Source organism: Myzus persicae, unplaced genomic scaffold (genome assembly GCF_001856785.1).
Source record: "Myzus persicae strain clone G006 unplaced genomic scaffold, MPER_G0061.0, whole genome shotgun sequence".
NCBI classification, from domain to species: Eukaryota; Metazoa; Arthropoda; class Insecta; order Hemiptera; family Aphididae; genus Myzus; species Myzus persicae.
In genome coordinates, this window is record NW_019103886.1 from 1 (window position 1) to 239,236 (window position 239,236).

At 28.9% G+C, this 239,236-nt stretch overlaps 4 protein-coding genes across 7 annotated transcripts; 2 read left to right on the plus strand and 2 right to left on the minus strand.

Moving 5' to 3' along the window:
* Positions 1 to 2,487: 2,487 nt before the first annotated feature.
* Positions 2,488 to 9,802, minus strand: LOC111035899 (ribonuclease P protein subunit p30-like). Its single transcript, XM_022317723.1, has 8 exons — positions 9,617 to 9,802; positions 6,803 to 6,951; positions 5,238 to 5,312; positions 5,085 to 5,153; positions 3,689 to 3,883; positions 3,565 to 3,632; positions 3,090 to 3,169; positions 2,488 to 3,023 (listed from the first exon to the last, which is right to left on the minus strand). The coding sequence occupies exons 1-8, from the start codon at positions 9,690 to 9,692 to the stop codon at positions 2,965 to 2,967; spliced, it is 771 nt and encodes a 256-aa protein (XP_022173415.1). The 5' UTR covers positions 9,693 to 9,802; the 3' UTR covers positions 2,488 to 2,964.
* A 130-nt stretch (positions 9,803 to 9,932) lies between these two features.
* On the plus strand, positions 9,933 to 14,107 carry LOC111035898 (ubiquitin fusion degradation protein 1 homolog). 2 transcript variants are annotated; one of them, XM_022317721.1, is made up of 7 exons: positions 9,933 to 10,041; positions 10,393 to 10,476; positions 10,647 to 10,748; positions 10,822 to 10,936; positions 10,998 to 11,152; positions 12,892 to 13,449; positions 13,989 to 14,083. In XM_022317721.1, the coding sequence occupies exons 3-7, from the start codon at positions 10,746 to 10,748 to the stop codon at positions 14,061 to 14,063; spliced, it is 906 nt and encodes a 301-aa protein (XP_022173413.1). In that variant the 5' UTR covers positions 9,933 to 10,041; positions 10,393 to 10,476; positions 10,647 to 10,745; the 3' UTR covers positions 14,064 to 14,083. The 2 variants fall into 2 exon arrangements, with proteins under 2 accessions (XP_022173413.1, XP_022173414.1); XM_022317722.1 differs by lacking the exon at positions 9,933 to 10,041 and adding an exon at positions 10,120 to 10,330 and having other exon boundaries at positions 13,989 to 14,107.
* A 7,089-nt stretch (positions 14,108 to 21,196) lies between these two features.
* LOC111035897 (serine/threonine-protein kinase BRSK2) lies at positions 21,197 to 127,549 on the minus strand. 3 transcript variants are annotated; one of them, XM_022317719.1, is made up of 16 exons: positions 126,856 to 127,549; positions 96,598 to 96,692; positions 82,993 to 83,078; positions 78,253 to 78,393; positions 69,840 to 69,990; positions 67,641 to 67,856; positions 64,915 to 65,114; positions 64,083 to 64,298; positions 61,093 to 61,218; positions 60,816 to 61,018; positions 60,584 to 60,703; positions 59,848 to 60,017; positions 25,012 to 25,192; positions 24,707 to 24,879; positions 24,223 to 24,285; positions 21,965 to 22,073 (listed from the first exon to the last, which is right to left on the minus strand). In XM_022317719.1, the coding sequence occupies exons 1-15, from the start codon at positions 126,950 to 126,952 to the stop codon at positions 24,244 to 24,246; spliced, it is 2,217 nt and encodes a 738-aa protein (XP_022173411.1). In that variant the 5' UTR covers positions 126,953 to 127,549; the 3' UTR covers positions 21,965 to 22,073; positions 24,223 to 24,243. The 3 variants fall into 3 exon arrangements, with proteins under 3 accessions (XP_022173410.1, XP_022173411.1, XP_022173412.1); XM_022317718.1 differs by lacking the exon at positions 24,223 to 24,285 and having other exon boundaries at positions 21,197 to 22,073; positions 126,856 to 127,548; XM_022317720.1 differs by lacking the exon at positions 24,223 to 24,285 and having other exon boundaries at positions 21,991 to 22,059; positions 126,856 to 127,548.
* A 45,143-nt stretch (positions 127,550 to 172,692) lies between these two features.
* LOC111035900 (cytosolic carboxypeptidase 6-like) lies at positions 172,693 to 222,896 on the plus strand. Its single transcript, XM_022317724.1, has 12 exons — positions 172,693 to 172,767; positions 175,178 to 175,294; positions 182,875 to 182,999; positions 183,498 to 183,592; positions 189,751 to 189,967; positions 193,390 to 193,519; positions 193,582 to 193,696; positions 194,038 to 194,149; positions 195,460 to 195,551; positions 201,594 to 201,704; positions 215,778 to 215,887; positions 221,296 to 222,896. Exons 1-12 carry the CDS (start codon positions 172,749 to 172,751, stop codon positions 221,727 to 221,729), a joined length of 1,677 nt encoding a protein of 558 aa, XP_022173416.1. The 5' UTR covers positions 172,693 to 172,748; the 3' UTR covers positions 221,730 to 222,896.
* Positions 222,897 to 239,236: the final 16,340 nt, after the last annotated feature.

The following is a 239,236-nucleotide window of genomic DNA, read 5'->3' on the forward strand; positions in this document are numbered from 1 at the left end:
TATCCATTTTTCTTGGGATTTTAATTTTTAATGGATAAGTATAAATAAAAATCTACTTATACATTTTTAATGTTTTAAAATTATTACATGAACATCTTAAGCGTTCTGCATTTTTGAGGAATCTTGTATCAATCAGTTTTTAATCCTATAGTAATTATCGCTAATCGTATCGCAATAGGTAGGTAGGTAGGTAGGTACCTACTGAAACTGTCTTCAACGTTTCTCCAAAAACTGTAATACCCAAGCTGTTTTGTTTACATTTTTATCACTTTTTTTTTTTAAAGTAATGGATATTTTCTTTTTTTGACCACCCAAAGTTAAAAGTACCCACTAGATCCAAATTTTAGAAGACCAAAATATTGGAAATTGGTAATTACACTCAACACGCTTGTCAAAACAAAATTATTAAATCAAAGAATATTTATTTGCTTGTATTTAAAATCATTGTATGCATTGACATCAAGAGGACGTTATACTTGCATGTGTTCTAACCGTCTTACAAGTGCATAACATACCAAATTTTAAGCTCAGCAGATCACGTTTAGCTCAGTTAGCTTAAAAATTAGAAAGAATTGACCTCTTATTAAAATTTAAGTTGAGATTATTACGGAGAGCTTCTCATGGACTTTTAATATATTTTAATTTTAAAGAGGTTATGAGTATTTAAACTCATGACAAGATTTATATCATTCAAAATTTACAAATAATATTAAAGTCAAAATTTTTTAAATTTTTAATTTTCATGGTTAAGGGTTGAAAATTTAAAACAAGGTTTCACCCATGTAGGTTATTTTGTAACCATAAAAACCTAAAAATAGAGTAGCACTTTTTTTTTGTCGTTCTATGTTCAAATGTAGACGAAATTACAATTTAAATAACCAAAAATAATGATTTAAGTTATTTTGTTGTAATTAAACAATATTATTTGTTTGTACATCAAACATTTAGAGCAATTTATTATATTCCATACAGATAATGACTTGTATGAATGCATTTTTTTGGCAAAAATGAATAAAATCTACTAAAGTAGATAATAGTACTATAATGCATAGTAGTAAAACAAATTACTTTAATCAAAATAATATCATCAAATATACTTAATGACTAAAGACTATGACAGAACTGTTTTTCGTGTACAATGATTTTATATCAATTAATTCAAATTTAACACCATCCATTACAGTGACAAACTTGTAGTCTACTCTACAGCAGAGCGACAACCTCTACAGCAAAGCGACTCACTTGCTTTTTTCAAGTTAAGTATCAGAAAATAAGTTCAGAGATAGTGTTCGATTACAAAAATACATTGATGGTGTTTTTATAGTATTATCAACCCAATGGAGTTTGTTTTCTTTTTGGAAAATTCCTTTCTGTTACATCTCTTGTTCTAAATGTTCATCAGTGATAGAGCAATAAGTAAAAGAGAAACTGCCCACTTTTGAATTAGAATATAATAATAATGAGAATACTTTAATAAATAACTTACGTTCGATAAATTCAAGATACTACCTATATAGTTTACATTATAGTGTGTACTAAATTTATTAAATTAAGGAAATTGGTCTTTCTTAAAAAAAAAAAAAAATCAATTATATAATTCCTTATTTCAATTTCATGCAAAAACAATATTTTTATTAATTACTGAGTGAATATTTAGTTTTATATTTGATTATTATTTTTTTTGGAAATGATTTGTTTAGGAAATATACAGATTGTATTATATGAGGCAAGGGGTGGAGGGAATTATAAAAAATATTCTGGTCTTTGAATCTTAGACAATAATATGCAATTTCCAAAAATGTCTGGACTGAAAAAGAGTTAATCTTAATTCTTAATACCTTAGAATGATTTTTATGGGTGTGTAATTTTAAAGTTAAAATTTGAATAAATTAAAATAATTTAATTAGTTCAATTTTCAGCACTAAGTCCATAGTGTGCAAATATAATCAAAAATACAGTCACAAGTATATTCATATAAGATGAATATAATTCATTTACTTTCTTTCAATTAAGTATGAAATCGTACTCTTGAAATATGATTTAAAATTTTTAGTAACATAATATAAACTATGAAAGATCATTTAACTGTCCAAATTAAAATAATGATTAGCTAGTGATTACTAATATAGTTACATTAATATAAGCACGTGCTTAAAAAGACAATTTTTTAATACCTCGGTAAATTTTTTAGGAGCAACAAATATCTAATACTTAGATTACTAATATAATTAGTTAGGTATATAACATAATATTGTAATAATTGCAGTAATCAATGAATATTTAAAAATAAATTATTAGTAAAAACCTAAGTCATAATATTCCATAATGAATTGTTTTTTGATTAATAAGAATTAATAAAACAAAGTTTTAAAAGAATGTTTGTAAAAAGATGGCAGTTCATTCAATGCTTACAGCGGCACAGTAGTTAGATCCAGCACTGCAGATGGCATAGTTTACTTATCATACTACAATTATAATTAGTAGAAATACGATAAACCTTTACATTTATTTTACAAATACATTTACAAAAAGGAAAATAAATTGACAGGGGCAACGGCGGACGGAACAACTTTATAACATAACAACTATATTAGTGTTTGGTTCAAATAAGACTGATTTCTATGTTGAATTACTAATTAACTTCAACAATATAATTGCCAACTATAATTATTTATGTTTTTAAAAATCAATGAGTTGCATAGTGTGTGTGTTGTATTCAATAATCCTATCAGAATATTACAGTTAAACTTACATCATTTATAGCCAGATACTAGTTCTAAAAACTATTTAATCAAATTGTGTACCAATGAAATAGTTTGTGTTATTCTTAATAATTTGGCTATTTTTTAGTTATAAGATATAAATAGCATAATTTTTTAATTAAACCATCAACATTATAAATTATAAATAATAATACATTACTAATGATTATTATTAAAATATAATCAAAATTTTTTTTTAATATTAAAAATTGTTGTTCACAGGTTTCAAATGTATTGCAGACTTTCCTAATTTTCGACCATCTGAAATACATAAGTTTATGTTATTTATAATATAATGTTAAAAAAACAGTAAATGATGAAACATACAGCTCTTCAAAATAATAGAATAACATCCTTGAGTGATTGATTTTGTCGATAGTTTTCTTGAAAGACCTAGTAAAATACCTCTGAATTCCAAGTCAAGTTATATTTAATAAAATTAATGAATTACAAAAAACACACATTTTGCACTGGTAATTTTTTAATTTAGTTTACAAAAGATAAATTGACATACCAAAAAATTTGAGTGTCATGTGTATTTATAAAAATAAAATATTGATTTAGTGAAAGATAAGTTAATGTTTTATTTTAATTCCAGAGCTTGAAATGGACAAATATGCTTCATATAAATATAACTAATTCATATTAATTTAAAATTTTAATGTTTTTAATTTAATTTTAAGACCTGCTATTCTGGTTCATATTGAGTACTGTTTTATTCTAGAAAATTTGTTTCTAATACTACAAAAAGTTTTTAAAATGTTTAATCTATCATTCAATTTAAACTTTTATCAAAGGATACAAATTCATCACATCATGAGGATTGCGTATATCTAGTTTATTAGCTGCCCCACTTGTAATTATAAGGTTCTGAAACAGGCGAAAAGTTTAATTACATGACTTTAAATTTAAATATTTAAATTTACTTTTGATTTTCCTTTAATATGAAGTAGGTGAGCTAAAGTAAAAGTATCTTGACGTGTATTAGAATTAAATAACATTGGACAATAGGATATTTCAAAATAAATGTTTTTTTCAACTGCGATTGTGTAGTCCTTTGGAGTTATAGATGTTTTCATATTACATGTTATTATATCAACTGACGGTGAAGTGACTATGTCCTAAAAAATTAAAATAAGTAATTATTAAAAATATATTATAACAAAATTTTAAATAATAAACAAATGTGATAAGTATAAATGCAAAAACTGAAATAAATGTTCCTTCAATCATTTTATCTAGAATAATTAAGAAAAAAAATACAAGGTTATTGAACAATTCAGTTGACGTTACACAGACATTTGTTGTCTGTGTCTTATAAGTGTGTAACATAGGAAGTTTACCCTCACCAAAAAATGTTTAGCTTCGTTAGCTTACAAAATTCAATTGAATCAACTTATTATGAAACTTGATGGTAAGTACATAATCTGTATTTGTAAGTGGTGTTTTTACAATACTTCAAGTCTTAAGTGAGACATGAGCATTTTTAATTTGGACTATATTATACACTGAAAACTTGCTAAAAAATTGAACTATCATAAAAAACCCATGTATAAATACAGATTATGTTCTTCACATCAAGTTTCATAATAGGTTGATTCACTCTAATTTTTTGACTAATAAAGCTAAATGTGATCTGAGCTTAAATTTGTTATGTAACACACATTTATAAGACAATAAATGCCTATGTGGCGTCCTCTTGAGTGAAAAAAAAACTATCATAACAACTTGGTTGTAACTTTAGCTTAGGAGCTTAAGCACCCTATTATATTATACGTTATACATTATTTATTTAATTATTTATACAATAAATAGTACATACCCTTCAGTGGCGGTCAAAAGTGGGGTTATGAGAGGGATAGATTCCTCATAACCTTAATTTCAAAGTTTAAAAGCTGATAATTATGAATTATATTTACTATAATCAAATAGTGCATGTTGAAAAATTAGAAATAATAATTTCTCCCTGACAAAAACATTTGACCGCCACTAATATGCCTCAAAATTAAGAAATTAAAAGATTTTTTTATAAAATTGTTAATACTGTTAACAAATATTGTCTATTATGTTATCCATTATGATCTACTGTAATTTATTATATTTATGAAAGTATTAAAATTATAACTATATATTTTTTGTGATAAATATAGCCCCCTTCTCATTTCAAATTTATAGATATGTGCCTAAATATTATATAATATGATTGAATTGATGTATTATATTTATCTAAAAACTAAGTGCTAATTAATAAATATTAACTTCAAAAGGCAATATATTAATTACTAACATAGTTCTTTATTAATTATGACTTAATATTCATACCTGAAAAACTTTATCATTCAATGGTTCTACTGCTAGAATGTTAAACAATTTGAAATTTTGAGAACTCAACTACAATCCAAAAATGATACAATTAGTTAATTTTAGTAGTTAATATGTGTTTAAGCATATTCATTATTTTATTTTGTTACTCACAATTTTTTGCAGTTGTCCAATATTTGATATTTGAATGGTTAACCGATTCAGAATAGTTAATTTGGAGTCATTACTCTAAATAAAAATGTAATGCATTCATTTAACTTTTAAAACAAACTATAAATTATAAACTGTAAGCTTTTGTATTATTATATAAGCAACCAAATAAGGTAAGTTGAGGTTTTTGTAACATAAATCATTAAATGAAGATTTTACTTTAATTTGAATGTGTCAAATGTAATTAATTAAATATTTTTAAGTCATGTCAATAATTCATTAAATTAAGAGAAAAAGTTGTTTGTTAAAATACAGAAGTTCAGTAGAGTGAACTGAAGTGATTGATATGATATTTAATTTGAAATTTTAACCTAACGATATACAATAATACCATTAAAGAGCCATAACTAGTATCTATATTGAATTTACAATGCTATTATAATACTTTACTATTATTGCAACTGCTTATTTGTATTATTGTGATTTTTTGATTTATTTAGGAACTACTCAGTATAAATGTAATTAGAGTAATGTTATAAGCCTGTAAACAAATATAGTTTAGTAAATAATGCCAATTAAGATAAAAATTATCAGCTCCGATTATTTATGCATGATTAATTGTATATAACACAATAAATCATTCATACGATTTTGTTAATCAATGTATACATGTTTTAACAGATGGAGGATAATCCATTAATTTCACCTGTCTAACTACAAATCCTGGCATTATCATTCAGTCTTTTAAGTACAGAAATGTTAATTAGGTTATTAATATTAGAATAATAATTGTATTTATTAAGTGTAGACAACAGATGGAAATATATGATATAATTAAGGAGAACAGTGCCAATCTTTAAAATTGTCCTCCGGAACATATAAATTATTATCATTATTATTGTTTATTTTACCCGAATCAGCAATTTTACATATTACAATGGGAAGTTATTAAAACAAATTATAAAAGAGAAAAAACATAATACTAAATACAGATACTATAAGTAAATAATGTGAAACTGGCTAAGTGGCCCTAGAATCAATTATTGTTATCAACATTTAAATTTTTTTATGATACTTTTCTACTAACCAACCACCAAATACATACCAATTATGGAGGGGGTTATATTATATAGGGCATTATATACTAACAAAAATGACTTCACAAAAACTCTCAGATTTAATAGAACTGTAAGATTTTGACCAATATTTTTTATCTAAGAGAAGACTTTTTAAAGCTAACTTTTATTTTATTTCAAATAATTGTACGAAAGTAAAAAAGCATAAAATTGTCTTATTTTTAAAGACACATTAATATATTACAAAGTTTAAGAATAAAATACTGAAAAATGGTGTTTAATGGTTTAGAATATTTCCCTCGAATATTTAAAAAAAATATATATATTAAATTTTGTTGATTCCACAGCATAAGATCATTACTCCAATAGACTGACGAGTGCATTTTAGAATTTTAGATGACAAAATTACATTAACACTGGGCACCTTAAAAGAAAGTTTATATAATTTATACCATCTTTAATATTCTACGTATAATAAATCACCAAACTCACGCTTATTAACTTGGGTGTAGGCACCCAGTCTTTTTCTTCAACAATTTCATCATTACATTCAGCAAATTTTCTTTTTTTTTTGTTTGAATTTCCATTGCCTAGTAATGAACAATCCACTGTTGTATTTACAGCGATCAAAGCATACCCATCTGTGAATAAATATTCCTAACATTTAAAATCAATCATATACTGCAACTAATAATAACATATTTCTTATTAGGAGACTATTAATGAAATATTCAATTATGATTCACCAATAGTTAATTAATATGTTTATATCCAAAAAATGTACAGGTAAAGATGGGTATTACAAGCTATGATAGTATTATGTTATAATACTGTGTGGTTAGAAGATATTGTTATTTATTGGAGGTAAATTTTTTATTATGTAGTATGTAAGCACACAAATAATATAGGTATTTTATTAGTCAAATATTATTTATATTAATATTTGTTTTATGTTATATGTTTATAACTGTTAACTGTTTATCATATCTTGACTCATAACATGCGTACATTACAGAATATAACAGTGAATTATTATTTTTTGTTTGTTAGTTATTAAACTAAATGTTAGGTATTGAAATATTTTTATGTTTTCAATTTTTCTAATGTTTTTGGATTTTCAATCAATTTTCAAGTGTAAATAAATAAAAACTGGTCTCACTTTAGACCATGGCAAAATATTTTTTTTAAATAGTTGGACGTGCCCACCAAAATTATGACATCTCGGTTTTAGAAAAAACTTATCAAAACCTTTGAAAATATTGGCTGAAAAATATTTAAAAATATTTTTTTTTAATTGTATTTGTTTAAAAGGGTGAAATTAGGTTTTTTTATTTTATTTTACTTGTTTTAAAAGTTGAAATAATGTTTTTATTTAAAAAAATTTTAAATGTTGTCTAGAGTCATCAAATATGCATTTGAACTCATTTTTAAACCATAATTAGTGGGTCTGAAATCATCCGGTTTATGGGATGACTTTGGATAACTTTCAACTTTTCAAAAAAGTTTTTTAATTTGGATTAATGTTGATTGAAACTATATTAGAGTTATAGACATGTTTAGAAAATATATTATTTTTTGGTGAATTTTAAGTTTAAAATATCAATCTGCTTTTTATAAAAAAAAGGTAAAAAAAGTCCGATTAAATGGTAAGTATTTTTTCTCACGTATAACAAATTGCAAGCAGAAATAAAATAATATGCAGTTATGATTTTATTTTTGATATAAATGGGTAAGCCAACTTTTAGCGAACTTATAGTTTCAATCTATTGTCTAAACCTTCCTTGAATTGTCAAGATCGGTCAAATTATATGTTTGATTTTTTAAACCTCAGGCATACACTTTGCCTTTATACACAATAGCTGTTACTCATGGCTCTCATTTTTATACTATTATGAACTGACCGGGATCCCAAAAAATAATATTATTGGTACATATAGAACAAAAACTGTGGATTATGCATATTCATATAGTTTAGATACTACCCGACTAATAACATCTATATTATCTGACCATCTATTAAAGGATATATTATAATACATCCATCTATCATTTCAATTTTGTTCTGTTGAAATATTCCAAATTGTTTTTTTGGCAAAATTAATTGAGTATTTTTTTGTATTTAAATAAATAATCCATACACTTAGCCTCATTTATAATTGCTGTTACTCAATTTTACATTTATATAGAACAGCTTTTTTATTAGGCTTAATTGTAAAGTATAATACAATACATAAAATTATATCCAATAATAATAATTATTTTATTAATATCTATAAAAAGATTAGTTACCTATGGCAACCATTGAATTAAACAAAAAAGAATATTTGATTTTACATATTCGATTATTGTTATATTTCATGTTATAAACTATGATATCTGTTTGAAAATAAATTAGATGACATATTAATAGTTTCATTCATGATTTAATTATTTAAAATAAACCTTACGTTAGTAACGTACTGTAGTAACATTTTAGTAACAGGTCAACTTAATTTTAAGGTACTTAAGGTACTTACACCTAACTACTGTGTTTAGAGGGAGAGGGCCTCCGGGTAAAAATTGACCTAAGGGCCAAATAATCAAGAAGCACCATTTTCTTTTAATTTAAATACTTAATATAAATTGGTTGTGGTGTTATAACATGCTGAGTGCCGCGATCGACCTTTTTTTTAGTATAGTCATATTTATGACTTAACAATTCACTCGGACATCAGAGCAATGATTCTGTTTTCATTTAAGATGATTCAGTGATGTGTCTACTTTAGAACATTGCATTTGGTTTGGATTTTAGTCTATTTTTGGTAAAACTAAATGTTATTTTTCCCTGGAAACTAAAAATTCTCGATGAAAATCAAACGGTAACAATATTTTAGCTATTAATACATGGTTATTGACTAATGACTTGTCAAACTTATATTATTTTCTTAATTTTGTCGAAAGAAAAATTAATTAATACTATTCACCATTATGAAAAGGTTCATGTACTATGGCCACCTTAGCCATTAGGTAATTCGAAAGTGTAGCAACTATAAAAGTTACTAGCACGTTTTTGTGAAAAGAATGTATATTTAATATGCTGAAATAAAATTTAAACAACAAAAGGGCCACTTGCATGATTCTGTGAACGGACCTGGTTCCGCTGACATTATATTATTGATGTATTGAAGACAAAAAATACGTTTCAAAAAAATAGGTCTAGTCAACAACACCGACATATATTATATTTATTAACACTATTATATTATATATATATATATATATCATGGCATCTGCTTGGGATGAATAAAAAAAAATTATCATACTCACGTTCAATGTATGCATGGATAATGTCATCGTTCACCTTTTCTACGCGCAGGTCACAGTATCCATTAGGCGTTTTCATTTTTTTTTCATGACATTAAAACGATGGTTGATCAATAACAAAAATAATAAATTACAAAGCGAGACTTTCTTTAATGCCAGTTTAGTTTGAAAAAGACGAAGTTAGCGATTATCACGTTATTACGTTATCAGTTTATCACTTATCTGTTATTGTCGTTCACAATTATTGATATCAAAAACCACATAGTACATTTGTACCACGATGACCATAGCATTATTGAGTATAATAGACGCAATATGATAGTGTTTCCAAACGTTCCAGCGTCTAGTCCGGCAGTCCACACAAATGATTAATCAATGAGAGTCCGTACGATTACATATTTTATATAAAAATAATTTATACTATATAGGTATTATTTTACTCATTCAATAGTTTAAATTTGATGTGTTTGTACCATTAATATTAAACTAATGGATGCGGCTTTGTATAAAAATCTGTTGGCCAACACGACTAGTATCATCGTTAGACGCAACGTCATTGCATCTCTATTCACTCTTGTTGACTTTTTTGATAGTTTCTTTATCACTCGGAAGCTTCTTTATAAGTGAAAACTGAGTCATCGTTTCTCTCCTTTATATTCACCAAAAAGCATATGTAATGAAAATAGGAATGTCGTATCCATATGTTTAATATTGATGGTTTGTAGTTGGTTCAATTAATACCAAAATACTATAATTATTGTTAATATGTTATGTTATAGGTAGTTATATAATATTTGTTTTGTATGCATATTGGTTTCCACCATCGCTACACTGCTGGGCGCACAACACGAAAACTTCATCAGGTAAGGTTTACAGATAATCTATTATCTATAAAAGTCAAAAAATGCAGAATCTACTATTATCTATAATAGTTCTTCAGATAACCGTGGTGACTATCATTTCATGATTTCACATCACAATTTGTATTTATTATAATATAATGCATCACATTAACATTTCACATTTTTACTAGGTAATAAGTATTCATGTTGATGAATGACCGCACTTAAAACATTCTATAATATAATAATATATCATCGACAATAATCCACAACAATCAACTGAATATACAATGGTAATTAAACTGTTAATTTTTGATCATGGTGCATGCTCTGAACTGTGGTTGATCTAATTTAAATATATTTCAGTTCTCCTTGAGTTTATTCAATGATATACTCCGGCCATTCAACACGACATACAGATGCTGGTCAGTGTCAATGCTTCCTGGAACCGAACGAGAAGATGTTGAACGTGGTGGAAAAAGTAAGTCACTATTCTATTTTTGTATATTATATTAAAATTTTTCTTAACACAATAATTTCAGTTATAATGCCCCCATCTGCTCTGGATATATTGACCCGGCTAAATATCAACTACCCGATGCTGTTCAAGCTAACTAATAAAAAAACCAACAGACAAACACATTGTGGTGTATTAGAGTTCATTGCAGACGAAGACAAAATATATATTCCTTATTGGGTAATAATTAAATATCTTTATATATTCTCAGTCTTGTAAAATACTTGAGTAAAAGTATTTGTGTTAAAAACTGAACTGTTAGTATAGAACGAGCAAGAACAGACAAATTTGTACCACTATTGGACAGCCCCATTGATTCCGTTTTCATTATTCTATTTTAAACAAAAAAATACATAGATTCATTATTACTAAGAATATTTTCGATATTATTCCAATGAATCTATAAAATTGGTATAAAACATGAAGGCAGGCTTAGTTAATTTACAAGGTGAAAAAATATTTAAAAACAATTTGAAACTACGTGCAAATACTTTTTTTTTATTGATTATTGAAATATGTAATTTAATTACTTTACAAAATAAGTATTTACATCTGTATTTAAATACTTTAAAAAAGTATATTTTACAAGACTATATGCAGGCGCGGACTGGCTGGGATGCTGGGATGCTACAGCATCCCTTGCCCTAAAATATATTTGCCCCTATCAGTATAAATGTGCCCACCTAAAAATTAATCTGAATTTTGAAGGAGAAGGTTAAAATTCTCTGATAAAATCGTAGGTAGATGTAGATCTATTATTTATGTAATAACTAATAAGTAATAACTATAACAATCATAAAGAAAAAAGAATACATTTAAAGTAGGTAGCCAATAAGAAAATAGGTAAATTAGTTTGAGCAGCTTTTTATATACATTAAATATACTTTCTTAATTTATTATTAACACAATCTTTATAAGAGGAACTTAGCTCTAATTGTTATGGGAGGGGGGGGGGCAAAAATTAATCACAATTTACTGACCCTTAAGTTTGCAGTTTCTTAACCTTGCCTTCCTGTTGTAATTTGGCACCTATTTACATTTTTAACGTATTTACAATATTTTATTAAAACAAAAGAAAATGTTTAAATATTTTATAAATAACCTATTACTTAAAATTTGTTTTATTTGCCCTTTAAATTATGTAGCATCCCGCGCCCTTTTTTACCAGTCCGCGTCTGACTATATATATATACATCTTGCTTAATATTATACTTAAATCTAGTTGAGATTCCACACTGCTCATATTAAATCTACACACAATGATGATACTCAAAACAAATAAAAAATTGTACGGGACTAGTGATAAATTAAGGTCCCAGTAGTACAGTAATTATTGTAAATTTTTGTGAATTTTTAGTCCCTGCGCATGCGCATCATGACAAAAATTTGTCTGTGACTGATAAGTTTGTTATCATAAATACCGTTTTTCCGGAACTATCTACTAATATATAAGTTTTAAATTTAAGAGGATTGTCAGTATTCTGTTTGTTTTCTCTCTCTATAAGCAACATACATTCACCCAAAATAATATTTTTATTTTTGAGTTACCTTAGATTAAAATCACCCGTTAAAAAAATAATAAAGAATAATACTATTTAATGCATGACATATCGATTTGTCTAAATATTGTCTCAAAATAATTTAATATCCATTTAAATTTACAAAAAAATTTTATTTTTAAGTCAAATAATATTAAATGTATTAGCGATTCATCAAACCCTCAAAAATATTATTCTCATTTGTGTAATAGCTAATTTTTCCAATTTTTCAAAAATCATAAAAAATGATTTTCGGTAAATGCATTTTATTTATGTTGGACTAGAATCTGAAAGAAAACAAATATACCGCTAACATCCTCTTAAAAAAAAGGTAATAAAGTAATCATTAATCAGNGTATATTGTCAATTTTTTTTATTTAGATGATGAAAAACATATTGCTTGATGAAGGAGATATGGTGCAAGTTGAAAGTGTTTCATTAGAAGTAGCCACCTTTTCAAAGTTTCAACCTCAAAATTCTGAATTCTTAGATATCACAAACCCAAAGGCTGTTTTGGAAAATTGCTTACGCAATTTTGCTTGTCTGACTACTGGTGATGTAATAGCAATAAAGTACAATCAAAAAATTTATGAAATGTGTGTGTTAGAAACCAAACCGGGTAACGCTGTTAGTATCATTGAATGTGATATGAATGTTGAATTTGCCGCACCAGTTGGTTATCAGGAACCTACGCATATGAAAAAACCAGCAGAAGAAGAGATGATGGTTGATCCTGCTGATTTAATGCCAGAACCAACAGGGTTCATAGCGTTCAAAGGTTCGGGAAATCGACTAGATGGAAAAAAAAAGAAAGACAATTCTGATGATCAATCGAATCAAGTTAGAGCAGTGTACCAAAGAGGAATTCCAGATTATGATTATAATATAGGAACTATACAGTTTATAAGGAACATCCGGTCTGTGAATAAAGACAAAGAGGTAATAATTAATAAATTTAAATATACAAATAACTATAATTCTATTAAATTAAATCCTATGATTTGTTTCACACTGATACTGTCTTCACTGTGCATATATAAGATAAATACATAAGTGATGTGATGTTACAACTGATCCAAAAGTGGGTATGGTGTCTGAGCATACTGATCAAAAATCAGTCACTTTAATAACCACTCATTTGTGGAATTAAAGCCATTGTCACAAGATGATAGTAAAATGCCATAGTTACATTTGCAACCGCTTATTGTCATCGTACAAACTTCTCAATTGGTATTATCTCACTATCTACTTTTTCACTCTTGCACTATCATGCATACTTGATAGTTCTTTCACGACAGCAACTATCACAGTTTTTATCATATTGTGAATGCGGCTTTAGTGTATTAATAAAAATATTTTTTGAGTTATATTAATGGCTATTTCTTATCATTAAAAGAAATAAACATACCATTTTATTTTATTGTAGTAAAATTGAATACTACAAGTTTAAATAAATGACTTAATATTTTTAATTTCAGGATGAAAATCAAGAAGGATTTAAGCCTTTTGCGGGTTCCGGATCAGTACTAAAAACAAAAAAAAAAAAAAAATAGTACCATAATCGTATTTCAAAGCATGTACAAATTTTAATTTTTAATATAAGAGTAATTCAATTTTAAATGGTTTTAACGAGGTGATAATTTTTTAATAATTAAAAATAATTATTTAATACATTTATTGTAAATATAATTGTCAAAGTAAAAGTAGGAAAATTTAGAAACCATAATATTGTACAATAATATTATTTTCTATATTTCATACGGCTTATTGTTTTTTTTTCACATAAGTTATCAGTGATTAATGCATTATATAGGTTATGACAGAGCAAATTAACTAGTTTGAGACAAATATTACGTTAAACATTACATTTAGTATCAAATCAATAAATAATAAACCACTTATTTCTATAATTAATATTTAATGTTATATTTTATATAATCTATAAAACATGAGAATAAAAAAATACGACTCAAGCAAATTGCATTTAACTAAACAAATATTAAAACATAAAACATTTTAAAATAGCATAATGTTATTCATATAGAACTATAGCCGTAACCTGATTTGAAGATGATACAATTTATGGATTCTAAATTACATGTAATGGAATAATAATAATATATCTAAAATGCTAAAGATTATAATATTAATATAGAAGATTTTCCATCATTTTGCTGATTGAGTTCAAAAATAATATCTTATGATAGTTAATCCTCATTATATGTTACAATCTATGTTATAAATAATTTGTATCATTAATATTATATAATATAAAAAATATGTAATTTAATCGAATATATTATGTTAAAATGCTTTTATTTATATATATATATATATTATATATATTATTTCATCATGTGACATTTATATTTGAGAACATTTAGAAAACTCAGTTATTGTCCATCCATATAGAATATTTTTTTTTTATTTACTAGCTTAGTGGTAATTTTTTTATAACATGTTCATTGTTCATGTCTAATTATTGAAATTATAAAATAAAATAGTAATTACATTTTAAGCATCAGGACTGTGCCATTAGTTATTAATTAATTATTAGAAATGGAAGTGTGGAACATTTGAAATGAAAATGGGAACCAAAAAACTTCTGATGGAGAATGGTTTGATACTCTTTTATAACCACAAATCTTGAAATGAGAGCTGGAGTAGGTCACTTTAAATTAATAGTCACTTATGGCACTTATTAGTGGACAGCTAGGATTGGAAATATTTTAATCCTTAGCTACTGAATACTTATAATTGGCCTACTTATGATATAACAGATTAACTAGGTACCTACTTGAATAGTTAGTAGTAGTAATAATTAATAGGTATAACTATATTGAGTGTTATGTTACAAAAATTATCCGATATATTAATCTCACTGTAAAAGTATCGTCCAGAGGTATAAAAAATGTTAAATTCCCTTTCTTCTCAGCTATGCTTGATGTCTTTTTACTAAAATATAAATTGAATTGGTTGACTCACAAGGATATACTCTATCAAATACTCTATGATATTTTCCCTGTAATTATAATAATAAATAAACATACTTATTTTATTAGAATTCCCATAAATAAATTATACTTATCATTAATCATTAGTAATTATAGAAAATATAATAAATGTTAAATAAATCAAACAGGATTTTAATTTACCAATGGTAAGTTGGGCATGCAACTTTTCTTTGATTTTGTCAAATAGAATAATTCAATTAGTACTAACACTTTTATTAAAATCATTTTTTGATGGAGTTAATTTATTTCTTATTAGTGTGTTTTATGTAAGTTGTCATCAGTTGTTAGATATGTCAGAATGTCAGATCATCCTGTTATATATCCATACTTGTCGCGATCTGTTACTAATTATAAAATACATTCATACATTTAGTAGTGCTGATATGCTTGAGCTCAGAGCTGTAACCTCTAAGAATTTCAGAAACATAATTACGTTATTCTATTTAATCTGAAAAAGAGAACTAAGTGAGACCAGAAATTATAGGCTCATTATAACTAATTAATGCGTTACAATAGTTTCAAACAGAATCTTGTTGTACTTTTTTTTAAATACAATTCTTGTATAGATAATTTCTTGGTTAATACAAAAATATGATGGCCTTAAATAAACTAACCTTAAAAGTTTATACTACAAACAATATTATTTTAAATACTTTTTTCTTCTCTGTGCGTACATAAATTAAAATTTTTATACCATGAATGAATATTTCAATTAGTAATATATTTTTGTGACTAATGATTTCAAACTTTGAAGCTTCTGCAGACACATAAAATTAACCCTATCTTTGTCATCAATATTTTAATTCTGTGGTCTGAAACGCTATTTCCATTATTTTTAATGAAAAATAATCTATTTTTTTTTTTTTGAGGGAAGTTAATGTGTTTTCAAATTTTTTTTGTTATTATTTTATTGTAGGCATGTTAATGATAAATAAATAAATATTTATTATTATATTTTTTTAACCATCTGAAGTTATACAAAAATATTTAAATGTCATAGATCTCTTTTGTTTTAGTTAGTAAATGAAAATTATTCAATTGTACCTAAAATCTTCTTATGAGTACATAAAAATAATCCCTGATTTTATGTAGGTACACAGCCACAAAAAAAAAAAACAGACACACATGATAAAATCAACACAGATGATCTCTCCACTCAAAATCAAAAAATAACATTTTCCATATCTAGAAATGTCTTTATTTTATGTTCACGTAAGAATATTTAGGTAAAATCGAGGAGATAATTGTCATTTTTACTCTAAAAACAAAAGAAATCAAAAGCATTTAAATATGTCTGAATAACTTTTGATGGTTAAGAAAAACTAATTATAATATATTTATTGTTATATTCGTAATATTATTAATGTGACTACAACAAAATAATAATAAAAAAATTCCTGATTAAATAATAAATACATAGTTAATAAATTACCAACAAAATGTATGTTTTGTTTCAAATATTGTGATAAATCTTACAGAAATAGTTTTTGTACCAAACAATTCTATGTGAACGCCAACAAAAAAATAACATTTTAAAGTCCTGGAAAATATTTTTATTTTATGTACACATAACTGATAGAACGACGTAATAAAATTAAACATTTTGAGTACCTAATATGAATTCTTTAAGTTTATGCTCAATGATCATGGAATGCTTAAAATAGTATAGCGATAGCAGTAAGTAGGTAGTTACTGCCAACGAGCAAGATTATAATTTAAATTGTACAATACAATAAATTAGGTATAGCAAATAGCAATATGTGGATTATTATTGTTATTCAACTAGTTACCTATATTTGACATACCTAATATACGTTTAAAAATTACTTAAATCAATGGAATCTCGTCAAAAGTACCTGGTGAATGAACGTGTTGTGCCGTAACTTGTAGGTATAATATGTTGATTGTTGACAAAACATACGAAACCCGTCATATGCATACTATTATACATATCATACAATAATTAGGTAGTATATTGAACTGGATTTACATATTAGATTAAATATGCTAATTATTATGCATATTACTGTATTAGTATAGATCGTCTCCTGTTAATCGAATTAACTTTGGCCGAAGGCTAATTTTGAATACCAACTCACTGCGTTCAACTGTTCTATTGCAAGTGTACAGTTTTATACTCGTATGAATTTAACGAGTATTCAACATAAATTGTACACAAGGTACCTATGCTATATAGCCGCGTACAAGTACATAGGCTGCCTACTTGTGTGATGTCATCGAAGTGCATCTTACATTTTAGTGTCGATGGGTGGCGAATCCTACATAATATATATTATATGTCATATTCGTACCCATTTTTAAATATGCATGAGAAAAGTATTGGACATCTTATATTGTATAGCTTATTTCAACCACACATTGTTTGCCACTATATCGAATAGTAATTGTATTCAGAAGTTAGGGTGCTTAGATGTTATAAAGCCTGTCTGTAAAGTTTCATATAACAATTTTATTAAAAGTGACAGACTAATAGAAGCCATTTTTGAAGAATACCTTGTGTCTTTATATTTTCAAAATCTTCAAATTATGGATTTTTGATCTAACTGACCAAGACGTACCAATCATNCTTCGTTGAATCAAATCTCAACATTTATTCAATGATCAACATTACAAATTAAATATTTATTAAAGGTCCATTATAAGTTTGTATGTTATGTGGGGACTAATATAGAAGCCATTTTTGAAGAATACCTTGTGTCTTTATATTTTCAAAATCTTCAAATTATGGATTTTTGATCTAACTGACCAAGACGTACCAATCATAGAACACTCTCGTCTGTCGCATAAATGTCGTGTAATAAAGTTTTCTTGCCAGTTATTGGATTTCAACACCATTTTAAATATTTTATAATAAGTAAGTTCTGTAAATGTACATTCAATTATTATTTTTTTTTTTGATACATGTATCGAAAAAGTTGTGCTGTAGCCCTGTAGGGTTTTCAGCAAAACTATACCTACCTAGGGTAACTACTAACTTCTGACTAGTTTAAGTATAACTTCTTTATAAAGAACTGGTCATATTTATTGAATTTTTTTTTTGTTCTCATCACTACATTTTTAAAATAATTGACAATAAATCGTGTCTTTTAATAATTATGTTTTTTAAATTATATTTAATTTTCCTACATGATAATGATAAGCGTTTATAAAGAATAAATAAAAAAATATAAAATTAAATATTACTATTTGTGAGTTACAACTGCATGAAAGTTATGGTAAGTAAAACTGCTCGCAGCCGAGTTTGGTATTCAAAAAGGTGCTGCCGATAAAACAACCGTTCGGAATCGTGTTCTACCTCAATAAAATAATTTTAAAAAATATGAGGGAGCACACCTGCGCGTCCCACCACCAATTCGAGCACTGCGACGTAATATGTATGCTATGTGTAATATTATTGTACCTATATCGTAAAAAAAATCGAACACGTGCATTTTTTTATTTTTTTTTTTTATTAACAAGTATAATATGTATTTGACATTTGTAGTTTTGTTACAACCATATTGCCATACTGGCATAATAAACATCAATATTATTATATTTTATAGTACCTTATTCTGTAATACATAAAACATGAATAGTTTAAAACTAAAATGGACGTCGGCCAAATGTTACACATTACAATTATAGGTAACAGACAAAATTAACATAAAAACAGGGATTCCAGTCTGTGCTAGAAAGTTGACTTCTATGCACTATATTACATTATAATATGTTTTAGCTTTAAAAAGATGTTATATTTATTCGAACTATAGCATTTATATTACTGTTAGTTAACACTCTTAAGGCACTCTGAAACATTAAAAAAAATTTTTATCTCAAATTCGGTCGTATGGACTTGGCTTGCTAAAAACTTGTAATATTTATGTAATGTTGGCATAAGCGTACAACAAAAATCGAAAAATATCATTGTCGTTAATATACATTTTTTTTTGTAAACAAACATACAAAATATTTTGATGGAAAATCACATAGTGAAAAAAAATAGTGTAATTTCATACATTTTTGAAATGCATATTTTTATGGTATATAATAGTCAAGTATAATAAAACACCTATATCTGTATTACGTACCTCACTAAAAATAAAACAAATTGATTAATAAATGTCACGAAGAGATATTTAATAAGATCATAAAAAATAAATAAATAAATTTCAGAAATCGATGCGATATTTTTAAAAGTCGGGTATGAAGCGTTCATAATAATATATAGGTATATATGAGTATATTATCATTTCTCAATCTCAACATATTTTCAATTTGACTAATTTTAAAATATGATGTACATCGATATGGATGCATGGTGAAATCAGTCACAGGCTGCAGCTAAAGCTAAAATGTTAATAATATTTAATAATAATAATAATGATGAATGATGATAAAATAAGTATGTATAACGAAGGACTTAAGAAAGCAGAAAAAATCTATAATTATGAAGGAGGTCATGCCTTTATGTATTATATATTTTATTGTTAAAATATATTATAATAAAATATTATATATTAATACATGATATATATACGATAATATACTATATTCTAGCGAATATGTCAAATACGTAAATTTGATTTACACAGACCGTTTTACAATATTTCTCTAAAAACAAATATGCTATATAATTGCAGCAAGTACAGCAATAAAACAATAAATAATTTTTAGTTTCTGTTCATATAAAATATATATTATATAATTGAAAATATTATGCTCATTGCTCATCGATTAGAACTACGCGCCTACACCAAGTATGATGACGTTTTAAAAATTTGGTTACTCTTTTTTGAAACATTGCAGATTGATACAAGAAAGAAAAAGCGCATATCGGCATTCAGGCCAAGCAGAGTTTTGGATGTACCGTTAGGATAAGTAAACTATTAAATGTAATAATTTATAAAACGATATCGTTATCGTATTCAAACAAAAAAAACATAGAAAGAATGAAAAAAAAACAATACTGAGCGGAGTCGTTTTGGCGGTTTTTTTATGTTCGAAAAATTAAATAGCAAAATCTTTTTTTTTAATCATAATATAGATACTTTTATACATATTTATTTGGTATTAAATAATATAAATACAGCTGATAAACCCGAATAATTGTCATACATTGGAGTATGATCTAGATAACGGACATACACGCGGCGCACACTGTTGACATGACACATTTTCCAAAACGGCAAAACTCTCATCACAATTAAACTGCCCCGCCCCCAACCCCACAAAAATAATGAAGCACTTTTATGCAAAACAAATACAAAAATAAAAACACAACATATATCACAATAATAAGTACAATAACCATACATAGTAATAATAATAATAATAATAATAATAATAATAATATACAGTAATAATAAGCATTTTCCCGCTCAGAATCTAAAACGACTACCTACGAAAACAATAAAAATATTATATATAATAATAATTATAAGTTGCTGTTGCTCGTGCACTAAGCATAAATAATAAACGATCAATACAAAAACATATTATACCTAACACATGCTAATATTATAATATGGTCAAATGGCATTTGGATTTATACACATGTTTAAGTAACAATAATAATTATGGTATTATTATCACATCAACAGATTCCATGTGGCCATCGATCATTTTTTATTTCATTAATTTTATCGACTATACAATAATAATAATAATAATAATATTTTACAGTAACCCGGCGGAATTTCGCTCTACGCATTATAATAATACATACGACATGTTCACTGATCCAAGCCCGGACTAAGAATTTTGAGGTACCTGGGCCAATTTGTTTAGAGGCCCCAATTTGAAATAATAAAAACATCGTCCATAATATTGTATTTTCGTGTCCACAAGACATAAAAACATGTATAACTCATATTAATATTCAATTCCAAAAATTATTTCTAGCTGCTGTTGGGCCTTTTTTTTTTTTATGTCATACCGTCTAAGTTTAGAAGTATTGAGTGTTTTATTTTCAAAACCCATGTTTTGTCTTAAAACAAATATTTTTATTCACATCAAACATTGAAGGTGTTGAGTATTTCCTTTTACGCATATTATATATAATATTTAATACGCGCATAGGTACGTAATGATTACAGTATTATGAAAGTATGGCGAACAATATTAGAGGCCTCTAAAAAAATGTCAAGTCTCGTGCCCCTCCCCCCCCCCCCACACTCTGCCACGGGGTCCCTTAATCCGGGCGTGCGACGATCCGAAAAACATTGGAATATAATAGGTAGTTTTTTTATAGTAATATTTATTATTTTATGGCTGTCGGCCTCAAGACATCGATCCCGATACCGATATGTAGGCGCCGTCGGCCGGCTTCGTCTCGCTGTTGGATCTCGTCGGCGGCGGCGCTTCTTTGCGGCCGTTGGCTGCCGCCGGCGCGTTGGCCATGGAATTGTTGTTGCTGCCGTTGAAGTTGTTGTTGTTGGCCAGACTCGAACTCCGCCGCCTTTGCCGGCTGTTTGGGATGCAGTAACCGCCTTTGCCGTCCTGATGGCTGATCAGTCTCTTATTCTTGTCGTCTCTGTCCAATTCGACCTGAAACATCGTTACGTATACCGAACACAATCGATCGAAGGAGGCGCGCGATATCGGCCGCAGCCAATTCCGTTTCGATTTATTTTTCACGAGGCAATACCTATACCGGTGTACCCAAACTCTGAGTTTTTGGTTGGTTGGGGGGGGGGGAGGAGCAGTAAAGTGATCGATTTCAATATTATAGCAGTGAAACTGTTGGGTCAGAAATATTATAATTTATTTATTACGACTTTATTTCGACATACCATTTTTTCATCGATTACCAAACCATTTGGAATTCCACCGCTAAAGGTAGAAATATTAATCGTTTCGATAGTTTTCACTTAAGCCAAATAGGGCTCGGTACTCACCCCCTATAAATCTCCCCCCCCCCGCGCCACACTATAAGTTGGAGAATATTATAATGACGCTCTTCTCTTGGCTATACAATATAGACGATTTTCAAGGGAGATAAAAAGATTAATTTAAAAAATATTCACTAGAAAAGGGACGTCAAGTATGCTCGCTATTGCTGCATCAGTTACAGGTACAAATGCACAATATCATATTTTATATCTCTACAAGGGAGGATAATAATGAGAAGACATCTGAAAAAGGATGTAGTGACGAAAAAGTCGAGTGTGAGACATTTATTTGAGGGTGGGTTGCTCGTTTATTCAGTCGTGCTATATAGGGTTGCTGACTGGTGGCGCTGCAGAAAGGTTGAAAGGTTGCCCAAAATTTTAATGGTAAGCAAAAATATTTTTATTTTGTTGTTAAATCTTGCATTTAAAAAATATAAAAATAACAAATTCTCATCATTCATAAATAATAAAGTTTCATATTATTTTGAAACTTTGGAACTCATTTTCAGACATACTTTAGAGATACCAACTTTGAAAAATGTGGTTCAATCATAACATATAGATACACTTGATATTCACGTCAAAATACAGTTCAGCGGGTTTTCCACTTTTCTACAGTGAATGTATATAATATAAATAATATATATGTATGATAAATAATGGAATAATACACATTGATGAATTAAGCTCAAATGAAACTTGTATTTCATTAAATCTAATACAATACAAACTGATATTCAAAATTGATACTGAATTTTTTGAAACTTTATTCATACAATATATTATTTGTTACTCGTGATCCGAAAAATGATCAAGATGTCAAATTTAAAGGTGCCTACCTACAATATTTAAGTCGGTTTTGGGTGATTAAAACGTCAACTTGAGACTTTTGACTTGTGGTACAATCTACTATTTATATAAATTAAGTTTTCTGTTTGAATAATTGATTTTGAATTAAAAGTTTTTTAATGTTACAAAGTGTAATAAGTCTGTTAATACTTATTATGCTTCTTGTTTATTACCTATAGGTATTATCATATTGTATTGTAATTGATATTATTAATGTAAAATATTAAAATATAATATAGATTATAGATATCATCAGTTCATCACTTTTCGTTCGAAAAGATCAACCTTTAAAAAATTATAAAGAATAGTATTAGAGGGACATTTTTACTTAAGTACCAACTTAACTAACTTTCAGAAATTGAAGTGAAAAATTGAAGCATTTTATCTACTTTAAAAAGTGACTTCAAACACACATATCATTAATATATTAAAAATTAAATTAATTAGTGCAATTAATACATTCATAATTGTTCACAGAATCTAAAAATGTGTTCTGCATACTGCATAGTGCAAATATTTAATACCTACAAGTTATTATTATTATTAAGGATGATTTGATTAGGTATCATTTACATGATTTTCTATGATTTCATATTTTTATTCAACAACTATCAACTCTTTTGATTTGCTAATTGAAACCTATAGTTGCCACTGAAAGATTAATTAGTAAAAAAAAGAATATATATTTTTTTTAATGCATTTTGACGTTAATATTTTTATTTTTTATTTACCCTTAAACAAAATTTAATCAAAGATTTCGTAAAATTAATAAATAAATAATCATAATATTATTAAACTGCGTTATAATAGGTACCTTACTACTATTTTAATAATACTGATATTGATAAAATTGTTGTACTTTTCGATACAATGGTTATCACTTTATCAGTATAGCGAAATCGAATTTAATATTCAAAAGTTATAATTAATAGAAAAAAAATATCTTAGTCGTTTACTTTCTGGCGTGACGTTGTCTTTCATGTCTTCGTGGCTGGAATTTTAGCGGGATATAAAACCTCCTAAAAACAAAACACCGTCGATAAACGATTTACCTAATAACTTTTTCACCCAACCTATCCTAATCGTATAACGCCGCCGCCGCCGTATAATCCAAACAAATTTTTTATCGGTGCGACATAATAACCACAAAATAGAATCCCTGGGTGTATAATATTATTTTTATATTACATTATAGTATGGTTGGACTTTATGTCGAGCGATCGATATGTACAGGCGCTCTTAAAATATCAGTTATAAGCGTTATCTCCCAAGAAATCGCGAACGCCCCGAATTATATTTCAACTCTATGTATGCTCAGCTACTGGGTAGTATAACAGGTATAATATATTATTATAGGACGCGCCGCGTGTGATTAACGGCCGTCGTACACGAACTACGGCAGCAGCAATAGGTTACCGGCTGGTTTTAATTTCGACTTACGTTTCTTATATTTACGTATGGCGATAATCTCTCGGACGTGTCTGATCCGCAACTCGAGCTTTCCGATAAGTCCGTGTTAAACTTTCTAGTGGCCCGAGGCGAAGACGGCGCTTTCCTCGCGCACATTTGCGTCTGAATGTGTTCGCAGACCCTCCGGAAACGTCTTATATTACCTGTGTCGCACAGCGAAATAACAACGTCTCAAAATGTATATTTACGTATTATGACCGAATTAAATTGTACAATATATCATAGGCAGGTCGCAGGTAACAATAATAGTGCCGCGGACCGCGACCGATACCTACCGGAGTGCAACGTGAATATAATGGCGAACAAATAATCCCTGGGAGAATGCGTGTTCGTGACGTCCGATAAATCAATTTGGAATCGCACTTGCCTCTGAAACATCGCCGTGCCGCCGGATCCACGTCTGTATTCAACCCGGAACGACAGCGCATTAATTACGGTGTGGCTCAACTCGGAAATCTGTAAAAGTAAAAAACATAAAAAACACATGATTTCGAACCGTCGACGTCAATCGCTTGGCCAGCGGTTTATGAAGCTCGCGCGAATTGGTTAGGTACACTTTATATAATATACATGTATAGGTGGTTTAGCATTCATTCAAATATCGAGCAACAATAGACCCAACACCCAAGTAAGTACACACAGACCATTGACCAATGAACGATGATGACATAATAGCGTGGAACAATAAGCACTATGTACGGTACCTACCTAGCCAGGTTTCTACAATTCTTAAATTTCTACTTTCTAATGTCAGAATAAGTAACAAGTAATAGAAATATATTTTTAAATTTAAAATAATGATCAAAATAGGGCATTGGTACTCATTGGTGACATTTAATAGCGAACAAATCCATCAGAATTTTCACCAACAATTTTTGAATTAAATGAAGATAATTATAATAATTGATTTTAATTTTTATAAATCTATAAACGCCTTTCTTCTGTAGAGGCAAACAAACAAACATTTTTTCCATTGTCCCTATACCTATGAATATTAATTAAACAATGGCAAACCATTTAATAGATTTCGAGTGGGCATTGGCCCCAAAGCTCCTACGCACTGGCTACGGCATTGCGTTATACTATATAGTCACAGTTGCGTGATAGAGTTTTCGATATATAAATTCCAACTAGTGTATGGTGTTTGGAAATTCATGTTTTTCAAATGAGAAATACTCATTTTTATACTTTAAATATGTAGTCAACAATTTTCCCGAAAATGTTGACTTATCAAAATCGAAATTCAAACTACTAGTTTTTGCGTTACTCGACTTTGTGAACTATGGATGAAGATATATGATGTTTAAAAGTTGTAATGGCTATGGCAATTTGAAAAATGTAATAATTTAAATTAGATTAATCAAAATTTTTAATTTTTAAAAATGATTCAAGTTTAAGTTAGGGTACATAATAAATTAATAAATACTAAAGGTAATATTGTATCTAATTTATATTTTTTTATACGATTTTTAAGAATAAATCTTTATTATAATGTACATTTACTGAGAAACTAATCGTTCAAAATTTGAATTATATACACATAAATACATATTAATAATTTACCGTAGAAATAGGGGTTCTCATCTGAAAAATAGAATTTTGTATCGCCAAAGGACACTCTTTTATTAGTAAGATAAATCTCAATAATTTTAAAACATGGTACCAGGTACCTATTTAAGTACATTTAAAGAACTCAGAAAATCGGAATTTGAATAAATTCATCATTAAAGAAAAAAATAAGGGTGACCAAGCTTGGTGAATAATCCTGTGTATTACATTTCAGTGGTATTTTAATATTTATTTTATTTTTTTATGTTTTAAAATCAACTCAAAATAATTTTAATTTTTTTTTTGCGCATTATTGCGAGTATAAAAATAATTATTATTGTTATACTCGCAATAATGCGCATATTGTTTACACAGTTATAATTTTTTTCTTAGCTAATATTTAAATGAGAAAAAAATAATAACGAATGACATCAATATATACTTTACGATAAAATGTGGAGATCATAATGTGGTTTGATAAATGCAATAGCACTTGAAGATAATTGGATCTTTGAGATAGAAAACCTTAACTTAACAAATTATGACTTTGTATGCTCACTACCTATTTATCATACACGAAATCTAAAGAAGAGGCCATCGAGTGAAACTTAAAATTATAAAACCTAAGCAAAATATTATGTTCAGTGGAAGTAAAAATCGAATTTTTTGTATAAAAATTTTGATGGAAAAATGTAGGTTCAGCTTATGTGTGATTACGTATACTCGAGAACAGCGTCAAGGAAAATATTAATTATTTAAATGCGTGCAATAAACGAAACATTAAATGTATTAATACTGTTTGAAAGGTGATAATATAATAACGTTGTTTCGATCTAAAAGCGTACCTAACAATTAAATTATCAAATTAAATTTTATACAGTCGTTAATTATTAGTTTATTGTTATAGGTACACAATGTAGTTACCTATGTATCATATGCACTTAAATATTTGAATATATAAACTACACAAATTTAAAATTAATGTTTTAATTATTAAATACATTTACAATATAGACTGGAGTATTCAATCACATATTTATATAAAAATAAAAACAGTCAAGTACCTACATATTATGTAAATATATCTACACATATTGTCTAATAGGTAACTCAAGCTTTAACTATGAACAGTTATAACCAACCAAACAAGTGTCAGATATTGGTATCAAAAAGATTTACAATGTAAATTAAAAGTGTAAGTCTATGTAGTCTGATAATCTGAATGTTGATAATATGCACTATATATGCAATGTTTTGACGAATAGAAAAATAAAAGGAATCAGACATTATAATCCTATAATTATGTGCCTATATCAATTTCATAATAATTGTTTAGATTTTATAAATTAATACTATACTATAACATAGTCAATTACCATGTAACTATTATGATTCGGGTGATACACACAGGTTCTCCAGCCGTACAAAAACGAATCAAATCGTGTTATACCTATTGTTATTGTAATATATGTTGTCGAATGTTTTCTAGACACGATCGATCGATGTCGCAATAGGCGGGAAAGAATAAGGCTCGTATATGGGTGTTTATTACAGATGTAAGATGTTCTTAGGATTTATCGCTTGAAAGGCTTATGTAGTCCTCAATATTCCCCTCCCATAATCAACATAATGTTAACACAGTTCTTCTCGAAATTCCTACAGATATAAAAAAGACATCGACTGCGCAACAGCGTCTTGTAAAAGAAGGGTGTCAGCATTTATTGATTTCACAAAGGTTAAGCTGCACTCTAATTGCTAATTGCCAAATTAACACTAAGACTATCTAGTGTATTCATAAGATAATGATAAAAAAAAGCGAGAATAAGCTACAATGACGTTTGGGGCGATTGAGAGGGTGGCAACGATGCATCTGACGTTGTTCCCTTTACCCCCAAGCCTCCCTTAGTACACGATCGAAGGTGCATCATGTCGATAACAACAATAACTGCAATATAAATATAGTAAAATAAATTATATTATGGAAATGCAGAGCGCTACATGCAGCACTATTCATTTTTTTTTTTATTTGAACTAAAAACTTAAGTTTCATATTATCCGATTGTATTTGGTCGTTAAATTTGCAGGCAGTGCTCACAAAAGCGTAATTTTCATTATTTTTGTGAAAGCACGAAGCGACAGTGACTTAATTTCAGTATTTTGTTAAGATCACGTTTTTTTAAGTTTACAACGGCTTCTATTTATTTTATTTATTTTAGAATGAGATAAAAATACTTTATTATAGTCATACAGTTCATTGTAAATGCTTGTAAATAGGTGGGTGGTAACAAAAATGGAAAATTGTAGTATCGCTTTTGCTAAACGCTATATTATTATACCGACGATAAAAAAAAATCCGTACCCTACCTACGTAGCTCCGAAAAAGCATTGCGTTACTGCAGTATGGCGTCTCTATATACTTTATACCATCGGCGAACGAAGTCGTTTTGCCAAACAGTTTGAAAAAAACAGAAGTTGATAAAAGGAGGGTCTCATTCGAAAAAACATGAATACATCGACAAAGGGACACGCTCTTGTAACTCCATGAAAAATTTCCATATTCGTATCTTGAGTATACTTAAAAATTCCAAAAATCAGACGCATGATTAATTTAAGGATGGAAAAGGGGTTGCTGGGTGAATCACACTGTATGTGTGTATGCGCCTGTGTGTGTATATTATTATGTGACACAAACGGGCAATTAAATCCAATATGGAGAACTGCAGTGTTCGTGTGCACACGCGTGCGGTTGCCAGGGAAACGTCGAGATCGCAGCGGATATCGCGACGGGTAGAGGATACACCGCCGTCGCGGTCTGGTCGTCGACTGCGATTTTCACTTGCAGTCGGAGGACGGTCGCCGAGTGCAGATCGGCCTACGAACTACACCCTACAATTTGATTACCGTGTATTATATTGTGCACACGTTTTCACTATACGCCACCACGAATCGATATCGTCAGAGAATCTGTTAGATTTTTCCGCTAGGTACTGGACGCATTTTCACATCGTAGATAATAATATTAAGGCTGTCGAAAAAAAAGAAAAACAAACGTTGGAATGCAATTATATTACAGTCGGCGTATCTAGGCGCAGTGAGCGTTTAACATTTTGGGGAGAGTTCGGTCCGATATACCTATCATATAAATATTACTAAAATACTATACACACTATGGACTAATACCTAAAACGATTTTCCTCGCTTTGTTCGGATCAGGATCGCTTAAATTTATTAAGTAAACGGATGGACCGGATACGACCGCACTTTTCGTGTTTGATGTATATTATGATTTATTGCTGACAAGGTCCAAACTTTTTAAATTTGATTATACATTTGATCAATATAGAAACTTAACACCCCGTAACAAATATACGAGTATGTGTGTAAAACTTGAAATTTCACAAGTCAAGTAAAAGTGAAATAAAAAACACAATACTAGAGTACCTACTTACAATTACTATACTTACAGGGACAACTTATTGTGCACAACTTTGGTAAGAAAAATCACTATAGGTAACTTCTAAAACTATATATGCAGGCACTGAGTGCTTATGACTCTCAATTATTAAAATACATAGGATATAATGAAATGAGATTTAAATAATAATATTGTTTTAAGAGAGGTTAGAGGCTTAAACACCAAAGCTTATTCTTTTCGTACCGTAAGGTGCACTTCAATCGAATCCTACCATAGTAAATAATGCAGTAAATATAGGAAATAATAATAAACGGCTGTTGCACGAAAACGATTTTACAAGAAATACGATAAAAACGTAAAAACCATAGTAATTTATAATATTATAAAATGTGTGAACATTATCGATAAACTATAATATGACGTTAATATTAATAATTGGTGAAAGATTCAAATCTCTATAAATATAGTGTTGATACTATATACAAATTATTACAAAAACCGAAATCGATTTAAAAAAAAAAAATGTAAAAACGGATGTAGATATTGTGAATTTGAGCCTTTTTTCAGCGCTTTTCCCTTACACTCTGGTCTATAGTATATTATAATATGGTAAACGTTGTATAAAAACGTGTGAAAAATCAAAATATAACCTCTCAAGTTCAAGTACACAATCGACGCATGATTTTCCATCGAAAATCATAAAACCAGGTAAGCATTCTGCTTACAGATCTAGGTACCAGCAAAAAAATAATCAGACATGAAAAAATTGAAATTCTCCCAGAATTTAAAGTGTTAGTACACGTCATATTTTATTTATTCTTCAAACACATTACAAGGAAAGCACAAATGTATAGGTAGGTAGGTACTATATCGATTGTCATGGTTAAGTTTTTCTACTCAGTATAATATTTTTGTATTCAATGTGCACGACTCACAAAGCACAATCGTCGTTTTAAATCAAAATACCTACTATCGATATCTCATTTTAATTCCACATAAATATTGAAACATAAACCTGGTTTCAAGTCACTAGCAGTCACTAGCAGAGTAGCAGACTGATAAATTGAGAACGAGAAGTTGTCAACTGTTTGAAATATTTTGAATCGCGTGCAATCGATAATCGATATTAGTCATTATAATATTATTGTGGTGGCTTGGCGAGGAGTGGTCACACGTTCAATGTGCGGCAACGCTCTGAGTATACGTACCGACCGTTATTTCTAGCACTCGGATGGGTGACCACCCGCGTTTTCAGCAACATACCTATCCTTGCCACACATTCAAACGTGTTCCAACCAACCGTCCCCCACACACAATACCAGGCTAATGACCTTAGTAGTTGGAGTCTTATCCAAATTAAAACAAATATATATATATATTATTATTTTGCTGTTCGTTCAAAATGATATTCTTATTTCGTGTCTTAGCTATCAACATGACATAAAATTACACACCTTTTCCACAAAAATGGTAGTCACGTATTTTGTTGATATGAACAAGGACAGAAAACCTTAATATTATTCATAGTATTTACTCAATTTAGTACATTTTTGGATATGCATAAGACTGCTATAATTTTCAATATAACATTTTTATCTACATCTTAATGTGATCAATGGTTTATAAAATCAACAGTTTACTATAGGAATTTTAAAACAAAGACCTAAAACCAAATTTTATATTATGTCATGGTACTATATAATAATTGGTCTTTTAATGAAATAATGCAGTGAAGATAATTCAATCACAATTGTATGGCTAAATGGCTTCAAGCAGTCAAAATCAAAAGTGATCAAATTATTATAATAAATCGTAACGTAACATAATTATTATATAATTTTACTAATTTTAGGCTAAAATAGTAATCAAATTACACGGCGCTTAAGTGCACTAACTATACAAATATAGCTTAATTTCATATATAAATATATTTTTTTTAATAATCATAAAATCGGATTTATTAAATTTGTAAGTATAATAATAAAAGGAACAGTTAAAAAGTATAAATGAGTTTTGACTGGTATTAATGGAGATGATACTGACTTGGTATCCGTTTAATTTAAAAAAATTATTCACAATATAAAATATATATTATTGAGTTATAATCATTACACAAAAAAAAATATATACAAAATGAATCAATATACTAGTAAAATTGTGTATGGAAAAACAACGCAAATGTGATAGATACAGTATCAGTAATTCAAGTATTACTAATTATTTGAAGAAAATCTGCTTCAAGTTCACACCAAAAATTTAATTTATTTAAATTTAGTTTAAGTGTTACATAATATCTGACTGGTTGGTTCCACTCAAACTTGGATACGATTAATACCAAACATTTGTAACCATGCCCAACTTACTTCTAGGTTGATAGCAGTCTTGGTCAAAATATGCATATTGACTACTATCTCATGTGGGAATCAACTTCAGCTTTGGAATTAGTATTATTATAACCAACGCTTGATCAATTTTATTTTATAACCCTTAATAGTTGTATGTTTGCTTCCGTTTATCAGCTATCTTAACCAGTTACCACAGTAAGAACACAAGTGAACAAAACAGCTTATGAGGAATCAGCTATATCAATTAACTTTTAAATTATAATAATATATCGTACAAAAACATAAAGTATTTGTTAAATGTTAATAGGTAGTACTATTTGTTTTTAGATTTAGATTTCATGAGCATATTTTCTTAAGTTTGCAAAATAAAATTAGGATGGTAGTTGCTACACAATAATGTATTATATGTATTTGATTTAAAAAAAAAGTATTATTACTAAAAAATTGTTAATTTATTTTAAAAAACTATAATGATGTGGAAGTTGTCCAAAGCGGGGAGGCGGGAGGGCTTTGACTTCCATTTCACTGTATTATATCATTATTTATAGAATTTTAGTACGATTTTTAAAAAAAAATTCGGTACGTCTGAGCCTGGTAATACGTGGTATACTGACCGGTATACATAAACGGCCCAATTATGGAATGTGGTACACTGGTTATACAGGAAAATACATTGGCTTTGCAAATTTAGCTCGATGATCACAGATACGGTTTATTGTGAACTTAAAACAAGAAATCTGGGTTTATATTATTAGTTTATCAACTTCGAACAAAATACTTGATTAAATACACATATTATCGTTATTGCAGTGCAAGCCATGTCACTTGCACATCACTAGCTCATTTGACGATTATAAGTTATAAGTGAAGAATCAACTACACATTTTTAATAATGTTTGGCAAGAAATGAAAAAGTGGAGTGTAATAAATATGGAAGTGAGATAAAAATGTTTATGACCTTACAGGCGACCTGGAAAAAGAAAGGAGAGTTTAACGCTGCAAACGAACAAGAATGTAAAATTGTGAAAACAACTCGAAGCCTAAAGTTTTGACCTTACTTTTCGGAAAAAAATATGTTGTATTTCAGTAAAGAGTGCCAGAGTGCGGCAATGAAACAGGCGAATTTATAAATATATTGATATAGTAATCTACTATTTCACTGCCCCACCATCTATGTATCTATTAATTTATTATTTGATTATTGTTTCTCCGTGTATTTAATGTAAGACCATACAATTTAAAAAACCTAACATTTAAATTAAGATTACATTTTTCCTGGACTTTTTCTTTTGAAGAAGGACCTTGGATTATTTTCGACATCCTTTACATTTTTCAATACTTGTCGCATCTAAAATTTCAACGGAAATCAATTCAGCTCACCTTTTAAAACACATAATTCCAAATAGGAACTATATACCTAAGTTACTCACATTAATAGCATAAAAACTTTAACTAATACCTATGATATCTATTAAAAATTATATAAAGCAGGGTTCACTGCATTATATCATTACGAGACACACTAAGATAGCAAGTCGGTATCCCACCCGACAAATTCGAAATGTGTAACTGAGTGAAAATAATTGTTTTTCCAATTCAAAAATATCGGAATAATATTATTTATTTATTCTCGAAACACGTATATGAAAAAATTACAAGAAAACGAAATTTGTATGTTTAAATTATACATTTCACATACATGTTTTATTTTATTTTTACATTTTCAAGTGTAATTTCAGTTTCCACGAATCTCAGGTGTTTAGAATTCCAGACCGAGATAGTTTATATACCTGTACAACCGATCGCATTTCCAATTCCGATGGTAATGCTATAAATCCGTTGTAGTTTTTATCAAGTAGGTGTATCGCACACAAATACCCCGAAATCGTTAATAGAACTCGTATACAATTACGGAATGAATGCGCATTTGCTTTTGTTGGTATGTACATAAAATTACAAATACATGTGGAAATAAACAGGAAGCATACCATTCTCATTCCATTTGTATCATTTTTTTTCAATAATGCATATAAATTCAAGCTATGGTTTTTAGAATTTTTAAGTATTTTATCTTTTCCCTATTATACTCATTAACTATGTTTTCAGAATTTTAGATATTTTGATTTGTGTGAAGTAGTTTTACAATTAATGTCTTAATATTCCATATGAGAACTGCCCTTCATTACTTTACAATGTTAAGAAAACACCAATTTAAAAATGTCTATAAATCTAAATCCTTAACTTTGTGTTCTGCTAAGGATAATACTATCTTTAATAATACTATTACATAAAATATACAACATAGGCAGGTACCAGGTACCTAGGTGATATTCGGTCTGGTAAGCAAAATACCTACTTAACTTTACAAGCATAAAATGCTAATATCTATATTTTTAAAATTAATTACTATAATTTTCAAATTGTCATAGCAGCAACCTGTTTGTATATTATCACTGTGGACTATATATATATATAGTATATTTTAGTACAATACATATATTCTAAATACCTAATTCAGAAACTACTAGTTAGAATTTTTATCAACGTTTAAAGAGAAAACCGAGGAACTTTCTTTGCTGTAATATGTGTCGAGTGTACCAGGTTATTGAGTAGTCACTGTAATGGATGTGTTAAATTAGAACTCAACATTAATCATTGTAAACGATGAAAAACGATTCTGAACGGAGACGGCCTGTCGGTCTATATTTCTAAGAGTATTTTGTTATTAATTTATAATGCAGCTATAACACCTATGGGTAATTTTGTTCTATCAGTAAAACAATCGATTGAATGCATTTTTAACAAAAACAAATCGCCTTTTAATAAATATTAATTAGGGTACTATAATATTATTTAATTTAGTATAACTATCTGTATTAACTTATCAATTAAAATTTAATTGTTAATTTAAATGCATTTGAAGTCATATCTGAATGTTCAAAGTTTCAACGATGTTTTTCAACTACAACAAAGTAACAAAACTAGTTGTATTACTAACCAACGTCGTCAAAATTTGAACTTCAATCTCTGAAATAAAATGTACGTGACTTTTCGCTTTTGTAAATGTCAGTAGCAAAAGCATAACAAAGTGTTAAAATTTAAAGTTTTATGAATTTTTAACTATAAAACTATCATGTTTTCGTAGTTTGGTCGATTTTCGTAAATATTTGTATACTTAAATCACTTATAAAAAATTGTAAATACCTATTTACTATATTTTCTAATATTGATGTAAGAATAACTTATGAGGAGCCTCGTATTAAATTTTTAACCACTTTTACTAAAATTGTACTATACAATATACATAAAATTGTATAATACCTAGCGAAAAAAAGGTCGACATTTTAAAATATCTATAATTTGCACAAAATGAGTATAAGTGTTTTGAAAGTTATCTCGTGTATTGTAAATGCTAATATGCAAATTTTAAGCGTACAATTTTTAATTTTTTAATTATACTGCAATAAAACAATATACATTTTTTTAAATATGGTCATGTGGAAATATACCACGTTTTTATTCTTCCTGATTAAATTTTATAAAAAGACTCGACTTTTTTGACAATTGATCCCCCAAAGTTCCAATTTGTTTTTATAAAAACCACTCACAAAGTTTAAGATAGCATTTTTACTGTTCCAAAAGGTCATGAGTCATAACAGACAAAAAACACACATCATTGTAAAATCAATACACTTAACGTTCCGGTCAGAATCTACAAAATGATAGACTTAACAATTTACAATGATAAAAGAAAGTTTGACGAAAATAATTTTGAATCGATTTAGAAAATACTAAATGGCATCTAGTCTAATCAAAATATTAAGAAAATATATGTTTCAGTATACGTCATATTTTTATCGTACAAAAGAATTCTAAAATTTAAATTTAAATAAATCGCTAGTTTAAAAAAAAATGGGAATAAGCAAGCTTGGTAAGCCCTGTGTGTATATTATATATTCACTTTTATTACTAAGTCATTGAAGTCCATACCGATCAACGTTTTAATTAAGTTTATTTTTGTTAAAAATCAAAATTGGTACAAATTTTGTTTTCTAAATTATGATGTGTTGTAATGTTTTAGAGTTGTGTAAGTAAAAATGCTTACAGAAGCGCATAAAACTATTGATAAAATTACTAATTCGTGATAAAATAATCATTTTGTATATTTTATGTTTGTAATTAGATAAGTTTCAAACGAACCCGGAACCAACGAATGAAATTTTCTCAGAACGTGTAGCACCAATTTAATAATAAATAATAATAATAATATTAATTCTACTTTTTCTAAGGTTATTTTTATGTTGGCCGGAAACGAGAAAACCAGGGCGAAAACCCCGTTCATAGGTGATCGCTATACATTCGCTATTTCTACGCTTAGGTAGTTATACTTGCAAGTTTTTCATTTTCATTTTTTAGAGTGCGTGACTACATATTTCCATTTTAAAATCGACGTGTCGTCGGGATTCGTGACACTATAAAGAGTAAAGAATAACGTCTTTTCTGAAAATTCAAGAATATTATGATAATATATGATATTTTATTGGTGACGAAAGTGTGTGTGGCGAAAAATAATAACATTATAATCGTTTTGTGCATATATATATATATATATATATCGGGCGTATATTTTATATTGTATTGAATAATGTGTACGTACTGACGCGGCATCGCAAACGCCAACATTTGTGACACTTTGACGAACACTGCAGTAATAATACGATAATATAATACGTGATGCATAATTTATTGTTGAAAATACTTATATATGGTATCGATGTGTAACGTAATTTATTTTCTCGAGTATCCGCCATTGTGCGCATGGGAGAGTTTATTTATCGATAGAATTACACAGTCTTCATACCTATTATTATAATAATATGTTTCACAACATTATACTTTCGGGTGATGCATTATCATAATAGTACTATGCACTATGCAGGCATATTGGATCGACGAAAAAAATAACCGATAAAAAATAAAAATGTTAGTAATGTTGAAAGTAAGTAAGTAGATATAGGTGTACTGATAACTAAAGCACTTATCTACTACGTTTTTGAAAAATAACATTTTACACATATTATTGTTATCAGGTATACATATTTACAATAGTATTATATAGTAAAAATAAGGCTTAAATGCTGTAAGCAAGTATATAGGTACACCGATTAAATATGCATGCAGTACTTACTTAGAAAAGCAGAAAAACTCAATGTAAAAAAAACTAAAAGTAAGCACTTATAATATGTTTTTTCTATTTTTGGATTTGCATGTTTTACATTGAAAATTAAAGAAAGTTTATTTTAAGTTTTAAGTTGCTTAAGCTATTATTACGTCTCTCTATTCTAATGCAATCAAGTTATAGTATAGACTATAGATATATATATAAGGTCTTAGTAAGACAAATATACAGTGTGATTCACCAAGCACGCTCATCACATTTTTGTTCTTCAACAATGTAATATTATTCAAAATATGATTTTTGGAATTATTTTATATAGTAACTTAAAGACTATATTATTTTGTTATTCTTGCGATTGTTTGTACTATTTAGGGAGTGTACTGTGGAGATATAAGCTTCTGTTTTTAAAATGGCTTTTTTATTGTGTATTTTTTAGTGGATCATTTTTCTGACAATATTGTCGAACTAAAATCAAAATTCAACTAATAGTTTTTCGAGTTAGGTATTCAATTTAGGGTACTAATTATAGTAGGTCAATTATTATGGGTTCAGAAGGTATAGGTGGCTAATACAGTTTCAAAATTTTAGTACAGTTGATAACTCAAATCTCAAAGGGAATAAAAATAAATTCCACTATATTTCGTATATTTTATTCACTGTATTTTTCGAGTTATAGTGTTATAATACACTTCAAACAAAACTTAAAAACGCTTCAATGACCAAGAAAAAAATTTGAATTATCAAGATTTTCGAGTTATTGACACTTGACTGTATAAATTATAAAAGCAGTTCAAGTCGACATCATAAATACTAGATTCAATACTATATCAATTTTATATTTTTGTAGAACAATGTTTATAGATAACTTTCCTACTAATATAATCATTTTAACAACGGACAAATAACACGTTCAAATTATATGTTATGTAGATACATCAACATTTTCAGAAAAATTAGCTACTTAATAGTTTACATTAGAAAGAGCTAGGAAGAGCGCTCTCGTTTAAAAAATAGAAATTTTTAACATCAGAGGACACTCCTTAAGTAGATATTTATACAAAACAAATAATTTCAATAATTTACAAATATGATATCTAAGTATATTTTTAAATTCTGAAAATCAGATTTTGAATAGCTGCATTACTGAAGAAGAAAAAAAAGAGTGAGTATACTTGGTGAATCTTTCTGCTTATATCGTTTGTCAAGAAAAAATCTCAAATTAATATCTTTAATTTTTTTTCTATACTTATTATAACTGTAATAAAATATTGTATTGGTCGTCAAATATATGCACCAATAGAATATTCAAATATGAACTAAAAATCGTTGGATCAGGAAATGAGCCCTTAACGTAAAAAAATCACTAAATATGCAAAAATGTGCTCTTAAAACTTTTTGACGTTGCGATCGTAAAGTAATAAAATTAATTTATAGGTCCCCTAGCAATAATAAGCTGAAAAAAAACACGGAAATCTAACAAAGTTCGATCCCTCGTATAATATATTTTATAAGCACTTGTGCAGGTAGGTACATCACACCCGCCACACACACACACACACACACACACACACACACACACACACACACACAGCATATTATTATGTTATATAACATGGGCATTAACCTAAGCCCAATATTATTACGTAGATACACAGAGCAACCGACGAAGTAGTGTGCTCTATCGGCGAAATTTTTTTTTATAAGGTCGATAATTTGATTTTGGTGTTTTTCAATCATTATACCTATACGGAATCGTTTATAAGCTCCTATATAATATATTATGTTTACGCCATTTTCAGATTTTTTTATATTTTGTAGACGTACTAGGTGAGAATATGACGGTAGAGCGAGAAATTTATTGGTTTTAAGGGGATCGGTGGCGGTGACGACTGTCTTTGTCTAACACACGCGCAACATAAGAATTCAGAGGTGTTTTTTGGCAAACTTACCGATTGATAAAGTGAAGCGATAAGAATTCTGAAAACAGATTTGAATTTGTCGTCAAGTCTTCTTGAGATCGGTCAGTCTACATTTTTGATTTTAGATTCTGAGTGAAACGATAAAAAAAAATAAAAAATAAAAAATAAAAAAACATTCATCGTTTCACTCAGAATCTAAAATCAAAAATGTAGACTGACCGATCTCAAGTAGACTTGACAACAAATTCAAATCAGTTTTCAGAATTCTTATCGCTTCACTTTATCAATCGGTACGTTTGCCAAAAAACAACTCTGAATTCTTAAGTAACGCATGTGTTAGACAAAGACAGTCGTCACCGCCACCGATCCCCTTAATGTTTTCCAATGAAGTATACGTTTTTTTTTTTTAGTTTTGTCGGTGTTGAATTTTTTTCTATGTTGAACGAGTGACCCGAAAGTTTCGGGTGACCTATCTTCCAATTGGAAACTTTTATCTCGTTCGTCAAACTTTAAAGAGGTAGTTTTTGTAATTATTTCCCTTCATAGAATTTCTCCAAGTGCCAGAAAAAACTATTGAAAAATTGTAAAATTCAAGACTCACTCGTTTTTAAAAACATCGGGTTTTGTCATTTTTGTTTCATAATAATAAATTTTAAATGTTTATAATTTACAAATTCTTATTTATTTCAATAATTTCTTTATAGATTCGAAGTATGCTTTTTTGGCTAACTGTAATTTTTAAAATGTCTTCTGTTTCTCATCAGTTGTATAATGTATTGATATAAAAATGTAAAATATGCAATTTGTAAGTCTATATGACTATAATCTATACTATATTTTAAAAATGTAATATTCAGTAAATTATATAGATAACCACATATTATTGTATTATTCTAACTTAAGTTATAAACCTTTGAAAACGCAAGTTACGACGTTATTTTGTTGGTATGATAATATATTAATTTAATATATATTACTTTATTGATGTTACAAACTGTTTGATCGTAGGATAAATATTATAGTCATTGTGTTTGGTTCTACAATTAAACCAATGGAATAGAAATTTATAAGTACTGAATTTGATGAAGAACAATAAAAATAAGGTGGAGTATCCAAGTATTGATCATGATAAATATAATGTTTTTTTTTATAATTGTCATGATTTTCAGTATCAGTTTGAATATTTCAGTTGAGTTCGAGTTTGGCAAATTTAAAAATAATTCTGTTCGTACTGAATAATTATAATACTACAAATAATTTTAAATTTTATATTCCGAAAGAGTGATCATTTTGATGCAGATGAAAAAATACAAAATACGGCTAGACTTTGAGCGGATAATTTTACATAGATTTAAATTCAAAATATAAATTTATTTAGTTATAAATTAATTGTTAGTAAGCTGTGTCTGAATCACAGTAAACTGGAATGGAGTTATAGCAGCACAAGCTTATGATTACGGATTAAATAATCTAGTCCATAATCTAGGTCATGGTTGGGACAAATATTTATCATACAATGTTGATCACCCCCATCGTCGATGTTAAACTTGTGGATTAAGCATATTACACACGATATTTTCACTCTTTTTTAAACTTAAGTTTCTTTATTGTTCAGATCCATCGTTTCTCTCTCCGTAATGTTGGACTTAAGGTATAATATGTTTAATGATGATAGAAATGCCGTATAAATGTTCATCATCAAAATATATGATCAGCTCCCCCTATCAAATGCACTGTGATCTGAAGGGTATAGTCTGGAGCTGCCTTTGGCTATTTTAATTTTGAACGTAACTTCAGTCTTTTTCAGCAAATGTTTTGCAAAATCACATCCACTAAAAACTTGCATATAATTTGTTCTTGTTAACTACTCGACGGCGCTAGCGGTGGTTAACATACTCGCTAGTTGATTCACGCCTATACTAAACTATCCACATATTATTATGTAATATGTTTAACATCAATGATAAGCTTCCTCTCAAATGTATTATGATCATAAGGACATATGGCCTGCATATAGATATGACTATTTTAACTTTGGATATAACTTCAACATCTTTTGGGCAATGTTTACAAAACCGCATCTACTTATTATAGACTTTTACGTACAATTAGTTTTTGTTGACGTCATCTATTCGGGATCGCACCGACAGTGGCTAACAATTTTTTACATAACTTATATTTAATATTACTCGCTAGCCTAATCACGTCTACAAAAAACGATCAGCTTACAATTCAACTCGACGGCGGCCATACGGTGTAAAGATTAACTGTTCCGGGAAGTATTATTGTTCTCGGTTCATTATAATATGCATTCGCAATTTCATCATACATAGGTACTATACACTGACTGGTACACTCGAGCGTTTGACCTAATTCGACTCGAGTTTTTAATAATAGTATTCAAACCGAGATTAGCAAAAATCGATGTATTCATATTATAATGTTTTCTTATTTATCGAATATGTTTCTCTCGGTTTTTAATACAATACAATGTGTATAGGTACGTAATCATTACATCTTAATTCTTATCAATCTATAGATTCTTTCATTCAATATTCAATAGATTAAACGATTATATCATCTTAGTCTATATAATATGTATATCTGTTGTACTCAGTGCTTGAATTGGAGGGGACGCTTGAAAAAAAATATTTTATCAAATTTTTTTTATACTTTTGCATCCTCTTTCTAAGTTATTTCCAATTCAAGCACTAGCTGGTTGCACTAGGAGTCTTGGAAACTAGATAGGTCTCTAAATCTTTAATACTACTTATACCTTAATGAGAATGGCTTTTCGCGTTTTGTGCAAAATCGTTCAGGTAAATAGTTGTAGAAACCCAATTACTACCCACGGGAAACTGAACGAATAAAAACACCCATGGCGCCATTTGTCTGGTTTACGAAGTGCATTTTTAAAAGCAATTTTTACAGATCCACTAACTTGGCCATGTTAAAAAACTTGTGTTGTTTACATTTTACTGTACATTTTTTCTCGGGTTTTAAACAGATTCGATAGCGAAGCTATTATTGCTTATTACACTTAAACCGAAATGTTAGGAATGCTGCATCCAATCAATCTTGTACTTACGACAACGATATGCGATTAACTGAGATGTACACTCAAGCTAAAATACACAAATATACCTATAGTGCCATTTTGTATTGGTTCATTATTTTTTTACAGATGTTTCAATGATATCTCTTTTATATATTTGCAACCCAATTATGGCATTATGAACTTAATGTTTAGTGAATAAGTTATAATTACATAATATTGTTTGTACAAGTCGTATTGAATCGATAAATTAATAATACGATAAAAATTAACATTACCAATAATACTAATCTCATAGGCGTTTATAGGGGCTGAAGTCACAGTTTCGAACAGCGGAGATACAACAATGATTTTTTTTTTTTTGGTTACCTAACTATAATTATTGTAATCGATTCTATATTTTTATTATTACTATTATAACCATTGATAAGAAGTATAGGTATGTATGATTATAAAACAAAACACATCTCTTTCAGAATTGAGAAACCTCAAAAATTAAATAATGATACCTACATAATATATTAATATTATATCTTGTATAGCGCTGCAGTTTCGACTTTCGACTAACGTCTGTTGAAAATTATCGGCACTTTACTATTTTACGGCGGTGTAAAAATGATTTATACGATTTATTTTTTTTAAACCGTTACTACCGCATTTTCACACCTAACCCCCGCGGCTCCACACATAGCACTTACATGATAATAATGTATACGTAATAATATTTATATTGAATAAATATATTATGTGGCTGACCACTGGGCCGATAATTTATTTTTATTATTTTCACACGATCGTACGGTAGATATTACATTTCATTTTCGCTCGAAGCACATGATGGAAAACATAATATTTTCGTACCTTCGTTATATTTTTGTCGTCGACGACTCGGTCCGGTGCTTCGCATACACGGGCACAGAAGGACATTCACAGGATTTGTACGCAGGACGATAAATTCATCAAGCACGCTCACTTCCATTTCGCCTTTCACTCAGGCCTATACTTTAATCCTGATGTTTTCAATTTTCATGCAAGTGCATTAGCTCAGAGACCGAATTTTCAAATACGTTCATTTTTTTTTATGGAATTTAATAAAAGTATGGTGTTCTGTATGGACACACTAATATTCCTATAGAACTTATATACGACCGAATGTTAATTAAATAATCACTGAATCAATTATAATGTCGTGTCAATAAATCAGATGATTTCCACAAAATTTTAAAATACTTTATATTTATATTCCCATCAATAGCCAAGACCGAAAGACTGTTCTGTGATACTAAGTACTTACACTAAATATTACGTCAGAGCTGTTTTAAATTTCCAATTTTATAAACTACAACTCATGCTTCATTTTTGTATTCGTTATCTGAACTGACATGAATAAAAATATACTTATGATTAATTAATGTAGCACTATTCTTTAGGAACGTTGATACAATGTTAATAAATCATAGCTATTAATGGGTTAGGTTAGCTTCTGTTTTTATACATTTATTTTATTTTAATGTTAACGGATTTGTTGGACTTGTTTGTTGTAGCGTCTAAGTGGAATTTTATTTGAGTATATTTTCGTTTCTTTTTGATATACGTTTTAAAAGACACATCAAATATTATTAATTTCTTAATATTAACTATTAAAAAAAGGGGAATAATGCTCTGCTGTACAGTAGATTACAAGTGGGTCATTGTAATGGATGATGTTAAATTAAATGTTATAAAATCATTGTAAGCGAAATACAATTCTGAGAGGAGACGGTCTGTCAGTCAGCCTATTATATAACAATATTTTTAAATTATAACAAAATAACTAAGATCTTTATTCTTTGTACATAGGTAGATAGTATATCTAATTTCGTCAATATTAGAATTTAGAATAACAATTTAAAAAAAAATTTAGTTATTTTGTTTGTTTATAGGTGACAGTATGAACTACGTATGAGATGCCTTGTTTAACATTTTCAATATTTAGGTATGAAAACTGAAAATGTTGTAAATTTGTGTCCACATACAAAGTAATTTGTAAATGTTTAAAGATTTTAACGAATCTTGTCAAATTTTACACTTTAAATAAATGCTTATAAAAAAAATCGTGCATATAATATATCTTCAATATTTTATTATAACTAGTTATGAAAAATTCTATATTAACTTAATTGTAGTTTTTGATCAAATTAAAAAATGTTATATACATAGTATTATATAGAAAAAAATTGAAGTATTGAAAATGTAAATTAAAATGATGAAAAATTAGTTGACATTCCGGGGGTAAACAGATAACTTAAATGAAATTTTGTTGTCCATATGCATAGTGCACTAAGAACACTTGTGTCTAGATTTAAAAAAAAAATTAAAATAGAGGTTTTAGACTTTTAATATTTCTCAGAATGGTTAACTTGTAAATTTAACCAGGATTTAACCAATGAACTATTACAAAAACGATGTCGAGACAAAAAAATTACAAGACACATTTGGCTGCTTGACCATTGACATACAAACCCATAATTGTATAGAAATTAATGATTTACTAATATTTAATAATATCGCATCTTATTAGGATGTCGTGTTAAATAACTAGCGGAAACCATTAAGCTCGTTCGAATTTCGATTCTTATAAGGTACAAAAAATCGTCGGCTTAACGATTTGCACATAAGAAGAGAGTGGTTTTCATATTTTGAAAGACAATTTTACATAATCACAGCATACTGGTTCTCGTAATAACAATAATGAATATGACTTATAAGTATTTAGTTACTTAAGAATCCAAAAAATCAGAATTTGTTAGAATGGCGGAGAGCATACATGGTGAATTGGACTGTTTACAACACGTAGTGACGTGATCATCACCTTATAATGTGTACAGTACAATACATCGTTATAGATATATTATATTTATTTTGTTACAGTCAATATGACATTGTGTTTACATTGCCAGCAGTTGTGTTGACAACAGTGTGCCAATCAAACCATCGATAATATCTCGTCAATTATCGCCACGTCAAGATAATCTAACCCACAACATTAACATGGTTAACCTAGGTACTTATCGGCATACCAAAATAATTGCAGTAATCTCACATTTAATGGTCGGACGATCGGGGTAAATCGGCGGTACTTAATAATATTAATTGTGATATTGAAGCAATTGTACAAATACATAATTAAGTATATAACAATCACACTTAACGTCGTGCGCGCTATTAGTAGAACAATTGATTGTGCAGTGCAGTCGTGTGTAATAAAGAGTTCTATAAAAGATTGCAGTACTCAAGTTTGCAGCAGGTATATCATATAGACCTGTGTGGGCGATGGACCTGGTCAATGGACTGATAGAGCAGTCCATACATTTAACATGGCTGTGGTTTAAATCAATTTGAAACGGAATAACAATATTTTGAAAAGTTTAATAATTGTATTGAAATAAAAAACAAGTGACTGACGCATGTTCGACCAAGTATTATAAATAAGTATACCTATTAAATAATGAAAAAAAAAAAACAATTATAATTGTGGCTTACATTCTTTGTAGGTTTGACTGCGAAATTCTATATAATATACCGTCTGGGCGATAATTTTGTCTACTTTGCCCATCGAAATCGGACAGCTGTACTTATATAATAGGTATAACACCAGGGCAATATACACGATGGTCCACTCTGGCCTTAACACATAACAATAATAATAAATACCTACCATCGTGTCGATCGTACACCGACCCGTTTCGTTTTCGTGCGTTATGGTCGTTTTTATGTTTCGCGGAACCCGGACCTCACATTTTATACTATATATATATACATTATAATGCGTCATTCCTATGTATATAAACATTATAATATATATGTATATATTATATAGGTGCCTACATGAGTATTATAATAAAATGTTTTTGCGGAAACTACGCGAGAAAAACTGAAAAACCGCTCGCATGCTACGTGCATTATTATGGTGTGGCACATTGCACATAATAATATAGAAAATCGTTTGCAGCGTATACACAATTCTGGAGCTGTGCCACCCCTTGTCTGGGGGGGGGGGGCGGGGCTCGGGCCCGGGATCGGCATTCGACCCGCCGTTTTGTATACGTACCTATATATTTATACAGGGTGATTCACCAAACATGGTCACTCCCATTTTTTTTGCTTAAATTATTTATTTATTGAAATTTTGATATATATTTTCAAATTATCGTGATTTTTGTACTGCTTAAGGAGTGATCTGTGGATGTATAAACTTCTGTTTTTCAAATAAGAACCCTCTTTTTTTACTGTAAATTGTTTAACATATAATGTTTTTGAAAATGTTGATGTACCTCATTCAAAATTCTGACAAATAGTTTTTCAGTAAGGAATTAGGTACAATATGGTTAATATAAAATATTTAAAAAAGCTTAATATTTCATAAAAACAATTTATAAATGTAAAATTTATAAATATACAAATACACATATCAGATGTAATATTGAATCCAGTATTTATTTAAAACTTGACCATTTTTAAAAATTGTAAATATTAAATCTTTCAAAACACTATAGTCCCTGTACGGTTATAAGCCCATTATTGAGGACCTAATATTCTTAGTACACAAAGTCGAATATCTAAAAACCTACTCTTTCGAATTTTGATTCAGATACCTCAACCTTTTCAGAAAAAAATCCACTAAATAATGTACAGCAAAATAGGGCTCTCATTTGAAAAACCTCAGACGTTTGTATCACCACAGGGCACACCTTGAAGGGTAAAAAAAAATCCCAAGTACCTATTTGTAAATATGATCTTTAAGTTTGTCTGAAAATTCTAAACTCAGATTTTGAATAACTTTGTTGTTGAGAAAAAAATGGGGTGAAGGTAACATCCTGTATACACCCGGCACCAGGCGATACGTAGTGCAGATAGGTCGAAAAAAACACGGTCCGCATGTCGACCGGGGCCCGTAAGAATTTTTCCATTACGGCTGTGACATCACGCCGCCGCCTCGGAAGTCGGAGGCCGACATTAACGGCTTGTACTTTTATCCCATCCACCCCACCGCACCATCCCTTCCCGGCCGTTTTATTATATTATTATTATTGTTATGGTGCGGCTATGGTGTTTCTCCCATTTTAAAGGATTCCGTCGCTTCAAGCTTTTAAACCCTTTTTACCTGGAAAACCCTTTAACACTATATACAATTGCAGCGTACTAACCAAAAAAAAAAAAAACAAATTTACAATTGTTCTTCCAGAATATAGTGATGGAGAAAAACGAAGGTAATGGAAGATAATAATAATACAGGTGCATCGTATAAATGTTCGAAAACCTTTTTCTGGCACGAGGACGATGGTTTTTGGTAAAGAGTTTCGGAATCATCTTTCATCATGCTAATATGCGCTTATTAAAATAGAAATATTACTTAATCGTTGGAGTAAAATAAAATGTATAGGTACGATCAGAGTGAGTAAATTAAACGGTCGAGTAATGGCTACATCTAAGTTTGTAGCCAATTAAAAAATATTATATCATGTATTAGGTATAACGTGTTTTTTTATACAAAACTGACAAATCTCACAGATTACATAAAAGAACCACTAGTACAAAATATTCGACTTTTGAAGATTTTTGTTGATGTTTATTATTTTTCAATGAATCCGTGCATTTATATAACACGATGTAGTACCACAAGTTTTAATATAAAAATCGATTTACAGTTTATACAACGATAAAAAATATTATTACTTAAATATTGGTCGTATTTTTACTATATTTTTTAACATAATTTATTGGTAATTAAATAATTGATTTGTTTATTGAATTATGTATGTATTGTGATTTGAAAATGTTAATGTTTGACAAAGTAATATGAATGGCGGAGAAACTCTTGCCAAAATCCTTGGAGGTTACATTATTATACAGTTCAAACAAAATGTACTTTTGATGCTTAAACTCGGCCCTCAGGGGTTTTCCTATTTGCGCCACTGCCGTATATAATATTATAATATATTATTCAACGTCCGAAATCGATGAAAATTACTTGTTAATACCCTATAGGAATGATTTGGTCCGGTACCTTATTAAGTAAACATTTTATATTCGCTGTACTCGTGTAGGAAAGTACCTCCACAGATACCAATAAAACGATTTCCGACAGGCCGTCATCGTCTGTCCGATTTTGAGCAATACGCCACATCTATAGTTTTAAATTGTTTGACTAGTTCGATGATCATATAGCTACGAATTTTGTCACCCAACTTCGTCGTTTGTCCGGAATATGTTGGGCGCGCATTTCGCATTACTTTGCAACGACGATTGAAATTTCAATCGTATTTTGTGTGTGTACTGCGCAGTAAAATCGATGTTAATGTGGAGTGACAACTAACTGACAAGGAGAATGTAAGTGAATCGAATCGTGGAATTTGGGACAGCGAAAAAAGACGAAGAAACTTTGCTCGAGTAGACGTGTTGGAATGATCGATATAACACGTACCTATGCGAATACAAAATATTCTAGTGAAAATCATTGAGTTGCAAATTGTATATAATATTATTATAATAAGGGGGCGGATTTACGACGGAGCAAATAAAAACGAAAAACGTAGACAAGTTTTTTTTCTCGATAAAAAAAGTTGCAGTGCTCGTTTTGTGTGCTACCTATCACAACTACACCGATAGTGCTGTACCAATTATGTTACCTAATAGAAAACTGTCATCTACTTTACATTATGATTGTAACAAGGCGATCATTTATATTAATTGTTTTTTACTATGTATTTAATAATTATTAATTATTAAGATCTCGTACGGTTTGAGAGTTTAGAGTTTAGGTATCTGACTGTATCAATATTGCAGTTAATAATATTAAATTTATAAGACTGATAATCAAACAAGATCAACGGGTACAGTCTAGAATCAGACGATCGAATGTTTATAGAATTCATGTTTTAAAAAATTACGTAAAATTATTGAAATAAGAGACCAAACATGCAATCTATTACCAACTGCAAAACTAAATATGTGATGTTAATTTAATGCAACAAAATAAAATATGTCAAATAATTTTTCTAAGAAGGTATGAAAGCAATGTATAGATAGTCGAAAAAATAGAAGTTATTACAATTTTAAAATGATATAAATACCTATAATATTTATCAGTAATAAAAAAGTAAGTCATAGCACGGGGATTGAAATCCACTGAACGCGTGCCCGAGATGACACTTGACAATTAAAATATTCTTTATACTTATATTATATTTTGTAATTAACAATAAATAATAAGACCGTAGTGTCAGGTATTATCGTTGAAGCCAAAAAATCAAATTGTAGGCCGTTAATATCCAACCCGAAATATGTGTCTTTTAGCTCGATCCAATCCAAGCCAGGTACTAATATGAATAATACTTAAGGGTTAAGGTGCTAATATGCGTCCTGTGCAGATCTCTAATATAAGTTACTCATCCAGGCATTATGTCATAGCAAAATTACAAAATTATACAAGACTTCGGTGTTGATGGATTTTAATTCGAAAACGTGTTCTGATTCTCTAACACGTTAGGCCGAAATTTCAATGATAAAGTACACACTTTTTTTTCAATTACAATTTTTTTTTTAGTAAAGGGACTGCGACGTCAAAAATCACTTCAATTGAATACATTATACTATTATAGTGAGCTGTTGTAAGTAAATTAAAATGCGTTTTCAAAATTAAAATCTATCAAAGCGAAGTCCTACACAGTTTTTACATCATGCATGACTCGTCACCACGGAATCCGATTAGGTCTAAACTCTAAATACCACTTTTTTTTGTTTAACTATGACTGCTGCAGTTACACTCAAACCTTTTTTTTCTAACACATAATATTGTTGGACTATATATTATAACATCGTGTCAATATATCGTTTGCGATCAGAAAAAAATTCAGACATTTTACAATGTAGCCATTGTAAGTGCACCTAGGCCTACCGTGTCCAACAAACGTGTTTGATTTCCTTTCTCACCAGCTAATATAATTGATCCACTCAACTAAGCCCAATGTCGAAATGGTTTGTGTTAATCCAATCACGCCATTGTGCAGTCGAGTGGCACAGTCGTCGTTCAGATGTATTATTATTTACAATATTATTATGTGATATCGACGGGCACAAAAATCTGACGTTTAATTGTCTGAGAGTTAATAATAATATGCTTTGCACTTGAAACAATAATCACAATAATAACGGTTCAGATGCCAAAACCACAGCACTATGTCATTATTATATGTGTAATATACAACAACGATCAATACACTCACACCGCGGCACACCTAAGCCCGACGGCATATTATTATTATATCGTTACACTGTAGTCGCGTGTGTACAATTCACTAAATGGTAAATATTTCGTTCGTTCGTATAGAAATAATCGAAAATATATTTTCAACTATAAACGAACGTGTCACGCGGTATATTACTATTATAAAAATAAATAATTGTACATGAATATATGTTATGATCTGAGTATATAATCCGTTTTGAAACGTCGAAAACCCCATGTATGTCGCGAAGATCCTCTTAGGAATTGGGCCTTGCAGGTTTTATATTATGTATCTGTTATTCCGTGACAATAATAGATAATGACATGATTGTTATCGAATAAGTTTTGAATAAAATACAAATGAATACCTATTACTGAAAATTCGATTAGTTGGTTAAAGTAGGGCGTCCGTGTCAAGAATTATTTAAGAAGAAATGAATAGTTAATTTCTCTTGAACAAGCTCCAGACACACCGCCACTGATGTACTGCAGTCTTATCGTTCCTTAGAAGACAATTGTTTTCGACGAAAATGTGTGACAGTTAATAATATTTTATGCGATGACCCGACGGTCACCCGTGTGCGGTGACAATTTCAATCCATCCTAAGTGCTTACAGTTTAGATACATACAATAGACGGATTATTATAAAATTATTCACAGCTAATATTAGGTAGGTACATCGTTGGAATAAACATTTGTTGTGGTCGTATAATATTGCATGTAATACCTATGTATTACCTAATTTATTATATTTTATGTATGTATTATACATTTTTTAATGTATATACTATACGCACGTTGGGTATAATAACTAGAAACATGTTCGGAGAGAAGAAGAAAATGTATCGAATAATCGATATGCACAGAACTACAATTTAATTTATAATTTCTATTAAATCTGTAAAAGTATGATTATTTGATAAAAAGAGAAACCTTTATTGCATATATACGTGAGAGAATTACGGCGACATTTATAATTAATGTAGGTACGCATCACACGACAAACTAAATACAAGTTAATGTATAACTATACGATAACTACTTGCTGGATGATTATTAATAAAATAGAGTATCCATTGTCACGAACGGTAGCAAGTTTTTATATTATTATTACAATTATTTTATTCGTGGTCGTAAATTAACTATAAAAAATAATATGATATAAAATAGAAGGTATTTTATATTATATCATTGTGGTTTTATTGCACCCGTGATGGGTGGTATATTAGAATAGGTCGTCAGTTTTATCCCATGACATAAATAACATCCAATTAGCGTAATATATATTATTATTATTTCTACTACCTAGTCATAAAATGTAAAAAGTCACTTTTAGTTTGAACGAAATCCTACATTTTAACCCGTAGACATCATACACCGTAAATTTTGATGGACTGGTCATTTGTGCGCTCGGAGAGGTCAGTGATAGTGTGCGCTTCTCGTGCGTGACTCGTCACTGCGCTTATTAATATTGTTATTATTTATTGCAGTGAATTATAAATTTTGTTATCACTAGAATTGAATATTTTAAAATTACTATGTTGAATATATGGTCCAGGTGCTAAAGATATTTAAAAGAAACCTAATTTGCACACAATATTATATTCGTGTTTCAAATATTCGAAATCTTCAATAATCCAAGTATCTATTACATAATCCTAAAAATTAATATTATTTTTCTTCTTTAAATAAAATGCATAAGACGCGCCTTTATTCGTAATTGTTTTGTAAAATTAATTTTTTGTGTGGTATATTATAGTCGTAAAGAAAATGACGTCAATGCATACTGTGTAAGAATAGTATTTACAAATTATGGTGTTTAATGTTATAACACTTATAATACAAAAACTCTGAAGCTCTGTCGTAGTCAGATAATAAGCGTCATATATTTTGTTGATTAAGATTAAATGTTTAACGTTTGGAGTTTTTGATCATTATACCAATGTATATTTCTAAATTTAAAATCTGGAATAAAGCACACAAATATCTGGGAATTTGGCACCTTAGTACGATACGATTTATTTTTTTTTTTTACCTCGTTTTGACCCTCATGTCTTCCACCGATATTATTTATCTGATGTCAGCGCACTGTTTGTTTTTTCTCTTCAAGCGCCACATAGACAACATTTTCACGAAATATAATTTTTTTTTTATGTTTTTGAGTAATCTTAGAGTATTTATTTTACAAATTATAGGGAATAATATTTTAGAGAGTATAACATATAGAATTGTCTGAATGTGCTTGTCAAACACAGAACCATGTTAATATGTAGTGTATTAATGCAGCAGATGCATTTTTTTGTAAATTGTTTTTCTGTAAATTTGATTTTTTTCAATACACACGTTGGTAGTGCTCAACAGCAGTCGAATAATAAGGAGAAAAAAAAGTCGCAATAGTAAATATTTTGCTCAGAACTAGTTCTTCGATCATTGCTGTCATATAAGTATAATAACAAATCTCTGTGACTATGACATGGCCGGTGGAGTACGATTGCGCGTGTTTTACCTTTTTGGGCATACGATTGTGCGAGGTGCCGGAATAACAAATAATCATGCTTTTACCTAGTCAAAAGCGTACGATTGCGCGTGAAATTGGATGTGACGTTGCCAAATTATTTATTTAAATATAAAATAATTATTATTATAAAAAAAAACAAATTTTTGACTAGCCCAGTGATATCTTCTAAATTCAATTTTTTAGGTCAAAAAATTCAAAAAAAAAAAAACAATAACTGGTACACGATTGAAAATCATCAATTTCGATACAAAATCACATTATATACAAATAATAATTTGGTTAAATTATATCTCGTTAAATCCATAACAAAAAAATCGTTATAATAAAATAATATTAATCTGAAAATTGATTTTGATTAATTATTTCGAAAAATATTCATATTGATTCAACTTACTTAGCGCCACCAAGCTTGTCCCAAGTGAAAACAGAAAGTTTAAATATTGACATACGGAAAAACATCTTTTGTTGCTTCAATAGCACCAATTTCAAAATCAATGTGTAATATTTCAATTTTAAAATATAGTGATTGCTTTTCAGATATTTACCGTGCACCTATAATCTGTGTATTTGGCAACATTGCTTAGAAATAAAAATAATTTAGCACGCGCAATCGTACGCCTAAAAAGGTACCGCTGATAAGGACCGCGCGCAATCGTATTGCAGCCGACATGGCGCCAAAGACACAAGGTTGGGATGTTACATAGTTTCCGTTTTGTTTGCTTATTTTATACAAACACATGTCTCCGGTCTCGACGAAACCTAAAATTTTTCTAACTATAAGGGGACATCCATATTTGTTATCTGCATGTCTCCGTTATATTATAAACATTTGAATTTTGTAGTTTGTTCATTAGTTTCGTTAGTTTTAAAAATATAGTGAATTTGCCTATAGGTAAGTATTATCGAACTGAACAATTTATGGGATCCGAAATAAACCGTTTATAAGGTTAGTTCAATACATAGGTAATAATAAGATTAGTGGTACCTATAATAATATAAATAATATAATATGTGTAGACTATAAGAGGGTTCCTGATACTTATTCGCATATATCAACAATTACACACGTCCAAAATTAAAAATTAAAAATTCTATTATACCTTTATTATTATTAATTTTATATTATTCTGTGAATTTTTGTAAATAATTGTATACATTATCAATTGTTGAGCTGGTAAAAAAAATACTGTAAATATCAAAAAGTTGGATGATTTCGTCAGGAAAACTTAGAATAAAAAAATAAAAAAATATACGTCTAGCATATTATTTTTCTGGTAAATATTGATCCATTTTTAACGCTAATATGGATCAGTACCTATTTCAAACCGATGTTACAGTTTTGATATTGTAATGTTTTGTATTGTTTTGAATCTGTTAATATTATTTCTTTATGTTCATTTATCTAAAGAAGCGTAGTTTATTTAATCCTAGCTGTATAAATTACTTCGCTGAGGAAAAAAATGAAAAAATGTAAAATACTTCGATGAATAGGTGTATTTCGGTTTTGTGTATACCGCGGTCCATGCGTAAATGGGTGCCTATGTGCCTTGTTTAACTAATCAGTTATCAGTTTTATTTCTAACTCGATCGAGATAGGCAACCCACCTGTGGTAGATCGGACATAGTACTCGATAGAATACTAAATATTATTATATTTTATTTAAAAAAAGTTATAACTAATGTCCAATGGCAAACCTCTATATAAATCAAAAAATATTCGATTTTCATGAACTAAAACGTGGTGGATTTGTGGATCACTCTATAAAAGCATATATGGGTTAAACAAGCTAGAAATATGAGTTCGAAAGTTTAATGCTAATTGGTTCAGTAGATTCCATTTCTATAAGCCTCACCCAAACGTGGATTTAATGTCATTGAGTACCTATACAGCAATATGCCAATATATTTTTAAATCATTTAACAATTTGTATAAGTGTATGACCAAATTTGATTAAAAAACTGTTGGTAAATTCATCGTTTCTTCGATATTTTAATTTTAAATTGAGTTATAGGTAGGTCGTGTCTAAAATATTACAATAATACTCAGGTTAAAGGTAACGAATTTCGTCCATGATTTGATGAATCATAATGAATGAAAATATTGAAGAAATACCTCCAACAAGACATTGACAGTAATATTGTTATTATTTTTTATTGTTCCTAGAATCAACTACAATCGATATTACTCAACATAAATATTTATATTATATTGATTTATTCATTTCGATTTTTTTTTAAGATAGACAATGTGTTTATGGTACATGATAATGGACAAATTGCTTCTTATAGATTTTCTGAGATATTTGAATTATATCTGGTTTTGATAAAATTTGGAGAATAGACAAAGATGTGCTTGGTAGAATTTCATGTTGTGCATAAGGTAAAGGGTTCGAATAATATTGTTACCTTTAAGTTTGATAAAATGTCAACTCACTGTAACATATTAAAAGTTACAACTAACGAAACTATAATAAACACAAACCACTGAATGTAAATTTGTTATGTTACACACGTATTGTTAGAGTGTGAGATGGAGACGAGCAGACAACAGGTGTAGAATGTGTAGATGTCCTTCTGGCTTCTTATTATTATAAAAACTGTAGAATTCATCGAGATATGCGTTTGTATGAACAAAACGGAAACTATGTTATTATATCTTATAACCTAACTGTATGTACTTACATCAGTTGTGCATCGTTAGCAACTTGTATTTGTCTATATTTATATAGTCTGTATTGTTTTACGTTTTATGAACAAATTAAAAGATATTATATTAATTAAATTCTGTAAATTATTATTATTTGCCGATGACTTAAAACCCTTCTCCCGAGGATCTAACCCCAGATGACTTTTATTAGTTGAGAACGGTATTACTATTTTGTAACAGTAGAGTATATTGTATACCTACTTTAAATGGATTAAAATTAATTATTTTCATATGCATTTTCTTGTAAAAAAACGACTTTTAACCTTCAAATACACTACTATTAATAATGATCAGCCATTATAAGTCATATTCAAGAAATAAAAGATGTAGGTAGGCATTATGATATTTAAGGGAATTTCTTTTAAATCTCAAATATAAACTATATTTATGGTATGGCACTTAGAGTATTAGGATTTATAAGACATTAGTACGTTGGGAGTTCTCAGATATTAGATGTTTAAAAGTCTTATACTTTGCATCAGTCTAGTCTGTTCGTTTTTAGATTTTAAGTAGATCAATAATTTGGAATACGGACGTTATATGTGATTTAGGATTGATAATAAAAAATAATATTTACTTTACTTACTATTGTATATTTGCATTATATCTTTGATCTATATCATTCATATTCGTAACTGTGTGATTTAATTAGTTTGTATAATATTTGAAATCGCAAGCTCTGTACATTCATCCTGTGCGGTGTTGGTAACGAATAAAATAGTAAAAAATAAACTCGAAGTGATGAACAATGTTTAAGCACTCGCAAGACGGAGGCAAGAAGTGGCACATTTCTTATAATATAAAAATGTCCTCGATCGCTCGGAACCAAATAACAAGTGCACACTGCAAACACATAATAGGACGTATTTGTTTTGCACGATGTCACTTTTGTTTACCACAAATCTATCGTTTGTCTTCATCGCAACGATGATGGCTTGTGCACGCACCGACGACGTCAACGGGTCACGCGAGAACGTGACATTCTCGTCGCGTATAGATAATACGACGAGCAGACATATTATTTTCGTCCCGCCCTAAACCACCCCCCCGAGAGACGTTCGAAATATCTATGGAAAAAGCTTCTTTTTCATTATTATTATTTATTTTCGCATGAACATTGTATACGTTTTTAATATAAGAGACGTGCTTGGCGTGAGATTTAAATCGCATCTAAAATATATCATATTATTCGTTTCGCGCCGACATATTATTATTAATATTGTTACAACGATTTTTGTTGTTCGTTTATTTGAATTATACTCGATTTGTTTTACGACGCTCGAAATTTAAATGTCACGAGAACAAACATTGTACACTGTTATTATAATATTCTTTATCGATACTAGCTATTTGTGTACCTAACTAATAAAATAATTTATAAGTTCTTAAAAACTGCATAAACAATAATATTTATCAAACAAAAATTATGTTTCAAGTAGCAAATTTATGCTACTGTAAGCTCCAAATTCAAAAATGTATTTATTACATATTTTCTTTCTATTAGTTAATTTTTTTTTTATTGTACGTCATGTTGTATTAATAATATTTTATAGAAAGTAAATAGAAATACATTCAAAATATATATTTGTAATATTTGTACAACAACTATTGAGTGTTGATGTATTCAAGCAAAAAACAGACTTTATGCAAACATTACTAAAATAGTTAGGTACATACAATTATTCGGGTAGGTGCGTGTATATAATATTATATATAATATGTACATATGTTATATTTATACAACTACATACGAATTACACAAAAGTATACGAAACGGAGCTTTGAACGGATTCTGGGAGTTGGTATCCGATTTCAAACACAGAAAATAAATATAAAATCAAAGAAACTTCTAAACAAAGTCTGGTTCTGCGTAGGTTACAAGCTATACTATATTAGATTGGATAAACATTTATTGTGTATATATATATTATAATATAAACTGATGAGTATACCCACTGTATCTTCTGACATTTTGAATTTTATTTGAAGTAGGAAATTCTAGCTAACACATCGTAAGTATATATATATATATATCTGTATATGGCTTTCGGTAGTTTATTAGTTTATTTCGTTAACTGTGTTATTTAAGATGAAAGGATCCCAGTATGACGAGTAAAACTGCAACAAATAAAATCAAAAGCTGTGCAGTTCAACACGCACCATGTCTTACAGATATCTGCTGTATACTAATAGCAGTTGACATGAGAATCCGTTCGCGTTTTTTTTTCATATTTTTTTTACCCCGAGGACTATATGTACCTAAATAGTAAACGAATACGATTATGAAATTTGTTCATACTAATTGTTATGTATGTTATATATATATATATATATATATATAGGTGCACCTTACTGTGACAAAATTACCCAACTATATACAACAGATGACAGTTTAAAAACTACATAAAAAAAATAAGGTTAAAGCGACGAGTGTTATTAATATTTATTTTTTTTATAATTATGTTGCTGTAAACACGAAAAAAAAACAAATTTCTTCAAACAATAACTATACTGCGATCATAAATCATAGGCACAATCTAGGGGGGGGGGGGTAGTTTCTCTTTGATTTATTAATATAGTGAACTATATGATAAGGACAAACATAATATGGTAAGGTCTCCTAGTTTAAACACTAATTCTTTGAATATGATACTTTTGTGTTTTTAGAGAATTATTCTCGAGCTTGAATATTATTTTTCTGTTTGCCTTTTACATAAGTAGGTACTGGATCACTGTATGACAAATATAACTGCAAAATATAAAATCAAAAGCTTTGTGGCTCAACACGCAATAAGCCGTAGAGACATCTGCTGCTTAGTAATAGCAGTTGACATAAGAATCCATTCAAGTGTTTTTACGTTTTTTTTTGTACTCCGAGAAGTGCCCATGGGTACGTACTAAACGAATACGCTTATGAAAATCGTTCATACTCATTGTTTACGTAGCTTGTAATATAATATGTATAGGTGCACCCTACTGTGACGAAGTGACCTATAACTATAGGTATACAACAATTTAAAAATGACATTATAAAAATACAGCAAAAGCGACGAGTGTCATTAATATTTTTTTTTATTAATTACGACTGCAGCTAACTCGAAAACGACACATTTCCGAAAAACAATAACAATACTGCGATCATAAACGTAATCTGGGGGGGGGGGGGAGGGGCAGTTGCTTGCTGACATATTAGTATAGTACTTACCATTTTCTCTGTGTGCATCGTTTTACATCATTTATTACTAAATGTGTTATCAAAATATTTATATAACTATATTGCAATTGTTAATGTTTTTATATTCATTATATAACCTATACGCCGTGTTCAATAATTATTATGGGGTGCCACTAAACCTCCAGACACCCGTACAATCTAAGCCTTTCAGTCAATATGCCTTCACCTAGTTTCATCTGCACCCTGGTACTTAATCAATAACAATCTTCATAAAGATTTTAAAGTCCAAAATCTTAACCAAATCTCCAAATTATATTACAATAAAATTTAACATCATACAAATCCACTAATCTCTAAATTATCATCGAACACACTCCCTAATAATCCGCGCCGCAGACTAAAAAGGCAATGGTGTAGAGATCTTCTTCTATAGTAGGTGAGCAGATTAAGTGCTGGACGTCGCTACCAGGTAACACCTTTCGATTATTAAAATTCTTCATTGTTATTGCTGTCGCTTAATAGGGTGTAACTACTGGGTATCCTCCCTAATCTCACGATTCATGTTAACTACTTTTATTTTATCACTTATCAAAAAATGTATAGATTGTAGATTTATTTCAATAAATAAAAAAAAAATTCATTATAGTTGAATACTGTGACTACTGGATAGTTTCTATACTAACTGTTCATATTTATATCAATATATAATTTTCCCACTTATTTTACAATCCTACAAATATTTGAAGGGCAGAAATGTGTCACTTTTCCCGTAACTATATCTTTAGATACCATAAGTAAAACATTTCTTACATTTTAGCAACCCCTCCCCCCCCCCCAACCACCCAAAATAAAAAAATAACTCAACGATAGACCACTGACTGCGATCAATTAATATTCAATCATATATTATTATAGATAATTTTCAAATTCCATTGCAGTTGTCACGGCGACATTGGCAATAAAAACTTTTTCATATTACTTACCGAGAGCAAAGCGTGGATTAAGTCAGCCTTTACAGTGGATAACGGTTTTCCTGTTATCAAAATAGTAAACGTCTCGTCTTTCTCAGAAGCCATCAAACTTCCAAACCACGATTTTTTTGTAAGTTCCGGAGAAGATTCCGGTGTTGGTTTGTATGGAGTATCCATGTCGACTGTTTGCACAAAAAAAAAAGAAAAGCACAATTTATATAAACGTATTATGACCTTAGGGGTAATTGTATAATGTCCAAAATGATGAAATGTAGAGTGTAATAAAAAACAAAATCGAGTCATCATCTTTTGCATTCAATTTGGCCAAAGCTCATTCCAGTGGTTAGGCAATCACATGCTTGTGTTCTTATTAAATTTATAAAAATATTTTTTGGTTATTTTTTTTTGTGTTTAAAAACATTTCAAGTCACAGAATTTTAATTTCACGGTTATTAATTATTATATGCTGATATCTATAAATATGAATTTAACTTGTCGTATTATTTTTTAAATCAACTGGTAAACTCTATAATTACGTTATCACAATGGTAATTGAAGCTAATGATTAAGTTAATAAGAAGATCGATTATTTTAGTAGCTATAATTACTATAGTAACTATTTTGATCAAAACGTTTAAAAAAAATATTTAACTGGTAAATTCGACCCCATCTTGGTGTCCTATGATCCATATAAATAAATTATAATATTATAACAATCTTGTGTACATCACGAAAAACGTATAATTACTTTGAGGTTTACGTCTGTGGAATTTCGGTGACCCCAGTACGCTATTGCGGATTGACGTGAGTCTCGATTTCCAATGGTTGGACAGGTGTTGAGGCGACCCCGGAGGCGTGCAGATGACCACTGAAACAATAATCACATGTTATTGTACGTTTTAATCCGCTCGTTGTGGTTTTGTTGATATTAATATTATTTATTATTATTATATTAATATTTTATCAGTGTTTGGATTTACTGTGGTTTGGAGACGAAGGTACTTCGACTTTTGCCTGCTTCGCGTGGTGCACGGGCGATGGGGGTACGGCTGCCGAGCACGAGCTGTTCGTGTCCAACGTCTGGTTGTGCGCAGATATGTAATTCCCGTGAGGGGAAATTGATGAGTTTTTCGACTGCTGGCTCTTGTGGTGATTGTGGTAACGATAGTTTGAATTGTTTGACCTAACAGTCGTAAAACGCCGACGGGCCCATTAAAACCGAAAATGATATCATTTTTTCTTTTTCCCATATGTTACCTTTGAGGAAGAGGTGATAATATACCAGCTAAGGTCGAGGAACTGGCTAAGCTCGAACCGCCACACATGTTGCCACCCGCAGAACTTACGTTGTTGTAACTTCCTCTCCTGTAGTATATGCGATTTCTGCGGTAGGAAAAAAAATTAACGTTACAAATCTTAAGTTAGGTATAAAGTTTTACACGATTTGCCCGACGCCATTAGTTTTAACCTGCACTCCAGAATAGACTATAACCATGGTAAGCACAGGATTATATTTTCATTTATTAAAGTAGTTACAGTCATCATAAATAGCGTATGATATCATTGTCGAATCGATAGTAATTGTTATTTTCAATTATGTATTCAACTAAATAATATCAAAACATGAAATAAAATAAACTTAATATATCATAGATTCGCAGTGGAGCGAACAATAATATAGGTATTGATTAAACATTAATGATTGATGAATATTTATTTTTTTTGTGCCTGGAGACACTTTTTTTACCTAGCAAAAAGTGCATACATATTCAACTTCAGTGAATTACCAGTATTTCTGTAAAGGGAAAGCAAAAAACAAATTTGGGATTCTGTTGTAATGTAAAATCATAATCTTACATACTTGTAATTTTTTTTTTACATTCACCAAATATTTATATTAGAGCTTCCTATGGTGCAATTTTCAAAAAAAAAATTAATAAAAATTAGCAGTCTCCGAGTCATCAATTAACTATAAGCATTTGACATTCTTGATTTCAGTTTTTTAGTTTTTCTTCTAATTATGTCGATGAAAAAATTGTCACTCAGTTAAAAAGCTTGAAAATGTAATACAAGATTCCTCATAAGTTGTTACTATATAGCTATTGAAAATAAATGATACTTAGATGCACGATTTTGCTTATAAGCATCTGAAGTTAAAATGTTGACATATATACTGTGTGGTACCTTTCTAATTTGTTTGTTCATTATTTCATGTATAAGATGAGCGTGGTATCTTAGTATTTTAGTACAGTGTTTATTTTTTAATTTTTTAAATAGTAAATACTATCAAAGTAATTTCTATAATTTTCTAGGATGAAAAAGTGTCATACCGAGAAAGAATATTTCCATGAAATATGTCTATATTCACAACATAAATTATTGTAAGCAAATGCTTCAAAAGCAAGTATTGCATCTTAATTGATAGCTCATAATTAAAAATACGTGAAAAAATAGGGTACCCCATGGGTAATAATATTTTTTTAGTTGTTGTAGTAGGTTCTCGGAATAATAAATATAAACGAAAACGTCATCGTCGTAAAAATGATATTTTATTCTTGGCTCAAAACGTTTAAAAAATAAAAACAATTTATACCACTGCAATCATTTCATCATTTATAAGTGCAAGCTGTCTCTTTGTTGTCGCTACAACGATCTCTTTTGGTAATAAAAATATATAATGCCTAACGTCTATTTTATATCAACTACAACATCAACAACAAACAAACAAACAAAATAATAGTAATGATAAATAAATATTTACATGCACATTGCACAGTAATGACTAATGGATTGATATTTCCGAAGGGGCTTTAGTCATTTCTGTGCGGACTCTATACATAACCACCCTCGGCGCCACTCAGCCCCACTCACTAGACGCTTTTGACTACCGTGGCAATGGTCGAGTACTCAATACGAAAAACAATCAAAACATTACATCGAACGATAAGTTTTTGTTGCGACACTATGGTTCAATAACAAACTGTAGACAATATCCAAACAATAACTATTAATGGTATATAGATAAGAGGTACCTATATTTTTCTGCTCTGTTTCATGCGCATGCCACGCAGAACTATGTACATAATTAGTTTTAGTTACCATAAGAGAGTTACAAGAGAGTCTATATACTCGTTCACTCTTACACCCAATTCCTAGTTCACCACGATAGGTATATTGAAAATCATTCGTGATTTTGCAGGTTAATTTATAAGTGTTGAAACAGTCCTACAGATTATCCTACGATTATCAATACCTATTTCTAATTATATGCTGTGCTTGAATTGATCGTGGCTTAAAAGTATACTATGTCCTCTGACGTACCCAACTAATTTATAAAGTGTTTTTTTTTTTAAATTTAATACATATAGTGTAGACTATGTGTGTCTATGTTGGCCAATGAGTTGATGACTCACGCCTTATTAGATTCTTGAAACAATGACTGTTTATTAGGTCGTGGAATTTTTGGAAAGAAGTCGTTCAATATGGATATTGTAGTATAATTTCAAACATGTTTATAATAATTGATTTGACTAAATAATATTGTTTGAAAAGTTATCAACCATATATCGTAGTCAAATTAACTAGTAATCATTTTAGTTTAGCCTACTAATATTATTTTTTCCGTGCATTTTTTAAGTGTTAAAATAAAATGTTTATTGGCAGCATAACATTTTTTTTTTTTGATTCTGTAGAATTATTATTTTTATTATGGAATTTTTGCTGGTTTCCGATAACATATTTGCCCTTTGTTGGGAGGAAAGCCGCATCTCGATATTATGAAACTACCACAACTATTTGTTTCCTAGTCAAACACTGATTTTTTAAGAACATTATATGAAGGGATTAATTTGATATTTGATGCTAGGACCAAGGCCAGAACTGAAAACAACGACATTTTTTCAATGTTTTTAAAAATATTTTTACAAAAATATAAGATTATTCGTAAAGTATAGTAGGAGTCTGAGCAAGAGGTTGGCCTAACTAGGCTTCCATAACAGTTGTATAACTCCCCCAAATTCCAAATACTATTGGCATCAATGTTCTTAACAAAAAATAGTCAATATTTATTTGTAAAAAGTTTTTAAAGTTTTTAAAAAAATTTCGGGACGGTCCCTGACACCAGTTCCTTGGAGACAAATATGGTTAAAGCCTTGTTAGTGATACCAATTAAATTTTTATAACGTCTTACGTCAAACGAATCGTCATGTATCTATTGACAATTAATGTAATTTATTTATTTTACTTACTGCAACATTTGTTTTCTAGGCGTAGCAGGAGATCCAGCACTGATCTGGGAAAAATTACTATCGATGTCATCGATCATTTTACACGTATCAACTCGCTTTTTTGGAGGGTCGAAGCTGTTTTTTGTATTTTTTACTGCGACCGTATCGTCCTCATTAGCTGGTCGTCGTTTTTTGCGCTCCAGCAATAGGAAATAAATTACTTTTTCAGTGTTATGACTATATGAAAAATAACAAAATGAACATTAAAACCTTCAGTATTAATCTAAAACAAATATTTCAATCAACGTATCAACAAAAGAAATTACAGAGAAGGTTTAATAATTCGCATTAAAATGTAATTTAAGTGCTTGTACAGTATTCGTTTGTTTGCGATTGTCATTACAATATATTTTTAATGTACACTTCAAGTCAGTCGTAGTTATTGGAATTCCATTTGAAAATATAAGTAGATATTATTATTCATATTTTGATATTATTTATTAATTTTGAATTATCACTGTTTAATCGATTTCATGACTGATTTATAATATTATGACAAAACAAACTGTTAATTTACTAAAATTCGCTCATACTTGATAATGTTTCCATTCAAATGATATAATATGACACCTCGGCGGCGTATTAACATACATTTTATGTTAGTCACTTTTATGCACTGAGTTCGTTCAATGTATATAATAATATTTGAACATGACATCGTTTATAATAATTTAATATAAATATGTACTGTGGAAGTTCTCGTAGTTTGAATCATTAGTTAGTAAAGACGATGATTTTGTTTCTCTTTTGGTTCAGGGTTTCTGAGCACGTTTAATTCAATAGCACTACTTACTCGACACTCAACAAAGCGGCGATGAGTTTCTCCCGGTCTTTGAAACAGCCTAAACTTGATATGGCTTGAAGAACGTCGGTGTCTAAGTCATTTGAGGACGGAATTATGTGGGTTTGTATGACGTCTATCATTGACATACCTAAGTGTACTTCTCCTTTACCTCCAGCGATAACCCATGAGTGTTTGTTTATGTCCTTCAACTGAAACGTAAATACATATTTATTGGTCAGTAAAAAACATTATATCATACAAATGTGAGGGAAAAAATGTTTTTATAACAAATTAGATTGGTGAACATAATAATTACACAAATGCTAAAATGTTTATAAAACTGATAATCATTTACAGCACATTATTGAAATGTGCAAACCATCGTATGTCAATCTTCAAAATATTATAACAATAAAATAATTAAATTTCTAGGTATTATGAGGAACGAGCAATAGTGCGGTACTGAGAACCCTTATTTTTTTTAAACAATTAATCACCCCCAAAATGTTGTATGTTTGGTATAATGACGTATACGAAAAAACCTTAACCACGAGTTTCTTATAAAAAAGATATAAAACGAACATTTTCGTTGAAATAAATAAATAACAATATTTTAATATTTGCCAAACATATCTAATAAGAGTTAATGTATCTTAACTTAATGCTCAACAATTACGATTGTCAAATTTTCAGTAGAATAATATTAAACAGAAATAACTGGAAAATAGTTGTAGCGGTTTGCCGGATGAGCAAGACGTAAGGCACAAGTGCCCCCAATCTCAACTCTATAATACGTAAGAAGGAAGGAAGGAAACAATAATAGTTTTAAAAAAAAAGAGTTTGGAATCAGCGTATTTATTTCATTATTTAGGTCAGCTTGACAGAATAACGTCCACTTAAAGAAATTAGATTTCAATTCTGTAAAACGATTTGAGTTATTTAATTGACATATTTTCTGGATTATTCCGGAAGTTGATATTTGATGCCTTTTTAAAAATTAATCTTAAATCCCATTTTAATTTATCTTGTCTTTTTAAATTTCAAATTTACCCTAATGTTTTTTTTAAGAAAGTTTAACAGTTGTTTATATATTTTATACTTTTCATTTCAATATAATACTTCAGATATTAATTATACCATTAAATCAAATAATATTAGAGGGATATATATTATATCAAACATAATTTGGAAGGATCTTCGCCAACAACTATATGGAACCCAAATGTATGCCCATAAGGACAATGTATAACCAATGGCCATGGAGGTACTAATTTCGAGCCTATGTGGGTAATCAAAAAAATATAAGCAATCAATTGGTGTATTATAGATAGCACAGAAAAAAAAGAAAGTGTACCTATAATAACAAGGTTAAATCCGTAATAACTTCATTAAGTCAAAGATGGGACGACTATCTTGGTATTTATTTGCATAATTCAATAAATCTAAGAGAAAAAAAACAATTCAAAACCCAAAATAATAAAAATAAAATTGTAAAAATTGTATGATATTCTTGAATTTAAAAATAAGTGGTCATTGCTCAAGATGAATTAACACATTATATTCCATGTACCTATATTTATATTTGTAACAATATTGGATTTGTTTATTTTTGTTTTTGCTTCTGTTTGTATTATTTTTATCATAATATAGAATTTGAATTTAAGTGTTAACATTTTACTTCAAACACAATGTTATAGCTATAAAGATAAGAAAGATATAGATAGAAAATAAAAAAACCATAACTATATTATATTATGTGCAGTGAATAATTTTCTATACAAAATATTTTTTAAAAAAAATCATTAATTACTATTTGTCATTTTTCGAAAAAAAATTTCGGTTATTTTAAATTATAAAATAACTCAGACAATTATTAATAAAATAACATAACAATTAATTATTACCGACCACCACGTGCCGTAGGAGCTAACTATTTTTGTGTCCATTACTAGAGAAACGAAAAATATATTGCCTGGCCTTTGTTGACCACTGACCGGTACAAAATAAATAAGATAATTAGGGGGAGATGAAAAATATATGGCAAAATGAGGAGGAAAAAATATTTTCTCAGGAGTTAACGTCGATATGTCAATCAGTTGGAAGTGTTAGAATCGAATACTGAAAATCAAATGAAAATCTGTGTAATGGATGTCAAAATTTAAAAAATACTTCACATCAATCTTTCATAATAAGCTTAGCATTCTAAATATTATGATATTATTTTTGTACTTTATAGACATGATCAAACAGAAATACAAGTTCTAGCCGTACATAGTCAGTTGTTTGTAGTTAAGTAATACTAATTATTTTAAAGCGTTATGCTACTGAAAATTATTTTCTGTGTGCGTTTTATGTAATTACTGATGTTTTTTTAAATATTTATACTATAAAAAGTGCACTTAAAGTTTTGCTCATTAGTCAATACAACATGACATTTAAATTATAGTAACTTGATATTATATTATTTTCACTAATTTTAAAGTTGTACAAAACTTCAAGGACTGCTAAATATTGTATAGACTTATTGTCGGTGAACTATTTAAGGAAAGAATGATGTCAATTTCTCCTCATTATATCTGTACTATAATTGTATAATCTCATTTGTACAATAAGTAAAAACATGTCCCCCTCTCAAAAAAAAATTCGAATTTACATTTTACACCACACCGCCCAATGACATCGAATACGATTCCTCGTCGGTCAAGCTGAATATTGTATACTTTCAGAATACTTACGGTTAACCGTTTTTCCGGGTTGACTTCAATCATGCCACGGAGCAAGTTTTGACAATCCGGCGGAACGAAATGCGGTATGTGGAAAACGCCCTTTTTCACCTTCTCCAACAGTTGGCGCAAGTTGTCGTCGTCGAATGGCAGCGCGCCGACAAGCAGAGCGTACAGTATTACACCACAGGACCAAACGTCTGCTTTCCGCCCGTCATATTTCTCGCCCTGAAAATCATATTAAAACAAACCACGTGAGTTCTGAGTAGTTATAGAGAAATATTTTCTTGATAATATTATATTCAGAAGAATCGTCGATTATTATTTGTTAATTAGTAATATTATAATTATTGAATATTATTTAAACATTGAAATACTTAAAAAAAATTACGCCAATTTAAATAATAGGTGTATTGTATTTTAATACGATTGTTTTTATTGATAGTCATTATTTTTACACTTCATATATTTACATTATTTGTTCAAAATGGTCATCGGTCATCCGGACAAAAAATATAGCTATATGATAGGCTCAATGGTCAATCGCATTTTTTCATATTTACATTATAAAAAGCGAAAAAATTCGATGGTTGTATGTATTATAGTTTGATTGAAATTTTAACTCAAGGTTCACAAAATAATAATTGTAAAAATAAAATAAATAATGAACCACCAAATTGATAAGCATTTAAAATTAAAAATTCAATATTATCAATTTATGAACTCTAACAAGTGTTTAAAATAAAATTTAAATAATTGATAGCAAAAGTATTTGAAAAAATGATTTGATATTATAAATTGAGCGTACAATGTATTTGTGTAAATATTAAATTTCTTTTTTTCCCGTATAAGATAAATGTGCTTGAGCGAGGCGTTTATAATGTATTTGTGCGAGCATGGTACGATAAAGTGTGAGGGAATATTTATTTATTTACCAATATTAATGTAATAAGATTGAACAATTTATCAGTAAATTCAGTATTAACAATAGTAAAAGTTGTGTTTGGGTCAATGGTTAAGTTAGGATACAATAAAAGTTGATATTAATCTACTCACTAAGAATACGGACAGTTAATAATTTGGTTTCGTTATATTATTTAAATAAAATATTTTTTATTTAATAATGTATACATGTCAAAATCCTCTCTTTTTTGTTATAGTATTCTTAGAATAGTCAAGTTGCGGGCCCAACCGTGATGGATTAATCATACAGTTAACATAAAAATAAATTTAAGGTAACGTCAAATTTGTTTCATTCTGCTGCTAGGCACGGCATGAACGGGAAATCGGAAAACTGTAGAGGGCTGTCGTTGTCCTACAAAACATGTCTTGCAGTTCATATTTTTGATTTATTAAATTCTTATTTAAAATGTTACAGCATATTGTTATTAATAAATCGCTCAAAACATTTTGCACACTTACTAAAATTCAAACAGCTTCAATTTAAAATATTCATACATTTTTACTCTAATACTTAAGAACAATGCGTAGGTTTCTAATACGATGCGTATGGAAGCATTGAAACTGACGTTTCATTTGCAATTGAATGGCATCGATTTCGATTTTTTTTTTTTATAAAAAAACAAAAATCACGAGGTTGTAAGTACATTATATTATACTTAAAGTATAAGCACTTTAAGGAAACAATCAGTTGAATAGTTTCAAGTATTGTGGTTTAAATATATGTGTCGTGGCTTATAAGAAAATTTGCCACAACAAATTCTTTATTACGATATTCTAATAATTTCGTTATTATAATTATTATAATCATCAAAGAGAAAACACTCCAGTATCTGAGACGTAATAAAAGGGTGGTGATCACAATACTTTTTATGGAACTTTTTTTTCATACTCATTCCACTGTTATATTGTTATATATAAAGATGCAATTAAAATACATTGAAAAATAAAAAAACAAGACCCGATTCAAAGAAAAGAGACATCTCAATGGGTCCCTGAGACGATCCACCCATCGCACACCTCCAATATGCTAGCGAGACAATCATCAATACAAAGAGAAAATCGTAATATTAATTATTTATTGAAGGTTCATTAAAAAGTCTCAAGATTTTATCTCTTGTTTATCTGGAACGCATGCCGCAGGCCCGAAAATCATTTGAACTAACCACTGTTGCAGTGTTGCGTAAAATAATCATCGAGGTTTATATAGGTAGTTGTATATAATATATGCTAGAGAAAAAAATATCTTACTCGGATGACTTCGGGGCACGCGTAGTGAGGAGAACCACAACTTGTTTCGAGCATGCTTCCGTTGGGCTGCAGAGACGCCATACCGAAGTCAGCGATTTTAATGTTGGTCTTTTCGTCCAGCAATAAGTTTTCCGGTTTCAAATCTCTGTGGCTGTGGAAATACAAAACAAACAATAACTGATTAGTTAAATATAACTCACTATGTACACAGTTGATTACATTTAAGTTAATATTGTGATAACAATACCTGTTTATACATATGTCAATTAAATATGTATATTTATCAGTATTAATTATACAGTGATGGCGATTGCCATTTTTATTCTCAGGAAACGACGATCAACCCATAATTTGTATGGACTAGAAGTAGTGCATACTATAATAGCCGTGTGACAGGGTATCTCTTTTTGACGTGGGAAGTGACTTAACAATTTTCTTACACTTATCCAATAAAATGTGACAACCGATGACTTAAGTATATATATATATATATATATTCTCTCGGCGCACATTTTTGACACGACTTATTTACTTTTATGTCCCGTCATTGCGTCAAGTTTTATTATTCTCCCGGTATGTCGTAGTTTCGTACATATTATCGTGATGATAATATTGTAAAAGTGTGTATACCTAATGGGTGACAAAAAAAAAAAACCACTATCACACGGCGTTTTGGATAGGCAAATCGGGTACACCACTGTCGTGCTCGTCCGTCATAATAATAATATTCTTATCTTCTAGCTAATATTATTTCAAAATACTTTATACATTAGGAAGTCGAAAATAAAATGGTGTGAAAAATCACTTTCACCCCAACCCAACTTAACTCAACCCAAAAATCTGCTATTTGGAACTGAAACTCAGAGTCTTCAGCCTCCGATCCATGATACTGTTTTAGGATTTTTACTGACATACAGAATGGAAAGAACCCCAAAACGGACCCGTTTAGATCGATTAGGTATAAAATAATGAATTATAATGATGGTTAACTGCCCGAGGACATGTCCAGACGACTATATAGTTAGGTTACCTCGGTGTATGTTAGCGATGTACCTATTCATAAAAATTTCTATACATAGCCAATAATAATACAATATGTGTTATTGTACGAGTACATATTTTATGAACCAACCCTCAGGGCACTTTTATGACATCAAGGATATTTTATAGAGCGTCATTTTAAAAATACTAAATAAATCTATTCTAATAAATCTATCTCAACAAATAATAAAACACTGATTTTCAAGTTCGAGTAAAAAACAAAGAAACATTTTTTTTCGATATTTTTCAAAATTATTTATGAATGCTTATTTATTGTGTATATAGTTTTAAGAATATTAATTTTATCTGATACACTATATTATTGTTTATATTAAGTGATCAAACTACGATTTATCATGCATAGTATAACTACTATGCCAACTGCAGTATATGCTTACCGTGTGGTTTGCTAATTGCTGGTTAACTTAATAAATATTTTATTTTGAAGTATAAAATAATACATGATTTGCGATGTTGGTTTTTAGTGTAAATGTTACAATCAAATAGACAAACAGTAAAATATACTAAACATATTTATACAAAAATACGTACTGTATTATTATGTAAGTACCATGTTATATATTGCTTAATGTTTCTAAATAAATAAATTATGTTAAATCGTTTTGAAAGTTTTGGTGTTTCTTGTTAGTTATTGTTCAAAAAAATATTGTTTAACCATGAAAAGTTACCTACTCCAAATTATATAAGTATTTACATGAATTAATCATACATCGACGTGCAATAGATTATCAACACCATTTATTATTTTTATTAATATTATTATTTTTACCTATATTTTAATTTATAAGTTATAATCAACAATTAATTTTAAAAAAAACTTAACAAAATTATTATTATTATGTAACACGTTTATATACCAGCAGATTATTAGCTAGATTTTCTTTCCTGTTCGTATTTTACAAGGCTATGACTAAAAACAAATGTTGAGGGGGGCCAGAGGGGCCAAATGGGTTATAAATCATCAATATATATTTTTCCTCCCTCCTACTTTATATGTAGCTGGTAATAAAAAAATTATAATTTTTTGTCAAAAAAACATGTGTTTAAAGAATATAACAATTCTAATCCAAGCTGAGCGATGCAATTATTTTTAAAAGTCTATTGCTACGTCATATCCAAATAATTGGAGCTCCCTCTTCTAATTTTAAACGATATTTGTACGTCACATTATATGAGTCCATCACAAATTCAATATCTAAATACCTATGTAGATAACCGAAACGAACATTGTAACCACCATAGGTAAACAAAATGACTTATGCAGCAATATACCAAGCGGGTAAAATATGTACACGGTTTAAACGTCATAGTCGTCAACATCGTCTTCATTAATATTCAAAGAAAACTTTTGAAAATCACTGAAGCTGACAGCGATGGTCATTTATTATTATTCCGTGTCGGCTCGTCATGGTGTTTCGGTTAATCAGATTTATAACGAAAATTGCGTGAACAGCACCTAACCTAACCAGAGTAGATGCCTACTTACGGCTAACGATATGGGTTGCAAACAATAATGGAAATAGCTTATTTCGGAATTTTTTTAAATAATTTTAAAATTCAAATTGTATTTATGATCACACTCAATACTAAAATACGATAAAATCGATTATTGAATACTGTGGTATTCAAATATATTGGAAGCGAGAGATGTTATCATTAGCATACATAGAAAACTATTGTTCAATACTCTAACACCAAACCAAGAAAAGTAAATTGCAACTATTAATATTCAGGTGCAGACTTAACATGCTGTCTGCGCATACTTTGTTTTCTCTCTCTGACCTTCGTGATAATTATAACAACTTTAAAATAATAATCCTTCATTTTTGAGTCAATATTCGATTAAATTATAAGTTTCACCCCCCCCCCCCCAAAGAAAGAAGCATTTTCCTTAATTTTTTAATAAACGATTTTACTCCAAGTCTTAGAACATTCAAATTCGATGAAAAATAATTTCTGGTGATTGCGGGTTATGTAGTCTATACTGTGTGAGTGAATCAGGGAAAAAAACAAAAATATTAATATTGAGCTGACATCCTGTTAAACAACAATTTCAAACAAAAAGTTTAAAACTTAGATCATAATAATATTCATACACATAATATAGGCATATTGTGCTGCATACAATTGTTCTGTTTGTTTTTGGTTATCGTTGTCTACGTTCACTATATAGGGTTACCAAACATGCTCATCCCTTTTTTATCTTTGATAATACAGTTATTCAAAATCTGATTTTTTAAATTTTTAATATACTTAAAGACCATATTCTAAAATTGTTGAGATATTTTGTAGTACTTAACGAGTGTTCTGTGGAAATACAATTTTTTTTCAAATTAACCCCCCCCCCTTCCCTACTGTAAATTATTCAGTAGATAAATTTTCTGACAAATTTAACGTATTAGAATCAAAATTCGTACAAGTAGTTTTAAGTTATTTAACTTTGAGTATTAAGGATAAAAGATATACGGTAATGGGTTCATAAGATATGGGGGCTATGGTGATTTGAATATTTAAGTCATCAAATAATCAAAATTCATAATTTATAAAAACGGCTCAAGTATAGTAAATACTAGTTCCATTATTACATCTATTTTATAGTTTTGTAAAACCATTTTTAAGGTCTATTATCATTAGAACAAACAATTTAAAAGGTAACTAAGAAACTACTCATTAAAACTTAAAGTTAGGAACATAAAGTTAAAAATGAAGTTAAATAAAGTTAACATAAAGTTAGGAACATCCAAATTTTTTAAAAAATAGCCCACTAACTAATTTATAGCAAAAAAGCCGGATTCTCAGTTGAAAAACAGAAATTTGTATCACTATTCGCCATAGGACACTCCTTAAATAGTATAAAAAAATCACTGGAATTGTGTATTAAAAATTTTTTAAAAATCAGAATTTGAATAAATTCATTATTAAAGGGAAAACGAGGGAGATCACTCTGTACATAGTGTACAATAAACACCGGAGATTTCGTTTGATTTTTCAAAACGCGAATAATGCTGTTATTGTCTTCGGCTGACGATAAATGGCTGGCCGCGTTGCTCTAACAATAATAATATTTTATACAACCGTACAATTATTTCTACCCATTTTCGAATAGGAATTCGTGCGCGATTCGTATGCTATATGAATGTTATGCGCCACAAAGGCTTGGGATTAAAAGTCGACCGAGAAATAGCAAAAATGGTTTCTCTTTTTTTAAACTTTATTTGAATTACTTTGGAAAAAAAACTAACAATTTAAACGTATTATTATTCTAAATAGGTATTTACGAAAAATACTATAATGTTCTATATTGTATAATTTAACCTGAACAATAATAAAAAGTACAATCGGATAATTTATGCATTTTTAAATATTTTTTCGCTACGAAGTCGTAATACAACTTAAATACCTTATCAAGTATAGATTATAGGTAGGTACGTGATATTTTAATACATTTTAAGGTTGTTTTAAAATGGTATACAATTACGCTCAAAGCTCGACTTATAAAATGGTGATAACCGATAATTGTGAGGGAAATGCATATTTGTGTAAGTACTTTTAATAATTTGAAAAAAATTCCTTAAAAAACACAAATATACAAAATTACCAAGGGTTAAAAAGCAACGTCCTTAAACATGTTTGTTTTGTTATATTCACAAATCACCTCATAATATTATATTATTATTATATTGCTACGAAAAATCTATTTTTATACTGGATATTTTTACATATTTCAACAATAGAATCACGGAGAATATATATCTTGTGATGTTATATTTAAATTCAGTAAAAAATTCTATGGATTTACTTAATTAGATGTTAATAATGTTAGGTACATATATAATAAGTACATAATGTATTTCACTAATCATAAAAAACCATACACTAAAGATAAACAGTTAAACATCCTTGTAAAGAAATGACTGGTTACGAACCAATTTTTTCATATAGGTAAAGTTATAATATTTCTCAGTTATAGGGACAGTAAAATATACAAGATATAGATTATACGGGATCGCTGATATTTTCCGTTGTAAAGTCATTTCCGTCTTATCGGAGATCCGTTATGAAGAGGTTTTACTACATTTGTATATGTTTTACTACATTTTTTTATACTTATAAGAAAGTCTTAACTAAATATAATTATTCAATGTATATTATATGGAAATGAAATGCGAGCCAATTACGACATATAAATTATGGTGACATCAGATGTGTAGGAGATACCTATTCCAGTAAAATAGATCGAATTAGATATTCTTAAAATTAGAGAGAAGAATGTACATAATTTATCTTCTTGGCTAGACTACATAAATAGGGCCTAAGGCGGGGACCATATTCAGACGTGATCAAACAGTGTTTGTGCAAGCGACTTCATCATGGCATCTGGAGTTTCAACTGTAAAACTCATAGAATATTTTCAAAAGTAATTTTATAATAACGTATTTGATTAGTATTTTGTATGACTATTGTAGTATTATTTCAACTTCAAAGTTAAGTCACGTCCATTCAAACTGATTTTGATATTAGCACTCAAACAGTGTATTATATAATATATAATATAATTTTAGGTTTCGATAAACTAATCCATTCACTATACATTCACGCTCAGGCCCAAAAATTGTCTAACTATCACATAGGATATTTGTCTATTGTCTACTGTGCAAATCGTACATTTTTTAGGCCTAAATCTATACCGTAGATCAACATGAGCAACCCACATATACACAACAAACGCCTTGCTTTGAATAACCGCGGATATTTTGACAATTACGACATCTATTATTCTATAGTTACATTTAAACATATTAACTTGAAAAATAAAACTTATCTTCATAAACTTTACTTAAAGCCAATATAGACTTACAGAACACAACTCTGGGGCTCAGCCAAACTGCCGAACCCTCGAACATTAATAAAATCCAAATGTCTCCGTCAAATTACTAAAGCACCCTTTTATGTCTCAAACCACACTCTACACAAAGACCTCTGAATTTAAACCGTACAAAATGTAGCTATAAAAACATCTAAAAACGACTTCTCTCCTACCCCCTCAACCATCGCATTTCACTCCCATCTCTGCTCTTACCATCTTACCATCCTAGGTAACCCCTAGTGACCACGGAAGACGTCTAAATCGAAAATGGATGAGTAGCGATCTCTTAATTGACTGATACACACACATATGCCATGAAGTTCCATTTTTGAATCGATTTTTTACGAAAGTCTAAATAACATTACTTTCGCTTATCGTAACAATTTTAAATTAAAGATTATGAAATACATATTTATTTTATAATAGACAAAAAAAATGTTCGATAAACGACATAACTCCTTCTTTGAGATATAAATTCATTTTTCAGGATTTTTATCCTATATACGTACTTAAATTTAAAACACTGTTAGTTACGATAGTTATGTTAAGTCACTATTCATTTTTGACTGTTTGCCCATAACTATCTAACTTCGACGGTATAACTAGGTATTAAAAAGAACCCACTCTTATTAATGATGCACCAGTTTAATGCTTTTCAGTAATGATACTGTCTGCAGTAATATTTTGTTACAAATCGATTATTGCGAGATGTTATATAACACCTAGTCGTCTCATTTATCATGAAATCTCACTTAATATACTCTACTCTTCGTTATTATAAATAATACCCATCTGGCGCCCACCAACTGACCTAGTTCGTACATTATACGAGTTGTGCAAAAATGTTATCTACGAATTTTACTATGGTTTTGAAAACGATTTGCCGAATTCATATATTATTTGTAAACTGTAGACAATAATTAATATTCAAATAATTATTACGTTTCATATTAAAGTAAAATGCAATTCTGCAGTCAAATTCGTCCATTTAATTAATATAATTAAAACATTACCTTTAAATTCGTTTTTTACTATATAATATCATTCAGTATATATTGTACAATATATACTCAACGTTAATATATTTAATTAGCTTTTTTCAACAGCAATACGGCTTGACATTTATAAAATTATTAAAATTTACCTATAATAGTGATAGAACTAACGAGATCAAATATTAGCAAAATATTGGAATGATTGTAAGTGTGGATTGCAGACCTCTGCAAATGATTTGTCATGAATTGTGTATGACCGGAAAGAGCAATGTTTTAGTTAACATAATTAATACAACCTAAGGGTGATTTTAATTTTTTGAATTATTTTAAAATGTACGTATGCATGACCGGACATTTTTATAATTCTCAGGATGTGCACCGAAACATTTTACCGGTAATTCTTACATATGACTTACAAACGAAAAACATTTTTTAAAATTAATTCTCATATAGATATAGATTATTTACGCTACATAAACATAAATAGTATAAAATACATAAACTGTCTGATACACACTACACACATTAAAAGTGACAAGTATTTATCTTTTGAGTGGCTACCTAATGATCTTAAAAACGATTTCTTTGTGGCTTTAACGGATATACAATCGATTACAATGTATTAACGGTCTAAAAGTTAACAAAAAACTAAAAGTTGAAAAATGTAGTATACATCGTTTATTATTTGAAATAATAAACTAAAATAATAATAAAGTTATATTATTTATTCACAACAGGTATATATGTTTTTATTTTTCAAATTTTATATATTATATAAAAATTATAAAAAAATGTTTATATTATTTTTAAACTTGAGTAATATATATATATAATTGTATTGATTGTTTTAAATAAAGTTATTTCTTTTTGCCACTTTTTTTTAGAGAAATCGATTTCCTATAACCCAACTGTAATTATTGTACGTAATGAAGGTTCAGTTCAGAAGATTAGATAAGTAAGTTTTCTGAAAAGCAATGACATTTTTACTATAGTCTTTTGACATATGGTTTTGATACTAAAAATATATATAATACATTCCATTTGATTATATTTAATACATAAGCCTTGTCGTAAAATAGATAATATATCATTTGTAAAATATAGAAACTCTTCTGCCTATAGTAGTAAAGTCTACACAATTAAATAAATGGGTATACCCAATACGTTCAAAAATCCGGAATTTTGGTTTTAATTAAATACAGTTTTTCAAAAATAAGAAATTATAGTAAATATAAATAGGTTACCTATATAAAATATTTAAGTATATTCAGTATATGTCCCGCATTAGACGGTGGTTCAGTAAATGCTAAGACCAATTGTGCATACATAAAAAAATATGAGATAGTCAAATTTTAATTTAAAAAAACTGTTTAGCATTTATTTATTTCATAAATTAAACGTGTAACTATAGAACAGTTTATTTATTACATGGCCTACTAAAGGATGAATGTATTATCACGTTCTAATATTATAAGAAACGCATGCTTACCATATTAAATGACTGTGACAAAAGTCTAAGGCAGAGATGATTTGTCGAAAAAATCTTCTGGCTTCTTTTGGCGTCAGCCTCCCCTTTTTAACCAAGTAGTCAAAAAGTTCTCCACCGGACACGTGTTCCAGTATCAAGTATCTGAAATTGCAATTAATATAATTAATATACAACTACTGTTATCAGGCTTTCGCTATACAGTAGAAAACTTAAACACATTCAAGGGGAGATGGTATATTTGTGCCAATTTTACTACTTGTAATTTTCGCCATATCTATATCTTAATTTTGGTTATCTGCGCCATTACAGAAAACGAAATAGCACAGAATTTAAACTGCACCACACTTTCAATTTAAATTATTGGAATAATTTACACCATACTTAGCTCACATCAGAATAGCATGTATACAACTTGAATAAATAACACGGGCTATTAAGAACACGAACGATTGGACAATGAATTATAATATTCCTGATTTTTACATATTTTATAATTATCTGAAATGTTACTAATTTTAGTCACCCACAGTATTCTTATACGAAATAACTATAATTATAATAATTAGCTTACATTTTTATAATTTTTCTTGAAATATACTTATAAGTATGAAAATGAACTTGATTTATTAATAAAATACAAAAAAATAAAGTACATTTTAGTAAATTACAAAATAATAGTTATTAATTATTATAAAGAGTCGACAATTTAAATGTTGTTACCTACGATACAACATTTTTGCAAATTACAATTTTTATACCTCGTTATAAGATTACGCAGTTTACATGTATTTTTATTGAATTGTATATGGTGCAAATTACCAAAATAAATTTTTAAATGAAGAGCAAGTTTTTATTTTATTTTTGGTTGTTTTTGGACACAAATTACACTCGCTCCTACCAAGGAAAAATAACCCAAACGACATTTGTATAAATCACATCTTCGAAATGTAATATGGTACGGTGTGATGTTTGTATTTAAACTGCAAGGTTCATTGGCCAGACGATGACCATTATAGTGTGGTTCCACGTAACATAAGTATCATAGAACTCGAAAAAATGTATCATCAGATAAAATATATATTATAAAAAAATATTTTTAACGGTGGTCAACTTACTGGCCGTTCAGAATGCTGTATAACAGTTTTATTGTGCATTTATTATAGCCAATGGGTGTTTAACTAAATTAAAATACAATTTAGTATTATTTAAGATTAAAAAGTTACTTCGTGAAATAATTCACCGCTGAAAATTCAAGAAAACTGATTTAATCTATATAGTAAGAAATCAATAGTATTGAATTTGTAAAACGTGTGCCATGTGATTAACCTCGTGGTGTTAGACTTCACGCCGATCTTTAGTAATATTTAATAATATTATATTTGATTTTTTAATTTAGATTAGAATAGCCTAAGGTATTTTTTGTATTACATTTTCAGCTCATGCAATTAGAAAGAAACAAGCACAACTATACGAAAATAAAGATAAAACGTTAAATTTTTAAATCTTCATTATTGTTAGAACAAAAACTAACTATCGTGTATACTATGCAATATCCACTTAAATTAAGATTTATTAAACATTTTAAGTTTTGATTGTTATTATTCTTGAATTACAATCGAGGTACCATCAATCGATTTCGTATTAAAGACGGCCATCTGTTTTGTTCAATCCAATGTAAACTTTAGACTTGAAATCTTTCTGTAGTTTTCCTTTACGCTTGACGAGATTATTGAGAGAATCGATAGGTACATCACCTCTTGAATGTACCAATATTATTATTCTTTGATTTTTTAAATTTAAACACACGGTATGTACTACGTATATATTAATTAATTTTTTTTGTACAATGAGCATAATAGTTGGTCGTTGTTCATTTTTTTATGACAGGTATAAATCTAACCTATATAAGCGAGTTTTTGTGGTTTAGGAGTAAGCAGTGGTAGCGAAATTAATAATAATATATTATAGAATATTGATGGCTATGTTTTCTGCCGTTTTTATATTATAAACATCTGAATGCATAGTATTCGGCTCGTGACATAATAAGGGGCGTTAGATTAGATAGAGGGCATTTCGGCTGAAATGTTTGGATTTTTGGGCTGAATAAAATTTTTGGATTCCATACAACCATAATATGGGCTTGCGAAGTAGTTTTTTAGTATTTGTTGGTTGGTATGCGAAGTGAGTTGGGGTGATTTGAACAATAATTTAAATCATGGAGATTTCGGTTGTATACTAGGTGATATCAATTCAATATATGACAAAAATTATAAAAATTATATAGATGATACATAATTTTAAAAAAAATTTATGTTAGATAATTCCCAAATAGAATAGGTACTTTGAAAAAAGTTATTACGTTTCAAATTAATGGAATTTATAAAATTTATAAAAAATTAACTAATTGACTTAAATAAAAGTTTTTACCGCTAAAATTTTTCCTAAAAATAAGACTTACAAATTTGTTTTTTTGAATTTTAGCAAAAAATTTAATAAAATTTAAAATGTTCGGTATTAAAAAAGAAATGTTATGCTTTACTTGTAGCGCAAGCGCCTATAAATTATTTTAAAAATGTTTAAATATTGATTAGAACGAAAGATATTTTATTTGTTAGGTCTTTCTGTTGTACCCAGTATTCCAGTATAGGTTAGGTAGGTATTTAGTTTTTTGTGGACCGGGTGTTTGTATATAATTAAAAGTTGCAATTTAACCATTTCTTTATGAAAAATGCGTGTGTTCGAGATCATACCGATCAGCCAGGTTGTATAAATTGCACATATGTAGATTTTTAATGGTGATTATTGTATCTATTTATCTACATTGCAAATCTGTAAAATCATAAATAATATTTTACCTATGTGTTTTGTTTTGTTTTAAACCAGCTTAATTATAACGTCCCATCGCTCATAATCATAAAATATTTAACGACGACAATCGTTCAGCAAACGTTCATAACTTTATAAGCCATTATGACATTTGATTGATAAACAAATTATAAAACCAACAAAGATATCATATTATGTACCTATAAACCTAATATACATTTTGAACCGCACCTACTCGACAATATATCGTGAAACCATACACCGATGTTTACTTTTTTTACATGCCTTATATTTGCGTTATTTCATTCATTGGACAAATATTAATGCACATCGAGTCCGTTTTTCGGACGGTATTGAATGTCATTATTTACTTTATCTGTAAGCTGCGTTCGTTCCAAAAACAAAACCATTATACTACAGCTGTATATATGACCCGTCGCATTTGTTTTCGAATACTCTGTACCTAATATTAATGCATTTTTAAACGATTAATTAACATTGACGCGTATACATATTGTATACAGGCAGAATGAATATAAATGGATAGTCGTTTTTGTTCATTGGACCAGGTATAATAAATTTGTTTTCTTTTTTAAATTTAAAAACCTCATATTTTATAATATTATCAGCTCCGGTAAAAATGTATAAAAAACAATTTAAGAAAACATATCACCCTTCAAGCGTGATAGATCTCTAGATTCCTATACGTTAAGAAAGAAAATTTTGTGTACCAAGTAATTATAATTTATTATATTAAAATAGTAATAAAAATTGATAATAAACTTTTTTTTACACTATCATTCAATAGTAATAAATAGTACTATACTTGAGTAATTAGTGAACGTAGATATATATATTAAAGGTATAAAAAATAAATAAATATACTGATTTACTTATCAATGTATTTTATATTGCTTATTCACAACCATGGAAATGAAAATATCGTAACTAGAATTAACCACCGATTTCATTGTGAATACATCTCATGCATTACAGTGAATTCATTCCTGTATACAGTTATATGCGTAACACACCATTGTGGTGCTGTTATTATGGTACTTAATGGTGCAACAATGGTAAAACCCATAATTTTATGGTAGAATTTCATATGCCATTTCTTATAGTAATAACAATATAAGACATTTGAGCTATAGGATTGAGAGCCACATCTCAGATGAGTTATATAGTTATTATATTTCCTTTTGTATTTTATTTATTGCTCAAAACCCGATTCTGATTTATTTGTATTTATTTTTAATCTATTTTTCCAAACCCTTCAAATAATATAAATACAACTTCTGATGAAAAAGATTAAAGGCTGAACAATTTTCAGACAAAATATATCAAAATATCAGTGCTGAATACATCATTCAAGCCTTAAGCTTTAAATCAATAAGTTAAGACTTAAAATACAAACTAAAATAAATTACCTAACTAAATCAAATAGTATTATTACTGTTATACCGTCAGATATTTCAAACAAAACATCACCATAAAATAATGGGTCATTCGATTTTTGCCATAGAACGCCGTATAACAGTGTGCATTTGGCATGTCAATTTTATGAATATGATTAAGGTTTTACATTGAATTTTCCGCAAGTATAATGATATGTTTTATACGGTTATATTATCAATATTTTTTTAACAAAAAAGAAGGTCGTTATACTTGTTATTATTATATACCTATACTTGGTTCATGGTTCGCTGAATACCATACCATAATATGGTATTACTGAAAATCATATTTCTTCTCAGACATATATGATTGGGGTAAACTTATTAAAAGTCAATAAATATTATGATGATTATAATAATATATTATATAACGGGTGTAAAATATAATGGGATTGACTTTAATTGAATACGAATAAAGTAAAATGCACATTCAAAATATTTTAATTGCTCAACTCACAAGTATCGTTTGTTTTCGTAGACGTCTGACAAGCCCAACACGTGCGGGTGGTCGATGAGTTTCATTATTGCAATCTCCCTTTCCACCTGAAACCGAATAAAAACAAATAGTTATATTTCAATACTGAACTACGAAAAACTTAAACAATATATAAAATATAATTAGTATCTGTTGGCTCTATGACGCACGTTCACGACTAGACATATCTAATATTCGTATTTATAATATATTTTAAAGTAGCCAATTGTGGTTAATGCAGTAATTCTATACCATTATATGCTTTGCCACAAATTAAGTGTTGAGAATAAATTAATTTGGACTATGATAAAAGATAAAAAAAAACCTAAAGTATATTTAGATAAAGGATAAGAATGTTCAACTATATCTAAATAAATAAAAGGCTGCCTATAGTGAATAATTAGATGTTAAAATAATTATTTTGCTCAGGGGATTTTTGCATTAGACTTCACAAAGTCCAACTACATCCAATTTTCTACCAGAATCCACTCTCAGAGTTAAAAATCAATTTTTGTACCTCAAAAATCGAAAAGTGATGACAGTAACAAAAAAAAATACTCATCGTTGTAAAAAAGTCACTCCTCTCGGAATCTAACAAATCAGGATAAATAATTTAAGTATACCTAGATGACTGAAGTTTTTATCCAAGGTAGATACATAGATAATGTTTAGATGTTCACCTATAAATGCAAACAAATATTAAATACTCGAAATGTTAAAGAGTTTTGATTAGAAGTTACCTAAATGTTCTAGTAATATGTTTTTTTTTTTTATTACTTAATCTAATGAAACTATGAAGCTTATTATCAGATATTGATTCAATTATTTAAATTATTATTTTGGTCTGTTTGGTCTTATTGATTTTTTTTTTTGTTTTTTATAACTTGCCTATTGTTTTATACATTAAAATATGAAAATATGCAAACATTGTATATTTTTTTAAATAGTTTCTTGGTGTCTACTTTTTTTAAATTTCCAACAATATAACCACAGAAATACATACTGAACTTTAAATGAAGAATTTTTTTTTCGAAATGTACATAATCGTAGTAGCTGTAAATATATTTGTCTTATAGTATTTGTACTATAATTTTAAAAGAATTGAACGTTGAGATTTTTTTAATTTAATTTTTATTGCTCTGTGTATGATTTTTAGCAATTTTTTGCTTCATTTTATTTTGTTTGTTAAGAGTCTTATCAGTTATCACGGATCTCTATAACATTATAACTTAAGTAAAAAAACCATAAATATGTCAACAATCATTATTTTATAGACAAAAGCATTATGTTCACGTTTTTATAAATAGACTAATAAACGAGAAAGGTCTCTGATATAATATCAAAAGCTTCCACTGCAGCTTAAGTTCTCAGATGGCCTACCCCTTCTATACCAATAGTGCGTATTGTTAACTAACAAAAATATCAATAAATACGATGTAGCGCATTATACCTACGCATTATGACGAGTAAATATGTTATGAATTATATATAGGTACCTACATAATGTATTAATATCATTACAATGTGTACCAAGTACCAACATCTGTTATAATATAATTATAAGACAGGTCAAGTCGTTTAAAACGCAGTCTGAATAAATATGAAAACTACCCCTCAAATTCACTCGTGTGTCCGGGGTTGTTTTTCTTATACGGGCCGTGCTTATCGCAATAATTAGTATTACAAACACCCCGGTCGAACACGTAACCTATATATTGCCCTATATTTACAGAAGCTATTTGAGCGTATCTATCTCGCACATTACTTTAAGTATTTCAGTTCGAATACATCGTATGGCAGGACCACGGTACCACGTAGTACAGGGTTGAATTCAAACACCCAGGGATAAAAATGATATACCTACATTTTCATTGAAATTGCCCGAGGTGTAACTTTAATATTTTATTTTAATATGAGATAATATATTATTAAAAAGGGAGATTACTCAGCTGCCGGTTACATTTCGTATTTGCATATCATCTACGAGTACTTAATACACGGAAAATATTCTAACAACGAATACAAGAAAACAATTCCACTTGGGGCAAGATTAAAATCCAATGGCCAGATTAGTATAAATATTTTATTATATTTTGGTACCTGTACTAAAGACGTACCTCTATAAATTCTAATATAGCGCACCTACTACACCATTGTTACACTTTTTCATTCGAGAAATATTAAATAAAAACTATATTATGATATGGAATATTATGCATTCCATTAAATTACACGAGTAGTCAACAAAATCTTTGTGTGGGAGGGGGTAAACAGCACTTTTAGGCCCTCTCCACGAGATCGCCTTGATGACGAAAAATTCTTTACATTCTCTTATTTGCATCCATAACACGGTGATTTTTGTTATGCCCATCCTTTAATATTGAAAATATTTAATTAATTTGTATTATTTACAATATATTTTAGAGACATGCAATGATTATCTTTGAGATTATATACGAATATTTTAATTTTAAAGCGAGTTTAGAGTATTTTAAAATTATAAATTGTCTGTACATTTTAAAATGCTCATAACTCACTTTAAAATTAAAATACAATAAAATGCCCACGAGACGTCCTAGATATTAATTGTATACCTTTAAATTTTGAGATAGGTCAATTCACTCTGATTTCTAAACTAACGCAGCTAAACGTGATCTGCTGAGCGTAATAAGTTGTATGTTATGCATTGGCAAGACGAGTTCAACACTTGCAGATGCAAGTGCTACAGCCTTTTAAAAGGATTGTTATTTGACTATAGATGCATCGACCATTGTACGATTCAAGTCCGAAATAATATTAAGAACATAATATTACGCCTTAGGACGAATCCCCGATACCCCCTCCATTACTGTTCTGCCCCGGTGAACAAACTCTTTTGTAGTCAAGCACAAGCAGCCGAATTCGTATGATTGTCTTCGCGGCAGTGAAGGGATGAAAAATAATATCGTTTAATCGGGTGAACCGGAAATCGTAACATTTACATAAGTCACCGTCGGCGTCGTATTTTAGTATTTATGTAAGTCTCGTGAATCGAAACACGAGGAAGAAGTTACTTATAAACAAATTAAATACGATGTACAAGTGTGGTGTGAGTAGGTGTTTGTGTGGGCACGTTATTATTACGTATAGTAAACATCGTACCTATATGCAAATAAATATAAATTATTATGTTCGGCGAAATTATACGGCGGAGCTCTACTTTGTAAAACAATCAAAGTTACTTTGTTGCCGCCGGTTGACACAACTTCAATGAGCTTTTCGCGGTTACCATAATAATATAGATTAATTAATTAGCAGACAAAATATCGTAATACCACGCGTTTCTCGAAAAACCTTCCGGCGGTAAACCTTCCAGGAATAATATCACCGGCATTTCGTGTTCCTCGCGCGAGACGCGAATGTAAATGATATTCGAACATAGCACGCGTGCATAATATAAGACGCTTTGATCATTATTATTGTTATTATTATATGGTTTTCCCCGCAGACATGAACCGAGTTATTAAATATTAATAATAATAATAATATTACGACCATGCGAAACGATGTTTCGGTGTTTTAACGGCGGCGTACATAACAAACAAACGTGAGCCATTAGAGGGTGCAGCGACTGCTGTTTTTCAGATATTATTTTGTTTTCGACTCGGCAGTTAAGGCGCGGTACGTTCGTTGAATTGCGTGGTCACGAAAAAATTAGATATCTTAACAATAATTATTCCAGTGATTTATAGAGTAAACATTTTACTTCGCCAGCAAACAATTAAAAGAGTTTCAGCCTAGGGATAATTACTATAGTTATAGGTAACAGCTGCAGCAGACTACTTCAATATTATTATCAATCTGTTCGCAGAATTTATTCCACAAAATTAAGTACCCAAATAGTAAATAATTTATAGGCGCATAATAATAATATATTATCGTAGAGCTAGACGGTAAGCTAAACTCATTATTCACCGTGTGTGTAAGACAAGCGCTGACCGTCATGGAACGATACATTGAGAAACGATTATAAATTTAATAACGGAACTAATATATAATAAAAAACAACTATGGGACTAGGCAACTAGCTCAGCTGTATTGTTTAGATTTCGAGCGTACCTCGTCATTCATTACTAGGTCACTGTAATGCGTGTGAAGTTGATTTGAACTCAATGATAAATCAATGACAGCTTCAAAAGCTCGCAGAATAAAGTAGGTAACCACTTTGCTGTACAGTAGGTGTCGAGTGTACCTCGGCATTGAGTAACTATCTGTAGTGCATGTGTTAAATTTATTGTAATTCAATGATAAATCAATGCATTCGAAAAACGAGTTCTGATCAAAGACGGTCTGTCAGCCTATATTACTACAAGTATAATTTATCATATATTGTATTGCTAGTATAGTATCTAATTTATTTTACTATTATAGCAATATGACAGATTCAACTAATTTTTATCGACATTTGTAGAAACAAGAAATCGAAAATTTAAAGTACCTATAAATAGCTCAAAACGAATCAAAATATTTTGAAATTTCTACTAGATTATACAGGAAAAGCGAGAAAAATATCAGAAATATATTGATCAAAGTGGCAATTATCTAAGCTTTTATTGTTTTTGAATCACAACAAGATATTGGTTTTGTCAAAAACTGGTTTTCTGTAAAAATGTTCAGTTTTTTCAACGTAACCCCAAAGTACCAACTATAGATCCAACTTTTTCCCAGAAACCACCCTCAAAGTATAAAATGTATTCATTTTTACTGCTATTAAAGATAATGAGCTACGCTCAGAATCTATGAAATCGAGACTGTGGACTTTTGAAATATTTTTACACTAAAGTAAAAAGACCTAAGTCTTGCTTTGGGTACCTACTATAATGGTTTATACTTACTATATGTCTTTGTATTACATTTCCAAGTTTTTGAATTTTTGTTGTTGTTGCTATTTTCAGAATTCGGTCAATTACGCATTTGGTAAACATTATTTTCTACCGCTATGTAATTTCCGGAGAAAACGTATTAATGGTTTCATTTAAATAAAGAGATCCTTCATTCTCTAAAACAGATTAATTTGGACGAATGCATGCAATTATCAGATTTTGTTATAAATTATTCCATAAAAAGTATTATATCGCATATTACCTAGGTATATTATGTCTCATACCTTCTTAAAAAATGTAAGTACTTACATTGAAAATAGACGTGGAGATATCTCAGAAAATGCGTCCAGATATTAAAAGTAATGCACCTATGTAATGTAACTCAGAACGAGGGATTGACCTCGAATGGATATGAAATATTATAATTCAATTTCATCAATTTGCGAAGACAATATCTTTTCAAGCAGCTAGTGGAAAGTTACCGTTAAAGATTCCCTAACTCAAATAAATCTCCTCAAGTTTATAATTTTATTTCGTATGCATAAAATGTTTGACTGGCGTATTATATAATGCACAATGGCACAATGTCTATATTGTATAACTTTGAAATGTGTAAATTTTTATTTTTAACTAGGTATAAGCACATGATATAAAAACTTACTCGGCTACCTTGAAAATTATTTTAAATGTTTTACAACTTTATAATAGTTGTATCCGTGTATCACATATTATTATAAAAATGGTGAATCGGCATTTGACAAATGCATTATATTTAAGTTGAAATTATAGTGGAACTCTAACACAATACGTATAATACATTTCCTTCATATGCCTATTGTAGTAACAACCAGCTAGTATTGTACTATTATAACAATTATAAAATTAATTCTAAGCACAACTACTTTTATTTATCACCACACGCTCTGCTACCAAAAGTCGAGCTACGCATTCTATTAATACGGTTGGTGCTGTAGCTTCTTGATGAGGTCCGCGCATAGACAAATATAAACTACTAGACAGCCGACTTTGATTTATCTTTGAAGGCAAAATCGACATATGCCTATACGACAATGTTTATATTTTAATGTGATAACAGTAATTGATAACAAAAAAAAACCGAAAGCACCAATGATTTTGTCATAGACATATATATATATGTCTATGGTTTTTGTCAGTTTTCTATATCGTGTTATCACATAACAATGTAAACATTGCTGTTTAGGCAAACGGCGGACTAACTTCAAAATTCTGTATAGTGCTGGGGATAGTCGGCTATCTAGTTGTTTATATATGTCTATTGTCTATGGGTCCACGCACACAGCTGCAATGGCAGTAAAAGTTTTTTGTCTTGGCGGTGTCGCCGCTGAGGCTGTGAATTGGTACGGACTCATTTCAACGCCACCGCTACCGCTGCAGTGTGTGGGGACCTTTACGTACAAAAATAACGTTTTCGGAATAGATTGCAATGCCGGTTATACAATGTAGCAGAGAAAAATTAACTAAACAACATCAATCATAACGAGTAGTTATATCTGTATATTATGTATAGCTCAACGAAAATTGTAGTTAAAACTTAGTTGTCTGTAAAAATTATAAAATCATTATCAAGAAATTCGTTGGTCCAAACCGGTATACATTTCCCCTTAAAATGAATACTGGTATAAATTAAATAAATTTGTTTGCGATACCGGTATAAAATATTTGTTATATCGGTATACTTTTTCTGACCCACATCGGGAGCTGGGTCAAAACAGTTGTACCGATGTAAATGTGTTATCCCCTCCTTTTCTTAATTTCTCCTTTTGCATATCACATCTCTCATCATGTAATATTTTGATAACATTTATAGCTCGTTTGTACCTACTTTAAAAAAATTCTTGATATACTGGTGTATTCCGATTTGGTATGTTGGTATAAACTAAAAGATACCGGAATTATTATTATTGTGACCGGAATAAACGAACGAATTTTTAGAATATAAAAATATATAAATACCTATGCACTGATTAGTGGTTATAATAACATAACACGACGAAAACATATGAAAACAATTAAATAAAACATTTATGACGACACCGCGGTACAGTAAGTTAAATGACCGGAACCCAATCAACCCTATTTTTAATACATTTGGTAGAATTTTTTTTGCAATTTGACGTACAAAATGTTTGTTTTTACTTGTAAACTGTTCTTAAGTTAGTTATTAATGTATTAGATAAGTTTAAGAGAGAGGCAAGAGTAGAAATTTAAAATAGCTGGGTGACCAATCTCATACCAAACTCTATAGCAAATTAAAGTGTATATTTTTAAATTTCTTATCGCACAGTACAATTACAAAATATAAGTATATTATCTTTAAAAAAAACGGTCTATATCGAATGCACAGAAGTTAGTATAGTATTATATAGTTGCTGTATAGCGAATTTACTGAGAAGTTCACAATTTATTTTTTGTTTCAATTATTTAGGATTTTCCAAGTATCCATTTAATACGAACAATTTTCAATCCCAACAAATCCTAATCATCGCACCCATTCATTTTTCAATTTACGATATATTTACTAATGGAACAACATATTTGGCCCTTCGTAAACATGTCTTAAAAAGTTTGTTTTTTCGAAAAAAAAAATAACAATCATATTAAATCTAATTGCTTTCTCGCAGAAAATCTAAAACGACCAGTAACTTTTTTAAAAGTTTGTTTTCTTAGTGCTTATTGTAAAGAATTTCGCAATAAAGTTTTTTTCTCTATGTTGTAGTTTTTTTGAATATTCCACAAACCGATTTCCGATACACTTTTTAGATTATGAGCGAAACAAGTTTTACAATGGAGTGTTTTTTTAAATATTTTTTTCTTTACTCACGATTTGGAAGGGAAAATTTGATTTAATTATCAACATTTGTGGTGATCTTCGATAAAATTATTTTGTTGATATTTATAACTTTGGAAGGTCCAAAATAGAAAATTCCTTCTGTACTTTTGTAATGTTGGTATAGTTAAATAATAATTTTTAAAAACTAACAATAATCACTAAATGTGATAAACAACGGGAACTTTTATGTTTATGAAACTCAGGCTTTCAACAAGATTGATTTCGTTTTTTGTTATAGTTCAAAAATATAATCCATCCAATATTTCACTAATATTAATGTTATAATTTCCTAGTGATATTTAAACAATATTTAAACTAATTTAAAGCTATTTATAGACACTTAAAATGTTATAAATTGTTTGGTTTTTTCATTGTATATTAAATAATAGTTTATTAGTATCAAAAGTATACTTGGGAATTTTTTTCATTAACATTTAAAGTTCAAATTTTGAAGAAATTTGACTTTCAAATATGCAAACAAAAATAAGTGACTGCTCATTTTGTTGAAACAAGATATTATGTTCGTATACAGACATACAAATAATATCATATGATATTTTTGTTTAATGAAATTCACGAAATATCATATTATTTATTAGTTTTTGATTGATTTTGTTGACTAGAGACAATAAATATTTCCAAGAATAAGTTGGCGTACCTATGTCCTATATATCACGAGTTGTCAAATTTCCGCGGAGGAGTTAAACAAACAAATAATGTTCACTGAAGTAATGCGTCTCAAACCCGCTCATTAATAAAACATATTTCTAGAAACACAGAAAAGTGAAGTGATTCATTAAAGTAAAACGTTGTAAATTTAAACCTAAAACTACATCAATCATACATTTTTTGGCAAATATGATACGGGGACATACCATATTATTTTAATATAGGTAGGTAACTACATTATAATAAGATAAGTACTAAATACAACGCAATAGCTAGGTTAATGTTTTGAAGATGGCATATTCCGTAATTTGTAGTATATCTGAAACTAATTAATAAATTAATTGTATTGGTTCATCAATAGTACGTCCATTTAATAAGGTGGAAATGATTAAAAATGTAATTAAGTATAGGCATTATACAGCGTAATTTGTTTCAAATCTGGCCTCTGACGTTTGTAAGTATAACCTACAGTATAATATGTACCTAATAAAAAGCATAGGTACATAGTTGCTAAATTGAATCATGGCCCGTGGTACACTTTATATTTTAAATTTTAACTATACAATTTTTTCTCTAAATAGTAAATTTAAAAAAAATATAAATCGTTTATGTATATTAACCCTTTGCACCTCTTGACATTTCCTGCGGTTCAAATTTCATTATAAATATAATTTTATAAACAAAACATTTCACATTCGCCTGAACGCTTAGGATAGGTGCTTGGTTTGGCTTATGGGAATAATATTATTTTCAGTTATAGTCTCTGAAGGGGTGTGGGAAAGAGGTGGGATGACCCACAACTTTTTCCCTGTACCTATTATGTACAGCCTTATTCAGACTATTAAATATACCCAGGAGCTTATACATCCACTATTTTAGTTTGCAAAAAACATAGAAGACGTTCTGCTGTATATAGTAGTAGGTGCCTATATATTATATAGACTGAGAAAATCAATTTTTAGTTAATGATATTGAATAATGTTGAATATCAAATATCTAAAGGCGCAAATAGCGGTGACTGGGGGGACTAAGCCGCGCTAACTGCTGTAGTCACATCTCCCAATTTTCGGAATGACATAGTAGTGTGAATAACTTTATTCAGTAATGAGAGTTAATAAGTTGAAATATCATTCAAATTTAACTGATGATCGTTCCAAAACTGATCTTACACCAATTCAACTGGTCAAAATAAAAGTAAAAATAAAAATAAAAATAAAATAAAATGAAAGTACTTCGACCCAAAAATATTTATTTTAATATACCTAAAAACATTTATTTATTCAATTTTTTTAATGTATTCACTCATATTTATTTGTTACAAATGTATTCATTTATTTGTACTATAAAAACATTTTTTTTAATGTATACAAAACAATGTAAATAAATATTAATAAGTAAACTTTTGTTTTTGCAAATTGCACACGAACCACTGGAACGGCTTATATTGCTAAGGATATTTTAAAAATTACTTAAAATGTAGCTTATTTATTTATTACTAATCGAGAAGGAATTGATTTTTGCAGAAATGCAATATTATAATTAAAACTAGTTTACAATATTATCCAAATATTTTTTAAATATTATTGTGTATAGAAAAAAATAATATAAGTAGGTAATTGTAGAAGTTATAAGTCCAGGCGATTAATATTTTTTTAATTACCACATAATAACCAAATTTGGTTTGGGGAAAATTGTTTGAGTCATAATTTTTATTAACATGATTGACCAAATCTATATAAAAATGTAGACACTTAAAATGCCTATAAATTGATAGAAATTAGTCTAAATAAATAAGAAAATTAAATTTTGCATTGAAAATAATATTCTAAGGAATTGTGGAGTGTTCAAAGTATCTACCATTTATACATTTCTTATTAACTACATCAAAATAACAAAAATTGTTATTTTACTTTTGAATATCCAATGTCATCAAAATGTTAACTTCAGTCGATCATAAAAAAATGATATGGCTTTACTCTTAATTTTATTTTATTAGCTCTGGTATGACAAACTTATGAGGAATCGTAAATAAAATATTCAAGATTTAGGTAAAAAAAGATTTTATGCATTTTTAACTACAAAGAACAAAATAATTTGTAAATACGATTCCTGATCTTGATACATTTTTTAAATATTTTATAAACCTTTTTAAGTTTTATATGAACCTTAAATGTTTGTGATAACATCTTTACTATTGATTAGGAATGTGTTTTTGACATTTATTAATTCCTGTTAAATAAACTTCTGAAGAATCTGGTACTATTAGTGTTACGTAAAATATATACTCGTTTAACGTATTATTTTTAGTTTTTCCCAATTATTTTGGAAATAACTGAGAATCTTATACCCCGAGGTACTGACTAGATCGAATTTGTTACCAGAAACATTTCTATTTTAACCCCAATATTGGATCATTTTCTTTGGAGCCGGAACACACACACACACACACACACACGTTCTCGCTCACACGCACGCATCATCGAAAGAACACGTTTGTATAGCAATCGTGAACTGTGGCGATATCAAGACATGAAATATTATATATTATTAATCAAACGGCAAATGAAAAGATAGTATATATAGTATAAATATAATATAAATAATATACATAATATATATTAGCTTTGTAATACACACTCAGTTATACGATGGTACCTGAAATACCTATGATGAGCTCTCGAGAGTTAGGCTGACCTATCACACTAAAATGTTGGGTATACCACCGATTATAATCATCCACCAACATAATACATAACATTCTGCCCTTAAATTCATAATACCTATTTAATATCCCACGCACTTATGACAGTCTATTGAGAATTGAACATAACCTTTTCGAGGTTTTTTCCCTGTGGAATATCAACCAGCTATTATATAGTTGTAAATGTATATAACATAATATATGTACGAGCGTGTATCTAAAACACGAATATAATCAAAATGATTTTGCACCGCACGTGTTGTAGGCACATTATATATAGTCTTACTCGACACAGCACAAGGGACGTAGCAGCATTCGATTTGTTCATTAGTGTTTAACGCAAGACAATTTAATTTGAATTTGCATATTATTATCAAACGGTTAGCCACAAAATTTCGTTTCCATTGTACATTATAATAATATATTATGATGTAATACTCGAGAAATAATGGCATAAAATATATATTACCCCAGCTAAGTACATGGGTACGTATTTCTGTAGAATATAAATTTAGGATTTATGCTCCTCTCGGTATAATGTGTATATTGTACAGCGCAGTATATGAACTGATTTGTGTTGATATTATAATAGTAACTGAAAAATCAGGCGATCCCTTTGGTATAAACCTAAACTATTTCCTTCCAATCACGGTTGACACTCGAGTTTTGTTAAAATAAAAATAATATATAGAGGTACTTCGACGTAAAGTAGAATATTTATTTGCCGTTTGAATCGGAGAAAAATATCCGGACGGTATATAAACATTGCGGATGATCGACATTTATTTTCGTTCTGCGCACTCGTATTTTATATTTATTAGAGATCGGCAATCGATATAATAATGTTTTATTATACGTTCGGAAAACTAGTCTGAGCGGAACTTGATTAAAACCGCACTTGCTAACAATTCTCTTCAGCCCTGGGGGGCTGCAGTGGCTACAGAGAAGAATGAAAACAAAAAAAAAACACAATAATCCCTTTCCTATAAAATACTTACCCACCGCCAACTGGGTGAAATAATTTATATTATCGGACGTGACTAATTGAGACTTTGGAAGCAGACTGAAAAAAGTGGGAAAAAGTAAGGACATTGTGAAAGACCGATAGGTACATTTTTCGCTTTTCTCGGAATCAAAAATACTTAACCCTAGTCCTTAGAACGCTTACCATTTTTCGATTCCAGGGACACTGATCATGTTATACTGATTTAATTCTTAGTATACTAGTTCTTATTACATTTTCTAAATAACATCTACTGCGTCATCATCTTATTCCAATCAGTTTTAGCTATAGTCCTATAGATGACCGTTTATTCTGCAAAACCCAAGTCTACTACTGATAAATAATAAGAAATACACACACAATTTATCAGAAATAGCTGAGTATACAGGATGCAATAGGAACACGTGACAAAAGAAAAATTGATATAACTTACGTACCTATCAATAAAATCATGAAAACTTTATGGATGATAAATAATTTAAGATTTACTTATAAGATTCCAAAAAATAATATTCTGAAAATGTTATAATAAGTTTCAAATTCAATTCTTCGAAACAATATTGATATTTTTAAAAATGAGTACGCGCCTATAACTGGTTCCTATATTACCATCGCTGTCCAGTGGATTGATCGGGGTACAATAATTTAACTAAAATTTTAATATGGTAACGGATGAAAATTCTGAAATCGCCACCTTGAAAAGAATTAATGACATTAAACCATTACATAAATAGGCCGCTTGCGTATATACATGCTGTGAAAAGTTTGTTGCCTCTATTTTACTTGCCTTTTGTGGAAATATTTTTTAATATTTAATGTGTGTTTAAACGTTTTTTGTACAAACTGTTTATATTTTTCAATCAATATACGAAAACCTATTATTGTATTCAACTTGAATAATATTTTTAACGTGGACTAATATAATGCATGAAAAAAAAAGGAAACAATAAAATAATATTACATGGGAGTTTATTTCATTTTAAATACTGATGAAAAAAATTTCAATTAAACAACAATATCTGTATCTACCACAACACGGTGTTAGGTATGGATACGATATAATGTTCAGAAGGCGGCATCAACCTTTTTACTTAATCGAAAATTAAAAAGATAATTAGTATTTTGTATCAAAAAATGATATGTAACTAACAATGTAAATCCAACAATGTAAATTTCGAGTTTCGTATTAAAAATTAAAATACCTACATATTTTGTCGTTGAAGGGAAATTAATATTTTAAACGTACGTATAGAATATAATACTATAACAGTTGTACACATTCGTATCACATTAAACTATACTCGAAAAGTCGAAAGTACTGAGTATATCATTAAAATGACAAAAACAGAGTGGTTTCTATACACACATCCTCCAACCGTATGAATGATGATAATTACATAATAAAGTTACTCTTATATTATATTACCTATACGTTATACTATATTATAGACGTGTTTAATACGCCAAAAATAAAAATTACCTTTAATAACACCGACTCGCTCAGCTTTTCGCGGTTAATTATTTTTATTGCTACATTCCTTCCAGTAACGCAATGGATGCCGAGCTTCACTAATCCTGAAAAAAAAACAAACAAACATTTCGATATTATCAACGGCGTATATAATATTGTAATTATTAAAGTATTATTTACAACACATTTACAATAAATATTAACATCTATCGATAAAATATAAAATTATTATTGCAGTCAAATATAATCACGGAGATTGGATATTATTATAATAATAGGTAATGTAATAAGTATATGATTGAAGTCAGATGAGTGGTGATGAATAACGAGGGATATATTTTTAGCAATATTTCAATTGATTTGAGGAAGGTATGCCATAGTATTACATACCACCTACTGACAAATATTTCATAAAAACTGATAAAACATTTATTGCATCAAAATAAAATTATAAAACTGATACAAATATAATAAAATATATATATTTTTTTTTTTGTACCATGCCGGAAACTCAACATAATTTATTTTCATTTAAAATTGATCAAGTGTTATGTAAGAGTATTTTTTCTTTTACTTTATAATACGATTCATTTCAAAAATCAAAGTTCACTTCACAAACATTTTTCAATGACTAAATTGAAACGAATCAGACTTTGCCACGAAATTGGAAAGTTATGTATCGCTTCACTCTCCATGGTAACAATAATGTAATGGTGTTGTATTTTTTGTATACGTTTGAAAGTAATGGAAACCATTCTGAACGAAAATAAAGCTGTAATATAATTTATTTTCATAATTATTGACGAGATCACAAAAAAAAAAATATCTCTGATCAATGATTTTCGCGAAATGTGTTAAAATGGCAAGAGTATAATACAATATTAATTTTAAATTACAATATCAAAACCGGATGGACAATTTCGATGCGCATATTTTAAACTTTTGATACATTTTTCAGTCTAATAAAAAACGTATTTTTTTGTAACGATTTTTATTTATAACTAATTTATTTACTTTGTACGCCATATTGTTTTGATTCGATATTATACACTCTATGCCTTTTTTAGAATTACAGCACGTAGGGTACATTTAAAGCTTAACATTCATTATTTATTGAAAAGTATTAACGTTTCCAGAAATGTTTCTTTTTTACATTTTTGAAAAAAAAAATTTCCATTATTATCACCATAATTTTTAAGTATTTTATTTTCTTTTTAAATGATTGCATACATATTTATAATTTATAATTAGGAATTTAAACATAAAAAATAAAGAAATTGTAAAATCTTATGTCATAGGTATGTCAGTAGTACCTATTACACTTATATAGTAAAAGTATCTATTTATTTATGTATTTAAATAAAGTAATTATCCGAGATAAATTATCTAGATAAGATTTTCAATTTTATTTTTATATTGATGCGTTTCTTTGTTTGAAGTTTTCTGAGCTTTTACTAAAAACTTATTTACACTATTTTACTTGTATGTTATTTTAGTTATTTCATGTACATTTAATACGTGTACGTCATACTATGGTAATTATCTTGTAGGTACCTGTAGGTATATTGTTTATTCTGTGTAATTTTTAAACACCGAAGTCTAATCGTATTAACGTATTTCGTATTTACGAATGTAAAAATGTAAACTTATTTATGGTTATATTTTATAATTATATTTATGAAAAAAAATCCTATATTACAAATGCATTTTCAAAATCTATAATCTTATATTTTTATCTATAATCTACATAAATATTTTATGTGTTATCTATATTATACAATTTCAATGAATTATTTCTTATCTCATCAAGTTCAGTTTTGGGTATTATACATTTTACAACACCGTGTACCAATGTGTTAAATTCAAATTCAATGATAAATCAAGGAATACGAAAAATGATTTTGAGCGAAGACAGTCTGTCAGTCTATATTACTTAATACATATTATATATATTTTTTTTATGATATTGCTATTAAAGTAATTAATTTTACTACTAGTACCTATTACGATGTATAAGTTGATTTAATTTTTTCCGAAAACATTGCATTTAATATATTATAGGTAAATATTTACTGAAAGGAATAAGTGGCACAATATTCACTGATGATCAATATCAAAACTAGTTTAATATACGAAAAATATGATTGATACGTATTTGTATTTACATACCCGCGTGCCACTCCACTCTCCACTCATATAAACTTCAAATACTTAGAACTTATAAATATATTACTAGGTAGTTTGAAATTCGAAATTTATATTATAATGCAATTCTTAGAAAAATTTTCTGCTTCAGAATATGAAATTAAAAATATATGCAGTAAAAACTAAAAGAAAAATTGCATAAACGATAACGATAAAAAAGTTATTTATTTTTCAAATATTTTGTTTCCATACTTTGCAAAAAAAAGATCCCGAGCTGAGCAATGAATGTATTGATTTTATATTGATCAATGACGTGTGTGTGTGTGTGTGTATGTTTTTTTGTGTTTGTCATCACCTTTAGAGCAGTAGAAAGTTAAGATTTTTCACTTCAATACCGAGTTCAATTATTTTCAGGAAGGAAAGTGAATATGTTGTTGCTTTAGGAATCATTAGTAAAATATTCCCAATAAATTTCTTATCATTGTCAAAAAATGGAATATTGTATGAAAAATGAGTATATGACAAAATTGATTTTCAATTTGTTTTAATTCAAAAACGAATAACAATACTGTCGATACTTGATATTTTCACCAAAGGTTAAACTACCATTTACGTCATGATATCATAACCAAAATATTATGTAGACTTCTTTTAAAATTACTTTTAGGCAAGTGAAATCTTAGGTTTTTCCCAATAATTGTCGATAAAACATATTTTTCGTTCTGTCAAAAGCTTTAAAATTTAACATAAGATTTCTCATACATTTTTAATAATGAAATCAAAAATAAATTGTGAGCGTAATTCATAAGAAATTTTTCTGATCGTTTAAGTTAGAATTTTGACAAACTTCGTCAAAATCACTAAAATTTGTACATTTTTTAGTAACATAAGATTTTTAAAATGTTTAACACTTAAACATAATATTTTAAAATATTATATAAGATTTTTCACAAGTTGTTAATAGAGGAAACAACAAATTGAGCGTAAGTTCACCAATATTGTTTACGTGCGTCTATGGTTTAAATTATTTTGAAAAGTTATGAGAATTTTTAATTTTGACCCCATAAAGAAACAATTTTCCACCAAAAAGCCCTCTCATAGTGTAAAGTCGACTTTTTTGCTCTAAAAGCCTAAGGTGTTGACAGATAAAAAAAATATACATACATCATTGTAAGAACATCACATTCAACTATCCACACGGAATCTTAAAAAAACATGATATTTATAATCACAGTAGAATAGAAGATGATTGAAGTTTTCAACTACGATAGATACATGGATAATATTCAGATTTTTATTTTGATAAGTTAATATATATCGAATAATTTTTTTTATTTTAAAGATTTTTTGACAAAGCCAGCTGATTTTTTTTAAATAACATATAAACGTAATCATTATGTATGCCATTTAAATAACATAATTATGTAAAATATAATTAAGTATAATAATGATATGATATAAATATTACGAACTAATTGCTTTCAAAAGCTATAATTAGGACTAAGGATTATGTTGTAGATTTTTTGTTTCGATAAAATAAGTCTAAGAAAGCTTTGATTGTTTTTCAAAAACAAATAATCATAGATACTACTATACTAGACATTTTCAAAAAATGTTTATAAATACTATTTTTTTGCACAGAGTGATACACCAAGCATGCCACGTCCATTTTTTTGGAATATTCAAATTTTGATTTTTGGAATTTTTAAATATTATATATTCAAATACTATTATTTTCAAATTCTTGATTTTTTTGTTCCACTCAAGAATTGTCCTGTGGTGATACAAACTTCTGTTTTTCAAATGAGACCCCCCCCCTCTTTTACTGTAACATAATAAATGGATATTTTTTTTGAAAATGTTGATGTACCTCATTCAAAATTCGAATGAGTAGTTTCTTAGCTATTAAAATGTTTGTATTAAGGATAATAGTCTTTAAAGCTGGTTTTACAAAAATATAAAGTAGACGTAAAATTGGATCTAGTATTTACTATAAATGGTCCATTTTTACAAATTATTTGTATCGATAGATTAACATTAATGACGGCAACTTTCAAATCACCGTGGCCCCCATATCTTATAAACTTATTAGTATGGACCTTTTATTCTTAGAACTCAAAGTTAAATAACTCAAAAACAACTTGAATTTTGATTCTGCTAAGTCAAAAATTTCAAAAAAATTATCAGCTATATAATTTATAGTTGAATATGGTTGTTCTCATTTGTAAGACAGAAGTTTGTGTCTTCAGTCTTCACTGACAATTTTTAAGTAGTGCAAAAAATTTCAAGAATTTAAAAATATGGTCTTTGAGTATATTTAAAAATTTCAAAAATCAGATTTTAAATAACTGCATTATTGAAGAATAAAAAAGGGGTGAGCATGTTTAGTGAATTACTCTGTTTATGGTATAATGTTCAAAATATTTTCACCCTTTTTGGGCTATGGATACAATGTGTACAATTTTTAATATATTTTTTTAGTTTTTATTCAATAATTGTTTATAAAAATGTATTCTTGGTCAAAAGCTTAACATTTTGATAAAAATACTGAAATTAAGAACTTTTAATAATTGCACGTGTAATTTTTTTTTTGTATGATTTTAAAGTTCGAGTATTGACGAATTCGTTGAAATCTCGAAAATAATTTTGAAGTCAAAAATTTATATAATTTTCAGTTTTATAAGTAAGGCTTGAAAATATATGCAAGTTTCACTTTAAGTATTTTTATTTTAAAACCAAGACATCTAAAAAATATCTAAACTCAATTTTTTGTAGACATTCTATAAGATGACATTAGATGAAATGAGATTTTTAAACAAGAATAACAATTTTAATTATTTTGTTGTAATTCATAATAATTAGTATTTGTGGCATTTTTCCAATTATCATCATCTTCTGTATACAAAATTATATATTTAAAACATTTTGATTTATTTTAAGCTACTTTTGTCCTTTAGGTATAGTCAAACCTAATAATAAATTATATAAATAATTTTCATATACTATTATAATAATTAAATAATAATAATATTATAAATGAAGTATCCAATGGAACAGCCAGATAACTCTATTTTAATGATCTTTCGAAGTACTTAAAGCATAGTAAAAACTGTTAAAAAAATAATTATTAGAATAACTATATTTGCACCGTTCATTTATAAAATAGTTATTCTATAATATAGATTAATAGAAAAAATATTCAGTGTTACTGCACAATGCAATTGCAGGTAGATTATTAAAATATAATATACTACCTACCATAGTGGATGATAATAAAATAAATGAAAACAACATAACCATATACAGGGTGGATATATACGTATTAAAAATGTGAGAATAATGCAAGAGTTTATGTACTTATTATCATTAAATTATGCAGAGAAGCGAAAAAATATTTATCATTGTTTCATAAATTGAAACAAGTTTAAAGTGTACAGTCCATTACAGAATTAAACAATTGGGATAGTATAACTGTACATTGGACTTGTACATATAATGCATGAGTTAGTTTGCACCCATTGTGTTTTGAGTATTTACTAATCGAAACAGAAATGTACGTTATATAGTTATGTAACACATAGATATTTAACACGGTGCTACCTCATCAGATCATTAGAAAAACTTACGACAGCTACAGTTTAATGGATATATAGGCAACTATTATAATACTGCTTAATATAATGAAATGCATGCCTTGGTGATTCTTTTATCACTAAAGGTACCGGCTGTAAAATATTGTGTCGAATATCGGTAAGCTCATGTATCACAAAAACTGTATTTTTTGCAGTTGAAATTTCAGTTTAAGCTTTTCTACTTTTCTAAATTACAAAATACGTTTTTAATCTCGAATCCCTTGACAGAATATTTGTCTGAGAATTTTTATCAAAATTACATTACACGTACACCTAGTATAGTACACATAATCTATATTTTATTATATTATACTCATATTTATTTAATGTTTAGATGATCGCATGTTTAGTGGTGCACCAGAATTCCACGGAATGGTTACTCCATTGCTCGTCTAAAACCTAAAAGCTCATATTATCTACTATAATAATAACCAGCTACACAGCGTACTTACATATTATAGAGGTGCAGTTTATAAGAACTCTTTCATTAGACACATGCAAATATTCCGCTGTTGCGATCGGTGGATTTTCAATTTTTTTCTGTCGAGCCATTCCTCACGCATATCGTCATCCGAATATCGTGCTTTAGGTAATTATAATAAATTGTTATTATACGAATACGGATTCAGATAATGCGCTCTGGTATATAATATTGCTACAAGTAGGCATCTACAACGGAAAACGAGATCGATTTCTGTTTGGCTGCAACGAAATATATTATAATCGCTGAAATGGCTGACGTGATGACGTATAGTCTATCGATCATACAGTCGTTATGAATTATTACCTGTTGGGCCTAACGCTCTAAAAAAAGCTTAAAATACACATTTAAAAAGGCTGTTAAAATATTTTAATATATTATAGCCAATAGTTATTAATAGTATTTACTGTGAAATATGCAATAATGCAAATTGAAAAAGCCGTTTAAATTGGTTTTATAGTCAGAACGTAAAATCGATAATGGTGGAAACACATTTTATTAGATGTACATATATATATTTTTAATTTAAAAAAATGGATATTTTAAACAAAATTTTTTTCCCCCATTTATGTAAAATAGCGATAACATTTAATCGGTTTTGATCATAATATTATTATGTACCTATCGACACAGTACAGTATTATACTTTGAAAAGTACTGCGAATTCTGTACTCCAAAGTAAAAACTAAATCTAATTTTATTGAGTGAAAAAAAAGATTGAAGCATTTTTACTGCTCCGAATGATGATAACAGGCTCTCAAAAAAAAGAATGAAAAATAACATACATAATTGTAAAACTATAATATATTCATCACACCACCCTAAACCTAAAATAAATTACCTATCGTACTTGGTGCAAACCGTTTAAAACTAATGATAGACGATCATAAATAGTTGAACAAAAGCTACGTGTGTGTGTGTGTGTGTGTGTGTGTGTAGGGGGAAGAGATTATTTTGACCGTGGCTATTCTATCTAGACGAAATAAAATTGAACTTATCTCGAAAAGAGCGTAATTTCACTGGTACTCATGTAACAAAGGAACTTCATAATTTGACTTTTTTTGAATTTTTCGTTTGAAAAATTTCAAGTACCAAAAGTTAACAAGCTTTAAACAGATTGCTATAAGACTGTATTATTACATTTTTCGCTTCTCTCAGAGCACATAAAATAACTTTTAAATATGCGACCGAGATGAGAAAATGCACTAAGCAATAAATCATACAATAAAATAAGATGGAATTTAAACTTTAAAATATGCAAAACAGGACTTTGTTTTCTGAATCCATGACTTTAAAATGCATTCAGGTATGTCTTTAGGATTTAAGAAAATACAAAGTAATGCTACAAAAACTCATCATATAATATTATAATGTAAACTAGCCAGACAATCATTTTCTAAAGGCACTTTTATGGATACATTTATTCTTTTTATATCTCTTCACGACTTCACACACCGTATTTAATATGATTATGTTATTGTAGGTCACCATAATTTTTATTCATTACATTTATTAAATACTGCTACGAAAGCGTACATAAAAAAGCCTGTTTATCCGTGTTTGTATTGTTGTAGGCTTTATAATTATTTATTAAAAGTAGAATCATCTTGTACAATATTATTATGTTTTAAAAATATTAAAAATCATAAAAACTGATTATACTTTTAAAAATATTAAAAAGCTCTATACAACAGACGTCTGTAGTGTATCTAACATTCTGACCTCGCCCACATTCATTTCATCAAAATATAAAACCTTTTTACACTTTAGAGTACCTATAAACACAACCATTAACATTATCAAAAACATGCTTCTACCAAAAATTCCAAGATCAATAATTATGAAGAAAGTACTTATAAGGCCAAATATTTTATTTTTCAAACTCTACCTCTGCAGTCTTTTATGTACCTAATTCACACAGGTTTTAGGTCAAAATAGAATAATTAATTTCTTAACGATCCACTGACGAACGAACTACATTATGTCCAAAAATAATAAATACGCCGCAAGATATTATATAATGATTAATATTAGATATAGGTACCTATATAAAATCTGTTCCACACACAGACATATAATACAACTAGATAGCCGACTACAGGATAATATTGAAGTCGGCAGCCATATGTCAACAGGGCAAAATTGCATGGTTGATAATATACATGAATTCGTAATATATATATATATCATATAAATATGCATGGGTATCTAATTTATTGAGTTATTTTGTTAACATTGCCCTGTTGACATATTATGGCCGCACGACTTCCACGTTCCTGTGGGAATGTAATATATACAGTAAGCTATCTAGTTGTTTCATACGTCTATGGTTCCACAAATTTAATCAATCACATAATATTTTACAATTAGTGTATAATATTGTATGGTAAATTTGTCAAATCATTTTTAATCTATACCCTATCTATTATAGAATATTATGACACTTAATTATTTTTCTTAATATCTTTTAAAATATTTTTTTTTGGCTTTCGATACATTTTTTAAAATTTTAAATATCTTTAGATTGACACAACGTTTCTAGCCTATAAATCAACAACGTAAACTTGATTCACAGACTAAAGTTGGCTACCCGACCAAATAATAACATAAATATACAAACAATTCTTATCGTAATATAAATAAATCGTCAATACAGCCGTTTAACGCTTATTCAAGCATTTAATCGGTTTTATATGTAATAAATAATAATATTATATATTATGCGCTGATCGACACGGGACGGTTTTCTACTAACTCACAAGCCGTTGATCGGTGCTCTCTACACATGTCATCGTTTTCCGAACACTGATCGGCTTCAGGACTCGACCCAAATCGGCAGAACTTTATACAGTTTCAATAATAATATTTTACGGCGATAATAATAATACACGACAGTCACGTACATTGAAACTCTTCGGAGAGGCAATAATACATCCCGTCCGGGTATGGTTTTTGTCGTCGAAAGTTTTGGTTTAAGATGTATTCGACGGCGATGTCGCCGTCCTGAAATCGTTGTTCGAGACATATCTGACTCGAATATTGCAACATAGCTGGACAGCCATATTATTATGATTCCGTCGTTTTCGGATCGGATTGTGTTTGTCCGAGTCGAAAATATTATACTTAAAATTGTAATGTTATATGGGAATAACGCCAGTGAACCACAACATGTAGTCCGCAGCCGCAAAATACGATTGTCACATATAATAATATCGGGATGTATTGTATTTATATTATTATTACATTGACCTTTTTCGTGACGGCCGTGGTATAATAGCGTGATGTAATAATAAATTTATAAGTCAACAGTAAAACACAATAATTCAATGGCAATGTACGCAGGAAAGGGGATCGAACAGGTAACTGATGAGTCTAGGTAAAACATATTATGTAATACACTGCAGACTATTCAGATAGGCTAGTATTTGGGGAAAAACCGAAATAATGTTAACATAATATATTAATATCAACCGTTTTTTATGTCTAAAATAATGTTTAAAATACAATCGGCAACGTCGCATATTAGTTTTGTGCGGAATTGTGTGAATGAAAAGGTATCTGCGGAATCGTGAATCGCCGGGTATAATAGGTAGGTACCCATATAATTTAGTTGCGCCGCGGGGAGTTAACTTTCTTGCTGCTCAAACAATAATAATAATATTTCTAATACAATTTTTTTTTGTTTGCCAAGTGTTTTTTTAATTTATAAGAAATTATGAAAATGTTTTTTTTTACTCTATATTGAAGTATATTAATATTTAATACGTCCTAGTTGTTACGTACGAATTAATTAATTTTTAATTTTTATGCATGATGCACAAAACATAATTGAAAAATTACATTTTGACATTCCTGTGATTGAAAGAGGACGTAGCAATACCGGAGTATGGAAAATACACAAAAATAGCATTTTAATAGCATAGACTGGGGTAAATAATTACCCCGCGTGCGTCACCAACAATATATGTCATCAGCAGTACCTGTCATGTGTCAAAGGTATTATTATAGGTAGGACCGGGTAGGTGGCAGTATTGTGCTAAACAGTTCCCACCCGTTCCCGGTTTCAAAAAAAAAAAAAGGTAGGACCGGGTAGGTACAGTATGAATAAATGTCCACACGCATAAATAGATTTCAGCAGTTCACGTTATTGACTATTATTATTGTTAAGGGTCGTAAAAAGTAATTCACTTAGTGCAGCGTCGGCAGAGGTATTATAAGGTGGTAGCTTATACGGTGACGAGTGTTTATCCTCGCGCGTTTTCCGAGCGGCCGCGGCGTTGTCATTATTAATACGTTTTTCGTTTGAGTGCCTCTCCAGCGTTTAATGTTTTAATACAATATTATGTTAATCGATATGTATATATGTATACATCGTTAAAATAATGAAACAATAATAATAATAAAAATAGAATAAAGAAAAAAACACCGTTATTATTATTATTCCTTTTTTTTTAGACCCATTAAATACTGTAACCTTTTCTTCGAACAATATCGTTACGGAGCGTTGGTGCGCGGCTCTACAACATCGGGCCTTTGAAAATACATGCGGTTATCGGAGACCACAATGTCGACGACGACGACGACGTTGATTTTCCAGATCCTATTATTATATGTACAATAATGTTAAGTGCGCAGTGTGTTATTATTATGTATTGTCGTTGATTGTTCAGCACAAAATTACAAAGTGTGATCATGTGCAACATAGTAGCAGCGATGATAATAATAATATGTATCCAGAGTGTTTGCACCAGTCAATAACCATTTTATCAGCTATTGAATAATATTTTGAAACTTGATTTGTAAAATTATTACTAATCCGATAAAAGTAAATAGTATTTAAACTATAAAGTATTTATTAGTATACTCAAACACAATATAAATGTAGCTTTTAAAGAATTTTTTATAAGCCGAATTATTACTTATTTCCATCGAGCATTCAAATTTGAATAGAGTCATAGGTAGATAACATTATGTCCGTTTTAAAGTTTTAATTGGTTACATGGGCAGGCGTGAACAAAGACAAACATGAGACGACAGGATTTCCCATCCTGTGAAATTTGAGCAAAATTTGAACGATGCAGTAAAATAATGAATTTAAATTGTTATTCAATTCAATTAAAAAAAAATCTATTAAGTTTATTCAGTAAATTTAAAAATAAATCAAAAACTAATAATTCTATTACTGGAATATCCATGTCATTCATCCTTTGAAAAAAAGTCTACTGAAATTGACTCGATGTTTACACTGTTCATCTAATACAATGTCTGTATGCATAATAATTATATTCTTACGAACGTTGATAATACTTTGAGAATGATTATTATATCATTACTATTTCTAATTATTATTCGTAACGATATTATAGAAATGCATATAATAAAGTTATACGAATAAGACTTACGCTTAGATGTAATAATGGGAAAGACAACGAAAAATAATTAAAAATTAAAATAACACAGAAATGTACAATGTCTGCTCCCTTTCTATTTGAAAAAGTGACTAATCAATGCATTTGTCTTTAATTAATTTCAAGGTTCCCCGGGGCTGTTCGATATTTTGTCTCCTTAACCATTTAATTTTTTACTACCAACTATAAAATAATATGGCAAATTAACTATAGTGTCAAAAAAGAGTCAAATTTGAGAATCTGGACCATATATTTACCTTTTAAATTAAATAAAACTACAATTAGTGTATCTTCCAAGTTTTAGTGTACTGTCTTATTGTTAAATGAGCTATTTGTCGCATAATAATTAATAAATGTTGTATGCACTGTAATTTCATTAAAAGAGCACAGCCCGTTTAATCAAAATAAATAATGAGGTGTATTTTTTTTTTTTTAATGGGTCACGGAGTATGCTAATCTGCTTACAGGCACGAGAAAAAAATATGTTAATCCTTTTCCGAAGGTGTCAGGTGGATTATGTTAAGTATAAATCTAAAAATCAAGCGAGGACTACAAGAGGTTTAAAAATGTGTTAATCATCGACACGCGTGCCTGAATAGGTACCTACATTTATTTCAATCAAACAATTAGTTAATGATGTCGTTCTTATGTCAACAACGTGAAATTGGTTTTCGTTTGTTTTTTGTGTTTTTAAATGTAATCTACATCATGAACAGGAGGAAGCTTAAATCGATTTTATAGTAAGTAATGGGGTTTCTTTTTCTCAGACATAAAATCTACCTGCTATTACTTTTTGAAGCAGTAATATAAAACGAAATAAGAATAAGATCCATGTACGTAATGTTCGACGCATTGGAAATCGGTAGCAGGTGATGGCATTCTAACTTTTCTAAACTTACAATATTTATGGTATTTCCACTAAAGTTTTCTAAAAACGAAAAATTGATTGCAAAGAAAAATATTTGTTAATATTATTTGATGATTAAATCAAATCCAGTAGACGTTTACCAAAAACCCATAACATGGATATAATGTAGGTATATTTTCGAAACGAAAAAAATATATTTTTAATTAACACGAATAATGCGTTGTTCTTACAAAACTATGAGTTGTGTAATAATCATAGAGACTTAACATTTTATTTTATTATCGTCGTTTGTATTATATATTTGTATTATTATCATGATAAATAAAAAATATTATGAGATGCATTGCAACGAACTCTCCAATGAACGCAGTGATGCACCTATTTTGCCTACCCATAACGCCAGATTACCAAATTTGCATTTTCGAAGAAATTGAAGAATAAATTAATATATCATAATAATGAGGTACTAGCAAGATAAACACTGCTCTGGTGGTTCTAACAACTAAAGCGAAATTCAAAAAGTTGTGGGCACAAGGTTAGTTTTCAAATTAAGTGTTTTATTATAATAATAGCTCTCCGATTTCAATTTATATTCGTATTGTTTAATGCTTAAAGTTAGAAGAGGTAAAGAAATGTGGTTGGAATATTACTTTGAAAATATTATTATTATAATATTGCTGTGGCCCACAGTAAAAACAATTTTTTCTGCAGCATTCAATAATGTTGAGATTTCAAAAATCGTTTGTACTTAATTTTGTATATTCATTAACCAATAAAATGTCAAATTTAATAATATTAATGATTGTTTTGATATTTTTTTAAAAAAAAGATATTTCACAAATCGATTAATTTTAAAAATTCAACAAATAATATAACAAGTAAGATGAAAATATTTGAAACGAGCACTAATTATAATGTGTTAGGTAATAAGATATAAGAAACATGCTATAAGAATGTTGTATAATGCACCGGGTCTAGCAATGTTTAAAGTCTTCATATGATATTTTAATATAATGCATGATTATTGCTTGGAAAGTTCTGTTTTTTTATTTTTCAGTAGTTTCAAGTAAATTGTGATGCATAATATATTTTATTAAAATGTATTCCCATTATGTAAATTGCGTAGGTAGTAATATATTTTAAACTACAGCAGAATATTTTTTGTCTGTTATAACGAATTGCAGTTACTGCTTATGTACGTACTTTACATTTTACATTAATTTGTAAAACCTGTTAAAATTTTTTTTTTATTAAGTGTTGTCTGTATATTTATTATTTTAATTGACTAAAAACATATTTTCTAAAAACGACAATTATGTTTGACCTTTTAGCCATTATTTTTTAAGCCCTTGCATGTATTTTAATTATTATAATTATTGTTATTTTACTTTCATATATTTATTTGATAAAATTAAAAGTTGCTATTAAAAAATTCCTTTTCATACTAATCATTAGAAGCGGCTAAGTGTCGATGGGTAGGCAGAAAAGTATAAGTATATAGAATTATTAAACAAATAATTGTTTGATAAAAATGTATAATACTATAAACTATAATCGTTGTATCGAAAACATTTAAGGTGACTTTTGAAATTAAAAACTGCCAGTTAAAAATTATTTCTGAGATCGTTCGTATATTTGTATACAATTTTGGCCGTTTAAAAGGACGTGAGTCTGAGCTGATTTATATTTTATGTTTTAAAATAAGAAGTAAAACATAATAATATTATAAAACGTTTATCTAAAATACTTTAATTATTTTTCGGCAATAGAAAACTAAATACAATATGTCTATGATATTATATACCAAAACTAGATAATAATAAATCAATAAATTGAGCTGCGGACGTATGGACTATCTATAATATGTATAATCCTTAGCGCCCCCCCCCGAGTGTGATATTATTATATTATTATTATACGCCGTGTGTGTTATTTGCAGGTAATTGTGGCCCCAGATACTGTGCAGGACTTTGGTTGTATTAATATTTAAAATTATTTCAACAAATCCTATTGCCACGTGCCGGCTGTACGAAACTACATTATAGGTAGGTACCGAAGACGGTGTTTTTTCCGCCTGAAAAATACAAATACAAATTAGTCGATAGTGAAATAATAATATTATTAAGTTACACGGCCATCGAATGCACACAGTAAACCACTCAAAAGAAAAAACAACTTTTTTTACCACGTACAGCGATTTGCGGAACATACCTATAACGTCGATAACGAATACGAATTTTATAAGGATCAAAAAATGCATTTGTGTGTGTACGATATTCTGAATATTAATAATATGGTGCTTTGTACTTGAACAATTATTGTGTTTTTAGATACGGTTGAAAACAAAGCATAATTATATTATTTAAGTTCTTGGCACGTATTTGACAAATCGATAAAAAATGTTTTTAAAAAATCCAAATCACTGAGTTTTATCTTACATTTGTACACAAAGATGAACGCATTATAAGCATATAGTTGAAATGTTAATTTTTTTAAAAGGTTTTTGTTTACTATAATATTATTATAATTATCTAATGCAATTATTAATCAATTTTACGATTTAAGTGACCATACTATTTGAGTAACGTAGCATTTTCCGCTGGATTTGAAAAATGTATTATAAGTTGAGTTACTTTAAGCCATGTGTAAATATGTATCTACTTCTCAGTTAAAATTTAATCTTAATTAAATATCTTTTTTTTTGTTTAATCACGCTGTTTACACTACAGGTATCATAAATACGATGATTTTAAGTAAAAATAAGCTGACAAATTTAATAAAATATTATATTTAATAATATAGTAGACACAAACGTAATATCTGTGTATTATTATTATTATTCCCTAACTATTGTGTAAGTACATAACGATGACTCATGAATCGGATGAATGTTACAATAGTTGACTATATTATTTAAAACATTTGAAAGTCGCCCAATCACTACATATGACTCGGGTGGTAATAAAAATAAAAAATAAATATTAACTTAATAATAATAATAATGTATTCTTTATTGACTTACAAGCTTTTAGAGTTAATTATATTATTTGTTAATGTTGACTTGGCTTAACTAACGCAAGCTCATTTGTTTAATTCACTTGTTCGCCTTTGTTTATTCGCATATAACTTATATACAGTTTATAAATTATATAAATATTGCACACGCTCGACGATATATTGTATTATATATGTTGTTGTTGTGCACTTACTTGTTTAGCTCTCTTCGGGTTTAATTTTTCAGTGTCGACCTTCAATTGTATTATTACCTATAACACTACATCGGCTTGAGCGAGCACAGATAGTACCATGTTACATCTGATTATTACAACTGTGCGCACACTTTCTAAACTATATTTTGTATTATAGTTTTGGAAAACGTTCTCCCCTTGCCGTCGACGGTACACCACGCACGGTATACGTGGTATACTCGACGTACGTATTGTATTACAGCTATATAGGTACAGTCAAAGGGAATAATATCTCGGAGCTTAGACCAGTGTATAGAAATCCCGCGCTCCGCTCATATTCGTGCTGCGTTCACAAATTATTTCACCCTCTGTTTACACTTATCATTTGCGAGGGGTGGGGTACCCGGTGGCGGGGAGCGCTTCGCTCAATAGTTAAAGAGCTTTTAAATGGGTAACCTTTTGGTGGCTTCCCTCACGCTATGTATACGCTTCTCTTACGTCAATCAATAGTTTTTTTTTCTCTCCCCCTTCCCAGTTTTGTTAATTTGAAATTAAAAATGTATTAAAACGCTCACAAGACGTATGCATCATAAAAAAATAATTAGTAGGTAAATATAAATGTAAAAAGTAGACGGTACGTGAAATGTACGAGTATTCCTGCTATTTTATATTATATACCTAATGCAATGTACGGATATACTATTTACACACACATTATGTATAAACTCATAATAGATTGTTGTTCAAATATTGGGTTACGATAACTGTGGAGATGACATTAGTCATGAAGTATTCTTATGTAACGATATTTATAGAATGTGTAGAAAAACATAGGTAACTCAAGTATTTATGTACTTATATGTTTGGGTATATGTACCGAGTATTATCCCAAGTAAATAACAATTTATTTCGAAAATCTAGCTACCTCGTGTTATTTTGCAGATGCACGTGTGTTACGGAACTATAAGTGCTGGGACGTTTAGAAAACAAATAAATGCTAAACGAAATAAATCATATTTTTTTTAGATTTCAAGTGGAGCGAGGACTGTTTGGTTGTACAATCAAGTGAGTATTTTTTTGTCCATCATCTTGTTTTGAAGAAGAAAATTTACTTCAATCTTCAACATTTGGGTATATTATGGTTTCTAGTAGCAAATTTGATCTAGTTGGTAATTTGTGTCAGAAAGAGGTCAAAAACTATTAGAAATTCACACTATTTTTATTAATGATTGAGAAAAACTAACAAAAACTTTGGAAAAATGGGAATATTTGCAACACCAGTTTTTGACAAAATCGATTTTGTTTTTTCATTGTAATATTCAAAAAAGAATGACTTTAGTGACCTGAAACTTTCACCAAATATTTAAACTATTCTGGAAATTATCAAAAATAATAATCTTCAAAATATGTTAGATATTTTTGAGCTGTTCATAATATATATATATACATTTGACATTTTCCACTTTTTTCAAAATTTTTTTTTTATCGATTATACAACCATTTATTAAATATAATATGCAAAATAATAAACAATTGATTTATCCACCTTCTATATTCTATAAGGAAAGTTTGGGCTATTGAAGGCCGAAAAATATTTACCTGTACACTACAAATACAAAATACAATTTATTAATATATTATACGAACTCAATGAGGAGACAATTTCGTTCTTATTATTACATTTCAGATAAATACATTTTGCTTCTTAAAATTATTATTCAGTCAATTCCCGAGATCTTAGGCTGACTTATTTGGGTCCCAAATAATCCAGCATTTCTGGCATATATATCCATTTTTGTATAATTTACCTTAAGATCATACTTTTCATTCTCGAGTCTTATTAAAAAATATTATAAAGGAAAAGGATCTAAACATGAGTTTTTTTTAATATAAAAGATATACCATATTTTTATACAGTCAATTAAAGGTCGTGTACCCATTTTTTTATAATTTTCTGTTGTAGAACTGATCCGATCTATCATATAAAGGCGAATACGAATAACTTTATTCTGTGAAGTTCTAAGAGGTATAAGTGTATTTTTAGTATCACCACCCCATATAGGACTATTATTATACTGATATAGTGACGAATACACAATTTTCATATTATCCTTGAAAAAAGTTTTATTCAAATTATACAATTTATGAATTAATGTCCTTAGTGTATTTTGACACATGATACATGACAATTACATCTCATATTAGTATACTACACAGTCCAACATAAAACCTAAATATTTTACTTTCGTTACTTATAGTTTAAAAATAATTTATACTATCTGAATTATTATAATCATTACAGGATATTATTTTTTTATTATCCTCGAGTATAGTTATATGTATGAAATGCAATATACTGTTTTTTCATAATCAATCGTTGTTGTTTTTTAACTAAGTGTTTGTATGAATCTATTTAATTCAGAACCTTCTCTACTATACACTAAACCCAATGTATTGTCAGAAGATATTAAACATGTATCTTCTGCATATCATCAGCATATATAACCATCAATTTCCATATTACATAAACTGTTAATTATATACATACATAATAAACAATATAGGACCAAGGACCTGAGGTACACTAAAATGTATATTACATTCATTGATTTTATATAGACATTTATTGAGACATATTTTGCACCATTTTTAAATTATTTTTAAAACTTTCATTGAACATTTCAAAGCCGGAATAAGAATTAAATAGTTTCTTATGATCGACATTACCTACCGAAAACATTTGCAAAGCCTTAATAAAACTTCGATATTAAAGGCATCAATCCACTCATTTTAATCAATACCACTTAAACTACAGAAATATATTCACATCATATTCTAATGGGTTTGGAATATATTATAATATAAGTAATAGGTATGGTATGTTTTCGGCTAAAATACTAAGAAAATACTAAAACAACATAAACTATCTTTAGAAATAGTCGCTAATTGCTGATCCACCCGTCTCCTTTGATAATTACTAAGATCCCTATAACCCACCCACTCACCCTCACACGTATGCGTCGCTGACACCTAATCCGGCCTAAATGGTATACTAAATGGGTGTTTATAGATAACCGTAATGTTATACTATGCATCTAAACGAATCACAATATCATAATACGGTCGGTTGGGTACATTAATGGCGTTTTCGACGACTACAAAAACCGTAAAATAATAATTATTATTATATTATTGTGTTGGTACGCGCGAGACGCAAACATCATAACATCCTTTTGTAAACCTATAGGTATACGACGGCTGCGTATATTTTATAATATAGACATTTCGTTCACAATGGATTTTCTCTTAAAATCAATTCACCAGCTCAGAAAAACGACATAAAAAATATATATATACATATATAAAAACACCATAATATTGTATACAAGCATAGCGGCGAGTGGCGCACCACTGAACACATATTGACATTGACGGGGTTGACAGCGCAGTAAATTCTTTACACGCGCCGCCCGATACGATTTAAGCGTCTTATCGTGTTCGAATTAAATAACCAAGTTATCTATTATTTGAACTCGATTAGCCGCGCGACTGAGATGGAGGGATTGTATTCCACTATACATTATGGGGATACACCACTCACAATGAAATCGGGGGTATTGATTAATTTCGTGTCAGAGACGAACTCACTGCGGTCCTACACAGACATTGCGACTCCGCCGACAGGGTGCTGGTTTTCTTTCACCGACATCACATAATATATAAAAACATGTACAATGGTTTTATATGAGGGTGATAACAATGGTTTTAACTAAATAACTGCATTTGTAACCGACCGTCTAAATTTAAGCGATTCTATGTGCTACGAATCGATTTTTCGTTTGTATTCGCGGCTCCTTGATAGAAACAAAACTAAATCTTTTCAAATTATGTACTTTATAACCGTAAAACTACCTGAGACTTTATTTAAAAAGAAATTTTTGATTTGAGTTATTTATTTCATAACAAGAATATAACAGTAAATGTGAACATTTTATGGCTCTTTTTTTATTTTTACTGTACACATTTATTAAAAGGTGATTTTTCATAAAACAGTTATTTAGTAAGTACCTGGTATATCTTCCCTATTTTTTTTTAATCAAATTAAACACTAACATCAATAATAATAATTATTATGTAATCCAGAATCCTGTTTACTAAGTGTGCCTATGAATGGATCTACCCAATCAAATTTTAACTTGATATTAAGTAGGTACCTACTATGCAAGTGATAGTTTAATATAAAAGCTAACATGGAAAATTAGCAAGGCAATATTACAACTTAATTTAATTAGTTAACAGCTTCATTTTATGCGAGTTTAATGAACTTGAAATAACTTTCCATGCTATAGTTTCAATAAAATCATTAAGACGGAAGGACTATATTTTTATTTTTGATAACAAAATAATATTTAATTTATCTTTAACCAATAATGATATGATTATTATTTATTACATAGATATTGATACCTAATATCTATATTTACAGGTTTTACTGTATATAATTCATAACTATCCTACGAACATGTTTAACATAATATATATTATACCTATTTGTTAGTTAATTGTCAAAGTCCAATACCGACTAAAAGCCCTAATTCAATTTCTTTATTCCTGGTGTTATACTTGGGAGAATTCTAATAAATTTGTTTATAAAATAAAATAAATTACACTGAAAAAAACAGCAAGTGCACGATAAAAATTCATGTTTGCATAAAATTATTATACATGAATGTTTTCGAGTATAATTAATAAGTTTGTTCAGAGTTTAATGACAGTATTATATTCACATTATTAATGAAAATGGACAATCGGTCTTGTAAGCCTTAAGAAATTAAATATGCGCCCGTATAGATGGTGAAATACAAACTTATATATAAGTTTAGTAATATCTACAGCGTACATTAATGTTAGATATAAAATAGTCTTAAAACAATCCAACATTCTCTATAATGTAACTACGCAGCTATTATATAAATATTCTAAAAATATATATAATATTTTGTTTAAATTGTAAAAGTGTACTGTGTAACAGTGTTGTATACGACTACGTTTGAAATAAATCATCAACCGAAATCAATGTAAATGTTTATGTAATTATTATTTTTTTAATATTTTTACGCTTCCCCGAGATTATGTCCGAAATGAATAAAATTGCCAACGAACGGAAGTATCCGAATTTTTTGAATTTCCGAAAGTATTACAGAGCAATTATTTAGCAGATAACCGATATACCTATGTTAATTTCACTAAGAAGCACACCAAGATCAAGTCGTTAAAAATTTTTAGAAAATCAAAATAAAATTATGATCATTGTAACATATTATTATTATTAAACGCATAAGAATGATAATGATATTTCCCGGTATTATCTGAGATTGATTCCATCCAGGTATAAATAAATTCTGACTTATATGAAAAATTACGGCGGTGTTGAATAAAACAAATTTTGTTGTTTATTTTGCCAACTCGTTTTTAATTCCCGTATTTTGAGCGTATTTACTTCCTGAGATGGTCCACTTTGATGCAGTGGATACTGAGGACGCATCGATTGATTAATTTAAAAATTATGTTTATTCCAATAATTGATTTGTGTTATTATTTATTACATTTAAACATTAAAGTATATTATTATTTGTTGAGCAGTGTTTAAAATCTATGAAAATTAATTAATTTTGATATTAAAAATATAAAACAGCAGTAGGTAGAGTTTTTTAAATGTATTCTTTAACAAATTTGGTTGCGTAATTGTGGTTTAATTGTTTAATTATTTAAGAATTTTGTTAAATTTGAATGAAATGATAAATCAGTGGAATAAAAAAACGAACTAGGATGGAACTAGGTTAAATACATGATTGATCAGATTCATCATTTCAAAACTATTGAGACAATAAAGAAATTACTTCTTAAACATACCAAATAGATTTGAATTTCAATAGGACAATTTCGGAATATACTAAAAACGTTTAATCTCTATTAGAATTTAGAGCATTTATTCAGCTTACCGAAAAAGTGTGTTAGCAGAAAGACAAAATTTAATCTTCAAACCAATAAAGTCCGTAAAAACATGATTACCGGAGTAATCCGAAAAAACATAGTTTAATTATGGCCGATTTTAAAAAAATATTTGTTTGTATTTATAACCAAAAATGCGAAAAATTTAACTCGACCTAAGTACAATTTGAACAAATATTTAGTTTGCTTCTTTTATTTCGTGGTCTTTTTAAAGGATATAAAACCTTTATAAATCTCCTTGTGTACACAGGTATATTATATATATTGTGTATATAAAAAAACGATGTGTATCAAAAGACCGATAATGATTTCTGAGATACGTTTTATTTTTATCTTGTTATTTTTAGATACCTATTATTTTATGCCATTCATACCTATATACATTTAAATTTTCTACATAAATAAATGTATAAAAGAAAACACAAAAGTTCCATAGCGTCAATACATTGAATTATACTTTATTGCAGTATATTGTAATTTCCATGTAATAACCACGATATAATTGAATGGAGCTTCCTACGAAAATCGCCTTCTTAATAATATTATTGTATTGGTATAATTAAAACACATTGGTATAAAGCTGTAAAGTACCTATATTATATTTTTTCAACATTTTCGAGCAGTGGGAGCAATAGGATCTATTATAGTACATTAAAATTACTAAACATTTAAACGTATTTTTAAAACTACGATGTAATTAAATAATATTATTACTTATCAAAATGCATAAATGTTTCTCAGTACTCAAGATAAAGGTATTAGGTATCATTTTAATTTTAAACATTTTCGGTTTCAATATTTTAACAATATAGGTACTGAATATGAGAATACGTAGAATAAGTAGTACGCGTATAATTATTTCAAGTACAATATAAAATGATAACAGATCAAATGATTTGATAATGAATATAAGTTTTCTCTACTGTCTATGTAGTGTGTAATTATTCATGTTTTTTGCCATATAAATTATTAGATAGTTATAGTTAAGTACTAAAATCGTAATAATTCAAAATATTAATTTTGCCAATTTAATATTGTACTCGCACGTGTAGACACTAGACACACTAAGGTTATATTTAGTTGGGTATACACTGTCAACTTTAGACTTACTCAACTTAACTAACAATAACTAAACAAAACCTAAGGCTAGATTTTACATTGAGTCTTGACGAATAAATCTGAAATTTCGAGGTTTTGATCGTATATTTAAAAGATTATTATTATTACATTACTATACAGGTGATTACGTGAGGGGGGGGGAATGCTGGATTATTTTAACATAAGTTTTGGACTTACTGAGGTTCAAGAGTTATGAAGAATTGTTAAAATAATGCATATTTAATTAATAAAACTGAATAAACTAACTTAATTGAATGTGTTAATTATTTTTCGTAATTTAATTATGATGAAATCAAAAAGTAATAATCATATTGGCTTGGGAATTATTATTCTAGAGGTTTATTGTAACATTTTGTAAATTATTAAACGTTCAAATTGTTTAAAGAAGCAAAACATATTTTAGCCTCTCTTTAAGAATGTATAAGGGGTATTCAAATCGACCTACCACTTTAATGAAATTACTATCACAGTGACTTCTCTACAAGTACAGGCCCTCCAGGCTTTATAAACAAATAAAATGAAATGAAAAATAAATTCGAGAATTTAAAACATTCCATATTATGGGATATTACAACCACAATAATCATAATTTCGTATACCATAATGTCTGCACATTGAAGTAGTAAGCATTTGAGCTAAATGTTTCTATCCAAAATGTGAGGCTAAATGTACTGTAATATTTAATGACTATAAAAAATTATCTTCTTGTAGTTTACTTGTATTAACATTTATAACACCAGCGTTATGCTAAATTACTAGTTGAAATTATTCTGAGTAATCCAGCGACCGGGTTATAACATTATATTTTAGCTTACAATATGATCAAAAATATGGTGGAAACAAACAATAAGTTAGAATTTTTATTATTTTTAATTTAATTGTTCACGATTTGAGTTTAGTTCGGCGCAGAACTTTCAGTTCATATTTTAAAGATCATTCAAAACCCATATGATTTTATTCCCAATTGTACGCATTGTTTGAATCCTATACTATAGAGCTGTAGGTTGTCAATACGAAACTCTTTCAAATCTAATATATTATACTGGCGTTTTACTATCTTACATTATAACTCGTTTACAGAATGATTGAAAGTAAAGATAAATTCAAAGTTACCAATCCTTTGATCTTCATTGGGATATATATCATGGCGATTTTCTTTTGGGTTGTCCTTACCTCATCCGTGATCCATTTCAATAATTTATTTCAACGGTTTTCTATTTTTGTAGGCTTGACAGTAATTTGTATTCAAAAACAAAATACGGTTAGCGAGATTAATAGATACCTACAACAGCACTAAGTCTTTCTCGTCGGAGCAGGTTTATTCGGGTAGTTGGATAGGAAATGGGAACTACCCTTATCATGCCTTGGGTTTCTACTCGCAGTGTTTTGACCGTACTGATGAATGACATATGTCCAACTGTCCGAGGCTGGGTTGTAAATACAATAAGTAATAGGTTAGCGTAGAATTGCTTCCGTTTACTGTCGGTAGAATTTAAACAGTAATCCTATTATACTGTGCTGAAATTCGTTTCATTTACTTTCCACATACAACTTATAACCAACTCAACTATCTTCTAGCCCCCCCCCCCCCCCCCACAAGATAGGTCATCAATATTTTTTGGCAGGAGGCCACTTTTTATCTTACTCACAACTAAGTAAATCTAGAAATGGCTGCACAAAATAATACAAAATAAATATCAAATATAATGCGTAAACCGTATACCACATACGAAAATATTGTTAACGTTGTTATAATTGTATAATTTATTATGATCGTACTAGCTAGATTGAACTGAATATTGTAAAAAAACTTTTAATGCAACGCGTGCACTCAGCCCGAACCAACCCATTCGGGATCTGTACTAGAACTGATGGACCGAGGTGCTGTCCGGAACGGATATTTTATGTTATACGTGCCTTTGAACTACATTTTTGGAACGTAACGTACTTGAAGGTATAATTTAACATTTTTCTCGGGGGACTAATTTAATAAGTAAACAATGAACCACATATGGGTCATTGGACAGTCAATGTGTCCTTAACCTAGTAAACCTTGGTAGTAAACCTTGACAATTTGAGCATCGGTAAGGTTTTATTAATATATGTACAAGACACGTACACGTCTATTTACTTTATTCGTTTAGTACAAATGATAAATCTCCGATCAAAGCTGTTTTCATAAATTATGCTAGGTGTAGTATTTAGCTTGTGCATTTAATAATACCATCGTAGTATTTACCTACCCAACGCTTTTGTAAATGTTTGAATAAAATCTACTTAATTTAACAAAAATATTGGCCAAAGATTAAGTTTAACGTGAATGAAATAACTAATCGAATATTATTAGTTTGATTCACAAGTCCTTAAATATTTAAACGTGTTAATTAAAAACTTATAAGCTAAAATAATATCTTTTCAACTTATCGTTGAAATAAATACACGCGGTTGTATTGAAAAAATTATAATGAATTGAAATGATGTTTTAATTCTTTTTTAATTCTTTTAAGTCCATCTCATAACAAATTCAATTAAGAAATAGGTACTTTTAAAACACTTACTAAGTTTTCAATTAAAAATTAATTCAAGTAATTTACTATATATTCAGTATGCAATACTTAAAAATGGCGAGTACAAGAGTACCTACCTAACCTGTATTGTGTTTCAACTTTCAGTACCTACATATTTTAATTAATTTTATACCTACATTAAATATCACATTTCTACTTTAATTATTTTAGTTACCTACCAAAGATATAGTAAGTGCATTGTATGTATGAAGGTATATTACTAAATAATAAAATAGAATGTAATGCATATTTTTGTTTGGTATAATTTAATGCGTTGTGGTTTCTATATTTTTCTTTCAAATATATTTTAACGCGGAGGTTATAGAGGTTATTTTCACGGTTTTATTGAACTTTAAGCCTTAGAATTAATGACAATCGATTACTTGCCTGCAAACATGTGTCAAAGCCACTAAAGAGTCAATGGGACAAAAATGCCAAAGCTTACTTCCTCTCCCTATGAAATCTCTAAACTTTGTAACAATATATACATTGGTAGAGTATGACAATAGGTATTTTCACTCTTGTAGGATTTGTTGATGGTGTATTGTAGAGAATGAAAAAAATGTTTTACGTAAAATACCACTACCTATGTATAATATATATTTATATGTACAGCACGATATCGATCGTTTGCGTAATCTACAGCGAGCTTACTTTGTACAATAAACAAACGTGGTCACTTAATGAGGACGGAAAAGGCGTTTTCGTGATGCATTTTTATCGCATGGAAATTTATTCAAACAAGCCAGCAGGAACATACAATTTGGAAACGAGCAAAAGAGAAGTTCGATAAATGTATAATGCAGTAGTAATGAGTACGTATAAAATAACTGAGATTCCTTTGCACTATATGGGTACGTTGAAGCGCTCAAACGCGTAATATATTTTATACCCACGTACCTATATATAACAACACATATTTGTATAAGATAAAAGTAATTTACAATCAGAGCGGGTATTAATTGCAGTTAAATATAGGTATTTGAATTTCGTTACAATGTCCACAATGGCTCAAGTATTTATTTTACAAAGCACATATTGTTATAATAATTTCCAAACACGTAGGTATTAACCTTTGTGTGATTTAGATCTACCTACACAAATAGGTTTAGATAATTGTAATCAAAAATTATTTATGCAATAAAAAAAAAATTAAACATAACAATTAGAGGCATATACAACATACTGCGAGTTCTACTTATTTGTCTTTTATATGCGTTATGACTTATGACATATTATTATATTATGAGATTTGGGAAAAAAGTTTTAAATCTATAAATCAATGTATGTATATTGTATATTGTACACATTATTTTATTTTCGCTAAGCTTCATCCGTCATAATTTATTGTTTTTACACGTTTTACGAAGTACCACTAAATATATTTTTAATATTATTCATATATTTTTATGACATTATTTTGATAGTAATTTTTTTGTACACTTCGTGAGAAGTATAATTAAATTATTTAAATTGATCGGTTTCAATAAATTGCTGTCAAATACAAAAAAAAACTAATGCCGAACATTTTTCAGAAAACTCTCCTTAAACGTTTTATATGTAGGTATTGTTTACATTTTTTGTGATATAATTATATTTTAATAAAATCACAACTCAAAACAATCTCTCTTTAAATATGTTTTTGTAACTGTAAACAAGTTTTTATAATACTTAACCAAGTATAAACCTTAACTATATAGTCAAACTATAAATATAAAATATTGAAAAATGTTTCCCAAAAGAAAAAAAACATCATTATAAAACCAATACATTTTAAGAATATAAAATCATATGAAAATAAATTAAATTTATAATTAAATACAAATTAAACAGTTTAAGCACAGTAAGTGGTTACATAAAAAAAAAATTAGGTACATTACATTTTACCAACTCAAATTTAAGGAAGATAAAAATAAAGTAATTTGTTAAGATGTTTTTTTTCAATGTTCTTATTTATATTAACAGCCACAGGTCACATGCAAATTAAATGTCCTTTAGGTACTGAGTAGTGAATTATATATAAGACGTAGTCTCTACTTTGAAGTTTGGACACAATTTATACGATTTATGTTCAACAAACTGAAGTACTTATGATTGCAAGTTGCGACAATAACTGAAATGGACATTTTTATTCCCTACATAATATCATTAAATATTAACTATTAATAGTACACATTATATAGGTACCTAATTTATAGTTTGAATAAGTTTCTCCTAAGCCTAGGCCTATTAAGATACTTTTAACGAATTCAAATAAAGTTTAAAAATTTTAGTGTGTTCCCAAGGGCCACGATGCCGAGGGTATTTTTAATAATAATAAAAAGATTTTTGTTGTTTTTATACATATTTCTGCATTATGTAAACGAGTGAAACGAATTAGAGAATAAATTTGTCTTGAGTAATAGATATGTTTACTAAAATCTCCAATGTACACAATATATTTTCAAAACATATAACAAGAAATATATTTATGTTTTTTTTTACGGTTTTAGTTTAAAAAGCAATTTCTGAACTTTCGGTAATCGAATTTTGTTAAAAAGTTCGTCAACATAATTTATATCTATTACCTACGATATTATTTTAAAATTACACAGCCAACTTTGCCTTTTATCACATTTCCAAAAAACACTAGGTACAAACACCTTTTTGCAAGATTACTTGAATTTCATTTGAAAGAATCCAATTAAAATGTTCTTGAATATACACTGTGTTTAATCTTTATTTATTATTATTTATTATTTAAAAATACGCCTCAACGACCAGGGTTATTGGCGTTTCTGAAGTGTTTAATCTTTTAATACTTGATGATTTTTACCTTTAAATATTTATTTATATTTATAAGTTTATTATTATAAGATATCTTATATTTATAGATATATCTACAAAATATTCGGAGTTATATTACAATGAGAGAAAAAAAATATTTCTTAAAATAAATGTATGTAAGTAGAATGAAATTACTCAGTTTTAAAATTAAATATGTCATACACAGTTTTGTTAAATATAAAGCCTTCATTGCGTGACATAACACAACATTATTGAATTATTCAAAGTTAAAAATGTAATAATTCTCTTGTAAATGAATAACACGTCTATTTGTGTAACGATACATTTTTTAATATAGTCTGCTTGATGCTTGAATAATATTCGTATATTGTTTATATTTAAATATAAATATTTATTATACATACATCTGTGATGACTAAGTAATATTTTATTGTATCATTAGTTAAAACTAATAATAGTTATATTTATAAGCAAACATACCAAAAACTATTACTACCTAATAATATAAGTTTTAAAGTTAAGGTAAATACTAGTTATGCAGTCCACGTATATTTTTTTTTAGTTCACACTGCTGTAATAATAAACAATTTGAATAAAGAAAACGATTATTTTGACTCATTAAAAATGTAGAATATTATAAAAATGAAATAAGTTATTTTTTTTTTAAGGTTTTTATACTAAAAAATGTACAATTTTGATGTCACAGACTTATTGGGTTTAATATATCACAAGAAAAACGGTTTAAAGTGAATGTATGTAAATTATAAACAGTTAATCTTAAGTCCACTAAAACGATGTACGTTTTTGTTGTACCATGTGATTCGTATATAGAAAGTACCAACATGACAATAATGATATATATTTTATGATAAATGAAGATGGTTCAAATTTGAGTTGGAAAAAACATAATACAGTTATATAGTTCACCATCAAATTTGCACATTAAATTTATTGTAAAAATAAAATTCAAACTTTTCAAAATAATTAATGGTCGAATTGTGGTCCGCTCCCTTATTCAATGGATGAATGACATCTCTTCATTCGCATATTTCATCTCTCTGCTTAATTTTCCTTAAGAATTCCATCCCCCTAGTAATCAATTTTGTACACCGATAATTCATCTTAGAATCATGCTTTGTTTTTTACTCCGCGTAAAATAATTTAAAGTAATTTTTTGGCGGACATTATTGTTGATAATGCGAAGTGCAAATAATGTTGAGTCATTTTTTTAATTTTCTTTAAGCGAAACATGAAATATTTTGATAATATGTACAAATCATTCTTTGAAAACTTGTACTAAGCCACTTTGGTCAAAAAACATAACGTACCGCGTACAATAATAAGATAACGGTTTTTATAGTATAGTATACGGAGCGTGTTAAGAAGTTAAAGTTAGGAAAAAAAAAGTGCCTAAAAAGATAGGTATTTCAACTCTTTAACTTATTGAGTTACCTTTTTCTATTAATTCTATTTATGGTTAATATACTAACTTGTACAAATTAACATCGAATCAAATCTCGGTAAGTTCAATGTACATAGGTAACTGAAACTAATTCGTTGTTACTTCAATCACACATTTTTCGTACCGCTTTCTACTGTGCGTTAAGTTAAACCAGGTGAATAAAATCGTAACAAGAACTATTTAACTTAACAAAATATTTCAAAAAAATCCCCTAGATGGATATTGTTTAACTTGTTTGATTTAAGCTTAACAATCAACTCGACCTGAGTGGCTGAGTCGTATTGAACATCTATACTAACTGTTTGAATTCGTGTATTTATAAGCGCTATATACGTTAATAATACAAATAATTACATGTAATTTGTGTGAATAACATAAATAACACAATATTATTATCATCTATCACGGCTGACTTGTGGCTATAGATAATAGATTATTTAAATAAAGTGGAGAAGACGAAAGCTGCCTCCTAGTCCAAATTCTGTCGCGCTTTCGCTACTATACGTTTATACACCCCAATTGCAATTTGCAGCAACACTCGTTCAAACCCATCAGAGACCTATAACCCGACCTAATCCTCCTCGTCAACTTGTCTTACCTGTTTGTCCTTTGCCCAGAGTCTTCTCCAACCTGTACGGTCCGACGTACTGCTGGACGTCCACGGTCGATGAGTACACGAACTGTTCTTGGTGCATGGTTCTCGCGACGGTGTGCTTTTTGAATGTTTTCAGTGCGACAATAACGGTCGTCGTGGCTGCGGGATCGAGCTGATCAGTGACCGGTGAGTGCCGTCGCCGCCGATGGGACTCGGACGAGAAGCCACATTCGGAGAAGCATCTCGGGCACGGCGACGGCGGCGGTTGCGTCGTCGGCGGTGTGCTTCGGCGAAGTCCGTGCACATCGGACGGGAAAGATTGGCGAAACCGATACGGGTTGAAAAATTACGGTTTTCCTCGGTCCAGTTGTAGTGTGATGGTGCCGGCAAGGGTCGTCACTCGTCGAACGGAGGTCTGGCGAACGGTGGAAAATAAATCATGAAATCTTCGCCGACGATATCAATAACGACGACAACGACAACGAATAATAATAATAATAATAATAATAATAATAATAATTGATAAATTATTATAAACACGACGAGACAATATCGTTATTACAGCGATCGCGGAAAACGCGTGTGCGAGTACGACGCTGATCCGACGACGACTGCTGACGACCGTCCCTTGCGCGATGCAATACACATGGTGCGCGTGCCGAACGTTTTGCCTAACTGCTTTGGTATTGCGTTTTAAACCCGGGGAGGGACACCACGGTATACACAGCACGTAAGCCGCCTCGAATACATCTGCAACGGGCGGCGCGGCCGGCTATCGATAGCGCGCACGGGAAAATTATTGACGGACCGCGCGCCACTAGCGTGCGCACGCGATAACGTTATTATTATTATTATTATATTATTATTGTGATTATTATTGTTTTCGGTAGGTCTCATTATCTGTACGATGTTACCATTGGCGTATTAATAATATAATATATCGTTATAAGGTATACGTCGTCGCGTTACGCGGTCGACGACCCACCGCTGTCGCCGAAAAACCCCGAATACCGTTTTTTATTTTTACTTCCCCGCGATCATGTCGTTTTTAGTATCGCTTAGCGTATATTATTCATCGCTAGACGATCTTTCCGCGCCACACCCGCGATTTTTACGATTTTCATTACATTATTATTGTATTAGATACCCTCGTGGTGTACCTATACGCCCCGAGAACTGATCGTCGGCAGCGATAATTTAGTAAACATTATATATTGTACTAACTTGCCCATACCGTCTCCCGCGCGATCGACAAAAATACGACCGTACAACATAAAACGATGATCGATACAGATGCAATCGATTTGGATTGCCTGTTCCATGTGAATATCCTATTTGTAAACGATCGCTAGCTCATGATAACAATTTAACTACACAATGTGTGTGTACGACGGGTAGGTAAATAATAATATATTATAAGCATGCGGTGATACGTGCTCGGGTGATTTATTAATTTTATATTTTATTGGGAGCTGCGGCGAGAATTTTTGGAATTTTCGGAATCCACTGAGCGTGGCTACGGGGTGCCGCGGAGACCGGAAAACCTCGAAACCGAGTCGGACACGCGTCCCTTTGTAATATATACAGGGAGGGGCGAGCACGCAGGAACTCGTCGCGGGTCCGTGAACACACGGAAATGAGTGGAAAAATTATTATAAGCAAAAATTCGCTGCCTACTATAAGGCAAAAAATAGAAAAACCAAAACAATACGACGACCATCAACCCTCGGGAAAATATTATATTTTCTTTATCGATCGTGCGGCAATTGCCATCATTCGCTCGGCGTATATCGATTGTAATAGAATATTACTATAATGATAAAGGTGGATGCACCTATACAATATTATATGCATCATCGTTACGACTTGTTTTTGTTTTTCGTCATTCAGGTTTTAAATTTTCCAACCCCATCCCACCTCCGCCCGCCCTCGCCACCACCATGCGAACCCCGCATAAACCCGCACGTATTCCGCGGTCGCCGATTGCACCCCCTCCTCACCTCACACACTCACACACACGCGCGCGCCCACGAACTGCCCTGACAACCGCGTAAAGGTAAGCTACCCCATCGTGTGCGAGTAACGCACGTCGGGTCGCGGTATATGTGCAGTACACGCACATACGCACGCAAGCAGGCCGGAAAGTTAGGGGTGCGGTGGGGGCGAGAAAAAAACGCACCGCGTCGGGCGTGTGACGCGTGTGCGTGTGTGCGTGAATATACACACAATCGCGAAAAACGGTATACGAAAACCCGCGGCAAGTATCGATTCGAGAAAACAACGCGATGTTTGGTCGATAGCCTAGCGGCGGCGGCGGCGGCGGCGGACCCTTTTCGTCGAGTAGTGTCGGCGGCGCCAGCATTGCGCATGTCTCATCCTTCCACCCCCCCGTTCGTTCGGGGCAGTAACGACTCCGCCGCCGCCAAGTCGTCGTCGTCGTGTCCCCTTTCGAAAACACCCCGTGAAAAATGATCGTATACGGCGGCGGTGGCGGCGCCTCTTCGAGGCCCGAAAGTGGCTCTCTCGGTTTTCGCTCCGTTTGCACACCGGCGGCGGCGGGTATTGCGTGCACGGCGGGCCGGGCACGGTTGGGAAAGTGGTGGTGGGGGTGTGGGCGACTCCGAAGGGGAGATCTTGGGCCGCTGTAAGGGACATATTATTATTCCTCGTTGTGGAATAATACACCAGTACACAGCATATTATATTATTACCCATTCCTATTGTAGCTTAATAAATTATTTCCTAATGACTTGTACACACATCGTCACTGTACTGAAATTATCATGCGTAGGAGAGTAGCGTACGAGCAGCTGCGCCATCACGTGGTTGCGGCATTCATATCTCCACAAAACATACATTTTTAGGCCAACTTGCACAACTATGCAATGAAAAGAGAGACGATATGGTACTCACTCGTAGAAAATAGTTTCTGAGGGATATGGAAAGAGCATATAGAAAAAGTAGTTGTAACGATGTCGCAGTGATATAACATTATCAACAAGAGTAACAATGGTATCAGTTGTGTTGGCTTAAAGATTTTTTACACAACGGCGCGTGCATAATAGACTTATACAAATGTGTGGTACACAAAATCATAGGTTATTTTTACTGATGAGCGAATTCCCGTAACTGCAGTTATTCGTCAGTTCGTCATTATCATTAGTGGTCTATAAATGATTCATGGTTGTGCCTACCTCTCGATGTGGTGAAATCAAAAGATCGAGAAAGACATAATATTATACCAGCCTAGACAAAAAACAGGTGTGTTCGTTCCATCACATTCCATTCCATCTATTTATTGGTTCGACGTGTTTCGTGTTTGTACGAAAATATTTTTGACAAAAACCATTGGGAACATGGGTAAAAATTAGTAAAAGTAAATACTCTTTCTAGTATATTAAATATTGACAGGGAGCCAATGGTGCAAGACTTAGTTTTTTTTTTTTGGTGGGGGAGCTGTTATATAGGGGGAACTTATGTACCACATAAGGTTGGTATCCTAGCTATAGCCAATATAGGTACGCTGGGTATGCAACATTTTTGACTTTTGTAGTAACCTTCATACAAATCACAACTTTAATACATGACTATAGGTTTATTCGTTTTGTCCACACACAGAATTTTGAAATCATTTTAAAAATGTCCTGAAATTTTGTGGTGGGGTGCAACCCTTTAATTATTATGATGTCTATCAACTAAATCTTTTTAATCCCACTACCAGTGTTCCTAACATTATTTGATTACAGATCCTATAATATTGTGAAAATAATAAGTGAAGTAACCTGTAATAGTGATCATAAAATACCTTTACGATACACACCATATAATATACAGACTATGTAATATATTAATATACATACTATAACGTCAAAGTGTGCTTCTATTGGACTCTGAAGTATCCAAATTATACATAAAACCCTGTATATTTTCCTCCAAAAATCGATATTACCTAATTATATGTATAATGTTAGGTTATAAATATTTTATTCAAATTTAGAAGTTAGTTAGAGTTATTTGAGTTACAAATTGGCACAAAACATATATTTGGTACACAATATATAGGTTATACCTAGTACCTACAATGCAATATGACGTATGATTTATGAATATGATAAATGTGAGCTGCTGTTTTTACGTGATGATACTTTAGACCCCCTAAATCCCGACAATATTGTAATATTATTCATCGCGTCCGTTGGCCTTCCGTCTTCAAGAACGATATCGTATACCGACCTTTTTAAATTATATATTTAGGCAAATGTTATTTTGCGTTATAGACGATCGTCCGAAGTTTGTCGCAGGAGTCGCGCGTGCCTATGGAATGTTATCGTTATAGCGTATTATATATATTATAACAATAATTTACGTAGGTGCTCGTTAAGATCGCGGGGGTGCGTGCGTGTGCACAATTTCCCGGCACGGTGGGTGAAAATGTCGGAAAACTGCAGCCGCCGGGCTTAGATACTTTATTTACGATAACTTTATTTATTTGTATTGCTGTTATTACTGGTTTTTCGTGGTACTTTTTTTTTTGTATTTTATCGCTTCTTCCTTTGTACGTATAGCAGTTTGCTCGCGGGGTCACGCTAAAAAAAAAAACCAACAAAACAATAATAAAGCATACGCGGAGTGACGTAAAACCCGAAAAAAATTGTATTTTTTCCGGCGTTTTTTTTTTTATCATTGTTATTGCAATAGTGTGTTTCGCTAGTGTATCTAGCGACGTGGCGAAAAAACCTAACTAATAAACAATACACACATAATAATTATAATATTTTAAATGCCATCACTGCTGCGTATTATTTCGACCTACACACAGGCTAGTTGGTGCGTGTGTCTGAGCCTGTGTGTGTCTGTGTTTTTGTGTGCTCATATTATAATATCATAATACTTACCCAAACTTGCTTTACATGGCGCAGTACATATATATTGTATAAATATTATCATTACGAGTATTTTAAATCCTCGATTAAAATTTGTCACGTAACGAGCTCGTATTGGACTGTCAAACATGTATTATAATATTATTTGTATATATACCCACACAATTGTATTAGGTGTACGAGAATATGAGATGTATCAAAATATGCTACATAGTGTGATCTACATAATTTATTTTTGATAAGCCCCCGTAGTATAATATTACCATAGTTTTTGATGGGATAATATCCAAGCGACCATGATTACCATTATAGAAATATTATCATTAAATTAATGTATATATTTTACGCCTTATATCTGTATTGTTGTCTGGATCACGGTGCACGTCAACATGGATTTTAAGATAAATATTATGCATGTTTATCATGGTGATAAACCATAAATTAGAGTACAATGAATAGTAATTGAACTTTTTAGTAAATGTTTTGTGTCATTTAAAAAGTAAGGTAGTAAAGTTAATAATTATTTCACTTTTGTAACAGTACCAACCAACGTTTTTAGAATTATAAATCATATATTACTATAATTCATTATGTTTTTTAATGTACTAAAGATCTTGACAATGATTGAATAAATGTCAGTCTTACAACTAACCGTGATGGCTAATGCGTTACTTACCGATTGTATATTATTATATTTTAAACAATTATAGTTATAATTAAGGACCGGATTTTTTACCTTTTTACATCTTTTTACTGAGAGTATGCAGTTCCAATTGGATAAGCTTTCTTGATGATTCTTTACCAATGAACTGATACACAAGACATTTTTTAGAGCATTTTGTGCAAAAAAATGTCTTAGGAAAATACCTATTGCCATATTGGGGTTTATTTTGAATATTTTATAAAAAATCTAATGGTTTATAAAAAAAATGTAAAAATGTTTTCGTTATAATATCATATAAAAAATATCATGACGAAATAACTCAAACTAATATTGATAAGAAAATCAATCATCACAATATTATAGATTAAATATGACTCTGAATAATATTTTTTAAATTAGGATTCACTTAACTACCTAATAATTTGTATAAACTGATATTTTGCTGGGCATGGCCGGTTTCCGCCAAAAGTGTACCTTTCCCTTTTCCCCCAATTCACTTTTCCGCCAAATCATAAATTGTTCGATTCCCTTTTCCGCCAAAACTCTGCCTTTCCCTTTTCCCCCAATTCTCTTTTCCACCAAATCAAAAAAGTAAGTCTAGCATTTGAATAATGTTTGAATATTATTTATAAAATATACAATATGTCAGTCAACAATATTTCGGTTCAAAAGAAGTAATAAATTCAATAGTAAGTTATAGTTTATCGAGAACGGTTAGAAAGCGACTAGGCTGCGTACTATTATAGGTACAATAACGGTTGGTTTCGTACGTATCATACAACTGTCAACTGTAACAATATAACTGGTACAACAAGCAATCGATAGCGTTTGGGAAATAATCCCGATAATCAGTGATAAATTTATCATTTGGTTGAAATTACGGTACGTTATAGGAATATATATCATTATAGTACAAACTTTTTAATGTATATAAAATAAAAATAAAATTATAATTTATAATTTATAATATATTAAAAATATTAAAATTATACTAGACTAACTTTTTTGATTTGTCGGAAAAGAGAATTGGGGGAAAAGGGAAAGGCAGGGTTTTGGCGGAAAAGGGAATCGAACAATTTATAATTTGGCGGAAAAGTGAATTAAGGGAAAAGGTAAAGGTACACTTTTGGCGGAAACGGGTAACTCCCATTTTGCTTTGTTTCTTTAGTATATTTTACATTTATATGAAAAATTAATAATTTTGCATGCAAAAGATTATTTTAATGAAACTATATTAGGGCATAGAAACATCTTGTTTTGAAGATTTTAAGTGCATATAAATCCGGCCTCTAATTATAATCGTATAAAAAAATTACATCTACTTGTTAATTTTTATTTAATTAATTTTTATCTAGACAAAACGGATGCTTTTTTTTTGTTCTACCTATTTATTTAGATCATGAAATAAATAATTCTAACCTAACAACAATGTACAAATAACCTTTGCATTACATAATTGAGTCTATTCTCCGTATGCAAATTTTTTTTACAAATGGTAGTTATTATAAAACGTGTAATAATAATTGGCAAGTTACCTAACGTTCAAAAAAACACATAATACTACACCCAAATTTAACTCTCAACCAAACTAAAAAATTATGCTACACAATTTTTACCAATAGCTATCCCATTACACTAATTCCTAGATTTTAATTTATGAACCTTAAGTAAACTTTGCATAATTTTTTCGCTGTATCGTATATTGAACAATCATACTTGTTACATATTATGTAATACAAATTTGTTTCATACTTGGGTACATTTAGTCAAATACATACAAATTAATTGTTTGCATTTAATTGACTTTGATTGCTGAATTTTAGACGTTCAGAGTTTTCAGTGCCATTTTATCGTAGATAAATGTTTTCTTCTACTCGTTTGAGAATGATCAAATAATAATACATTGTTTAAACTGTGTAATAATCTTATAAATGTATAAATACCTTTTATGAAAATATTATTCAGCCTCCGTGCGCCTAGTGTATTTTTTAATTAATTAGGTACTCCCTGAATTTGATGAACCTATTGTCTAAAGTGGAAATATAAATGGTAATAATATTTTCAATTTTGTCATTCAACATGTTTATCACCCTAACTAGAATGAAAAACTAATTTGAGAATTAAACTTATCACTTATCAGCTTACCTCAATAATTATATATTTATATAAATTACTTTTCGTGTAATGGTTATGACGTAGGTTTTTTTCGGTTAGTGTTGGATTTGTCAAATGACGCTGTAATTAATAATATTTTAAATCATTATTATATCGTTGCACTAAAATATATTTTTTTTTTTTATTGAACTTATATAAGCCCGGCGAATAAGGCCATTAGCTGTTTTAGGGGTTATGAACTGTGGGGGGGGGGGTAAAGTTGGAACGGTAAGTTGTTTTTACGATTGTTACGGTAGGTAGCAAAGACGTGTATGCGTGGCAAGGTTTTTAATAACTATGAACCCGAGTGGTCACCCATCCGGGAACTAATAGCTGTGGCCGTTACATACTCATAGTCGCATTTAGCGACTGGTAGCAGCCAACGCGCCACGCCAAACCATTAAAATATACTAATGACAACCGAATCTTGTTTTCATTTTTTTTTTTAAATATAATGAAAAAGTTAATACATTATTTATTAACTATTACATTTATTTTAATGTGTTTTAAATTGTAATATACAACAATTTACAACAAGTGAAACATTATATTTATATTTTAATTAGTGAAGTGACTGAACAATCAATAATGATTTTTGTATGTATTACCTACTTTACTATTAAAACAATTCTTATTACACTATCATTAAACATGAAAATTTAGAATTTACGTTTTAGTTTCTTTGAGCGCGGAGTCTTCTGTGCACACACTTGGCCACGTACATGCAATTTAAAAACCTGATGGTTATTGATGACTTTGATTCAAAATGTCCTTGATGTTTCAACTGTTATACAATTTATACTAATACCTATAAGTTTCAGTCAAGGGTTGAATAATCTTATAAATAATATGTAACTAATTCGAAAACTACTTGGCCGATTTTGACGAACATTTCAAGTTGTTCTGAAAGACATCTGGAAAGACACAGGTTAGAAGCACATCGATGCTAAGTACACATAAACTAAGATACACCTATTAGCATAGTATATACTTTTGTACATTTTTTCAAGGTTGAAGTCGGGTTCTACATCTAGTATTACTTATAAATAATATTTTAACAGTATAAATGTTTTAATATTTATATATATGTATATAAAATTTACTTAGTAATAGTAATTTATTTTTCTATTAGCCATTAGTACTACAGTAGGTTAATTCAATTTTTGTCAAAAAAAAAAACATTTGAAAATGTCATGGTGTATACGCAGTTGGTAATTAATAATTATTGTTTTGTAGCCTCCACAGTTTCACAATTTAAACAATTTACAATTTTTAAATACTCATAACTCTCTTTAAAATTAAAATATAATAAAAAGCACATGAGAAGCCCTCCGCAATAATCTTACCTTAAATTTTAATAAGAGGTCAATTCACTCTAATTTTTAAGCTAACTGAGCTGAACGTGATCTTCTGAACGTACAATTTGATATGTTACGCTCTTGTAAGGAGACAAAACATGCGGGTATAGCGTCCTCTTAAACAAAAAAATAATTAATTAATGTTATAGTTTCAACTAAACAGCATTCAACTGCAAAAGGCCATGTTCAGAATTACGTATCAGTTATTAGTTTATTACAGTAGATAATTTAACCGGTTAAGTTATTATAGGTACCCATTAAATTAGTAAGAAAATTAACTTAATAGCTATGTTAAGAAAATTTTAAAAAATGAACTTTATGGTACCTAGTGCTCGTGAATTCGAATAAACAATATTATTTCGTCCGGAACTAGGAAGTTATCGTAGGACTAGGAAGGTACGACTATGTACATGTATTTATTAATAAACATTATGTGCTATAATTTTAAAATGTTTTACTAACAAACCAAAAAAAAATGTATAAAAAAAAGCAAAAAATGTGTAGTGACAGAGCGGTCACCCATCCAGTTACGTAGCATAAAACCGCTGGCTAAGCCGAAGAAATCTTGGTAGAATCCCACGACCGCCAGAGGTTGTCCTTACGGTGATGGTAACAAAGAATAATATGTTACTTAACTTACAATTTTATGTGTATATTAACAATATAATTTACACATATATTCTATACTTACTTTTGTAATTTTAATGAATTTCGTATTTTTTCTTCAAATAATATATTATTATTTACACTGATTTTTGTTATTTTTACAAGATTAAATTTAAATTTACTAAATATTTTTAAATTTTTAAATACTCATGACCTCTTTAACATTAAAATATAATAAAAAATTCACGAAAAGCCCACCGTAATAATCTCAACTTAAATTTTAATAAGAGGTCAATTCTTTCTAAATTTTAAGCTAACTGAGCTAAATGTAATCTTCAGAGCTTAAAATTTGGTATGTTACCCACTTGTAAGACGGATAGAACACATGCAAGTATAACGTCCTCTTGATGTCAATGCATACAATGATTTTAAATACAAGCAAATAAATATTCTTTGATTTAATAATTTTGTTAAGACAAGCGTGTTGAGTGTAATTACCAATTTCCAATATTTTGGTCTTCTAAATTTTAGATCTAGTGGGTACTTTAAAGTTTGGGTGGTCAAAAAAAGAAAATGTCCATTACTTTAAAAAAAAAGTGATAAAAATGTAAACAAAACAGCTTGGGTATTACAGTTTTTGGAGAAACGTTGAAGACAGTTTCAGTAGTTACCTACCTACCTACCTACCTACCTATTGCGATACGATTAGCGATAATTACTATAGGATTAAAAACTGATTGATACAAGATTACTCAAAAATGCAGAACGCTTAAGATGTTCATGTAATAATTTTAAAACATTAAAAATGTATAAGTAGATTTTTATTTAAACTTATCCATTAAAAATTAAAATCCCAAGAAAAATGGATAATTAGTCATGCTCTTATACCTACATTTATAAATAATAGGTATACTAATATCTATTTACACGTCTACAGATGGTAATGAAATGTTAACAACCAGTAGTTATTAGTTTATTACCGAAAGTTAAAAATCTGCAAGAAATATTATCACATTATTTGTATAGACAATACACATATTATTATTGAAGTTCAATGGAATCTAGTCGGGGGTAAAATGTAAAAATATTCAGTAAATTTAAATTTAATCTTATATAAATAACAAAAAATCATTGTAAATGATAATATATTGTTAGAAGAAAAAATACGAAATTTATTAAAATTACAAAAGTAGGTATAGATGTGTAAATAATTTTGTTACTATGATCATAAAATTGTAAGTTAAATAACATATTTTTCTTAACAACTATCACCGTGAGGACAACCTCTGGCGGTCGTGGGATTCTACCAAGATTTCTTCGGCTAAGCCAGCGGTTTTATGCTACGTAACTGGATGGGTGACCGCTCTGTCATCATACATTTTTTGCTTTTTTTTATACATTTTTTTTTGGTTTGTTAGTAAAACATTTTAAAATTATAGCACAGAATGTTTCATACATTATTCTATAAGTTTAATTTCATAAATATTAATCGCAAGGACTTGACATTTTTTAAAAAATAAACACACAATTTTTACTGAGTGACATACTATACGCAAGTTTTTTTTTTTACTCAACACAAGGAAAAATTTAAAATATATAGATTAATTTTAATCTATTCACATCAGTCAATACCTTAACGGTATGTAGGTGTTTGCCTTACAATAAATAACAATTATAGTATTACACTAATATTATTTGATTATTTAATAAGATTTAGTATACTATAAATTACAATATAGGTAAGCAATAATTTGTTTATTGTTTAGGAATAGTTGTATGTTATACTTTATACTTACCTACCATACTTGAACTGAATGTCGTAATTCATAAACAATATCTTTATGACCATTATATTATAATTATTAAAATGCCTGTTTGTAAAAACTTGTCCAATCGTAAAACATATCCGGTCCAAATCGTTTTCATATTGCACAGGTTGTACCACTTGTACCACAATAATGAAGAAAAAGAATTGATTTTCTATTTTAAGCTATAATTGTAAGTGCTTATATATTATAAAATATATATGGCACATATTTTAGTGTTTTTAAGGGCATTATATGAAAGCACTATAAAATTCTGATACATCCAATATATGAGTACCGAGTACCTATATGTACATTTTTCTGATAAATATAACTTTAGTGACCTCATCGTAAGCTATGTGTATACCTACAACGGAATCATTGAACCTCACTCAACGACCACCATTTTATAGGTATTTATATTGACAGATTTCTACAACATAGTCACAATTCAAAAGACTAATTTTATATTTTATTTCGGGCGTATTTGACATCGAAAAAGAAATATTATTTATTTGTTTACTTATGAGTATTACAACCATGAAGTAATTTACGTACTATGTATATATATATATTATTTGATATCATGTTGAAAATATAATATAATATATTAACGACATTTTACAATTTGTATTATGAATATTTTCCCATGGATAATGAAAAATGTATGAAATCAATTTATTCATAAATTATGTTATTTGAAACGCGGTCATTTGACCCAATGAAATTTCCCTCTGGCTAAAACCACCACCACCTTAATGACCGTATACTCGGACTTCGACCCAAGTCCCAAGATGTATTTTATTTCGTATTGATCGTCGGATGTCCCCAAAGCTGCAGTCACAATGTGGCTTTACTTATAATACTGTATACAAAGTCCCATAGTTGCTTCTATGTTCCTGCGGAAAATCTGAGACATATATTGGATAGTTCGACCGCAAAACTGTCCAATGTCCATGTCACTGGTCAGAATTCAAATTGAATTCATTTGCCTAAGTTATGCAAATAAATAATGTGTCGTGTGGGAACTGTAGTTTAAAAATAAAAATGTGTTCTTTTAAAACTGTCCTAGCCGATTTTTATATACCTAATCATGCATTTACTATAATATTAGTAATTACAGAGTTGTCGTGATAAGTCGAACGTCTATAGCACATCAATAACTCAAACAACTCAAAAAGTTGAATTTTTATTATTTCCCTTGAAATTCTTGTAATTTTAATCGTATTATTACTTTCGTTAACTCGAAGATAAAATTGTAATAAATAGCAGAGTCGAAGTATGTTTAAAAAAAAAAAACTACGGCGCAAGACATTTATTGACACATTTTTGTAAAAAAACTCACTACATTTCAAATAATTAAACGTAGGTATGCTATAGAATCGATGATAATGTTGAAGACAGTGTACTGTTAACGGATGACAAAACTAATTAATAAATATCCAAAGCGTCAAATATTAATAACCAAATATTTTTTTCTAATGTGATTACTGTATAATAGCACTGTTAATTTTTAAATGTTTTTTCTCACAACTTTTTAGTTATGAAAATATAATATTTTTTTTTGGACTTAATATTGATAAATTCGATTTAGTTATCTCGAATAACATAATAATATCTTGTACTGATTTTTTATCCCCCTTCGACTTTGAGTTATCGGGACTCGAGTACTTGACTGAATATGCAAGTATACTTAATTACGTTTTAATGTTAAAAAAAGTTTTAAAAATGATACTAAAACGAGGACGTAGTAGATATAGTACTATATACCTAACCAAACACTAAACAGATCTACATTATATACATAAAAAACAAAAAATACACTTTTATGGGCGATGAAGCCCTGGGGATAGTAAAATATTAACATACACAATTTTTGTGTTCAAATGTCTATTTTCCATATCATCTGTGTCATTGCATATCTAAATTTCAATATAGTCTCATTTTAACTGTTCATTGTACCTATATGATTCGCCGATACTTGTGCACATCATTCGAGCTCGCCTTAGCAGTCGTAACCACCGTAATGTAGATGTATAAAAAAACTACAATTTTCTGACATCAACACTAGTCTTCATAGGTAGACTTCCTAGTCCACATTTATGATCTATCCACTCTAAGGATTTCTTCTAAATATTTTCTAGCTCAATAGATACGAAATAATAGTTAATAAAAAAATGGCAAAGGTAATTAAAAGTAATTAAAATTAAAATTATTGTAAGTGGGCAAATTAATAAAATCTATTAACTTGAGCTAGTTGTTAAGCTACGTTAGGAACGTCAATTTACTGGTAATTGATTACAGTTAACAAACAATATATTAACAATATAACTCTAAATAATTTAAGTTAATTTATTCAAGTTGTATTAACATAATGTAAATGCTCTGGGTGAACAATTCTGATCTATAATTATAGATACCATTTATGCACTGCACCCATCTGAATAGCACATACCTAGGCAGCTGATACTGCATATTATTATATGAGAGAATAATCCATATTTCAGTAAAATATTCTCGACAACGTTAACCAAGATTGATAAAATAAATTGTTATAGTTTAAAAATCAAAATGTATAGAAAGATATAGATACAAATATTAAAATTATTATAACACATAGATTTGAAGATACGAGATAAAACATTTTTAAACAACATAAAACAAACATTTACCATCACGACTATACATATTTACAGATAACATAATATTTATAATATAAGTGGTGAATCTATACCTAAATAAATGAAATATATTATATTTCAAAGAATCGTACAAAAATATAAGGAGTAATTGGACAAAAATCAAATCGTCAGTTATTTCAGGGATTAAATATCAGGCGAGTTCCATTGTTTTAATTTTATCTAAAAAAGGTAAAACAAATTTTATGTTTTTTCGTATTAAGTTCAAAAATGTTTTTAGATCGAGTTTTAACGATGTTGTTGTACGAAAAAAAACCAGACCTTGTTTGAAAAAAATAACTCTGCACAACAACAAAGAAATAGCTATAGTGATAAAGAATGCAAAGTAATAACAGAAGATAATTGAATTTTATTTGAGAACCCTGAAATATAATAACTGAACGTCATAAACACTTTAGATGGTAAAAAAGTTATAAGATCTTTTGAACACAATTCACAGTACAAATCAAATTCAGAATTATTCATCAAATTATTAGGTAAGTAGGTATAAAAAAATTGGTATGAACCAACTGTAAGGAATCAAAATTGACAGTCGCATTGCACTGGATTACGGAATATAGAGTATAATATAATTTTGGAAATATTTAACGTTTCATACATTCATGTTACATTGAATATAAAAAACTGAACATAGTTTTATTTTTTTCATTTGGTAGAATATATATTTTTTACAAATGCCTAATTTGTGAAAAGTATATCACTATAAATAATATTTTGTAACGTATTTTTTAACCACGTTTTATTTATTTCAATAATCCTATATGCATATTTTATTAATTTTAAATCCGAAGACTTGTATTTAAATGGTGAATATTTTAATAAACATAATAAAATATGGACATTTTTTTGCATTTCAATTTTTCATTAACGATTTTCATCGCATATTATTTTTTTAAACGATTTTCTTTAACAATAATTAGTTATGACAAAATTATAAAGCACTCAACTGTACATTTTTGCTTCTCAGCAAACAATAAATGTATTGGTTTCAAAATAATTAATTTTTTTTATTGTTTTATTCATTTATTTACTAATGTGTTTTTCATCACTTTTTGGAGCAGTTATAGAATATGTGATTCGATTATCAACTTTGATGTAAGTTTCTGATAGAAAATTGGTCTCTCCATTGGTGCTTAGGAAAATTAGGGGAAAAGAACAAATTTTACGAAAAACCAGTTTTCAATAAAAATCGATTTTGTTTTTTTTTTGTTGTAACTACAGTTCTCTTTTCTGGTTCACTTTCTCAATAGGTGAAGCTTATTAATTTAGTTTTTAATTTTTACACCTCAATATTGAAAATTTAATTCATAATTATCTCGTGATTTTTTTTCTACCGAAGTTAAAAAAAAAGTTGTGCATAAAACTGTATACATTTTGTATGATCGATTGTAATTCAAATTTTGATGACATTGGGTCCATTGGGATATTAAAACGTATGATGACAATTTGGAACTTATTTTGGTTTTTTATAGTTAAAAAATATAATCATTGACACACTCAGTTTCTTCATGATTTGAGTTTTTTGTATTTTCTTGTTTTTTTTTAAGTTTTGATACAAACGTATAAGCTCTGTCAAAGAGCTCAAAACTGTAATTTAAGCTCCTTCATATGTCTTTCTTATAGTAATTTAAAAATATTAAAACAAAAAAGCCAATTTTCTTTTTATAAGTGTTTGATGTTAATATTTTTTTATTACATATTTAAATTCGACAAAATAAGATATTTCAGCCAAAAATAACGAGATTTTAGTTTTCTTTTGAGTTATTCGAAAAAATCTTATCCGTAGACATTTTTAAATTTTTGTCGGTATTTGTGTTTTTAATAGAAATTAGTTCATTCCAAACCTACCGTAGTACCGTATTAGTAGAACTATAAATTAACGACGCAAATTTATCATACAATGTTTATGTAAATATAGACTGAAGAACCGTCTCCACTCAGAATTATTTTTCATAAATAATTATTTATCAGTGAATTTAAATTTAAGTTCTAACGCACCTATTGGTCATTGCACTGACATACTCAATTATATGAAGGCACTTGACATTAACAAATATACGGAAATTACAATTGCAATTTAATTGAAATACTTATCTAGGAATCCGATATTTTTGTCTACTTTATCATACAATTATTGTAGGTTTCGTGTGTACTTTGCAATTGATCAAGTCACTGCTGCACAAATGATTGCATTCAATAAAACGATTTTGAATACAGATTCCATGTAATATACATAACTATTGACTATTAATGGTGTTTACATTATATTATATATTCAGTAGGTAGGAACCGATGGTTCATCATAAGAACACAAAGCTTAAGTATATACAATTTAGTGGGTAAGATATAAAAATGTAAAATATCTAAAAAAAAAAGGAAAGAATTGGAGAAAAAATGATCACCATTAATACACAAGTAGTGCCTATAGGTACTAAACTAAATTAGGTGTGCTAAATTTAAGAACTAGGTATTTGTTTTCGGAAGTACTTAAGAAAAAATAACAAAACTCGAATTTGACAAAACCGTGATTTTAATGAGATACAATTTGCTATCAAATAAAATGGTACCCATTGTATACACAAGATTCGATTAAAATTTGAAACAAATCTTCTAGTCGAAAAGTTATTTAGAGAAAAAAAAAATAGTAAATATACGTACGTACGTCTTTGTAACATCTCGCTCCACTGAGAATCTAAATCGAAATAAATTCTACGGATGATTATTGTTCAGACAGTTCCGTAGGATTTAATTACAAGCAATAATATAGGTAGGAGTATAATATAATATAGTATTGTGTCAATATCTTTGTTTCTGCCAGTAGCACATCCCGCCATATAACTGCTATGAAATTGGTATAATTATGTGTACAGTTGTAGTCCGTAGGTAGGCGTAAGTCTAAAAGGAGGGAAAGACGGGCGTAAGGTATAATATTATAAAAGGCGTTACTTTGATGTTAGTAATACAATAATTTTCAATGGAATTTGCAGAAGTCTGTGAAATGTTTCTGCTCGTGCACGTTTACGATTTCCGAACAAACAGAACAAACGAATATCGACTACACGTGTAAATATTTATATAAATACATTCAATATTAATAAGGAATGATAAGTCATTTTTGTGCTTTTGTTATGTATAAAATAATATCTTTATTACTTGGTTTGAAGTTCAGGCTAGGAGAATAATATGGCAAGATTAGATATTTCATAGACTTTAATGGCATGGTATGGCTGATTAAAACTTTATACGTTTAAAAATTATTGATGAAAACTATAATTCCGCAATAACGTTAGAAAATAATTATTCTGCTGCTACCGATTGTGAAAATAAAAATACCTACACTTACCTATAAAGTATATTTATTATATAGTTTTTATATTTTGATTTAACAATTTTTGCATGAGGATTAAAAAAATATAATATGCTTATAAATATACAGTGAAAAAGGTTTTCATTTGAAAAATGAATTTTTTATCTCTATGTGAAGCTAGTTAAGAAGCATAACAATTGTAAGTATCATAAAATATGGTCCAAGTACAAGTATAGATACTTAAAAATTAAAATTATTAGAATTTCAAAAAACGCAATATCAAAGGATAAAATAGCGGTGAGCATGCTTAGTGAACCACTCTGTATATTGTGAGGGAGGTTATACGCCTAAGAATCTGCGTAGAAACCAAGGGTGCAAATAGGGGAGAACTTTTTGCCTGAAGCTCGTCAAAAAATAATAAAACCATGCATTCAAATATTTATTAAATAAAAAAAATGAAAATATTTACACATTAAAGGAGTTGATTAAATATGAGGTACCAATATATTCGAATAAAAATCTATTTTTGATGCAACGAGTAATGACCATATATTGTCTACATATGATATAATATTTAATCATACCTTAGTCTGCATCATATTATTAGAGATTTGTATAGTAAATTTAATATTAATTTCTACTAATTTCATCAGAAATTTTGAAATTATTTTTAGAAACGTATAGAAGAATTAAATGATTATCATATTATTTTGTTTAGTTTATATAGTTCATAATGAGGGTGGTGATTACTTAAGACTTGTAATTTTTTCATTGTTAATTAAAATATTATTAGTGGTTGTAGAAGTAAATATAGCAGTTATATTGTACCTATATGTAACTCAATCATATTATTTCCAAAAAAGATGTATAGATTAACTTCTAAAATATAGTGATATTAATCCAAGCAAAACGAGATAAATGTTTTTAAATTGTCCTATTGTTACTTATATGACGTATAAAACTCAACTCAACACTCCCCTTTTTAACGCTCACCCCTCCCCCCAACAAATTTGGAACCATTCGTATTTGTGTCTTATTGTTACAGTCGCTCGACGATGCATTTTACCTAATGTATATGAAATCACAAGTTTCAATCTTTTGCGAACATTATTATTACTGTGTTTTAAATCCACTGCAGTAAGCAACAACCATAATGCATTCCAAAATCATGTTGAAGACAATCGAAATTTTCACTGCTAGGTTATCCTAAACAACGCGTTAAATAATATGGTTTCGCCAAATAAAATATATAATCGTACTTCCCTGTTACCTCATACCACGATGATTTCTGCTCATACTCGTTAAAACGCCGCTCTTGACGTATTGTATAACATACGAGTGGGTACTCGTCTCACTGACTCATCACCCTCATAAAGTTTTTGTGTTTTTCACGGTTTGTGCTCATAATATATTTATTGTGGAATATAATGACCTATGTGTGAGTATGGGAAAATGTTCAGTGAACAAACTTTTTCAACAAACACCATTTTCTAAACAGTGCCTGCGGCTTAATAGATCCCAATTAGCGTTTCCACATTAGTGACTTTGGCGTTTGTGTAGACTTTAATTACAGTACAACAACTATTTACTATATTATATTTTGCTCCCTCAATTAATCTTTTACTGATGTATAACATATTACATGTAAGTATGTGTGCTGCCTACATTTTTAACGGGACTGCAAGAATTTTAATTGCATACCGAACATCAAAGTAGGTGTAGCTGACAGGTAAACCGTCAAGAAACTGAGTAACTATACTAAGAATGCCCCTTATTCTTAGTACGCAATTGTCCGTGTCCAAATAAATGTAATACAATTAAAAACTTTTACACCAGCACTTAATATTTCCGTCGAATTTAAACTTTTATGGTGCAAAGTGTAGCGCGGCCCGTATCCATCTTATACATGTATAAGACTACAGAAGATGTCGTTAAATTGAATACTAATATCCGTGATTGTAGACAAGTTTCTTTGAAATCATTAACATTCATAATTTCATATGTTATCACTTAAGAATTATTTGGTCAAACATTTTGGGACCACTAAACATAATTATAAAATTATCTATGACCTACTAGTAAGTCTTGATTACCTATATAAGTTTTTAATTTTTTCAAATTTAAGGATTGTTATATATATTGTCTATCAAGATTGATAGATGATATCAGATAATCGTATGAACATAGAAATTATTTCGGCTTCATCACGTAGATGCGCATATTAGTATTGTATATAATATTGTTATTGATCAGCAACGATGGTGACAAAAAATATTTTATTCCATACGTTTTAGCAATAAATAATTAAATTCTAGTATTAAGAGGATGTCGTACCCACATGTGTTATGGTCTCCGTCTTATACAGGTACGACATAGTACATTTTCGTTAACCAATTTCTATAGTGCTAAATTTATATTAGAGTGAATTTACCTATTATCAAACTTTTAGATAAGAATATTTTTTCTATGTTCTCTCGATCGTTTTTTTTTTACGATATTTTGATTTCCAAGAGAACTATGAGCATTTTCAAATATTGATATTTTACATGCTCATAACTCACTCAAACATTAACATTGTAGGAAAACTGAATGGAACTAAATATATAGTATTTACTACATTGTAAATATCAGAGATTTTCACTTTTATTTCCATTGGACAAATAATTAAAAAATCTATAGATTTTAATGAACCTATTTAATTTTTGAATCACTATAGTTAACCAAATACTACAAGATATACTAGATACCTATATAATTTAAAATTCATACATTTCAAAAAAATTTTTATGGTTCAGTATGATATAATAATTTTAAACACATTTTACGATAATCAATAAAAATTTAGTTCGACAAAATTGAGTAAGGTCAATGATTGCTTTTCGAATTCTAAGGTTATAATGAAGTATATAATAAAGTAAAATCAATTTTACTAGTTTTTTTTCACACTCACATTATATATATTTTCACATCAACAATATACTTGCTCTATAAACGTAAATATAATAACATAATTTAATGAATATTTGTTTATTAAAATGTATCAGTTTTAACTTTTAGTTAATAGATGTAATTTTTAAAAATGTTAACCATCGGCTTATCTTAGTGTTTCCACACTGAAATACTCAAATACTGCAATAAGGTTGTTTTCAATGGTCTGAAATCATTGGGCAGTTTTTAGGAAAATTACAAAAATAATAATGCACAATACAACGTAAAACAATAACAGTATATTTTCTTTTTATCTACTATGCACATTGCACATATACTCATTTTTATAACAAAAAACTTATATTTTATACATAAATATATTTCTTTTTGAACTTGCCATACATAATGGATTTACACGACAAAGTGATTTATACATATCATTTGTATTGTACCGATTTGTTTTGTCGTGATCGTTTGTGATTTCGAAAAATAAAACTTAACTACAAAAAACAGAACATATACGCATACCCTGCACTGCACCATTCACATCGCCTACACGTGTATAATATTTCACGTCGCTGTGTTATGTGTAAGGATCGGCTGTGCAATAGTGTAGTGACAGCTCGTGACCTTTCGTGCAATGGAGAACGCGTGCAGTGATCAAAAAATTTAGAAAATATTTCTCTTGGATAAAAAATGCATTCACAGCTACAGGAAACAACATCACATTATCTTGAGGGTGCGTATCTATAATGCACGCGTAGGGATAGGCATTTGCGCTCCCCGTGTACAAAACGATTTTATGGATCTAATCATTTATTTATGGTCGTGCGTATCTACGTGAGTGTATATTGTACTATGGAGCGTATCGCAAATAATACACGATCGATAAAACAGGTATATATGACTTTTTTGTGTGATTTGATGGATATTGTACTTACGTGCTCTGTCGATAACTGTTATAAATACGAGACTCGAATTATTTTGCATATTTTGTTTTCTGGCTCATTAGATATATTTGATATATTTCTGAGGGGAAACTAATGTACATTAATTTGATTACTTTATACGAATGAATAATATGTATATAGCGCACATTTCATTATGGCTTTGGGGCATATTCGTTGACAAGTGAAATTTTCAATAATAGGTATACCTACCTACCTATATTGTGCAAATAAGGAACTTTGTAAATTCAAATTAAACACTTTTTCTGAGATTGCTGTGTCATGAGTTCATAACTAATAATATTCAGACTACGAAAAATGTATTTATATTATAATATAGGTACTAATAACATACATGTTATCTTTAAGGTTCCTATACGTATAAATGTATAAATAGTTTATTGTGTACAAAATATTATGTAGGCCCCTAAAGTTAATTAATTTTATATGTGATATGAGTATCTACATTACATATATAGTTTTGAATAAACCTACTATAGTTATTTTCAATGTAAAAATTACTAAAAAAAATTCAAGAATAAAAATAAATAAGTGCATTACAATATACAAATATACAATATTTATACATTTAATATAATATATATATATTATATATATATATATATCCATTGATATATACGTCAACGTTTGAGTGAATATTATTATTATTATAAAACCAAATTAACTAAATTATTAATATTATATGGTAAGGTACCAATTATTATGTACACCAATATATGCGATTCGAACCCTAATAATAACGATGAATTATCAATTTATTTATAATTTCCTATTATAATTAATTAATTAACTCAATTAACGGCTATGCACGTTATGTCAGGTGAATAAAATTTATGAAACGCCTTAGTATACTTATAGTCAATACATCATAAAATAATGAATAGTCTAAAATGTGTACCTAATCACGAGCGAATTCATACTCTTGCCTTTCATTTTCCCAAGTAAAATTAAATCCTAGTTAACATATAGAACGTCACTTCTAAGTTTCAGGATTGAACATAATATGAAATTTTATTCTACATTTAATCGCATAAATACAGCTTTTCGCCATATTTTGGCATTAGGTATTGTGGATTTGTTCACATTTAAAATTCGTGAGGTTATCTTAAAGTCTTAATGTAAATATTTACCATGTATTTTGATGTCTATCAAATGAAATAAAAACATTAAATATCCTTCAACTAGGTAGGTTTGAAATAATATTATTAATACCTACGTAGATAATTAAATGATTAATTAAATACGGCGTATTACAAATAATGTTCGATCCGTTAACGAAGAATGAAATTAATAACGAACTCGAGAACAAAAAAATGTATTTATAAATAAGAAATAAAAAATAAGATGTGATAGGTTTTGTCAATAAATTTAAAACTTTAATTAAAATAGTATTTATGAGTTTTTTTGCAAATTTAAATGCAAATAATAAAGTTGCTTCATCCTTGCATAATACTATATTATTATTCAAGCGTTTTTTAGTACATGAACTTACGAGTTCTGCAGGTAATCATCATTATAATCGCAATAAAGAATTGGGATAAAACCTGAGTATGTATTTTTTTTTTTAGTAAAGACGTTCTTATGTCCTCCTCTTTTGAAATATTTTACTTTTTGGCAAGCGGATTTAAAAGCAAAAACCTTGACCTGTACCCGATGATCGCCCTCTATATTATATCGACTTGTTCATCAGATATAAGGTACATAGTACATTTTTCTGGCACACTCGCTGGCTTCTAACGTGTCATTTTTCTTACAAAAATCCATCCCTGCGTTACCGATAAATTTTGTCCGAGACCAATTCAAATGTATTATTATGTTTTCAACACTCAAAGTTTTAATATCATGACATACACATATGGTGTTCCACCACCTGCGGTCAGGGGTGGACACATAGTTTTCTCATGGTGTTGGGGAATGATTATAAATCATGACAAAAATATAACCAATTTGGCTTTGCAATTTTTTTTTAAATATTGTTCATCATATAAAAACTAATATCAACATAATATTATCTTACTTACACACACCATTTTTCGGGTACGTAATAACTGTATATTTTTATAATTGGTCTCTATTAATATCTCTATATTTGACAAAAATTAAAAAACAAAAAGAATAATCAAACACGTGAAATAATCTACCTAATGACAATATAAGATATTATTAAACATTAATTAGATAACTTCACCGTGTCATATTTAATATAATAATATAGTACGTTCTCCAAAGACCGTGGTCAAGTACTATAGAAGTTCTTAACAAAATGTAAACACCTATTTATTTCATATTAATGTCCAAAAGTGGCATATTTTTGGGGTTATTGAGTTCCCGAACGTTGTTCCGATTTTGAATACCGAATAGGTTAAAATGCTCAATCGTGCTGCACCTACCATAGATTTATATCAAGGTAGTACGCCCAGTAATTTTTCGAAAAAAGGAATGTTTATTCATCACAAATCACAATTCACAAATAATGATAATAATAAAAGAATACTTGTATTTATAAACAATGACATTTTATTTGAATATAAATTACCATATTTTCAGCGCCATGATACAGTGATGAAGAAAAGTCTTTATCATAATACCTATATGGATCTATAGTTAAGAGTTAAAAGTTTAAATTGTATTTATATTTGACTCCTTAACTCAATTATGGCTAGGTACCTTATTAATTGACTAATTAACTTAAGAACTTAACTAGTTTAATTGCCTATTTGAAATAACTTAGGTTTTACAGTCGATTTAAAAATAAGATATCAATATAAAATTAAAAATGTTTTTGATATTTTCGGTTTGAATGGTTTTTTATATTTATACTGTACCTACACTATACAGTTTTAAATAAAAATAATCTAATAAGTACTATAATAAGTAGTAGTAATAATAATAATAATAATAATAATAATAATAATAATAATAATAATAATAATAATAATAATAATAATAATAATAACTATAATACGAGTAATCCATAATAAATAATAATCGTACGTTACAAAAAATAATAAAAACTATACCTAGTTTCTTTTTTGTTTATCGATAAAATAATGTTATATATATAGATTGACCATTGACACAAAATACTCATTATTCATTACTCTAATTCTCTTTTTTTTTAAACTGAGTCAAGTTAATATTTTTTTCCATTTTAAACTTAACGAGTAAAATGTATGGTTTGTGAATCATTAATTTCTAATATAGGTAACGATCTTGTGTTCACTTAACTTGTGTTAATTATTTTCATTAACTTAATAATAAAGAGAAACTTCTATACAACAAACTTCCATTTTACAACATTTTCTGTTAAATGAAATATTATTGAGAACCAAATCCATTTAATTCTATTTAAAGAAATTCTCTAGAATAATTGCTGCGTTGTATATGAGACTTTAATAATATGGAAGTTTCAATGAATATAAGCTAAATGTAGCACACAAATATTATACATTTTCTCGATAGCTGATAACAACAAAAAAATGATATTTATTAAATCTATTTTACAAAATTCTATATATAATGCTATTTTTTTTTGTTGCCCATAAGGGTTTGTACTTTGTAGTATGTGAGTATCGCTATATGTTTAAACTATTGCCATACGATGAAAAAGAAAACTGTATATAGTACAGGGGTTTTTATACATTTTCTAGATAACTGATAATAACAAGAAAATTATATTAATTTAATTAGATTTAGAACGAAATTCCGTAAAATATGATATTTTTTTTGCCCATGAGACTTCTTAGTAAAGGAGTTTCACTGTTACTGTATTAAAGTTCCTGGATTGTATACATTTTCTCGATAACTGATAGCAAAAAATTATGTTTCCTCAGGGGGGACTATCCCCCCCCCCCGTGCATGGGCTTAAACTTTAAAACAATCGCTGGTACGTTATATTCTTGCAGTGCACCCTTTTGTCTCTCCTTATGTCGACCTCGGCCACGAGATAAAATTCTGTCAGCTTATTTTATTATGTACAGCGGCGTGCGATCGGCTTGACATGAAGACATCGCGAGCTTAGAGTTTTTTTATTTCCTGATCGCTTCTCCGTGCTGTCGACATTCGGGTTTCGTGGTTTATTTTGGCTTACGCGTTCGTCAATAAAAATCGTTTTCGTTTTTTTTTTAACGACCATTGCGATAAAAGACGTATCTCGTCGAAGTTTTTTAGATACTAAATTGCTGGTGCGATGTATTGCGATGGGTATTATACTCGTATTTTATAATACCAAGTACACATACCAATTGGCTATTATATTCAATGTTGGCCATTGGTTGTATGAACTAGTCAGATAATTTTAATTGTAATAATAATAGTTGTTATAATTATAATAATTATAATTGTCTATATGACATTGAAATAACTCAGATTTTTCCCTTTAATTTGAATAATAATACTGAATTTAAATAGATGGCTCATGTTACATATTTTATCTACATAACACATTGTACATACGTTTAAAATGAAATACCTATGTAGACGATTATTATAAAATTGAAATACAAATACACCTATCGTGGACTCAGAACCAAAAGGTTCCATATTGTTCGGTTGACTAAATGTTTTAAGCACATAATGAATGATTTAAAAAAATAAAAATCCAGTTGATTCTATAGATAAGAAAGTTGTTCTTTGTTGTCTAGAAGTTTTTAATTTGTTTTAAGAAGAAAAAAACGAACCGGCAAAAAATATCAGTTAAGAACCAAAAATGTAGATATACAATACCTTTTGGTTGTTAATATATTTTTTTCACTTAGTATTAGACCTTTTTTGCTTTGAGTTGAATGTATTATTTCTCAGGAAATAAATCTCGGTTAAACATAAAGGGATGTGCTATGATGTTAAAACAAAATAATATAATGGTTATAAATATTTTGTTGATAAATGTATAATACATTATAATCTAGTACTATCTAATGATTATTTAATAATAATATGGTTAGCAATTTAGCATAGTTAAATGAAATAACGTTTTTTAGATATCACAAATTAATTTTATCATAATATAGATAGATCCATTTCTATACTATAAAGTATAATTATAAACCAAAAGATTCTATTTAGATCTGTATTAAATAACAAATGTGTTAAATGTATTGATTTAACATCTTTTAGCAGCTGATTTATAATAGAACATTTAAAAATAAACTTATACATGGTATATTAAGTATGTATAAAAATGTATATTTTGGAAAAAAAATCGATGTAGAAAACAAACATTTTTCTTCTGAGCTTACTCATTAGATTGTTGTAATAATAGTTTAGTAGAAACAAATATGTAACATCTACAACCATAACTATCTATTTATAGTGTACATAAAATAAATAGTAGCATATATTAAATTTTTACGAAATTGCAGTGGTGAGTTATTTGTTATAGGTTGGGTGGTTATGTTAAAAAAAAATCCAACCTAATGACAATATTAATGATATCCATATCATAGACAATATCACATTAGAGATGATAAATCCGTAAATTAAAAATCAACTAAGACTGCTTAAAAATAAGATAAAACAAAAATATGAACGGCGAGATACGTTTCACGTCCCACCCATTTTCCTGTTCTCCCTGCACACCACACCCAGAAGAATGAGACATCGTCTCATATTTATTTGTGTACTGTATATGGATGTTTATTGGATTGACCCGCCATGCCGGGCTTTGCCATCCCTGCTCACTACTAGTCTATTCCAAGAACCAAGAATGCAATATCAGTATAAAAAAAAAGAGGGTTTGACAAATATTTAAATATTATTATGACATTTAAATTCGTAAGATAAATATTTTATTTAAATATAATGAAGCCAAATTATTTGACCGTATTGCAAGTTCGTAGACGTTTTCTCATTAGTCATTGTCTCCTTTGACGCTTTGCAACTGCAAAATGGTTAGTATTATTATTTAAAAAATGATAAAGTTACATAATCATTTTTTCGAGTTTTTAGAGAGTAAAGATTTTACTAATTGAAACTGTCTAGGTAACTAACTAAATTATTCCATTTCTCTTAAATTTTAAATCCGGTACCTACCACCACTTTGAATACTATGCGCATTTCATGTTTAAATTATAGATATTTTAGCCATGATAGAATATAGTGATGTCGAAATTGGGACTTAAATATACCAGTGAAGCATTGAACTTAAGCGAAATCTTATTAAATGTTATAGAAAAGCATATATATAGACTGAATTACAATAAAAACTACTTTTAAGTATAATATATTTATATGTCCATACTTCGCTATAGTATATATTTTGTATCGTAACGGACACAGTTTCATCACGATTCTTATGTAACAAGATTCAAATAGAAACATTTTTTATAACGATTCAAACAAATTATTTATAATTAAAATCAGGGCTGTGAATTTAATGCACTTAGAAACTATTAAATATGCATGCATATAATGCACTAAAATCTGACAAAATATGCTCTAAAAATTCTTAAAATATGCAAAAAAAAACTACAAAAATTAAACTTTTATTTTTATTTTTTTCATTAGTATAATTTTTTTATTAATTTTAGTTTAAATATTAGTATTTTTACTTCTTGGTATAAGTATATGAGTTATTGATCTTAACTAGTCTTGGTCTTCGTCGTATACAAGTCACAAGATCTATAAAAGAAGTATAAATTATATAAGTAATATAATAAAATATAATTAAAATTATATATTTTACCTTTAAAGTAGTTATTGCATTGAACAACCAATGATTTCTTCAGGTTTTCGAGCTTGGAAGATCTCCTGTTTGGTGCCAACAAAGTTTTATATAAAGAAAAGGAGCGTTCTATGTCTGACGAAGTTATTGGAGCAAACTTGAAATACGTCATGTCGCTATACTGGTTAAATCTTCTGGTATATCTAAATCTACGTAATTTTTTTCGCCAGTTAATATTTTTGAAATATTACACATAATTTGAAACCCTTTGTTTTTGTTGAGTACTGTTTGTAAAAATAGAATAATTTCGATAAAACTATAAAAATTATAGTTTATACTATAAGATTGACCGAAAAAATGTAAATATTACGAAAAAAAAGCATTTACACAAAAAAATTATTAAAACATGCATTTATATGCCCTAACCCATGAAATATGCAAAATAAAATTTGGTATTTGAACTACAAATAAGTCAAAACAAATTTTGGCCGAATCAAATTTTTTATGTGTAGCAAAAAAAAACATGAAAATGCATTAAATTCACAGCCCTGGTTATAATATTTTCATCTGGAAAATCTAAATAAGATAATATATCATTAAATCCTCAGATGATTTCTCTCGACGATTATGCACAGATTAAACGGAACAAATAATTATGGCTTTTAATCATTAAACACTTTTCTCGGCGGGAAAACAGAACTTGTAACCTGGCAATATTTATAAGTAAATTATCGCGGAAATGAGCAAACACATATAGAGTGATATGTCTGCAGTGCACTGTTTCGGGTTTGCTTAAGTTTTCGCTGAACTGAATTTAAAAACAACGAACTGGATTATCTGTGAAACTTCCTTAATACATATTATAATCAACTTTCGTTTAACCAAATTTTCTGCTCAATGAACTAATATTTTCAAGTATCGTAACCAAATTAAAACCAAATATTTTATGTGATTCTAATTAACGAATTTTATTTCACTCTGGTATGCATTTTTTTTTTTTTGCGAGGCTTTGTAATAATATGAAAGTTTCACTGTATCACCATGTTTAGCCACAGTATCGGATCGCGGCACGAGAAATCTAATTATAATTTTAATTTACTGCTTACATATTATTTACCAACGAATTTTCGAGCATGTATAACATATTAACATGTGTCAAAATGAGTGTTGTTTCGCGTAAAATATATTTACCAACAAATATGACGAGACCATGACGTGATATATTGTTCTAAACTGCGCAAAAAGTTTTTAAAAGTTCATTCGATGACGTTCGGCGGTGACACGCAAGTGATTTAATTTTATCGTCAAACGTAATTAATATTTTTAAATTATACTCCCCATGATTAAAAATAATACTACTAAACTGCTTTGCGATAACGTTGCGCAATCTGAAAGGAAGACGGGTTTTATGTGTTTTAAGTTGCAGTAGATATTTATAATACTGCACTTTTTATTTTTACAAATGCCGTTCGGTGTTGATTTTAAGTCATAACCCCATAATATAATACAACGGTGATACAAGTAGGTAGTGTATAGTATATTATTACGTGAAAGGCCGGACATTGCCCAGTGAATTGCATGACGTAGTCTTGTGCACACAAAATCGGAGCAAGGCGTATATATAGATGATACATATTATTACTTTGAATTTGAAAGCAATGATTGATCGTCATTTCAGAAAAATATATTCTGATAGGAGATCGGTTTATTTATAACGTACTCAAAGTCTCAAACTTTAAGTGCTTAAAAAAAATTTTTTTCTCCGGTTTCAAATATAAGTAGGAAGTAAGTACTTAGTAAAATCAATTTTAATTTTTAAGAATTTTAGTAAGTATTGAACCGCAACTGAAAAATACTCTTTTTTAATGAAATATAATTAAAAATTATCAACGACAGTCAATATTCGCCGCTGTTCCAGTCATTAAAATTATAGGTCAAACGTAGTAAATTTATTATTGTTTAATACAATTGTAGTAATATTTAAAAATATACATAATTGTTGACATATATAGTTGATACTATAGTTAACTATCATAGTATAAGTGTCAGTATATGCAAATTCAAAATGAGTTGTTAGTTTGTTACTTAAATTTAAAAACAATATTAAACTATATTAAATAATAAAGTTGTACTATTCATGAAATTATTATTAAATGCCGTGTCATAAGCAAAACTTTTATCGTTCAAAAAAGTTGTAAAAGTATTGTGTTTTAATTAAAACGTTATGCGTGTAAAAGTGTGTATATTATATTACAGTAGTTAACCTTGTCTTAAAGTCTCGGGTCTTACATGCATAAATTCCGCTAGGCTTATAAAAAAAAAAAATAGAATACATGAAAACTTCACCGGGATGTAGTGATGCATTTTGTATGAACTTTTGCACTTTTTGGTCACACTTACCCCACCTGACTGCATCGTTATTTTTTATTTTCTTATCTTCTTTCGCTCACTAACGAAAATATTTGTTTTGAACCAAACTCGGGGACAACATCACCCCCTACGATTGGTCACGTGCGTCGTAACCGAATACAATATAATATACACCACCATCAATCGTTCGGCCGCCAAATCAAAATTGTTAATATTTACCGCGGTCGTATATATAGCTTCAGAGGGGTATTAAACATTACACCCGTATGCCATAATACACTGCACATTGTATAAAGTGTATAATACGCACGTGTTGGCTCGGATAAAAGGGGAGGCGAAATTATTTATAAATGGGGCCTGGGGCGTGAAAATTATAAAACATAACCCTGCAACGTTTTAAAAATCGGAAAAATTAATATTCGTTTTCTCTATTACGCAGTTCTTTCAATAATAATTGTGCATTGTGTGAGTACAATGGTATTATCATAGCGTTGTTTAATTTTTATTGTTGTATACATTGACCGTTTTGCGTCAAAATGCAGAGAATATGCAAATTATTACAATAAATAAACCAAATTAGGTTAACAAGTAGACAAATACCTAATATTGTTACAAATATTCAAATTTAATTTAATTTTGGTTTATGAGTTGAACAATATATTATTTTATCTCGTATGATTATTTGTGTAAAACATTAAAGTTATTGTAAATATTGACATTTCGTTTTCATTATTAAAAAGGATAAAATATAAACCTGTAGTCTGGTTTGCTATTATTATATTTATAATATAGTTATAGCCATTAAAACGGCTTTTGGCTAATCAATAATCGCTTGTTGATAAAATCTACCCATGGTAAATGTTACGAGTACCTACCAAGTGATGGTTTATTTCATATGTATATGGCCGGATAATTTGATTTTAGTTTACATAAATAAACTTTGAATATTTTAATGGCAATAAGTATATAATTGCATGCATAATATGTACTTTTTTTAATGCATTTTATGACAGTCCATAATAATAACTATACAATCGCCTATACTGCACACCGATTGAAGGTGATTGAAGGGGGGACACGTCACAGCAAACAACGGTGTGTATTTAAATTGTTTGAAAAAACAATTCACCGTTTGATGAAATGTAATTTTTCTTTTCATTCCTAGCTGTAGGAGTGCTAAATAAAATTATTTCCAATTTTTTATGATTCAGCATATTATTCATAGTAAATAATCGTGTAAATCATCAATTTAAGTTGAGATTTGTGTTCAACTCTTGTTGTATTGATGTCAATCGATTTAAGAAAAATAAATGGAATTCGAGAGGGTACAAATTTAAGACTTTTGCTCGTACAATTGTAAAAATAGTTTCGAATCGGCTACTAAAATCTTAGTACGGTCAGAAAGTCGTTTAATTCTACATGATACCTGTACAGTTGGAACTGTGTTAACGGGCCTGTGTTTCTCTCACACAAGGCGCACGAACAGACAGAAAAGTTGATTACCAGTGAAATTGAAAAGTTAAGTTTCCAATTGAATTCTGTTTTGCAACAATATACACGTTGTACGGTACAAATGAAAAAATAGACAATGTAAGCCACGACCGGACATCGTATTTACAATGTCCTAGTTTTTCAAGTCATGTGGATAATTACATACATATACTGACATTTTACCAATACAATGTCCAGCACCTACTGAATATACCAAGTGAAAAAATGTATAATATTACTTTTGGCTTTTTTTGATTGCAGTTTATTGACATTTATAATATTATTGAGATCATTTATTGCGATTTTTAAAAGAAAAATGAAATAAAATAAATAATTGAATTGAACATTGAGATATTATATTTATATTCGAATGCTCATTTATTTTTACATGTATCACCAATATGACATTAATTGCTTACATACAATTCCAGCAGCTTTACCCTATAGTTTATCTCCCCGTGTCTTATTTTTGGACACACAAGTGCTAAAGCAGTGGTCATAACATTGCCTTGGACAACTGAATTTCGGATGGCAAGTCATCAATATACCAACAAACTTTTCCTTGAAATTTAATTTTACCGTAATAATTTTGCTGTTTACCTCGGTCGTGTCTAATTTGCAATGGTTGAACTTATGAAGCAAACCCCAGTTTAGCATTTTTTACAAAGTACAATATGAAAAATATGTAAAATAGATATTTATAATTTACATTGCCTAAATATTGCATTCATTGTGTAATACGGTAAAAAGTGAAAAAATATAGTATAAAAAATAAAAAATGAATATGATTAAATTGATGTTTTATAAATTTAAGAGAAATGTTGAAAGCTGTTAGTGATTTTCTGAGATATCACATAACATTATAACTTATCCTCGACTTTTTCGAAAGAAATTTTTATAATATTTCAATTAAAGCAGGGTGAGAGTATATATTTATATGATATGAAGCGTTCTGTATTTAACAGTGAGACATACTGAATTTCATATTTTAAATAGGTATAATAATTGATGGTATGTGAAAACACATATAATTACTATTGAATAGGTAGGTACCTACCGACTTAAAATATCTAGTAGTTTTATACAGTGACTGATTTTTCATTTGGACATATATATGTTATTAGTTTGATGATTCGCTAACCCCACCCCAACCCCCATCATCAGTGCAAGTTTTCGATATTCTCGATACAGTCAAAAAATCACTTAGTTAGAAAGCGTCGTATACCTGCATCGGTGTCGTGTTGTTAAATGTGAGTTTTACGCGTGTATTATTGTATTTTTTTATTCAAAAAAATAAGTAAAATCCCCGGGGAAACGTGATGCGATCCATCAATCGTCCCCCCCNNNNCCCCCCCCCCCCCCACTTTCAAACTATGGTGTCGCGTCGTACGACATCATAATATATATTATTTTTATAATATTACACCCATCATTATATACATAAGAGCAATAATAATAAAAGCACTCTCTACAATCTCTATTGTTTATGTGTACCTACTCCAAGAAGCATTAAATTATCATTATCTAAAATTGTACGGCAAAAAGGAATAATTGATGGCTGTGTATGCGAAGCAGAGATGTCAATTTCCGTAAATAATTTCGTCTCTAATTTCGCAAATTACTTAGTTGCTATTCGGTGATAATATTGCTACTGAGTTCCGGCTTAATCTTAAATTATTAAATATTTTTGTTGATTCTGATTTCGGTTTCGGTTATTAAAATTACATAGTAAAGGGTAACGGTTTTAAATTTAGTGGTTACCGGTATATCTAATAGGTACACATTTTTGATAAAATAATCAATGAGATTTAATATCATCTGAGAGATACAAATCAATATATATGCATATGCAATATTTATATGTATATATTATAGCTATCTACATAGAAGACATTATTATTGTTTGTACTAAAAATCATTACACAGTGTTAATTAATACTAACTTAATACTTGTTTTCAAATATTAGAATATTTTTTTTTCAAATTAATATGAAAAGGGATAAAAGCAACAAAATAAAATTCGTTTATACCACATTTAGACCGGATCATTTATTATTTTGGTATTTACATTAACTCAATTTCTGAAAAAAATTATAATATGGTACTGGTAACTGGTAAGGTTACAATTTGTAGATTGTTAGAATTTTCCAAACGATGTGTCTTCTGTAGCGTTTAATTCGTATTTTCCAATTTCTGTATACTGCAATATTCATTTTTTCAAACCCAAGCACGATTATGGTTTTGGGGCATTGTGTTGTATGACAAGAAATATGTATTTATCGCATCAATTTTAGTTGAAAATAACAAATTTATTGCAACGTATTTTCTTGTTATTTTCTATTAACAAAGTGGTCAGAGGTATGAGAGATAACAAAATATTATGTTGATGGTGATATATAAACTCATACTTCAAAAGATGAAATTTACAATTTTTCAAGTAATTACGTAAAAAACATCGAAAACTGAGAGGTGACAATGATATTAACTGAACAAATGGTTTCTTATAATAATTAGAATTAGAATTGTAGAAGATAAACAAATCAAAATCGAATGTAATTTATTAATTTGAAAAATTGTATAAAAATTGTTAAAATTCTGTTGTATATTATTGTTGTCGGTTATGTGGAAACATATAGTTACCACCTTGTCAGTGGTATCACAAAAAAAATTTTCATATTTTTCGGGAAAATCGTCTAAACAATTTGCGATGGGTGGATAATTTTGAAAATGTATAAAAATACATTCTTTTTTAACTATTATTATTGAATCAGTTTTACTGATTTATTCTAGGAGTACATAGGTAATAAAACGCAATCTATGTTATTGTATATACCTAATAAGGACACCGAGAAAACAATATTACCTATATCATATACTTATACGTGTAGCAGCTTAAGGAATTTGTTATTGGAAGACGGAACTTATAGGTTATATCAGTGTAAATTGATATATCCAGTAAAAATAATATGAATATTTATTTAATAGCTATACAAAAATTATACATTGGCAGGTTTTAATTTTATGTGTAGGTGAATATTTACCCTTATGGATAAAATGTTCGTGACGCCACTGAACTAGTTATTCATTTAGCGTGACGAATCGTGCAAAAAATCTCGCAAATTTTCTTGGTAGACCCTTAACCGTGAAACATTATCATATTATTGTTAGGCAATATTAATATTATGAAGTAGGTCCTCGCAATGAAGGTACTGTGTGCGGCCGGCTACGTGACAACAATCTAACGAAACACCTGCAGACTACAACTATACGTACAATATTGTTGTGTTATTGCGTTAGACGGCACGAACCACGTGCGAGCTCGAGGGGAGAAAATAATTTTTTCGGAAGTAATTTTACCATATATATTACGTAGAATCCGAATTGACCATATATACAGCACATAAATAGTTGGGGAAAGGTATAAAAAAAAGGGTGTGGTAATGCGCCGGCTGTATATTTGCTGCAGACCCCCTTACAGTGCGACGGCGAGGTCACTGCAGTTTTTGTTTGAACATATTTTATGTGTAGGTACTTCAAACAAATCAAGTTTTTTTTTAATTTCTTAAATGTTGGTTTGAAAAAAATTAATATTTTGACTACTAAAGAAGTATTTTGAAAAATGTGTATGCGAGTAAGATCCGTTTTAATTTTTTATGCATGAGTTTGGTTTTATACGTTTTGGTTGTGTTTTTTCTTATATGCAATTCAATGGTTTTAATTTGTAATAATCTATCAAAAAGGTCGAGATAAGTGACTCTTATAGTTTAGGTATTATTATGTAGACGTAAATTAATTTTCTGAAAAATATGTCATTTAAATTATTTATGTCATGAACTATTTTAATGAGCAACTTAAAAAGAAAATGGCCGTCAAACACCATAATAGCAACCCTGTAACATAAGACCTCTGATCACTATGTCCTTTGAATTCTTCAAAATGAATACTTACCTAATTAAATCTGAATATGAAATTAAAAATGCACAATTATTATATAGTAATATGATTTTTTTAAATATTTTAAAAATTAAGTTAATTTATTAACTATCTATATTTAAAAAGTGTAATACCTTTTTTTTATCACGAGATGATTAAAAAATGTAAATAACAATAGTGATACGTATAAAATACGCTCAAATGTGGGGTAATAATAATAAATAATAACACAGCTAATATTGTACACAATGTAACAGATCAATCACGGATAATTTATAAAATAACTACCTACTTAAACTGTAAATTATAATATGGCTTAATTCTGTTAGTGTGTATAACTACTCGTATAAAGCACCTAGATATTTCATGGAACAACACCATTTCGGATGTATTAATTTAATTTATAACGCTGACGTGTGGATTAACACGTACTATTTCATTTATGATTATTACAAACCATATACATGTATGATATGTGTACAAATATGTTTATTGTTTCAAATTTGCAATGACGCGTATCTCTTATTTTTATGGCAAAACTACTATTTAGTTTCGGTAAATTTTTAAACGACGAGCCGGGCAATGAAATACATATTTATGTTTCATTGACCTGTAGATACAATTTTTTTTAATTATTCTCCAAGGCATAAAATACAAGCCAATGTATTACTATTTACTCAGAGAGTACTTAGGTACTCAGAGAAATAATGCAGTGTTAGTTAGTACATGTTTGATTATATTGAACTTTGCCTTAAGCTTTCCAATAGATGTTATATTCGTCAGTAATCTTCGGTTAAATTGGTCGAATTCCCGGAGAATTCGTCTAAAGTCTTTCTCAAAAAAAGATTGTACTCATATTTTTCAATATCTACATATTTCGTCATATGTGCGGCAGAAGGCAGAACCCAAACGTGTCTAAGTTCGCACTAGTTATCAGGGGTTTGGACATAGGCACACTATATTATGTCCCGGAAACTCGGTTATCCAGGGCATTGTCAGTGCAAAGAGGGTGAGCTGGGGTTGGTTGGAGGCACATAAGCCGGGTAAAAGTTAACTGGCTTACCCCGAGTGATTTGCTCATGCGGTCTTGTGCCAGAATCCGTGGACTCTATCACACATAGTTATAACATAATTGTGCCCCTAACATGGGTAACGTAAGCACCATGCGAAACGCATACTCAATTTTCATCCCAATATTATTATAAATCTATGACGAATTTTCGTGTCTATTTTGTAGTTAAAAGTGTTCTACCAAAATTTACCCATATTATGCCAATCGCACTGACTACCCTAGTCATCAGATAAAACTCTTTTGAATTTGTCATGTAGTTTACTCGAAAACAACTTTTCCATATTTTTTAAATTTAACTCCTAAACTTTTCAATATTATGTATTTGAATTTTGAATATTAAAAATTTAAAAATTTAAATAATATTGAAGTGAAAAAATAAATTTAAAAACGTAGATTATTTTCGAGAAAATTTCATGACGAAACTATTCTGAATATGTAATTAAAAATGCTATCAAATAAATAGGTTAGTATTATTACAATTGACAAGTAATGAATACTTTTGACGAAAAAAAAACCAAAATAATTCATTTTGTAATTCTTTATGTACGTGAAAGGGATTCGGCCGTTTTTTAGGGAGTTTAATATAGGCAATTGTGTACATTTGTGCGTAATATTTATGTGGTCATAAGTGTGTGTGACTGTGTATAAAACAAATAGAAGATCGCTTCCGCACAAGTCAATATCACACTTCACGATTATTAATTATTTTGTGTTTTGGTAAAAAGTATCACATTTCACCTATCTTATTCACTAAAAAGCATAATTATATATTTTGTACAAATTTACCATGCAATTTACTAGCCAACATTTTTTTTTACATTTTTAAATTAAGTTTTTACTTCAATATAAATATAAAATAAAAATAATTTAAAAATATAAAATAATAAAAAAAATATTTAATATATCAATATCAATATCAAGATACGAAATACTTAACATTAAAATTGTAACTGCCTTTATATTTAAAGGTTTAAAGAGTTAAATTTCAATGAAGTAGAAAACTTGTTTTCAAGCTATCTGCTTGTCAAATTCAAATATGATTTTAAAAAGTTTTATCCGATGATTTGGATAGTTGGTACAAATGGCGTAATAACAGATCTATATTTCAGTAGCAAACATCGACTTGATCGAATTCTCTCAATGCAATTTGGCATTTTCACTGAATAAGTTGTAACTTTATGGTTACTGACGCAGTGAAGCCCTGGTTCGTAGCATAGGTCTCGAACCGATGACCCGGAAAACTCCATACTGTCGAGGAAGGTTTTTGGATTTGTATTATTAAAAATATGCAGAAGGGAATTAAATAAAACAAATAAAAGGTTAATTTTGGGGAGGTTAACTAGGGGAGGTTATTATTGTTTGTGGAGAAAGCCAACTGGAGTTAAATTCCAACAGAAATAAAAATTAACACAAAAAACAACAAGTCGATGTGAGCTTAGGTCACCCCGTAATAAATAACATTAATATAGTTATATATACATAAAATAACCTCGAAAGGGGCCGTCGATTCTGTGAACTCGATCAGACAATTACCAAAAAAATGTGTACACACATGCCATATACTGTACCAATGATAGTCGAGGCGAATGAATAAATAATAACATATTATTGTAACCTTGTAATCTTGGCACTCGACAACCGTTACGATCGAAAAAAAGGGGGCCCGAAAACTATGTTATATTGATAATGGTTGACCAGCATTTTGACAAGTGGTATAATCTTTTTGTCGACGATCGGATACCATTTAAAAATATAAAAGTATATTTCGGATTTATCAAAACACAATCCTTCTCATATGGCCCATCGTCGTCAACCTTCTTCTAAGGTGAGTGAAAAGATTTGCTATTAACATTTCGAAAAGTCTTTAACGTATCGAATAAAACTATGCGTATAGTTTACGAACAATTTATTATCGATAGATTATAATATTATTATAGGACCACATACTACAGTGTAGTGATATTATTTTATTTTTCAATTTATTGTATAATATGCGCGGTACCGACAATTGCTATTTATTATTAATCTACGTTTCGGAAAACCCTCGTAGTCTGTTCGATAAAAATGATAACATATTACATAGGTTCTTAAGAGCCAAATCGAAATCACAGAAGCTTACGAATCACGCGTACGAGTTATGTGAGATTAACGTTATATATTATGTATGATATCCGTAAAAAAACGGATGCACCGAGCCGAGCAGATAGCTATGAAACGGGAGAGTATACATTTAATAACCGGACGTATTCGGCATCCATAATACGCCGTGTATACCTACCCAAATTCTGCGTACGATAAATCCAATTAATCCGTAAGTGTATTGCATTCATTTAAAACGTTTAAATTGTTGATGATTAAGTTGATTAACCAATCAGACCCGAACAGATTATCGGTGGCATAAAAAAATACGATAATTTGTGTACGGTAAAGCGCGAGCATTTACCGTCGATAATATTTATTTTGTCCGGTTCACCAAGGATTATGTTATAAATAAATAAAACGATATAGTTGGTATCTATTAACCCAACATATATATATATATATATATATAGAAATTACATTTTTCTATTCTAATGAATTAAATACTACCTCTAATCACCTATAAATCATATATTTTTAAGTAATAATCTTTAATTTTATGCATTACAATTTACATTCCGAAAATCCAAAATGGTCTTTACTATATAGTTAGTTTTAGTAATTACCAATGTATCTATGTATATATTATATAATGTATAAGTATATAACACGTAAATGATAACGTACTTAAGTTTAACTAAAATAGTATAATTTATTAGAAAGCAGAAAAATAATTTTCGAGTATTTATAAATTTGTATATATTGTTAAAATTTATCTTTCAAATTATCCATAGTGAAAAAATACTTAAATTAGGTAACAAGTTATATCTACCTCAAAGTACTAGTAAAGGATGGTCGACTAAGCGTTCTTTAAAAATTCAAACGCGTAGTTTCTGAGTATTAACTAGTTAGTATAGGAATTAAAACAATTTTCAATCATTTTAAAATGTTGATATATTAATATTAATTACTATGATTTTAAAATCATCATGGCCATATTTATAAATTATCGTTAGTAAATAAAGTTTAATAACTCAAAAACTACTCATTCAACATCCAAATTGGAGACATAGAATTTAGAAAAAAAACTCATCTTATTAAAAATGTAAATGAAAAAATGGTGATTCTGAGAACATTTTTTAAATGGTATAAATCTAAATATTTTAACATATGGTCTTCAAGCAAAATTTTAAATTCCAAAGTCAATTAGAATAAATTCATTTTTAAATGAAAAAAGGTAGGCTGTGTAGATGTGTTCAATTTAAATACGACAACGATTTTATGATATTATATTTTTTGATGTTATAATTTATTTAAGTTATTTATTTATTTTTTTTTTTTATTGACAAAAAAAACTTACTCTCTGCGACATACGAGTAAGCTATTGGGATACTGAAGTTATTATTTACATTTTAAATTTCTTATTTATTAATTATTATTATTAATATTAAGGTTAGTTGATTTAGGTTTTATCTGAAAACAATGCAATAATTATATTATAGTAATCATATAATTTATTGAAGAGAAACATTCCTCGATCATCGAAATCAGTTCATTTCTGTTAATATCGTACGTTACAAATTGCATAACTGGTTCTAAACTGCTAAACACGAATGTGTTCTTAATCTAGTAGAACTGTTGAAAGTAGAGATTAGAACTTATTAGTATTTAAACAATACTTTTTTGGTCCGCGTTCTTCGTACAATCATACTCAAAAGTTAAGGCTAAATAGACTCGTAGACGTTGCACAACGATGTATGCATCAAACAAAAACGAATATGGGGATAGGTTTCAACCATATAACCTACGTAGGATTGTAGGAATCGTGTTAGGTGGGTGGGTAAGTGGGTTACAGTTCATTAAGCCCAACGACACCATTATTTTTAGAGATCGCCTCTAGCCTGAAACTACTATGTTAAGATCCAGAGACTATAATTGTGAGTAATAAGAGATATTGAACTTGAGAGTGCAGTAAGCGTGAAATTAGAAAAAGTATAGTAGGTAGAAAATTTCGTTATTTGTTTTTCTTTCAGTATATAATCATTTCATAGAATTCAATTCAATTATTGTCAGAGAATCGAAAATCTATTCTTTAAGCATATGTAGTCACAGTTTGAAGATAAACTTAATTAAATTTTTTAAATTTCACTCATAAATCGTTGCTCGTTACCGATTGTTGACATAAAAGAAACGAATAATTGAATTTGCTGATAAGCTACTCTAAACAGTCACACTGATCACATTTTCCGTAGGCATATAGTCTTGTAGGTATACAATCTGGTAGGAAGGTGGGCAAATCTCCAGAAGTAAGTACCTAATGTGTATGTAAAGTTCCGGAAATTAGTAAGAAGTGTGAAGTATAACAAATATAAAATGTAGCCTGCAGTAAATTCGATTAATTTTGTATATGTACTTAAAGGTATAACGCATAAATTACTGTGAGTAGAAACGACTGAAATGCTTATAAGTTATAACCAATCAGCGGAACAGTTATCTCAATCTCTAAAAAATAAAATTTTATTTTTTATCGAAAGTTTAAGTCATATGACCACAATATTTTATGCATAGCATAATTTTATCTATGCACATAATTTACAACAATGGGTTTCTTGTTGTTTCTTGTTATATTTGCTGTTTAAGTCTTTTTTCCATGACCGGTTCATTTTATTTTATCAATATGTGTATCCCTATTATACAGTACGTGGCATCTAGAATGGTTAACCAAGTCTTGTTGTAAGCCATTTAATTTTACACATAAACAATTTTGGTTCAAAAAAAAAAATGAGTTACTATATTATACTATTTCACTACTTCATTTCTATATATATAGGTAGGTCCAACTTATTGGCTATAGGCATTGTTAAGTTGATTCAAATAATAGAACAGACAACAATGCACTTACATAGTCGACAAAGTATCCCAAATTTCAAAACCTTCAATATTATATTATAGATTTAATTTTAATATGTTCACGTTCGCTATGCGCTTATTAATTTTACGAGATTTTCACAACAATAAAGTACAACATTTATAATATTGCCAGTTTTCTATAGAGGCCTCTTGTTTTTCACAATTTATTTTTTTACGTGTTCTTTCCCAGTTTTTTTTGTGATGTGTTAACTTAATTATTGTTATCACACTTCGAAACTACACACAATTTCCGGTTTTTTTTTTTTACAGAAAATTATGAAAAATTGTATTTATATCAGTGGCTCTAAAATGTTTATATTTTTGATTTCATGTCCCATCAAAATTCCTCAGTTATAATGACTAATACTATATAGGTATATTAGTTATCAATGTGAAATAGAATATTGTCACTATTTTTATTGAACTCCAAAATATTGTTTTCCATTTCAAAATAAAACTTGAAAGTATTTTAAGTTAATGTAAGATGATTATTTAATAGATAAATCATTGTATCTATTTGTACCGAATAAAACGTCCTGGTCATAATATTATTACTTATTACCTACTTTATGTTTTATATAACTAAGTACACATTTTCGAGCGTGTGTGGTTCATTTAATATACACTGTTAATTGTGATTCACCAAGCAAGCTCGCCCTATTTCTACTTCAATAATGCAATTATTCATAAACTGATATGTGTAAATTATTTATTTTGAGAAACGTATTATTTATACGTTTCTCGTGGTTTTCAATGTTTGTTAATAAACATAGTTGGTATCAGTTTCCCGTTTAAAATATTGAATATAAGGATTGTGTATTTTGGACTTCAAAAATATTGTTAAGTTTAAAATATTTAGAAGCCCATCGGCCATCAAACTAGGACATATGATATGAATGAGCCAATATTTATCGTAGCCGTTACAAAAATCATCGTTTGAGGTGTTATATCAGTACAGTGTTCTTCTTATTTTTACAACCAATAGTAGTTTCAAGTTAATTTTTTCTAGTTTTAGTCGTTTTAGTATTTGTATGGAGCAATAAAAAATAATCTATTTTTGTGGTGAATTGAAAAAACTGTTTATGGATGGGAGTCTCGATTAAATAATTTACACATCGACATTTACAAGTGATAATATAAAAATTGGTAAACATTTAACAACAGTTAAAAAAATATATAATAATAACTAGAAATTAAAAACAATAATTCCCGATTTCCATTTTCTGTTTCGACAATAATTAAAATAAAACTAAAGAAAACAATAACTCCTTATATCTATAAATAGCTTAAAAAGAGCCAATAGATTTTGATAATTTTAAAATGTACAGAAAATATTAATATAAACATTTCAGGTATCTGAATATTTTTTAGGTCAGAAAAAAACAAAATGGACTTTGTCAAAAACTAATTTTTCAAAAAAATTCCCGTTTTTCCTTAATTTTTATTTTGTTTTTCTTGGCCTTTTTAAAAACTACTATTTTAAATATTGACCTCTTAAAAGTACCAACTTGATTGACTTATCACCAGAAAAGACACTTAAGTTGAAAGCCGAGGCATTATTTCAACTAATTATTATCGTGTTAGCAGATCCAAATAATAAATTTAGAAAACACACGTTGTCTCATCTAAATAAAGTTGACTGTTCAGCATGCTTGATGAGTCACCCTATATATAATATTTTATGCGGTCAGCAATCCCATATATTGCGCATTAATAATAATTGTTGTATCAACTCGCTCGGTTTGTGCTGTTTGGCAATTGAAATATTGAGCATGGCAACGTTATGGTAGCTTTTGTGCACATCGGATACCAATATAAGAGTTCCAACAAGAGATCAAACGCAGTAAAACCGATGGCAGTTTTACCATTTCGAGAATCAAGTCAAACAAATATTATATGTATTAACATAGTACAGATGCATTGGGTTTAATTGTTTGTATAAATTGGAAAAAATAATACATTGCAAAAATAAAAAGGTTACCAGTAAAGCGTATTTATACCATTTATTTTACCACTCTAAAAGTTATTATTACTGTTGAGTATTTGTTTGTTAAACATTTTAATATATTCTATTTATTTAGAACGGTCAACCCAGTAAGTTTTAGTTGTAAATTAGTTTTAATTTTGTTGGTAATACGCTGTCCACCACCATATTAGTATGATGTATGTTATATAACTATGATAAATTGTTCTTTCGTAATTTTGCAGCCCTTTACTCCTTACTCGTCCGTTATACTATATAATCTAGTATAGCGCAGTCTTTACCCACCCGAAGTGAACAAAGTGGGAATTCGTCGCAAACATAATGCGACTTTAATCGAGTTTCATTAGTCTTTAATTTTATTTATTCCAAGCATTACATTTTTTTTTTTTTTATACATTTATTGATTTCACAACTATATGTGTGTGTGTGCGTTTTCATGTGTCTGTCATCAGTTGTAGCCTAATGGAGAAGTAAACAAACATGCTTCGATTTTAAACTAACCTAAATCCTAAATTATGTAAGGGGTGTAGTTTTACACCAACTCTCTATGACAAAATTAAAAATTGAATTGAATCCTTCCGAACTTGTGTCCATGTCACATTCTCATAATCACGTTTCACCAATTTATCGCTTCAGTGGATTTTCCGTTTGGAGTGATCATCCAGTCGTTACAATTTAAAGCAATTTTAAGATCGGATGGCCATTCAATTAAATTAAAAAATGACAAATTACATGTTTCACTAAACGAATTATTTCCAACAAAAAACAACTGAGATTTTGAAATATGTTGTACTTAGATATGTTTTTAATATACACCTTTTTGATGTTTTATTTATTGTTTAAATATTTGGATTTTATACGTTGTATCTACTTATATATTAGTCAAAATTCAAAGCATTTTAATATTCTTATTAAATATGTATTATGTATTAAGTAAAGTAGTGGTAGGAAGACTCGTTAGCACCCCTAGTAAATATATAAAAGGCGCCTTTTACAAACTAAATGATTGATGTAATGATATTTTTTTTGACCTTTATTTTTATAACAACAATTAATTGAACACTATTTGGGATATTCTTTTAGGTATTTTCATAATTTCATCATTAAATCCACGCGTAGTGTGTGCAAATAAACAAAATCTTATAAATTTAAAAATGTAATAAGTACAGCGAAAAAATGTTATTTTGCAGATAGAATAAAAAGATCACTTTTGAAGCACAATTTTTCGTCCTTTTACATTTTGCGCCCCTGGCGTAGGCACAGTTTTCCATACTTTAGCTATGCTACTGATGGCGCATTCACAGGCACGTCATGTGTCATTTCGTGTCATGTCGATCAAACCTTGTGATTAGACATTACTTTTTGATTTCATGTAATAACCAAGTTTCAACCGATTATACCAAGAATTGAAATAAAAAATTATAACGATGAGAAAAAATATATTTGCCTACCTAATAACATTGAGTATAGCCTAGTGGTTTACAGGTAAACCTATATATTTTTTTTCCAAATCTCTATTTAGAGATAAAAAGAAGTTACCTTGTACGTTTAATCTTATAATTAATAACCACTAATTAGACAATTTGCAAACAAACTACAACGCGCAGTATATAGGTTTACAGGATAACCCTCCTCCCATCGTGTCTCTTTTTACAATCACTATATACCTGCATACTCACCGAATACTTAAAGTGCTTAGGCATAAGTCACGACCAATAAACCTTGTTCTCCAATAGACTATGATAGAGTCAAGTACAATACAAATGCATAATACAATAGTATATAATGCAGTACATGTTAATGTCGTATCCTTTGCGCAGGTGAACATTCGTCAGGCGACGGCGGTATCATCATGACAACAAACACGCGCTAGGTACGACGAGTAGCTTCGTGTACTTACATTTATTATTTCTTTCAATCCTTTTCCTAAATAATTTCTGCTCGAACGCAGCGTTCGTTTTAGTTGCTTGTACGCGTCTGGACTTAACAGTAACGCGCCGGTGTCGCGTCTGCAAACACCTGAAATGGCGGATTACGAGTCTGGTAATGATAGACAGCGACTAAACTATATATTATTATATTAAATTATATTGTTATGCACTACACTGGCTGATGTATTACGCACCGTATTCTCTGAAATATTATTATTATCATCATCATCGTAGTTAAAACGTAGATACTCACTCTAAGTACAATAATTATAAAAAAGAACCACGTGGACTCGCTTCTGCTGTACAGTTGATTCCGATTATATACCTCATTAAGCTGCAGGGTCACTGTAATGATAATTAATAGTTTGATTTTCTCATCTACTACAATCCCACTATTATAAGATTTCTAAATAACACTAAAAAAACAGACACTGAGCTCTTTGATCTAAATAATGATATTAAAATGATATAATATTATAATTATTCTAAATTAAAAACAATCACGAATCTTTAATTTCCATTAATATCTTAGCGGAAATGGGTTTAAACTGCAACGTATACCGGTGTTCCAAAATACTTGAGTACGTATACAAATCCTTTTTCTTTTTAGTTTATACATTTCATATTTTCAATTTAATGGTTTTAAATGAAAACATTTTATTGAGAATAATAAAATAGTCTGGTACTTATATAATAATGTATAACTCTTAAATGTGGTTATACCTAACTATCATTTTGACAAATAAAATAGATAAGTAACTTGCAGCTACACCAAATGATACATTGTAAAATGAGAAATAAATTAATGTAAAACATTACAATGCTATAAATAATTTGATTCAATTTACTTTTTTAAAGTATTTATATTTGCATTCAATTTCTTTTCAAAATAAGTATCTGTACGGCTGAACTTGAATACTTTTAAGAAGTATCTTTTATAAGACAGATGCGTCTTTAACACTATTCGATAATTTTTAGAATACCGTCGATGATAGTCTCAGTAGTTTTTTAACGCATTAAAATTACAGTAGAATAGGTACTAAGTAATCATCAAAGTATAATACCGAATAGTGCTAGCTGCATTAGTTTCCGACATCGGTTTTAAATACTTCTCAAATATTGTCAAACACTTCATAAGCCAGAAAAATTGGAGACAAAAAATTTAAAAAATATTTCGTTCATTTAGAACATATTATTAAAAAATATTAAATTAGTCAGCCTACTATAAAGTAGGTTTTGAGTGTACCACATAATAATTGGGTACATCCTAATACTTGTGTTATTTTTGAATTCAAAGAGAAATCATTGCGTTCGCATTGCGAGACTGCAAAAGTGCCGACATGGACACAGAGATATTTTTGATTTATTTATATTCTTGTAAGTAGTTTATTTTTTACCTATTATATGGCGTAGGCTAAACTTATTTTTGCTAAAAAATAATGAATGTATTATTAAATGGATAATTATTATGATAATATATACCTAATACATGAAAGTATCATATTATAATAGTCTAACTTATGAGTCTACAGTTCTTCACCGACCTAGCGGCTCCATCGCATGCTGGTGTGAACAATATTAGGTAACAATAACTGTCCAAATATTTTTAAATTTTGAATTTGATAAGCTTAACTGTTTTTAAATTCCATTAAAAACTTATGAAAAAATTTACATTAAATATTAAAATGAAATTTTTTTGATTCATCATTGTAAATTTGGACAAATGTAACTTTTAAGTTCTAGTCGGGTGCCACCTCTTTCGCTAATAAGTGCCCTCCCAAAACCTGTAAATCTCGCTTTGTAACATATTTCTTATTGAAATACCCGTTATATATTAACTTAAATCAAAATTACGTATTGTACTAAATTATATTTTAGTAAAAAAAAAAGCTTTATCGCTTATAAAAATCAGTGACATTATGTTTTTGATATATTTGAACCACTATAAGAATAATTTACCCGAATCAGTGTATTAGACTAATTCAGAAACATATTATCAGTATAATAATTTTGCCTAAGTATTAAATAAAATAACAATTGCACACTGTGGTAAAAAACAATAGATTCGTCATCTTCTTATATTCTGAAGCTTGACCATCGGATATTTTGCAGGTGAATGTTTTCCGTTCAGAATCTATAATATTCAATTTAAATATTATATTGAAGGCTCACATTGTATTAACAAAAAAAAAAAATTTAATCCTAAAATTTATAATTTATTTAATCTAACATTTTTGTTAAAATTAAAATATTACATTTAAAAACTCATTAATAATTTTAAAGAAATATCATTGATAACACTTGTCAAAATATAATGTATTTGAATAAAGAATTAAAATATTAATCTGCTATCAACATGTATACTAATACACATTTGATGCAGGTAATTACAGGTAACATCGTATTAATAAAACTCATTATATTGTCATTTTTCGTAGATTATTTTCCACTCATGTATGTATAAGTTCCTACGTGTACATGTTTGTATTTAAATTGTGTTTTACTCGTGTTGATTTTAATAGACAGTGACGAAGGTGAAGCCGGACTAGGAAATGTTACAAGAGTAATCATGAGGCCGGTTGGTCATAGTGGCAAAGCAAAAAAAGGACATTTGTGTTTTGATGCTTCGTTTGAAACCGGTAAATAATTTAATAATTGATAATATTATTACATTTAAGCTAGATTATATAATGTTATTAAGCAATGCACAAGAAAATAGAAATAATGCTGGAATGCTTCTTTACCTGGACGTTAGTCTACGCCAAGTCCTAATTCAAGATCCAGTCAACCCGATACTGTCACGCAAAGCTGCGGCTTCTCTAAATATATTGCTAACTGAAATTGTACAATAATGATTATTTTTTTTTATTTTTTTATTGAATGAAGGCTTCAACTAATGAGGTCATTAGCCTGGTACTGTGTGGGGGAACCGTTGGTTGGAACACGTTTGTATGTGTGGCAAGGATGTGTTGCTAAGAACCCAGGTGGCCACCCATCCGAATGCTAGCAACGAGGGTTGGTACGTACACTCGGAGTGTTGCCGCAAATCGAGCGTACGGCCGCGCCTCGTCAAACCACAATGATTATTCTAGATGGATATAATATTATATCACTAATAAATTCAGACTTAGGTAAATAAAATATAATAATACAAATCCGTGACACTTGGAGTTAAATTTTTAAGCAATGATAATTGATTATTACATGCAAAACTATTCTGAATTGCAGAACTAAATTTAACCAAAAATCCCACATTTTATAATAAAGCGTAATTGCGTCTTTCGTTATCCGACTTATCTTTTAATTAAAAATCCGTATTTTATTTTATAAATATCCAATTAAAAATGTAATACAGCTTATTTACGCATAACTTCTTTTTTAAATTCTTCTACGGACATCTTATGAAGAATCTTGCATGTATTTGATGTTCAAACGTTAAGCAGGTATAAGAGATAAATATCTTATGAATTGTATGCATTTTTGCTACAAAATAATTTCCTGATGTTCTCGATTTCGATGAATGTCGTAAACATTTTAACTCAAAAGTTCAAACGCATAATATACAAACATTTGTGGCTACGGATTTTTCATATTCTGTAACTGCTGCAAGAATAACGTAAAGTGAAGATTGTAATAAATTTTCAAGCTTTTTGAACAATACTCAAGCATTTTATTGGCATAAAATAAAAATAAAAAAGTAAAAATGTAGGCAAGTTTCAAATGTCTATAAATAGTATAAAGGTTCCAAAATATCTTGAAAATACAAAAATAAATGTATTGTGAAAATTGTATGTCCCTAGACATCAATGTAAAAAAATATCGATTGTTCTGTTCAATATATATATTTTAAAAAAATGACAAGACAACAAATTTCCGAGGAGCAAAGTCTGGTACCAACGCATTTCGTAAATAACGTAAAAAGTGCTATCCGAGAGAAGTTATCGAGAAGTGTCCGAGAAACATTTCAATTACTAAAAAGTGAAACAACAATTGATGGCTTTAAAAATAAATGGTATTCGGGTCATGCTTTTTTTTAACTACCTACGGATATTTTTTTTCTAGAGCGGACCAGGTTGTACTTGAATGCTCTATATCAGAGGTTCTCAAACTTTTAAGTACTTATATTATCAATCGGATACATTTATTTTAAATAAAAATGCTGTAAAATACTGCAATATATTATTATTTATTTACTAATACAAATTATTAGAGTTCAAAAATTAAGATATGAATTAAATAACATCTAATTATCAATCTAATATTTATTTTTAATTTTCCGTTCTACTATCGGCATACGGCCTTCCGCGTACCACAGTTTGAGAACCGCTGCTCTACATAAAAATCGTTTCTTTAAAATTTTAAATTATACAAATATTTTGTAGGTATCGAAAATAGTACCTACGCCCTATATTCTATAGTTCAGAGATATTCAAACATTTTTCATCTCATAGTTCCTTTGTGTCCTCACAATACTTTGAAAGCTCCCAAATTATTGACGACTTTTTAATCAACGGCCACGGTCGACGGAAACAATACAGACGATAGTAATAAATACGTTAGTAGTACTATAGATATCATCATCGCTATAATGATAAAAAATAATATTTCTATTTTCATATTTTATATTAATTTTGGTTTACAATTCCTTGACATGGGAGCCTAGACTCTCGGTTTGAATATCTCTGTCCTGTATGATAAGTGGTCACATTCACTGTGCAGTGTGCATGAATCGTACGAACGATTTTAGAGAAAAAAACATAATAATAGAAAATTTAAATATTTGTACCCATCCATTGGTGGTTTGCATGCGGAAATTATTTGATTTACTTCGTCGCGTATAATCGTCGGCCGCTTCCGCAAAATCCCGGTCGTGATTTTTTAAAGATAAATTAATTAAGTGTTATAACTTATATAATTACTATGGAGTAGGTTTATATATACTTAAAAGAAAACCTTTTTAAATGCTTTTAAGATAAATATTTAAAAAGACATAAATATCCACTAAAATGGACACTTAAATTACAAAAATAACCTTGGAAGAATTTGTAATGCACATTTACAAGATAATAATATGTATATATATTATGCTGTTATACGAACTATGCGCCATAAACATACAAAATGCGCAACAAAAACGAATACTAAATTTGGAGGGAATGATGTTTGGTAATATTTATGTCTTCAATAATATTTTTTTGTACATTATCTATGCCAATACATCGAGATAAATGATTATACTATAGTAATTCATATTATAACGTCATATTATAAAATTGTTAACCTTATTTTATTTTAAGCCATCTAAATTATTGTATTCTAAAATTTTTTATTTTTCAATACCTACCTATTGATTATTATCAGAAATAAAATAGTAAATTTATTTTTATTTACTGCCGAGATGTGGGCTGATAAGGTGGTTGGCACACAAGATACATATTAAGTGTATTACTAAACAAGCTATACTACAGTCAGTTTGATGACTTGAAAATTTTGACTAGTAAGAGGGGGGGGGGTCATTTGAGTTATGACAGTGTCCTAAATTATAATTTTAAATAAATGGCAACCCTAGAATTCTGACTTCTAAATTTTAATATACAAAACATTCGTTAATAAAATGATTAAAAAACAAAAATTGTTGTAAAATATTATATTACACAACGCAATAAGCACTGTTATTCAGACACTATGCAAAAAAGCAATTAGGGATAATTGGACGTAAAAAATCCATAACATAAAAATAATAGTAAGAAAAGTAAAACTGTTATAAAATATCAAAATATGTATTTATATATATTGTGTTATTACATTAAAAAATTATAAAATTATAAAACAGTTTTAATCATAATGTTGTATTAATTTTGAAATTAGAATCTTTTTTAATATTAATTTAAATATTTTAATACTGATCTATTTTTGGCACATTATAATAAATTACTTTTTTTGATATTGTGTTTAAATTTTTAATATAAGTATACCTACTAATAATTTTATTAAGTATTGATTTATTTATTATTTTATGTTTTTTATAAAACATCCAAACAGCTAAGTCGAATTGTCCTTGATCGGTGAATCGGATGTTGTTAATGTTAAATGTGTTCCTCATTTGCAATGGCATGGCCAATGAGCACAAAATGTTTTTTTAGTGACGTGCTGTAAACCATTGTGCACCATGTAGTCTGTACCCATCGTTTAATGTGATCGTGTGAACTAATCGTAAATAAGAAATATAAATATTAAATCAATAAATAATTTGACATTAATAAATGAATTATAGAGTATCGTGTAGTGTATTCGTGAGTAATATATGTATAGAGCTAAATATATATCATATACCAGAAATACCGTAGTTATTTTGAAGTTACACAAAACCTACAAATATCTGTTAGGGGAAATATGAATAATATTATACTTATGAATACACAATCGATAAAGTGGTCTAAAGGCTAATTATATTCTTGCCAAATGTATAACGAGCTATTAAAAACTTAGAAGGCAGGTACCCCGTACAGGGTGATTATTTTAACAACAAACACAGCTCGTATAATTTCAAAAAGTATACCTAGGTACTTATGAGTTTCAATATTTTCTTGGTGCGAAAGAGCCATAAAATCAAAATAATAGATTAATATTCCTATGACATAGGTACTTAAAAAATGTTTACTTTAATTTACTTTCAGCTATCTAAATTACTGTATTCTAAATTGATTTAATTTTCGACACATACATTTATTATTATATTAAATTAAAAAATGTATTAAAAACAATTTTAACATACAGACTAATATGTATAGTTAGTTATTTTTTCGCGTTTCTTCAATCTTCCAAAGTTAGTAGATATAGTTTCAAAAAAAAAAATAATCGAAAATATTAATGAGTGATACCTGCTGTATTATAATTATGTTTTTTTTTTTATTGATCCTAAAACCTTCCATTTGTGGCCATAAGTTAATTGTAAGGTATTTTACAGTTATTTACAAATATACTTATGCGAATAATAATAAGTACTTCGTACATTACAGTGAAACAGTAGAGTGAATTATTTATAGGACTAATTCAATAATATTATAATATATTATCATATAAGATCATCTATCTATAACCTTTGCATGTAAACATATTGGGTATTAACTAATGTATACCCAATAAAAATATATACTGTTGTACCTATTATACGTCGATCGCTTCCGTACATTATATTAAATGAATAAGCACACACACACACACACACACACACACACACACACAGTTAATGAATAACACTTAATTATTATTTTTTCTACAGTGACAGCTGCATCGGGCGATCACTGCAGCATAAGAACCGCATTTTGTCCAATCCTATCTCTTAATCTTTATATATATATATATATATATTGTAGATTAACCTAGTTTCCATTTTCCTACATCTTGTTTTTAGTTAAAACAAGACTTAATGCTAAATTTCGTTACATATTACATCAATGTTTTCTTAACCAAGTAAATAGTTTTGATTCTAAAATAATTATTGCTACAGGTAACACCATATATGTACCCAGACTTCATGTACACATTAATAATGTTATACTCGATACAACAACACCTTTAATATAGGTGTCTTAACTGTATAATAGGTATCTTAATTTTCTAATTGTTATCTTAACTGTCTTAGCAAATGTTTACAATCAAATAAACGATTTATTATTATTAGCTTCTTATTGATGATAATTATCATAATTATAATAATAATCAATAACGCATGCCTTAACCATAATTTTAAAATAATATAAACTAAATAATTACTATAAACTGAAAAAACAGTTTTTTTCGTAGGTTTTCTTACTTTGATTGATGTATAGGATTCTTGGATTCTGGTAAACACAATAATTTATTCTTTTCTCACAGACATTTCCACCACTAAAAAAGTTTTTGGGATATACGTATAATATTATTTTACGATAACAAGAAACACTATAGGATTTGGGTGCAACTTTTTTGTGTTGAAATGTTGAATTATTCTCTTTGAATTAGTAATTACAATAAATACATGTCACAACTCAGGCCACGAAGTTAATAAATAAATTCAGGGATTAAGAAATACACACAATAGCAAATAGCAACAATGCCAGTCATCCTGCGTTTTTACCTTAGTCTTTGAATCTTTAACCGATAAAATAGTAGGTTGTTTTAAATTTAATAAATATTTTTTTTTCCAGTCTAATCGATAATGAAATTATTAGTTATTATTTTTTTCCTCGCCAACTTATCTTTAATCAGATACATATGTAAAAATAAATATGTTATGTATCTTTTTTAGATATGTTGTTTGTAGATTGTAATAAACATAATTCTCTCGTCATTAACGGATGGCATTGGCACAACTAATAGTCTTAATAAAAGTATACACTTAGGCGTAATACCCCAGTATTTGGGAAGCTAAGCTTAATCAAATATTTTCGTAGCCCTCTAAATATAAATTGGATATAAATCAGAAAATATGTTTTCTTCAAAGAGGCAAAATAGTCGATAAGTATATGCAGAAACTCCACTCAAATTTGGTTATTATCAATATTGAAAGAGATGTTGATATATAGAACGACAATGTATTTTAAATATAATATAATTTAAAGATAGAAAATGTAAGTCAAAGGTTAAAATACAATTTTAATTTGTTGATTAAATATGTCAGTTATTATATTTTATTATAGGCCACTTACAATTAATAAGCATATTTACACTAAAGGCCTACAGGGCACCTAGTTAAGAGAATGTTTCACTCGAATGTGTTATCTCCGTCTTACTAATGCATAAAATGGAAAAATTTAAAATTTAAAATTCTCATAACTTGCTTCAAAATTAAAATATCAAAAAAAACTAACGATATGCCCAAGAGAATATTCTTATCTTAAAATTTGATTATAAGTCAATTAATGCTCATATTAAATATTATGACAGAATACATTTTATAAAAATGATTTTTCTTAACATAACATTTGCCATGTTGTGCTCTAGTAAGACAAATACAATACATGTTGGTGAACTATTCCCTATACATATTAGGTCACTATTATAATATTAATGAACCTCGCCTGGTTTTTTCTGCATAAAGTTGGTATCGAAGAAATATAATAATATTAGTTTTTTTTTTTGCTTTTTCAAAAGGACTTATAGAAAAACCATACAATTTTTTGTAAAATTTAAAAAAAGTTTAGAAAAGACGTTTAATATAACATGTGTGGGCGGTGTATATGTAATGATAATATTACCAAGAGCACAACCTATTATTAACACATTACTTTTTAAATAATAAATAATAATTTAAGTACCCACTCATGGTTTTTTTTAACACAATAAATTATAAGAAAATATAAAATACAATACAAAATGTGTGCCTAAGAATAATAAATATATTATAAAGCGTACCTTAAAACTTTAATTTAAAAAAGTAATCTTGCCACAAAGTTGCAAATAACTTAGATACTACATTACAAGTTACAATATAGTTACATGAAAGGGCGCGGCCAGTTTCCAGACCAAAATCAAGCTTTTCCGTTTTACCCAGATACCCGGTACGACCAAAGCTATTTTAGTCGTAATTAATCATTAATTTTTATTAAATTTGTTGGAAAGTCAGTATTATCCACTTAAAGTTTTTAAAAATGCATATTAAATTATAGGTACATCATTACAAACTATTATTGTCTACAAAAAACTATAAAAAAATCATTACACAACATTTTAAATCATATTTGATTTGTATTTGATGATATAAATTATATTGTACAATGGTTTTTTTGTAATAATTTTTAGTAGACAATAATAATTTGTAATTTGTAATAAAACTGTAATACCTAATGTACAATTTAATATGGATAAAGGTATAAAACGATGATTTTACTAAAACTGTAATTAAAAAAACGATATAATATAATATTATTTAAAAACCATTGCCAACTATTAATTTAAAAACAACTAAAATGGCTTTAGTCGAAACGCGTCCCGTCCACATGCAATTCTGCAACAGTAACTATAGTGGTTTGAGTTATGCACTAAAGCGTGGTTGTATATATTTGACATATTATTGTCTTATTAAAAGCCCTATATTTTGAGTAGATCACCGATGATTTGTCGGTACCTCACTGGCCCAACCCAGACTTGGTGGTACTAGCCTGTGCCTGCCTCATCCGTCTTAATATTTAATTTATTTATTATAATATTGTATTATGTGTATCTACGTATGTCGCAGGAAATTTGGGGAGAATCGATTTGGTGTGTGAATACGAATACGATCTGTTCATACGGCCGGACACCTGCAACCCGAGGCATAGACTGTGGTTTAATTTCGTCGTGGAAAACACGAGGCAAGATCAAGTGCGTAACCCACATAAGCAGCTTAGCTTCTCCCAAATATATAATTATAATATATTGGACAATAAATCACGGATATATTTTCTTCAGCCCCCATGAGACTACAAATTGGCTAAGGACAAGTATGCTGTAATAGACTGTTTCTCAAATTTGGTTATTCTCAATATTTACAGATATTTTGCTAATTTATTTAAAAAATATGAAATATTGGAAATATATAATTTAAAAGACTAAAAATCTTATCAAACTAAAATTAAATTTATTGATTGATATAATTTTCATTTTATAAGCATGTAAATAGTATGTATATTTGTTATAAGCCACTTAAAAATAAATTAAATTGGTAGAGGGGTGTAGCGGAAAATTTGCCACATATTATAATACAGAAAAAATATGAGGGCAAATAACAGCCCCTCCCCTGAACAAATAATTGGTTCCAGTTGCATTTATGGCTACATTCCGTTGGAACTTAATTCATTTAACGTTCGTGTACACTTTCAGAACGTTATATTCAACATCGTCAACATCAGCAATAAAAACAACCTTTTCAAAAACGGGATGACTCCCATAGTGAGGAGTACTAGCCGAAACACGTGGTATGTACCAACATGTACGACTAGAGTCCGTACTAGGAGGGTGAGCACGTTTTATCGTCGATCGACTATTGACAGAGTGATTCACCAAGCTCACCCTCGTTTTTCCTTCAATACTAAGTTTATTTAAATTATTCTGATTTTTGTAATAACTGTATAATGTATAGCTGTATAAGTATACTTGAGGACGATATTTTGAAATACTTTCTTGGGGTTTTATAGTATATTGTTAAAGGTTGTCTTGCAGTGATACACATTTATTTTTTTTCAATAATGAAATACACTCTTTTGTGGTGAATCATTAAGGATATAACTTTGTTTGAAATTTGTATGAGCCAATTTAAATTATAAATGTAAATGTCAACTAGTGTTTTCCGAGTTATTGAACTTTAAGTAGCAGGGATTTAAGTGCGAAGTAATGCTATTATATAGATCATGGTGACCTGATAATTATTATACTATTATTTTAATAGGAACCTAAATATTTATTTAAACCAATACTTTTTTCCTTTTTTGAGTATAATCAGTACTAAGCTAACTATTACATCTTATTATGTTTAGTATTTTATTTAAAAAATAATCATGTTTTGCCTCAAAATAGTCCTTAAATAAAATAAAAATCTTAGTATGTATTTAAGAATATGGTGCTTAACTTAGTTTAAGAGTGGAAATTTATTTTTGAATGAAATAAAAGGGGTAAGAATGTCCTGTGGATGACCTGGTGAATCGATCGCGAGAGTATTATTTAATAATAATATTATAATCAAAAATACGGCAAACGGCCCCAAAATCGTAACACAGTCGCGATCAAATGGACCGAGGACGAATGGACGATGCGCCGCCGCCCTCGCGTATTGCGTTTAGTGCAGTAGTGCATAAAACGTCGATACGTATCATTATTTTCACTGTTGTTGTCGTTGTGCATTCTGTTGAATACGCTAAAATATTACAATATTCATAAAACGTCCCATGTACAGGTCTTTGGATCATTTGTATTTTATTATTGGCCTATGAATAATATGCATCAGTTGATCGCAGAGGCGTTTGCAGACCTGCATTTCAGGTGCACCAATTCTATTACAGTATTTTTGAGGACAGACTTTTATTTAGACGTACTCCCAAAAATCCAAGTAAATTATTATAACCGTTTAAGTGTTGGTAGTTTCATTGCTTTTTAATTTTTATACAGGTAATATATTGCATATGTTATAATAATCATAATTACAATTAATCACATATTTTAGATAAAATTACATTTTATTTAGTGACAACTGGTAAAATATTATGGGCCCCCTGGCTTAGAGGCCTAGTATTTCAAAATTTCAGGAGGTTTTGGGTACACCGGTAACCCCTTTCCCTGAGTGCGCCAATCGATCGAGTTAGTCACCTATAGGCGAGAGACTATTATACGAATACCAATACCAACATTTACTTATACACTCAATTGGTCCGGTGGTCCTCTATGTTTTTTAAATAACAAATCAGTATAGAACGATGAACAGTAATCGTGCATCAGTTACAGATCCAGAGCGACATACATCACATTCAATCACGCAGTACAATATTTATCTTGCATACTTTAAAAAAATATTATATGAGTACCATAATCCGTCACTTTCGCTTATTGTAAAGTTACCACTTAAAGGTTGTGATGGTTGTGTACCTACATTTAAAATATATTAAATATGTATTACTCTATTTTTATATACAAATTATTTATTAAAAAATCCTAAGCATGAACATGGGTTTTATTATTTTGTCTTGAATTTGTTAATGGTTTTTTTTTTTTTACTTACCTATACGATTGTTGAATTGTTCGATTAAAAATTTGTTTAAATAAATATGAAATAATGAATGTGTATTGTGAGCTCTAGGAAAGGGGGTCATTAACCCCTTGGCCCCATCATTTCACCCATACCATATACTTGTTAAATAATATATCGTATTATATATAGTTAGTCCGAGACTGTCTAGAGGTAACGATAAATTGTGCTAAGGAATGACTATCGATTTGGATCAAGTTATTTTCGCAAGGAAGGTATTATTGTGATTTGTACGTTTTGGAAAGATTCCAATTCGGTATCGCCGAAGTTATTTCTATAGCATGAAACTTTTGTTTATCTATGAAACATTGTTTTAACTATCATTTTTAATTTAGGTGTTTAATGAATGTAATTAAAAAATTACATGAATACGAGAAAATCAGAATATTGACAATATTACTCTAGTTCATTACTTTTATATCAGATTTCGCATTATTACAATTTATAAAGAACTATTTTTTTTTGCCCAAAGCTGTTACATTTTTTTACTGATTTCAAATTATTTTTAATTTTACCTAAAAAGTATACAAAATATAATATTTTTTATGTAAAATAAGTATTCCTAAATAGTTGTAGGTATAGATACTAACCTATTTGACCTAAATACCTACAAAATGATAAATTAAGTAACAGTAGAACATTTCACTCTTCTACATTCAATATTTTTTAAACAATAATAAAACAACAAAAATCAGTTGAAGTTAAATCGTTAATTTAGGTTTGAATATCCAGTGCCATTAAAATGTGTACTTTAATCGCTTATAAAAAAATATTGTCAACTTACATCGATTTTTTTTTATTTCCAGTAAATAAACGTATGAGCAAATCTTGGATCAAACTTTAAATGATAAATGATAAAATGAAAAAATGTACATAATTACACACTATAAAATAATTTTCAAATTGTTGTGATTTTGAACAATTTTGTAAAAAAATAAATACCGAATGCTTATAAAAAAAAATGTGACAACTTACACATTTTTTATTTATGAAAGAAACTTACTGGTATCACTGTATCAAACCTGATATTCAATTTTCAAGGTTTTTTATGCGAAAATAAAAATGTTGTTAGACATAAAAAAACTAAAAAAAAGTCAAAAATTTAAAATATTTACGAATAGCAGAAAATAGATAAAATATTAAAAGAATTATAACATATCCAATACATTTTAATACACATTTTTGTTTAACAATTCCAGTCTATATGGTTATTCATTTTTGAACCACAGTAAAAAAAAAAAACAAAATTGATTTTGTCAAAAACTGTTTTCGTAAAAATTTCGGTTTTTTCTAATCTGTACCAACTGCGTATACCTAATTTGCAAATTTGAAATTTTTCAAAAATGTCTGTCGCAATGTACCTACCCATATATCACAGTACCCTATATTCCCCCTTCAAGAAGAGACAAATTTCCAAATTAAAATCAAATGTTCATAATATTATACAGAGTGATTCAGCAAGCATGCTCACCCTCATTATTCCTCTAATGATTAAAGCATTCAAACTTAGATTTTTGGAACTTTTAACTATAATATCTCCACAGGCCCCACTCCTTGTAGTAACTATTAGAATTTTAAGAATTTTAAATATAGTCTTTGAGTAAATATATAGGTGTTAAAAAATTTCAAAAATCAGATTTTGAATCACTGCATTATTGACGAAAAAGAGAATTCGAGTGTTTGGTGAATCACTCTGTACAGTGGTCTCGTAAAAATATTTAGTGTCACTCATACTCTAACCTGTAACTATATTTTTGGAAAGCTGTGTAATATTATAATACACGTGCATGGTTTTGCAATATAATTTACTTGTCTTGGATTGTAATTTTAGTTTCTAATTTAATTTATTTCCACCCTACGAGACACGATTAAATCAACAATTGTTGTATACACGTTATAATAATAATAATAATAATAATAATAATAATAAACGGAATAAACGTCGTGTGCGACGAGCATGGCTGGTTGCGAAGGGCTGGCAGGGGGTTCGACTACATCTAAAATCCCGTCCGTATATAATATTATTATGATAATACCCTCAGTTTTTATTAGTTCAAAGTTTTAGTCGAAAATTTATGGACATATTTATCCACGCAGGTACAATATTATTATATATCTACCTAATATATACAGGAATACTATGACTCGTATACAATGCATTATTACATTATGTTTTGCGTACGATTTATACGGCAATTTTCCGCGTAGGGGTTTTACGTGTATATATTCCAATTAGAATTTCCACGTCCGTTTGTTCGATACTACGTCGCATTATTATATAAAATATAATATCATAACACTGTGTTTATCGCTTAACAGCCGTCGCAAAGCTTGCAGGTGGGATTACGGCGGCACGTCGGTAAGTTCTAATAATTTTTTTTAGTGACGAGCTGCAGTTTAAACCTCACGGCCGAATAATAATAATAATAACATATAATATCATATGATTATATTATTATTATCGTCGTCGTCATCGCATACCTCTGCGTGCTTTGGGCTTAACTGGCATTGGCGTCACTGTTGCGTTACACGTGGATGTTTGAGTTTAACGAGCGAGTGAGTCCTGTGTTAGTCGTGTAAGTGTTATGTGGGTGGGGGCGGGGGCTGAAAGAGTGATACTGTTGGACGGGGGAGGGGCGGAAGCTTCGTCCACCATGCTTCAATTATTCGCATCCCTGTGAATTGTTAATTAACAAACCATATTATTATTATACATAGGTATGTGTGCACACTGCACATATTATACTATTATACAGTTTAATTATAAACTGCACTGATAATACGGCTTCCAATTTAATATAATCGTAATTAAACTACTTACGTATACAGTTACACGAGTTGATATACGGTGTGCTGAATTATATGGTGCATTTTCTATAGGTAGATAATATTTTATAGCTGAGTATCAATGTATTATTAGGCGCATACTAATTGCCCACCGTTGTCAAGAGGTCTATGACTTTTCTACGACCTATTTTCTGACTTATGTACGATAAGGCATCCGAGCTAGCTAAATGACAAAAAAATATTAAATGTCCTAACGGAAAATGTAATAAAGACAAAACTAATTATATACATTATTATTGAAAAAAAATGACAATAAAGGAAAAAACTATCCATGGACAATATATCATAGATATATAATTGCACTATAATCTAGTGGGTAGATAATAGTGAAATTTATTTTTCATAGTATCTAAAATTGTCTTAATTGTATCATGTTGTTATCATGCTCTTATATAGTGACATTGACTATTTTAATGTCATAAAAACAATACAAAATGATTAAACTATATACGGTGAACATTGATTCTAACAAAATATCGATTGAATACCACACACACATTGGTTTAGGTTTTGATTTTTTGATTCCAATAAACTGCTGGTTCTATAATTCATTGATCACATAAGTCAGCCCTGTCAAACCTTTTATAGCCGCTGGACCAATTTACACGTTTATATAGACACAGGAGGTTACTAATAACTAATAGAAGAAAAAATATTTTTTATTTTATTTTTGTTGATTAAGGTACTAAAATATTATATTTGAAATTCGGAATTTTAATTATTAATATTCTGATGATTAGCATTGTTTTTCAAAAGCCATTTTTTTAATATACACTGAAGACCATGTGGTAGTTAATCTGACGCACGATATTATTATTATTATTAGTCAGGGATAATATGACCGACTGCCATCTCCCCCCCTCCTCCTCGTGCTCCCTTAGGATGAACCGCCCTGACATAAGTAATCGTAACTCATTATATTTATAAGCTGGCTGCAGACAACTATCTTTCATCGTGCACATAATATAGTTATGGTCTTACTATGGCTGAATAATTTAGTACTGTATCTTTTAGTAATATTATTATTTATCGTAAAACATATTATTAAAATATATTTTCCAGTTAACTGTAGTCACAGAAAAATTTATAGGTAGATATAATTTTACCCCTCCCCCTACAGACACTGACGCACAAGCACTATAAAAACAATAGTGGCATCTCATATATATATATATATATATATATATGATATGATCAACTGTTTCACAAACGTAATAAGAATTAAATAAATAATTTCCTAACCATCCCTTTTAAATAATACACGTCTGCACCCAAATCATACCTGGAATATATAATGTTATTCATTTAATAATTAGTTTACGCTGTTCAAAACTTCTTACCACTTGGTATGACCACGTGCAGTACTAACGAATATATAGATATAATTGTACATATATGGGTATGGACTAGTTGCAGAATATATTATTTGAGCTTTCAACGTTTGTCCAAATTACGAATAATTTGTCTCAAGATTATTATTGCTTATTTCAGGTCTCGCATACCGGTATACAGGGTGCACTACCACCGATCGTTGTACCATGACAACAACTACGTTCTCAGCATATTATTTTCATTCGACAAGGAGGACGATAGCTATCAATTTTCGTACTCCTATCCGTATTCGTACACTCGGCAACAAAACTATTTGTCACTGATTGAAAAAAAGAAGCTGCCTTACTTCAAACGTGAACTACTAGGACAATCGATCGTAATACATTTTTAAAGTTTGATTTAAATTTTAAATAACACAAAGATACGTGTTTGTGTGTATGAGTGTGTGCGTGTGTGTGTGTGTGGATTCGTGCTATACATATTTTTAGAAACAACTGTTATGACTTAAAATCATTATTCTCCGTTTAATATTACGTCTAGCAATGGAATATTTTAATGAACACTGGGATTTAATCAAAATGTGGAAAATGAACTGACAATTATATTGAAACTTGATATAGGTATTGTTAATATTGGTACTTAGTTTATTAACTAAAAGCAATATTATTATGTTGTGTAATAGTTATTCCATATCGATAATGTCATTATTTTTGTCGCTGTGGTTGTATAATGTGTATAGTGTCTTAAATGCATGGTTTTATATGTAATTAGATTACCCTGTCTAAAAGGCAAGTTCAACCATTGTATTCCACCTCTTACACACAGCTACAAATTTCAAATTAAATTTCAATGAAAAGTCAAACATTTTTTTTAGTACTTTGAAAACATATTTATATAAAATTTTTAATATTCCTACACAAAAAAATATGACAAAGTTGAAACTATTTTACATTTCCTAATAGAACTATTCTAAATAATCCTTTTTAATTTGTTTATCTTTTTTAATTGTTGTAGTTCATAGTTCATAGTTGCAAGGAAACTCGTATATATGCCAATCAGTGTTGATATTCTAGTTATATGTAATATGTAAAACCGTAGAACATAACATTTAAAAAAAACATTTTTATGGTCACTTTCTTTCTGACGCATCTGTTATTATTGTTATTAAATCACACCCGTGAACAAGACATTTTTTATATATATATTTATTTATTCTTCCATTGGCTACCATTAACCACACCAGTACATATAGTTATTTACGATCAATGACCATACTTTACAATTTAAAACACAATGTCGATAAAAGCAAAGACATTGTCCACGTAAAACAAATAGTAATTTGTATTTAGAATACGTGGTTTAGAGACACTATAAATAATTATAATTTTAAATGCATTTTTCAAATTTCAAACTTGGCACGGTTTTAGCGAAATTATCACACTGTGGCACGCTTGTATTATAATATTCTGCAGTGCGCTATGTGTAAAACAGTATGAATAGTTTGATGATGGCGCGGATTACAGTTATTGAACAGTAAAATAATACGTTTCCCGAATAAAATGAAAAATATTCATACTACGGAACTCAATGCAAAATTACGATACAAATAATCTATATGCATAGCCATTTCGTCGGTGTTCAGACGGAAAATTGCATCCTCAACCGTAAAAAAATAATGCCACACAACACGTCAATACGAGCGTAAAAATGTTCAATCGACCACGTATTAGGTATATGGTATATATTATTATAGTGACTTTTGTATTCAATTGTCTGTACATTAGCCTTAAATAATGGTGTCGACGTTATGTGTATTCCGTATTGGCGTAATCTGGGGCATGACAAAGATGAAACAAGGGCACGGTTATAGTGGTGGAAAAGTTATAGTTTTTCCCCCTACCCCCTTGTCTTAAAATGTAATTTATTGAATATATTACAACATATTATTCATTTTAATCTCTAATCTGTATGCTTGAATTCTATTTATGTGTGTGCGTTTTATGTAATAAATTATACAATATATATAATATAATAAATATAATATATTTTATTTTACGATTAAAATATTTATTTTGTAAAAGCACTTGAAGTTTTCCTCATTTTATGGATATAGTATGAACCTTAATATTTTAATTAATTTAACAAAAGTTAATGGACTTCTATATATATTATGTTAACATGTAGAGATTTGTCATTGTAAATGTATTGCATGAATTTATTTGAGTAGATAAAAGGTGTCACCTTTTTCACCATTATATTTTTAGGTACAATAGATAATAAATTATTATTGTACTTCCCCCACACCAATAAAAAAAAAAATTTGCCCCAAGTTATACCACATAATCATTGTGTTACATCTCATTTAATTTACACATTTATGAACTATAGATCATTTTGGCGATTTTGTCGAATTTTTATGTATTTAGATGTTTAACTACCTAAAAAAGCCTTTGATTTTCGAAACAAGCATTTCAAATATTAGTCTATTATTATTTTCCAAGCAGCTCACCAAGTACGACGAATAGAATAAAAAGTGATTTGCTTACCTATTATGTAATTGCGCACATGGTAATTATTTCGTCACTTAAATATTAAAAATAAACTCCCATAGAAGATCTTTATATATTATATAATTTAAAACAAACAAAAAAATACTAATTCGGAGTTATACACCCTAGCCTTCCGAAACGTAAATCCTGCATTAAAAGTGCCTACTTATAGAAAATTTTAGTTAGCTCCAGTACGTTTTGGATATCAAAATTGAATACTATTGAAATGTGTTTATTTTTTAGATATTATTAATCATAATAATAACTACTAGATACCGGAAAACTGACACGTGGGTGGTTCTGTACCATATTTGCCTATCCACAACGCCGTGTTACCATTATTTATTTTATTAGGTATTAAAAGGCAATCGAAACATGTATTATGAGATAATGGAAAAATAACTTTATCAATGACTGCAGAATAACGAGAACAAATAATGAGAAATAATCACCTTGTCAAAAGCGTGCATAGTGTGCACCAAGGTCAGCATGGACCGTGCTGAGTCGATCCTACCAAGTGAAGACCTGGAAGAGGCTATTCGTGTAGTACAACACAAATATTTTCTACATATTATGTTCGTGACTTAACACTATCACATCATATTTTATTTTATTCAATCAATTTTATCAAACTAAAACTATGGGTATATTATTCAATAATTGATTCAAAGTTTCTCATTATTATTATTAAGTCTTTACTTGTGTTTTTGTGGCCTCAGGGGGAAGCCCTGATGAAATTAGGTACGGTTTTATGAAACAAGTTAGTCCAGCCAACATATTCCATATAGAATTATTTTTGTCAGCAATTGGTTGTGTCGTCACTCTGACTGTCAACGTTATAGTCTTTAAGATGATATTCCGTAAAATTTTACAAAACGTATGTGTGGTATATGTTAAGGTCAAACGAATAATGTGACTTTGGCTCCGAATAGAGTTGAATCCTGTGATCCATTAAAACCTTATGATTATCAATAATATATTTCTGATGCCAAGTGAAAGTAAAATAATGCGGGTACCTATTGAATAAATTTCAACAAAATCGAATTCTAATTACAAAATTATAAAATAAAATTCAACCATAATATACGCATTATATATGAATATAATATTACATATTTAAATGCACTGACCAAAAATATAAAGTTACATTTCAAACTTTACTTTTTTTTCTTTCGTAATATTAATAATATAATATAATACTATATAGTTTCCAATGATTTCTATTTTCTTTTTCTTTTTTGTACTCCAGCAAAACAAAAGATTGGACTTGGTTACTATAACTAATCCAAAGAATATGAATCCAACTGAAAAAGTACACGTAGTTGTGATATTAGGAAGAGTTCACGGATCCGAAACGCCTAGTTCCTATGTCTGTCAAGGTAAAACATTTACAAAAGAAGCAACTACCAGAAATATTTGAACCCTATTTTTTATGTGACAGGGATTATTGAATTTTTGATTAGCAACCATCCAGTCGTAGTACGTCTTCGAAAAAAAGTCGTCTTTCAACTAATACCGATGATGAACCCCGATGGAGTCACTTTAGGAAATTCTAGGTAAGTAATTATTTCTTGAAAACTATACTACAATTCGTTGTTCTAAATAAGAATAGTAATGAATATTTCGATTTAATTCACCATTGGATCAGTGGATACTTTATTGATGACGATCAATAATTCACATTTTTTTCACTGTTTAATGATAAATTAAACACAACAAACATAAACCATTATAAAGTCAGAGACAATATGACACGATGACATGTAGTCAGAAGGATAACATCTAAATATTAAAATATATTATACATAGTTGTAAAAGACTTTTTTGAAAAATATTTCATTCTTATGAGATGAAGATAGCAGAGAAGAACACTCTAACTTGAATTTTGTTGTGACAGGACCAATTTGCTGGGCATTGACTTGAACAGAGCTTGGCACAAGATATCGCAATGGGTCCATCCGATATTGTACGCTGTTCACAATCACTTGATAGAAATCGAAAAGCACGAGGTAAGCTACTTATTTACGCACAGTGGTTAAGCAAACTGATATGTTTTAAACTTGGCCTTGTGCGCATCTATGGTATTTTCAATCTGTTTGCTTGTTGGTATTGTCCACCGCAAAACGCAGACTGGCTCTCATCATAGTTAAACATAGTAGCAATAAAACATGCTTGCGACGAATGTACGATATTATGTGGCGCCTAAAGAATAAACTTACATTTTGAATACAGACCAATTTATACATCAAAAGTTCAAACCATAAAATTATTTAAAATGTTGACTGATAATACAATAATAATCAATAAACGTTTAAATCGTTAGAGTTAAATGTTTTCCCGAATGGCAGAAATCAAATATTTAAGTTTTATATAATTGAAGTACTTATTTATTTATTTTTCAAGAAAATAACACAATGGACTCCGATGAATAAATTCGTATAGGGTCCCATGAGCTTACAATTTGCAATGAAAATATACTTAATACGAAACATGAACTATTTAAAAAAAGTTTTTTCAAATACAACAATTAAAATATTTACACATATATTGTATAATGTATATTATAGGTTACAACAACATTTTTTTTTTATATATAAATATACAACTTTAGGACCGAAGATGGGATGTCTCTTAAGCTCAAGAAAATTTCAGTTCAAAATATTCCTAATATTACCAATAAAATGTGCAAAATGTATTCTTTTTTTTGTGATTCAAAAAAAAAGTTTATATAGTCTGAAAAAGGTTTTTCAATAGGTACATTGTAAATAGGAATTTGTAATTGTATGTCTTGAATTGGTAACAACATTATACATTTCGATTTTTACTAAAGATATCCGTTTTAATAATATATTTGAATTGTTCATCTTGAATTGTTTATTGTATTTCAACTCAGGTATGAACTAATAAAATTAAAATAATATTTCTTAGAATCGTTTATATTATAGTCCTTCGAATGGCATTTTTTGTGTTCAATTGATGTTCCACGTAGTAAAATTCCATAAAAAGAATAAAATTGTATTTAAATTCAGTCAACGATGTATGAAACGGATTTGTTGCAAAACTTATATAGTTTTGAAGTGCATTGCGAAATGTATATTATATTATTATAAACAAATTGAAAAAATTACCCTCGGTTAGGATTTCTTGCAAACTGTTAAATACGTTCTCAGTATACTCGTATGGGCAGTTTATGTCATTATCATCATACCTACGTGTATATTAATTAGTAATATTAATAAACGCTCAATGTTGTGGTGAACCATTGTCCATATTTAAATGTAATTATGAATATTATATTTTATATATTTTTATTTTTCAGAACATGGAACTCGATCTAGTAATCGACATGCACGCTCATTCGTCTCTTCACGGTGTGTTTACTTACGGGAACGCATACGACGATGTGTACAGGTTAGATGGGGTCTTCTCCAAATTAAATTACACGCCCCGCAGGCCATAAGCTGTTTTAAAAACTTTTGCCATGACTGTATATAAACTTTGGCGACCGTGGGTAAACCCGTATAGTTGAAGTTTTAAATTTATACAGGGTGCATTTTTAATGAATCTCCGAGACAACAAAGTTCGTCGACCGTTCTTTGCGCTAAAAGGCAAAACCTTATACCTGTATACCGAGCGAATTTCGTTTCATATAACATGATCCCGACCTCGTGAAACTGTATAAGTCGATGGTATGTATTGTTATACTTAAGCCTTAATGCGATAATTCCACCTGAAAATCTCGTTGAATCCAAAAACCGCACACTTTAGATAAAATACAGGACTGAACAGCACATTTTTAGTTGGCTAAAAATGCACACTTCTAATAAGTTGTCGTGTCCAAAAACTGAACATCGTATAATTACTTAAATATTTAAAATGTAAAAATTTTGAAATGCAAATTATATTATTTATCATTTTACTATATATTTATTTAAATAAAAAATATACAAATTAAATTTCCGTCAGCTAAGTACTCACGACAATAATTACATTATAATTCTATATTATTATCATGTTACAATAACCATTTGACCTTATTAATTTGTTTGTAATCATGAGTAATTTTTTTAATCTCCGTTATTAGGAATATCTCAGATTGCTTCTACTAATCTGTTTGATAAACTTGGTAAAAGTTGAAAACTTTTGGAATAAATCTGCTCTGTAGATTAAAAATAGTGTGCTGCACTTGCTATACAATATAATTCTGTATAAAGTGTGTGGGTCTTATCTATCGACCTTTTTGGAAAATAATAATATTAAGTGGCCGGTTATTTGAATCCAACCGGAAGTCTTCACCAGACTGGTCCAGTGGAGGGAGTATTTACAATTGTATCTACGCTTTTTACCTTTTTGGGTACGTATACAATTGGAAATGGTGCCGAAATAACAGAAAACATGATTTTGATCTTTGAAAGAAGTATATATATTATTTACGTCTAAATGCGAAATTGAAAGCAACGTTGAAAAATGTATTTTTATAAATATATGTTAAACAGTAAATGGTAAATAACTTGTAACATTTTCAATTATTTACAGCATTTATAATTATATTATTTTGTCTTTTTTATTATTTTAATCTAATCAAGATATCACAAGAATATTACATAATATAAAAAAGTTAAATTACATTTTAAAGCCCGGTAACTAAAAAATGTATTATTAATTAAAAAAAAATATCATTATACTTAATTGTTACATATAAAGTATATAATAGGTTAAATTCTTCTTAAGTCGAAGTCATAAAAACAATTATTATTGTTGAAATCGTTACACACAGCCACATAGATAAATTAAAAGTAAATAATTTGAAAAAGTTTAACTCCATTGTAAAGCCCGATAAGGAAATCTAGGACGTCCCCCCTGGACAAAAAATTAAAAGTAAAAACATCAAACAATAATAATAAACAATTCAAATCAAGGAATTTACAAATGATTAAATTAATAATATAACAAAATAAATAAATATTAATATATTAAAATAACTAAATAATTAATAATACGTTATAAGAACACTATTGGCAATACAAAAATTCACAAATATCAATATACAAATTACAAATAAAAATAAATAAAAATTGGTATTGTTTACGAGATTCTTCATTAAATGATTATACGAGTTGTTAAATTAATGTATAAATAAAATTGAATAAAACTTTTACAACATTTTGAATTATCAACCATAACCCATAAAATGATTTAATAAAATCCATAAAGCGAATGACAATAGCCGATAGATGATCATATTTTTTGGGTAAAACCAAAGATCTTATTTTCCAATCTATTATTATGCGTGTAAACAGTATATATTGATTTAGGGGGGAAATGTCTTAATCCGAGTGGGAAACCTCCAGTGCGCTAAGATCGTTGGGAAGAAAAGGCCCGGGGTTGCGACCGTCCAAATACCCCGATACGGTGATACCTATATTTCCAATTATGGCTAAATACTTGAGCAGTTGAGTACATTTTCAAGTATGATCTGAGATATAAGCAATTACTTCTTAGTAATAGAATATGTGTTTGGTATCGGCAAGAATTACAAATAATAATTAATAATCTACTATTATATAGTGACGTACCACGTAAGGGTCGCAAAAGACGGGCCCCACTGATATCCAAGCTGATTTCATGTCCGTGATTCGTAAAAATAAAAACTACAAATTTATCCTAACTATAACCGTGTTTAACATAAATTGTTACTCTAAATTAATAATTACATTATAAGAGGAGTTTAAAATGTATAACCATTCATGTATAATATAGAATATAGATAATAATATTATGTCCCTATAGTGAAAATGAAAGCTTTCATCATATATACCCTTAAAGTATTTGAGTAAAATCATACTCTTAAACAGTAGAAATATTTTTCAGATTCTGAATGGATCTATATAGTTTTAAATTATGTGTGTGTGTGTGTGTGTTTGACGTAATAATTTTTAAACTCATAAAAATCGCTACATTTTGCTTCATAATTCCATTTTAGCTTTTTTAAAAGGATTTGCAATGAATTTATGTTACTAGCACCTCTAAAAGCTCTATACTAAGAGTTTTTTATGTCTATTTTAATTTTTGCTATTGTTGTTTTGGACCTTCATACCACAAACGATATGCACCAACTTGGATTCAACGAAAGTTTTTTAGTTTTTCCTATTTATTGAAAATTGAATATTTACCTCATGATTATGAACCAGTACCAAATAGGTTAAGTTTACAGTCCTTAACAGACAAGTGAGTTATCTTGAACAATTTCTTTCTACGATATCGGTGGGTCGATTGCTGGTCCAGACTTTGTACGACAAACTTGAAACTATTCTCGTAACTGGCCGGTATTTAAGATGGCGGATTGCCAACGAAGATCCATCTTTTAATTTTTAATTAATTTTAATGTGTTATTTTGTTTTCTTATTGTCTTATCTGTGTTAATTTAAAAACTTTTTTGAATTGTACATCTAATTGTGTTAAATTATAAATTGTTATCAGTATTAATTGGGGTCGCAGCCGTATTGAAATAAAAATAAATTAAATTAGCTATTAACATATTTTATTAAAAGTAGGTATGGTCTGCACAATATTTCTGATTGTTTGATGCATAATTGGAATAAATAAGTTAAGTGGTTCGTTAGTTAATAAACTTTCACCACTTTGTAAAAAACAACAAAATGTACACGATTTACATGAGAAAACTCTGCTACCATAAAACTGTGCAGCAACTTTTTATTTTACTTATCTCAAGCCATGACCGCGGAGGGGCTTGATTATAAATATATAATAAATTATTCTTAAAAATATAGGCTGACATGCGGGCTCCAATCCGAATAATTTTTCGTATGCTATGATTTATCATTTAATTCAAATTTAACACATTCATTACAGTGACTTACTCAATTATGAGGTAGACTTGGCAATTACTGTACAGCAGAGCGACTTCCCCGGTGGTTCTTTAACACATATATTATTATCAAGTGACAAGTATTTAAAATGTGCTAAATACTTATTGTTGAATAATTAATTTAATAAATTATAATAATTATAAAAGTTATTTTATACCTATTTGTTAGGTCATTAATTAACATTAATTTTATTCCCGGGAACAGTCTTAACCATTTTTTAGCCAAAAAGAGCCCGCAATTACTAAAAAACTTTTCCAATCTCGATCTCTAAAAAAATTACTGGTGAGGTTTCGGGTCCGCATTTATCCATAAGTTCCAGTTATAAGTACGGATCTAACAGTTTGGTTTCATTCCCTGAAGTCCACATATAATAGCCTATAACTTCGGAGGCTGCGAACAGGTAGGACAATTTCTTCGAACCGTAATGTTTAGGTTGAAACATGGCCCTCTTTATAGCTGAATCATAATAATATGTTCTATGGAAATGTTCAAACCAACTCGATTTAATTATAACCCGAACCCTAATGAATTCTACAGTAGCTGGTACTTAAACTTTTAAGCTTTGGAGTATCCATTATCCACCTTCCATTATCAAACACTGACGTACAAACGTACAATAACTATATATATTATGATAAAATAAATAAAAAATATTAAGTTTAATCGATTGTAATATTTGTATAATATTTTACTTAAATTCAAATAATCATCAACAAAACTATCGATTTACTGAACCCCGGTCCACTATTATCCATGCACTATGCAATAGGATGGACATATGTAATTTTTAATTTTTTTATGTACTTCTATGTAGGTTCCATAGGTAGCCAACTTTCGTTAGAACGCGTACACCCGTTTGTTTCAGACAATTATAGTATATTTGTTTTAATTAGTTTTAATGAATTTTTTTTTTTTTTTAAATAATACCTTCAAATTAAATGTATGCAACGACTAATTATAATATTATAATACCTAATTAACTTAAAAGTCTTAACCTTTGTTTAATTATTCACACAAATTGATTATCCACGCCTCTTTTGGTCCCAATTAGTGCGAATAATTGGCGCTCTGCAAGTAATTAATTTTAGTTTTCATCTTTGATAGTTTCGTTTATTAAAGGTGTGATATATTTCTACGGTTGAAACTCCTTGGAATTAAAATAAATATAAAATAAAATTACAAAATATCGGGAAAAAAATCATCGAACTGTTCTATTTCTTTATCTAATGCTTCATAGATAACTTTTCATTCTGCTTCCCTCTTACGTAGTTAATAGTTGAGTACCTGTACAATAAGCTATATTTAGATTTTGTGTGTAACAAAAGTGATTGGATTTGCAATTATTTTAACGGTGTGTTGTCGGTTGTGATCATTATTTTTCTTGAGAAATCGGTTCATCTACTTCAAGCAATATATTCAAATCATATGTATCCTAACCATTCTTATTCTGTATCCGTCTCCCTTTCATCGTAAACAGATGGTAGGTATTAACTGTTATATTATACTGCACATTTCACTATTTCAGACAGGTCGTTTCCGCAAATTCCGATTCATTTTCGAAGAATTAACACTAAAAGTTCTGTTGAAATTGGCGAGGTAAATAATTGTATTTAGCTGGTAATATACTTATATAGTTATATAATATATATATATATATAACCCAGAATTATTGATTTTGTTTAAATAAACCATAAATTGAATATTCCAAGAACAGTAAAGTTATATTGTTGTATTTCGCTTTAATACATTAACGAGAAAACTTTAAAATACGTTTTTTTTTACGTACGCGTTAATTGGTTGTTTACAGATTAATATTTTAATACCTACGTGATTTTAAGACAATTAGGACTGAACGACAGAATGATCATTCACCTCAGCGCAAGTTAGCATTAGTTTGTTACAGTATTTAAATTAAAAGTTTGATTTACTATTGTGTCCATAGTTCATTAGGGTTTTTGAATGAGTCGGTGGTATTTACTGTTAGTTTGTGTATAGTTTTTCAAAATTTCCCAAATATTTCTGGAAAACTATAAAAAAATGTTTAGCTTTACAAGTATACCTACCTACCATGTCCTTTTCGTAAAACCAATTCTTAGTTCTAATACCTTCTATTGCTTCATTCAAATCTAAAAATTGCTAGTAAGCTATGGCCAAACACAATATAAACATTCCTACTTTTCCTATTTCTACTTTTTGAATTTAAAACCCCTCATCGGTATTCTTAGTTTATCTCGCCACTTGAAATAATTGAATGCTTACGATGTGTTATACTCTGTGTGACTTACCAATAATATTTTGCTCATCATAGTTCAATGTCAAACCAGTTAAAGTGATTATAGGTATTTCTGATTTTTGATTCGAAATACAAATAAATACAAATACATGCCTCTGAGTGTTGATTATTTGAAGTGCTTGGTTTTGTCCAGCTTAAACAATACAATTACCTATAGATAATTAACAAAGAGAATAATATAGGTAATTATTATTTACAGCGCACGTCTTAAACACGAATACAAAAGTAATATAATGCTATCAAAACTAATGGCATTGCACATTTTTTCAGGTACGAAAAACATATACTGTTTCCGAAATTGTTGTCCCAGCACATTGAAGGGTACGAACAATCGCACTCACTTTGTAACAGAGATTTTAAAAAATGTGGAACGTCACGGAGGTAAATATATTATGTACAATATACCTACAGCTATTCCTGTCTAAGTGAAAGGTAGTAATAAATTGTAAAAAACATTTTATATTTAAATTATTTCATTATTTCATTAATTAAGTTAGAACACAGCGTAAGTAATTAGTCCTAGTTTGTATTTCAAATAAATTGCGGTAGTTGGTATGATAGATACCTATTTCAAAAATAAATCAACTTGTCTTTACTTAGGTAAGTACTAACCAAAACCGGTATTACGTTTAGTATATACTTAAATAATAAAGTACCTAGGTTCTGTTCGTTTACAAATATAAAAGCATATGTCAATGACACTGTTTTTAAAAATCACAGAATTTATAAAAAAAGTCTACATTATTATTGTTATGCGTATATATATTGTTTTTAATATGATATTTCAATGTCACAACAGTAACGGGTGTACGGTGAAACGTGAAAACAATTAGAGCTTTCGACTTTGTCAGCAGTACCTACAGATTATAATATAGGGTCACATAAAAGGTTACCGCCATCGTGGTTTCGTCTAAAGTTTAATAATTGCATAATTATATTATGTATTGTGAGTGTTATTCTGTCGTCTGTAATATTGTCAAACCGAGAATTTTTTTGTTTGAGTGGAACTTGAGAGCGTTGATACAAAGGGATTTGTACGAAAGAACGCATCATAATAATATTATATTGTCATAGCCACAGATTCAATAGGAGTAAAAATAGCCAAACGCTTAAGATGCGTTTAAAATTCGGGCTGAAAATAAAAAATTAAAATTAAAATTACTGGAGAAGTCGCTCTGCTGTAAAGTATGTTGATTGTTGGTATCTTATAATTGAGTATGTCATTGATAACTGTAATGCTATGGTAAATTTGAATTCAACGATAAATCTTTGTATACGATGAAAAACGATAATGAGCGGAGACTATGCTAGATCTGTAATCCTATACTTCTTAAGATATTTTTTATTTATGTAACTTCAAGTAAATTATTTCTTAATAAATAATACGTTAAGGTAAACTAATTTTTGACAAAAACAAATCCCATACCTAGTTACTACGAAACGAAATGGTTAGATTTGGTTTGGTATAAATAGTTTAATTTGAATCTAAATATTTTATTGTTTTTTTTTTTTTTTTTGGAAAATTTTAATGTATACAGTAAATGTGTTGTTTACGTAAAATTGCGATCACCTACGATCGATTTAAATTTATACTATTGTTATTTTAATGTATACAGTAAATAACAGTTTAGGTAATACTGGAATAGTTTGTAGGCTTAATATTTTTTTGAAATGATTACAAAATAACAAAAATCGTAACAGGATAAATTTAATATTTTTTTCCCCTGATTATTTGAAATTACTCTGGGAATTTTCTTAATTTTGCAAAGTACCAAATAAATTCGATTTGCTACCAAAAACCACCCTCAACGCTTAAGAATAATCATTTTTAGTCCAATGTGTGTGACCTGTGTAACTCGCTGGTCCACATCCAACATTTTTTACCTGATAAACGAATAACTCATTTGTGCACTACGAAAATGTCGAGAACAGAACGATTACCTATATATATTTTTAAATGTTAACCTACCCAAGGTAAATTATTAGTGATAAATTATCTGTCACAGAAATCAGTACGAATTATCGAATAGCAGTATAAGTAAATCTTAAAATAAAAATAATCTCTAGTGTTATATAATTTTGGATTATATATAGGTACTTTTAGAGTATCACAATGAACAGTAGGTGACTGTGTAATTTTGAATCGTAGGCCTATCAATAGTTTGGAAACTCATGTAAGTACAGCGATGTTACACGTGACATCGAGTTGTACATACACGAGTTTACTTTTTACTGTTTTTTTTTTGCACAGGTTTTAGCTAGAATGTATTTACGCAACAATCATATTGTATTTTTTTGTGCAAAATGAGTTGCAAAAATGGTTAATGCGCTCAAACGAGTCACAGCAGGTGGTGACATACGTAAGTGAACAAAACCCATACAATCTAAAATTTCAATTATTTATATTTTGTTTTCGAAAATATTGAGCCATTCTTTCAATCGTGATGTAAATATGTTATTGTTTTTGTGATATTTTCTGCATTTCTATTATTATATCTATATTAAGAGTGTCTTTCTATTAATTATAAATATCAAACGGTCTGATGAAATTACCAAGTTTTTAAATGCAAATCTAAGCACAATAGGTTTTTGTTAAATTTATCATAATTTAAATAAATAAATAAAAATATATGTATATCAACTATTGAGATATACCCAGGTCATGCGGAAATTTCGCCACCACAAATTCAAATATTCATGAATAATATTATAGTCTTCAAACGCTGGTTAAGTTTTGGCTATTAGAGACTCTCTGCTTTCGAGTCTTGTAGTCCGACACCGATACGAGGAATACGTATATTAAGGATGTATTTACATAGTCGTGAGTTAATTAATATTATGTATAATGTATACTTGTGACCACTATTTACCCAATTCTGGTACATAAAAGGAGTTGTAGTATATCTAACCCCACCTGTACAAATATATGCACTTGTGTGTGTGTGTGTGTGTGTGTGTGTGTGTGTGTGTGTGTGTGTGTGTGATGACATGAATATTATTATGTCAATCTAATCATCGTACACAAGAATTACAGGACTCTATATATATGTATCATCGGACTTAAAGCCGTTCGTGCAGAGCAAAATCGTCGTCGCATCTTTATTACTTAGGTAGACATATTATATCTTAAATTTACCTTTCAAATACGGGTCGAATGGTAGATACAAATTATATTTTATGAGGTATGCTCACGATGGTCGGTATATGTACATATGTCATAGTATGCATAGTTTGATAATTGAAAAAAATCTCAGTCCGTAAGACTAATAGTCTTACGAAAAATGAATTGTGTTATATGAGAAGGGTAAGGTAATTTGGAGGTGCCCTGGATGGCATCATTTTGATATCACCGACATTTTCAAGGATTGTTTTCAGAATCCCAAGTTTTACAACGTTATCTTCAGAAAACAGGATGATTATAAAAAAATTTTTTAAAAATTATCAATTTTCTCTAAGTACAGAGGATGTAGATATAGATATAGGTAGTGCATATGCATAGATTATGCAATATTTCAAATGGACAATCAATGCACTGGCTATTGTAAACGTATATTTTACGCCGGCGTAGACAATGATTAAAATAAATAATAATAATGAACATACTGCATACGGATGAGAGTATAACTGTATGAAGACCAACAACATAGTCTTTAAATCGATTATTATGCTAAGCTAACCATACGGGTACAAAATGGCACGTTACAACTTACAAGTGCTCGTTCACTCATTATCTTGGCAATGTTCGTATTCACTGTTCAGTATAATACATTGTTAGTATAATAAACGTTTTACATTTTGTATTTACTATTTATGCTCTCGTTATCGCGCATCTATATATATTCATATTCCAAGTTAATTGTTAATTATACTGTCAGCTGTCCTATTAATTGTATCGCATAATGTGATGGTAGGTAGGTACTACTGAGATATTATTATTACGCTTTTTCGATTCTTTGTTCGTATTTTTGTACGTTTCCTTGTCTCCAAATTTTTTTTATAAATGTTAATTGCCTCAGTTGTAAACTTTTTGACAGACATAAGAGAGTATAATAAAGGGCCGCATCATGTAATTTGCTGTCGGATGGAAAATTTCTCAACACAGCACTAGACTCTTACGCTGAATAATAATTATTACTGTGGGATTCGCTTGAATAAAAGTAACTTCGCCGCCAGCATATCATAATTTATTTTGTATGGGCTATTATTATGGCAGTCTATCCTTTAGTATTTATTTTTTTTTATTTTTCATTTCTCAGGTAGAACCAGTAGCGTAGCCAGGAGGGTGTTTTGATATTTAAACACCTCCCCTCCCCCATCAGCCATATTTATATACAAAACATAAATGTACTACTTTATTTATATTTTTATAAAATATGTTGTCATATGGTACTATTTCATATTTTAAATTATTAATATGAAAATAAATTACTAAAATGGAGTGTGTAAAGCTCCACGTTTGTTTTATATACATAGGTGTATATAATTTTTTTTAATCTACTCTAAAACATCTTTATTTAAATAACCAGAGGTATAAATACAATACATAGTGGGTACACAATTCACATGATATCAGTAAATAATATATGTTTGCGTTATAGGTACCTCCAATGATTTAACCCATTTATTTAACCCAAATCACTTCAACTAAGTCGTATTGCTTCAAGCGTTTGAGGAGCCTAATCGTTTGCGATTTGTCAACAAATTATTCAGCAGCTTCTTTGCTGTGCAGCTCCAATTTTTCGTTTGTTTGTTGGCAAACATTTTGATCTGGTTCTAGATGGATGATATCTTAAAATATCGATGGATGATTTCATTCCTGTCTAACCAATATGCTACGACAATGGCACAAAGAACACAACCCCACAATCCACATGTATGCCATGAGTGTTTCAAAATATTTTTTAAATGTTATCATATCTAGAGAGTGCTAAAATAATATATATTTGTTGAATAATTCAAGTCTCTACAAATCGTACGCCTTGAACAAGATTGACACAACTCAAAATGTAAAATCTTGAGAAAAAGCAATTTGAAGTTTGAACCTAAGATATTTTAAAAACTTTTTTACTTCTGTTCTCTGTGTTTGAAACTAAAAACTTAAGTACTCGCAAACATACTACATAATATGACTTTTCAAATATTATGAAATACTATTTTAAACCCAAAAAGTTAGAAACCCAATTGCTTAAGTAAATGCAAGCCTTTTTTGAAAGGGTAGACAGTCAAAACAAACATTTAAACCCAATACAGCTATATGCATCTGAGACACTTAAAACTATTTTTGTTCGTATCTATTAGTAAAGTATTTTTTTTTTATAGAATTAACTGAAGCCTTATTTTTCTTGTGTAGGAATTTAATTATTTTAATTATTTACGCCATATAATCATTATGAACGTAATGATATTACGTTAATATTAGGTATTCAATAATTATTTACAAAATATTGGAGCAAGTTTGGAGATTATTGGGCAACATAATATAGTAGGGAGCAGCTTAACACAAGCCTTGTTAACACGTCTTCGAAAATATATAAGAACAATGGGATACACAATTGATTTATCGTTTATTATTTGTAGCTCCGAATGGGGTGGAAGAGATTTGTTGCAGAATGTAGGGGGATAGAAATGGAAGTATAGAGTTCGTACTTAAATAGTATATAACTATATAAACATTAAACATACAACTACAACCACGAAATGTCGTCAGTTCGTCTAAACCGTCGTCGTACCCTTATACCAGTCGTATACAAGCGAGCTAGCGAGAAACGCGCTGCTGATGAACTTGTATAATATTTTGAGCATACCAATTGGCAATTTTGCTAACAGAAACCACCCTCAAAGTTAAAAATCCTATAATTTTTTCTACTAGAAAGTGTCATCAGATATAAAAAAAAAATAATCACATAATTGTAAAATCAATACATTTATAGTAGTTGTGTTATAATATGAATTAATAGTAAATAAATAAATAATATTAATTATAAATTGAATGATACTTTTAAATTTATCATGTTAGAAAAATTTGAGTTATACTTTATTTAAAGACCTAAAATCAAAGCCGAAATATTTTATTTACAAAATTAATATTAAAATGCCCCCCCCCCCCCCCCTAAATACACCACTGGCTATAAGTCTCATAAAATATATGAACATACCCACACACACACACACACACACACACACACACACACACACACACACACACACACACACCCCCCCACACACACACACACACAGAAAAAACCCTATATCCACCACTGAGTGACTATTACTGTATAATATTATAACGATACTTGATAGTTGACAGTTTACATCATTAGGCAAAACTGCTATAGTAATAAGTACAGCAGTACGATTTTCCTAGATTTTTGTTTATAATTGCATATTACTGTTTAGCGATGATGAAGAAAAACTGCATTTACGTTACGTGGTATATTACGATAACAACTAATACTTTGTCTATTATTACTAATATAAATCGGTCACAGTGACCGATGAATACCAATAAACTGGGGATATATGAGATGATTTTGTTGGAAAGACACTTAGTCTGTATAGACTACAATTAAAAATATATTGAATTGAAATACGAATAGTATAATAATGTATATTTTACTTTACCGATGACTTGGTGGTTGGTAAATATCAAATAGCAATAGGTATACTATACATGGAGGAAGCGATGGGACGAGACACGCTCAGTATACGTACTTCTAGTATAGGCCAAACAGTTATTATTATACATTTTGTTAATGAAGTTATACCTACCTACATTATAATAACACGGAGGGTCTCCATGCTATTACAGAATTAATGAGAAATAACAAACTCATCTAACAATAAAAATAAATACGCATACCTACTGCAGTACAATACTTTCACAGCATCAAAGTTCGAGCCCTCGCTTTAATATTAAATTAGTTGAGACGTTTTCATTGCTTCAAAACCAATCGAATTAAAATATAAATTAATATTAAACCTACCTATTCAAAATATGTTAATGTCAATATAGGAAATTCGAAAAATTCCTATAATATAGGTAATATACATATTTTCACATTATTATATTACTCAATATATTATTATACTCATTGTCATTATTTATATTACTACCTACGCGACGAAATTGTTTGACTGCTGGCAATATTTCTCAAACACGTATCGATATTATATTTTCCATGAACAGCGAGACATCTCCGTGCAGTTTGATATGCCAGTACACAGTATTTCCTTCACTCGGTAATAATTGTATTTATTACATTTTGCAGAATAGGTTATAATATAAATTATTTTTCGGAGAATTCGGTGGCCACTTATCATTATTACGCAGTTCAATTGATCATTCTTATTTAGTTTCAAATAACGACAGAACTTGGAAGTGTTCACTAACCCCAGAGTATACAGGTGTCATAAGCGTCCCGAAGTGTGGCATAACAGGGCCATTTCCCCCTCCGAGGGGTTTTAATTATGTTTGTCCAGACATTTTTTATATTTACATTAACAAAATAATGTATAATTTGAGCATTTTAGACCTATATATGATATTATAATACTTAAATTACTGAGGTTATGATTTTTCTTTATAAATCGTAATTTTTTTTTAAACTATCTTTGCCCTCCCCCCCCCCCCCTTGAAAAATGGTCGATGATAGGTGTACCGATTTATTATAATGTCGAATAACTCCTGATGTACGTATACGCAGTTATAAGACGCATTCACTCCAATTCTATGACTGTTACAATAAGTATTAAATACATTTCGATAAATGTATTTATTATACTTTAACACTTGCCACGAGGTCAGTGCTGGGTCTTTGAACTCTGGGGGCCTCGGTGCATAAGTTTTTTTGGAGAACTCTTATAATGTCCATTTAGGTATTTGCTTTTGTTGATAAATTTAATTCCGCAATATATTATGTATACTATTTTAAATAAATCTTTAACTGTACAAATAATCCTTGCAATATTATTATACTAGCAATACATTATCTAGTCATCTGCACATGGTTCTATGGTTATTATTGTATTCATGTAATTTATAATATTATTTGACATCCATAATATTGGCGGCCCAAGGGTTTGCACCGGCGGTTTATCTGGCACTGCTCGACGTTTGTTTCCATCATAAATCGCTGAGAAATACATAAAACATTGCATACGATATTATTATATTATCTATACGCACATTTCGTGACCTGCTGCTTTCGACGATTATAATAAACAATCGATTAATGTGATGACATGAACTGCAGGATGCCAACTCTAGGATTATGTGTTGTCGTTACACATTAACTATATTTCTGATATTCCGTTATGTTGGCTGGATTAATCAGAAGGAACATATTTTCATTTTCCTTGGTTTAAGACGGTTTCTAAAATTATCACTACGCCGTAGTGATAATGAAATAAGAGGCGGGTCGATCCGTCGCCGAGTATAGATGAGAGACTTTCCCGGGCTTGGTGACGAATATTATATTATAAATTGCGATTCGCCGACTATATTGCTAGCGGTCACAGATTAGTAGTTAGTGTTTCCACTAATAACTCGACAGTTTAAGTTGTAATCGTAGAACCGAAAAACCTTTTTATATTTTTGTTTCCAGATTGGTGGTTAAACTTATAAAAATATTATTAGAAATTTTCAACGATTTGAGCAAAAATAATTATAAGAAATAATAGTATCGGACACGGGTACCTATTGGCATTATTATGACCAGTATATAGCCAGTATTTGTGATCTTATTCTTGATCGTGATCTATACAAGAATCTATAAGAATTCGTTATTAACTTTAAGCCTTAAGAAAACAATAAATTAGTAATCAAAGAAATCATTGAAATTAAAAATGTATTTTTTCTGTGTGAAACCGAAGGCCTATCTATAAGTGTCTGTCTACTTATTAGTTATTTTGGTAATTGGTCACATACGTTTTTGCGTAAATATAGGCATTATCCAACGAACAATAAATAGGTATTGACGAGTATTAATTATTTAAAATTAAGTATATAAACGGTATCTACTGTTATAAATTAAATTCAGTTTTAAATTTTTGGATTCAAGTGTTATCTATACATTGGCGGAAATCGAGAGGCACTTGTGAGGAGGGACCTAAAACGATTGAAAAAATAATACTTGACACTTTAGGTAATTCCAATACATTAATATCATTAATATTGTATAGGCTCATACATAATATTATAATATATATGTATAGGTAGAATTCCCATTAATATTCAGTTGATTTTGAATTGAATCCAAATTTAATTGTTTCCAATACAGATTTTCAATATATATATATATTTTTTAATGTTTGTAAATGCCAATATTTACACGACGTAAAAATTATTAAATGTAATTAATAATGTTAATAATTTTAATACATTACATTTTTTTTTTTGTTTCGCTCACGTTTATGTTTTCAACAGTCGAGACATTTGTCGCTTGGCAACTATATTACCACTATCAAATATTTAAAAACCGTGAATGAAAAAAATAACTTCAGTGTCTTTAAGTTCTTATTAGATTACTCATTTTTAACCCCTGTCCAGCGTAGTACCTAGAAAAATCAAGAAAATATTTTTTTAACGAGTTTAAGTAGCTTGTTAACGATAACAGTATTATTATTGGAGGAATACACAGAAAAAGAACTTTTCAATAATAAATATTTTATATGAATACATAATTATAGTAGTGCCAAACAACATCGAACATTTGGACAAAACATCAATGAACTATGGGTTGGGCCAGGGTGGGTGCATGAACAATTATTATAGACCATACAGGAATTTTAACATAACAAGGATGTGGTAAATATTTAATTACATATCATTATATGCATTGACTTTGTGCGGGGAGGGGAGTATCAAGTGTAGCTGGGCAACTCCTGATTTTGTAATTCAAGACTTAAAAATTAAGCCTCTCAGCCAGGTGCTCTGTTATTACTAAATAAAATGCAACTTTTTTCTAAAACACGTTAAATGCGTTGGTACCTATGTGATAAATTGTGAATATTATTATTATTATACAAAAAACTAAAAGAAATTGAATTATTAATACCTAACCAGTAACCATACATACTAATCACTTATGTGCTTTTTAGAAGAAGGCCTAAAATATAACAAAGAAGGGGGCCAAAAATGTAAAAAACACCACCTGAAATTCAGTTTGTCAAAAGTCGCGATGCTTATAATAATCGGTAAAAATGGTAAAAACCAGCCAAGTAGGTGTTATGTACGTGTAGTCATAAAGGTGTAGGTACTAGATAACGTGTATTATAGACAAACATAATATAAGGACGTTACACAGTTCCTTAGATCAGTCCCAAATGTAAGGCTATATTTAAAGCTAAATTCCGTCCGATAAAGTTCCTGGATGAGTCCAGTTTCTTAGAAATATAGATACTTTAATGTTTTTAGATATTAGGCAGTCTTAGTCAGTGTAAATAGAAAAGAAAATTTTTTTTAGGACTCAATTAAGTTTTTTCTGGGCCAAATTAGAGTGAGTAAATTTGAGTCCACCATGAGACTAACACTACAGACTAATATGGTCCACATATTATACAAAAGTAAAACCTCGAGCGAATCGATCGCCTTTGCTTTGTATATTATTGTGCAGGTCCGTAATGTATTAGGTATTTGAGTATAATGCGACCGGTAAAACCAAATCCGTGTAACCCTTAAAAAATTTCCCGTTTTATTGTCGTCGACCATCGATTTATATTGTTATTGTCGGATAATTTTAAAGTCGAGTTTCAAGTGTTTTCGTTGAAATTCACTATGTCAGTGTCACGATTATAATTAATTGTAAAATTATTTTCAGTATAGCCAAACATTGCAAAACATTGGCAGAGCTATGACAAAGCAATGATAGGTACTTACTTACGTAATTAATTATTATCACCGTTATGATACAAAATGTCAACATTCAATATATTATAGTTAAAATTTGAACACATATCAGAGTTAGAAGTTAGTGTAGGTATTGTTACAATAGTGTAACGGTAGATAGATTTTCAATTTTTTCTCAAATAAAGTTTCTAAACTGTTTGGTATGTTTTTAATTATGATTTAGGAAGTTCACTATTTTGTTACATGAAATACGTTGAGATAACGATGACAAACCATATTTTTGTAATTATATAAGTATTTCATTATTTTTTGGTTATAATTTAATTTTGTTCCGATAGTATAATGTTATTTGATAAAATTTATCTTCGAGGTTTTTCTTGGTAAATGCTGAATAGAATTTGTATACGGCGTATACACTTATATTTCTAGGAAATAAAATAAAAATTTAAGTAACATATTATATTCCTGGAATAAGTTATTAAAACATTTTTATTACTATGCTATTGAATCCCTCGTCGAACAGTCTATAAAGGTATAAAGGTAGGTTATTATTTTATACTAAATCGATAATATAGTAGCAAATAATAAAGATTTAAGAAGTACAAACATGCATTTTTCTCAAAACTAATTTATTGTTTTTTGCGGAACATTTTCTCCACAGGACAGTATTACAATACAAGAATAATTATTATATATTTTAACATGTATTATGAAATGCTTAGATATGCAAACATTCATGTATCATGTAACATAATAATAGAAGAAATTTGCAAAATAAATGAAGTTTTTGCAACTGTAAATTGTAATGGCTTAGAGGTAAACAAAAATATGTTAAAAGGATCTCAGAGCACTGTTAGTATTTTTCTCTCTCTGACCCACAGAGTACTAGCAAGTCATGTGTTGCTTTAGAGGGGCATACAATTTCACAGAAATTGAAGCCGACAAAATTAAATAAATATCGGTAATAAATACAGGCATTAATGTGATAGCTTTAGCGCGGAAAATATCTAATGACGGGCTTGCCCACTCATAAGCATAACATAGTAAAATTTATGTTAGGCAGAATCGACTTTGTGTTGTTAGCTTTAGTATAAGAGTGCCTTTTATTAAACTTTAAATTAAGAACATTACCCGTATTAATACATGTGCTCTTTGCAATATTTCAATTTTGAATCGAGATATATGAGAATTTTTATTTGTCATACTTTACCTACACAAAACTAGCATAACAATTGAAATTCGACGTAAAAAAAATATCTAGATAATGTTCTTAACTTTAAGCTTGATAAATGGCCAATTCACTCTACAAAACTATAAAACCAATAGTGAAAAAGAATAGCTTTCGTGTTATGACAAAAATGGACCTATATCTGTAACAACTAAGGATTTATATAATTATATAAGCATACCTACACATGCAATAGTATAATGTATGAAGTAGTGGCTCAGAAGGAAATCTAAATGGAGGATGAAAATGAAAAAACCTTAAGAAAATTGAATATGTATTGATTGCACTAGAGTTAACTTTTATACTTATCAAATGGCTAAAACAAATTATATTAAGTACATCCCACCAGAATAAACAACATTTTTAATAAGGTGTATTATTTTATTACATTATTATTACATATTATTATTATTTATTATCGTGTCCAAGTCCAATCCAAAACATTCATTCCCCAAGAAGATTTTTTATAAAAACAGTCAATATTTATTTTTATAAATTGTAATATTTGACAAAGATATGACTGACTAAGTGGAGGAGGAAGAAAATCTACTTACCCCGACTGATCCACTGATATAAATGAGTGATTGTTATATACATATAAATGATAGTAAATACATAAAGTCTAAAATATCTGTATTTATTGTTTATTTATATTTTATATACATTATACATATTACATTATGTATATTAATTTGAACATTCGTTTAAAAAGCTGAGTTTAAAAATAAATTTCAATGACATCGAGATGGTGCAGTAGAGTGTAAACTGTAGTACTGTACCATGAGTTTGTAATATATGTCTTAATATGCAATAACATTTTAATATTATGTCTCACTAAAGTGATTTGTTCTATAACTTGAAAAATATGACTCTAGTGATTTTTTATTCACTTAACTCAATTCAAAATTTCAAACTGTACTCGAAAGAATAAGTACCAAATTTTCCAACTCTGAAATCTAAACGCCGGTGACCAAGCATATAAACTGTGGACTTCACTGGTGTAGGCCGTAGGGCGACAGTCATGCAATGTAACATTTATCATTTTCAATTAAATAATAATAACCTAATGGATTATTGGGCCTTTCCTGGAGGGTATTCGCTACACCCCTACCAGCTGATACTCCGTCCGTCTACTGCACTTTGACGTAATGTATTATTTCATTAACTATGATTGTTTATACTGCCTAATATTATTTGTCCCCTTAATCAGTTTTGGCGATTAATCAAAATCATCAATAAATCAATTTTAGTAAACGCTTTAAATGAAAGAGAAACTAATTTTATGGAAGTATAAATTACATCTATTCTGCAGTAAAAAATGATTAATTTTCTTCTAGGTGCCTATAGATACTGTACAAGATATATCAGAAATATTCATTTTCTCTAAGACAAATGTTACACTCTGCAACTGGTGCAACAACGGTTGTTAACGGATAATTTACAATTTTTACATATTTTAAGATCGACGACATAATTTTTAATTTGAAATACAGCGCTTCTTCCGATGAATCTTCAATCTCTTTGAGGGGAAATGAGCAAGCGGGTGGCATCGAATTTGAAGCCAAAATCTCATTAAAATCATTATCATGATAACATGAATAATGCAACATGAACATGATATTATTAAATTATGTGGGTTTGTGAGAAACAAGCGCGGTGTGTCGTATTAAAATATTTGAAAAACGTCTGAACCGTGTAATATGGAAGTTATTCACCTCAGCGGGCGTTTCGTATGAACTGTGTTAAATTATATTGAATTGTTATTATGTTAGGTATATCATCAATTCCATTGTAAAATATAGTGTAATTATTTCTTATATACATTAACAAGGGTGGAATGTTGACTATGTAGGTGTAAAATATTGAAAACAATAAATTGTGTGCGACGCAGTTGCAAAATAAATGCGTAATTTGCAAACGACAATGTACGCATAGCGTGTGGTACATATTTTTATTTAAATTTTGTTTATTATTATTTAACATTCAAGGGTGATAAAAAATTATTATAAATTTAACCGTGGTCTATTTAACCATAGAGTCACGTTACTTTTAGGGTACTATATCTACGGTATACGTTCAATTTGCACGCATTCATGTTATCTGAATTATTCATTTATAAGAAAAAACGCGTATCCATGGGCTATAGTGCAAGGAAAATATTATAATATTTAATATCGACTCGTATGGTTATTTATTACAATAATTATATTGTGTGCGAAACAACAAAGTATAAATAAACATTTTCGGCACTACGACAGACGAGTGCCGCAGTACAATAGATAATAATGTAACTACGTATATATAGGTATCGAAGGCCAAATAATATAATATTGTACTTAAACATAATACGTTGTAAGACGCCGTGGACTTTGTGTTGCAGGTTTTTGTGTCAATCGCTGAAGGAAAAAGTCAATTGTTATACGCTGTTTGTATCGCAGTACGGCTTCAGCGTTTCACCGAAAACTATGATTCCTTTCACGGAAGATTCGTGTATCCTTTGTATTTGCTTTGGGATGTGTTCCACGATAATATTATTACAATAATATCAGCACAGAGTGCAGTTTCCGGGAAAATTCTGAGCGCACATATTGGTATTATATGCGTATACTCTGTGTACCTATTATTATAACACTTAAAATGTAATAGTATCATATAATATTATATTATGTCTTATACGTATTACCACGTCCATGCATCACGGCTGTACTTTTTAGCTTGTTTTAAAACGTAGCTTTATCCACTCACGGTTTGAATCGGCCAATGGATTTTATTTTTATTTTGGATGCTTTAGCATTTTTTTGGTTTTTTTGAATTTTTAGGTCATTGTTAGCCTATTATATGCATACATTTTTGTAAGCAAATAAAAATAATTGAAAATAAAGTTTTTTCTAATTTGATTTTGATTTTTTAATCCATTTTTAAAAGGTTTTTAGTAAATTTCGGGATTGATAGTTTTAAATTTGTTGAGGTTCTTACTATATTAAATTCACGGCCCTAATTATCGTTATATCGAATGCATCCTCACCAGTGATGTATTAGAGTCGTGGATCGACCCTTTGGAACTTTTTTTTTTGGTTTTCAGTCATATTGGGTAACAAAATTACTGCCAAATTAGCATTAAATAAAATTCATAATGGATATAACTGTGGAAAATCTTCCAAGAAGTTGATTAATGTGTGGTTAAGAAGGGGCTCTCTTTATCAATACTATATTTATTAAAAAATGTAAATTGTTCAAGAATGTATTATGTAAGTTTCTGCACGTGACATGCCTGAGTAGAAAAACAAAACCATCCATATTATAATAAAATATGTTGTGTACACGGGTGGATTGGCAAAGAAAATGTCATTGCATGTTACTTTTACATTTCTGGGCATTTTTTTATTTATTAATTTCTGTATTTTCCTTTTTATTTCTAAAAAATACCTTTAAAAAAATGTATGACGATTAAATAATTATAACAAATCACTGGCAAGTATAATAGAAATATAAGACAATAATAAGGTACCCTAGCTTTTATTAGTAGCTTGTATTGTTATGCTTTAATAGTTAGATGCTTTTAGTCTTAAGTACGTAACAAACATTAATACTATTACCTGTTTCTATATACCTAGTTATATATACTTAAGAACTAATTTTTAGCTAAACATTTTAAATCAATGTAATTAAAATTAGGTATTTTTAAAAATAAGTACAAATTTGATGCTACAACAAACATCAATAAACATATTTATTAGATTTATAAACTATGTTATCAATTCAATTATAATCAGTGATCAGCAATCAGTGAGTATGTACAAATATGCACAAACGGTATAAGTACAACCAAAATAAGTTTAGTGAAGAAGTTACTCAAACTTAATGAAAACATGTTTAACCAACTATGTTGACATCTTAAATTAGGTGGGTACCCATAAATAAAACATAATGTACGGCGTACTATAATAATATACATTCTACACCACATTATTATCTGATAGAACCCATACATGTGATAAAATCAGAATATTAAAATTTAAATAACTTTGAAATATTAACATCTCATACCGACTTTTTATTTGAGCTATCGTCTTTTAAATTAAATTGTATATATATTAATTAAATAAACTAAATAATATTACAAGATTTTTAACAGTAACCTATAAACCCACATTTCAAACTAAAAATTAACCATCAATATAGTATAACACCTCTGAAATTCATATTTTGAATAATACCACTTTTAAAATAAAAAAAAATTACAATTTAACGGATTTATGTTAACATTAAAATTAAAATTTTGAATTTCTTGCTAATTATTATTATGCAGAGAACATAATGCAAATTATTTATAAATTAGAATGAAAGAAAATTAACTATACTACTACAATAAAGTTCTTATTGTAAAATCTCGCTAAAAAAGAACTGGAACCAAACTACCTAATATTGAAAGTATCCATGTATACGACGGATAGCCTCAGTAGAGTTCCCATGGATGAAGGAGGGGGGCTAAAGGAATTTTCCTCCCAGACATTTCAGAAAAATGTAAAGCTGCTTTCAGTGTTCTGTAAGCTTGTAATATATGCAATTAAATTGTAATTTGTATGAAATGAACCATGAAGATCGCCGTAAATCACAATAGTTTTAAATGTAATATATACCCACGACATCAGCATAATACCAAACTTATGAGGGACCTATAGTTAGGACTCTTCTTTGTAAAAAATTATCAGCGTCCCATCACCCCCTCAAACAATGCTGCTTTTATGCCACTGCATATAGCAGTATATAGGAACATTATAATATTTTAATGTATAATCAAAACTAGGTATTAACTAGTTTAAAATTTTAAAGTATGTAAGTCACTCTGAACTAAGTTATACAATGAGCTTCTTTTTTAAAAGTATTTAAATCTTTAAGCATATTTAAAAGTGAATTCTAACTTAACGAGTTAAATTTGTCTATAATATACAGTTACCAATCTATTGGTTAATCGTTAAAAAAAAGACAAAAATTGACTAATAAAATGGTTATATTCCCATGACAGTTCATATATATATTGTTTCGTAAAAAATAAAATGTTAATCGGGAATAGGTATTATTTATAAATATTATAATATTGTACCAATGTATTGTAAATACGAAATTGTAGTCCCTCAAAATGTTGAACTCACTATTTCTGGATTTCAATAGGGATCAAAATAATATCATATAGAAATACATAAGTATTCATAGAAAATTACAATCTCATCTAAAAATTTAAAATTTCACAACACCAACACTCCTGCCAGATAACCCAGTTTGACATTTAAAGAGATTTTTATCTTTTAAAAATTAACCTAAATAATTTATAACCTAAATAATTTATAACTTTCATATTTCATCATTATCAGTTACTAAATAACTTTTAACTTGAATTTTTTCTATTTATTAACTTAACTTATTTTCTGCATTGATTTATTGAAGCGGCCAATGACGTATCTCATGTAACTATTTATTCCATATTATATTCGATGACGTCATGACGAATCATAACCGATTTGATAGTTTTTGGTATATTTGCTTAATCGCGTTACCGCCACAATATTATATATATATATATACCTATGTAGTGCGATTCGAATTGGTCGGTGGTTGTTTGAACACTCGAATAACCTAAATATCGGATTGATTGCACAGGAATAAACTTACCAGGATTTGCAAAAATTTAAACACCGCGTTCGTTTTGTAAAGAGAGTTTTGAAGGTTGAGATAAGATGAAATGTGATAGAGATGGAGTGGACTGTGTACACCACCTATACGCGTTATCGAGCAGCGTTCCTATATTGTATGGGCGATGATGTCGGCCAAGGACGGCGCCAGGCACGAGGCGAAGTGGAGAAGTTGGTATAAGTATGCTGCAAAATTCGAAATTTGAACTTAAACTGTGCCATGTTTTATCATCTGTAATCTGTTTTAGTTGGTAATTCATAACGTTATTTGTTCACGTTTCATCGATTGTCGCTGTAAAGTAGGTATATAAGATCTATTTGGTATATACCTGTACCTATATAATATACATGCTTGGACGCAATATCAATTAAATAACTGGTTGAGCTTAAGCTCCCTATTGTTTCAGTTACTTAGTCTTTTAATCATGGATTAAACGACAGTGAACAACTTCACCCCCTCCCTCAGAATTTAATAATGGCTCTGTAGTTTGTACCAGCTACTGAATCTATAAAATATTAATATTAAGTATTAACATAAAATAATTAACACTAATTTGCACAATAAATGGTATAAATTATGAAGTTGCTAATTTCAAAACTGTGGGTACTAAGTACACCCAAACCCTTCCCTCGATTCTACCTATATTATGCCACTACGCGTATTTCGACTAAAATACATATCAAATCTACGTAGGTGTGTATTATTATTTATTAGATGCCGTACTAGTGTACTACCATCTACATTTTAGTCCAAAATTAAAATATATACCTTCACACCGGATGAACTCCGCACAACGGATAGACATATACAATGTCACAGGGTACCTACGAATAATGTATGTTAGAAATGAAAGTTATAAAAAAATCGCTACGACAGAGAGTCTTGTTGGAAAATTGTTCTCTAAATAGAAATCCGAGCATCGCATCATATATTATAATAACGATGGATTTCAGTAATGCAGTTGTTATGTTACTCTTATTATTGTCACACAAGAGATCTAGACATTAGGTGTGATTCACAAGATATTTTGATATTTATAAATGTCACTTGTACACTGCAGACTCGTGTGATATTATCGGTATTATATTTACGGTCGAAATGTGCGTTATATACCTCTATATTCTATATGTACCTTTTGTGTGCTCCATACGTGGTTTCAAACCTACAAAAAATCACTGTAGACAAATTAAGATCTATTGTAGGCGGCATATTATACTATAAATTTCTTAAGCCCTGTATGCGTACTGAAACGTCTAAAAATATATGAAACAATATTTATTAAATTTATTAAATTATTTAAAGGTCATAATGTCCAGTAAAACAGTAACGACATAGAGGTAGTAATACTAAAAAATAATAGAACACAGTTTTAGAAATAACAACATACAATGAAAAACAAAGTAAATGAATCATTAATGTAACGGGAGGTAGTGATAATATTAAAATAATGAGAAAGTTTAGAATATTGTAGTTATGGATTTATTATAAAAAATAAAGTAAAGGATATGCTTATGTTTTCTATATATTGTTTAAGTATATACGCTTAAAGCATTACGGGGCAAACAATTACTGTGGACGAATTGATAAACATCGAATACGCATAAAAAAAAATTGGATTTTGCATATGAAATCATATTTTAGAATCGAGGGAATTTTATTTACATTATGTGCTCATTTTTCGTGTTTAAGTATATTTTGAAAAATGTAAATAGATATAATCCCATTTTAGTTGTTTTTATTTTTATTCAGTATTATCAAAGAATACCATTAATTATGTAATTACCGAAAAAACCCCTTTCTGTGTGTGTTGCACAGGTATTAATGCATATTTAGTATTTACCCATTGTTTTATTAAATTAGTTGAGTGCTTATACAATGACAGAATTCTAGACTTTAGAAAAAAAACTTTTTTAATATTATACAATAATATTGCATGAGAGAATATTAGAATATTTTTACATCAAAATACGAAATAATTTATACCAGTTGTTTGCAAGTAGCTACCTTGCCACAGTATATACCTTCTTTGCTATAATTTTTTCTATATTTTATGAACTTCATAAGCATATTTAGTAAAATATTTCAAGATTCTTTATACCTACTACATGATTTGAAAAAATACTAATAATGGGTTTAATATAATTTAAGACGATCAAACACAATATGATTTTCGTATATACTTTCCTTACATACGAGTACCGTTACAGTTTACACCATCGGCCGGTGCGTGGTGCTTGCGTGTTCCGACTACTTCAAATCGACCGGCGTGCTGACTCCGCAAGACGCCGCCGTTAAGTGCGTCAAGAAACGAGATAGGAAACGGAAAACCGTGTTGTACCGGCAGCGTGAGGCTCACCCGTCGTTCAAGAGGAAAATCAAAAAGAAATCGCTAGCGTTGAAAAGGGTGGATATAAAGGACTCGTTTCGCAGCATTCTAACTGGCTCGCGGCGCCCGTCCGAGGATCCGAACAGGACTAACGCCAACAGGCGGAAAATGCGATTCGTGGACCTGTCGAAGACCGTCGACAATCGGAGATCGTCGATCGCTGCGGACCGCGAGAACTCCGCCGCTCCACACGCATTTTCGATCATAAACGTCAACGACATCATACGAGACACGGACGCTTTGCTCAAGTTCTGACGTGCTGGCGTCTCGTAACTTGTGTTATAATCATAGACTCGTAGAAATAGACGGTACATATTACGTGCCCAGAGAACTGGAAAGCGTTGCCGTGCCAAAAGGATTGAGAGAGATAGCTTGAATTTATCATAAAAGTGAGAGGAACGGAAGTATATACAGTTCCGAAGACAGTCAATTCGTTATTGGTACTCGTAACAAGCTCCACGAGCTATACTTACACGAGCGCATTATCATACCTAATTTTTCGTCTATTTCCATAAGTCTATGGTTCTAATACGAGTATACAACCTGCTGTAGTATTAACCAACATGTCATATGGGTACCTAAATATATGGTGTCAAAACCGCAGGAGGGTATTGAGAAGGGGAAGGACTTATTTCAAACACCCTGACCGAATTTTCACTGACGTGAGCATTTTTATTTTTTTTAAGGACACTTCGAACGTTTTCTTCGTATTATCTCTGCAGGATACCTGCGGCAACGTCGGCACATGTCTGAATGGGATGTCGGCGGGGTCTCTCCCTAAGTCTTTTTTATATATACGTATATTTAGTTTTGGTTGAGCTGTAATAAATTAAATTGTTTCTCTTTTCAATATTTTCAGCGTTTTTCCTTATTATGGCTAGTTAATTTCTGTGTATGTTAGGTTTTTAAATAAATGATGAATTGTAAAGGTATAACCTATACAAACAATTAAAATTAAATCACGTAATACTTAAGACTTTTACTACCTACCTATGCAATTTACAAATAAAAATTTGTTTTAAAAATCATTATTAAATGTTATTATTATTTTATATTTTGATATATAAGTATTTTCGGAGTTTCATAACTCGCCTCAATCAGGAACACAGAATCCACCACTGACTTTAATGTAATAATATTATATCCATTTTGTATAGCGATTATAATAACAATTTATTGTAATTTGTAATGATTCTCCCTCCGACAGAAACTCTAGTGGTTCCTCTTGATTATAGTTTATAGTTTATTATGTGACATATACACACTTAGTGAAATCGATATTTTCAAGGAGTGGAAATCCACTCCGCGAGATAGTTGTTAGTCCCTACGTTGGAACCGTCTATAGGGGTGGTGCAATTTTTTTTAAAATTATTATTAGATATTAGCATTTTTTTTACAAAATAGATAGAATAATTTTATCCGAATAGTGTAATATTTGTAATTCGATCGTTGATAATTTAATGTTTTACTTACATATTTATAGTTAACTTAAATAAAAACTAAAATCAATTGTTTTCACATGATATAATTTTTAATACTTTGTTAATTTTATAATAAATTATACAGGCAACATGAATATTGTTTTGTTTGTTTTTTTATTTCTCCTGACATTTTTCACATTAAACTTCTAATTTAATGAAATTTAATGAAAAAACATACAAATATACAATATTATGGAATAATATGCACTATGTAAGTATAATAGTTTTAAAGAAAAATATAATATCATGTAAATAAGAGGAGATAAAATCCCATGAAAAAGTATTAATGTTCATACTTTATAAAGAATGATGAAAACGTGATACTAATTATAACCATTTGTGACACATTAATTGTAGCGTTGGTAGGACCAAAATCTCAATAATTTTTCTTGTTATTGACAATCTTAAAAACTTTCTGTGCTTTTCAAACAACAATGTTCGTTCAATAAAATAAAAAAATATGAAATAGAACGTAATTATTGCCATTACTCATCGTTTCTTCAACAAAAATATAAAAATAAAAATATACGTACCTAGGTATATATTATACTGTAATAAATATACGATGTAACAAATTAATACTTTTTATTACTTTATACATTAATACCAGATGAATGAGCTTACAAACAAAAATGCATTTCCAATTCCAAATTTTAATGGAGACGTATGTAAGACAAATTATAAAAATGGAGAATAATATTTTATTTTAGTTTTATCGTTTTTTAACTAATAATGTAAGTAGATACTTTATGCTATCCTTATATAGCCTTAAGGATACAATATAATTATTCATTTTGAAGTTTAAATAGGAAGGTGTAGGCCATTTATAACTACGATGATAAAACAGTTATGTTATGTTACAGTTATGTTCTAGGTTATATACCAAAAATACATAATTATTTCTTTGACTGGACAATCTAACACTCTCGAAAATAAAATTTTTGTTTTTCTACTTGATTCTCATACTGATCCCGTGGAATGTGGGTGGAAGAAGGCTGACAAAGGTTCACGTGAGTCTGTGAACTATGAGTGGGATTAAGATACGTAGGCCAAAAAATATCGGCCCTCTTGGGAATATTTTCAAGCTACGTGCCTGTCCTTTTAAATAAGTAAGGGGACCGCAAGACCACAGTTAAGGATATCAAAAATTCTACTTGTGACTCCTTGACTCCTTATGGTATAAAAAATAAAATAAAACAATAAAAGTTAGGCACCTAGCAAAAAAAAAGTAGTGCTTTGTCGTTGAAGTGTATATAAATCTAATCACTATTATAATACATATATGTCATCGTCATGCAAAAACTGACCAAGTGTAGTTTTATAGTTTTAGGTTATATCAATTTTACTTTTAGATATGCTATGAAAAATTCAATTTTTATCCATTTTTTTCAAAATTGATATCATATAAACTGTAATAATGTGTATAATTAATATGTTCAATAATTTTTTTTTCAATTTCTTTTGTTTTAAGCTTAAATTGAAAAAATTTGAAATTTAATATGGGTAAAAAATGACTAAGTGGCATTTTAAGCACTTGGTCATTTTTTCCCTTAATATACTTTTTTCCATTTATATTTTAATTTAAATTATAATGTAATATAAAATGCACAATGTACAACAGCATGTTATTATTATTAACAATGGTATAAACATACAGTATTGGAACTTGGAAGGTAACATGTGTTATTACCTAATTCTGTTATTAGGTATTATTATTTAAATAACATTAATAACTATTTTAATCCTATTGAAACTGTATAATTACTAAAACCAAATCTTAGTTTTAACAGTAAATATTATTCATTATAAATAATATAACAAAAAATAAAAATAAAAATAAAAAGATAACTTTGTTTTACAATAAAATAACAAAAAAATAAAAAATAACTTTCAACCTTGTTTACAAAAAAAAAAAATAGTTAATTCATAATAACTAAAATATGGTATGCTATTCAGAATTTGTTTTCTGTGAGATTATTATTAGGTAGATCTATCTGAGATGGTCCAGTTACAGATTGTGTATTAATATCAGTTGATTCTAGTATGTTCAGGTCTTGAACATTGTATGAGGTAATATTGTTACTATAGTTTTGATAATCAATGTCAATTGATTTTGGTACTGTAATTACATCATTCAGAACTATAAAAGTGTAAAAAAGTTATAATATTATAAGTACAAAAATAGTGATTATATTAAAGCTTAATTAATTATAAAGATATGAGTTTGTTACCTGCTTATTTTAACAACATATTACTTACATATTTTCATAATAAAATTCTGTGAACTTGAGACTTGGATATTATTTTCTAAATGCACTATTGCACAATCTTTGATTCATTGATTACATTCAGAGATTGAATTGTTTGAGGATTAGCATTATTTGATTCTATATTTTATTTAAAAGGACAATTAATTATAACATTATGATTTTATTATAATATTAATGCTATGAAAAAATGGAAATACTTCATAGGTAGCAGGAAATTAAAATATTACTTACTGTTATTACTTTTGCACAATGCAACAAGCTTTTTACTTCGATTATTCATTTTAAATAGCTGTACTTCAGTGAACTAAATTTTTATTTTGATGAATAAAATATAAAAACAACTAACAACTATGACAAGTGAATAATTAAATAAGTTTATAATATTATCAATAATATTTTGGGTGATAATAATATCCATGTCACGTGAATTATTACAATAGATTTGTTATTTATAAAATATAGATATTTATAATTTCCTATTTTTATACGTCAATCATTATCAATATTTTTTACTTTTATGATTATTATTTATTAATAATTTAATGACCAAGTACCAACTGTACAAATCAAACGTTTTTGGTACACATGTAATAAATAACTAAATAGCTTGGTCACTTTTTGCTTAAACAATATTTTTATATATATTTAATATTGACATGCGAAAAGTGACTAAATAACTTGATCACTTTTTGCTAGAAAAATACTTACGAAATCTGCAGTTAGTCAAAACTGCTTTTTTATATCTCGTAAAATATTAATCATATCACTTGGTCAATTTTTCCATACAATAATATGGTTGAAATAACCCATTTTATAATATTATTTCACTTGGTCACTTTATGCATGTAGTCATTTTTTTTTTTGACCTAACCTTATATACAGCAATAGTTATCAGAATATAATGGATATTTTACCCGTATAATGTAACATTTAATTGACTCTACTAATAATTTCAGTAATTTCACTATTAGTTTAATAATATTATAAACAAACTAAAAAGTGAATTAATATAGTGAAATAAACAATAGTTAAATATTTATAATATTAATAAAAAAAGCAAATATGATTATACAAATAATCTTGATAAGAAAAGTAAATTAAATTATGTGTTCACTAATATCTTTATACATTAAAATAGTAAAATTTTAATTCAGAATTTAATTTTCTAAAAATTATATTTTATATCAGATTTCCTACCGGTAAATTGTATTAGGTACAAGCTACAATAATTGTAATACCGGCTTGAACATTATGTGATACCTATTATATTTTACATCAATATTTTTGACAAAACAGCGCTTTGGGAACTAGTTTCTTATTGATATTGTTTTATGGTTTTGGAAGTCAATTCAAAAAGATATTTTTGGCTGCTAATTTAATCGCTAGTTTTGAATTTCTATAATATTGAGAGCAAAATTGGATTTTCCCTGAGTTACCTACATACCTATGTAATATATCTATATATTTGAATATGTACGACTTATGTATATAGGTTAAAATTATTAGCATGTAGAACCTGGAACGATATTTTTAAAGAAATAATGGCGATGGTGCCAGGTATACAAACTACATCCCCATTTCAACCACTTATAGGAAATATTTGGATCGCCCTCAAGATTTATTGCATATACGAACGAGTGGGAAGCTATATAATAGGTATACCAATAGATAAAATGTTTTTGTCATCAAATTAACTAGGGCGTGTTATGATATATTATACAAATTATCTTATCGTGTACCTATGTTAAAGTACATAGCGTATTCATAGAAGTTACTGAAGTGAAACTAATATCTAAATCCATCATCACGCACTAAGCGACCTATTCTTGTAAAATACTTGTGACCCTCAAGTATAAAAGTCTTTAACTAAAAATACCACTGATAGTTGGCTGACTTACCTAATCCTAACTTAGGTATATCTTTTTTTTTTACTAATTAAATGCAGGTAATACGAACTTTAATCTAAATGCGAATTGCAATATTAATATAAAGGCACAGTTTATTTGATCGAGGTTTCGTCCTTTATGCTGGATATTAAGATAAAATATAGAATATACATTATGTACCTGCCTACATATTATTTAAATATAATAGTATACTTATTATGTACTATACTCACATAATATATTGTACACAACTACTATTAAATGTATTTATATTTTTATTCGCTTAACTTCAAAAATATTTGATTGGTGACCTACTTATTTAAATTAAGTTTAGTATAATTAGGGATGTATCATGTATGTAGGTACATTCACGATGAATGAATACAATCAAGGGTCTTCCTTGTTTACAACCATTATTAATTGTGTACACTATTCTTTAATATAAGCTTAATAAAAATCTAATAAATCACAATTCCCTACATTTGTTATGTCTAGACAATTTGTTTTTTAAAATCTTTTTATAAATCCATCCTTGAACACAATTAATGATTGAATGCGAGTGGACTAAACAACTCAGCTCCCTGACCGACAAAAAACAAAATTAGGCTCTCATTGTGGTTAACGTACCTAATACTTACCTGTTCGGTATTTTTATCGATTTCAATTTATAATAATAATATGTCACAACATTTTTTATGGATACTTTTAGAAACATTTTACTGTGGAAAATATATCTTTACAAATGGCTGACTTTCCAAGTAGGAATACCTGCAATAATAATTCTTTAGATCAAAGCTATAAACATTTTAAAACCACAGCTTTTTTATAACTAATACAATATGCAGAATAATAATTGTTTTTTTAATTGACTATTCGATGATAACAACGAAAGTCGTAGGTCTGGTAATAAATTACTGAAAAGTTGTATTTAAAAAAAAAATGTTAGCTATGACAACTGTCAAGGGAGTGTGTTTGAATTGTATAAAGGAAATTTAAAAATCAATGAAAATAAGTGATAATAATGTTTCGAAAATAATTCAAGATGTGGTAGGTACTTAAGCAGAATATAACAATATTAGTTAATAAATTAGTATTGTATGCATTTTCCTTAAATAATATAATTATAATGTATATTATAAACTTACTGCATTCAGTATTCATCCCTATACCACTATAGCCGGCTGGCTGTAGACTACTTTAAGACTTATATAACTATTTGAATACTTAAACAGAACTTAAAAATTATTCAAATTTTAAAATATTAACATAAATTAGCCCTATAAGCCCTCAGATTTTGAAGTCACACAAAATCAACGGTTTTATAATATTTAAATTTTAAATTTTTTCACCGAAAAATACTTTTAATTACATAATAAATTCATATCTTTATTAGGATAGTTATTGTAGAAAAAAATCGTTATTCAAACACATTAAGTTATTGACGGGGACAAATACGGCACGTATCCCACAGCAGAATATTTAAACATATAATCTATATATAAAATAATAATCGTTTTATATTAATACAGATCTTGATTCGATCCGAATATTATATTCATTATAATTTATTTGTATATTAAAAATTCAAATAGTGAAACAAAACATAAAATTTTGTTTGAAGAATTCCGTCAACGTTATCTATTCGCATTAATACATTATTATTATAAAATTTGAATTGTGAAAAGAGTACACTAGTTGTAACTAAAATCACAACATTCAATCAACTATAATCATTGATCATTAAATAAATTAAAGCATGTTTAATAAATTATTTTTTTTTGTTTATTACATTTTTAAATATTTTAACATAATATTACAAGTTATTACAAGTTTGGTGGTACTTACATATTTAGCTAATAGCTTATTATTAATAATATTAATAATTTGAGAAGAGGTATTGTTCAATAAGTAATAATAGAATACAGAATATTAGATTAATTAATAATATAAAACATAGAGTTTGTGTGTCATCGAATTAATTATTAAACTATACCAACTAACTAATACAGTCACCGCCAATTCGACAACACGAGTACACGACGGTTGGATACACGGACTTACCACTTACTATACCTAGTATCTACTTATGCTAAGTATGTGGCTATCAGGATACGTAACCACTAACCAGTATACATGTTTTACCCATTCTAGTCTCCCATAGATATATGAAGAGCTACATAGCTTCTCCTCTCTCCGTCATCCGAACGATGAGTACCTACTATTATACATTTATAGGTACGTCATTACTCGACTGTAGCGTAAAGCGTAAATTAAATTAAACTAATTAAAAATTAAAGATATTCGTCTTCTGTTGTATAGTAGCATATTACTACTAGAAGACAGTAAACATTAAAATATCAAGCAATAAAAATAAAAATCCATGGACCTACCTCGGAACTTGTACAGTGTGTATAAATGAGGGCCATTACAATAATAACATCAATCGTTGTCTGCAATTGAAGCGTTTATAAGCTAGAGGTCTATAATTGTCTATAGTAAGCACCAAATAATTTCCGATGGGCTCAAAAAATGATCTCAATAAAGTTGATTAAAATAAGTATAGATGTAAAAATACAATTATATTGTACACCCAACTGTTTTTATATAGAAATTATGTCGACCTAAGTTGTACAGCAACTTAGAATTTTGCTATCAAAATATGTAATAAAAAAAAAGTAATTTGCAAGTGGCTTTTCAATATATCTCTAGTGGGTTGGTGTTTCCCAAATGGCCATCCGTGAGCTAGGCTGACCCACAATATTAAAATGCTGGGTACTCCACTGCATGCATAACTAAGAAATATCTCTGCAGGCAATGGCTTAACTGAAATTGTGAACTCTTGTTGGGAGCTCCCAGTTAATTAAAAAAGTGGTATTTAAACCATAAGTTGGATAAAACTATAGGAATTTGGTTTGGTGGATTTCAAGTTAACAAGTTTACTAAGTTTTTTACTACGATTTTTAATACTACAAATATATGTTACTCGTGATTAAAAATATAAATAAAATATACCAACCATATTTTTATTCCTAATCTAAACTAACCTAACCTATCACATCTCAATACTATCACAGTTTCAACAAATTAGATTTTAAAAATCACTTCTATAAAAACCTAGTGGACTTGTTAATCAAAATCCATTTCCAAAATTTTTGAAATTCACCATTCCAAATTCCTACAGTTTTTTCTAACTTTTTGATTTAAATACTATATTTTTTTCATCAACTGGAGCTCCCTTAACACAAGCTTACAACTACAGTTAACCTATTCAAGAGTCCATGCCGTGGAGTACAAAGCACCCAGGATTTTATTTTCATGGATTTTATCTAAATATTATCATTGTCATTTTTCTGCGCATACTCAATACAATTGTAATTAATAAGTGAAAAAGTAGTGAATGGTATATTGGCTATTATTTGTGTTCTGACTCCTGAACAAATTGTGGAATGATTGGGTTGGTAATTACAATACATACAAAACCTATACTACCTAAAATTCAGATATAACTAAAATATTATCCTGGTGCAATACTATTATATATTATATTAGTATCATAAATTCATAATACGAGTACCACCTAGATATTACATCCAGTTTAGGGTCATAAACAATTTATACATATAGCGGAATCAATAGTATAATTATGAAATTTATTGAAGGTACCTCCTACTATATTTTTAGAAGAGGTATAATTTTAATGTTGATATGCTAAACTTTGACTTACAGACCCAGACTATAGCTAGGCACTAATTCAAATGAACCTATCGATTAACCTCCCATACCTCTTACTGAACAGGTCACTAATTCTAAACCCATACATACCATTAAATATTAATATTATATTAAATTATATTAAATAGGTACTTAACATAACTACTAGTTGTATACACTTATCCTTGACTAGGATAGTCGTTACATTTGACATAATATAGGTATATTTTGATAAAAAATACACACGTGATCGAATCACCTTTAATATCAAATTTTAATACAACCTTACATAATTTTTCAAAAAAAAACAATATCTTTTTATTATTATTTGATTTTACGATTTTCCATTTGTATTAGCCTCAGCTTATACCATAACCGCATCACGCTGGTTATTCTCGATTTCGGATAAAGCTGTATTACCAATAACCTGCATCGTAAACCAAATACCTTATATCCTTTTCCAATAGTGTTTCAATTGCAAGCATCGAAAGAATATGAACCGAAACAGAGTAAAGGATGCTCATTCGGATGACTTTCGCTGATTACTTTTGCTTTATTACATTGCAAAACGACGGCAAACATTATGTAAATACATTTTAACAACATTGAAATATAAATTAAAACTTTGCACACTTATACATCCATTAACTACAACAGTGTTAAAGCATTTAACTTAAACGTATATGTTATGATAATAATTGTTACTAATTCACGACGAGCGCATATTGTTGTACAGTTTTAATCACATAGCGAATTATTTAGATTTTTCTTTTCTCTGCATTTTCAACGCGTTTTCTTTGCCGTTATCCGAACAACTCGTTTGTATTATTTTATCACAACGCGAATGCGCACCGAACCATGCTACGTCGAGTTTCCCGGAAACGGTAGTTCATGTTCTCGTTGCTCTGTATATATGATACAGACTTGCATAAAATATTATTATGATGTTGTCGGGTGCTCACTGTTCATTTTAATTCATATTATAATATACATTGATCGTGGTGTGGCCGCCACTGTACAACTTTAAGCTTTTTTATATGAGTGGGAGGGGTTATATAAAATTGCCACCATATACTCTCCTTGTTGTTAACTACAATTATTATGCATTAGAAGTTGTATTCAATGAGTTTCAGTACAAAATTGTACAGTTCCCATACAACAGGTCTATATTTTGGTATAAAACACAGACGGAATCGAATCCCTTTAGCCAATTCTTCGCACGCCTCGTTGATATGAAGAACTTTAGTAAGTATGACTTTTATTGGAATAGTTCAAAATTTTAATAAACACTTCGATATCAGTATATATTAGCTGTAAGTAAAGTGGCAATAATAATTTTAACATATTCAATTTGAACAAGATAATCTATTAGAGCCTAATTGTATCCGTTATAGCCACCAAACCATTTTGAAAATTTCAAGCATCACATCTTGACCTACCTATTCTAATAACCGTTTTCGTTGTTTATAAAAAAAATACTAATTAACTAGCTAGTATTAGATAAATACTAACATTTAATGTTCAAAACAATTAAAAAAAATAATAATTAATAATAAAAATAATTTTTTTTATAAAGCGAGATTTCACAACATCTGTAAAAAAAGTTACTAAAAGCTAAAAAATGTAAACCATTAATGAATAAGATACACATCAAGGAGCTGCATGAAAACCTTGAGGATGCCTCATAAAATATTAAAATTTGTTACAATGTTCAATATTTAAAATATTCTTATTTTTATATTTTTATTGTCTGATGTTAAATAAATCAAACCAGTAGGAAAATGTGTTAAGTGCTGCAGATATACATTACCTACTTTTCATAGTTAAAAGGTGAGTGTTGAGTTAATATATTTGTTGGTACTTAATGAAAAAGTAATTTTTGTAACTTTTTTTCTATAATGTAACAAGTAATGTAATTACCTAATTACATTGGGTGCCTACTTTTAAAAAGTAACTACTCCAATACTACTATTAAATTTGCCATTAGTAAGTTTCTTCTTTCATATATTTTTATTTACCAATAATGTATGTCAGATTCGATTAAAATAACAGTGTTATAGATTTAACTCTAGTTATTGTCTATGTTTATCACTATTGAATATATTTTTTAATTGTATTTTATAACCAGAAACGTATTGTAGGTACCTATAATATATTACCAATTTAATTTTTGTTTTTATGTAATTTAGTTTACAGTCATTTTTAAGCATGACAGTTATTATGGCCAAAATAATAGAAAAATTAGTAGGTTCTCACCTACCATAAAATGTATAGATTATTACTGCATAAAAAACCCGCTAATATAATATAGTAAATTATTGTTAAATTTCAGCTTTTATAGGTGAAAATCCTATTTGATTAAACCGTGACATTTTTATCTTTATACTTTATGATTACTATTTATTTTTTTGTTTGTTAAGAAGGCCGATTTGGAAAAGAAACGAAAATGTATGTGACATATATAAACTAAATAAGGTAAAAAGGGTCTAATCTCCAGAGCTCTTTCAAACTCCAAGTACCACTACCTGAGAATAGATTTATGCTTAGTTCGTTTTGTATTCCCCTTCATATATGTGTAGTTCAAGCACGGAGAGGGGAATTCGAATAAAGAATATGATAAGGATCACTCACAGTCTCAAAGACGTAATGAGTGCACACGGGAAAAGAGTTGAAAGGTATAAAAATACATTAAGATGGAATAGACTGTGAAATGTCCTTATAATTCTACGAAAATACTCGATTATTTACGATCTAGTTATCAAGTTATTCAAGGCACTTGAAAAGTTTAATAAAATAAATATATATACAATAAAATATTAAACAATATTGTTGCCGACCGAAAAGCAACAATATTAATAATCACTGATACGTATACGTACACACAGACTTAATCGTGAATAATTATATTGTTTTTATTTTTGTATTATATTATGTTATCGTGTGAATTATTATACATATATAATATGTAGATTATGCCGCGATGGAGCACCGGTTAGCGTAGGTCGCCAAAGTGTTTTGTCTTTAAGTCCGTTCCGTATAACTATAGCGGAATAATATTGTCTTGCGGAAATCGCCGTCATAGTTATTATTATTTTGTATTCATGGGCGCGAATCGCCAAATTATATTATTGAGTGTGCGCAAATCGCCACTAATTTTTATACTTGTATGCGCTAATCGCCTAATTACTATATTCCTTGTGTGTTGCCACATTTTTCATTATTTTTATACTTTCGTGTGTTGCGAAATTATATTATTATATAGGACAGGTAGCGGCTAGCCAGCAGAGCACCGACAAACTGTGAGTTTTTTTGTATCATTATTATTATTATATCTATGTATTGTTATTGTATTATTATCTATGACTCGGTAAGACATATATTTATTATGCTTTTGCGAGTTACAGCCCAAAACATATTATAATTATTATTTTTGGGCCACAAGGACCATTTATTGTATTGTTGTGTTTTAATTAATTTTGTATTGTGTACTATTTAAATCTGTAAAATAACACAACAAAGCAGTTACCTTTCAACTTAGTTACCATTTATCTGTGTTACCTTCCTACCATTCGTTTTTAAGAACACACTCACACATATACACACATACGCAGATCGATCGGTGTGTGAGTGTGAGCGCAAGGAGAAGAAGCGACCAGGCTAACGGTCTATTATTGTTCTGTACTCGGTGCGTATAAATATTATGCATTTAGTATCATACACTTATGAGTTATAGCATAAAATTATCTGTTAATATATCATATAAATATTTCGAAAATACTAAAAAAACGTTATATTAAGCACGTGCCGTGAATTCGTAATTTTTTTTTAAACATTAGTTATTACGGTAAAGCCATGGAACTAAACTATAATATAACTATTATATTGATTTGCATTTAAATTCGACAAATCATGTACATTTCATTCGTTACAAGCGATCGAAATAATATAATAAATCAAATATATATATACCTTGTACAGATATACTGTAGGTGTTGACAATTTTTGGTATCCATCATTAAGTGGTTTTCTGTGAATACTAAACATATTTTTAAGTTGAATTATGAAAACAATATTTATTTATATACTTAACTTATACCTAACCTATACCTAATACCTTAATAACAATATGTTCAAATTGGTACTTGGATTTTTATGGCATTTTAAGAACTTTTCTGTGGTGTTAAAAAATGTTTCCAAACATATGACTCTTCATTTTAATCATTTTCTACAAATTATTAAACGAGATGACTTTTTTGAAACGGTGTTGATGTACTGAAATCGAAATTTCAACAAATATAGTTTCTAAGTTATTCAATATTTTGCATATACCCGCTACTAAAGAATAATATTATGTTGAGTACCTATTTAAATGGGTAATATTATATGGGTTCAGAACCAGTGATGTGTTCAGTAGGGGGTATGGGAGGTCAATCGATAGGTTCATTTGAATTAGTGAGTAACTATGGCCTCTAAGCCAAATTTTGGCACATCAAAATTAATATTACCTATTTTAAAATACAGTATAATACTTACATGTGTATAGTTTAACAATGCTCTTATGCCATTATGGCTCATAAATATTTTAATAATACAACTATTTGTACAAAATTGTTTTTTATCCTCAATTGGATATTACCTATAGGCTATAAGGCTATACTATTATAAATGTAATTTTAAAAAAATATAATAAATAATAATATGACACAAGAATTCGACCCTGTCAGTGTTTTTTATCAAAATTACCTATCTTGTTCCAACTGTCCTGGTCATCAGATAAGACTTCTGAAACATATTTGAATTGGTCATGAAGTTTATTTAAGAATTAATTTTCCACTTTTTTTGAAATTGAACTCTAATCCTTTCAAAATTAGAAATTTAGCAATCTAATAAATAATTACCGTGCACTAAATGTGCTGATAAAAAATAATAAATGATATAACTCTAATAATTTCCAATCGTTAATGAAATGTCTGTGAACAATATTATAATTTCTCGCCAATATTGTATCATTTTACCAAATAAAAAGTACTTATAGCACATACTGATTTACTCTGAACTCACTGTAAGTGGACTGTAAACGTGTTTACTTTGTAGTTTGACATTGTCACTATCATTTTATTAGTTTTTCTGCTAAATGTCACCTGTGTACTTATTTTTTATTAAAATTGCTATACAAAAATTAAAAGTTAAAATAATAGAACTCAATCAATGCGTACCTCTTTAATTATAATATAAAATAAAATATGCCTACTGTTTTAATTGTTAATTTATTATAGTATAATATAAAAATGTTAGTACTTACCAGCAGTCATATAATGCTTTCATATTTTAATAACTGTTTTAAAAATGTTATAATTTATTAATTGTGGTTTCTAATGTTTCTGTACAGAAACTATTTGCTGTAAATAACCATCTGCATATTAAAAACGATTATGAGTTTCTAAATTAATATATCAGCTATAATTTTGTAAATATGCCCCTCTATAGAATCCATAAAACATAATTTGGAAAAGATAAACTGGGGTTTTGACTAATATTATTAGGTAACATTTGTTATACGTTTAATTTTTTAAGTATAAGTTAATCAATAATTGGGAGCATAAACCAATACTCAATACTCAATATAGACATGGAACATCCAATGACAGTGGTTTCTAAACAAGTACCAATGACAACTAAATATCATATTTCACATATTATACATAAAACTCGGAGCATCATAAATGGATGGTTTCTCTGTTCATGCCAGACGATAATATCTATAAGCTGGCTCCCAAATACTTATTGTAGGTATGAATTAATTTATAGATTTTTAATTGTAAGATGATTAACTAGAGCCTAGAATAAAATTAAAATTAAAAATACATATTTGTATATTTTAATACTTAGGTAATAGTAGTGATATTATGTCATCTCATAGTTATTATTAGAGGACGTCATAATAAATATGTGGGGTATCGTACTATTTTTGTATTTGGAATTAGGCTATATATTTTTATAAATCTTTGAGGTATTGGGCTAGGAATTTTGTATGCTATTGAGTCATGTTTGGGCGGTAATAGAAAACGCCGCTTTCATAGTAGTATAGTAGGTACTTATGGGGACAGTTGCCTCTCTCTTGGTTTTTTTTTCGTATCAATTATCATAAGCATTATGTAATATAAAACATCACAAATTTATTTTCCTCAAATATTTTAATTTAATAATTATCATTTTACGATAAAGCTGCTGCTAGAAGCTGGTTGCAGCTGTTAACGGATATAATAATTAATATTAAATAACCGGCTGGTATTATCCGATTAATAAAAATAAACTAACTTTTTTATCATTATTTTTGGTTGTTTTCTAGTTTTTTTATAACTGGTGATTAGTTTAGAAATTTGTTTTGAAAATTATACTTGGAGACACTCTAACCATTGATAATTATATTTAATGTTTTGAGACTTAAGTTCTAAAAATATTAAAATAATTTGGTGGTTTTCGCTTTAACATCTAGGTATCATATTTATTTTATAAAAGCTTAAAACATAATTTTATAAATAATCTAAAGTTATCAAATCAATGCTGACAATTTATTTATAAAAAAATGCAATTTTAAATTTAAATTGCATTTTGATTAATTAAAATGAATGGTGTAAGTTTAAGTTTTAACTATCATAAATATTTTTTACATTCCCTACCTACCTATATGAAAAAAGAAACATGTCATAAACAATACTTTATCAGTTTATCACTTATCAGATAGTGAAACAAAAATTGAAAAATGAAAACTTTTTTCCCTTGACAAATTTCTGTTGACGCCCTTGTATATAACATAGAATATGTCACTATAATTAAATATCAAAAACTACATGAAACTTTACTTTGTAGTATGTAATGTAAATACCTACATTGTATTTAATATATTTAATAATTTATACATACATCTTAAAATCGTATATTACATCTTGTCAACGTAAAATAGATATTCAATATTCATATACGAGAGGTTTCATTTTAGACTACAAATTTACTATATTCACGAAGTAACTTTAATGACATGGCTCAGTGGGAAGTACGCCTTTATTAAAATATTCGATTTCAATAGACTAACATTAGTGTCTGCAAATGACATTTGGACTACGCAAACTACATAATTTGGTCACACATGACGTATGCAGCCTACAATAATATGTACCATTTTATTCTATTTTTTTTTCTATTTTATTTTTTTAATCGTCTTAATTTTCAAAAAATCTTAATGCAATTTAGTATAACTCAAAAATGAATAACCTTAGACATTTGCATTTTTCACTAAATATTTATGTTTGCTTTTCTATAAATGGTAACATTTTTGAAATATTTTTGCTCTTTTTATGCTCTATTATGTAGAATTGTTCAAATCTTGCAAATTATTTTTTAGTTGGAAATCTATAAGTTTTTGTTGTCATAGATACCAACAGACATTTTTAATAGAAAATTCCCCACAAATTTGTCTACCTTCAACATAAAAAAGAGGGTAAGTGGATGTCGCTCTGCTATAGATACAGTAGGTTACAAGTGGGTCACTGTAATAGATGGTGTTCAATTTGAATTCAATAATATAAAACTATTGTATACGAAAAACGATTCTGAGCGAAGACGGCCTATAATATTACTTATGTCGGGTTGCATGAAAAATGTATTAACTTAACTTAACTGTCCCATAAAATTTAATGGGCCAATCATTGGCCACTAAATCATGTTTAAAGAACCATTAGCTCACTATTGATTCGTTAAATGTTTGAGTGATTATTCATGCAACACGGCATCAGTAATTTAATTTATTTGATGATGTTATTGTGATTGGCTACATGACATAAGCGCCAAAGGTACAAAAATGACCTATCATTTGCGACAAAATTTGTATGACATAAGCGCCAATCTAATATTGTATACCTGTTTTACCTAACACATGACATAAGAGACAAAGGTATAATAATGACCTATCATTTGCGCCAAAATTAATATTTTATTTCATATAATATATTACATTAAAAAAATTGTCAATAATAAATTGTTAAAATATAATATGAGTATAGGTATGTATACATGCAATAAATATAAATTTAATAAATTGGTTGAGTTTTTGTAAAAAAATTTGGAGTTTTTGATCGATATAGTTCTAAATATAATATTATTATCTGTTATTATCTATTAACCGTAGCACCAGTGGCGGCTCGTGGTGTTCAAAGTAGGTGGTGTGCAATTATTGCAAAAGTTTATTTTAAAAAAATTAGTCTGTTTTAAGAATAAATGTAATTAGTAAAATATTTATTAACATTTTTAAATTTGAGATTATACAGTTTTAGAAAATAATATTAAGTACTTTAAAAAATATTAATTAGGAGTATAATAATAATTGTCGTTTGTTTGTTTTTAAAATTTAATTTTTT

Excerpts from the sequence above, each read along its gene's own strand:
- LOC111035898 (XM_022317721.1), top strand. Across the intron at positions 10,937-10,997 it reads TGTTGAACGTGGTGGAAAAA|TTATAATGCCCCCATCTGCT; the intron begins GTAAGTCACTAT and ends CAATAATTTCAG. Across the intron at positions 13,450-13,988 it reads CTGTGAATAAAGACAAAGAG|GATGAAAATCAAGAAGGATT; the intron begins GTAATAATTAAT and ends TTTTAATTTCAG.
- LOC111035897 (XM_022317718.1), bottom strand. The coding sequence starts at position 126,952 with ATGCACCAAGAACAGTTCGTGTACTCATCGACCGTGGACGTCCAGCAG. Across the intron at positions 61,219-64,082 it reads CCTAGAAAACAAATGTTGCA|AAATCGCATATACTACAGGA; the intron begins GTAAGTAAAATA and ends TTCCTACCGCAG. Across the intron at positions 60,018-60,583 it reads CCACAGACGTAAACCTCAAA|TCGACATGGATACTCCATAC; the intron begins GTAATTATACGT and ends TTGTGCAAACAG.
- LOC111035899 (XM_022317723.1), bottom strand. The coding sequence starts at position 9,692 with ATGAAAACGCCTAATGGATACTGTGACCTGCGCGTAGAAAAGGTGAAC. Across the intron at positions 6,952-9,616 it reads TATCCATGCATACATTGAAC|ATGGGTATGCTTTGATCGCT; the intron begins GTGAGTATGATA and ends ATTTATTCACAG. Across the intron at positions 3,884-5,084 it reads TGAATGATAAAGTTTTTCAG|GACATAGTCACTTCACCGTC; the intron begins GTATGAATATTA and ends TTAATTTTTTAG.
- LOC111035900 (XM_022317724.1), top strand. Across the intron at positions 175,295-182,874 it reads TGATGCTTCGTTTGAAACCG|GAAATTTGGGGAGAATCGAT; the intron begins GTAAATAATTTA and ends CGTATGTCGCAG. Across the intron at positions 201,705-215,777 it reads AAATGTGGAACGTCACGGAG|GTTTTTGTGTCAATCGCTGA; the intron begins GTAAATATATTA and ends TTTGTGTTGCAG.